The 288358-nt window shown below is 45.3% G+C and overlaps 1 protein-coding gene across 3 annotated transcripts; it reads right to left on the reverse strand.

The window, feature by feature from the left end:
• Positions 1 to 1747: 1747 nt before the first annotated feature.
• On the reverse strand, positions 1748 to 238474 carry MCHR2 (melanin concentrating hormone receptor 2). 3 transcript variants are annotated; one of them, XM_033939994.1, is made up of 6 exons: positions 238088 to 238474; positions 136132 to 136338; positions 66881 to 67090; positions 37101 to 37295; positions 17419 to 17538; positions 1748 to 2513 (listed from the first exon to the last, which is right to left on the reverse strand). In XM_033939994.1, exons 2-6 carry the CDS (start codon positions 136317 to 136319, stop codon positions 2189 to 2191), a joined length of 1038 nt encoding a protein of 345 aa, XP_033795885.1. In that variant the 5' UTR covers positions 136320 to 136338; positions 238088 to 238474; the 3' UTR covers positions 1748 to 2188. The 3 variants fall into 3 exon arrangements, with proteins under 3 accessions (XP_033795885.1, XP_033795887.1, XP_033795886.1); XM_033939996.1 differs by lacking the exon at positions 17419 to 17538; XM_033939995.1 differs by lacking the exon at positions 238088 to 238474 and having other exon boundaries at positions 136132 to 136365.
• Positions 238475 to 288358: the final 49884 nt, after the last annotated feature.

Genomic DNA, 288358 nt, shown 5'->3' on the forward strand with positions numbered 1-288358 from the left:
AGATGGCCTTCATTTTTCCATGTTTCTATGTAGGGACCCGCATCTAACTTTAGGCGTGGCCATTTTCATCAATTGAAATGTGGTTCAAATTCTCACACCTAAATTAGGCGTAAATCTCCCTTATTCTATAACTATGAACGGAATTCTATGGAATGCTCCCAGTCTGCTTATGACCTTCCCAATTCTGCGCCCCCTTTTTTAACTTGTACGTAAAATTTAAGGGCAGATCCTATACTTAAATTTGCATGCGTAAATTTTAATTAAAACCAAGTAGCACCAATAATTACTCATCAAGATCCCAATTATTGGTGCTGGATAATTAGTCAATTAAATTACACATGCAAACTGGTTTATGTGCCCAAATTTGTGCATGCAATTTTTGTGTAGAATTCAGGGAATTACGCTCATCAGTTCAAGAAACCTAAGAAACTTCTAAATTCTTAAAACTAAAATTGTAGGTGGCATATCAAATCTAAATAAACATCTGAAGGTTGTGACTACTATCACGTAATTTTATAACAAATCAGAGGAAATATTTTTTTTTACTCAAAGAATAGTTAAGCTCTGGATCTCGTTGCCAGAGGATGTGGTCACAGCAATTAGCATAGCTGGGCTTTAAAAAAGGTTTGGACAAGTTCCTGGAGGAAAAGTCCAAAGTCTGCTATTGAGACAGACATGGGGGAAGCCACTGCTTGCCCTGGATCGGTAGCATGGAATGTTGCTAATCTTTGAGATTCTGGAATCTTGCTACGCTTTGAGATTCTGCATGGAATCTTGATATTCTCTGGGGTTCCGGAATGCTGCTATTCTTTGAGATTCTGTATGGAATGTTGCTACTATTTGAGATTCTGGAATCTTGCTACGCTTTGAGATTCTGCATGGAATCTTGATATTCCTTGGGGTTCCGGAATGTTGCTACTAATTGGGTATTTGCCAGGCACTGTGACCTGGATTGGCCACTGGGCTAGATGGACCATTGGTCTGACCTAGTATAGCTGTTCGTATGTTAATTTTCTACAATAGCAGATTTGAACATCATAATAGCTTTTATTTCAGCTATATTTGCTAAGATAAAGTAAAAAAAATGTTTCTCAACTTGAACTTTCCTTCATATTTTTTCATACCCTCAAATCATAACACGCCCTATCTTTTGATCAGGGGTTCTCAACCCACATCTAGCCAATCAGATTTTCAGGATACCTACAATGAATATGCATGAGCTAAGATTTGCATAAAACGGAGGTTGTGCATGCAAATCATATCTCAGGGAAATTCATTGCGGATTTCCTGGCTAGCAGGTGTATCCCGAGGGCTGGACTGGGAAAACCTGCTACAAACCACTTCACTTAACATTACATTACTTTACATGGGTGTCTTCTATCCCGCCAATACCTCTCAGTTCTAGGCAGTTTACAACACGAATTGGCCTGGGCATTAGATTACAAGGTAAATATATATAGTATGCATCGGGGGAGGGTCGATCAGGTTTAGTGAGATCACTTGACAAATTTCTTGAATGGTATAGTTTTAAGTTCTTTCCTGAATGTTTTGTCATTGGGCGTCGTGGTCAGCAGATTGGAGAGGCGGCGGTCCAGTCTCGCTGCTCTGGTGGCTAATAGTCCATCTTTTTTTTTTTTTTTTGCTTTGTATGCCTTTGATAGGAATACCAGAAACCTTACAAACTGTCAACAGTTACATCCTAATGCTGAAATTTCCTTCAGATTGAAAAACACTGCATTTTGCTATATTTACACAACATGGTTATCAAACAATTTGTTTAATAATTACTATATGTAAAATGAGATCTTAATTGACAGTCTGCAATAAATAATTTTGTCCATTTTTGTTCCTTCAATGTTGATTGGAGACATACAATATGAGGCCATGTATTTTATAGTTCAGTAACTGCTTATATCATATGGAGGGCAGGATTCCAGGCTCAAAATGGCTTCCATGTCCTGATCTGTGATAAATCTACCTTTATTGTCGGCATACGACACAGATCTTAGCTCTTTTGCAGTAAACAAGTGAACAAGTACACATTGGTCTTTTATTTCTAATATCTCGCACAGCGTCAAACTGCACAGCGCAATTAACATTTTTACGACAGAGCGTACATATTAACTATAAAAAAGCAAAGGTCTGTTCATCTTTCCAGTGACCACTTGCGCGGATTGCACACACTGGTCTAAAAGCTCGATTTCAATGTGTTTTCAATGTTGTTGATTTCACGCTCGGACATCTTCCTCTTAACTTTTGCGCACTCCGACAGGCGTTTCCGGAAGTTCCCGCTCAGCAGTACATAGAGGAACGGATTGACACTGCTGCTGGCATAGCTCAGGCAGATGGAGCAGTAATAGCACACGTAGAAAGTCAGTGTTGGCTGAGAAATCTGCAGGTTCACGAGCTGGAAGACGTGGTAAGGGGCCGAGCTCACGATGAAAACTCCGACTAGCACCAGCACCATTTTGGTCAGCCTCAGGACCCTTTGCCTCGGAATGCTAGTATTATAACTGGAAGACATGAAAAACACTCTGTCAAGTGGAGGTAATTTAAGAAAAAATGCTGTGTTTGCAAACTTTAAACCCTGAAGATCCCTCTTAATTTCGGAAGATGTCGTGCAAATGACCTTCCAAACAGCTTACAGAACGCTTACCAATTCAGTTACATAACATCTACTTTCCTCAAGAAGGGCCAAGTCACTACACCCAAGGACACCAGGGAAGGACAGCAAGCAGGCAGAGAGGGATAGAGAGAGGACACCAGCAGCAGGCAGAGAGAGAGAGAGAGGACACCAGCAGCAAGGAGAGAGAGAGAGAGAGAGAGAGGACACCAGCAGCAGGCAGAGAGAGAGAGAGGACACCAGCAGCAGGCAGAGAGAGAGAGAGAGGACACCAGCAGCAGGCAGAGAAAGAGAGAGAGGACACCAGCAGCAGGCAGAGAGAGAGAGAGGACACCAGCAGCAGGCAGAGAGAGAGAGAGAGAGAGAGAGAAGACACCAGCAGCAGGCAGAGAGAGAGAGAGAGAGAGGACACCAGCAGCAGGCAGAGAGAGAGAGAGAGGACACCAGCAGCAGGCAGAGAGAGAGGACACCAGCAGCAGAGAGAGAGAGAGAGGACACCAGCAGCAGGCAGAGAGAGAGAGAGAGAGAGGACACCAGCAGCAGGCAGAGAGAGAGAGGACACCAGCAGCAGGCAGAGAGAGAGAGAGAGAGAGAGAGAGAGAGAGAGAGAACGAGAATGGAAGCAGAGGGAAACCAGAAGATGAGCATTCCAGTGTTCTGCACAGACTGTCATATGTATGACTACCTCCCCTCGGGGAGACAGTCATAGGTATGCAGTCGGTGCCAGGAGCTGGAAAGCTTGAAGAAGGAAGTAAAGCGACTAGAGGACAAGATACAGGAGCTAGAAGGACTTCACACTACAGAGGACCCAATCAGGATAGCTATAGACTTCATGAATGAGAGACACATTGAGGAGGAGGTCAGGGAACTCGAGAAATTCATTGAGGAAGCCTACAGGAGAAGAAAACGAACTTCAGATGAACGATGAAGTTACACCAACATGGAAGGGAGAACAAGAAGCAGATGACCTCATAGAAGACACCCACAGAGGAACATCGCACGAGGGGGAGAAAATGGCTAGTCGATGCCCAGGAGAGGAAGCAGTGAAGCATACCGAGGACATTGACCTGAGACCGAAGCGAAACCTAAAGACGGGGAAGTCAGCGATCCTAGTGGGAGACTCGAACCTGAGGCATGTGGACAGCCACATAGCAGGAGGGAGAGAGGATCGACTGGTGACCTGCCTCCCAGGAGCGAGAACTAAGGACATTGTGGACAAAATTGGAAAGATCCTGGAAGGAGCAGAGACGGAAGAGACCATAGTAATGATCCACATCGGGATGAACGATGTCAGCAGGAGAGACTACAGAAGAAGTATGCTGATAGAACAGTTCAAGATTCTGGGAAGGAAGCTGAAGATGAGGACCCAGAAGATAGAAACATAGAAACATAAAAAATGACGGCAGAAAAGGGCCATAGCCCATCAAGTCTGCCCACTCTAATGACCCACCCCCCTGATTTTACTCCCCTAGAGATCCCACTGAATATCCCATTTTCTTTTAAAGTCTGACACGCTGTTGGCCTCAATCACCTGCAGTGGGAGTTCTCAGAGATCCTACCAGTACCGAGGGCAGATGTGAAAAGGCAGGAGGAACTACAATCAATAAATGCGTGGATGAGGAGATGGTGTGAGGAAGAAGGATTCCACTTCGAGAGGAACTGGACAACGTTCTGGGTCAAGAGCAAGCTCTACAGGAGAGATGGACTCCATCTGAGCACAGCAGGAACAAGACTTCTAGCAAACAATTGAAGATGTGTGCAGGCAGATAGAAAAACTAAAAACTGACAAATCCCCGGGTCTGGACGGAATCCATCCAAGGGTTCTGAAGGAATTAAAGGAGGAGATAGCGGAACTGCTGCAGCAAATTTGCAATCTATCCCTGAAAACAGGCATAATCCTGGAGGACTGGAAGATAGCCAACGTCATGCCCATCTTTAAAAAGGGCTCAAGAGATGACCCGGGAAATACAGACCGGTGAGTCTGACCTCGGTTCCGGGAAAAATGGCGGAAGCACTGATAAAAAAAAAATTCGATGAACATTTTGAAAGAAACAAACTTCTGATAACCAGCCAACATGGTTTTTGCAAGGGGAGATCGTGCCTAACGAACTTATTGCACTTCTTCGAAGGAATTAACAAATGGATGGACAAAGGAGACCCCATAGACATCATATATCTAGATTTCCAAAAAGCCTTTGACAAGGTGCCCCATGAACGCCTACTCCGGAAACTGAAGAACCATGGGGTGGAAGGAGACGTATATGGATGGATCAGAAACTGGTTGGCGGGTAGGAAACAGAGGGTAGGAGTGAAGGGCCACTACTCAGACTGAAGGAGGGTCACGAGTGGGGTCCCGCAGAGTTTGGTGCTCAGGCCGCTTCTATTTAATATATTCATAAATGATCTAGAAACAGGGATGAAGTGTGAGATAATAAAATTTGCGGACGACACCAAACTATTTAGTGGAGCTCGGACTAAAGAGGACTGCGAAGAATTGCAAAGGGACTTGAACAAACTAGGGGAATGGGCGACGAGATGGCAGATGAAGTTCAATGTTGAGAAATGTAAAGTATTAAATGTGGGAAACAGAAACCAGAGGTACAACTATACAATGGGAGGGATGTTACTAAATGAGCCATTTTTTGATGAGTGTGAGTCTAAACTGAATGCACTGTCAGAAAGTCCCCCGAAGAAGCCAATAGGAGGGCGAAACGGGTCCCGTCGGGCTCTTATTTGTGAACAGATAAGTGCATTATATATATACATTTTTGTCAACCACTTACCGATTGAAAATGTTTGGTGCTATAGACACTATCATAAAAAGTTTTTTCGGGTGGTTGCGAGGGTTTTATGACCTATGATGGTAACTTTGTCCTGCTGAAGAAACCATTGCTTGAATTTACTATTCGGTACATGGAGCAGGTTGCTGAGGTCTTTCCCTCTTGATTGAGTACAAGTCAATTGTATGTGGAACCTGTATTTATTATTTATTACTGTGATTTTGAAGAGGTTCTTTTCCATTATTTTTGGAGTAGTAATTAAATGAGAGTACCCAAGAAAGGGACTTGGGGGTAATGGTGGACATGACAATGAAGCCGACGGCACAGTGTGCAGCGGCCGCTAAAAAGGCAAATAGAATGCTAGGCATAATCAAGATGGGTATTACAACCAGAACGAAAGAAGTTATCCTGCCATTGTATTGGGCGATGGTGCGTCCGCATCTGGAGTACTGTGTCCAATATTGGTCGCCGTACGTTAAGAAAGACATGGCGTTACTCGAGAGGGTTCAGAGGAGAGTGACGTGTCTGATAAAGGGGATGGAAAACCTTTCATACGTTGAGAGATTGGAGAAACTAGGTCTCTTTTCCCTGGAGAAGAAGAGACTTATAGGGGATATGATAGAGACTTATAAGATCATGAAGGGAATAGAGAGAGTAGAGAGGGACAGATTCTTCAAACTTTTGAATAATAAAAGAACAAGAGAGCATTCAGAAAAGTTTAAAGGGGACAGATTCAAAACGAATGCTAGGAAGTTTTTCTTTACCCAACGTGTGGTGGACACCTGGAATGCGCTTCCAGAGGGCGTAATAGGACAGAGTACGGCACTGGGGTTCAAGAAAGGATTGGACAATTTCCTGCTGGAAAAGGGGATAGAGGGGTATAGATAGAGGATTACTGCACAGGTGCTGGACCTGTTGGGCCGCCGCATGAGCGGACTGCTAGGCACGATGGACCTCAGGTCTGACCCAGCAGAGGCATTGCTTATGTTCTTAAATTAAAACTTTAACTCATTATAATTTTTCCCCGCATACCCAGTAGATACCATCAGCCACAAACAGCAAAATATGAAATGGGAGGAGGGGAGGTGTAAACTCATTAAAATGAAAAGTCCCCAAACTCCCTACTATATTCAGAAAATAACAAAGGCAAGAAGACAGCATGGGGAAGTGTGAACTTATTCATAAAATACACCAGTCTTCTATACTGTTTTTAGGAAAAAATAAATACAGTTCTCATTTCTCAGAATAGTTGCCCCTTTTAATTGATATTTTTTTTGGGTGCAATATATTATTGTAAACCGTTTAATTATTCACTGTATATCAAGTGACAAATAAACTTAGAAACTTATTATCTGTATAATTTGGAGACTTTTGTGTGTGTGTTCTTTGTACTCATGGCTAGAACTGGGCGGGCATGGGGGGGGGGCAGCTCTAGAAGTCCAGATTTTCCAAACAGAAAATCTGGGAACCCTACACACATATCCATAAGCAGACAGGATAGAAAGAATTCCATGGGCCATGCCCTACCTGCTTGTCCCGCTTGTTATCCATACACCATTGCTGTTGCAACAAAAATTGATTGCATGATTTGTGCTTTTATGCAGATTGAGATGAGGATAAATCCAGCAGTCCCTGTTCATCAGTAACAGGCGATAAAGAAGTGCTGAGAATTTAAATTATTTGACCTATTTTTCTGCAGTATTATTTTCATTTCCTTTTGTTCCTCTGTTTTCTCCACAATTGCAGGCTCCATTTTACACTTTTCTGGTACCCACAACCATAAGCAATGGAATGCTGCTTTGTTTGGGGGGAGGGGGAGGCAGAAGCTCCGCCCTAGCGCACAACCTTTAAACAGCTCCCGAGTCCCCCACCCACCTCTTCCCGGCGCTCTAGTTTTTTGAGCCTGTGATAGGCTGTTAATGAATGAGGTTTTTTCTACAATTACCAGATTTAACTGTAGTATAATCCGGCCCCCATGACACGCCCCAGGTCCGCCTAGTTCCCCCCATCCCCATGACGCCACAACCCTCATGACGCCACAACCCTACTCCCAATGCCACCCTAGCCCCGCCCCCGCTGCCTGGCCTTCTGCCCGATGTGTTTTTGAGGAAGCTTTTTAAAACCCAGACAAAGTGCCGGGCTTTGATAAGCCGTCTGAACCCCCAGATATGTTCTCAAAAAGAGGACATGTCCAGGGAAATCAGGACATCGGGTAACCCTAGTTTTTTTCATAAGTAACTCATTCAGTCAGTGGTTGTTGTGGCCACCGGGCCCTGGACTAGGCGAATAGCTCCCCCAGTGGACCACAGGTAAATTGCGCTGGCGTGCTGCTCAAACTGGAAACAGTCCCCAACAGGCCAAAAATAAAATAAATCAGTCAAGAGGAAACCAGGGAATTAATCAAATTATATCCAGGGTTCCATATTCCACAAAACAAAAATCAGAATGGCAAACAAGAAACAAAAAGGAAAAATTTAAAGCCAAAAATCCTGGTCAGCAAATCAGGATATACCCAGTGTTTGAGTGGTATAAAGGTGAGCGCAGAAATCCAATCCAATCCTTACATTTACATACCCAGTCCCTGTTCTATAGCAAGGGCAGCACAGCTTCCTGAAGCTAAGCCTCGCCTGGCCCTAGGCCTTACTCTGAAGAAAGGGTTAAGTTCAGGCACAGAGTCTGACTGGTCACAGACTTTTCTGAGGCTTTTTCCTCCATTACCCATCTAAGTAGCTGTTTTGTTTAAATATATAAGACATGGTTTGGCTTCAACACAATTCTGGAGTGTTTGAGTGGTATAAAGGTGAGCGCAGAAATCCAATCCAGTCCTTACATTTATATACCGAATCATCCCCAGATACTGGGGCTCGAATCGGTTTACATTATTGTTATAAACCAATGAGCAACAGGACAGAAAAGGAGTCCAAGTTTATTGGCACTCATAATACTAATTTAGATTCATTATATGATCATCTAGGGACTGCTGAAAGAGAAGAGTTTTCAGGAGTTTCCTAAATAGATGAAGGGAGGTAAGAGATCTGATTTCATAAGAAAGTGTATTCCAGATAGTCGCAAAAATGTATGTAAAAGAACGGGAAATATAACACCTATGACAGAAGGAAATGAGAGTTTCAGTGTTTGAGATCATCTTGTAGGTCATAGGGAATTAAATGAAATACCAACCAATGGTGTAAAAATACCGTGTTTAATTTTTAAAATTAGTAACACATTTGAACTGGCAGCCAGTGAAGTGCCCTCAACAAAGGTGAGACGTGTTCAAACTTTCTTTTTCCAAAAAATCAGTTTGGCTGCCGTATTTTGGACCAGTTGCAATCTTTTCAGACTACCTTTACTCAAACCAGTGTACAAAGAATCGCAGTAGTCTAACTGAGCCAATATTATAGCCTGCATTAATGTAGCAAAGTGATGTTGATAGAAAAAGTGCCAAACCCTTCTCAACATATGAAGACTAAAATAACATTTTTTAAACTAAGTTGTTAACCTGAGATTGTGAAGAAAGTGAAGTCGAGCACAAAGCCCAGAATCTTAGAAGAAAACTCTGTCATCAAATGTTGTCCAGATTGTAAAGGCATTGAAGAAAGAAGGAAATCGGGTTTGTGACCAAGCCACAGCAATTTGGTCTTTGCGGTATTAAGTTTCATCTGAACAGAGGTAGCCCAGTCTTGGAATCAAGAAATACAAGAATTCACGTGCTACTGTTTTTAGCGCTGGTCGCAGCGGTAACAGCTCCGACGCTATGAGCGTCTGAACTGTTATCACCATGGCCGGCACTAAAAACACTACTACGGTTTTGTAAAAGGGGGGAAGGAGGATAGTCTCCTCCTGGCTTTGTGTAAGTCATTTGACTCTTAATTCCTCTACAACCAATGCATATTGACTGACTGGCCGTCCTTATTCACCCACAATTTCCAACTCACTTCACGATGCACCAAGGTAATCGGCTTCCTCCTTCTGTTATCTTGGTATTTTCCTGGACCAGCAGCTCTGCTTCAACCAATACATTTCTGATGTTTCTAAGGGAGGAATTTGTCCAGTAGCATTATGGGCTTAATGCGCATTAACAGGTATTAAAGGACTTAGCACGCCCTAAGAACCCATAGGTACAGAATGGGCTTTTAGCATTTAGGGCTCATTTTACGAAGGCGCGTTAGGGCCTAACGCACAGAATAGTGCACGCTAAAATGCCCCGCATGCTATCTGCTACTGCCTCCTCTTGAGCAGGCGGTATTTTTTTAGCTAGCGCGTGCGTTAAAAACGCAAGCGCACCTTCGTAAAAGAATCCCCCTTAGTGTGCACTAAGTCCTTTAATATGCATTAAGGCCATAATGCTGCTTGATAAAGTCCCCACTTACATACATTAGAAATGTGTTGGTCGATAAATTCCTGGAGGAATTCCTCCCTGAATCTTGCTTTCTTCCTCGGTGTCACTTCCGTTCCATCTATTAATATTCCGATTTGTCTGCCTCCATGACAGTTCTCTATGGGCTCCTTTTGCTAAGGTGCGCTAGCGTTTTTAGCGCGTGCAGCAGATTAGCGTGCCCGCTAACCCCGCGCTATGCGGCTAGAACTAACGCCAGCGCAATGCTGGCGTTAGCATCTAGCGCAGGCGGCATTGTAACGCACGCTATTCCGCGCGTTGATGCCCTAAGTGGCTTAGTAAAAGGAGCCCTATACCACAGTCTTAAGTCTGTCGGACTACTGCAATGCCTTTTGCAGTGGCCTCAACTCCAACTTACTTAAATGTCTTAACTCCATACAGAATACAGCCATTAGTGCTCTTTCTAGACCTAAGAAATTTGATAGAGTGACCTCCCTCTTGATCCAGCATCACTGGCTCCCTGTCCAGTTTAGGGTCCAGTTCAAAATCCTTGTCCTGATCCATTAAATCCTCTTCAATTCTGCTTCTTTCCATTTATCATCTCGTCTTGCCTCACCCACTTACCCTGCTCTGCGTATATGAATGCCATTTGAGTATTCCATCTGTGGTTTCTTCTCAATTTGAATTTGTGCATTACTGCACTTTTTTCATTCTTGTTCCTTCCTTCAGTAATTGTATGCCTGCAGATCTATGTAGAGTGTGGCGAGGTGGTTAAAGCTGCAGACGCACCACTCTGAGGTTGTGGGTTCAAACCCACGCTGCTCCCTCCTTTTGTTTGTTCCGTATTCGCTTTTCTTTCCTATTTAACGTGTAGTTCCAACCCAGCCTCCTTTCTGTCTCATGTTTGTATGTCAATCTGTCAACCATTAGTACACAACTTATTTGCTGTTTCGTTTAAATTCTACTAATTGTCCCGTTATTGGCGTTATTTTTATTTTGGTCATGTTTTTGGTGGTGGGCCGTGACACGCCAAGTCCTCTCTAGTGGGAGCTGTTTTTTGATGGATTCTTTGCCTTTTCTTATGTAGCTGTACTAATGCTCTGTTTTGGACTAATGCCTCCAGGTAGTTCTTGGTTGTGTTGTGGCTTTTTTGCTTGCCTTAATAAAAATATTTTAATTTGTATCTCGCTTAGAAATTGGATAAGCAGCTCAATCAAATCTTAATAAAAAATTGAAAACTAAATCCCCCCCATTGCCCCAGGGACATCAGATAGATTGTGACCCCACTGGGACAGACAGGGAAAAATGCTTGGGCACCTGAATAAATTCATGTAACCCATTTTGAGTTCCCCTGGGTGAACAGCATAGAAAATTGAATAAATAAATAGTGTGAAAAGTTTCAGCCTCCTATAACCAGAGCTGCTATTGTGACATCATAATGCCTCATTCCACCAATGCCTAAGAGCCAACCTCATCAGTGATGTCACAATGGCTTGATTGTGCTATACTTGGCTCACTTTTACTACATTTTAATTTCTAGAGTGGCACAGTGGTTAAAGCTACAGCCTCAGCACCCTGAGGTTAGGGGTTCAAACCCACACTGCTCCTTGTGACCCTGGGCAAGTCACTCATTCCCCCCTTTGCCCCAGGTATATTAGATAGATTGTCAGCCCACCAGGACAGACAGGGAAAAATGCTTTAGGACCTGAACAAATTCATGTAAACTGTTCTGAGCCTGGGAAAACAGTACAGAAAAGTGAATTATTAAATAAACAGCCATCCTACTTGAAAGGCTCCAAAATCCTCTCTCTTTCAGTTGGCCTTCAAATCGTCATGTCTGAGCTAATGACTTTCTACCGCTTGTGGTCGTGGTTCAGAAGATCGGCTGGTGTCTCTGCATTATTTTTTTCTGCTTTACCTTTTTCTGTAACGTTTGCAGTTCCTTCCCTTTTCCTAACTTAGAATTGTGAACCACTTTGAGCATTCCCTCATAAGGCTGGTATGTCAAGCGCTTTGTCATAATCAAACCTTTAAAACATCCAAAAGCCAGCCTAAGTCGGCACCTGGACTTCCTAATAGCAGGGTCATCCGAGTGCTGATAACCAAAAACAATTTCCTGGACGTGCTGCAGCACTTCTAAGCATTGAGAGAGCAAAGGGGCGTGTTGGGAGGTGTGTTTTGGGCGGGAATTGGGCGGGCTTCAACCTGGACGTACCCCAGCCATAATCAAACCTTTCCTTGAGGGAATTTAGATACCAGCAGTTAGACCTGTGTGAGTTGGGTCTGAATTCCACAAAGGTGCCCAAATTGACAAGAAGACCACGGGAGGATTTAAAGCATGACATTACATTAGGGACTTCTATTCCGCCTATACCTTGCAGTTCAAGGCGGATTAAAAAGAGCTAACTGGACATTTCCAGTGAAGTTACAACAGTTTTGGGTTTTTTTGTTGTTGTTGGTTTTTTTGGTTACAAGGGAGGAGAGGTAATTCCGGAAGAACTTGCAAATTGGATATTAAACTGACTGTGTGATATAACAAATAGATTACAGTTAGAGTACAAATAAGATACCGCGTCGAGCTCTACGAACGTGGAGATGATGCGGTATACAAACCTAAGGATTAGATTAGATTACGTTACATTTCAGGGATCTGAATACTTGGTTGATGTTTTGGGGAGGAAGAGATTATTTAAGTGGAGGTTTTGGGGGAGAATTTATCTAGGAGGAGGGGGAAGGGTTGGGTTAAGATATCTGGATAAATTTTTTGAAAAGTAGGGTTTTGATTTCTTTTCAAAAAGTTTTGAAGTCGCCCGTTGCCGTCAACAGGTTGGAGATGGAGTGGTTAAGTTTTGCTGCTTGCGTCGCCAGAAGGTTATCAAACATATTTTTGCGCTGAGTGCCCTTGAGTGGAGGGAAGGCAAAAGGGTTTGGAGTTCTTCTTTGTCTTGAGGTGAGGATCTGGTTTAGGCGGTTGTTTAGATGAGGGGGGGGGGGGGGGCAGAGCCGTTTAATGCTTTGAATAATAGACAGTAGAATTTGAATTGAATTCGTGCTTGCATAGGTAGCCAGTGAGAGTCTAGGAAGGCAGTTGTAATATGATCATATTTTCTCAGGGAGTAGATCAGTCTGAGGGCAGTGTTTTGTATAGTCTGAAGTTGTTTTATCATGTTGGCAGGACAAGGTAGATAGAGGGAATTGCAATAGTCCAATAGACCTAAGACTAGGGATTGGACAATTAGCCTGAATTCTGCTGGGTCGAAGAATTTTCTTATTTTACGTAGATTTCTCATAATTAAAAAAGCTTTCTGGGATGTTTTATTGATTTGGGGCTGCATTGTGCAGCATCTGTCTATCGTTACTCCTAGGAGTTTGAGTTCGGGTTGTATTGGGTATTTGGTGTTTTTAATTTTCAGTTCTGTAATGGTGGGAGTTTTGGCCTTTTCGAACAGAAGTGATTTTGTTTTATCTGAGTTTAGTTTCAGTTTGTGGTCTACCATCCATTTTTCCACTGCATCTAGGGTTATTTCCAGTTTTGCTGTAGTGGTGGGCTCTGATGGGTCGAAGGGGAGGAGTATGGTGATGTCGTCTGCGTAGCTGAAGGATGTAACATTTAAGTTATCTAAAGTGGCTCCAAGGGAGGAAATAAAGAGGTTGAATAGCGTAGGTGATAGAGGTGATCCTTGTGGAACTCCGCATGGGTTGGACCATGGTTCTGATTTGATATTATTGGACCCTCCCTTATTACACCAGTTGGCACGACCTCCTCCCACCACCCAAAGAGTGACCAAAAAACCCCCATGTAGTCTTCCCATCAGCTGATCGCAGCGGAGGAATCCCCAACAGCTGAGCCGGTTTCAGGGATTCCTGGCAGCTCAGCTGATGGGGATTCTTCCTACCAGGATCAGCTGAGCCGTAGAGCCCTGACATCCCCCACATCCTCCAGACATCCTGTACCTCCGACATCCTCCTGACATCCCTGCCCCCTACACATCCCCACCAACATTCCTGGACTCCCCTCCCATAACCCTGGAACCCTCCCCCCACCTTCAGAAGAGCAAACGGTAGGAGGGAAGCTCATTCCTTCCTGCCTACAGGGCCGCATTCTGCAAATGACGGGGCTTCCCCCTCCCAATGTCTCCTGGGATACAGTGGGGGCCAAAGGGCCTGATTGGTTCAAAATAGCAATTTTGAGCCAACCTGGATAATGGTTATTTTTCAGATAGCCATGGGACATATTGTTCTAACGCCATTGCTGCAAAGTGTGGATTTAGACCCAGCCACTCCATCTCATTACAGGCTTATTGCAGATGATAGAGACCATTATTTCTAGACAACTTTCTGGTTATTTAGATAAATTCTCAATACTTTTGCCATTTCAACATGGCTTTAGATCTAATTGTAGTCCAGAAACTCTGTTACTATCTCTAATTTCCAAGATCCAAAGTTTACTATCGCACAATCGTTTTGCTATTCGGTTGCATTTTGATTTTTCTGTAGCTTTTCATGTGGTTCGTCATGAAACATTGATCCAACTACTTTCAGATATAGGTTTAGATCAAAAAGCATTGAGCTGGTATGCAGGATTTCTAATTTTGCGATCATACGAAGTGAATATTGAAGGTAAAACCTCCGCAACATGGAAGCCTGTTTGTGTCGTTCCACAGGGCTCTCCTTTGACCCCTCTTCTTTTTGACAATGAAGGAAAATTCCTATTGGACCCCTTCCTGAGGACCCTTGGGATATGACTACAGGGCTTTAAAAACAGGCCAAGCTTAATTTCTGTATAACTTCATCTTTACAAGAACTGTGGACTAGAAACCGTTGATGTTGCAATTTCCTCATACCTCTGCTGTTCGAGATAAGGAAGATATAGTACACAGGGCAGATGTTACAACATACAGCACAGATGATTATTACACCACACAGACCAGTGCTTGTAGATGAACAGAAAATTATAATACTGGTGCTTAGCTGGAAGACAGAGACAGGGCTGCAATTGTAAAGCAGTCAGCGGTGATTCCTGTATTCTCTGACCGAAGGTGAAACAATGGACAGCAGGCCAGGCATGAGGCCTATGCATTGTAAGCACAAAATGCAAAGCTTGGACAAGTGACAAGGTTGTCCTTCTGACAGTTGCCATCACAGATGGAGTAACATCCTTTTTGGAACATCAGATAACACAGAACTACGGTTGCCTTGGTTCATGAAATGTTGAGAACACAAGAATGGCCTGCACGTATGCAAAACCACAGCATCTGGAGGAGAGAGTGGGGGCCGTTCTCAGAATTGGGCGAAGGTCATGCATAGATAACCTCTGAAAAAGCCCCAAGCACAAGGATGTCAAAGGCAGATAATTTTAGGTGGTTTTTTTGGACATACGTAAGTGGAAAATTGCTTTAAGGATATACGCAGATGTTAATGGCTTTTACGTCAATTAGAGATATAGCCAATTATATGCATTTGTAACCACTGAATTAATTCCGCTAATGATGCTAACAAATCAGACTAGCAACTGATGCTAATAACCAATCAGAAACTTTCCAATAGATTGTAATGCAATGCTAATAATATATCAGTTCATGTAAGACACCTGCAGGGTGTGGAACTTTATCTCCTCTGTGACACTTCTGAATGCTGGTAATCTGTTCTTCTATGCTGCCTTTTACTTTATAATAAATCTGTACTTTATGCAACAGCATTCCTGGTGTGGACTGAGTCAGTTTATGGAAAGGGTCTAGCAGCCTGCCTTTTCCATCATCTATATCAATGGTTCTCAACCCTGTCCTGGAGGACCCCCAGGCCAGTCGGGTTTTCAGGCTAGCCCTAATGAATATGCATGAGAGAGATTTGCATATAATGGAAGTGACAGGCATGCAAATCTGCTCCATGCATATTCATTAGGGCTAGCCTGAAAACCTGACTGGCTTGGGGGTCCTCCAGGACAGGGTTGAGAACCACTGATTTATATGACCACCTTAAAGAAATATAAGTCAACTGCTATTGAGATAATATTCACATATGCTGATGACATCTTCATCTTATTAGAAGTAGACCCAATGCTGATCAACTTTGAATCAAATATTAACTCTTATATTTCCAGATTACAAGCCTGAGCTACATCTTTTCAAATGAAGCTCAACACAGGAAAAATGAAATTATTGTGGTTTGGCCTGAAAACTGATCTTTATTTAACCTTCTTCAATAACTTTGAGTTCTGGAGATCTTTTGAAGATAGATTTTTCATCAAGGATGTTGGGTATTTTGTTGGACTCTTCCCTTTCCTTTCAAAGTCAGGTGAATCATCTTTTTAAAAAAATGCTTTTTGTAGGCTTCAAATGTTACGGAGGGTGCGTCAGCTATTCTCTAAGCAACATTTTGCTGTGTTGGTTCAAGCCATTATTTTGGCTCAGTTAGATTATTGCAACTCTATTTACATTTGCTTGAGTAAAGGAAATATCAACCGGTTACAATGAATTCAGAATATGGCGGCCAAATTGATTTTTGGAAAAAGGAAATTTGATCATGTACTTTCATTACTGAGAAATCTTCCCTGGCTCCCTGTTTGTTCATCTTAGAATTTGATTTAAATGCGCGTGTATGATATTCAAAATTATCCATGGTCTATTTTGGCTTATAGTCCCTCTAACGTGGAATTCTCTTCGGTCTGTTGTTTAAAGGAATTCTGAGAAGTACAAACTTTCATTTCTTTCAGTGAAAGGGACAAAGCTTGTTGGTAATATCTCTAGCTCCTTTTCGTATAGGTTCACTACGATTTGGAATGAAATTCCTAGTTATATTAGAACTCTGTTCTCTCCAGATTTTTCATAAATCGATGAAAAACAATGCTATTTCAACAGTTTTGAGGAAATGGTACTAAGTTGTGTTAATTGTCTTTTGTTTAGTAATTCACATGTTAGTTAAACGGATTCCCTGTTTATTGAAGTCTTATGTAAACCGAGTCGAGCCCCTACTTCAGGAGATGGCACGGTATATAAATCTAAGGCTTAGATTAGATTAGGTTTTGTGAAGCACCCTCTGTGAGTGAGCCCTGGTCAATGAAACTTGGTCCTTGACTGAATTACAAAAAATTTGGAAGACATGGTATCTCCTGCAGGGGTCGAGGCTGCATTTACTTCTTAAAAATGGATACTTAACCTAGAAACTTTTGTAATAATGCCTGTGGCCCTCAGCATTAATGAATTCATGCAACTGCCTCCCTAACCTCCAAGCATTTACTGATGTTTGGGTTTAAACTATGGTCTCTCCATGTTGGTTGTCCCATCTTCTTGGAAACTTAGAAACATGACAGCAGATATAGGCCAAATGGCCCATCCAGTCTGCCCATCCGCAGCTTCCATTATCTCCTTTTCTCCTTCAGAGATTCCACGTGCCTATCTCATGCAGTTTTTTAAAAATTCAGACACAGTCTTTGTCTTCACCACTCCTGAGCCTATCACCTCTTAACTTCGTACTATGCCCTCTTAGTCCGGAGTTTTCCTTCATTTGAAAAATGCTCCCCTCCTGTACACTAATGCCACAGAGAGATTTAAACGTCTCATCATATCCCCTGTACTCTGCTCTTTAAGGTTGTTCACACCACCCAAAAGGATTAAGGTAAATGAACCCCAATATTTCTTGAAAGCATAACATTATCACATTTAATGTATAAAGTACTTTACCGTCCTGCTTTTTTGTTTTGCTGGTACATCTCCCAGGTATAACATAAAATTAGAATGTAGCACGTCATTATGAGCGGTAATGGGAAAAAGAACGTCGTAATGGTCAAATAAAGGGTATACCTGGAAAACAGAAATTATACAGAACAATGTTGTCATTATTAATTAAAATATATCAATCGTTTCTAAATATCACTGCCTCCAATCAAAATCTGCTCCTTTGAATGCAATTGTAAAGTGACTGATTTTTAAAATTTTTATATTAATGGCCATGCACTAATGTTGCCATTGGCGCATGGACATTAAAAAGATTTGCGTGTGAATCCTTACCAACATCTGTTTTCTAGGAGGTAAGGGCGCAAGCGCTAATCCGCGTACAACAAGGCAGCTGCGTCGATTGCCACAGAAATGCTCACTCTCTGGCCTTGATATGCTCTCTTCACGGGGCTACCAGATTTTCCCAAAGGAAAATCCAGGCCCATGGCCACGCCCCAGACCCCCCCCCCAGTTCCGCCCCCAGATGGCATCTGTGCATGTACGGATACGGCACAATGATGTCATGCGCGCACACGCACGCGTGTGATAAGGAGAATATGTTTGGGGGAAAACGGACGTCTGGTAACCCTATCCATTCACCATAAAAATAAGAATAATTTTTAAAAATATGGTATTTATTTTAAGAAATTTCTATTCCGCCTATCAACTAGGCAGATTCCAAAAGAACGTACAGAAAATGAGACCAACAAAAAATACAAATTCAACTAAAAACACACTAAGAGCTCCTTTTATCAAGCCGCGCTAGCGGGGTTAACGCGTGTGACTTTTCATCACGCATTAACCCCCGCGCTGGCCTGAAAAATACCTCCTGCTCAAGGGAGGCGTTAGCGGCTAGCGCGGCCGGTGGTTTAGTGCGTGGTATTACGTGCGTTAAATCGCTAGCGCGGCGTGATAAAAGGAGCCCTAAAATCCAAACTCGGTAAAAAAATTAATTCAGCAAATAAAAAGATCCTAGGAAAAGTACATTAAAGCAAAAATTCCCTATTCATAGAAGGCTTTTACAAATAAGTGGGTTTTCAATAGTTTTTTTGAATGACAGAAAGTTAGAACATAATCTTAAATGGTCCATTCAATACATTCCACAATTTTGGGCCAGCTAAAGAAATAGCACTCACAGGAAGTTGCATCAGAGTGACAGGATGCAGCAAAGGAAAAGTCTGGCCAGCCAGAGAGGCAGCCTTTAGTGCCACGAGGGATGTTCAATACTTTATCTACCTCGGGAGGAAATTTCAAAAAAATGTTTGTTTTATTTATCAATACTGTCCCATGCAATGACTTTAACCCCATTGAAAACAATTTCCTTAATGTCTTCATCACTTGAAAACCGCTGTCCACGGAGAGATTTCTTCAAAACTCGGAACGGGAAATAATCCGAGGGAGCCAGGTCTGGACTGTAGGGTGGATGGTTCAGCTGCTGAAACCCACATTCTCGAATGGCAGCCTTTAGTTAGATTGTGAGCCTTCGGGACAGTAAGGGAATTTTTTAAGTACCTTCTTACTTCTCATTTATAATCTTAATGTATATTTTCTTCAAACCGCTTAGAACCTAACGGATGTAGCGGTATATAAGAAATAAATTACATTACATTACATTTATTTTTGTGACATGTGCATTGGCCCATTGTCGTGAAGAGGCAGCACGCCTGCTGTGAATTTTCCTCATCTTTTCTCCTTGATTGACTCCCGCAAAGCGATCATTGTGTTGACATAATTCCCCAGTTATGGTTGTCTTGTGTGGCATGAACTTCAGAAGCAAAAGTCCTCCATCATCCCAGAAGACAGTTGCCATGACTTTGCCTGCAGATTTTTCTGTCTTGAACTCTTTTGGGGTGGGGGGATGACTTGTGCTTCCGTTGCATTGACTCCTATTTGGACTCGGGATCTCTGTGGTAAACCCAAATTTTATCTCCAGTCACGAAACAATGAAAAAAATTTCACTTGGTCTTCACGGAGCATATCCAAGTTCTCCTGACAGTACTGAAGCCTCGTGGCCTTCTGACATGGTGTCAGCATTCTTGGAACCCATCTTGGACACGCTTAACTTTTCATGAATTATTTTCCGCACTGTACCTGCTGAGATGCCCATTTCTTCAGCTCATTGGGAAACCTTAATTCATCTGTCTGACAAAATTAAATCCTCGACTTTCTTGCACATTTCTGTGGACGTTGCTTCCACAGGCTGTCCAGTGCGAGGTTCATCTTCAATGAACTCTCTACCCCATTTAAACTGTTGCTCCAAAACTGGATCTCCTTTGGCTTTTCCTTTCTTTTACGAGAAATTTTATTACTGAACGGTGCTCCAAATCTAACAGTTTCTTACTTGATTCGCTTGAGGATTCTCCTGATATCTTGTCTCTTGGAATTTAGACTCGCACTGAACTACAACTGTGCATGACTAACCTTGAGACACGTCACAACATGTACAGACTTGTTGCAACACGAATGCTACTTTCTGTCATACTCGGGTAGATAAATTATTGAACACCCCTTATATCTCTGACTGTAGCGGTGGAGGGGGGGGGGAGGTGTCGGATCTGGGTGTGTGGAAGGGAAGGCTCAGCTGCAAGTAGCCCCTACCGTTGGGTTGCCCTGGGCATTTTGCCGAGCTTGCTCAATGGTAGCCATGTCCCTGAATGTAAGGACCAAAATCTTAAATTTTAATTAGTAGATATAGGATAATAGGACTAGGATAATCTGTTTCTTAAAATTAAGTTCTTAATCAATTATAATCCCAAGATACCTAAAAGAAAGGACTATCTTAATTGAAGGAACCAGGTGAAGATGGTGACCTGCAATCAGATGGCTAGACATGTGGAAAACAACCATGGAAATGACATTGAAGGACCTTACTGGACTAGCGCAAAACCAATCTCTTTTTAGATCTATAATTTATCAAGTCACTAGGACTTGAACATGAGTCAAAAGCACCTAGCTAACTAAACTTAATTGTCTGACCATCTTAGGTGCCAAGGAAGGGGCAAAAGGTTTACCCATGATCCAAAGTAGTGACTGTTTTTAACGGATTAAGAATAAGATGATTCTCAACTAACTAGGAAGAACTTAATGACAAAGCAGTATGAAGTTTAGTGAGATCTGCACATAAGGAATCAATACAAAAACCAAATTAAAATATTGTCTGCATAGTAGAATGCATGAAGACTGTTCTCGTCTGATAATGGCAAGAAGACTATGAAAAGAGTTAAGAGTTAAATAATAGAGTGGATAGACCTGAGCCTTGCTCTGGAACCCTGGCAATTGAAGAGTAGGACTTAGACTCAGAATTGGTGAAAGAGATGGAAAATGTACAAGTCGATACAAAAGAGAAGCTTCCTGGCGACTCCCATCTGTCATAACCACAATGAATTATTACAAGGCACCTTTCAAAGTGCCTGTGCAAAATCTGTGAGTACTGTTCACCTATAGACTTTACGTTAGTTTTCAAAGAGACATATTTCCCTTTGAAAACTGACTCGGGGAAATGAATTGAATGAATCTTCACCTGCTACCTGCGTGGATGCTTTACAATGCTTTTGGAAATGATGTAAAAACATAGGCAGCTGAATCTTTGGGAAGGCTGTATCAAAACCAGATAGAAATGGAAGGCTCTAATTGTGATTTATAAACAGTTGTACAGAATATTGTCCCTTTTCATCTAATATAATAAAACGCTAAGCCGCGCATGCGCACTCCCACCTGTGTGTGTCCGTTTTCCGTGAGATGTAGGGCACCTCAGGTAGGAGTGCGCATGCGCGCGAATCTCTCTGGCCGGTCGGCGTCTTCACTCCTCTCCCCGGCACACCCGAACCCCCGTTCAGCCTCCCATCTGACCCTACCTTCGGCTCCCTTAGTCCCTTGCTGCCGCTCCTCTTCTCTTCCCGCCCCACGGTCCCGACAAACGTCCTTACTCCAGCAGGGGCCGCAGCACTCTAAGCACGCTGCTTCGCGGCCTGCTTCTGCCCTGATTTGCTCTGCCCGACACGGCAGAGCAAATCAGGCCAGTAGAAGGCCGCGAAGCAGCGTGTTTAGAGTGCTGCGGCACCTGCTGGAGTAAGGACGTTTGTAGGAACCGCGGGAAGGGGGCGGCAAGGGACTAAGGGAGCAGAGGGTTGAAATATATTTCTTTCAGCTAGCATTTGACGACAGGTAGTTCTATAGAAAATGAACTGCCACTTACTGGGACAAGCCACTGATTTTCTGGAAATGATGCTGAAAATCTTTACTGACTGTTCTGGCACTATCGAGAAGAATCAACATGAGAAAGGTCTCCACGAAGATACCAAAGGCAAACAAACAGTGGTGATCATCAAATGAAGAGGTGAAATGGTCAGCAGATTCATTCAAAAATCTTTAAATGGTGAGAACAGGACCCGATATGGGGGCGGCTTTGGGGGAGGGGTGTGCTGCGAGGCAAACAGCTTTGCTTGGGGGGAAGACAGAAGGGGGGGCCAAGGAGACACAGTCAGGGATGAACTGGAGAGGGAGAGGGGAAGGGGGCTGCTTTGGGGGAGGGGTGTGTTGGGAGGCAGACAGCTTTGCTTGGGGGAGGGGAGACAGAAGGGGGCCACAGAGAGACAGTCAGGGAGGAACTGGAGGGGGAGAGGGAAAGGGGGCTGCTTTCTAGCACCCGTTAATGTAACAGGCTTTAACACTAGTACTTTAATAAAAAGATTTAAATATAAAATCATGTGTTTGAGGCTTGTGCAAATGAGGACAGAGTTTGCGGGAGCGGGGCGGGGACAGAGTTCACGGGGATAGGGCAGGGACAGAGATGGAGCTCACGGGGACGGGACAGGGATGGGTCCAGTAGGTTTGGGGGGATTCTGTAGAACTCACCAAACAATATAACGGAGTTATGGTGAGATGTATACCTTGGAGAGGAAAATGGTGATGAAATTAAAGAACTAAGGCCGGTATTGGACAAATTTGCGTAGTTTGTGTCCCATATGTGGTGATTCGGTGTAGGATGGGCTGGAGAGGGCATCAATGGGAAGTCTACTAACTTGGAACATGAGGATATCACGGGCAAGACTTTACAGTAGATATCCTGCAAACAACAGGATGGTTGGATAGGCTGGAGTGAGCTCGGAAGCCAACTTCAGCGGTTGGAGCCTAGGACAATACCAACTGGACTTTAGTCTATGGCCCAGAAATATCAAGCGGAGATATGCCGTACAGTGAGAGACTCTTCTCCCTTGAAAAGAGGAGACTGCGAGGGGACATGATCGAAACATTCAAGATAATGAAGGGAACAGACTTAGTAGATACAGACAAGTTGTTCACCCTCTCCAATGTAGAGAGAACGAGAGGACACTCTCTAAAGTTGAAAGGGGATAGATTCCGTACGAACGTAAGGAAGTTCTTCTTCACCCAGAGAGTGGTGGAAAACTGGAATGCTCTTCCGGAGTCTGTCATAGGGGAAACTCCCTCAAGGGATTCAAGACAAAGTAGATACAGACAAGTTGTTCACCCTCTCCAATGTAGAGAGAACGAGAGGACACTCTCTAAAGTTGAAAGGGGATAGATTCCGTACGAACGTAAGGAAGTTCTTCTTCACCCAGAGAGTGGTGGAAAACTGGAATGCTCTTCCGGAGTCTGTCATAGGGGAAACTCCCTCAAGGGATTCAAGACAAAGTAGATACAGACAAGTTGTTCACCCTCTCCAATGTAGAGAGAACGAGAGGGCACTCTCTAAAGTTGAAAGGGGATAGATTCCGTACGAACGTAAGGAAGTTCTTCTTCACCCAGAGAGTGGTGGAAAACTGGAATGCTCTTCCGGAGTCTGTCATAGGGGAAACTCCCTCAAGGGATTCAAGACAAAGTAGATACAGACAAGTTGTTCACCCTCTCCAATGTAGAGAGAACGAGAGGACACTCTCTAAAGTTGAAAGGGGATAGATTCCGTACGAACATAAGGAAGTTTTTCTTCACCCAGAGAGTGGTGGAAAACTGGAATGCTCTTCCGGAGTCTGTCATAGGGGAAACTCCCTCAAGGGATTCAAGACAAAGTAGATACAGACAAGTTGTTCACCCTCTCCAATGTAGAGAGAACGAGAGGACACTCTCTAAAGTTGAAAGGGGATAGATTCCGTACGAACGTAAGGAAGTTTTTCTTCACCCAGAGAGTGGTGGAAAACTGGAATGCTCTTCCGGAGTCTGTCATAGGGGAAACTCCCTCAAGGGATTCAAGACAAAGTAGATACAGACAAGTTGTTCACCCTCTCCAATGTAGAGAGAACGAGAGGACACTCTCTAAAGTTGAAAGGGGATAGATTCCGTACGAACGTAAGGAAGTTCTTCTTCACCCAGAGAGTGGTGGAAAACTGGAATGCTCTTCCGGAGTCTGTCATAGGGGAAACTCCCTCAAGGGATTCAAGACAAAGTAGATACAGACAAGTTGTTCACCCTCTCCAATGTAGAGAGAACGAGAGGGCACTCTCTAAAGTTGAAAGGGGATAGATTCCGTACGAACGTAAGGAAGTTCTTCTTCACCCAGAGAGTGGTGGAAAACTGGAATGCTCTTCCGGAGTCTGTCATAGGGGAAACTCCCTCAAGGGATTCAAGACAAAGTAGATACAGACAAGTTGTTCACCCTCTCCAATGTAGAGAGAACGAGAGGACACTCTCTAAAGTTGAAAGGGGATAGATTCCGTACGAACGTAAGGAAGTTTTTCTTCACCCAGAGAGTGGTGGAAAACTGGAATGCTCTTCTGGAGTCTGTCATAGGGGAAACTCCCTCAAGGGATTCAAGACAAAGTAGATACAGACAAGTTGTTCACCCTCTCCAATGTAGAGAGAACGAGAGGACACTCTCTAAAGTTGAAAGGGGATAGATTCCGTACGAACGTAAGGAAGTTCTTCTTCACCCAGAGAGTGGTGGAAAACTGGAATGCTCTTCCGGAGTCTGTCATAGGGGAAACTCCCTCAAGGGATTCAAGACAAAGTAGATACAGACAAGTTGTTCACCCTCTCCAATGTAGAGAGAACGAGAGGGCACTCTCTAAAGTTGAAAGGGGATAGATTCCGTACGAACGTAAGGAAGTTCTTCTTCACCCAGAGAGTGGTGGAAAACTGGAATGCTCTTCCGGAGTCTGTCATAGGGGAAACTCCCTCAAGGGATTCAAGACAAAGTAGATACAGACAAGTTGTTCACCCTCTCCAATGTAGAGAGAACGAGAGGACACTCTCTAAAGTTGAAAGGGGATAGATTCCGTACGAACATAAGGAAGTTTTTCTTCACCCAGAGAGTGGTGGAAAACTGGAATGCTCTTCCGGAGTCTGTCATAGGGGAAACTCCCTCAAGGGATTCAAGACAAAGTAGATACAGACAAGTTGTTCACCCTCTCCAATGTAGAGAGAACGAGAGGACACTCTCTAAAGTTGAAAGGGGATAGATTCCGTACGAACGTAAGGAAGTTTTTCTTCACCCAGAGAGTGGTGGAAAACTGGAATGCTCTTCCGGAGTCTGTCATAGGGGAAACTCCCTCAAGGGATTCAAGACAAAGTAGATACAGACAAGTTGTTCACCCTCTCCAATGTAGAGAGAACGAGAGGACACTCTCTAAAGTTAAAAGGGGATAGATTCCGTACGAACATAAGGAAGTTTTTCTTCACCCAGAGAGTGGTGGAAAACTGGAATGCTCTTCCGGAGTCTGTCATAGGGGAAACTCCCTCAAGGGATTCAAGACAAAGTAGATACAGACAAGTTGTTCACCCTCTCCAATGTAGAGAGAACGAGAGGACACTCTCTAAAGTTAAAAGGGGATAGATTCCGTACGAACATAAGGAAGTTTTTCTTCACCCAGAGAGAGGTGGAAAACTGGAATGCTCTTCCGGAGTCTGTCATAGGGGAAACTCCCTCAAGGGATTCAAGACAAAGTAGATACAGACAAGTTGTTCACCCTCTCCAATGTAGAGAGAACGAGAGGACACTCTCTAAAGTTAAAAGGGGATAGATTCCGTACGAACATAAGGAAGTTTTTCTTCACCCAGAGAGTGGTGGAAAACTGGAATGCTCTTCCGGAGTCTGTCATAGGGGAAACTCCCTCAAGGGATTCAAGACAAAGTAGATACAGACAAGTTGTTCACCCTCTCCAATGTAGAGAGAACGAGAGGACACTCTCTAAAGTTGAAAGGGGATAGATTCCGTACGAACGTAAGGAAGTTTTTCTTCACCCAGAGAGTGGTGGAAAACTGGAATGCTCTTCCGGAGTCTGTCATAGGGGAAACTCCCTCAAGGGATTCAAGACAAAGTAGATACAGACAAGTTGTTCACCCTCTCCAATGTAGAGAGAACGAGAGGACACTCTCTAAAGTTGAAAGGGGATAGATTCCGTACGAACGTAAGGAAGTTCTTCTTCACCCAGAGAGTGGTGGAAAACTGGAATGCTCTTCCGGAGTCTGTCATAGGGGAAACTCCCTCAAGGGATTCAAGACAAAGTAGATACAGACAAGTTGTTCACCCTCTCCAATGTAGAGAGAACGAGAGGGCACTCTCTAAAGTTGAAAGGGGATAGATTCCGTACGAACGTAAGGAAGTTCTTCTTCACCCAGAGAGTGGTGGAAAACTGGAATGCTCTTCCGGAGTCTGTCATAGGGGAAACTCCCTCAAGGGATTCAAGACAAAGTAGATACAGACAAGTTGTTCACCCTCTCCAATGTAGAGAGAACGAGAGTACACTCTCTAAAGTTGAAAGGGGATAGATTCCGTACGAACATAAGGAAGTTTTTCTTCACCCAGAGAGTGGTGGAAAACTGGAATGCTCTTCCGGAGTCTGTCATAGGGGAAACTCCCTCAAGGGATTCAAGACAAAGTAGATACAGACAAGTTGTTCACCCTCTCCAATGTAGAGAGAACGAGAGGACACTCTCTAAAGTTGAAAGGGGATAGATTCCGTACGAACGTAAGGAAGTTTTTCTTCACCCAGAGAGTGGTGGAAAACTGGAATGCTCTTCCGGAGTCTGTCATAGGGGAAACTCCCTCAAGGGATTCAAGACAAAGTAGATACAGACAAGTTGTTCACCCTCTCCAATGTAGAGAGAACGAGAGGACACTCTCTAAAGTTGAAAGGGGATAGATTCCGTACGAACGTAAGGAAGTTCTTCTTCACCCAGAGAGTGGTGGAAAACTGGAATGCTCTTCCGGAGTCTGTCATAGGGGAAACTCCCTCAAGGGATTCAAGACAAAGTAGATACAGACAAGTTGTTCACCCTCTCCAATGTAGAGAGAACGAGAGGGCACTCTCTAAAGTTGAAAGGGGATAGATTCCGTACGAACGTAAGGAAGTTCTTCTTCACCCAGAGAGTGGTGGAAAACTGGAATGCTCTTCCGGAGTCTGTCATAGGGGAAACTCCCTCAAGGGATTCAAGACAAAGTAGATACAGACAAGTTGTTCACCCTCTCCAATGTAGAGAGAACGAGAGGACACTCTCTAAAGTTGAAAGGGGATAGATTCCGTACGAACGTAAGGAAGTTCTTCTTCACCCAGAGAGTGGTGGAAAACTGGAATGCTCTTCCGGAGTCTGTCATAGGGGAAACTCCCTCAAGGGATTCAAGACAAAGTAGATACAGACAAGTTGTTCACCCTCTCCAATGTAGAGAGAACGAGAGGGCACTCTCTAAAGTTGAAAGGGGATAGATTCCGTACGAACGTAAGGAAGTTCTTCTTCACCCAGAGAGTGGTGGAAAACTGGAATGCTCTTCCGGAGTCTGTCATAGGGGAAACTCCCTCAAGGGATTCAAGACAAAGTAGATACAGACAAGTTGTTCACCCTCTCCAATGTAGAGAGAACGAGAGGACACTCTCTAAAGTTGAAAGGGGATAGATTCCGTACGAACATAAGGAAGTTTTTCTTCACCCAGAGAGTGGTGGAAAACTGGAATGCTCTTCCGGAGTCTGTCATAGGGGAAACTCCCTCAAGGGATTCAAGACAAAGTAGATACAGACAAGTTGTTCACCCTCTCCAATGTAGAGAGAACGAGAGGACACTCTCTAAAGTTGAAAGGGGATAGATTCCGTACGAACGTAAGGAAGTTTTTCTTCACCCAGAGAGTGGTGGAAAACTGGAATGCTCTTCCGGAGTCTGTCATAGGGGAAACTCCCTCAAGGGATTCAAGACAAAGTAGATACAGACAAGTTGTTCACCCTCTCCAATGTAGAGAGAACGAGAGGACACTCTCTAAAGTTAAAAGGGGATAGATTCCGTACGAACATAAGGAAGTTTTTCTTCACCCAGAGAGTGGTGGAAAACTGGAATGCTCTTCCGGAGTCTGTCATAGGGGAAACTCCCTCAAGGGATTCAAGACAAAGTAGATACAGACAAGTTGTTCACCCTCTCCAATGTAGAGAGAACGAGAGGACACTCTCTAAAGTTAAAAGGGGATAGATTCCGTACGAACATAAGGAAGTTTTTCTTCACCCAGAGAGTGGTGGAAAACTGGAATGCTCTTCCGGAGTCTGTCATAGGGGAAACTCCCTCAAGGGATTCAAGACAAAGTAGATACAGACAAGTTGTTCACCCTCTCCAATGTAGAGAGAACGAGAGGACACTCTCTAAAGTTAAAAGGGGATAGATTCCGTACGAACATAAGGAAGTTTTTCTTCACCCAGAGAGTGGTGGAAAACTGGAATGCTCTTCCGGAGTCTGTCATAGGGGAAACTCCCTCAAGGGATTCAAGACAAAGTAGATACAGACAAGTTGTTCACCCTCTCCAATGTAGAGAGAACGAGAGGACACTCTCTAAAGTTGAAAGGGGATAGATTCCGTACGAACGTAAGGAAGTTTTTCTTCACCCAGAGAGTGGTGGAAAACTGGAATGCTCTTCCGGAGTCTGTCATAGGGGAAACTCCCTCAAGGGATTCAAGACAAAGTAGATACAGACAAGTTGTTCACCCTCTCCAATGTAGAGAGAACGAGAGGACACTCTCTAAAGTTGAAAGGGGATAGATTCCGTACGAACGTAAGGAAGTTCTTCTTCACCCAGAGAGTGGTGGAAAACTGGAATGCTCTTCCGGAGTCTGTCATAGGGGAAACTCCCTCAAGGGATTCAAGACAAAGTAGATACAGACAAGTTGTTCACCCTCTCCAATGTAGAGAGAACGAGAGGGCACTCTCTAAAGTTGAAAGGGGATAGATTCCGTACGAACGTAAGGAAGTTCTTCTTCACCCAGAGAGTGGTGGAAAACTGGAATGCTCTTCCGGAGTCTGTCATAGGGGAAACTCCCTCAAGGGATTCAAGACAAAGTAGATACAGACAAGTTGTTCACCCTCTCCAATGTAGAGAGAACGAGAGTACACTCTCTAAAGTTGAAAGGGGATAGATTCCGTACGAACATAAGGAAGTTTTTCTTCACCCAGAGAGTGGTGGAAAACTGGAATGCTCTTCCGGAGTCTGTCATAGGGGAAACTCCCTCAAGGGATTCAAGACAAAGTAGATACAGACAAGTTGTTCACCCTCTCCAATGTAGAGAGAACGAGAGGACACTCTCTAAAGTTGAAAGGGGATAGATTCCGTACGAACGTAAGGAAGTTTTTCTTCACCCAGAGAGTGGTGGAAAACTGGAATGCTCTTCCGGAGTCTGTCATAGGGGAAACTCCCTCAAGGGATTCAAGACAAAGTAGATACAGACAAGTTGTTCACCCTCTCCAATGTAGAGAGAACGAGAGGACACTCTCTAAAGTTGAAAGGGGATAGATTCCGTACGAACGTAAGGAAGTTCTTCTTCACCCAGAGAGTGGTGGAAAACTGGAATGCTCTTCCGGAGTCTGTCATAGGGGAAACTCCCTCAAGGGATTCAAGACAAAGTAGATACAGACAAGTTGTTCACCCTCTCCAATGTAGAGAGAACGAGAGGGCACTCTCTAAAGTTGAAAGGGGATAGATTCCGTACGAACGTAAGGAAGTTCTTCTTCACCCAGAGAGTGGTGGAAAACTGGAATGCTCTTCCGGAGTCTGTCATAGGGGAAACTCCCTCAAGGGATTCAAGACAAAGTAGATACAGACAAGTTGTTCACCCTCTCCAATGTAGAGAGAACGAGAGGACACTCTCTAAAGTTGAAAGGGGATAGATTCCGTACGAACATAAGGAAGTTTTTCTTCACCCAGAGAGTGGTGGAAAACTGGAATGCTCTTCCGGAGTCTGTCATAGGGGAAACTCCCTCAAGGGATTCAAGACAAAGTAGATACAGACAAGTTGTTCACCCTCTCCAATGTAGAGAGAACGAGAGGACACTCTCTAAAGTTGAAAGGGGATAGATTCCGTACGAACGTAAGGAAGTTTTTCTTCACCCAGAGAGTGGTGGAAAACTGGAATGCTCTTCCGGAGTCTGTCATAGGGGAAACTCCCTCAAGGGATTCAAGACAAAGTAGATACAGACAAGTTGTTCACCCTCTCCAATGTAGAGAGAACGAGAGGACACTCTCTAAAGTTGAAAGGGGATAGATTCCGTACGAACGTAAGGAAGTTTTTCTTCACCCAGAGAGTGGTGGAAAACTGGAATGCTCTTCCGGAGTCTGTCATAGGGGAAACTCCCTCAAGGGATTCAAGACAAAGTAGATACAGACAAGTTGTTCACCCTCTCCAATGTAGAGAGAACGAGAGGACACTCTCTAAAGTTAAAAGGGGATAGATTCCGTACGAACATAAGGAAGTTTTTCTTCACCCAGAGAGTGGTGGAAAACTGGAATGCTCTTCCGGAGTCTGTCATAGGGGAAACTCCCTCAAGGGATTCAAGACAAAGTAGATACAGACAAGTTGTTCACCCTCTCCAATGTAGAGAGAACGAGAGGACACTCTCTAAAGTTAAAAGGGGATAGATTCCGTACGAACATAAGGAAGTTTTTCTTCACCCAGAGAGTGGTGGAAAACTGGAATGCTCTTCCGGAGTCTGTCATAGGGGAAACTCCCTCAAGGGATTCAAGACAAAGTAGATACAGACAAGTTGTTCACCCTCTCCAATGTAGAGAGAACGAGAGGACACTCTCTAAAGTTAAAAGGGGATAGATTCCGTACGAACATAAGGAAGTTTTTCTTCACCCAGAGAGTGGTGGAAAACTGGAATGCTCTTCCGGAGTCTGTCATAGGGGAAACTCCCTCAAGGGATTCAAGACAAAGTAGATACAGACAAGTTGTTCACCCTCTCCAATGTAGAGAGAACGAGAGGACACTCTCTAAAGTTGAAAGGGGATAGATTCCGTACGAACATAAGGAAGTTTTTCTTCACCCAGAGAGTGGTGGAAAACTGGAATGCTCTTCCGGAGTCTGTCATAGGGGAAACTCCCTCAAGGGATTCAAGACAAAGTAGATACAGACAAGTTGTTCACCCTCTCCAATGTAGAGAGAACGAGAGGACACTCTCTAAAGTTAAAAGGGGATAGATTCCGTACGAACATAAGGAAGTTTTTCTTCACCCAGAGAGTGGTGGAAAACTGGAATGCTCTTCCGGAGTCTGTCATAGGGGAAACTCCCTCAAGGGATTCAAGACAAAGTAGATACAGACAAGTTGTTCACCCTCTCCAATGTAGAGAGAACGAGAGGACACTCTCTAAAGTTGAAAGGGGATAGATTCCGTACGAACATAAGGAAGTTTTTCTTCACCCAGAGAGTGGTGGAAAACTGGAATGCTCTTCCGGAGTCTGTCATAGGGGAAACTCCCTCAAGGGATTCAAGACAAAGTAGATACAGACAAGTTGTTCACCCTCTCCAATGTAGAGAGAACGAGAGGACACTCTCTAAAGTTAAAAGGGGATAGATTCCGTACGAACATAAGGAAGTTTTTCTTCACCCAGAGAGTGGTGGAAAACTGGAATGCTCTTCCGGAGTCTGTCATAGGGGAAACTCCCTCAAGGGATTCAAGACAAAGTAGATACAGACAAGTTGTTCACCCTCTCCAATGTAGAGAGAACGAGAGGACACTCTCTAAAGTTAAAAGGGGATAGATTCCGTACGAACATAAGGAAGTTTTTCTTCACCCAGAGAGTGGTGGAAAACTGGAATGCTCTTCCGGAGTCTGTCATAGGGGAAACTCCCTCAAGGGATTCAAGACAAAATAGATACAGACAAGTTGTTCACCCTCTCCAATGTAGAGAGAACGAGAGGACACTCTCTAAAGTTAAAAGGGGAGAGATTCCGTACAAACATAAGGAAGTTTTTCTTCACCCAGAGAGTTATAGAAAACTGGAACGCTTTTCCGGAGGCTGTTATAGGGGAAAACACACTCCAGGGATTCAAGACAAAGATAGACAAGTTCCTGCGGAACCAGAACGTACACTGGTCTTTGACCTAAGGGCCACTGCGGGAGCGGACTGCTGGGCACGATGGACCACTGGTCTGATCCAGCAGTGGCAATTCTTATCCTGAGTAGAGTAGAACGGGTACAAATGGATTGATTTTTCGCTCCGTCAAAAATTGCAAAGACTAGGGGACACTCGATGAAGTTACTAGGAAATACTCTTAAAACCAATAGGAGGAAAAAAATTTTCACTCAGAGAATAGTTAAGCTCTGGAACGTGTTGCCAGAGGATGTGGTAAGAGTAGATAGCGTAGCTGGTTTTAAGAAAGGTTTGAACAAGTTCCTGGAGGAAAAGTCTATACACTGCGGTTGAGACAGACATGGGGGAAGCCACTGCTTGCCCTGGATCGGTAACATGGAATGTTGCTACTCCTTGGGTTTTAGCCAGGTACTAGGGACCTGGATTGGCCACCGTGAGAACGGGCTACTGGGCTTGATTGACATTGGTCTGACCCAGTAAGGCTATTCTTATGTTCTTAATCATGTATTTCTAATGAGAATAACTAATGGGCAGACTGGATGGACCATTCAGGTCTTTATGTGCCGTCATTTACTATGTTATGTGAAGTTCACTGCAGTGTCCCCTAAGAAGCCCCACTGCTCTACCTGGATGTCTGTATTGTCAGTCTACTAAAAGTGTTAGACCCTCCTACATCCCAATGGCTTATTATTTTGTGTGCTTTTTGGTTGTACTTTTTTTTTTTTTTTCCCCCCAAAAAAATGGTTCCAAAAGACAAACACACTGAGGTCAAGGAAATGACCATTTTTGAAACAAGAAGACAGACTTTTTTTTCTGTTTCAAAAATGGTCACGTTTGCTACTGGATTTTTGTGCGTGCTCTGCAAAACGTCCAAACTCGGATTTGGACATCAAATCGAAAATGCCCCTCCACATATTTTATGAGCATGAATGGATGTTTTTCAAAGATGCTCTTGTTATTCCAAATTGAGCATTTCTAATGGGGGTCGTAGTCTATTTGCCACCTCTGACTACAGGTATCCGCTATAATAAAACCCTGCGTCTGTGATCCGTGCTACACATGCGCGGTGGAAGGAGCCGGCGGTGCTTTCCCCATTGCCCTCCCTCAGTGACTCCCCCCTCCCCCCCTCGAGGCCAGCAGCGTGTCGGATTTTAAGAACAGATGGGATGCTCATGTCGGATCTCTAGGAGGGAAAGGTCATCAGAGAGTGATTAAATAGGGGGGGTGGGTCAGCGGTGTGGGCAGACTCGATGGGCCTCGGCCTTTTTCTGCCGTCACTTTCTATGTTTCTATGTTTCTATTCCATCTAACACAGCGGTCTCAAACTCACAGCCCATGGGCCGCATTCGGCCCCCCAGGTACCATTCTGCGGCCCGTGTTACCTGATTATATTATTGATCACTTTAAAGTTACTGACAGAAACGTTTTTCTCAGCATTTTAGATTATTTACATTTCCTACTGTAAAAGGTTGCATATACAAAAATTTTTCACATTGAATTTTATCTTTTCAAGCTGGATCATGGGATAAACCCTTTTCTGTCCCGATACAAACGCCAACTCCTAACTTTCCTTTAGAAAACTGGTAAAGACCTACTCATTTGACAAATTCTTCTGAATGTGATTATACACTTCCCCCCCCTCCGCATTCGCGAATTTCGTATCTACAGATTCGGTTATTCGCGATTTTTGACCAAAAAATAAATTTTAATTTTTCAGGCTTTTTTTTAGCCCTGTAAGCCCCCTCCCCCCCCTTAAACCTTACCTGGTGGTCTAGCGGGTATTCAGGCAGGAGCGATCTTCCCACGCTCCTGCCCCGTGCAGATCGCTCACAGGAAATGGCTCGAGAGACTACGGGAGCTCAAGGCAGCCATTTCCTGTGAGCGATCTGCACGGGGCAGGAGCGTGGGAAGATCGCTCCTGCCTGAAAACCCGCTAGACCATCAGGTAAGGCTTAAGGGGGGGGGGGGGCTTACAGGGCTAAAAATAGCCGGGGGAAGCGAGGAATAAGGGCCGAACCGGCCTGAATATTATTCACGGTTTTTCCATATTTGCGGGCCAGCTGTGCCCCTAACTCCTGCGAATATGCAGGGGGAAGTGTAATACACTGTGGGGTCCTTTTCTTAAGGTGCGCTAACCGATTTAGCACATGCTACAGATTAGCGTGTGCTAAATGCTAAGGCGCATATAGAATATAATGGATGCCTTAGCATTTAGCGCGCGCTAAATCCGTTAGCGCGCCTTAATAAGAGGACCCCTGTGCTTGTACAGTCTCTTGATTGTTGCTAACCGTGTTGAACTGAGAGGTCACTGCGGTTTATAAGTGAATTTGTTATGTTATTTTGCTAATAACAATTTTTATTCAATATCTTACACATTTTTAAGATGCCCTCAATTGGGGACCACAATTATTTTATAATTTGCTATTGAGAACCATAGGATTTTTTTGGTAATCGACTTTTTTGTTAAGCTGGTTCTGTCCTGATGTTGAATGGAGTATAATGTACGAGTATGCTTGTTACTAGGGAATGACACGGGGACAAATCTGTCACCATCTTGGTAGGAACTCAATTTCCCCATCCCATTCCCACAAGTTTTGTCACTGTCCCTGCCCCATTCCTGTAAGCTCTGCCTTGACCGCACAAGCCTTGAACATTTACAATTTTAAAGTGTTTGAGGCTTGTGCAGATGAGGACGGAGCTTAGGCATTGGTGGAATGAGGCATTATGACATCACAATCTGAGCTCTAGAATGTTGCCACTTAGGATTTTAAAGGGTTTGAGGCTTGTGCAGATGAGGACGGAGCTTAGGCATTGGTGGAATGAGGCATTATGACATCACAATCTGAGCTCTAGAATGTTGCCAGTTAGGATTTTAAAGGGTTTGAGGCTTGTGCAGATGAGGATGGAGCTTGCAGGAATGGGGCAGGGAGAGGAAAAGAACTCACCAGGATGGGAAAATGAGTTTTCACCGAGACGGGAAAAAATTTGTCCCCTTGTCATTCTCTATTCACTACCTTCTTAGCACCACTCTAGTGCCACCCAGAGGCTATTAAGAACTAGTACACTTCTCCTCTGTATTCGCGATTTCAGCAATTGCGGTTTCGATTATTCACGGTTTATAGCTTGATGACTCCTTCCCCCCAAATGACGTCAGTTTGCATAGAGAAATCGCCGATTCCCAGCACTTTTTTTCACCGTGTTTTGCCTCTCCTTCAGAAAAAGGCCAGGTCTCCCACCATGTTATTCGCGGTTTCACCATATCCTCTATGGTTTTAAATAGAAAACAGCGAATAACATGAAAAAGTTATTTGCGGGTTTTTTTGTATTTGCGGTTCTGTTAATCCCCTATCACAGCGAATACGGAAGGAGAAGTGTGTCCTGGGTCAGACCAAAGATCCATCAAGCACAGTAACCTGTTTTCAACAGAGGACAATCCAGGTCACCTGGGTCCCTAAAACTGGTTGGATTCCATGATGCGGTGTGCTCTCTCTATAGCTCTGTGGGAGCTCGAGAACACATGGGTATTATACATCAGGAAGAAATGATTACCTTTGTTTTGAGTGCTGTATTTTTGTGCTGCTAAACTAGAGGCTGGGACTGTTTAAATGTGAAGAAGTTCTGAGCAAGTCGAAGGTGAAATGCTTCCTTCAGTCTGAATCTTTCAAATGTAATCAGATTCTTTTGAATAATATTGAATGACTTAACAAGGTGAGGACTTGTAATCTATCCAGAATGATTGAAAACCAAAGAGAAAAGCAACAAAAGCAGACCTGGATAAGTGGTCAAGCTTCACATTGGCAGGTGCAATATATCCTTAGCGATGCAGAACAGACAAACTGGTCAAGCTGGCTGGGCTGATCAGTCTTTATCTGCCACTCTCTACCGTGTCGCTGCGGTCATAATCAGTCACGACACAGGCTACAACTGAGGTATGAAGATTACATTTTATTTCACATCGTTTACTTACCAAAGAAAATCGTCGGGCATCTGTTAAATCAATAGCACAATTCTCCAGACCACCTTTGAATTTGATCAGGGGTTTCCTCCACAGCCCCTTTAACGAGGGGTCGTTGAAAAATTCTCAGCCCAAGGAAGAAGAGAATGATGTGGAAACATGAAACTTACAAGTTATTCCATACTTTTCTTAAGTGTCAAGAAAAGTGTGGAATAACTTGTAAGTTTCATGTAGAGAATGACACGGGGAAAAAAATTTGTCCCTGTCACCACCCCGTCCCCGCGACCACTGTCCCTGTCACCGCCTCGTTCCCGCGACCACTGTCCCCACAGCATCCATACAAGCCTCAGTTCCGGCTGCTGTTTAGTTGGCAGGGCTTTGTTTTTAAATTTCTATCAACACAACTAATATACTACTTTATCCTAAAGCAAAAAATAAAATAAATATAAATTTTTTTTTCCATCTTTGTTGTCTGGTTTCTGCTTTTCTCATCTTTTCATTCAATTCCTTTCATCCACTGTCTGTCTTCTCTCTGCGTCTTCCATTTGCTCTGTTACTGTGCCTCTCCCTTCACCACCCCCAATTGGTCTGACACCCATCTCCTTCCTTCCGCTCCCCCCATAGTCTGGCATCTCTGTCTTCTTCTCTTCCAGCGTCTTCTCCCCACTCTGTCTTCTACATTTCCCTTCAGCGTCTTCTCCCCACTCTCTGTTCCCCATTTCCCTTCAGCGTCTTCTCCCCACTATCTATTCCCCATTTCCTTTCAGTCTTTTTCTAATACTCCTAATGTTCCTCTATACCCCCTTCAGCGTCAGAGTATGTTTGGAATTGATTGAACTATCTTTTCTGTTCCACAACCTTCTGCATTGTAAGGTACAGCTTTCCCTCCCTTGCCCCAAGACAGTTACATATGGAAATGATTCCTTCACATTATGTAAGAAAAGATAACACAAACAACCTCATTGTTCTCAGAAGGCACCTGCTGTGATCTCTGACACTTTCCTCCACCACCCTTCCCTCTCGCTACCTCACCGCCCCATCGGCACCCCTCGCGCAGCTTTCTCCCTCCTTCCTACCTACCCAAATCTATCTATTTCCCTCCCTCCCCCTTACCTTCGCAGCACGTTTTAAGTAACTTGTTCAAAGCCGTCGGAGCCTGCGCACCGCTCCATGGGGCGGTGGATGGCCTTGTCCCCATACCCGCAGTGAGTCCTTCCCCCCCCCCCCACATCGTTTTGGCGGGTTACCTGCGGCTAGCCGCGGGTAACAGCCACCATGTCATTCTCTAGTTTCATTTTCTTCTTGGTTGGGTTGAGAACATTTTCAGTGGCCCCTCATATTGTGATGTCATAATGTTATGACTGAGATATGAAGATATCATTTTATTTCACATTGCTTACTTACCAAAGAACATCGCTAGGCGTCGTTAAATCAAAAGCACAACTGTCCAGACCATCTTTGAATTTGATGACTTTTGAGTAGACCCACACGGGAAATACGAGAATAAACGAAACTGCCCAAAGGCATAAATTGACTCGGATGGTCTTAGATTTCGTTCTTAAGCTTGTCAATCGAAATGGCTGGACAAGAGCCAGGTACCTATAAAACCGATTGAAAATCATTGAAAACAATGGAAGCTTCAGTTGCTATTTACACGTCTACAGCACCTTTGAGAAAACAAAGCAATATTTTTGAAAGGTGACGAATAGTGCAGGCGGTGCGTAAACCGATACCTGCTCTGTACTGGACTGCTAATCATCTCATTATCGGAGCACCATTAACCCTGATGATTCCGAACAGTCTGCAAGAGCAACTATGATTTATTCAGACTGCAAGTCAGCGTTTTATTGATTCAATAGAAATATTGCTCTATGAAAATATGATAGCCAACTATTGAACCTTCAGGGCTTGTTCACCAGATGGTACACGGAACCACTTAGTGCTATATATGTAGATTTTGGGCTCCTTTTACGAAGCCGTGTTAGAGGTTTAACGCGCATAATAGCGTGCGCTAATTTGCCGACTGCGCTAGTCGCTACCACCTCCTCTCGAGCAGGCGGTAGTTTTTCGGCTAGCGCGGGGGTTAGCACGCGCTAAAAAGGTACGTGCGATAAAACCGCCAACGCGGCTTCGTAAAAGGAGCCCTAAATTAGTCATGGAAAGGCACTTGAAACATCCTGTAGAACTGTACTTCTGTAAGTTGTCAGTTTTCAACAAAATTCAAAAGCTGCATTACTCAGTGATTGCTACAGGAGAACCCATCAGATCGTTAGTTGACCTAGCTTTCATTTAGAGCTGCGCTTTGGGCAAACCTCAACTATGTCGCAGCTTTACTGGCTTACAGCTAACCCTTTAGCTATAGCGCTGCGTCTTTGTTAATCAATGTCACTTTGCAAGTTGAACGCGTGAAACCAGCTTCTTTGAAAGGTGTTGAAATGAAAAGATCATTCGGGGTTATCTGCTAAAGCGAGTGACAGAATGAAACCCAGAAAGAAGTAAGTTAACACAAATCCTACAGGTTACCAACAGGGCTGCAGGTCAAAAGCGCGCCGGGACAAAGGCGCGAGCAGACAACTGAGCGCAGCGTGGAGGTGTGCGCCGACGAAAAAGACTGTTTTTAGGGGCTACGACGGGGGGTGCGGGGGGAAACCCCCCCACTTTACTTTATACAGATCGTGCCGTGTTGTGGGGGCGTTGTGGAGGGTTTGGGGGGTTGTAACCCCCCCCACATTTTACTGAAAACTTAACTTTTTCCCTGTTTTTAGGGAAAAAGTTACATTTCCACTAAAATGTGGGGAGTTACAACCCCCCACAATGCCGCCGCAATCTGTATTAAGTAAAGTGGGGGGCTCCCCAACAAAAACCCCCGTCGCAGCCCCTAAAAACAGTCTTTTTCTTTGGCGCGCGTCTCCGTCTTGCGCTTAGTTGTCGGCGTGCGCCTTTGTCTTCTGCGTTACTGTCTATGAACCGCAATAGGCTATTTTTATTTCTCTTAAGGATGGATTAGGTAAGAGAAGCTTTTTTTTTTTTTTAATCATCTTTATTGAACAAAAATGAACAACATATGGCAATACACAAGCGAATCGAACAAGTACTGAACATGAAAAGTCGTAAAGCAGGAAAGACAATTTTGTAATTTTTCCCCCATCCCCAGGTAAGAGAAGCTTTTAATTACCATGTGTAACCTCAGCCTCCATGGGGAATGTCATTTTCTAAAGAATTTCCATGATTAAACTGGAATTCATCCAAGGAAAAGCCCTTCTGTAAAAATTGTAGCCCCTTTGCCGCAATGTTCCCCATTGAAATTTGGGGCTGGTGGCAGTGCATAATAACGGGGTGGGGGGCGGTCCGCCCCAGGTGCCAGCACCCCTCCTCTCCACCCCTGCCTCTTCCCCCTCACCACACAAACGCCCCCTTCCCCCGCACCTCTAGTTGAAGTTGTTGGTCGCAACGCTCAACGACGTGCTCCTCATGACCCCGTTGGCTCTTCCACTGATGTCACTTCCAGGTGCCTTGCATAGGAAGTGACGTCAGAGGGAGAGCCAATGGAGTCACGAAGGTACACAGTTGACCGCCGCAAGCAACAAATTCAGTGCTACGGGGGAAGAAATGGGGGGGGGGCATGAGCAGCAGGGGAGAGCAAGAAAGGAGTAGGGGGTGCGGAGATGAGGGTGGGGGAGGGGAGCCACCGCCCTGGGCGCCTCTCATCCTCGATACACCACTGGCCGGTGGAGACCATGGGTAGGTCCGTGGCCATGTGATTTGCACTCGCTTCCTAATACAGTGCTCCCTCGAGATTCGCGGGGGTTCTGTTCCAGGAACCCCCGCGAATCTCAAATAAACCGCGAATACGCCTGAAGAGCGCAGCGGGAGAGGACAGCAGGAGAGCAGCCGGAGCACAGCGAGTGCAGGAAATCACTCGCAGTTCGCTCCGACCGCCTCTTCCTGCACGAAGTCGGGCCTTAGCTTTCACCACTGTGCCAACCACTCCCCACCCTTAAAGTCTATGTATATTCAGATGCAATTCATTACAAAAGAAAAGAAATCACAGGTGTTTAGACTCCTGAGAGTACGGTGATTAATCTGATAACAGACCAAACTGAGAATGTTTTCTGTTCACATCCTGGGCATGGATGTGTTAGTTTAGTGGAAATGAGTGTAAAAGGAGAGATCAAATGCATTAATCTCATGATAGCACTGCTAGGGATCAAGGTTGACTACCACTTGAAGTTGACTAGTGATAATGTGAAACCAGGAACTAGACAGAGCAGAAACGACTGGAGATTGCTGCTATCAACCCAGTAGACACCAGGAAAATCCCTGATAGGAGACAAGAATGAGACTGGAAGGATAGGAAGTTGAGTGCTAATGTTTGGGGGGGTCAAAGGTGCAATTAGGATCCGGTGTTTCCCTCGCAGCCCCTTTATGAGGGGGCCACTGAAAAGTTCTCAGCCCAACCAAGAAGAGAATGATGTGGAACCATTAAAGTTAGAAACATAGAAACATAGAAAAAGACGGCAGAAAAGGGCTATAGCCCACCAAGTCTGCCCATTCCAAATACCCGCCCTCTGGTTTCACTCCCCTAGGGATCCCATGTGAATATCCCATTTTCTCTTAAAGTCCAACACGCTGTTGGCCTCAATCACCTGCAGTGGGAGTTTGTTCCAATGATCCACTACTCTTTCAATGCAGAAGTATTTTCTGGAGTCGCTATGGAACTTCCCTCCCCTGATTTTCAGCGGATGCCCCCTGATGGTTGAGGGTCCCATGAGGTAGAAGATATCTTCTTCCAACTCGATACGGCCCATGATGTACTTAAACATTTCAATCATATCACCCCTCTCTCTCCGTTCCTCAAGTGAGTACAGCCTCAGTTTATTCAGTCTTTCTTCATACGTGAGATCCTTGAGCCCCAAGACCATCTTAGTGGCCATTCGCTGAACTGACTCGATTCTCAGCACGTCCTTCCGGTAGTGTGGCCTCCAGAATTGAACGCAATACTCCAAGTGAAGCCTCACCATGGACCTGTACAGCGGCATCATAACTTCAGGTCTCCTGCTGACAAAACCTCTATGGATACAACTCATCATTTGCCTTGCCTTGGAGGTAGCTTTCTCCACTTGATTTGCAACCTTCATGTCCTCACTAATGATCACCCCTAGATCACGTTCCGTCGTGGTCCTGGCCAAGGTCTCACCATTTAGTATGTAAGTTCTGTGCGGGTTTCTCTTACCCAGGTGCATTACCTTACACTTTTTTTATTTATTATTTATTTATAGAATTTTACAGTATTACCAAGCATATACATCTTGTACAGTAAAGTGAGATCAAACAACATACTGAACTAAATTTCCAAAATTAAGATATACCACAATCATAATTCCGTTGAAAATAAAAATAGATAAATAAAGTAATAATGATCTAGCTGATCACACACTAGTCCTCCATGTATTGGATCCAAGATTTAAAGAGTAGGACAAATATAAATCTAATTAATTAAAAGAAAATCCATGTCTTACTACAGTGCGGGGAGCTAACCTTCCATGGGCGCTGTTATTCCTTTTTCAAGACGTTTCGCTGAGAGAAAACTAATCAGTTGAGACGGTTCTGTAAAAATATACTTCAATGATAAATATCTAACCACACATTTACATGGATATCTCAGAAAGAAAATACCCCCTATTTGAGTCACTCCAGGTTTTAGAAGTAGAAATTCTTTCCTTCTTTTTTGAGTCTCTCTGGAGACATCGGGGAAAATCTGAATATGATGTCCCAGGAAGTCTTTGGACCTATTTTTAAAGAAAAGTTTTAATATCCAATCCTTGTCTGGAGCCAAAGCAACAGACAACAAGAGAGTGGCTGGAACAGCCAATTCTCTATCCGATTGTTCCAGTATTGCGGAAATGTCCAATGATCTCTCCCGGGGTTCCTCAATTTTTCCTTCTTTTTTGGATTGGGGCTTGGCAGGAAGGTAATACACTCTTGTAAGAGGAGGTAAGGAGCTTTCAGGAATTTCCAATATTTCCATAAAATACCTTTTCACCATTTCTCTAGGAGAAGTTGACAAGATCTTTGGAAAATTTATAAATCTCAAATTATTAATTCGACCATTATTCTCCTGAGCTTCCAACTTCCTCCTGAGTATTATATTATCTTTAACCAACAAATCTTGATTTTGTTTCAAAAACATTAGCTCCTTACTTATTTTGTGATTCTATTTTTAGTTGAGAAATATCCTGCTTTAAGACATTTATTTCTTCTTTTTGTTCTTTTAATTCTTTGTCCAAACTTTTTATTTGAGGATTTAAAGAATTCCCCAAATTCACTACCAAGTCCTATAATGCATCAAGTGTGACTTTAGGGGGTTTTGTAGGTGAAAAAAGTTGTAATGTTGTAGTATCTAAATGTTCTGAAATTAGCTTTACCTCAGTGGCGTCTTGTATTCCCCCAGCCTCTGTTGTCCCGGTCGCAAGTCCTTGCAGAGAGAGCATGTCACTCTGCGTTGTTGTATTCGGCAAGCCCTCCATGCTAGCCTCTGGGAACGAAGAAGAAGCTACCTCCTCGGGTGCATTCTGGTCCCGTGCAGAGCTAGCGGCTTGCGGCGTCGGTTGAAGGGGTGGCGTCCTGACGTCGGGGCTGAGAGTGACATCGAGCCCAGGGGATCCCACCACCGCGCTACTCTCCGGCGGCGTCCCCAGCGAGCTGGCACCCGACTCTTCTTGCTCCCGTTGTAGGTGTCGGAGAAAATCATCAATGGTAACCGCTGGAGTTAAGGGTCGCCGGGAGGCTCCTCCGACGTTCCTTCCCCGTCTTTTCGGCATAGTTAGAGGAAACTTTCGACGGCGTCCTCACTGCAGCAGACATGCAGCGACCATCTTGGATCCAGCTACAGGGAGCAGAATCCGACCAGGGTCTATATACAACAAGTTTTGAAGTTACCAGCAAGTTGACTCCCGGACTCCTTGTGGCTCCAAAGGGGCACTCAAGGGGCCTTGCGTGCCCCTTAGGGCACGCCCCTTCAGCCACGCCCTGCGGCCGCAACCGCGGCAGCTTTTTACGATGTTGGAGACGGACCCAATGACGTCAGGGGTCCGTCTCTATGGATGCCTGTCGGCATTGGCTGACAGGGAAAGAAGCCGCTGTTGCTGGAAGCTGAGACCACCAACGAGTCTCCTCACTGCTATCCTCCAGGTCCGGTAACTGCTCCCCTACCTTACACTTTTTAGCACTGAAGCCTAGTTGCCATGTTGCCGACCACTGTTCAAGCAGTAGTAGATCTTGCGTCATATTATCAGGCAAAATGCTTTTACCTACTATGTTGCAAAGTTTGGCGTCGTCGGCGAACATTGATACCTTTCCTCTAAGTCCTTGGGTCATATCTTTTATGAATAAGTTGAATAGAATCGGGCCCAAGACCGAGCCTTGCGGCACTCCACTGATCACGCCTGACGTTTTGGATGGGGTACCGTTTACCACCACCCTCTGAAGTCTACCACTCAGCCAATCCTCAACCCATGTAGTTAGTGTTCCCTAACCCTATTGATTTCAGTTTGTTCAATAACCATCGGTGTGGGACGCTATCAAAAGCTTTACTAAAGTCCAAATATACCACATCCAGTGACTCTCCGGCATCTAACTGTCTAGTAACTCAGTCAAAAAAACTAATCAGATTAGATTGGCAGGATCTGCCCTGGGTGAATCCGTGCTGGTGGGGATCATGTAGGTTTTCCTCATCTAGGATTATGTCGAGATGTCATTTGATCAGTGTTTCCATGAGCTTGCACACTATAGACGTGAGACTCACTGGTCTGTAGTTTGCTGCCTCTGTCCTGCATCCCTTTTTGTGGAGTGGGATAATGTTGGCGGTTTTCCAGTCCAAGGGGACTCTTCCTGTGCGTAGGGAGAGATTGAAAAGAACAGATAATGGTTCTGTCAGGACTTCACTCAATTCTCTTAGCACTCCTGGATGTAGGTTGTCTGGTCCCATGGCTTTATCTACTTTGAGTCTTGATAGTTCGTAGTAGATGCTACTGGGTGTAAACTCGAAATCTTGAAACGGGTCCTTCTGGCTGTCTCCCGTCTGAAGCTGTGGACCAGCTCCTGGTGCTTCACAGGTGAAGACTGAGCAGAAGTATTCGTTTAGTAATTCTGCCTTGGCAGAATCTGATTCTACAAGGCTACCGTCTGATTTCTTCAGGCATTCTATCCCGTCTTTATTTCTTTTCCTGTGACTAATATAGCTGAAGAAGGATTTATCTCCTTTTTTAATGTTCCGTGCTAGATCTTCTTCCATTTGGAGTTTGGCCTCTCTGACTGCTATTTTGACAGCTCTAGATCTGTCTAGATAGTCTTCTTTCGCCTCTCGTTTTCCTAGATGCTTGTAGACGATAAATGCTTCTTTTTTCTTTTTAATGAGGTCAAAAATTTTTGCACTGAACCATTGGGGTCTTTTGTTCTCCTGTGTTTACTTATTGTTCTTGTGTAGCGGTTTGTTGCTTCGTGTAGGGTGGACTTCAGAGTCGACCACATATCCTCCACATTGTTAGGTAGTGCTTGTTTATGTAATTCCTGACGGACAAAATCTCCCATACGGTCAAAGTCTGCGCCTCTAAAATTGAGAACCCTAGTTGCTATGTTTGACCTTGAGAAACCTTTCTTGAGGTTAAGCCATACCATATTATGGTCGCTGGAGGCCAGTGTATCTCCAACTGAGACATCCGAGACGCTATCTCCGTTGGTGAGTACCAGGTCCAGTATCGTCTGGTCCCTGGTGGGCTCCAACACCATTTGCTTGAGTCGTGCACCCTTTATGGAGTTCAAAATTCTTTTACTGCCACACGTAGTTGCAGAGAGTGTGTTCCAATCTGCATCGGGCATGTTGAAGTCCCCCAACAGCACTGTGTCTCCCCGTAGAGTGATGTTCTCTATGTCCTCAATCAGTTCTAAGTCTTTGTCTTCCTGTTGTTTTGGAGGTCTGTATATCACACCCAGGTATAGGCATTTTTCATTTCCTCCGGCCAGATTCACCCAGAGGGATTCCCCAGTGTATCTAACATCTGTAATCCTGGTAGTTTTGATGTTATCCTTAGTGTATAGTGCTACCCCTCCACCTAACTTGCCCTCTCTGTCGCGACGTAGTAGATTGTAGCCTGGTATAGCCATATCCCACCCATGCGAGTCCGTGAACCAGGTTTCTGATATTGCTACCACGTCTAGGTCAGCGTTTATTATTTCAGTCTCTAACTCTAAAATTTTATTGCCCAAGCTGTGTGCATTAACATACATAGCCTTCCATACCTGTGAAGAGATCCCCTTTTGTGTTAGAGTGACTCTTAAATTATCATTGATATTTCCCTTTAAATTATCGTGGATAACATGCGTACTTACCTTAGACCCAGAAGTGTGGGTGTTGCTCGTCTCCTCAGGGTGGTTTCATACTGCTCTGGGATATGAATATGTGCCCTCCCCCAACTTACCTAGTTTAAAGCCCTGCGGAGTAGGCGGGCCAGGCGATGTCCGAATACGTTCTTACCTCTCCTGGTTAGGTGGAGTCCGTCGGGTCCCTGTAGTCCCTGGAGTGTCTCACCATGGTCTAGGAATCCAAAGTTCATTTCTATGCACCACATGCGGAGCCATTCGTTAGTCCGTTGGATACACTCTTCTCTAGCACATCATTCTCTTCTTGGTTGGGCTGAGAACTCTTCAGCAGCCCCTCCTATTGTGATGTCATAATGCCTCATTCCACCAATGCCTAAGAGCCAGCCTCATCAGTGATGTCACAATGGCTTGGTTTCCCTATATTTGTGCCCATTCACTAGTGTAGAATAACTTGTAAATTTCATGGCTCCGCATCATTCTCTTCTTGTTGGGCCTCTCGTAAGAGATAGCAGGTCTCAACTTCAGCATTCCTATAGCCTACAGTAATTACTGCTGCCATACAATGTTTTATTTTAATGCAGCTTAGTAAATATCCTTAAATTGTTTTTTATGATGTATTCATCACCCAGGTCTCTATCAAAGGATATGATGGAGGATGTGGATTTCTATTTGTGTTTTTAGACAGCCAAAAATTTCATTGTTACACTGATATAGAATCAAGGGGGGGAGGGGAGAGTGTGGCATAGTAGTTAAAGGTACAGCCTCAGCACCCTGGGGTTGTGGGTTTAAACCCACACTGCTCCTTGTGATCCTGGGTAAGTCATCCAATCCCTCCATTGCCCCAGGTACATTAGATTGTGAGCCCACCAGGACAGACAGGGAAAAATCCATGAGTACCTGAATAAATTCATATAAACCATTCTGAGCTCCCTTGGGAGAACAATACAGAAAATTGAATAAATACATCATCATTAGAAACCACATCATCCATGAGGCAGTTAGTCTGAGTGTGTGCTATTAATACAAAGAAATGGGAAATGACAGTACACTTCTCCCTCTGTATTCGCTGTGATAGGGGATTAACAGACCCGCAAATAACTTTTTCATAGTAACATAGTAGATGACGGCAGATAAAGACCCGAATGGTCCATCCAGTCTACCCAACCTGATTCAATTTAAATTTTTTAATTTTTTTTTCTAATCAATTTCTGGGCAAGAATCCAAAGTTCTACCCGGTACTGTGCTTGGGTTAATGTGTTATTCGCGGTTTTCTATTAAAAACCATTGTGAATATGGTGAAACCGCAAATAACATGGTGGGAGACCTGGCCTGTTCCTGAAGGAGAGACAAAACACGGTGAAAAAAGTGCCGGGAATCGGCGATTTTTCTCTGTAAACGCTTGGAATCAGCGATTTCTCTATGCAAGCTGACGTAATTTGGGGGGGGGGGGGGAAGAGCTAGTAAGCTAAAAACCGCAAATAATCGAAACTGCGCTTGCTGAAACCGTGAATTCGGAGGGAGAAGTGTTCAATTCTGATCCTCCATTCAGTATTTTATCCTTGTCTGAAATAAGCTCTCAAAAAGTTTTGCCTTAGCCTTCCTTTCTTTTAATCCCCATTTCTTAAATTCTTTTTATTTTTGTCACCCCACTAAGGGGGGGGGGGGAAAGATGAAAGCTTTTAAATGTCGAACCTGTCACTCTGTCAGCCTATCTGCTGAAGATAGCTAAGCCTCCCTCCGGTGAACTGTTTGTTTTGTTTTTTCATTAATCTCTGGAAGCCCCGCGGGATCCTGGGCAAGTCTTTCAAGGTGCTAGCCTTAGACACCTTGGAGAATCTGTCTCTGCTTCAAAGCTAACACATTTCAGTCCTAAAAATAGGAAAGTCCAAAGGGAAAAATCACGTCATTTCTATGCAAGGCGGCGTTGTGCTGTGCATTTCAAAAACAGAGCAGGTTGCTCCTTAGTCTTCACTGCTTGGAACCATATAAATCTGGGATCGAGAATTCAAGCTGCGTTGCCAGCATGGATATGTCTGACGTTCCCTGAAACTTAATTTCCTTGGATTCGTACTTGAATTTTAAAGGCATGCATAATGCCGCTAAGGAACTTATTCACCGAAGCTTTTATGCTACTCATACTTATATCCGAAGCACTGCCAAGTATACACAGCACTGTACAGACACAGAGACAGACCCTAAACTTTACCAGACCAGATGAATATATGATATGAAAAGATTTATTAGATGTGGCCACGTTTTGCCAAAGGCTGCATAAGAAGGGTTTACCAGACAGATTTCCCTGGACCTGTCTTCCTTTTGAGGACATGTTCAGGAGTCCGGATGGCTTTTCAAAACCCGGCACTTTGTCTGAGTTTCCAATGCAACGCGGCGATATCACGCGTGCATGTGCGTGACATCATCGTATCCGTGCCTGTGCAGATGTCGTCCTGATGCATGAACAAGTCAGCTACTCAGCAATCAATTTTTCCACAGACCCTTCATTCAAATACTTTCATAGATATAATAATGGTCTCTCTGGATAACTAGGTTTCGCCCTAATCGCCACCTCTTTCCCTCAGCCCCTCCAGTATTTCCTTAACTCAATCCTTTTCCCCCATCATGTGCCCTCCTTTTATTTATCTCCTCCTTCCATCATCTGCCCTCTTCTCTCTCCCCACTTCCATCATCTGCCCCTTCTCTCTTCCCCCCCCTTCTTCTATCATCTGCCCTCTTCTCTCTCCTCGCTTCCATCATCTGCCCCTTCTCCCCACTTCCATCATCTGCCCCTTCTCTCTCTTTCCCCCTACTTCCATCAGCATCTGCCCCCTTTTGCTCCCTACAACCCAATTCAATGCAGTATCGTTCCCCCTTATGTCTCTTTCCCTGCAATTCCCCTGCCCCTTTCTCTCCCTCCACCACTTTAGTAGAGTAGTAGAAGAATGCAGTAGAAGTCTAAAGATGGAACGGAATGAGGGGGATTATCCTTGATAAAGCCCGATTAGGGCGAAACATAGTTTCTATGTCGGAGTGCCAAACCCCACCCGCGTAGATTGAGATGAGTATATCTTATCGCAGGCTGCGGCAGAAAAAGCTCCGACGCTCAGAGTTCCTATGAGCCTCAGCACTTTTACCGCAGCGACCCGAGATAAAAAGCCTTAACGCAGCTTGATAAAAGGGGGCCAAGATCTAGATCAAAACCCATATAAATATAGCAATTATAAAAACCCTTAAAATGATAAAAGAGGAACCATATGTTGAAAACATGCATTTAAAAGTATATAAGCCATGCATATAAAAAGCAATAATTTATTTATTTTAAAAATTTCTATACTGTTTAAAACTACACAGTTTACAGAACTTGCTTACATAGGACAAGTGGCAAGATGTGGGCATAGTGCTTTAATATGTGGTTTCTCTTTGTAATTTTAAAGTTTTCTTATGATTGTTTTATTTTAAATGTGTTTGCTGCAGTATTGCCTCTGATGCAACCTTTGGTGAAATGTGGCTATCTCCTGCCCTCCCTTTTTTTTTTTTACAAAACCGCAGAAGCAATTTTTAGCGCAGACCGGCGTGCTGAAAGCTCCCGACGCTCATAGGAATTCTATGAGTGTCGGGAGCAGCGCAAAGCACTCAACGTGCCGTCTCTGCTAAAAAAAACGCTTTCGCAGTTTTGTAAAAGGGGGTATATATCTGGAACTTTTTAAATAAATCAATTCCGATCGTACAGTCACCTGATCTGCTCTTTGACTTGCTCTGTTCTGCACTGCAAATCGTTTGCCTCTCTTTTGCTCCTTAGTCCCTAAAATTAGGCATCAGCCTCAAACAGATAAGTAGCACTGCTTCATATATATGAAAGACTTTAAATAGATAATATTCTATGGTCAGCCTGAAAATAAAGGTAATGGAGCACATGGCAGCTGACAGGATGCAGCTCATACGTCCCATTCTGCTTGTTGGCTCCTGCTGCATCCCCACTGCCTATCTGTCTGCACTGGAGAACAATGGGCTAGATTCACTAAGCTCACCCATCGTGTCCCGACCAGTTTGCGAGTCTTTTCCGACCCCCGACCCGATTCACTAACCTTCTGCCCGATCCGATCCACACATGCAAATGAGGGGAAATGGCATGCAAAGTAGGAAGGCAGCGATTCACTAAACACAAGATAGAACACCGATTGGGCTGACCGATCCAAAATGTAGCTCGCCTCCTTGCTGACTGTCCTGCTCTTTGTCGCCCTGAAATCCCAGTTAGAGAATGACACGGTGGATGTTATCTGCGGCTAGCAGCGAGTAGCCGTGGGTAACCCGTCAAAACGGTGGAGGGGGGATAGGTGCTCACCGCAGGTACAGGGACAAGGCCATCCACCGCCCCGTGGAGCGGTGAATGGCCTTGACCCCGCAGTTAAGGGAGGGAATGCGCATGGTCACCAATCGTGCGCGGCCCCCTCCCTCCTTCCTACCTACCCAAATCTATCTATCTCCGTCCCTCCCCCTTACCTTCGCGGCACGTTTTAAGGTTTGAGACTTGTTGAAAGCCACCGGAGCGTAAGTGTAGTCGCATGTGTATGTGGGCAGAAGCTTCTCTTCCGACGCAACTTCCGGTTGCACGAACTGCACGAACACTCCGGCGGCTTTCAACAAGCTACTCAAACCTTAAAACGCGCTGCGAAGGTAAGGGGGAGGGAGGGAGATGCATGGACCGAGTGAGGGGTGCTGATGGGCAGTGAGGTGGTGAGAGGGAAGGGTGGATGCTACGGGGACGGGGTGGTGAAGGGGACGGCGGGGACGGGGTGGTGAAGGGGACGGTGGTCTGGTGACGGGGACAGATTTTTTTCCCCGTGTCATTCTCTAATCCCAGTATCAAAAGATAAAACCATCAAAATAAAACATCTCCCTTGTGCAAAAAGCGCCCTGCTCTCTGCAAGCCCGTAGTTTTAACCCGCTGGTTTAAAGCGGGGCTGCACTATTATGACATGTTCTCTTCTGTTCCCCTGCAAAGCGTGTTCTGTTCTAATGATTCTCGTGGGGCCAGCGAGTGCAGCCACCCCTCCCCCCCTTTCGTTTTGACCTCAAGCTTGTGCGGAGAGCAGGCGCATGCGCGAATCACACCCACAGGCAAAGAGGATGGTCTGCGCATGCGTCTGGATCGCTCTGCGGCGATCCGTGGGGTCGGTAAGGGGGCGTGCGTCCCATCAATTCATTTGCGCGAGGACGCTGGAGTGAATCGGTCGCCCGCCAAGACTCAGCCACGGATCGCCCAGATCGGTGAGCTTTAGTGAATCAAGGCCAATGTTCCTTTCACGTGCGAGTCGCACAGAGTGGCTAATATGTAAACGTCCGCCTTGGTGAGCGGTTTCAACTTATCTGATGACTTGTAAACACAAGGCAATCGCCAGTAGCAGTGGAGGTGTGGCCCAGTGGTCAGTGCCGCTGCCTCAGCACCCTGCGGTTGTGGGTTCAATCCACAACACTCTATCGCCCCAGGTGCAAAATTAGTATCTGTCAAAAATAGGTAAATTGCTTTTATTTTAACCACAGAAAAGGTGGTATATCATGTCCCTTTCCCCCCTTGCTACTGCATCTTCCATTGCTGGATAAAGTCACCAGCTTACAATCAACACCCTCCCTTGAACCTGGGCTCAAGAGAGTATTAGGTTTTCTCTAGGGGTGGGCATTTGTTTGTAATGATATGAGATCTAGCAATCAATTTCTCTTGAATATTGCCTCCCTACGTCATCTCTTATATGACACCACCAGAAAAAAAAAGATTTTCTCAGTTACAGCTCCAGGGGAGAGTGTGGCATCGTAGTTAAAGCTACAGCCTCAGCACCCTGGGGTTGTGGGTTCAAATCCACACTGCTTCTTGTGACATTGGGTAAGTCGCCCAATGGCCCAGGTAGATTAGATAGATTGTGAGCCCACCGGGACAGACAGGGAAAAATGTTTGAGTAGCTGAATAAATTCATGTAAACCATCCTGCGCTCCCCTGGGAGAACAGTCTAGAAAAATAAATACGTTTTTGGAATTCCCTAACACTGTCGTTGCAGGAAGAGACGCTTATCGGCAAATGTAAAAAAAAATTTTATTCAAAGATGTCTAAGATTTGTAAATCTCCAACCAAAGAACAACACTGAAGGAACAGCAGATCCCTCCCATTGCAGATCCCTCCCATCTCCCTCCGTATTCACTGTAATAGGGGATTAACAGACCCGCGAATGCAGAAAAACCGCAAATAACTTTTTCATGTGTTATTCGCTGTTTTCTATTAAAAACCATCGTGAATAGGGTGAAACCGCGAACAACATGGCGGGAGACCTGGCCTGTTCCTGAAGGAGAGGCACAACACGGTGAAGAAAGTGCCGGGAATCGGCGATTTTTCTCTACGCAAGCTGATGTAATAGGGGGGAGGGGAGGAGCCAGCAAGCTAAAAGCCGCAAATAATCAAAACCACGACTGCCGAAACCACGAATACGGAGAGAGAAGTGTATAGACCTTTTTTATCTCACTGTCCTACTGCAAATTGTATTTCTCTCCTCCCCCCCCCCCATTTTCCACATGTGTCTATGTATTTTGTCATTGTTCATGTCTTAGTCATGTCACCCTGATGATTTCATGATCTCATATTCTTTTGTGCACCGCCTAGACAATCTTTTAAGCGGTATATCAACTTTTTAATAAACTTGAGAAAACTTGTCAGTGTAGGAGAGGGTCAAAGTACAAACCACATCAGAAAACAAAACAACAAAAAAAGCACAAAGGACCACCCAGATTCAGGAGTGGACAGGAAGTTTATTTTAGGACCCGACACGGGCGGTGTTTCGGCTTAAAGACGCCTGCCTCAGGGCTCCATTAAACCTGAAAGGCAATACAAGTCATAATAAATGATAGAAACCTTGAAAAATCCAAAATATCTTTGTTGAGGTGAATTAATGCTTTTCCCAAGTTTCAATGGCAGCAGATTATTCCAAAATCAAGCTTTTCTGCCCCTTAGCCAGGGGTGTCCAATGTCGGTCCTCGAGGGCCGCAATCCAGTCGGGTTTTCAGGATTTCCCCAATGAATATGCATGAGATCTATTTGCATGCACTGCTTTCAATGCATATTCATTGGGGAAATCCTGAAAACCTGACTGGATTGCGACCCTTGAGGACCGACATTGGACACCCCTGCCCTTAGCAGATCCTCACTTAGCACTTTTTCAGTATCCTAGGGGAGCTCAGAATAGTTTACATGAATTTATTCAGGTACTCAAGCATCTTTTCCTGTCTGACCCAGTGGGGGTCACAATCTATCTAACATCCCTGGGGCAAGGGGGGGGGGGTTAAGTGACTTGCCCAGGGTCACAAGTAGCAATGCAGGGTTTGAACCCACAACCACAGGGTGCTGAGACTGTAGCTTTAACCACTGCGCCACTCTAGAACCATTCATAGGACAATCAAGCCATTGTGACATCACTGATGAGGTTGGCTCTTAGGCATTGGTTGAATGAGGCATTATGACATCACAATACCAACTCAGGTTATCAGAGGCTGAAGCTTGTCACACTATTTAATTACCGGTATTCAATTTTCTACATTGTTCTCCCCAGAGAGCTCAGAACAGTTTACATGGATTTATTCAGGTACTCGAACATTTTTCCCTGTCTGTCCCAATGGGCTCATAATCTATCTAATGTTCCTGGGGCACTGGGGGGGGGGGGGGGGGTTAAGTGACTTGCTCAGAGTCACAAGGGGCAGCATGGGCCTGCACCCACAACCTCAAGGTGATGAAGCTGTAGCTTTAACCACTGCACCGCTCTAGAAGTCAAAATGTAGTGAAAGTGAGCCAAGCATAGGACAATCAAGCCATTGTGACATCACTGATGAGGTTGGCTCTTAGTCATTGGTGGCGTGAAGCATTATGATGTCACAATACCAGCTCCGGTTATCACAGGCTGAAACTTTTCACACTATTTATTTAGTCAGTTTTCTATACTGTTCTCCCAAGGGAGCTCAGAATGGTTTACATGAATTTATGGAGGTCTGGGGGAAGGGGAGCGCACGCAGCAGGAGGAGGTGGGGAAGGAGGTGAGGGGGTGCCTCCACCCCAAGCGACTCCCATCCTTGCTATGCCACTGCTTGCCAATACCAATATACTCTTCTTCAAACTTTGAATGAGGGTAACTAATAAAGCAAGAAAAACATTGAACAATATCTGGACTAAGACGGAACTCTGTGGAACGTAGGGAGAAAAGAGACACGATCGAGACGTTTAAGTATATTACCGGCCGTATCGAGATGGAAGAAGAGATTCTCTTTCTCAAAGGACCCTCAGCCACAAGAGGGCATCCGCTCAAACTCAGGGGCGGGAAATTTCATGGCGACACCAGGAAATATTTCTTCACCGAGAGAGTGGTTGATCCTTGGAACGAGCTCCCGGTGCAGGTGATCGAGGCAAACAGCGTGCAAGAATTTAAGAGCAAATGGGATGCCCATGTGGGATCCCTTAGAGGGTTAAGCCAAGGGAACCTGTCACCGGGAGTGGGATCCCTAGGATAGTAGTCTTGGGGGTGGGTCAGTAGAATGGGCAGACCTGATGGGCTATGGCCCTTATCTGCCGTCATCTTCTATGTTTCTATGTTACCCACAAGCCAAGAGATTCATCAAGGAAATTTTCTCACCCGATTTAAGAAGAAAGATAGGCATGAATAGGGTTATCAGATATCCAGACTTACCTGGACATGTCCTCTTTTTAGATCTACTCTCTACCATTCTAGCAATTCTATTGTTATTCCATTGTAACCCTGTTTATAAATCTTTTGTAAGCCGCCTTGAACCGCAAGGTAATGGCGGAATAGAAATCCCTAATGTAATGTAATGTATCCGGACCAGGTTTTCAAAAGCCAGAACTTTGACCGGGTTTTGAAAAGCGAGTTCAGGGCCACGTCTGGAGGGCATCTGCGCACGCAACGCGATGGACATCACATGCACGCGGCATCATTACGTCGTATTTGCATATAATAATAATAATTTTATTCTTATATATCACCAAAGCCACGATAGTTTGAGGCGGTTTACAGCAAGAGGCGCTGGACAATCAGCGAAATGGTCACAATACAAAGTCATCGAATACTAGCTTACAGAATGGAAGAAGTGAAAAACTATAAAATTCTTAGGTTGCAAATCGATTAAACAAATTTGTTTTTACTGATTTTCTAAAACTGAAGTAGGATGAGGAATGCATGATAATGTTACCCAGCCAGTCGTTCCATTTACCTGCCAGGAAGGCGAGAGTTCTGTCCAGGGAATCTTTTGTATTGTGCGGATGCCCTCCAAAAACGACCCCGATGAGACGAAGTTTGTGTGGGACCGGGCTGTGGGCGGAGCCGGGGCTGGGCTGTTGGAGGAAGGAGTGGCCTAGTGGTTAGAGCTATAGCCTCAGCACCCTGGGGTTGTGGGTTCAAACCCCGTTCTGCTCCTTGTGACCCTGGGCAAGTCACTCAATCCCCCATTGACCCAGGTTCGTTAGATAAATGGTGAGCCCACCGGGACAGACAGGGGAAATGCTTGAGTACCTGATTGTGAAACCGCTTAGATAACCTGACAAGGCGGCATATAAATACCGAAATAATTAAACAAAGTGGGGCTACAAATCGTCTTTTTTTATTTAAAGTAAAAATATGGTTACCATAGGAAGGAAACCTTAGGAATAAGAAGAGAGTGACCCACAGTATTGAAAGCAGAGTTCAAGTCCATTTTGTATGAAAAGGACATTCATCCTGCAGTCTAATGGAGCTGACATTTCCCTGAGCGTTGCAACCCGTGCTTTTTTTTCTGTGCTGTGGCTGCCTATAAAACCCGATTGCCCAGGGTGAAAAGTGTTGCTGGCATTCAGGAACTTAAACAATTGTTGCAGAACAACTTTCTCATTCAATTGAGCCAGAAAGGGCAGACTATGGTGGTCTTTGCGCGCTGTCATTTACTGCGTTATGTTACATAGAAATAGACAGCAGATAAGGGCCACGGCCCATCTAGTCTGCCCACCCCAAGGACCCTCCCCTACCTTTCTCTGTGAATAGATCCCACGTGTCTATCCCATTTGGCCTTAAAATCAGGCACGCTGCTGGCCTCAATAACCTGAAGTGGAAGACTATTCCAGCGATCAACCACCCTTTCAGTGAAAAAGAATTTCCTGGTGTCCCCGTGCAGTTTCCCGCCCCTGATTTTCCACAGATGCCCCCTTGTTGCCGCGGGACCCTTGAAAAAGAAGATATCTTCTTCCACCTCGATGCGGCCCGTGAGATACTTGAATGTCTCGATCATGTCACCCCTCTCTCTGCATTCCTCGAGTGAGTACAGCTGCAACTTATCCAGCCGTTCCTCGTACGGGAGATCCTTAAGTCCCGAGACCATCCGGGTGGCCATTCTCTGGACCGACTCCAGTCTCAGCACATCCTTACGGTAATGCGGCCTCCAGAATTGCACACAGTATTCCAGGTGGGGCCTCACCATGGATCTATACAATGGCATAATGACTTCAGGCTTACGGCTGACGAAAATTGATGTCAAGGTAAATTGATGTCAAGGAAGGATCTAAATTTGGTTGTTTTTGTTTTTTTTAGCAGGGGACTGGGAAATTCTTATTGAAACTGAACGCGACTCATTTTGTACTATCTGGGTTTTTTTTTATTTTTAGTATTTATATACCATTTAGAGAGCCTAAGGCAGGGGTAAGCAATTCTGGTCCTCGAGAGCCGGAGCCAGGTCAGGTTTTCAGGATATCCACAATAAATATGCATGAGATAGATTTGCATCTCAAGGAGGCAGTGCATGGAAATCCATCTCATACATATTCATTGTGGATATCCTGAAAACCTGACCTGGCTCCGGCTCTCGCGGACCGGAATTGCCTACCCCTGGCCTAAGGGATTCATAATTGAAAGTTAAACATGTCTAAAACCCCGCCCAAGTCGGCACTTGGATGACCTAAAACAGTATTTTTCAACCTTTTTACACCCATGGACCGGCAGAAATAAAATAATTATTTTGTGGACCGGCAAACTACTAGGACTAAAATTTTTAAACCCCATTTCCGCCCCATCTCCGTGAGCTCGGTCACCTCAGAAACTATAGAAAAATAGACAAATATAGTGCAAAATATAGACAGCAGATATAAATTTTCAAAACTGACACGTTTTGATCACTAAATTGAAAATAAAATCATTTTTCCTACCTTTGCTGTCTGGTGATTGATTTCATGAGTCTCTGGTTGCGTTTCCTTCTGTCTGTATATCCTTTCTTTCATTTCTTTCTTTCTGCACTCAGGCCCAAGAATTTTCCCTTTCTATTCCCTCCCTCTTTCCTTCCTATGTCCTTAGTGCCCCCGGTGCCTCCTTCCCATGTCCTTAGTGCCCCTTCCTGTCTTTAGTGCCCCCAGTGCCTCCTTCCCAAGTCCTTAGTGCCCCTTCCTATGTCTTTAGGGCCCCCAGTTCCTCCTTCCTATGTCCCTCTCAATGCCTTCCACACTTTGTCCCACCCCTACCCCTGAAGCCTGCCTGCCTACCTTTTTCCCTCCCTCCCTAGCCAAAGCCAGCCTGCTGCCTCCCTGCTGCTCAAAAAAAAAAGCCTCCCTCCTTCCTTTCCCCTGAAGCCGACAGGAAGTCTTCTTTCCGACGTCAATTCTGAAGTCGGAGAGGACGTTCTGAGCCAGCCAGGCAGCGATTGGCTGGCCCAGAACGTCCTCTCCGACGTCAGAATTGACGTCGGAAAAAAGACTTCCTGTCGGCTTTTTTTTTTTTTGCACCTGTCCCTTATTGTTGCCGGCCCTGTGTGTGGACCGGCAGAAATTTCCTGCAGACCGGCACCGGTCCGCGGACCGGCGGTTGAAGAACACTATATATTTATTCAATTTTCTATACCGTTCTCCCAGGGGAGCTTAGAACAGTTTACATGAAGTTATTCAGGTACTCATGCATTTTTCTCTGACTGTCCTTGCGGGATCACAATGGGGGGATTAAGTGACTTGCCCAGGGTAACAAGGAGGAGCATGGACCTGCACCCACAATCTCAAGGTGCTGAGGCTATAGCTTTAACCACTGCACCACTCTAGAAATCAAAATGTAGTGAAACCAAGTCAAGTATAGGACAATCAAGCCATTGTGACATCACTGATGAGGTTGGCTCTTAGGCACTGGTGGAATGAGGCATTATGATGTCATAATACCAGCTCTGGTCATCAGAGGCTGAAGCTTGTCACAATATTTATTTAAAAAATTTTCTATACCATTCTCTCAGGGGAGCTCAGAATGGTTTACATGAATTTATTCAGGTCCTCAAGCATTTTTCCCTGTCTGTCCCGGTGGGCTCACAATCTACCTAATGTACCTGGAGCAATGGGGGATTAAGTGACTTGCCCAATGTCACAAGGAGCAGTGTGGAATTTGAACCAACAACCTCAGGGTGTCGAGGCTGTAGCTCTAACCAATGCACTACACACTCCCACAATGAAATCAATGAAAAGGTGATTTTTTTTTTTTTTTTGCAGGTGTCAGATCCAAATGTTCTTCCAATAAAGGAGACTATCAGAGGAAGGAACACATAGGATCACACACATTCTCCATTTTATTGAGTGAGGGGGGAGGGACCCTCTTTTTGCCTGTACGAACACTAATCTTATATCTAACCCTGCTTATGCTAATTCCCTTCACTTTGCCTTTTATGTGATCCTGAAATACTTTTCCTCTGCTTTATTGTTCTGGAAAACTCTCCATTCAGGACTAAGCCATATAGGGTCAGATTCTATACATCAGGGATCTCAAAGTCCCTCTTTGAGGGCCGCAATCCAGTCGGGTTTTCAGGATTTCCCCAATGAATATGCATTGAAAGCAGTGCATGCACATAGATCTCATGCAGATTCATTGGGGAAATCCTAAAAATCCTAAAATCCCTCAAGGAGGGACTTTGAGATCCCTGCTATACATGGATTCTATGCGTATTATCTGAGAATAAAAGACATTGTAATGATTGTCCTTTCTCATTTCCATCGGTAAAGGATCTATTATCCATGAAAAACTTTTCACGTATCAAGCACCAAAACATTGGAAGAGTTATGGCAGGGGTAGGGAACTCCGGTCCTCGAGAGCCGTATTCCAGTCGGGTTTTCAGGATTTCCCCAATGAATATGCATTGAAAGCAGTGCATGCAAATAGATCTCCTGCATATTCATTGGGGAAAATCCTGAAAACCCGACTGGAATACGGCTCTCGAGGACCGGAGTTCCCTACCCCTGAGTTATGGTATATGTTTTTCTAACTCTTGTTTTCGAAAGAGTTTGAAAACCAACTTTAAAAGAAATTTGTATTATGTTGAATTGTTTTATTAAACATAGAAACATGAAGGCAGATAAAGGCCACAATGGCCCATCCATTCTGCCCTTCCTCAGCATCCACTATCTCCTCCTCTCGCTTCGAGATCCCATGTGCCTGTCCCATACTTTCTTGAATTCAGACACAGACTTTGTCTCCACCACCTCTACCAGGAGACTATTCCATGCATCTACCACCCTTTCTGTAAAAAAGCGTTTTCTTAAATTACTCCTTAACGTCATACTATTCCCTCTCATTCTGGAGCCTCCTTTCAACTGAGACTCGTCTCATGCGCATTTATGGCATATAAATATTTAAACATCTATCATATCTCTCCTCTCCTGCTTTTCCTCATTTTTTTTTTACTTTGAGCATTAGTATATACAGCTTTCCAGACATAGTCTCCTTTTCCCATTTGTGTAGAGCAGGGGTGTCCAAAACATCGATTGTAATCTACAGGTAGATCGCAAAGACTATGCGAGTCGATCGCAGAGCCTGGGATCTCTCTCTCTGCTCCCCGCTGAAGCCGGCGCAAGGAAGAGCCAGGCCCGTGCAGCGATTTCACGCCGCCAGCCCACAAGCCTTCCCCCAACGGCAATTGGCTGGCCCGGAACTTCCTCTCCGACATCAAAAATTATATCGGGGGAGGGGGGAAGGCTTGTGGATTGGCCATTGTGCAGTCGCTGCACGTGCCTGGTTTGGCCTTGTTGCTGCTGCAGCGGTGGCGGGGAAGCAGTGAGAAAACAGCGGCGGTGGCTTTGGAGGGGCTTAAGTTTATTTTTCATTATCTTTCTGTTGAGCAGGGGAGGGGAAGATTGGTTGCCTATTATTAAGTGGCTGGAGGGGGAGCAGGCAGGGAGAGAGAAAGAAAGAAAGAAATAATTGGGGGAGAGAATGGAGTATGTCGGGTGGCAGGGGGCAGGCAGGGAGAGAGGAAAAAAAAGTTGCACTCATGGAGGGACACAGAGAGATGTTGTTTGGGGAATGGAATGAGATCTGGAGGAGAGGAAACATGCAGGAGGAACAAAGAAAGAAGTATTGGATGCACAGTCAGAAGGAAGTGCAACCAGAGACTCATGAAATCACCAGTCAGCAAAAGTAGGAAAAATGATTTTATTTTTAATTTAGTGATCAAAATGTGTCCGTTTTAATGCCCTTAACTTACAGGTAAAAAATTTGGACAAAGAAATACAAATCCAGAAAGAAGAGATAAAAACTTTAAAGGAAGAGACTGTATCACTGAAATTAGATATTCAAGAAGAAAAGAAGAACTTAAAAACAATTAAGAGTAACCAAGATTTATTTGTTAAAGACAATACGATTATGCAGAGAAAATTGGAAGCTTTAGATAACAATATTCGGATTAATAATTTGCGATTAATTAATTTTCCTAAACTATTATCAATTTCTCCACGAGATATGATAAAGCGATACTTTCTGGAAATTCTTAAAATACCTGAAAATGCTTTACCACCTCTTACAAAGATTTACTATTTATCTATAAGAAATCAGGATCCTCAAAAGAAAGAAGATGAAGGAATACCACAGAAAGAACCCTTGGACGTTTCCACTTTGTTAGAGCAATCAGATAGAGAATTGGCTATTCCAGCCACTCTCTTATTGACTGTGGCTTTGGCCCCAGACAAGGATTGGATTCATAAACTTTTCTTTAAAAATAGGGCCAAGGACTTTTTGAGTTTTCATATCCAGATATTTCCTGATGTCTCGAGGGAGACTCAGAAGAGAAGAAGGGAATTCTTAATGTTAAAACCAGGAGTGACTCAAATAGGGGGTTTATTTTTTCTTAGGGATCCTTGTAAATGTGTCATAAGATACCGTTCCTTGAAATATGTATTTGTAGATCCAGCTCATTTGACTACTTTCCTTTCTGCGAAACGTCTTGAGTCTGTAGAACCATCTGTACCATTGTGATAATAATTAGCTCACCTCTCAGTAGTAGTTTAAGTGATTTTTCTTGTTAAAATGTTTTACTTTAATTTAATTTCTACTCTTATCGTTAATCTTGGATCCTAATTTGAGGACTAGTGTGTGATTAAGTTAGGATGTATATTTTCTTTATTATTTTGAATTGCTTTCAGGTTTGAGAGTAAATAATATTATTATGTTTTCTTGATCTCACTTTCTGTACAAGATGATATGCTTGATAATAAATGTGTAAATTTTATAAATAAATTAAAAAAAAAAAAAAAAAAAGTGTCCGTTTTGAGAATTTGTATCTGCTGTCTATATTTTGCACTATTGGGCCCCCTTTTACTAAACCGCGATAGTGGTTTTTAGCGCAAAGAGCCACACTGAATGCCCCGTGCAGCTCCCAAAGCTCATAGAGTTCCTATGAGCGTCGGGAGCAGCATGGGGCATTCAATGCAGCTCCCTGCGCTATAAACCTCTATCGCGGTTTAGTAAAAAGGGGGAGGGAGGTATATTTGTCTATTTTTGTATAGTTGTTACTGAGGTGACATTGCATATTTTAAAGTTATCTGCCTTGACCTCTTTGAAGAAAACCTGAATATAAATGATAATTATCATTTTCTCTGCGTAGTGTGCTTTGTGTTTTTTTTAAATTTTTACTGCTGGTAGATCATTTTGACTTGATCATTTTAAAAGTAGCTCGCAAGCCATAAAAGTGTGGGCAACCCTGGTGTAGAGGTATTTAGTGATTCACTTTCCTGAGGGCTTATACTCACCCACCCCAGTGATTTTAGCTTAAAGCCCTCTTCAGTAGGTTAGCCAGTTTGCTCTTGAAAACTCTTCTTAGGCCCGGTTTATGGAATACACATAGTAGCCGACCTTGCAACTAAACTTTAGGTGCAACCATTTACGCCAACTAAAACCTGGTGTAAATTCCGATCCGTGCATGCAAATGAGGGGAAACGGTATGCAAAATAGGCAGGCAGCGATTCACTAAACAAAAATGTGGAACACCGACTGGGTTGGCTGATCAACAAGAAGCGACTGCCGGGGACCAGTCACTCACATCCTTTCCAACCGTCCTGCCAGCCCTGAAATAAACCTGCTCTCTGCCTCCCCGGCTCTCCTGCTCTCTGCCGCTCTTCCCTGCAGAGCGAGCCCATGGTTTTAACCCGCTTTAAACCTGCAGGTTAAAATCACGGGCTCGTACTGCAGGGAAGGGCGGCAGAGAGCAGGAGAGTCGGGGCCAGTACAAAAAGTTTTTAAAAACAAAATGATAGCAAACACATGCGCAGACCATCTACAGGCAAAGTAGATGGTCTGCGCATGGGTCGGGTTTGCTACCTAGCGATCCGTGTCATCAGATGAGGGGCGTGCCTCTGATCGCCCCCATTTGCATGAAGATGGTTGGTGAATCGTTCAGCCTGCCTCCAATCGCCCACAGATCGGACACAGTCGGAAGGTTAGTAAATCTAGCCCAATGTCCCATAGGCCTCTGCTGACATTGGTTAGGCCAGGGATTTCAAAGTCCCTCCTTGAGGGCCGCAATCCAGTCGGGTTTTCTGGATTTCCCCAATGAATATGCATTGAAAGCAGTGCATGCACATAGATCTCATGCATATTCATTGGGGAAATCCTGAAAACCCAACTGGATTGCAGCCCTCAAGGAGGGACTTTGAGACCCCTGGGTTAGTCCAACCGAAAATGCTGACTGCTAGCAATGCTAGGCTGACAATAACTTCCTATGCGTGGCACCTGGAAGTGACGTCAACGGGAAAGACAATGCTGTCACGAGGAGCACGTTGACGTTCTTGCTCGCAGAAGTGAACTAGAGGTACAGGGAAGGGGGCATGCGCCTGGCGAGAGAAAGAGTGGGAAGAGGCAGGGGTCAGAGAGCAGGAGGGCTGCTGGTGCCTCCACCAACATGGCGCAGGGGCGTACTGACTCCCCCCCCCCTTTTAATATGCAACTGGATATATTTGTAAAAAAATTAAAAAATAAATTAAGCTGAGAACAATTAGGCTGTTGCCTCCGCTTGACTTTACTGCCTACATCGGCAACCCACATACAATTCGCACACAAGTAGAGCAATCTGAACCAGAGAAGCCTCAACGAACATTACAGCAAATCTTCTCCCCTTACACTTTGACGGCTTGTTATTTTTTAAATAAAGGAGGAAAACCCACAGCCTAGTTCTCAACGGACCAGGGTCCAAATGACTAAAATAATGAAGCATGACTATTAAAGAGACCCAGCGACTACTGGATCTTTCTAGAAGGCACCGCTGTGCCATAGAACTCTGACATAGTGACATGTGAGAATGTCTGCATGCTGTCCCTGGACAACACCTGTTACGGTAAATAACTGTGCTTTACGGAGAGGGCGGTTGATGCGTGAAATGCGTTCCCGAGGGAGGCAGTGGACAGGAAAACGGTGACAGAGTTCAAGCAAGCGTGGGATGAACACAGATGATCTTTAATCAGAAAATAAGGGGTATCCGTCGAAGGAACTAAGGCCAGTACTGGGCTGGCTTGCACGGTCTGTGGACATTCAGTTGCGGACGGACTGGGGGAGGGCTTCGATGGCTGGAGTGAGCTTTGACGTTGACTCCGGTAGATAGGTCCTAAGCACACCGGGTTTCTGGCCCAGAAATGTCTAAGAAAAAGGACCATTTAAATTAAGGGCTCCTTTTACTAAACTGCGTGGCTAGAACCAACGCCAGCTCAATGCTGGCATTAGCATCTAGCGCGTGCGGCAATTCTGCGCATGCTAATCGCACGCTAAAACCACTATCACAGCTTAGTAAAAGGAGCCCTAAATGATTAATTTAATGCAATGATTAATTTAATGGTTAATTTAATGTGTTCTGCTTCATTTTTTCAATCAAGTTCCTTATATTCAACTTGATGTATTTGATCTGTTCTATGTATTACTATTCTATGAAAATTTTGTGATATTTTTGCAAATTTTAAATTAATAAATATGTACAATATTTCTAACTTTGTAATTTGAGTCCATTGCTCTGATATTATAGTATTTTTCTGTGGTATATACTCTTTAGGGATTTCTTTTTCTTATCTTTGAGATTTACTTCTTTCCCTGCCATGCCGGTATTTTCTGCATTATATTGTAAATGTTTTCTGTCTTAATCTGTTTTTAAGTCCATTATTCTAATTTGTATTTTATCTGTATCCCATGTTGTGACCTGTATCCCATGTATCCCACCTTGTTGTGACCCGCCCAGAGCTTTTTCAGTATGGCAGTATATAAGAATAAAATTATTATTATTCTTTGAGATTCTGTATGTAATGTTGCTACTCTTTGGGATTCCAGAATCTTGTTACTCTCTGGGATTCCGGAATCTTGTTACTCTCTGGGATTCCGGAATCTTGTTACTCTCTGGGATTCTGGAATCTTGTTACTCTCTGGGATTCTGGAATCTTGTTACTCTCTGGGATTCTAGAATCTTGTTACTCTCTGGGATTCCGGAATCTTGTTACTCTTTGGGATTCCGGAATCTTGTTACTCTCTGGGATTCCGGAATCTTGTTACTCTCTGGGATTCCGGAATCTTGTTACTCTCTGGGATTCCGGAATCTTGTTACTCTCTGGGATTCCGGAATCTTGTTACTCTCTGGGATTCCGGAATCTTGTTACTCTCTGGGATTCCGGAATCTTGTTACTCTTTGGGATTCCGGAATCTTGTTACTCTCTGGGATTCCGGAATCTTGTTACTCTCTGGGATTCCTGAATCTTGTTACTCTCTGGGATTCTGGAATCTTGTTACTCTCTGGGATTCCGGAATCTTGTTACTCTCTGGGATTCTAGAATCTTGTTACTCTCTGGGATTCCGGAATCTTGTTACTCTCTGGGATTCTAGAATCTTGTTACTCTCTGGGATTCTAGAATCTTGTTACTCTTTGGGATTCTGGAATCTTGTTACTCTCTGGGATTCTAGAATCTTATTACTCTTTGGGATTCCGGAATCTTGTTACTCTCTGGGATTCCGGAATCTTGTTACTCTCTGGGATTCCGGAATCTTGTTACTCTCTGGGATTCCGGAATCTTGTTACTCTCTGGGATTCTGGAATCTTGTTACTCTTTGGGATTCCGGAATCTTGTTACTCTCTGGGATTCTAGAATCTTGTTACTCTCTGGGATTCTAGAATCTTGTTACTCTTTGGGATTCTGGAATCTTGCTATTCTTTGTGATTCTGAATGGAATGTTGCTACTCTTTGGGATTCTAGAATCTTGTTACTCTCTGGGATTCTGGAATCTTGATAGGCTGGTATCTTAATGCATTCTGCTTCCTTTTTTCAATCAAGTTCCTTAGATTCAACTTGATGTATTTTATCTGTTCTATGTATTACTTCTTTCCCTGCCAGGCCGGTATTTTCTGAATTATATTGTAAATGCTTTCTGGCTTTATCTGTTTTTAAGTCCATTATTCTAATTTGTATTTTATCTGTATCCCATGTATTAGCTCACTTTGTTGTGAACTGCCTAGAACTTTTTCGGTATGGCGGTATATAAGAATAAAATTATTATTATTAATTTATGGCGCATATATGGTTGGGCAGACTGGATGGACCACTCGGGTCTTTACCTGCCGTCATTTCATTTACTATGTTAAATAAAGGACGTTCTGAGTGTCCTTGCCTGTGCCGCGTTTGATCTGTGCATAAATGGAGGTATTTGAGCGTACGGGCCTTCAATCTAGTGCCTGTCGCTTTAAATAAACCAATTCACCTAGAGTCTCTGCAGGCTGTGAAGCCTTTTTGTATTGGAAAACTGAAAAGAATTATCCAAAGACTCTATTGTGCCTCAGCGTTCGAGATCCCACAGGGCCTTTCTTCAGATGTTAACAAATGCGTGAATTGCATGTCATGTGAAGGGTGATGTCCATGTTAGTTCAATTATGGTATTGAGACACAGAAGCAATCTATCAACAAGGTCCATATAGCCGAAAGCACTGCATAACTAACTTTACATTAAAACCCCTCAAAATTCATACTAAGCCACAGTAAACTAAGCTAAACTAAACCTTAGGTTTCTATACCGCATCATCTCTACATTCGTAAAGCTCGACACGGTTAACAAGAGTTAGGGTAGAAAGGAACTCCAGTGGAGGGAAGAGGCAAAATGAAGAGAAAAATTTAGAGGAGTAGAATAACCAGAGAGGGAGGAAGAGTTACATTCTTGAGAATAACCAGGTTTTCAAATGTTTACGGAAGAGTTAGAGGGAGCTCAGATTCCTAAGAGGGGAGGCAAGGTTGTTCCAGAGCTCAGTGATTCTGAAAGGGAGGGAAGAACCTAGTAGAGGTTTCTATCATGGTCCGTAGCACTAAATGCTCAGATGTTAATATAGGGTTACCAGATTATCCATCTGGTAAAAGAGGATGCATGACCCCCCCCCCCACACACACATTCTGTTCTGCCCCAGGACTGCCCCCCAGCCCCACACAAATCTCATCTCGCACTCCAGCCCCGGCCCCGATCTTACCAGCTTTCCAAAACCCAGACAAAGTGCTAGGTTTTGAAAAGCCGTCTGGACGCCCAAACATATCCTCTAAGAAAGGACATGGGGAAATCCAGACGTCTGGCAGACTTTTGTGCATCGGGGCCTTGGCCTCTTAACTTAGAGTCAGGGCTGGCGTTAGGGGGGAGCAAACAGGGCTCGGGAGGGCCCCCTGTGAACCGACGTGTCTTCCCCCTTCAATCTGCACCGGTCTGATGCTGTCCTTACCTTCCGTCGCTAACAAATCCATTCTTGCTGCAGGAGGTCTCCAGCCGCGGCAGCCAATCTGAACGGCTCCTTTCCCTGCTTTCCTTTGCCCTGACCCTCCCAGGCGGAAACCGGAAGTGGCGTCATTGGGGATGGATGGCGACAGAAGGAAAGCAGGGAGGGGGAGCTGTAAGCAGCGCTTCAGATTGGCTGCCGCGGCTGAAAGTCCTCCCGCAACAAAAAAGGACACCTGGCCCCGTCATATTCCCCCGGCCCCACCCCCGTTCTTCCCCAGCTCAACGCCCACATGAACTTCGCGTCTCCTTTTCCGAGCTCAGGGCTGCATCTGGAGGGCCTCTGCACACGTGTGTGGGTATCAACACAATGCCATCATGCGCACACATGTGCCATCAACACATTGACATCCACGCGTGCGCAGAGAAGCCCCCCCCCCAGAAGCAGCCCCGAGCTCGGGGCCTTCCAAAACCCAGACAGACTGCCAGGTTTTGGAAATCATAGAACATAGAAAATGACGGCAGAAAAGCATCTAGTCTGCCCACACTAATGGCTCACCCCCTAACTACCTCCATGAAGAGATCCCACATGCCAAACCGAAACATAGAACATGACGGAAGAAAAGGGCCACGGCCCATCTAGTCTGCCCACCCTAATGGCCCACCCCCTAACTACCTCCATGAAGAGATCCCACATACCAATCCCATCTTTTCTTAAAATCCAGACACCTAGACAGTCCTTTAAAAAAAAAAGAGGATGTGTCTGGGTTTTCCCTCTCTTGGAGTGCAATCGCATACCTGTCCAGGCTCATTGCGGTCATAATAGCGCTGCAGGCAAACTGGTTACATGTGTCCAGTGACGTGATAATAGTACAGAGAGGGCTTCCAAAAACCCATTCTCCACTTCTAGCCCACTGATGAATGAGAAATGGCATTCCGATGACATGAACTAAGTCCGCCACTGCCAGATTGCAGATATAAATATCTGGGATGGTTTTCCTTCTGGACCTGCAAAAAAACCCAAAAACAATTAGGATAAAATTACAATGTGCAACAGAGGTTTTGGGACATGAATTGTAGTGATTTGGGGTTGCTGAATTCAAAACTGACCTAAATTTTTCAGGATAACCCTCTGATTTTTGGCAAAAGAGCATTATATTGCAAAAATTAACATTTTCACTATATTTTCTTTACTGATTTTTAAACTTTGATAGTGCAATAGAAATGATAAATTATATAAACTGCATAAAAATACACTGTTAATTATACAATTATTACATTAAACAATCATTTTCTCCCCTTATTATCTTAATTATTAAAACAATAATACATATGATATGATTTCAATATTATAATAATAAAAACAACTAGGGAAATTCTTGTATATTTCTGTGATGAAATTGTAAATATCACTCTGTAAATCACAGCTCTAATTTTCTATATACTATATGAAATTGTTTGTAAAGTGCTCAGACCCGTAACCAACTTGTAATGTGATGACACAAGACTATGGTTCGTATGGGACCATCATCGCTCTTTACGGTCCCATCACCATTCTCAACTATGGGACAAATCTCCGCTTATTTTAAAGGGTCCTGGTCCTTTTCAACTTTTTCGTAAAAAATTAAAAACTATTTTATTTGCCAAACACTTCGGAATCCAGTCATGTTAATATTTTTTGATTGTTATTTTTTTCAGTATTTTTTTAGTTGCTGTTAACCGAGTCGAGCTCCTTTCTGGCTTGAGACCCATAAGAACATAAGAACATAAGAACTGCCATCTCCGGATCAGACCCATGGTCCATCGAGTCCGGCGATCCGCACACGCGGAGGCCCAGTCAGGTATACACCTGATGTAGTTTTACCACCCATATCCCTCTATGCCTCTCATAAGGAGATGTGCATCTAATTTGCCTTTGAATCCTAGCACAGTGGATTCCTTAATAACCTCCTGTGGAAGAGCATTCCGGTATATAAAGCTAAGTTTTAGTTTAGTTTAGATTCTTTTCACAGAACATTTTACAATTACTCAATTTAAAAGCAAGGATCATGAAGCATAATAAAATTTAGACAGGGAGGAGGGGGCGGAACAAATGATTTAAAAAGATGGGGATTAGTAAAGCGGGTTGTAAAATAGATTTACGCTATAGGAGACCCCATGATCCCTCTCCCTAAATTAAATATCCGATGTTCCTTTCCTGGTTAGTGTTAGTTTTTGAAGTTTAAGAAAACTCCCTGGTGCATGGGAAATTGAAAAGATGGTCATTTTGGTGTGAAGAGGAAGCGCCTTTTGTATATCAGTGTAGAGTGATGTCACTCGTTTGGAAAAAGTGAAGTGATAAAACACTACCCCTGTTTCCTTTTTTGCTGATATATATTCCATAGGGTACGTGTGAAGTGTGCCAGATGGTTTATGTATCTCCCAATTCATACAAGGGGGTGTTGAAAAGTTCTCAGCCCAATCAACTTCCTAAATTCTGAATGGTAGTTTGCCACTGCGGTGGAAGAGTATTATTTTATTTTGCAAAACGCTAGTTTGCATGATCATAATGCTATGTTTTGAACATAAGAACATAAGACTTGCCGCTGCTGGGTCAGACCAGTGGTCTATTGTTTCAGATGACGGCAGATAAAGACCTGAATGGTCCATCCAGTCTGCCCATTAGTTATACCCATTAAAAATACATGATTAAATTAATTTGTCTCTTCTTTGATATTTCTAGGTCATAGACTGTAAAGTCCGCCTGGTATTGTCCTAGGTTCCAACTGTTGAAGTTGCCATTTAATCAAGCCTTTGTGACATCACTGATGAAGTTGGCTCTTAGGCATTGGTGGAATGAGGCATTATGACATCACAATTTTGGTTCTGGAATGTTGCTACATTGTGGGTATTTGCCAGGTAACATAGTAACATAGTAAATGACGGCAGATAAAGACCTGAACGGTCCATCCAGTCTGCCCATTAGTTACACCCATTAAAAATACATGATTAAATTAACTTGTCTCCTCTTTGATATTTCTGGGTCATAGACTATAAAGTCCACCTGGTGTTGTCTTAGGTTCCAAATGCTGAAGTTGCCGTCCAAGCTCACTCCAGCCTATCCAACCATCCTGTTTGCAGGAAATCTACCATAAAGTCTGGCCAGTAACATCCTCATGTTCCAAATTAGTGGAGTTCCCATTGATGCCCTCCTCAGCCCAATCCTACACTAAATCATCACATATGGGACAGACCGTGCAAGTCTGTCCCGTACCGGCCTTAGATCATTGATTGAACCATGTCAATGAAAAGTGTGTAACTTTGAGCTATCAAGAAGTTGCTATTCCTGCAGAAGAAAACTCCAAAGGAAATCCATGAATGTATGATGCAAACATTGAGTGACAAGTGGCCATCTTATTCCATAGTGAAGAAGTGGTGTACAAACTTTCAGCATGGAGTTTCGAGACTGAAGATGCATCAAGGTCTGGAAGGACTCAGCTCCTGAAATTGTTGACCGTGTCCATGACCTGACGTTGGCAGATCAGCGAATATTGGCTAAAATAATTGCTGAGGCACTACAGATATCCAGGAAATGTGTAGGGTGTTTAATCCATGAGCAGCTGGGTATGCAGAAGGTATCAGCCAAGTGGGTGCCCAGATGTTTGAATGCTGACAAGAAACAACGTCAAATGAACACTTCCAAGTTGATTTTGCAGCATTTTCAGCGAGCCGATGCCAACTTTTTGGAATGACTAGCTATTGTTGATAAAACTATGATCCTGAGATAAAACAACAATGGTGGCACGCAGGTTCTGCAAGGCCAAGGAAATTCAAGACCCAAAAGTCAACAGATCTTGCTCCATCTGACTATTTTCTATTTCCAAACCTTAAAAAGAGTTTGGAAGGGCAGTATTTCAGTGACCAGACATCCGAGTATTTTTTTTGGAAGGGTTACAGAAACGTCAGACAAGAAAAATTCATTCCGGAAATGGAAAAAGGAACAAACTGGGGAAAACTGGAAGGAACACAGAAAACGCCAAGGAGAATGTCATCAAGTAGTTAGGAGAGCGAAAAGAGAATACGAAGAGAGGCTGGCCAGGGAGGCAAAAAACTTCAAATCGTTCTTCAGATATGTTAAAGGGAAGCAACCGGCGAGGGAGGAAGTAGGACCGTTGGATGATGGAGACAAAAAGGGAATGATAAAGGAACAAAAAGAGGTAGCCGACAGGTTAAACAAATTCTTCTCGTCAGTCTTCACAAGCGAGGACACATCCACTGTACCAGAACCCGACGTGATCTTCTATGGTGATCAAGAAGAAAAACTGTCAACAATAGAGGTGAGCCATGAGGATGTCCTCCAACAGATAGATAGATTGAAAAGCGACAAATCACCAGGCCCGGACGGAATCCACCCTAGGGTACTAAAAGAACTAAGAAATGAGATAGCGGGAATACTCCAACGAGTTTGCAACCTATCCTTGAAAACTGGGGAGATCCCGGAGGACTGGAAGATAGCAAATGTTACACCTATCTTTAAAAAGGGGTCAAGAGGAGACCCGGGAAACTACAGGGCGGTAAGTTTGACATCGGTTCCGGGCAAGATGGTAGAAGCACTGATAAAGGACAGCATCTGTGAGCACATCGAAAAACATGGGCTGATGAAAGCGAGCCAACATGGCTTCTGCAAAGGAAGATCGTGCCAAACAAATTTACTGCACTTCTTTGAGGGGGTGAACAGCTAGTTGGACAAAGGGGAACCCGTAGACATCATTTACCTCGACTTCCAAAAGGCCTTTGACAAGGTACCCCATGAGCGGCTACTTAGGAAGCTGTGGAACCACGGGGTGGAAGGGGACATACACAGATGGGTCAAACACTGGTTGGCAGGCAGAAGACAGAGGGTTGGAGTGAAGGGTCACTACTCGGGCTGGAGGAAGGTCACGAGCGGAGTTCCGCAGGGGTCTGTACTGGGACCGCTGCTGTTTAATGTATTTATTAATGACCTGGAAACAGGGACGAAATGTGAAGTTATAAAATTTGCGGATGACACTAAACTCTGTAGAAGGGTTAGAACTACGGAAGAGTGTGAGGACCTACAAAAGGACCTAAACAAACTGGAGGAGTGGGCGAATAAATGGCAGATGAAATTCAATGTAGGGAAATGCAAGGTCATGCATATAGGGAGAAAGAACCCGATGTTCAGCTACCAAATGGGGGGATTAGTATTAGAGGGAAGCAACTTTGAAAGAGATTTGGGTGTACTGGTGGACACAACAATGAAGTCAACGGCACAATGTACAGCAACCGCGAAGAAGGCAAACAGAATGTTGGGTATTATTAAGAAGGGTATTACGACCAGAACAAAATAAGTCATCCTGCCGTTGTATCGGGCAATGGTGCGCCCGCACCTGGAGTACTGTGTTCAGTATTGGTCACCGTACCTTAAGAAGGATAGGGCAACACTTGAGAGGGTCCAGAGGAGAGCGACACGAATGATTAAGGGCATGGAAAACCTCTCATACACTGAAAGATTGGAGAGACTGGGGCTCTTCTCCCTGGAAAAGCGGAGACTCAGAGGAGACATGATAGAGACCTACAAGATCATGAAGGGCATAGAGAAAGTAGAGAGGGACAGATTCTTCAAACTTTCAAAACATATAAGAACAAGAGGGCATTCAGAAAAATTGGAAGGGGACATATTCAAAACAAATGCTAGGAAGTTTTTCTTTACCCAGCGTGTGGTGGACACCTGGAATGCACTTCCAGAGGATGTAATAGGACAGAGTACGGTACTGGATTTCAAGAAAGGATTGGACAAATTCCTGCTGGAAAAAGGGATACAGGGGTATAGATAGGGAGCTACTGCGCAGGTCCTGGACCTGTTGGGCCGCCGCGTGAGTGGACTGCTGGGCATGATGGACCTCGGGTCTGACCCAGTGGAGGTATTGCTTATGTTCTTATATGTGGAATAACTTGTAAGTTTCAAGGCTTCATTTCATTCCCTTCTTAGTTGGACTTTTCATCATCCCCTCGTAGTAATGTAGAAAATGAATAGGGTAGTTATTTATGTGGCATCCTCTGTTACATGGATAAGTCCTTTTGAATACTGGGTTATAGACATATATGTTATTAAGAGGTTATGAATATGCCCACATTTTGCATTTCTTCCTTTTGCAGATGTTATCTCTGGGGATAGAGCTGTCTTTATCCATGTGCACAATTTTACACAGAGATAGTTAAGCAATTAAAAAAAAAAGCAAAAAAAAAACAAAACACATTCTGCACACAAACCTCTGTTTTATGCCTGGAAATGCCTTTGAAAGTTGCCTCCTGAAAAGTGTACACTGTTGCTCTTTGGAGTGGCTTCCTGTTCCCGCATGGGCGGGACCATCCAGAGAAAAGGCTTCCGGGGCAGGCTGACGGCAGCAGGATCACCTCACTTCTGCTGCCGGCAGGCCTGAAGATTCATTTTTCAGCCGAGCCCGGAGGTAGATAGGGGCCCAGGGTGCACAGGTTAGGTCTCTAGACACTTTCTCCCCAGACAGGGGAGAAAGCCATCCGGACACCTAGACAGTCCTCTAAAAAGAAGACGTCTGGGTAAATCCGGATGTCTAGTAACCCTTCTCCACCCATATGTACACTCCCTTGCAGCTGCCCAGCATTGCACTTATCCACACCCTTAGAAAATGACACTTCGAACACTTACATGCATGAGTGCTAATTGTCTTGGCATGAATGCCTAATTATAGAATTGTAGAATTATAGAATCTTAAGATCTTAATGGAAACACATCCGGCGGTATAAGAAATGTTAAATAAACTTGAAACATCCAGAAAAACAACAGGTTATAAGCTCGGTTCCCTCTAAGCCAGTGCCTCGCAAACTTCCGGAAGCCGCGGCACAGTAAACCCTGAGCTGCGGCCGGAGGGCATCCGGAAATGCGCGGACGTCGACACGATGCATGAAGGCCTTCCGGATGGGGCCCTGAGCTGCCAGTTGGAGGGTGCTGCAAGAGAAGAGGCTCGCCCTGTAGGCAGTCAACCGGCGCCTCTCCTCCTCGCTGGCATCTCGCGGCACACCCAGAATCTCGCCGCGGCACACAAGTTTGCTAAAGCTGAGTGGCAGTGCGGCACTGTTCTGTATTTTCGAAATCTCGGGACAGGCAGGTTCTCTGGCGTCCTACAGAACTTGGCGGTGCTGTCCTTCGGTATTGAAAATGCGATAATGAAACAGCACCCCCCATTGGCGGAACTGCAGGTGGAGGACCGCTCCTCGGCTTAGAGCAGTGTGCCGCAAACTTTTTAAAGCCATGGCGCGCTACACACGGGGCTACGGCTGGAGGGCAACTGGAAGTGCACGGGCATTAATGTGGTGATGACATGCATCACGTAGACATCTGCACATGCGAAGGGCTCCAGCCATTGCCCCGAAACTCCTATTGGCGCCGGTGGTAGGGTTCTGGACAAGGACAGGCGCTGATAGTAGGAGAGGCACCGGTGCCGGCTGACTGCCTAAAGGACGTGTCTCGCCGCGAGAGGCGCGTCTTGTAAGCAGTCAGCCGGCATCGGTGCCTCTCCTCCTCGGGCGGCTGCGGCACACCTGGAATCTGCTGTTGCACGCAGTTTGCGATACACTGGCTTAGAGGGAACAGTGGTTATAAGTGACAAGTTACCCCTAGAAACATCAAGTTTCAAAATAAACTAGCCAGGCAACTAAGGTTTTACCTGGTTGGATTCCCTGGAGTGAGAAGTATACCATTGCAAACCCAGGAAATGCAACCCCTCAGCTGAATATTTAAGCAGGAGAAGAGTTTTAAAAATGAGCTTCTATCCACCCTCATCTCCCCCCCACCCCGGTTTATGTATGGGGACAGACTTAAAGATCTCAATATGTATACTTTGGAGGAAAGGTGGGAGATATGATAGAGACATTTAAATACCTACGTAATGTAAAGGTGCACAAGACGAGTCTCTTTTGTTTGAAAGGAAGCTCTGGAAGGAGAGGGCATAGGATGAAGTTAAGAGGTGACAGGAGGAATCTGAGGAAATACTTTTTTACAGAAAGGCTGGTAGATGTGTGGAACAGTCTCCCAGAAGAGGTGGTGGATTCAAGAGGGCCTGGGATAGACACGTGGGATCTCTCGGAGAGATAAAGAGATAATGGTTACTGTGGATGGGCAGTTCTATGACCTCACAATGCAGGTACAAAGAGCCTTAGCCAATAGGAAAAGGAGATGCAAATGTTTAGGGCCTTAGCCAATAAGGAGATGAGGAGATAGTGGATGCTGCAGATGGGCCATTTGGCCTTTATCTGCCATCATGTTTCTATAACCTTAAAGTTCTATGACATCACAATGCAGGTGTAAAGAGCCTTAGCCTATAGGAAGAGGAAGAGATAATGGTTACTGCGGATGGGCAGATTGGATGGGCCATTTGGCCTTTATCTGCCATCAAGTTTCTATATTTTATTTAGAGTATATATAATATCTCATTTTGCCTTCTTCTATTTCAGGGCTTCCCAAACCCAATTTGTAAAGTCGCACTCAGAATCTTTCCAATGCCTATGTATAAAATGTATTTGCATATAGAGGAGACCCAGAATATGCATATTGTGGATATGCTGAAATTACATCTGGTATTGGGGGTCACAGGGGCAGGCATGGGAAGCCCTATTCCAATCCTACCACTTAGATCTGGGTCACTATGAAAGACCAGCTGATTGAGGGGCCCCTTTTAACAAGTTGTGGTGAGCACTAATGCATAGAGGCATCCCATGGTAAAATCCTGATGTGCATGTGTTATGTTGTTATGTTACATGTGATCTTATATCCCGCCAAATCCTCTAAAGCAGAGTTCAAGGCGAGTTACAACAGCATTGTTGCTACACAAAAATGATTGTGATGTCACAATGCCTTATTCCACCAATAACGGTCAATTTCATCGATGATGTCACAATACCTTGATTGTAAAGGGTAAAGAACATGATAGACTGCCTTTTCTATGTGGTTATAATCAAAGTGATTTACATATTTTAGACAGGTACTTATTTTGTATCTAGGGCAATGAAGTGTTAAGTAACTTGCCCAGAGTCACAAGCTGCGGCAGTGATAAAAGAAGCCCAAAGACTTCTGATACTTTGGATTTCAGATAGCATTAATCGCACTAAAAATACATTTGATTTTTTTGGCCGAGAGGGCACGTCTAGGAGTGGAAATTGGATGAGCCTCCAGCAGGTGCGTAGCCACGGGGTGGACCTGGCCCACCCAGTTTGGGCTCAGGCCCACCCACCCCAGAAGTGGAGGACTTTGATGCATTTGCATTCTGTGCCAGGGGGAAGACTTCCAGGTCAGCCGCTAGTAGAGTATAGGAACCGCTGCAGGCAACCTGAAAAGAAATGCTGTACGAAGCAATTGGGTTGGGGGATGGGAAGGGAAGGAAAGAGGCTGCATGGGCTGGGGAGGGGGGGGGGGGCAGTGGAGAGGGAAAGAGAGAGGCTGCCACACAGGCTGGGGGTGGGAAGGGAGGGAAAGAGAGAGGTATGGGTAGGATGAGGCAGAGAAAACTTCGTGCCCACCCACTTGGGCCTCGGGCCCAGCCTACACTGGCTGTCAGGCTATTCCACTGATCTCCATTGATCAATTAGCGCAGCCATATTGGTTCACACTAACTAATTAGCATGTGAGCTCTTACCGCCTACAAGAAGGTTGGCAACCTCAGTGCATGGCCATTAATGCCAAAAACAGGAAATTATTAATTTTCTGGCTGGGACAAAAAGTGGCCTTGGTGTGCGAGAAAGACCCTTGCACGGGCACAGTGGCTTAGTAAGGGGAAGGCGGTTCGCCCTAAGTGCTGTCTTGGTGGAGGTGCCAGCACCCGTCCTCCTCTCTGCCCCCCCCCCGCTCCTTCCTGACCCCCCCCTGCAACATTCCCCTTCCCTTCCCCCCCAACCGCTTTAATTTTCCTGGCGCTTTGCAGCATCGCAAACTTGCTGCCCGCGCTCTCTGACGTCACTTCCGGGTCCCGCGCCAAGGGGGGTGACGTCAGGGGGAGAGCCGACACCGACGCTGGCAGCAAGTTTGTGATGGTATGGGTGAAGGAAAGGGACGTGTGCCCACAGCGGTGGGGGTGGGGGATGGAAACGAGCGAGGGAGTGGAGAAGGAGGAGGGACGCCACCGCTCCAGATGCCTCTCACCCTCGCCACCTTTTTGCTGCAGCTTTGTAAAGTTGATACGCAACCCTTTCTGACATCTTGAACAGAAAATTGGTTCCGATAAATATGTCCGAGCTCTTACTCTCGCCCTGCTAAGCATCCCTCTCTTAGCATGAAACTGATCGCCTGATGCCATCGTTAAAGAGTCTTCTTTTTTCATTGAAACAGCTGAACCACAAGCAGAAAGGAAACATTAATGCTCAATGACCCGAGACACTAGAGGCTCTCAAACCATAAATAGGAAAGGGAGCGCTGGGGCTCGCTTAATGATCTGAAACTCAGGCTCATGCTTGTACGTTGTTTATCGAGTCAGACCAATTTATACGCAGCCTTGCATTAGGCCCCTCTTCAGTTCGCCTGCTCTGTTTTCTAACTTCTCTGATATTTTTAATCGTGCTGACTGCAAATGCCACCCCCGGAGCGTCAAGAACACGTGTACAGGGTTTTTTTTTTCTCTCTCTCTCTCAAAAACAAGCAGATCAATTTCGGCCAGGCTTCTTATTCCAAATAACTCCGTGTTCTTGCTAAGTTGGATCGGATCAAACATTTTGTTCGGTGTTCACAAAATAGACACTGGACACCTTAGGTTCAAAAGATCTCTAATCCTGACAAATAAACAAAACTGGGGTATAATAGCATACATTATTTGAGCAGAAATGATTACTAAACTAGGATAATAAGGGTTTGTATAAGTACTGCTTGCCCATATCTGTTATCGAACAAACTATGAACTTCATCATAAGAATAACCTTACTGGGTCAGACCAATGGTCCATCAAGCCCTGTAGCCTGTTCTCACGGTGGCCAATCCAGGTCCCTAGTACCTGGCCAAAATCCAAGGAGTAGCAACATTCCATACAGAATCCCAAAGAATAGCAAGATTCCGGAATCCCAGAGAGTAACAAGATTCCAGAATCCCAAAGAGCAGCAACATTCCATGCTACCGATCCAGGGCACGCAGTGGTTTTCCCATGTCTTTCTCAATAACAGACTATGGACTTTTCCTCCAGGAACACAGAAACATAGAACATGACGGCAGAAAAGGGCCACGGCCCATCTAGTCTGCCCACACTAATGGCCCACCCCCTAACTACCTCCATGAAGAGATCCTACATGCCAATCCCATCTTTTCTTAAAATCTGGCACGCTGCTGGCCTCAATTACCTGTTGTGGAAGATTATTCCAGCGGTCAACCACCCTTTCGGTGAAGAAATATTTTCTGGTGTCGCCATGAAATTTCCCACCCCTGATTTTCAACGGATGCCCTCTTGTTGCCGCGGGTCCTTTAAGGAAAAAGAGATCCTCTTCCAAACCTTTCTTAAAACCAGCTACGCTATCCGCTCTTACCACATCATCTGGCAACGCGTTTCAAAGCTTAACTATTCTCTGAGTGGAAAAAAATTTCCTCCTATTGGTTTTAAAAGTATTTCCCTGTAACTTCATTGAGTGTTCCCCCTAGTCTTTGTCATTTTTGACAGAGTGAAAGATCGATCCACATGTACCCATTCTACTCCACTCAGTATTTTGTAGACTTCAATCATAGCCATCCTGTCATGGATTACTCTGCATGATGAACTCTGACAAGGACATGTTGTTTGTGCAAAGACACTGGTTAAGCCTTTGTTCAATATATTTTTGCATTTATTTATTTATACCCCACCTTTCCAAGGTGGGTAACAATAAAGTACATACATTCAGGAAACACCTAAAAACTTACCTATTCTTGAAATACCTAGGTAACGAACTGGAACATCAACCCCCCTCGTAAAATCACCACATACCGGAACGTGCAAACTGCTAACCCCAACCCCTATTCGCTAAATATGAACACTCTATGAACTTACGGAATATTTCTACTTCTGTGTAAACAACTTGGCACTTCCTGGCCTTGCAACACACAAACTGACGTTAACATGATTAATGTTATCAGATGTACACTGCTATATTCTCTAATTCGTTGTATGAAATATACACTGCTATACTCTTTAATTAGCTGTTCGTAAAGTTTCACTTGATTGTATTTACAGTTTCTTCATTGTAAACCGCCTAGAAGTCGCAAGATTATTGGCGGTATATAAGAATAAAGTTATTATTATTATTATTATTATTACATTACAAGAAACAGAACATCAATAAGACATAATAATGATAATGTAAGGCCTCCTAAAATTACCTTCAAAAAACTATAGATCAAGTCCCATATTTCATCTTACAGAAGAGGCATTTCTTCAACATTTTTTTAAAAACTACTCAAACATGTTTGCTGTTGTAAATATCCCGGAAGCTTATTCCACTCCTGAGGACCCACACACGAAAACATGCCAGCTCTAGACACAGCTGGCCGCAGCTGTTTCACTGTCTGAACATGTAGGGCATCGTGAGTCACCGATCACAACATGCGATCATAAGGCCTGGGACTTTCCGTAAGATTTTTTGAGGGTCTATGTCCTTAGTAATACACCAGTCTAAACCAGTCTCATAGTCCATGACTACTCAAATGTTTTAAGTGGCGGTCCAGAAACTTCAGCTGTCAGAAACCCAGGATGCACCTCATGCCCCTTCCGTTCCTGGATCAAGCATCTCTCCATTCTGCCCTCCCTACCTTCCTCCTGTTCAACCACCGTTCAATATTCCTTCCATCCCTCCCTCCCTCCCAATGTACAGTTTTCAATAACAGCACCCCAATCTTGGAATGACCTCCCACTGTATATTAGAGAGGAAAAGCACTTAGATAAATTCAAAACCAAACTTAAGAGTTTCCTTTTTATAGATGCTTTTAATGAATAAATCACAAAGACTCGCTTCCTTTTTCTTTCTACTTTGCATATTATTATAAATTTTATCTGTTGCCCTTCCAATTGTTCTTTCCTTAAACGTTATTAAATTAATATTGATTGTAACCCATTAACAATTTTCCCTTTGCCTTGATATTATATGTATAAGTTAAACTATGTATAGAAATGTTTATATTCATTATTTTAATTTGTTTTGAATATTGTCTGTTTGTTCTGTTCCCCATATTTGATTATTTATGTAAATTGTATTGTGATAGGCGATTAATCAAATTGTATAATAAACTTGGAAACTTCACTTTCTCCTTCCCTTCTGATCCCAGGTCTAACATCTCTCCATCTGGCTTCCTTCTCCCCCTTCTTCCCATTGTCCAATATCTCTCCATCTCTACCCCTCCTCCTCCAGCTCCAATATCTCTTTCCTTCCTGCCCAGCCACAGTCAACATCTCTTTCCATCTCTCTTTCTCTCCCCTCTGGCCTCAGTACATTATCTCTATCATTTTTTAGGAAACATCTGAAAACGTATCTCTTTCAGAGATTCTTAACTTAGGACTGATCTAATTTATTGAAAATTTTTCTATTACCTTCATTATTGTTTTATATTATATTCTTTTAAACTTTGTTAACTGGCTCGATTCCTTGTTGGAATGATCCAGCATATAAAATGGAAATTAGATTAGATTAGATCAGGAGATATCAGCCTGGATTTGTGACTTCTCTCATCTAAAGGTAATCCAGACTTTCTGTATCTCTGGAGGAAGGAAACCACATATGTTGAAAATTCCCTTTGAAAATCCAAATCTCCATTGACAGTGCCTTTGGTGTTAAGTGATAGTGTTCGAGCTTGACATTTACAAATGCCTACATCAGCATGGAACGCATTGCCAGAGGTTGTGGTAAGAGCGGATAGTGTAGCTGGATTTAAGAAGGGTTTGGACAATTTCCTGGAGGAAAAGTCCATAGTCTGTTATTGAGAAAGACATGGGGGAAGCCACTGCTTGCCCTGGATCGGTAGCGTGGAATCTTGCTACTCCTTGGGTTTTGGCCAGGAACTACTGACCTGGATTGGCCACCGTGAGAATGGGCTACTGGGCTTGATGGCCCTTTGCTCTGACCCAGTAAGGCTAATCTTATGTTCTTACGTGAGCCAAGTATAGGACAATTAAGCCATTAGAACATCACTGTTGAGGTTGGCTCTGAGGCACTGTGGAATGAGGCATTATGACATCACAATCTCAGCTCTGGAATGTTGCTTTCATTGGGGTTCCGGAATCTTGCTATTCTTTGAGATGCTGGAATGTTGCTACTCCTTGGGTTTTGGCCAGGTACTAGTGACCTGGATTGGCCACCTTGAGAACGGGCTACTGGGCTTGATGGACCATTGGCCTGACCCAGTAAGGCTATTCTTATGTTCTTATGACTGTAGGTCTGACCTAATATGGCTGTTCTTATGTTCCTATGTGCGCCAAGTATAGGACAATTAAGCCATCATTGATGAGGTTGGCTCTGAGGCACTGTGGAATGAGGCATTATGACATCACAATCTGAGCTCTGGAATGTTGCTCTCATTGGGGTTCCAGAATCTTGCTAGTCTTTGAGATGCTGGAATGTTGTTACTCTTTGGGTTTTGGCCAGGTACTAGGGTCTTGGATTGACCACCGTGAGAACAGGCTTTTGGGCTTGATGGGCCATTGCTCTGACCCAGTAAGGCTAATCTTATGTTCTTACGTGAGCCAAGTATAGGACAATTAAGCCATTGTAACATCACTGCTGAGGTTGGCTCTGAGGCACTGTGGAATGTGGCATTATGACATCACAATCTCAGCTCTGGAATGTTGCTCTCATTGGGGTTCTGGAATCTTGCTATTCTTTGAGATGCTGGAATGATGCTACTCTTTGGGTTTTGGCCAGGTACTAGGGACCTGGATTGGCCACCGTGAGAATGGGCTACTGGGCTTGATGGACCATTGGTCTGACCCAGTAAGGCTAGTCTTATGTTCTTAACCATCTGAACTGCGACTATTAATATAACGCTTGTATCATTCTACTCTTCCTAATGTGGTAATCGACGATTCATAAACCTTTTTCTTGGTTTGGAACTGATTTAGCACGCTTTAAATGCTAAGGTGCCCAAAGAATATAATTCATGCCTTAGCATTTAGCATGCACTAATCTTTAGCAATTTTGGTCACCGTATCTCAAAAAAGATGTAGCAGAATTAGAAAAGGTACAGAGGTGAGATTCTGGGTCCAACTTATTCTCTTCCCAGCTTCTTGCTTTTAATATACCTAAAAAAAGTTCTTACTGTGTGTTTTTGCAATCTTCTTTTCAAGGTCTCTCTTTGCCTTCCTGATTAGCGCCATGCAATTGACTTGGCATTCCTTGTGCTGTTTACAATTATTTTCAGTCGGATCCTTCTTCCACTTTTAGCTCTAATAGCTTCCTTCACCTCTTCCTTCCTCCTTTATTAATACATGGAATATATTTAGTCTGGGCTTCCAGGATGGAATATTTAAATAACATCCGTGCCTGATCCATATTTTTGACCTTTGCAGCTGCACCTCTAACCCCCTCTTCTACAAAGCCATGCAGCAACAGCCTCGAAGCCCTTTAAATCTCTATGGGCTTCGGGGCCGTTACCACGCGGCTTTGTAGGAGGGGGGGTAAGTTTCTTTTTTTACCATTTTTCTCATGTTATCATAGTCTCCTTTTTTAAAAATTAATGCTATTGTATTGGGTTTCCTGTGCAAATGTATTCCAGGGATAATATTAAATTGACAAGGTAACCTGCTGATAGCTTAACATCTTCCAACAACTGTCATAAAATCAGAGGGAAGAGAGATCGCGTAATGATGTTGAAGGATTTAAAGATTTCATAATCAATCAAATTTACTCTTAGGATACTGTAGAATCAGCACCATAATGAACCCATCAGGCAAAGTCAGGCGAAAATGAACCCATCAAGCATCAAATGAGTCTAATAAGCTTCAATTGTAGTGGAAAAAAAAAAAATATCAAATGATCAGGCCTTTTCTTCTGCTTCAAAAACTTGACAGTTCCAGAAAGTTCCTTAGGGAGGTTAATAACTAATTTCCATTTAGAACTGAAAGTATGAATTTCTAGTAAGCTCCATCGCTTGCTTATATTCAAAGAATTTTAAGTGATATGAATCATAATCCTCCGTCAGCTGTGACTTCCTCCAAGTTCTCTCTGACCTTCTCGAGGAAGATTTGTTCTCTCTCAAAACAGACTATCAGGGATTCATTATCCGATTGCTGGATCTAGATTCTTTAATGGGAGCAACGCAATTCGGAACATCTTTCAAAGACTCATTTCAACGTTGCAAATGCATCGTCCAAATTAAATGTCAGCCAAGCTATAGTGAGGGCCATGGTATCAAGTTTAAATTTTCCTTTGGCGATGACTGCTTTATATTAAAATGGATTTGCCTCATCCAAGAGCTTTAAACTAAGAAAGTGGTCAGAATTCAATGCTGGCTTTATCAAATAGGAGAGGAATAATAGCCTAATGACTGGTCCAGTAGCCTGAAAGCCAGGACAACTGGGTTTAAGTAAATGTTTTTCTAAATCCTATTTTTTTTTTTTAACAATTGTAGTTTATCCCTCCCTTCCTTATGTATTACATTACATTACATTATGGATTTCTATTCCGCCATTACCTTGCGGTTCAAGGCGGCTTACAAAAGATTTATAAACGGGGTTACAATGGGGGAACCGATGATAAATTAGAGTGGTAAATAGATAATTTCGGGGTAAGGATAAATACAATTTACAGGAAGTGTGTAAATGGAGGTTACATTGGTAGCATAGTTGTTATTGCTGGTGTAGTGAGGGTAGATGTTTTGTCTATTTTGGCATTGTTAATGTATCATTAATGAATTATGGATATGATTGTATGTTCATCGTTTTAAATGGTTTTATTTGTCCCCTCAATTTATTATTGTTATACGCATTGAATATATTTGATACTGCGTTTATATCAAAATTTTAATAAACTTGAAACTCTGGGCAAGTCACCTAACTTGTCCCAAGTAGAAAATAGTTATCTATATATAATATGTTACCCTGACATGTCTAATAACTACAGGAGACATCCTATGGTGCATTTCATCGTGGATTTTTCTTGTTGTTGCTGATAAAATAGAAACTCTGGAACAAGGAGGGGATGGGATGAAGGTGAAAATGGATAGACTCAGGAGTAATCTAAGTACATGCTTCTTAACAGATACAAAGAAACATGACGGTAGATAAAGGCCGCAAGGCCCAGCCAGTCAGCCCCTCCACAGCATCCATTATCTCCTCCTCTCCCTATAGGCTAAGGCTTTTCACACCTGCATTGTGAGGTCATAGACCTTGGGCCTCTCTCCATGCATCACATGATGCACAGAGGGAAGGCCCACCATTTAGGATTGGCGGGCCCTGAAGAAAGAGGGACAGTGCTTCTCTCCTTCTTCTAACAGACAAAGGTATGGATGGGAGTTTCTGGGGGTTCGGGGGGAGCATCTGGTGGCAGGAAGAAGTGGGTAAGTGGGTATCTTTTCTGCCTAGGGTTACCAGACATCCGGATTTCTCCAGACATATGTCCTCCTTTTCGAGGACATGTCCGGGGCTCGGACGGCTTTTCAAAACCCGACATTTTGTCTGGGTTTTGAAAAGCTTCCTCGAAATTGCATCGGGCAGGAGGGCATCCGCGCACACTTCGATGCCCTCATGCCTGACGAGATCAGGCAGCAAGGGGGGGGGGGAGGACTGGAGCAGAATTAGGGCAGAACCGGAGCATAATGCGGCGGGAATGGATGGAACTGGGTAGGCCTGAGGGCGGGTCTAGGGGGGTCCAGATTTTACTAAAGTAAAATCTGGTATCCCTACTCCTGCCTTTTTGGAGAGGTGTAAGGGGAAGGGTAGGGGATGTTTCAGGGGGGGTCCTCTGTTGGAAGGAGGGAGTGGGTTACCCTCCTGCCAATTTTCTTTTGCATTGGGGGGGGAGACACCATGGTAGGAGGGAGTGGGCATCCATCCTGCAAATTTTCTTTCACGGGGGCTGGGGTCAGCATAGCAGGAGGAAGCAGGAATTCCTCCTGCTCTTTTGGCTGCTGTGGTGGTGGGGGGTTTAGTTTACGGTGCCGGTGCCAGTTTGCTGGAGAGGGCCGGCATTGGCCGGGAAAGGGGATGCTTTTTTTCTTTTCTAATGGGGCAAATATTGTGCATGTATAATAACACACACAGCATCTGTGCCCATTAAAATTTTTTTAAAAAACAGGTTTCCTGTCTCAAATAGCTGAGTGGCAAGAGGCTTTCCCCTGCTTCTCAGCTGTTTGGGCGTCCCCTGCCAGCTCTGTGCATATGTAAGAGTCGCTCTCACAGCCATCAATTGGACGGGGGAATTGAGGATTATGACGAACCTCCATGTGAACATTTAGCGCAAACAAGAGGTTGACCCTTGTTACGCACAGAAATGAAAATCTAACAGAAACAAAAACGCTGTGGAGAAGATGATGTTCAAGATGCAGGCTTTATTAAAAGTACAGTTCAATAATCCATATGAGGAATGCCTAGGACCCAAATCATTGAGGACTTAGACCCAACACGGTCTGTGTTTCGACAAAACTCTCTTCCTCAGGGGTCCCTAAGGGTCCTGATACAAAAATTTGTGGACTCTGGATGAAACACTGCGCAGAATAGCCTTACTGGGTCAGACCAATGGTCCATCAAGCCTAGTAGCCCGTTCTCACGGTGGCCAATCCAGATCACTAGTGCCTGGCCAAAACCCAAGGAATAGCAACATTCCATACTACCAATACAGGGCAAGCAGAGGCTCCCCCCTTGTCTTAATAGCAGACTATGGACTTTTCCTCCAGGAACTTGTCCAAACCTTTCTTACAACCAGCTATGCTATCCGCTCTTACCACATCCTCTGACAATGTGTTCCAGAGCTTAACTGCCTGGAGCTTAAGCTGTCTGCCTGGAGCCAAAATACGGGACATCACCACCAGCCTGGGTAAACTACTTACACCTCATGACCATTTTCCTATGCTTCTTATCCATATAGGTACGAATGACACTGCCAGGAACACCCCGGAGACCATCACCAGAGACTTCGGAGCCTTGGGTGAGAGGCTGAAGCAGACAAGTGTGCAGGTAGTCTTCTCATCAATCCTCCCCGTTAGAGGCAAGGGAAGAGCCAGAGATGAATGCATCCTGAGAACGAACGAATGGCTACAAGGATGGTGTCGAGATATGAACTTCAGATTCCTGGATCATAGAGAGGCGCTACAGGGACTACAGGGACCAGACGGACTCCATTTGACCAGCAGAGGTAAGAACATCTTCGGACACCGACTAGCCCGCCTGCTTCGCAGGGCTTTAAACTAGGTAAGTTGGGGGAGGGGACCTACTCATATACTGGTGTGGAAAGGAACTATCCTGATGGGACGAGTCGACACTCTGTTTCCGAAGTAAGGACCCAATTTGCAAACAGTTCTATAGGAGCCACACAGACTCAGTCAGGAATAGCCTCACAGGGACTCAGCAAACACAAACACAAGTGTGGAGGGCCATGTATGTTAATGCACACAGTTTAGGCAATAAAATTCTAGAACTGGAAACTGAAATAAGGGATGCCAACCTGGACGTGGTGGCAATATGCGAGACTTGGTTCATGGACACACATGGGTGGGATATGGCTATACCTGGGTACAATCTGCTTCGTCAGGACAGAGAGGGCAGGTTAGGTGGAGGGGTAGCACTATACATTAAAGAGGACATCAAAACCACCAGGATCACTGATGTCAAGTATACCGGGGAGTCCCTCTGGGTAAACCTGGCAAGAGGTGGCAAAAAATGCCTGTATCTTGGTGTGGTATACAGACCTCCAAGACAACCGGAAGACATGGATGCAGAATTAATTGAAGACATAGAGAATATAACTCTACGGGGCGACACTGTACTGCTAGGGGACTTCAACATGCCTGATGCAGACTGGAACACATTTTCGGCAACAACCAGCAGCAGCAGGAGGCTTTTGACCTCCATAAAAGGAGTACATCTCAGACAGATGGTAAAGGAGCCCACTAGGGACCAGGCGATCCTAGACCTGGTACTCACCAACGGGGAAAGCGTCTCAGAGGTCTCGGTAGGAGATACGCTAGCCTCCAGCGACCATAACATGGTATGGTTCAACCTTGGGAAAGGGTCCCCTAAATCAATTACAAAAACAAAGGTGCTCAAATTCCAGGGCACCGACTTCGCACGCATGGGAGATTTCGTTCATCAGACGCTGCAGGACCAAGCAGAGACCAGCAATGTGGAAACTATGTGGTCGTACCTGAAATCATCCATACACGAAGCAACTAATCGCTACATAAAATCAGTAGATAAACGACAAAGAAACAACAAACCCCAATGGTTCACTGAAGAGATCTCGCACCTCATTAAGGAGAAGAAAAAAGCATTTCTTTCCTACAAACGTACGCAGAGAAGAGAAACTAAAGTAGAATATAAGACCAGATCTGCAGCGGTTAAAACAGCAGTTAGGGAGGCCAAACTTCGAGTGGAAGAAACTCTGGCAAAAAACATTAAAAAAGGGGACAAATCCTTCTTTAGGTATATCAGCGATAGGAAAAGGAACACAGATGGTATAGTACGCCTTAGACAACCGGACGGAAACTACGCGATGGCGGATTCAGAAAAAGCAGAACTACTAAATGAATATTTCTGCTCAGTCTTCACCTGCGAAGCACCGGGACAGGGACCACAGTTGATGATAAAACAAGATGTGGATGACCCGTTTCAGAATTTTGTGTTCACACCTGGGGACGTCTACAACGAACTGGCAAGGCTAAAGGTAAACAAGGCCATGGGACCGGACAATTTACACCCAAGAGTGCTCAGAGAATTGAGAGATGTTCTGGCGGAACCGTTGGCAGTGCTCTTCAATCTCTCACTAAGTACGGGGAAAGTTCCGTTAGACTGGAAAACAGCCAACGTGGTTCCTCTACATAAAAAGGGTTGCAAGGCTGAGGCTGCGAACTATAGACCGGTAAGCCTCACCTCAATAGTGTGTAAACTCATGGAAACACTAATTAAGTATAAATTAGATACGATCCTGAACGAGGAAGATCTCCGGGATCCCAGCCAACATGGATTCACCAAGGGTAGGTCATGCCAGTCCAATCTAATCAGCTTCTTTGACTGGGTAACAAGAAGACTGGACTCAGGAGAGTCCTTGGACGTCGTGTACCTGGACTTCAGCAAAGCGTTTGACAGCGTCCCGCACCGCAGGCTGCTGAACAAGATGAAATCGATGGGATTAGGAGAGACTCTAACTGCATGGGTTAAAGATTGGCTTAGTGGCAGACTTCAGAGGGTGGTGGTTAACGGTACCCTCTCTAAAATGTCGGAGGTGACTAGCGGAGTGCCACAGGGTTCAGTCCTGGGCCCACTCCTCTTCAACATATTCATTGGGGATCTGACTCAAGGGCTTCAAGGCAAAGTAACCTTATTCGCTGATGACGCCAAACTATGCAATATAGTAAACGGCTATAATCTACAGGATGCTATGGAGCAAGACCTGCATACTTTAGAAAGTTGGTCCTTGAACTGGCAGCTGGGCTTCAACGCCAAGAAATGTAAGGTCATGCATCTCGGTAACGGAAATCCTTGCAGAACTTACACCCTGAATGGAGAAACTTTAACCATACGGCAGAACGAGACTTAGGAGTAATCATCAGTGCTGACATGAAAGCAGCCACTCAAGTGGAGAAGGCTTCATCTAAAGCACGGCAGATGATAGGTTGTATCAAGAGAAGCTTCGTCAACAGGAAACCTGAAGTCATGATGCCATTGTACAGAGCCATGGTGAGACCTCATCTGGAATACTGTGTGCAATTCTGGAGGCCACATTACCGTAAGGATGTGCTCAGAATTGAATCGGTTCAGCGGATGGCCACCAGGATGGTCTCGGGGCTAAAGGGTCTCCCGTACGAAGAAAGACTGAGCAAATTGCAGCTCTACACTCTCGAAGAGCGTAGGGAGAGGGGAGACATGATTGAGACATTTAAGTACATCACGGGACGGATCGAGGTGGAAGATGATATCTTTCTTCTCAAGGGACCCTCGACCACAAGAGGACATCCGCTCAAACTCAAGGGAGGGAAGTTTCGTGGAGACGCCAGGAAGTACTTCTTCACGGAGAGAGTGATTGAGCATTGGAACAAGCTTCCAGTGCAGTTGGTCGAGGCACGCAGCATCCTAGACTTCAAGAACAAATGGGATACCTATGTGGGATCCCTACGAGGTCATGCTAAGGGATAGGGTCACTAGGACTTGAATGAGCGGGTCAGTAGAGTGACAGTATAATTACAATTATACTTTAGGGGGTCAGTAGACTTAAGAGGGTGGGTAAATAGTGTGGGCAGACTTAATGGGCTATAGCCCTTATCTGCCATCATCTTTCTATGTTAACTATTCTCTGAGTGAAAAAAAATTTCCTCCTATTGGTTTTAAAAGTATTTCCCTGTAACTTCATCGAGTGTCCCCTAGTCTTTGTAATTTTTGACGGAGTGAAAAATCGATACACTTAACCCGTTCTACTCCACTCAGATTTTGTAGACTTCAATCCTATCTCCCCTCAGCCGTCTTTTTTCCAAGCTGAAGAGCCCTAACCGTTTTAGTCTTTCCTCATACGAGAGGAGTTCCATCCCCTTTATCATCTTGGTCGCTCTTCTTTGAACTTTTTCTAGCGCCACTATGTCTTTCTTGAGATAAGGAGACCAGAATTGAACGCAATACTCCAGATGAGGTCGCACCATGGAGCGATACAGGGGCATTATAACACTCTTAGTCTTGTTAACATATATTCCATTTTCAACCAGTGATATGAAGTAACATGATCCCACTTCTTAATTCCAAAAAGAGCACAGATTACTGAGTTTTGAGTGACTTGCAGGGCGTGTATTTATTTGTCAATGATTTCTTAAAGGTCATGCATATCTTGTTCTCCTAAGTCTCTACATATATGCATCAACAAACAACAGGGTTTTTAATAGTTTCTTAGAGTTAGAGCTGTCCGGACATAATGTTAAGTGTCCCACCAATGCATTCCAAAATGACACACCGGCAACCGAGAACATTCTGGATTTCGCGGCTGCGTAACGCACTCCTTTTTCCAGGTTCGCTATTAATGTCATGCTCCCCTTCTGACCTCAAAGCTCCGCTAGGTCTATAGACCTCCCAAAATGGCAGAACCCAGACTGGGGCCAACCGATACAAGACCTGGCGCATTAAAGATATCACCTTATAGTGAACCCGTTGTTTCATGGGTAGACAATGATATTTCCACATTGCAGTAGTCTAAACTAGACAGCACAACTGTTTGAAAAATTTGTTTAACGTCTTTCCCAGAAACGTAAGCCCATAGGTTGTTTAACATACGCAGCTTAAAATGTCTTTTAAAAAAAAAAAAAAAAAAATCACTGCTTTGACATGTGCACTGAAGGTTAACTGTGGGTCTAAGATACATTCTGGCCCTTTGTGTATTTTTCCATGGGCAAAAACATTCCCAGTGTCTCTGTCTCCTAAAAAAAAACCAGTTCATAGTCAAAAGCGCGTGACGACAAACGCGCCCCGACAACCCAGCGCAGACAACTGAGCGCAAGGCGGAAGCGTACCGAAGAAAAACAGTATTTTAAGGGGCTCCGACGGGGGGTGTTGGTGGGCAACCCCCCCCCCCCCACTTTACTTAACAGAGAGTGCTCCGGCGTTGTGGGGGGTTTGGGGGGTTGTAATCCCCCTAATTTACTGGAAACTTAACTTTTTCCCTCTTTTTTAGGGAAAAAGTGAAGTTTTCAGTATAATGAGGGGAGGGGGTTACAGCCCCCTAAACCCCCCCCCAACGCTGGCACGATTTCTGTTAAGTAAAGTAGGGGGGGTTCCCCCCACACCCCCTGTCGGAGGCCTTTAAAATACTGTTTTTCTTCGGCGCGCTTCTGCCTTGCGCTCAGTTGTCTGCGCTGGGTTGTTGGCGCGCGTTTGTCGTCGCAAGCTTTTGACCTGTCACCAAAAAAACGGTAATGCTTTTCTGTAAATTCTTTTTTTAAAAAAAAAAACAAAGGAATGAAAAATCCACTTTTATTTTTAATCTAAGCTGTTGTCAAAAACATTTGCACTACTTAGATTTAAATATTCAGCCGCTTTCTTTTATTCTCGGCTTGCGGCTTCATCCTGGTCTTTTGTAAAAAGACGCGCATGCAGGAAGATTATCTACAGGAGTCCTGAAGGTACTGTGATCACATTAGCATAATGTAACACCGACACAGGAGAACTGAGGGGCGGGCAATTTGTTCTTGTGTGAAAAAAAATAGAAGCATTAATGCCGGGTTTTTTTTCTCTCTCTCTCTCTCTCTGCCTGATGTACCTGAAATAGGAAATCCTAGAATTCTAACAACAAGATGGGCTTAGTTGATACTAACCCCTTCCTTCACAAAGCCGCGCTAATGTTTTTTGCGCCGGCCGCTGTGGTAACAGCTTGGACTATGAGCGTCGGAGCTGTTGCCATGGTGGCCGGCGCTTTAAACACTAGCGTGGCTTTGTTAAAGGAGGGGGTATATTTGGCAAACGATAGGGTCGGTTTTGTGGCCTGTTCAAGTTAACGCCAATGCCCAGGTACGTTAGATAGATTGTGAGCCCACCAAGACAGACAGGGAAACATGCTTGAGGACCTGAATAAATTCATATAAAATCGTTCTGAGCTCCCTTGGGAGAACGGTATAGAAAATTGAATAGATAAATATATAACTTAAGCTGGACATTCAGTGCCACTATGAGGCAATTCTACAGGGTGAGGCAAAAGAAGTAACCCCCTAGATCAGTGTTCTTCAACCTTTTTATACCCGTGGACCGGCAGAAATAGAAGAATTATTTTGTGGACCGGCAAACTACTAGGACTAAAATTTTAAAACCCCGTTTACGCCCCATCTCCGCGAGCTCGGTCCCCGCAAACCATCTGATCCCATCTGCACAAGCCGCAATTATGATTTTATATTGAACGTATTTTATTAAAGTATAAAAAGAAACAATATTCTGAACAATTGTGATTTTATAAATACAAATATACAGAGCACGGACCAACAAAACCCCTGTCTCCCCTCCCCTTCACATATATCCCCTCTACTATCAAGAAAACTGAACAAGCCAAGTTCATAGAAATATCATGCTAACAGAATACTGCAGTCCCCAGTTATGTCTCTAGCAGGATATATATTTCAAATCTGATATATTCTAATCACAAAATAGAAATAAAATTATTTGTTTCTACCTTTTGTTCTCTCTGGTTTCTGCTTTCATCTTCTTTTCACTCTCTTCCTTCCAGCGTCTGCCCTCTCTGTCTCTTCAATCCAGCATCTGCCCCTTCCATCTACTGTCTGACCTCTCCCCCTTCCATATGGTATTTGTCTTCTTTCTATGCCCCTCTCCCCTTTCCATCCAGCCTATGCCCCTCTCTCCTTTTTACACGATTTACTCCAGCTTCACTGCCCTCTTCATTTTTATCTCTCCTACACCAGATCTAGCATCTTTGTCCCTCTCAATTTCTCTGCTGACCCCCCTTCCCATCTCATTCCTGTCTCTCCCCTTCCCCTCCTCTAATCTCCCTGCAAGCTGTTCCTTCCTTTTTTCTTCTCCCTTCCCTCCTCCCCCTGTCCAGCAGTAACTCTCTTCCCTTTCCTTTCCCTCCTCCCCTCCCAGCAGCATCTCTCCTTCTCCCTCTCCAGGTCCAGTAGCAGCTGTCCCTTTTTTTTCACCATGCCCAGCAGCTTCCCAGACTCCTTTCCCTCCTCCCAGCAGCATCTCTCCTTCTCCCTCTCCAGGTCCAGTAGCAGCTGTCCCTTTTTTTTCACCATGCCCAGCAGCTTCCCAGACTCCTTTCCCTCCTCCCCTCCCAGCAGCATCTCTCCTTCTCCCTCTCCAGGTCCAGTAGCAGCTGTCCCTTTTTCCCCCTTACCCAGCAGCTTCCCAGACTCCTTTCCCTCCTCCCCTCCCAGCAGCATCTCTCCTTCTCCCTCTCCAGGTCCAGTAGCAGCTGTCCCTTTTTTTTTCACCATGCCCAGCAGCTTCCCAGACTCCTTTCCCTCCTCCCCTCCCAGCAGCATCTCTCCTTCTCGCTATCCAGGTCCAGTAGCAGCTGTCCCTTTTTCCCCTTGCCCAGCAGCTTCCAGACTCCTTTCCCTCCTCCCCTCCCAGCAGCATCTCTCCTTCTCCCTCTCCAGGTCCAGTAGCAGCTGTCCCTTTTTCCCCCTTACCCAGCAGCTTCCCAGACTCCTTTCACTCCCCCCTCCCAGCAGCATCTCACCTTCTCCCTCTCCAGGTCCAGTAACAACTGTCCCCTTTCTTATTTTCACCATGCCCAGCAGCTTTCTCCCCTCCCAGCAACTCTCCTTGCCAGCGCTGCGATTCAGTAAGGCAGCCTCAGGTCCTTTGTTGGGTCGCACCGCCTCTGAGGAAAGCGGAAGTTGCATCATCAGAGGTGGCCCGACTCAGCAAAAGCTCCAAGGCTTCCTTTTTGAATCGCTGCGTTTGTTAGGAGAGCTGCTGGGAGGGGATAAAGCACAGTGTGAGGCTCCCTATTATGTCTCTGGCCCTGCGCGAATGACAGCTCCTCGATATTGCCGGTCCTGCGCGGACCGGCAGGAATTTTCTGCGGACCGGCACCGGTCCACGGACCGGCGGTTGAAGAACTGTGCCCTAGAGCAGGGATCTCAAAGTCCCTCCTTGAGGGCCGCAATCCAATCGGGTTTTCAGGATTTCCCCAATGAATATGCATTGAAAGCAGAGCATGCACATAGATCTCATGCATATTCATTGGGGAAATCCTGAAAACCCGACTGGATTGCGGCCCTCAAGGAGGGACTTTGAGACCCCTGCCCTAGAGGTTTCATTTTATGGTTTGTTTGTTTTTTGTTTGTTTTTTGCTGTTTTCATAGCAATCTCTTGGAATTTCAATGTGAAATTTCAAAGCTTTATTTGTTCATACTATCTACCCGTGTTTTTCCGAAAATAAGACGGTGTCTTATATTCATATGGGGTCTTATTTTCCGGTAGGGCTTATTTTTTTTTTCACATACATGATCATCTCTCCCTTCCTCTCCTTCACCCCAATTCTTCCTCTTTGCTTTCCTCTACATGTGCAACATCTTTCCTCCCCTCTTGCCCATCCCCTTGTGCCTTTCTTCTGCGGCATTTTTCTATCCCTCCATCCCTCCCATCCCCCTGTGCAGCAGAACCATTTGCCCAGCTTCCATCTTTCCCTCCCTCCCATCCCCCGTGCAGCAGAACCTTTTAGCACCCGCTGCGCAGCCGAACCCCCGCTGACCCTCCATCCTTCCCCCTCAACTGATCCCCACCCACTGTGACCATAAATACCTTGCTGCAGAGGAGCGTCAGGCCAGCAGCACTCATATGCTGCTTCTCGGCCTTCTCGCTGGGGCCCCAGTGAGAAGGCCGCGAAGCAGCCTGCAAGTGCTGCTGGCCTGACGCTCCTCTGCAGCAAGGTATTTATGATTACGGTCGGCGGGAATCAGTTGGGAGGGAAGGATAGAGGGTCAGCGGGGGTTTGGCAATTCGGCTGTGCAGCGAGCGGGGCGGGGGGAATCGTGGCTGCCTAAGACTGGGGCTTATTTTCGGAGGTAGGGCTTATATTAAGACCTAACTCGAAAATCATGCTAGAGTTTATTTTCGGGGTAGGTCTTATTTTCAGGGAAACACAGTACCTTTATGTGCCAATTGGAATGAAATTACCTTTAAGCACAGCAAAGTTGTAGACTTTATAGTGTGATCACCTAGCCATGTTCATGAGTTTAAAATGTGTGCACTGTAAAACTATGAACATAAGATTTGCCATACTGGGACAAACCGAAGGTCCATCAAGGCCAGTACTTTTTTTCCAACAGTGGCCCATCCTAGTCACAAGCACCTAGCAAGATCCCAAGGAAAAAAACAAAATTTAATATTAATGGCTTATGGACTTCTCTTTTAGGAAATTAGCAAAGCCTTTTTTGTTTTGTTTTGTTTTTTTTTTTAAACCCTGCTAAGCTAACTGCTTTCACTACATTCTCTGGCAATGAATTTCAAAGTTTAATTACATATTTACCTCCTCTTGTACGAATGCATAGCGCAGGTTTTAGCGCCAGCAGCGGCGGTAACTCCTCCAACGCTCACAGAATTCCTATGAACGTCAGAACAGTTACCACCGCGGCCGGCGCTAAAACCCACGCTATGCATTCGTAAAAGAGGGGGTTAGTGAAGAAATATTTTCTCCAGTTTATTTTAAATCTACTACTTAGTAGCTTCATCGCATGCTCCCTAGGGCTCCTTTTATGAAGGCACGGTAGCGGTTTAACGCGCATAATACCGTGCGCTAAACCGCCGGCCATGCTAGCCGCTACCGCCTGCTTTTGAACAGGCGGTAGTTTTTAGGCCAGCGCAGGGGTTAGCGCGTGATGAAAAGTCGTGTGCGTTAAAACCCGCTAGCACGGCTTCGTAAAATGGGCCCCTAGTCCTAGTAATTTTGGAAAGAGTAAACAAGCGATTCACATCTACCTGTTCTGCTCCACTCAGTATTTTATAGACCTCTAGCACAATGGTTCCCAACCCTGTCCTGGAGGACCACCAGGCCAATCGGGTTTTCAGGCTAGCCCTAATGAATATGCATGGAGCAGATTTGCATGCCTGTCACTTCCATTATATGCCAATCTCTCTCATGCATATTCATTAGGGCTAGCCTGAAAACCCGATTGGCCTGGTGGTCCTTCAGGACAGGGTTGGGAACCACTGCTCTAGCATATCGCCCCTGAGTCGTTTCGTGTCCAGGCTGAAGATCCCTGCCATTATTTTTTTTTAAACAAAAAAACCCTGGGTACCAGCTTACTGTTAATGATATCTTTGGGGAGCAACATTGGAACCTGTTTAGCGACCACCGTTAAAGGCACGGTAAGTTATGAGAATCCGGCCCCCACTTCTTTCTAAATGCGGCAGGAGGATTTCCAGGATCCTAACCCAGTTATCTGGTGCAGGATCCCCTTCCACGACAGACTGCAGGAATTTCTCCAGGGCACTGAGACAGTCATTATATTTTTTTACTAACTGATTACCGTGATATTTATTTATTCAGATCTTCCGGTATTGACAGACTTGAATTCAGTGATTACGCCTGGTAAAACGGGAAGTATCCGATTGTTTATTTCGTGGACACCTTCATTTTTGGCAGCAAGAACGGCCCTCTGTATGGGGCTGAAGCTGGACTTAAACGACATCAGGAGTTTCAGTATTCATCTCAGCGAGGCCGAAAACTGTGGGTTAGATACTAATATCTGATATTTTCAATAATTTTTACATGTCACCCCCTTCCCACCCCCACAGTATTTTTTCACAGATAGAAAGTCATATGTGTACCAAGTTCAGTTGAAATCTCTCCATGCATTTATGGATTAGACAGTCATATCTGTCGTTTTCGATGTCAGCCCCCTTCCCTTCCCTCCCCTCCCCCCCCAAACACACACAGTATTTATGGCCAGATAGTAAGTCTTATGTATACCAAATTTGGTTGAAATCTGTCCATGTGTTTATGCATTAGACACAATCTTTCGTTTTCGATGTCACTCCCTTCCCTCCGCCACCCCAACCCCTTCCCCCCCCACCCAGTATTTGTCCCCAGATAGTAAGTTATATGTATGCCACGTTTGGTTGAAATCTCTCCATTTGTTTCAGAATAATGCTGGAACATACATACCCCCCCCCCCCCCCCGGTACATCCGATTTTATATACGTGTATATAGATAGAGTTACTGAATTTGCTGTATCGCCTGTACCAAATAGAACACCCAAGTGTTATATATTACATTACATTAGGGATGTCTATTCCGCCTGTGCCTTGCGGTTCTAGGCGGATTACAATATAGAAGATATCTGGGCATTTCCAGTAGAATTACATTACAGGAGAAGAGTAAATTACAGGTAACAGTAAAGAATTACAATACATTCAAGATCACAGAAGATGTTACATAGCAACTGAATCAAGTTACATTGGGTGGAGAATAAAGAATTACAATACATTCTAGATCACAGAAGATGTTACATGAACTGAATCAAGCTTCTTCGGGTGGAGAGTAGCATCATATACCTATAAGCGAAGGTGTATTTATAATGTTGATGATTGCATGATGTTGGTTACTTAATGTTGATGATATGGACTGTAGAAGTGTTTAGTTTGGGTTGGACAAAGAGTTACTATATGTGGGTATTCCCAAAGGAATTGATTGGGAACTCATTAGATGGCGGTTAGAGTGATGGGAGATATTTTTTGAACAGTAGTGTTTTTATTTCTTTTCGGAACTCTTTTATGTCTGTTGTTTTGATCAGTAGTTTTGAGATGTCTGAGTCAATTTTAGCTGCCTGTGTCCCTAGAAGGTTGTCGTAAAGTTTCTTACGTCGAGTACCATTGAGAGGTGGGTAGGTGAAAAGGTTCTGTGTTCTCCTTCTTCTGAGTGAGAGGTAGTAGTACATAAGTACATAAGTACATAAGTAGTCGCCTCCGCCGGGGCAGACCAGAGGTCCATCCAGCCCAGCGGTCCGCTCACGCGGCGGCCCATCAGGCATATTGCCTGGTCAGCGGTCCCTGACTAATTTTATTGCCTACCTCTACAGTTATCTCTAAACCTTCCACTGCTCTTATCTGTACCCCTCAATCCCTTTGTCTTCCAGGAACCTATCCAGGTCATCCTTGAAACCCTGTACTGTGCTATTTCTTATCACGGCCTCCGGAAGGGTGTTCCATGTGTCCACCACCCTCTGTGTGAAAAAGTACTTCCTTGCGTTTGTTTTAAACCTGTCCCCCTTCAATTTCATCGAGTGACCCCTTGTTCTTGTGGTTTCTTTCAAATTGAAAAATCTGTCTTTGTCAACCTTTTCGATGCCCCTCAGGATCTTGAAGGTCTCTATCATATCTCCTCTGAGTCTCCGCTTTTCCAGGGAGAACAGCCCCAGCTTCTTCAGTCTGTCAGTGTATGTAAGGTTTTCCATACCCTTAATCAGTTTAGTTGCTCTTCTCTGGACTCCCTCAAGCATTGCCATGTCCTTTTTGAGGTACGGTGACCAGTACTGTACACAGTATTCCAGATGCGGGCGCACCATAGCCTGGTACAGTGGCAGGATGACTTCCTTCGTTCTGGTCGAGATACCCTTCTTAATGATACCTAACATTTGGTTTGCTTTCCTCGAGGCTGTGGCGCATTGTGCCAACGCCTTCAATGTCGTGTCTACCATCACTCCCAAGTCTCTTTCCAGATTACTGACCCCTAGCATTGATCCCCCCATTTTGTAAGTGAACATCGGGTTCCTTCTCCCTATATGCATGACCTTGCATTTCCCTACATTGAAGCTCATTTGCCACTTTTTCGCCCATTCTTCCAATGTCGTAAGATCCCTTTGGAGATTCTCGCAGTCAACCGTGGTTTCAACCTTGCTGAATAGTTTGGTGTCATCTGCAAATTTGATGACCTCGCATTTTGTTCCCGCCTCCAGGTCGTCAATGAATATGTTAAACAGGAGCGGTCCCAGCACCGATCCTTGAGGAACCCCGCTCGTGACCCCTTGCCAGTCCGAGTAATGGCCCTTTACACCAACCCTCTGCTTCCTGTCTGCCAGCCAGTTTTTGATCCATCGGTGGACCTCCCCGTGCACCCCATGGTTCCATAGCTTCCTGAGCAACCGCTCATGTGGTACCTTATCGAAGGCTTTCTGGAAGTCTAGGTAAATTATGTCTATGGGTTCTCCTTTGTCCACCTGGTTGTTTACCCCCTCAAAGAAGTACAACAAGTTTGTGAGGCACGACCTACCCTTGCAGAACCCATGCTGGCTCGACCTTAGCTGTCCATTTTTTTCGATATGGTCACAGATGCTGTCCTTAATCAGTGCCTCCATCATCTTTCCCGGGACCGATGTGAGGCTTACCGGCCTATAGTTTCCCGGGTCGCCCCTCGAACCCTTCTTGAAGATGGGCGTGACATTAGCTATTTTCCAGTCCTCCGGGATCTCTCCAGTTTTTAGGGATATTTGCTGAAGTGTCTCTGCTATTTCATTCCTTAATTCCTTGAGCACCCTTGGGTGAATGCTATCCGGACCTGGCGACTTGTCGCTCTTTAGCTTGTCTATCTGCCTGAGGACATCCTCCTGGCTCACCTCTAATTTGACCAGCTTGTTATCTTGATCTCCATTTTCTATTTCCTCTGGTTCCGGAATGTTGGATGTGTCCTCCCTCGTGAAGACCGACGTAAAGAAGTCATTTAACTTGTCAGCTATTTCTTTTTCCTCCCTCACTACTCCCTTTCTATCCCCATCATCCAAGGGCCCCACTTCCTCCCTCGCTGGTTGCTTCCCCTTTACGTACCTGAAGAATGATTTGAAATTTTTTGCCTCTCCCGCTAGTCTCTCTTCATATTCCCTCTTTGCTCTCCTAACCACTCGGTGGCACTCCTTCTGGCTTTCCTTGTGTTCCTTTTGGTTGGCCTGCGTTTGATCCTGTTTCCATTTTTTGAACGATGCTTTCTTGTTACTGATCGCCTTTTTTACAGCTGCCGTTGTCCATGCTGGGTTCTTTATTCGATTTTTCTTGCACTCTTTTCTGAACCTGGGGACGTACAGGTTCTGTGCTTCGTGCACCGTACGCTTGAGCAGGGTCCAGGCGCTTTCTACGGACTCTACCTTCCTTGTGCTGCCGTTGAGTTTCTTCCCCACCATTTTCCTCATTGCATCATAATTCCCTTTTCTGAAGTTGAGCGCTGTTGTTGTGGTTCTTTTCACCCTGGATGATCCCAGTTCTAGTCTGCACTGGATCATGTTGTGATCGCTGTTTCCCAGTGGGTCTAATACCGCTACTTCCTTTGCAGGTCCCCCCAGTCCACTGAAGATTAGATCAAGAGTAGCTTCTCCTCGTGTAGGTTCCATGACCAGCTGTTCCAGGAAGCAGTCCCTCGTGGCTTCCAGGAATTTGGTCTCTCTCTCGCAACTTGAGTGCCCGATACTCCAGTCTATCCCAGGGTAGTTGAAGTCTCCCATCACCACCACACTTCCATTCTTGCATACCTGCCGCAGTTCCGTCTCCAGGTCCCGGTCGATTTCTTCCGATTGGCCAGGCGGACGATAGTATAGACCCAATTTGATGTCTGCTCCAGATCCTCCTGGTAGCTTAACCCATATTGATTCCAAGCCTTCCGACCTTACTGCTGTTTCCATTTTGGTTGAGGGTATGGAGTCTTTTATGTATAGCGCTATTCCTCCACCCTTCTTGTGTGTCCTGTCTCTCCTGTAAAGTTTGTACCCTGGTATGACCACATCCCATTTATTATCATCAGCCCACCACGTTTCTGTGATTCCAATTATGTCCAGGGCTTTTTGACTGGCTATAATTTCCAGCTCTCCCATTTTGGCCCTGAGGCTCCTCGCATTTGTGTAGAGGCAATATAGGTCCTGATTTGTCGCCCGCCCTGCTGTTTTCTTTCCATGGCTCGGCGCTCCCACCTGGCTTGCCTTTACTCGGTCATCCACCTCCCGTGGCGTGTCCGTTTTGCCCCCATCCAGTATCTCCTTTTTTGGATGGTCCTCTTGCTCCCATTGTTCTCTTTCAACCATGCCTGTTAGGCTCGTTTGTGCACTGGGCCCCTGCATTGCAGTTGTTTAGGTAGCTGGGTGCCGTGCCGTGGGTTACTTTGAATAGGAGACAGTAGAGTTTGAATTGTGTTCTTGCTTTTATTGGTAGCCAGTGAGATTCTAAATATGCATTGGTAATGTTGTCGTATTTGCTGAGTGAGTATATGAGTCTGAGGGCTGTGTTCTGGACGGTCTGTAGTTTTTTTATTGTGTTGATTGGGCAAGGTAGGTAAAGGCTGTTGCAGTAGTCTACGATACTTAGCACAAGGGATTGGACAATGATCCTGAATTGGTCTTTATTAAAGAATTTTCTTATTTTTCTTAGATTTCGCATTGTGAGGAATGCTTTTTGGATGATTTTATGGATTTGTGTTTGCATAGTGCAGCATCTGTCTAGAAACATAGAAACATAGAAATAGACGGCAGATAAGGGCCCACGGCCCATCTAGTCTGCCCACCTTAATGTCCCTCCCCTACCTTTGCCCTGTGAAGAGATCCCATGTGCTGATCCCATTTGGCCTTAAAATCAGGCACGCTGCTGGCCTCAATCACCTGTAGTGGAAGACTATTCCAGCGATCAACCACTCTTTCAGTGAAAAAGAATTTCCTGGTGTCACCTCGTAGTTTCCCGCCCCTGATTTTCAACGGATGCCCTCTTGTTGTCGTGGGACCCTTGAAAAAGAAGATATCTTAGTTGTATTCCCAGGATTTTGAGGGAGCTCTGTATTGGGTACTTGATTGAGTTTACTTCCAGTTCTGTTAGGGATGGTTTTTTGTCCTTCTCTAGTAGTAGGAATTTAGTTTTGTCCGAGTTCAGCTTCAACTTATGATTTGTCATCCATTTTTCTACTGTTTCCATTGTAGTTTTCAGGCGTCCTGTGGAGATGGGGTCATGGATGTCGAATGGAAGGAGGATGGTTATGTCGTCCGCATAGCTGAATGATGTTATGTTTAGGGCATCTAGGGTGCTGCCTAGGGAAGCAATGAATAGGTTGAAAAGTGTGGGAGAGAGGGGAGAGCCTTGTGGCACTCCGCAGGGGTTAGACCATGGTTCTGATAGAATGTCTTTTGACTTGACTCTATATGTTCTTGTTTTAAGGAAGCCTTGGAACCAGTTGTGAACTTTACCTGAGATTCCTATTGCGTCTAGTATCTGGAGAAGTATGGAGTGTTCCACTAGATCAAATGCAGCCGAGAGATCAAGTTGGATGATTAGTAATCTGTTTCCTAGGCTGAGGTGTCTTCGGGCTATATCTAGCAAAGATACCAGAAGAGTTTCTGTACTGTGGTTAGTTCTGAATCCGGTTTGGGATGGATGTAGGATGTTGTGGGCTTCTAGGTACATGGATAGCTGTTGTGCCACTAGACCTTCTATTATTTTGACGTATGTTGGGATAGAAGCGATTGGCCTGTAATTTGACGGGTTTTTTTATTAGACCTTTGGGGTCTTTCAGTATAGGGGTAATTATAATTTCACCAAGGTCCGGTGGGAACTGGCCTTCCCTGAGTGTGGTTTGCAACCACAGCGTGTAGCTAGCTTTGAAATTGGTGGAAGCTGTTGCTAGTAGGTATGGTGGGCAGTTGTTCAGATCACATGAGGACTTGCAGTATTTTTTGTAGAGCCTGTCCAGTTCAGACCACTGGGTTGTAGGGAAGTTGAGATGGCTTCATCTGTTGTGGGTTTCATTAGAATCTCGTCTATGTTGTTTTGTGAGTTATTGAATGTTGTTCTGATTGTGGTGATTTTATTTTTGAAGTGATCTGCTAGTTGAGAGGCTGTAGGTGTTAGGTTTCCCTGGGTGGCTAGGCATGGTTTGGTATCGGTGAGGTTTCTTACTAGGTTGAAAAGTTTTTTTTGTGTCCGGTTTGTCGGTGCCAATGAGATTGGAGTAATAGTCTTTTCGTTTTTCCTTCAGTTTGATTTTGTATTGCTTGATTTGGATTTTCCATTCTGTTTTGGTGTTATCCGATTTTATATACGTGTATATAGCTAGAGTTACTGAATTTGCTGTATCGCCTGTACCAAACAGAGCACCCAAGCGTTATACAAAGACTAAAACCAATACAATAATGAAAAGAAAGCCATTGTTAGAAAGGAAAGATCCCACTCATCACAGAACAGACAAAGAAGCTCTATTGTCCCTACAAAGCTCCCTCAGCAACTTTCTGTAGGAAATGCTCATAAAAAAAACAATGTGTGTTTAAAAGAGACTCAAACCTGACAAAAATTGCTCTGATCAGGCAGTGACTTCAAGAGAGAGGGGCCCGAAAAGTAGGAAGCCATTTTCCTCATAGATTCTATTTGACTCCATAGATCTGCGAGTTTGAGAAGGTGTTGCACCTTTTGTTTTTCTTTTATCTCGCTTTATTGAGGTTTAGGGACCACCCCCCTGCTGACTTGTGCTTGCCCAGCATTCAGGAAGCTTGGAAAAATAAGGAACCCCCCTCAATGTGGTTGCTTCCACACTGTACCTGTCATGATGCTGAGCCGTGTTCAGCTTACAGAAAAAAAGTAGCCTACGGTTTCTCTTCCTTCCCGTTATGGAACATAAGAACTGCCACTGTGGGGTAAGACCAGTAGTCCATCGTGCCCAGCAGTCCTCTCACGCGGCGGCCCCTAGGTCAAAGACCAGCGCCCTGAGACTAGCCCTACCAGCATACGTCCTTGTTCAGCAGGAACTTGTCTAACTTGGTCTTGAATCCCTGGAGGGTGTTTTCCCCTATAACAGCCTCCGGAAGAGCGTTCCAGTTTTCTACCACTCTCTGGGTGAAGAAGAACTTCCTTACGTTTGTACGGAATCTATCCCCTTTTAACTTTAGAGAGTGCCCTCTTGTTCTCTCTACCTTGGAGAGGGTGAACAACCTGTCCTTATCCACTAAGTCTATTCCCTTCAGTACCTTGAATAATTCCATCATGTCCCCTCTCAATCTCCTCTGTTCGAGGGAGAAGAGGCCCAGTTTCTCTAATCTTTCGCTCCTCCAACCCCTTAACCATCTTAGTTGCTCTTCTCTGGACCATTTCGAGTAGTACCGTGTCCTTCTTCATGTACCGCGACCAGTGCTTCTGTATGCCAGGGGTCTGTTGCTTGAGTGTGATAGACAAGGCGGAATGGCTTCAGTTGCAAACCTTCCGGCAGCCACAATTCTGGAGAAAGTTAAGTCCTCCCAGCTGCCCTCTTCAGGGTTTCACCATTCTAGAAAAAAAAAAAAAGTTTTCCCTCCAAAATCGTAGGCATATTACCCCCTGATATTCAGTGTTGGCGCCATGTCCAGGCACCAATACAGAATATTCAGGCATAATTCTGGGTGGACTGGCTGCCTGCTGCTTATGCGGCCCCGGCTGAATATAAGGCCAGGACCCAAATAAACTTTTTTTTTTAACTGAGTGCTACTCCCACCCCTCACCAACAATGCCCTCTCCCTTCCCCCTCCCTTCCCCTAGTCTGGGCAAAACCTCCCGCCCTGAAATGCCCCCCACACCCCCCTTGTCTAGGTAGGCAATCCAGGGCCTACCCGTATACCTGGTTAGGGTTATCAAACGTCCGGACTTCCCTGGATGTCCTTTTGAGGACATGTCCGGGGGTCCAGACGGCTTTTCAAAACCCGGCACTGACTCGTGGCTGCCGGTAGTGCTGGTTTAGTTAGCTCACCGTGATTAGGCGAAACTCGAGTCGAGGTGCCGGCTTATTATGAAGTAAATCACATTAATCGAGCACAGGGTTACAGATACCAGACCGCCTTATCGAAAATGCGTACAATAAGATAAGCGTTACTTTTATGATGCAGCCATGATGGTCCTGTGACAACCCGTGATGGTGAATTCTATGTTTCACATTACACAAGCGGTTGTGGGTCTGTGCACATCAAATTTATACATAAAAAAAAGTTATCTAATATAATAAAACGCTAGGCCGCGCATGCGCACTCCCATCTGCGTGCGCCGGTTTTCTGTGAGCTGTAGGGCACCGCAGATAGGAGTGCGCATGCGCGCGAAGCTCTCTCTCTCTCCCTCCCGAGGTGGATGTCGGCTGCGGCGGCTGCTGGCCGCCCGAAGCTCTCTCTCTCTCTTCCCCCCCCCCCCCCCCCCGAAGCGGATGTCGACCGCGGCGGCCCGAGTCGGATGTCGGCCGCGGTAGCCAAACCCGGAATGTATTTTTACATAAGTAGGGCATGGAGTTCAGGAGGAAGGTATGGGGGGGAGGAAAATACTGCACAGGGAAGTGGGGTGGGAGGGAAATGCTGCAACACACGGAAATGGAGGGGCAGAAAAGGGGTTGATGGACAGAGGAAGAGGTGCTGATGAACAGGGAGGGGGGCAGAAAAATGAAGACAGACCTACTGCTGGACAGGGGGAGCAGGAAGGAGGTGATGATGGACAGGGGGAGGTAAAACAAAGGGAGAAGGGCTTTTGCTGGATAAGGTGAGCAGTGATGGGGTGGTGGAGGACACAGGGGAGGTAAAAGGAAGGGAGAATGGACAGGGGGAGCAGGCGAGGGGTGGTAGTGGACAGCCAAGGAAAAAAAAACCAGACAGAAATACAGAAAGCGGCTAAGGAGAGAGAAAAAAAATAAAGACACACACACACACATATATTCTAGCACCCGTTAATGTAACGGGCTATAAGACTAGTATATTATAAATCAGCAACTAGTTGGTTGTTAATTTAAATTAGTTCTGTGATATATATTGGAGCAGTGTACAGCAATCGGAGTATTTATAAGATTTTCCCACATTTGTGCTGCCTTTTAGTAATTCGGATGTATATTTAATTTTCTTTCTTAAAATTAAGGGTCTCAAACTTGTGGCCCGCCAGGTACTATTGTGCGGCCCGCGGTTTGTACTAGTGCTGTCTGAACTAGTGCTGCCCACTCTTTTCAGCGTCCTCCGACTTCCCCCCTGGCCTCTCGCTCTTACCTTCAGATAATTACCACAGCCTGCAGAGAGGATTGCCGGTGCTGTAGCGATCCTTGCAGGCTGCCGCGATCCTGCCCCTGACGTCAGAGGAGGGAGCGGGACCATGGCAGAGGGAACATGCTGCGGAGGCTGATAGTAGCCTGCAAGGAACGCTACAGCACCAGCGATCCTCCCTGCAGGCTGCGGTAATTAGCTGAAACTAAGACCATGAGGCCAGGGGGAAGCTGGAAGATGCTGCAAAGAAGGGGGGAACATGAAGGCCTTCGGGGGGGGGGGGGGGGTTAAGATTTATAAACTAAAAAAGAGTTTTATCTCATGCAAAATTGTAATTTCTTTAATAAGACATTAACTATTTTTTTCTGCGGCCCTCCAAGTACCTACACATCCAAAATGTGGCCCTGCAAAGGGTTTGAGTTTGAGACCACTGGTCTACAATCTCTGCATCTGGCTTGGTCAACTGCAGTAGTGGAAATGGCCTCAGAAGCCCTAGCAGTATTTCCAAGGTTGACCCCCTTGTGGTAATCCAGTCGGACTTTCACTAGGGCTTCGGGGTGTTATTTCTACTGCCACGGTTGGATGGGCTGAGATGGGAGGAAGACTGCTCCAGTTTCTCAGCACTAACCCACAAGGCAATTCCCTGGGTAAACCCCGGGATGGGGGAGGGTGGGAGTGGGGTGCCATTGTATCTCTGGCATGGGCAGGGCAGGATTAATTTGTTGAGGGCCCCCTGCCCCGCCCCACCCCACCATGCGTCCAGGCGGAAACAGGAAGCTGCGTCAGAGGGAAGCTTTGGGCAAGCAGCACCGCTTGCACAATTACAGTTCCCGTTGCCTTTCTTACCCGCGTTGCTTGCTTGTCTTACTTTCCGTCGATGGGGGGGGGGGGCCGTGTTGCCGATCAGGGGGGCCCGCGTTGCCAATCGATATTGGAGGGGCCCATCGCCGTTTGGAAAAAACAATGTTGATGCCCTCCTTCATCGGGCCCCCCCTGACCATTTCGGGCCCTAGGCACGTGCCTACTTGGCCTTTTGGTTAATCCTGCCCTGGGCATGGGGGCCAAGGAAAGCAGAGTGCTGTAGCTGAGCCTGAGTGGGAACCTTCATGGGGGGGGGGGGGGACATACTAATTGGTGGGGTGGGTGACTACTTCTGCTACTCACGGGGTGTCTGGTTCTGGGGAGGCAAGCTAATTGAGAGGATCTGGGAGAGGGAAGAGGTTATGCTGATTTAGGTGGGGGTTGTCTGGAGGGGAGGAATCTGATATAGGTTAACAAAATTGCAGACAAACGCTACTACTATTTACTATTTCTATAGCGCTACCAAACACACGCAGCGCTGTACATTAAACACGCAAGAGACAGTCCCTGCTCAGAAGAGCTTACAATCGAATTATGACAGACGCATTGGACAAAACTGGTGTACACATGTATGTGCTGCTAGTAGGCTGATGTTTTGCAATCAATCCTGTACGTGTAGGTGGCGGCAAACACATCTTTAAGCTCAGCTGCAAGCCCCATCTATTTCTTACATGTGTGGGTTAGTAAAATAGTTCCTCTCTCTGTATAGTGCTACCACCTTAGCCTACACATGTACCTAGGGCTATCTGATTTTATGTATGGAAAATCCGGACCCATAGACCTGCCTCCTGGCATGCCCAGTTCCACCCATCAACGCCCCGTTATGTTCATACCACGCCCCAGCCTTACCCCCTTAGCCCTGTTCCCCCTCAGCCCGCTCATCTCTGTCGGGAGGGCATCCGCGCATGCGATGTGATGACATGATGCCCCTCCCGACGCAATCTGCTTTTCAAAACCCAGAGCAAGCGCCGGGGTTTGAAAAGCCGTTCGGACGCCCGGACGTGCCCTCTAAAACGAGGGCATGTCCGGGTAAACCCGGACGTCCGGTAACCCCAGCATGTACCCCTCGATTCCATGATTCCCCAGGAGTGAGCGAACGTCAGTTTTCGGCAGCCTCGGCCTTGTAAAATACGTCACGTTTGCCGCACGTTTTCGCTTCCATGTTGACGTTCACCCGCAAAGGAAATATCGGGGCTCGATGAAGGGGTCCTGTACCCCTTAATAGAAGAGACAAACTGCTTCTTACAAGATGCCACAGATTTTCTGAATAAGTTATATAGAAAATCAAATTGTCATCACCTGACACACTGTATAGCAACATCCCCCATACAGATGGCATCTCAGCATGCTACAAAGTCCTAAAAAAAAAACCATCTCTGGATCATGAATACATAGAAAAAAAGAATTATTCAAAAACGAATTGAATTCATCCTACTTCAGCTTCAATAATGACATCCATTTACAGATTATAGGAACCGTTACGGGAATCGGAATGGTGCCATGGAGTGCCAACCTTTCCATGTCAGAATTTGAGGAGACATTTCCCAAAGTGTCTCCGCAACAAACCTTCAGATATTATCAATACGTAGACGATTGCTTCATAATTTGAAACGAAAGAAGTGACTCTTAAGTATTTCCACAACTCCTTCAATGCAGTGGCATAGTAAGGGGGTTGTGGGGGGTGGGGCGGTCCACCCCAGGCACGGTCTTCCTAAGGACGTGACACCCCTCATCATCTCTGCCCCCCCCCTCCATCCCCGATCCTCTCCTTGCTGCGCGCGTGCACCCCTCGTCTTCCCTGTACCTTTTTCTCTTCCCTGGCGCAAGGTTACTGCCCGCGTCAGTATCGGCGCTCTCTCTGACTTCACTTCCGGGACCTGCGGGTCACTTCTGGGACCTACGGCTAGGAAATGACTTCAAAAGGCACGCTATCTGGCATGTCAAAGCAGCTCCTGATTGGTGTAGCCTGACTTCAGTGCCAGGAAGTGGCGGTCGGAAAATACCGAGAATGGTTTTCAGCACCCGCCGGTGCCCCAGCTGCCCCTCTCCTGCCTTCGATCAGCACCTAAACTGCATTCACAGGTTTTCAAAATCCGTGGGTGTTCCTAGAACGGAAGCCCCGTGAATTTCGGGGGAGTACTGGACCAAACTCTGGAGTAGAGAGTTGCATGGGGACAGAAATCCCACCCATCCCTGCCAGGATCCTCTCTGTCCCCACCCGTTCCCGCCAGGATCCTCTCCGTCCCCAAAATTCATCACCGTTCCCGTCCCCGCGGATAACCGCAGTAAACCATCTTCATGTCATTGTTTAAGGAGAGAGGGAAGAATCAGAGTATGAATGGCCACAACCACTGACCCGCAAGCTTTGCTCTGAAGAATGCTGGTGTAGAAGGACTGAGGTTGAAATAGACACTAGAAAATGACATGGGATTATTTCCCGCGGTTATCCGCGAGGATGGGAACGGTGATGAATTTTGTCACCGTGTCATTCTCTAGTTGTAAACTGAAAAAACACCATGAACACCTTCTCTCACATCAAGCAGTATTATGGGGTCCACTACCTACAAGGAATTCAGGAAGCGCCTAAAAACATACCTGTTCCTGAAATATCTAGACAACTGACCCATACATCTCTCTCTCCTCAATAATGGTTTTCTTGACCTATTACTCACTCTCTTTCACCTCTCTTAAGTTCAATCATTTTGTACGTTCTTTTAATCTTTTGTAAACCACATAGAACTTCACGGTATTGCGGTATATAAACTGTTGTTATTATTATTATTATTGTTATTATTAATCCAAGCCAGTTGTCCGGTTTCCCTGCTTTAGTCTTTTATCATTCTGTATAGATCAGCAGACCCATTTCCTTTCTACAAATGACATTTTCAAATGCCAAACGTATCATTTGCTGTGCACTCTGTCTTACAGAAACCGAGGTAGAAAATACGGGCCTACAGCTTCAGGCAAAGCGAGAAACATAATTCAAACAAACAGTCCATCACCCTGTAAAACAGTCGGTATCAGATGTGTAACCCAAAGAAGGCTCATATGTGAAATGGTGCTTCTTTAGTGAGCTCTATAGTTCTTTGGGTATCTTTCAGGGCAGCAGATAGCCAAAAAACCAAAGAGAAAAACCCTGCTTTTCAAGAAATCCATCAAGACAAAACTAACACCGCAGGAAGCATTTTTTTTTTTTAATATCTTTATTCATTTTTAAGCCATATATAAGTGCAACACATTATACAATCATATTACACTATAAAAGCACTTCAAATCAATCAAATTGTAATCCATGACAAATCAATATATCACCCTCCATATTCATATTCAAAAATTGCACTCAAATTAAAGAATAAAAAAATATATTCCAACCCCCCCCTCCCCCCCACCCACCCTGGACGTTTATGACCAAAGGGTAAAATCAACAATCACTCTTTGCAAAATTTTCTCAATGGCTCCCAAATCTTCAGAAATTTTTTGTAATGTCCCTGTTGTATAGCCATAATATGTTCCATTTTTAAAACGTGACAGAGAGACTCCACCAAAAGCTATAGTTCAATCGATCCCAGTTTTTCCAGTGTCAGGTCAAAAGCGCGCCGGGACAAAGGCGCGAGCAGACAATTGAGCACAGCGCGGAGGCGCACGCCTAAGAAAATTACTGTTTTTAGGGCTCCGACGCGTTGTGGGGGGTTTGGGGGGTTCTAACCCCCCACATTTTACTGAAAACTTAACTTTTTCCCTGTTTTTAGGGAAAAAGTTAAGTTTACAGTAAAATGTGGGGGGTTACAACCCCCCAAACCCCCCCCCAGCGCCAGCGCGATTTGTATTAAGTAAACTGGGGGTGCTCTCCAACAAAAACCCCCGTCGGAGCCCCTAAAAACAGTAATTTTCTTCAGCACGCGCCTCCATCTTGCGCTCAGTTGTCGGCGCGCACCTTTGTCTTCCGCGTTGTTGTCTATGAACCGTTTTTCCAATTCCTTAAAATAAGCTGTATGGCAACCCCTATCATAATAAAGAGAAGTTTTTTATTATGAGATGATATTTGGCTTTTAGCTCTCATCAAAGTGTCATATGTTAGTGCCACTGGATTTTCCATTACTTTGTTTACCTGATCCCAAATGATCTCCAAAATTGACGTATCAATGGACAATAATATAATAAATGATCCAATGTCCCAGGTTCAAGATGGCAGTGCCAGCATCTATTAGACATTTCAATCTTCCCCAGATCCCACAACCTTCTAACTAAATTATCTATCTTGTAATGACCCTGATACAATGTCCAGATCTCCCCCGAAGTAACCCGCTCTACTTTGTAACTCTCCTGGAAATGTCCAGATCACCTCTTGTGTAATCCGCCTTGAACCGCAAGGTAATGGCGGAATAAAAAATCACGAATGCAATCGTGTCACCGAAGACAGCAGTGGATTTAGGCTGCTGAGCGAAATACCCTGACGCAGTGGGACCAATAAACCCCACGAAACGCAGGCCGCGTCGGTTACTAAAAAGCGGCTTCGGCAATACACCAAACGTTAAAGATATGACCCTGAGAGAAACGTTTGGTGAATGCAAAAGGAAGGACTGAAAGACAAACAGAACATCTAAAAGATAAGTTCAACTTTTCCATATCATACCGAAAAGATTGAAAGTAATGAGCTATTTGGACTAAGAATATATTTAGAAGTGATAGAACTGCTGTTCCTCACTGTTTTTCCAATATGGTACGGAAGCTTGGATTGCATGAGGGTACATGGTTATATTTAAAAAGATATTTATTTAAGAATGCTAGAAAAAATTACACAAAAATTGATAAGGCTGGCTGTATTATTTGTTCCCCTGATGAGCCAAAACATTGGTGAAACAAGGTTGCTTGTTGGGAAGATTGGAGAAGACGTGACAGCGTTGGAGCTCAAGTCGTCTTTTGTCAGCTAAGTCCCTGAACGTGCCTCCGGGTGACTGCCCTTTTCTAAACCTGAGCTGTTCTGTGAGGGAGTTGTTTTTTTTTTGTTAGTGACAGTATCAAAAGCAGTTTTGATTTGTACTTTTTGGTTCTATTCTGCGACATTAGTCTGAGGCTTTTTCTCCCTTTTTTGGGGTGCATGCTGGGTTTGAAGAGGGGGGTACCTCGGTGCCACGATCACACAACATTTTGACTTATTATATGAGCATATTATATGTTGTGCGTCCTCGTATAATTTGTTAACACTTTAAGAAATTTACAAGAATATAAAAGATAAAGAAGGGTTTTTGCAAATGACTGAAACGAGAGCCAAGTGCAATTGCACTCTTGAGACCTAAACTCTGAGGCTTTTTTTCTCTTTTGAGAACAGTACCTAAGATCAACAATTTAAATAAGTTTCTAGAGTAAAGATTGCTTAGTGATAACACAAATAATTATAGTGGGTTTATTAACTATACTAGTCTTATAGCCCGTTACATTAACGGGTGCTAGAATATATATGTGTGTGTCTGTCTTTATTTTTTTTTTCTCTCTCCTTAGTCGCTTTCTGTATTTCTGTCTGTCTGTCTTTTTTTTTTTTTTTTTTTCCTTGGCTGTCCACTACCACCCCTGCTCACCTTATCCAGCAGAAGCCCTTCTCCCTTTGTTTTACCTCCCCCTATCCATCATCACCTCCTTCCTGCTCCCCCTGTCCAGCAGTAGGCCTGTCTTTATTTTTCTGCCCCCCCCCCTCCCTGTTCATCAGCACCTCTTCCCCTGTCCATCAACCCCTTTTCTGCCCTCCATTTCCGTGTGTTGCAGCATTTCCCTCCCACCCCACTTCCCTGTGCAGTATTTTCCTCCCCCCCCATACATTCCTCCTGAACTCCATGCCCTACTACTTATGTTAAAATGTTTTCCGGGTTTGGCTGCCGCAGCCTGCAGCCACCAACAGCCACCGCGGCCAGCAGCCGCCGCAGCCGACATCCGACTCGGGCCGCCGCGGTCGACATCCTCCTCGGGGGTGGGGGAGGAAGAGAGAGAGCGGAGAGGCGGCGACGGCAAAGTTACTGTAAGGGAGACGCCAAGAGCAATAATGGAGCCCTGGTGCGCAAGGTAACAACGGCGGCGGGGACGGCCAACTTACAGGAAGAGAGGGAACGCAGGCGGGGATCGTGAGAGTAGTCACCGCTGCGTCTTTCAACAGGGAGCAGGACAGACCGTAAGCCGCGCATGCACACTTCCTATGGGTCGCTACAGCTCACGGAAAACCGGCGCACACATAGGAAGTGCGCATGCGCGGCCTAGCGTTTTATTATATTAGATTATCCTGCCAATAAGGTAGGACAGAAAACAGTAGACAAAATTTAGCAATGAGAAAATACAGGCCCAGTATTTAAAATAATTTAAAGTCCAGGAGAGGCCCCTGGTCATTTAAATCACTTGTCCAGGGCTAACCAGAATATTCAGCAGCACCCAAGCTGAACATAACATAAGAATAGCCATACGGACTCAGACCAATGGTCCATATAGCCCGGTATCTTGGTTCCAACAGTGGCCAATCCACGTCACAAGGGCCTGGCAGAAACTCAAATAGTAGCAACATTCCAGAACCCAAGTTTCCAAGTTTATTAAAAATTTGATATACAAGGTGGTAAAATTAGGGTAATACAAATAATATACCTTAAAAACAAATTAACATAACAGGACAGAAAACAAGACACATGACTGGACAAACAGATACAGAAGAAAAATTGGGAGAACTACAATATTATTTTAAGAAAATAGAGGGTACCAGGGAAAAAAAAACAACCAAGAGGGCGGAATTGTAATACGTAGGGCCAATTTAGATGGACTAAAACAAGTTTAAAAATCCTTATAAGGACAGTTAAACTTGGAAAGCATCTTTAAAAAGGAACATCTCAAGAGAAGACTTAAATTTCTTGAGGGTTGTTATCCCTCTTTAACGTGATCGGTACTGAGTTTCAAAAGGTTGGAGCAACCACAGAAAATATGGTATTTCTTCTAGTATTTATATAGCTCAGGGACAGAATTGCTAATAAATTTTGATCAGAGGATCGAAGAAAACGTGATGAGGTAAATGGAATCCAAAGTCTATTGATAAATTCCGGCTGATCTGCTTTTCTAGTTTTAAAAGTCAGTAATAATGTTTTATACGTAACTCGATGATTGATAGGGAGCCAATGGGCTTTGATTAAGAGTAGAGTTACATGATCAAAGAAAATCAAGATTCCATGGAGAATCTCAAAGAGCAGCAACATTCCATACAGAATCTCAAAGAATAGCAAGATTCTGGAATCCCAGAGAGTAACAAGATTCTAGAATCCCAAAGAGTAACAAAACATTCCGGAACCCCAAAGAGTAGCAACATTCCATGCTACCGATCCAGGGCAAGCAATGGCTTCCCTCATGTCTTTCTCAATAACAGTCTGTGGACTTTTCCTTCAGGAACGTTTCCAAACCAGCTATTTCAGGGGTGTTTTGGGAGCAGAGTCAGTACTTGGCCAGCTAAGTGCTGATAATCAAGGTAACTGCATGAATAGGACCGCAAAAAAAGTCAGTCCTATTTTTGTGTGGTTCTCAATAGCAGGTTAAGTGCTGCATATCACACGTAGGGGCCCTTGTATGAAGCTGCTTCGTGAGGTAAGGGCCATCTTAGTCAGTGCTAATCCACACGCTCAAAAAGTATTCCATTTTCTTGGGAGGGGGCATGTCAGGGGACATTTCTGCTCTAATCAGTTAGCGGAATGGGACAATTCATCACGGCTGTTTCATCACGAGACATTTCAGCGTGGCTGCGATGAAATGACCACGACGCATCGTCCCCTTCCGGTGGGAGTGCTTCAGGGAGAGGTCCTGGACTGAATCTTCCCCTCATCAGCTGAGAGTGGTTTATTCCACCTTAGGACGAGAATTCCCTCGATGCTTGAGGCCAGAATCCTTTCAGAGCCAAGAGAGGGCTAAACATAGGCAAACTAGGGATGCAGGGGGTATGGGCATGAGCGGAATGGCTGAAAGCCCGCCCCAGGCTCTCCACCAGCCACTGCTGCAGAGACGGTGACCCCCCGCCCCCCACAAGCAGCTGAAGGATGCACTATCCAATTTAGCGCGTGCTAACGATTAGCACACACTAAGGGGGGAAATTCTGTAAATAGTATCTAAGAAGATAAACACTTATCTCTTGTCAATCACACGTAGGCGTCTACTACAGAACCGCACCTAACTTAAAACTTAGGTGCCTGTAATGCAGACCAGGGTTTTAAAGGCCCACATTATAGGCGTCTGAAAGAATGGCATCTAAGTCCTTCTCCACCCCTAAACATGCCTACCTTGGAATTTGGCACCATGCGGTAGATGCCTGTCTTTTATAAAATCGCGCCGAAGAAGACAGGCATAGGGTTCCCAGATTTTCCCGAATGAAAATCCGGACCCATGGCCATGCCCCCCCAGTTCTGCCCCATTCCTCCTGTGTCGCGCTCCGTTCTGCCCTCAGCTCCGCCCCCCTGACGGCAACTGAACATGCGTGGGCGTGACATTGGTGCTTTGCATCCGCGCATGCACGGATACCCCTTTCCGATACGATTTTGACGAAAAGCTTTTCAAAATCCAGACAAAGTGCCGGGTTCTGAAAAGCCGTCCGGACCCCCAGTCATGTCCTCCAAAAAGAAGACATGTCCGGGAAAATCTGGACGTCTAGTAACCCTAGACAGGCGCCTATTACCCAATTCATTTTAATTTTTTTTCAATTAGGTGCTTCTTAAAGAATTTCCCCTTAAATGCTAAGATGCCAATTATATTCCTAAAGGCAACTTAGCACTTAGCATGCAATAATAGCATGCAATATATCACTTATTGCCCCTTGATGAATTCCACTCTTAGGGCTAGATTCTCTATACTCACCTAAGCGATCCGATCTGAGTCTTCTGGGGTGACTGATTCACTATGCCTCCTCATGCAAATTAATGCGATCGGAGGCACACCCCACAGCGCCCCCTAGAGCCATCCCGACGCATGCGCAGACCATCTTCTTTGCCTGTTGATGGTCGGCACATGCGCTTGCTCCCTGACTTCGCTAGCACCAGTTATAGTAAATGGCGTGTTTTGAGGGTCCAGGCCCTACAACTGGCTTTGTCGTGCGTGAACACGGCTGTGAGGCTCATTCCAATAACAGGGGCAGTGCCAGCCATTGGATGGGCCGTGGCCAAGGTACAGGGAGCACGCACAGCCCAAGGTATTAGAGACACTGGCACACCAGGCAGGGAGATCGGAGCACGCGAGCCTGCCACACTCTGATGCAGCGGCAGGGGCTTCCTGCGCGTAAATGCTCCCAAAGCACTGCCGGAGCCTTCCATTCATTCACTGACTCTCGGGGAAACGACGTTGTTCTTCGACAGTGTCCATCCACCCCCGCCTTCCTTTTCTAGCCCTCTCCCCTCACCCTGCAGCCAGGAACAGAACACGCTTTTAACCCATGGGTTAAAACCGCGGGCTCACACTGCAGGGAAGGGCGGCAGAGAGCTGGAGAGTCGGCAGTGACCTGGGCGAACATGCACAGTATTGGAAGGAACCACGGGCTCGAAGGGCGGCAGAGAGCAGGACAGTCGGAAAGGACATGAGCGACTGGTCCTCGGCAGTCGCTTCTTTTTTGATCGGCCGGCCCATTCTTGTTCCTTCTTCTCTTTAGTGAATCGCTGCCTTCAAGTTTCAAGTTTAATAAGAATTTGATTGATCGCCTAATCAGAATTCGAAGCGACGTCCTTATCAATTACAAAATTTAGGGGACAACAAAATAAATGACAAAAACTAAGTCTTGCAAAACATGCATGCCCTTTCCCCTCATTTGCACGCGCAGATCGGGTGCGGATCGGATTGGGGGGGAAGGTTAGTGAATCGGGTCGAGGGTCCCAAACTGGTCGGGACACAATCGGTAAGCTTTGTGAATCTAGGCCGCGATCCTGTACAGTATGTCTGTGTATTGCACTCAATTGTCGTAGCGCTCAGTTGTGTGCACGCGATTGTCCACGCGCTTTTGTCTTGCGCCCATTTGACTTGCCACCATCTGTGGAACTGCCTCGCAGTGCAATTTCTCTTTCTTCAGTAACTCAAGGACGATAATACATAATTAAAAGTTTTTGGAAAAAACTGTTTTAATCATGCTGAGTAAAAGGGACACAATACGATTTTGCATTTCCTACGTTATTAGTCAGCAGCTCAGCAGCTTTGCTTTCATCTACTGTTTGTCAGATCTTAGAAGCACAATATCCATTTGGGTTGCCGGAGAGGCAAAATGTTAATGAATAATTAAATTAATTAGAACAATAATTCTGTGTGTCTTGACCTCATTTCTGCTTCAAAAGGAATGAATGTAAATGGTAGAATCAAACCTATTAATGAGTGTGGCTTTCCCGGGGAATTCACTATTCAGTGGAACGGAAGCACTTTTTCCCAGGAATTTGATTTTTTTTTTTTCTTTTTTTTATAAATTCTTTATTCATTTTCAAAATTACATTAAGTGTAAAATATATTCATTCACAGTAACAATAAATACATCACTTATAAACAATCATTGGTACATTATATAAATTTTTATCTCTTCCCCTTTCCCATCCCTCCCATCCATATATTCCATTATTATATAATATATGTAATAATAAAATACCCCCTCCCTACATCCTGAACTGATAAATAAAAGGGAAATAATTTTACTTAATCCTTACAATATTTTGTTAATGGTTTCCACACATCCTGAAATTTCTTGAAATATCCCCTTTGTAAAGCAATAAATCTTTCCATTTTATAGATATGGCATAAAGAATTCCACCAAAAGTTATAATTTAATCTCCTCCAATCCTTCCAATTATATGTAATTTGCTGAATGGCAGCTCCAGTCATTATTAGTAATAATTTATTGTTATTAGCAGAATTTGATTTTTAAAAAAAAATTTATCAGTGGTATGCAGTCAGGGCTTTCAAGGAATTCAGTGACTCTCCAGACCTGCGATAATGTACAACACTTTCACACGGATAGTGCAAAATACGGCAGCGACAAAACAGCCCACGCACAGGCCGGAAGTCCTAAACTCAAGGGAGCAAAAGGCCTCAGACACAAACCCTCCCACTCCACAATGGTGGTTTAAGGTGGTCAGGCAAAAACCTCATTTGGCATAAAATAAAACCCCTCCCCTGGAGTGTCTACAAGCTCTGCGCAGTGCAATGTTCAAAGTGGAAGAAAAAAATGTATAAATAACTTATCTTCACGATCGGTACACCGACGGTGACCAGCGTTTCACAATTCTGCTGCCTCGGGGTGTAACCAGCCCGATTGAAAACTTTAGCGTGGGACTCGCGAGTACGTCTCCGTGCACTGCGCTCGCGAGTCCCACGCTAAAGTTTTCAATCAGGCTGGTTACACCCTGAGGCAGCAGAATTGTGAAACGCTGGCCACCGTCGGTGTACCGATCGTGAAGATAAGTCATTTATACATTTTTTTTTTCCTTCCACTTGAAACATTGCACTGTGCAGAGCTTGTAGACACTCCAAGGGAGGTTTATTTTATTAAACTAACCACAATGGACTAAGCCCTCTATGTCCAAAAACAAACGTAAAAACAGGACTTGATTAACTAATTGTCATCAATATAGACTCTCAGACGCCTGCACTTCAGCTGTTGCAGGAATGTGGTAGCTTTCATTGAGCTTTGAGCTGTATTCGTAAAATTTTTAAGTGTTACATGCTTTGCGCCAAAAAATTAATCAGGCGCTCTATAAAGTGCTTAATATTAAAGAACAAACTAGGAGCATAATAACCAGCACTTATCTTTTAATTCTACGCTGGTGCGACTGTTGCTCCTTACAACTTATAACCCTACGAGCCCCGTTTCGCCAACTCAACGGCTTCTTCAGGGGTCTAAAAGTTAAATGTACAGCCTTGCTTAATTACGAAGCAAATAAGGTTTTTGCCCGACCACCTTAAACCACCATTGTGGGGGGGAGGGTTGAGGCTTTTTCCTCCCTTGAGTTTAGGACTTCGTGCCTGTGCGTGGGCTATTTTGTCGCTGCTGTATTTTGCACTGTCCATGTGAAAGTGTTGTACAATTACTAGTGGTAGATTTTCACTGATTTTGGTATTGTTCAGTCTCCAGACCTGCAATAGCATGGTCTATTGTCTTTTCTTTCCCTTTGCTTCTTCTTTATCCTACCTATAGTGTCATTCTCTCCTCTCTTTCTCGTAGGCCTCGCTGCTCTCCTCCTCATAAAAACATTCCTCGCCCAACACTCATCATTACCTACTTCAAAGACTGCCTTCATTCTTCTCCCATCACATTATTCACCTCTTTCTCTCATCTTCCGTCTTTTCCTCTCATCCTTCTCGTTCACCACCTTCCTTCCCTCTTCTTATCCCCTATCTCTCTCCTTCCGCCTCTTCATACGCTCACATCTTTTCATCTTCATTCTCCTCCATCTTCTTGTCTTCTCATATCTCCCTGCTCCTTTCCCTATACTCTCCTTTCCTTTTTCTTTCTCTGCCTCCCCCACTTCTCTCTTCTGTCTCTCCTTTACATGCTCCCAATCCCTCACCTCTTCCTTTAATACTATGACGACTCATCCATAGTCCCTGTCTCCTTCTGCTTTACGTGCCTCCAAAACACCCTGGGTCCTCCCTCCCTCCCCTTCTCCCATTGGCTGCCTAACTTGTCTCTCATTCAGCCCCCTCCCCCACACCCGCTTACTTATGAGGTTTCATGCAGATCTTAAGACATATTTGAATAAACATATGGAGATAAATATTTAGCTGGTAGCAGTGAGTGTTTTGAGAACTGTTGTTGGCACTTTTCCCGAATATTCAGGCTTTGGCATTGAATTCAATTTAGGCAGTGCCGGATAACACATAGACGGTTAAGTCGATAGTCAAAACTTACAGTCATGGGTTACTACATGAAGAAACCTGAAGGAAAAGTCCATAGACTGCTATTGAGAAAGACATGGGGGAAGCCATCGCTTGCCCTGGATTGGTAGCATGGAATGTTGCTACTCTTTGGGGTTCCGGAATCTTTTGTTACTCTTTGGGATTCCGGAATCTTGCTACTCTTTGAGATTCTCCATGGAATCTTGATATTCTTTGATCATGTAACTCTACACTTAATCACTTTTACACGGTCCCATTTACGCAGTTACTCAGACCGGTTAAGTGCTGAATATCGATGCTTAACCAGCCGAGTGCTGACTCCGCCCCAGAATGCCCCCGTAATAGCCGGTCCTCATTTAAGCACTAACAACTAATTTTTAGTGGCGATAACCACTTAAGTGACACTGAAAATTAGCATCTATTCCCATATTTAACTGGTCAGCGATCATTTCTGACCAGTTAAATTGTTTTGACTATCAATCAGAACTGACCACTAAGAATCCACAGTATCTCATTCTTTTCTGTCTTATTTAAATTTGGCATTCTTTTTCCTTTTTTAAAAATATAATTTAAAAGATTGTATATGTAAATCATCCTCTTATGCTTGTCAGGAATTGCGGTAAAATCCAGACCCCTTCCTACACCCGCCCCCAAGCCCGCCCAGTTCCACTCATCCCCGCCCAATTCTACCCTAGTCCCACCCCCAATCCTGCCCTTGCCCCAGCCTAGCTCCGCCCCCGCTGCCTGCTTTCATCGGGCAGGAGGGCATCTACACATGCGTGGATGTGATGTAATAATATCACCCATGCGCATGACATCATATCGTGGCATCTGTGCATGCGCGGATGCTCTCCTGCCCGACGCGATTTCAAGGAAGCTTTTCAAAACCCGGACAAAGTGTCAGGTTTTGAAAAGCCGTCCAGATCCCCCGGACATGTCCAGGGAAATCCGAACGTCTGGTAACCCTATTAAGGGGCTCATTTTCAAAAAAAGATAGACGTCCAAAAGATGACATACAGTGTTCCCCCGCGAATTCGTGGTTCGCGAATCGCAGACTTTCTCATTCGCGGTCTGCTCCGACCGTCTCTTCCTGTAGTAAAGTCGGGCTACACCAATCAGAATCTGCGTGTCAAAGCAGCTCCCGATTGGTGTAGCCCGACTTTACTAAACTAAACTAAACTAAGCCTTAAGTTTATATACCGCATCATCTCCACGGAAGTGGAGCTCGACACGGTTTACAAAGCTTAAAAATATAGGAAGAGAGAGGAGAAAGATTTACAAGAGCATATGAATAGAGGGGATGTAAACAGGAGAGAAGAGATGTTATATGTTAGAGAAAAGCCAGGTTTACTACAGGAAAAGGCAGTCAGAGCAGACCACGAGTGATTTTCGTCACCCACCGGCGCTCCAGCTGCCCTCTCCTGCCTCCATGCTTTTTGACAGGTGAAAAACCGCATTTGCAGTTTTTCAAAGCTCGCGGGGGTTCCTGTAACGGAACCCCCGCAATTTTCAGGGAAGTACCGTAAACTGGCACTTGGACATCTTACTAGACAAAACGTCCAAGAGGACATTTTCGAAACTGAGTTTCTAGATGTCTCTCTGGTCGTTTTGTCTCCAGAGTGTTCAAATCTTAAGGAGACATGTTAGAGGCACGTTTTGGGCGGGATTACGCGATACGATTGTCGCTGATGGACTTTTCAAAAGTGCGCTATGAGAACACGAGATTTTCTGCTATTTCCATCGTAGGAGTAACTCTGTGGAGCAAATTAACTGGTACCGCAAAGGGCTCTTCCTGATATTCAGAAGTTCAAGAAAATGCTTAAGACTACACTTTTTGTAGAAGCATTCTGATGAATGATGATTCTAGCTTATTATGGTTTTTGGATTGACCTATAACGGAACCCTGTGAATTAATTGTTCTTATTGAAAGATTTGAACGAGAGGGGACTCTCTAAAGTTGAAAGGGGATAGATTCCGTACAAACGTAAGGAGATTCTTCTTCACCCAGAGAGTGGTGGAAAACTGGAACGCTCTTCCGGAATCTGTCATAGGGGAAAACACCCTCCAGGGATTCAAGACAAAATTAGACAAGGTCCAGAGAGGAGCGACTTAGATGGTTAAGGGATTGGAGGAGCTGCCGTACAGTGAAAGATTAGAGAAACTGGGCCTCTTCTCCCTCGAGCAGAGGAGATTGAGAGGGAACATGACTGAAACATTCAAGATACTGAAGGGGATAGACTTAGTAGATAAGGACAGGTTGTTCACCCTCTCCAAGATAGGGAGAATGAGAGGGCACTCTCTAAAGCTGAAAGGGGATAGATTCCGTACAAACATAAGGAAGTTCTTCTTCACCCAGAGAGTGGTGGAAAACTGGAACGCTCTTCCGGAAGCTGATATAGGGGAAAACACCCTCCAGGGATTCAAGACAAAGTTAGATAAGTTCCTGCTAAACTGGAACGCATGCAGGTGAAGCTGGAATGACCTGGTCTTTGACGTGGGGGCCGTCTTGTGAGCGGACTGCTGGCCATGATGGACCACTGGTCTGACCCAGCAGCGGCAACTCTTATGTTCTTAATGTTTTTGTATAAATTTTGTTTTTCTGTATATTTTTATTTTCTGTATGTTGCTAAATATTCCTTAATGTGGGCTTGATGGAAATAATGTTTCTTTAACAATTTAAGAGAGGTATTTCTTATTTGTTTGTTTTGAAAATTCCATTCTTGACGCTGTAGAGAGAATATTTTGAAAATTATACAAATTTAAAAAAAATTTCTGTATGTTGCTATTTGTAAAGCCGCCTCGGAATAGGCAGTTGAGAAATCGTTTAAATGAATAAATTAGGGCGGGCTTAGCACTTGGATGTTTTACAGCGATAATCAAACATTTTATAAATTGTCCAGGTCACAATTTGGACGTTTTGGGCTAGACTTGTTTTTAAAACGAATAAGGGCCAAAAAGGTACCTAAACTGAGCAGATGACCACTGGAGGGATGAAAATATGGCCCCTGTACACTCCCCCAGGGGTCGCTGATCCCCCTCCCACCCCCAAATATCTGCAGGAAACCGTACATATCCGTCTCTATGACAGCTGTAAATACAACATTCTGCCCCCCCGAACAGTTAGTTTCAGATGACAGCACTGTCTGCAGTGATGTGGGGGGGGGGGGGGAGCGGCACCCAGGGCGGTTGTGCCCTTCTCCCGCCCTCTTCTCTACTCCCCCTGCCGCACGCATGCCCCTCCCCCTGTACCTTTTTATATTTGGCATGAGCAAGCACAAAGGAGCTACTTGCATCAGCTTCGGCGCAGACGCCACTTCCTAGGTGCGGGTCCCGGAAATGATGTCAGAAAGCGCCAAAAACCGACGTGAGCAACTACTTCGTGGCTGCTTGCGCCAAAGATATAAAGGTACCGGGGGGAGCAGGGAAGAGAGGGAAGGGGGCAGAGAGCAGAAGGTGTCCGAGTGCCCCAAGACCACACCTGGACCGCCCCCCCCCCCCTTTACTATGTCAATGACTGTGTCATCCTCTCCTCATCACCAGCCAAGCACTGTATCCCTTAATCGTAAATCACTTGAAAATCGCCGTCCGCAGAGAGATTTCTTCAAAACAATAACCCGAGGGAGCCAGGTCAGGACTGCAGGGTGGATAGTTCAGCTGCTGAAACCCACATTGTGAGTTTTCCTCGTCTTTTCTCCTCGATTGTCTCTCACAAAGTGATCAGTGTTATGGTTATGGTCGCCTTGTGTGTCATGAACTCCAGACGCAAAAGTCCTTCATCGTCCCAGAAGACGGTTGCCATGACGTTGCCTGCATGTTTTTCTCTCTTGAACTTTTTTTGGGGTGGGGGGGATGACTTGTTCTTCCACTGCATTGACTCCATTTTGGACTCAGGATCTCTGTGATGGACCCAAGTCTCATCTCCAGTCGCCAAACGATGGAAAAGATTCACTTGGTCTTCACGGAGCATCTCCAAGTTCACCTGACAGCACCGGAGCCTTGTGGCCTTTTGACATGGCGCCAGCATTCTTGGAACCCTTCACAGCATGCGCAGACTTGTTTCAACACACTGGCTCCTTTTTTTTCATCCTCAGCTAGTTAAATTATTGAATGCCCCTCCTATATCAAATCTAATTGCCTTTAAAATACTGCAGCTGCTCTCTGTGTTCCCTCGCATTGCATTGCCTTATTTGACTGCTTCTCCAGGCCCTCACAGGTATGTTTACCCAAAGCGGCATAGTAAGGGGGGAGGTGTGGGGGGGATTGTGGTCCGCCCAGGGTGCCCACTCCATCCTGCCCCACCACACCACGTCTGTATTATCTTCACTAGCATGGGGGGAGGGAGAGCGCAAGTGCGCAATGGGGGGGGACAGAAAGGAGTGGGGATGCTGAGAGGAGGGCATGGGGGGTGCAGAGGGGGCACCACCTCCCACCCACCCCCCGAGCGCCTCCTACCCTTACTACACCCCTGCTTACCCAAGATTAATTTCAGGTGCCAGGACTCCAGTTTTCTTTCCTCCCTCACCACGGCGACAAACGGCAGATGAATGCTCAGAGATGCTCAGACATAACCTGAGCACGAGGCGTTCTTTTCTTTCCCAGAAGGCACTTCTAAGATCGGCCAGTCATTTTTAGAGGAACGATCAGCGAAGTGGTTAATTTCAGACTCCATGCTAAATAGTGCTTGCAAACTCTTTGGAAGGAACACATTCCTCTCACTGCCTAATACTTCTGACAAATGATTGACCTCTCTGTTATACCGTCCACTTCATCCATTAGCCATTTCCTGTACAGTAACTGCATGGCATTAGTGTTATGTGTCTCAGGGAGTCAAATGCAGAAGGGCGCTATCTACCATGAAGTGACATGTTTTATCTACTCCTACTTCCCCCCTCCCCCTCCGATCAATCAATGGTAATTTAAGAACCTTGTGCCTAATTTATCTTTCACTTCTGGAACGATACTGCCGTTCTCCAACCCAACTAACCAGCTGCCCGTCCCGGCATATTCCATTCCCCTTTAACAAAACATCTGTCCTGCCTCAGGGCGCTCTGAACTGAGGAACACCGCCGTCTGGCCAGTCCAAAGCGATTTTACCAAGCTCCGGCCCTGTATTATGCAAAAGCAGCTCCGTTTAATTTTGTCTCTCTTGCTCTTTACAGTACAGTGAGGGAGTCCAGGGGCTGGATAAAAAAATCTGCAAAACACAATTGCACGCTACTGAGAAGGTCATGGGTTCACGTCAGTCCAATTCTGTTGAGACGCGAGTTATCACACATTTAAATCCTGTTGATTCCTTTCTGTAAATCCAATTACAGAGTGAACGTTAATGGGCGTGATTTTTTTTTTAATCAGTGTTAAAGGCAGTGATGTTAATGAGAGCTGGACAAGGTAAGATTGGCACATTCTGGAGGCAGAAATAATGATTCCTAGTCGCAGTGACTTATTATTTATTATTCAATTTTCTATACTGTTTTCCCCAGGGGAGGTCAGAATGGTTTTACATGAATTTATTCAGGTCTTCCTCCCTGCCCGGACGCGATTTGAGGAGGCTTTTCAACACCCGGACAAAGTACAAGGTTTTGAAAAGCCGTTCGGATCTCTGGACGTGTCCTCAAAAGGAAGACATATCTGGGGAGATCCAGACATCTGGTAACCATATATAAGAGAAGCTTAAACTTAGGTGCCTAAATAAATAGGCACCCAAAGTTAGGCATGTATAAGAACATAAGAAAAGCCTTACTGGGTCAGATCAATGGTCCATCAAGCTCAGTAGCTGGTTCTCACGGTGGCCAATCTAGGTTACTAGTATCTGGCCAAAACCCAAGGTGTAGCAATATTCCATGCTACCAATACAGGGCAAGCAGTGGCTTCCCCCTTGTCTTTCTCAATAACAGACTATGGACTTTTCCTCCAGGAACTTGTCCAAACCTTTCTTAAAACCAGCTACACTATCCGCTGAAGAGTTCTTTGTCCAATGAACAAAGCTGGAACAGCCTCCATCGAGGGCTATACACTTAGTCCAGTGATTTCCCACTTTTGTTCATCCTTTAGGAAAAATATGGAATGAAAAAATGTGGAAATCGCTGGACTAAGGGCCGGATTCTCGACAGGATGCCCATAGTTAGGCTCCCTCCTGGCCACGGCGACCCCCTACCCCCACCCCGCACTACATTACGGGCAGGATGGATCCCAGACCCTCCTGCCCTCGACGCAAACATATTTTCATCCCTCCAGTGGTCATCTGCTCAGTTTAGGTACCTTTTTGGCCCTTATTCATTTTAAAAACAAGTCTAGCCCAAAACGTCCAAATTGTTTTTTGACTTGTCACATCACTGCAGTCTTGTTGGATATATTTTTTTGTTTTTGTCTTTCGGAGTTTCTGTGGTGCACCTAGGCTGTTTTGAGGTTATTTATCCTTAGGTCCCTCCTGGGGGCGGAGCCTTGGGCACATGGTCAGGTTTTTGTCTGTCAGAATTCAAAAAAAAATGTGACCAGACACATGGTCGGGTTGGGCCCATGTGCCTCAGGCCCCGCCCCCAGGAGGGACCTAAGGCTCCCGGGCCTATTCTGATTGGCCCAGGCGCCTTAGGCCCCACCAGTAGGCAGAGCTTTGGGACGGATGGGCCAATCCGGCCTCATTCCATCGTTGGCTGCCTGCCGGACAGGCGAGTTTGGCTCCCGTCTGTCCGGCCAACTACACAAAGGTACAGGGAAGGGGGGTGGGGGTGTCGTGGGGGTCGGCCAGGGGGGTCGCGGGTCGGCTGGGGGGGCGGTCGGAGGTTCTTGGGGGGGCGGTCGTTGGGGGGGAGGGGGGGTTTGCGTCAAGGGAAGGAAGGCCTGGGATCCCTCCTGCCCGTAATGTAGTGCAGGGTGGGGGTAGGAAGTCGCCGTGGCCAGGAGGGTTTGGGCTCCCTCCTGGCCCGAACAACTAGCGAGGGGGGGGGGTCGCCAGAGCCAGGAGGGCTTGGGCTCCTTCCTGGCCCGATATTGTCGGGGAGTTGGGGAGTCAGGGGGGCAAGAGGGCTTGAGCTCCCTCTTGCCCCGATCGTGTCGGGGGTGCCGCGGTTGGTTGGGGCAAGAGGGCTTGAGCTCCCTCTTGCCCCAATCGTGTCGGGGAGTCGGCAAGAGGGCTTGACGTCAGAGAAAGGGCGGGACTGCCGGAAGAAGCAGCGCAGGCGCAGGGCTCACAGAAGGGCTGGGACCGCAAGAGGAAGCAACAGGACACCGGTAGGAGCTTCTACATGATGGGGGGGGTCGGGAGGCTGTGGGAGTGCGAGCGGTCCTTCAGGGTGGGGGTGCGGGTGGGAGTGCGTGCGAGCGGTCCTTCGGGGTGGGGGATGCGGGTGCGTGCAAGTGGTCCTTTGGGGTGGGAGTGCGAGCGATCCTGCGGGGGAGGGGGGGTGAATCGGACATCGGGGGTGGGGGGAACTATGTAAAAAAAAATTTGTAAAATGCGCTCACGCGTATAACGCGCAAGGTTATGCACGGTTTGTAAAAACCGTGTATAACGAGCGCGTTATATGCGTGAAAATACGGTAATACTAGAGAAGAGTTCTTCGAATACCTCACTATTAATACCATAAAAGGAACGTACAACCTGCTACTGGGAGACGTAAATGTTCACCTAGAGCAGGTGGAAAAACCAGACGTGATAGAAATTAACACCTTCTTAAAAACTCTCGGTTTCATAATACCTAAACAAAGAAAACACACGAAAAAGGCCACCAACTAGACATAGTTACCTTTTCGCAAAAAGAAATCCCTGACCCAAAAATCCAACATAGCATAGGGGCCTGGAAAAAATGCATCTGGTCCGATCACTACATATGTAATTTTGATTTATATTGGCAAAAAAAAATCACCCCAACAAAAATGCAAAAGAAAAACCCCAAAACCAACCACAATCACCAGAAGAGGAGCCACAGATGTCAAGTACACCAGGGAGTCCCTCTGGGTTAACCTGGCAAGAGGCAGAGAAAAATGCCTGTATCTAGGTGTGGTATACAGACCCCCAAGACAACTGGAAGACATGGACGCAGAATTAATTGAAGACATAGAGAATATCACTCTATAATTTCACTGTCTATCTGCATATTGTCCAGCTCTCTTCAATGTGAACCGCCTAGAAATCGCAAGATTATGGCGGTATAGAAGAATAAAGTTATTATTATTATTAGGCCCACACGCAGAATTCACATGTTCACCTTCCCATCCTTAAAGGTCTGCCGCTACAAAAGATTCCTGGACAGAACTCTTGCCTCCCAGGCAGGTAAATGGAACGACTGGCTGGGTAACATTATCATGCATTCCTCATCCTACTTCAATTTTAGAAAAGCAATAAAAACTTTGTTCAATCAATTGTAACCTAAACATCTTATAATGTATCACTACTCCCAACCTGTACATTATATACAATGACTTTGTATTGTACCACTTCACTGTCTTGTAACACTTCGCTGATTGTCCAGCAACTCTTATTGTAAACCGCCTCGAACTATCATGGCTTTGGCGGTATATAAAAAAAAAATGAATTATTATTATTATTAATAAGGTATAATATCTGGACTCCAACACTCTCCAACCATCATCATTGTTAAACTATCTACCAGACCATCCGAACCACTGCTTGACCTGGATCGGTGACATGGAATGCTGCTACTATTTAAATCTTTGCCAGGTACTTGTGACTTGGATTGGACTCTGAAGACGGGATACTGATCTATATGGACCATCGGTCTGATCCAGTAAGGCTATTCTTATGTTCCTCCTTCAGCCTTACAGTCTGTAATACACAAAGTAATGCATTCCTCACGTTTGTCGAACTAGACTCTCTCAGTACATGCCTCAAGATGATCCAATTATATGTGAAACTAACGTTCAACAATCCAACTATAAGTGAACTACAGTGTTCCCCCGTGAATTCGCGGTTCGCGAATCGTGGACTCGCTTATTCGCGGTCTGCTCCGACCGCCTCTTTCTGTAGTAAAGTCGGGCTACCCCAATCAGGAGCTGCGCATCAAAGCAGCTCCTGATTGGTGTAGCCCGACTTTACTACAGGAAGAGGCGGTCGGAGCAGACCGCGAGTGATTTATTTCACCTGCCGGTGCTCCATCTGCCCTCCCCTGCCTTTTGACAGGCAAAAAACCACATTTGCGGGTTTTCAAAATTCGCGAGAGGTCCTGGAACAGAACCCCCTCCCCCTGTGAATTTTGGGGGAGTACTGTAGAAGTGAAACTAACATCTCTCTGAAATTGCTAATGTAAGTTGGACTATCCGTAGGTTATAAATCCTTGTTCTGTACCTGCTAATTTAGGATGAACAACTGGGTTAGATGAATTCCACTATTGTCCTTATTGCCTTAATTGTCTGTATCGCGTTTGTTTAATTATTATGTATGTTACCAATGTCATAGTACAGGTGAGCGGTACTAGGGGCGGTGGCGCCCCTCCCCTGCCCTCGTCCTCACTCCCCCTGCCAGACACATGCCTTTCCCCGCACCTTTTTAAACTTCTCCAGCATGAGCTGCATGGCGCCCATGCCGGCGTTTTGTTCACCCTTTGACGTCAATTCCTAGGTGACACGGGCAGCAACCTCTTGCCGGGGAAAGGTAAGAGGCACATGTATGTGGCCAGGAGAGGAGCGAGCAGGTGGGCGGGCAGGGGGGGAGAGAGGAGGATGGGTGCCACAGCACCCTTAGTAAGACTGCGCCCGGGGCAGACCTCCCCCTGTGTCTCCTTACTATGCCACTGTATGTTACCTTGTAACCTGCAGTGATCTCTCTGTGGAGGATGGGATGTAATTCAAATTAAATAAATAAGTGTGTGTACTTTATAGTAGAGAACGACACGGGGGAAAAAATTTGTCCCTGTCTCCGTCCCGTCTCTGCAAGCTCGGGCCCCGTCCCGTCCCCACATACCATCTGATCCCATCCACACAAGCCTCGAATAGTTTTATACTGAACTTATTTTCTTAAAGTATAAAAAAGAAACAATATTCTGTACAATTGTCATTTTATAAATCAAAGAACTAGAGAAAGATGTTCAGCTGGCATATACTACTTTATTCTACAAGAAATTTTTCGATAGAACATTATCATTCCAAGCAGGCAAATGGAATAAATGTTTAACCAACTTTATCTCAAACCCTCTTTCTTACCAAACTTTTAGGAAGTCAATCAAAACTTATCTGTTCGACAAATTTCTCCGACTCCACTTGTGCCTTGATGGACTTCTAAAACACTTCCAGGAAAAATTTGATTAATCTTACCAGGCTAATGTAACTTTGAAAGTTTTTTGTAATATCGCTGTCTGTATACAGTCTCTTCCTCTGTAAATTGCTCTGAACTGTTTGTGGTATTGCAGTATCTATTGAGACGTAACAAAAATACAACATGGAGGGCTATGTACGTCAACGCACACAGTTTAGGAAACAAGATCCTGGAATTGGAAACAGAAATAAGGAATGCCAACCTGGATGTGGTGGCGATATCCGAGACCTGGCTCACGGACTCCCACGGGTGGGATATGGTCATACCGGGTTACAACTTGCTTCGCCGAGACACGGAGGGCAGAATGGGAGGAGGTGTAGCATTATATACTAAAGATGACATTAAGGTCACGAGAATCACAGATGTCCAGTATACTGGGGAATCCCTTTGGGTTAATTTGGCCAGAGGGAAAGACAAATGCTTGTATCTTGGCATAATTTACAGACCCCCAAGACAACAGGATGACCTGGATATGGAAATAATCGGAGATATAGAAAATATCACCTTGCGTGGGGACACAGTATTGCTAGGTGACTTCAACATGCCTGATGTGGATTGGGTTACACTTACCTCTGCTTCCGGCAGCAGCAGGAGGCTATTAAACACTATGAAGGGAGCAAGACTCAGGCAACTGGTGTTGGAACCAACAAGGGATCAGGCAATACTGGACCTGATACTTACCAATGGAGAAAGTGTCACAGAGGTCTCGGTGGGCGACACATTGGCCTCCAGTGACCACAACATGGTATGGTTCAATCTCAGGAAAGGTTTCACTAAATCTACCACACTGACCAAGGTCCTCAAATTCAAGGACACAAATTTCAAAGAAATGGGAGACTTCGTTCACCAGGCGCTACAAAGCCAAGCAGAAACTGATAATGTGGAAGAAATGTGGTCGACTTTGAAAGCCACCATACAAGAAGCAACAAACCGCTATGTTAAATCAGTAAGTAAACGGCGAAGGAACAATAAGCCACAGTGGTTTACTGCGGAGATCTCAGACCTCATCAAGGAGAAGAAAAAAGCATTCATCTCTTACAAAAAAATCAGGGAAGCAGGACTCTAGAGCAGACTACCTGACCAAATCAAAAGCCGTCAAAACAGCAGTCAGAGAGGCTAAATTCCACATGGAAGAGTCTCTGGCAAAGAACATCCAGAAGGGAGATAAATCCTTCTTCAGGTATATCAGTGACAGAAGAAAAAACTCAGGCGGGATTGTAAGTCTTAGGAATCCAGACGGAGACTATGTGGATAAGGATTCGGAAAAAGCCCAACTATTAAATGAATACTTCTGCTCAGTCTTCACCCGAGAAGCGCCGGGGCTTGGCCCTCAGCTACAGACAAGGGTTGGCTCAGTTGACCCTTTTAGTAACTTTGAGTTTACGCCCAGCAGTGTCTACGGTGAGCTGTCAAAGCTCAAGGTTAACAAAGCAATGGGGCCGGACAACCTGCACCCCAGGGTGCTTAGGGAACTGAGTGATGTCTTGGCGGAGCCACTGTCCGCGCTCTTCAACCTCTCCCTTAGTACAGACAGCATCCCGTTGGACTGGAGGACGGCTAACGTCATTCCACTCCACAAGAAAGGCTCAAAGATGGAGACAGAAAACTACAGACCAGTGAGTCTAACATCGATAGTGAGCAAACTAATGGAAACTCTAATCAAACACCAATTGGATAAAATCCTGGATGAAAAGAATCTACGGGATCCCCGACAACATGGATTTACTAAGGGGAGATCATGCCAATCCAACCTGATCAGCTTCTTTGATTGGGTGACGGAGAAGCTGGATATTGGGGAGTCCCTAGACATCGTGTACCTGGACTTTAGCAAAGCATTCGATAGCGTACCACACCGCAGGTTGCTGGGCAAGATGAGTTCTATAGGATTAGGTGACACATTGACGCAATGGGTTGGGAACTGGCTTGGAGGTAGGCTTCAAAGGGTGGTGGTGAATGGCACCCCCTCCGAAATGACGGAGGTGATCAGTGGAGTGCCACAGGGCTCAGTCTTGGGCCCAATCCTATTCAACATCTTTATAAGGGACTTGGCAGAAGGGCTTCGAGGTAAAATAACATTATTGGCCGATGACGCCAAACTAAGTAATGTAGTGGGCAAATGCACAACAGACGAAGATTCAATGCCCGACAACATGATGCACGACCTACTCCTGCTGGAGCGCTGGTCTAGGACATGGCAACTCAACTTCAATGCCAAAAAATGCAAAATTATGCACCTGGGCAGCCAAAATCCATGCAAGTCTTATACCCTAAATGGCGAGATCCTAGCAAAAACGGTAGCAGAACGAGACTTGGGGTTAATCGTCAGTGAGGACATGAAGTCTGCCAATCAGGTGATCGCACGAGTTCTCTCCCTTAACTGCAGAGACAAGGCCTTTCACCACTCCATGGGGCGATGGATGGCCTTGTCCCCGTACCCACAATGAGCACTTTCTTTTTCCCCACCGTTTTGGTGGGTTACCCACGGCTACCGGGGGCTAGCCACGGATAACAGCCACCGTGTCATTCTCTACTTTATAGGACTATCATCAATTCCACAAGCAGTAGAAATGAAAACAAGCCCACAGCTTTTTATTTTAAGCAAAACATGTTATCACATTTAATTTTCATAATGTGTACCTGAGAAAAAAAAAGAAATATAGAAACTGGATACCAACTGTGCGTGAATAAAATATAATAATTTCATTAAATCACAAATATAGAGCAAAAGGGTAAATATGTTTGAGCAATAAGCAAAGATTCACATAGGTAGAGAAATAAGCATCTGTATTTGTCCAAATAAATTGCCACTATTTCCAAATGGACCCAGAATGGCACAACATTGGTCATTTTAATCATAAGATCAATTGCGTTAGGCCCTAAAATGCATCCAGTGCTTGTCAGCAACGATCGATTACATTATGAAGGATTCCTACCATTTCAAATACCCTTCCACAAAAAGAGAAGTCAATACCTCTTAGACGACGAAGGGGAAATTCTGTAAAAACACCTACAACGATAGGCGCCTACCTCTTGTCAATCACGCTTAGGCGCCTATTACAAAATCGAGCCTAACTTTAAACTTGGGTGCCTGTAATGTAGGCCGTGTTTTTAAGGGCCTACAATATAGGCATGTAAATCCTTTAGAGCAGACATGTCAAACTCTGGCCTGCGGTATAATAAAGTTTGGCCCGTCAGGTAATTACAAATTTGCACTTAACCTGAGCCCGCCAGCAGACATCAGGTATAAGTGCCACACCAGCTGTAGGTCCACGCGGCTTCCCGGTCTCACATTAATGCAGCCTGCAGAGGATCACTGGTCAGCTGTAGCGATCCTAGCAGGCTGCCGTAGCCTATGCAGCATGTTCCTTCTGCCGTGGTCCCGTACGCTAATCTATGCACATAACTTTAGGCACCATGCGAGGGGCCGTTGAAAAGTTCTCAACCTAACCAAGAAGAGAATGAGGTGGATCCATGAAACTTATAAGTTATTCCACACCTTTCTTGACACACTTTGTTTCAATTATATGAAATGAAACGAAATGTGTGAAGAAAAATGGGGAAGTTCTGCTTCACGCAACGAGTGGTGGACACCTGGAATGCTCTCCCAGAGGAGGTTATTGTTGAATCCACCGTTCTAGGATTTAAAAGCAAACTAGATGCACATCTCCTTATGAGAGGCATAGAGGGATATGGGTGCCTAAAATTACGCCAGGTGTACACCTGGCTGGGCCTCCGCGTGTGCGGATCGCTGGACTTCATGGACCGAAGGTCTGATCCGGAGATGGCAGTTCTTATGTTCTTATAATGCCTCATTCCACAGTTCCTCAGAGCCAACCTCATCAGTGATGTTACAATGGAGTAGCAACATTCCAGAATCCCAAAGAGTAACAAAAGATTCTAGAACCCCCAAACAGTATCAAGATTCCAGGCAGAATCTCAAAGAATAGCAACATTCCAGAACCCCAAAGAGTAGCAACATTCCAGAGCTGAGATTGTGACACAGACAAGAGGATATGGACTGAAGCTGAGGGGGGACTAGTCCAGGACAAATATCAGGAAGTTCTGCTTCACACAACGAGTGGTGGACACCTGGAATGCTCTCCCAGAGGAGGTTATTGCGGAATCCACCGTTCTAGGATTTAAAAGCAAACTAGATGCACATCTCCTTACGAAAGGCATAGAGGGATATGGGTGACTAAAATTACGCCAGGTGTACACCTGGCTGGGCCTCCGCGTGTGCGGATCGCCGGATTTCATGGACCGAAGGTCTGATCCAGAGATGGCAGTTCTTATGTTCTTATAATGCCTCATTCCACAGTTCCTCAGAGCCAACCTCATCAGTGATGTTACAATGGAGTAGCAACATTCCAGAATCCCAAAGAGTAACAAAAGATTCTAGAACCCCCAAACAGTATCAAGATTCCAGGCAGAATCCCAAAGAGTAGCAACATTCCAGAGCTGAGATTGTGACACAGACAAGAGGATATGGACTGAAGCTGAGGGGGGACTAGTCCAGGACAAATATCAGGAAGTTCTGCTTCACGCAACGAGTGGTGGACACCTGGAATGCTCTCCCAGAGGAGGTTATTGCGGAATCCACCGTTCTAGATGCACATCTCCTTTCGAGAGGCTTAGAGAGATATGGGTGACTAAAATTACGCCAGGTGTACACCTGGCTGGGCCTCCGCGTGTGCGGATCGCTGTACTTCATAGACCGAAGGTCTGATCCGGAGATGGCGGTTCTTATGTTCTAACTGTTCAGCAACCTCTCATGCATAGAATTTGAGCCAAAATGTACTAAGTTATTCCAATAAAATTGGCATCATGTTATCTTTTTTTTTTTTTCTTTCTGTTCATTAACTCTAAAAGTGAACTAACGCAGCTAGAACACCATTTTATCCCCTTCCTTGCAGATGTGCCAGATTCTGCCAGGTTCATACTGCTTGGTATTTCTCCATGTGTATATTTGAAAAATGGCTGCCCCTGCTGAGCATGCTGGGAAATACAAGTGCACTTGCACACACTTACAGATATTCTACCAAAGATTCTGAGATTGACAGTTTTTGCAAAATATTGTCAGAATTGAGCACATCGCAACCAGGACGTCTAAATTCCAATGTGAACCATCTATGTAATATTGGCCATCAAATATGGGTTAATGCATGATATACTGTATTTATTTACACATAAATCCTTGTTTTCCAATGCAATCTTACCCCCCATCTTTTACGGACGCATAGCGTGTTTTAGCCCCAGCAGCGGCGCTAACCGCTCATGAGCGTCAGAGCGGTTACCGCCACTGCCAACGCTAAAACCCGGGCTATGCGTTCATAAAAGAGGGGGTTAATTTGCAATACTACCACAAAGGAACAGATTAGTAGTCAAAGATATATTTAGAACAAAAAAAAAAGCATAACAGATTTTGAAGCGGGGGTGCAATTTGACTTTATTATGTGGGGCGGAGGCAGGGCTTTGGAGGCGTCTTTCGTCACTGCTTTTTTGTGATAGATTTGTTTCCCGTCACAGCAGTTTCTCTCTCATTTACTATTTCAAAATGGCGGTGTATAAAATTAAAGTACACGAAGATATAAATCTCTTGTTCTATTAAATACAGAGCCTGGTACAGAATTGTTTTGCCCTTCCTTTGACTTATTACAGCACATAGCAGGGAAATAGAAGAATTGAAAATTATCCTGATATTTAGAGGCAGGATTGCTCAAGTGCAAGCCAAATGACCTCAAGCCTTCTCCCTGGACCTGATTCACACCTTTGCTGCCAAGAAGCATTTTTGCACATGTAGAAAGGATGTAGATGCCAAAGGGAACTAGTGTCCATTTTGTAGCATATAATTAGCCTTTACACAGGACACACGTGCAAGCAGCAAAGGTCTGAGTGCAGCACTTTAAATTAAATTCGTATTAGGGCGATATGCCACAGAATACCAGAATAGCACATTAAATTGTCAATTAACTCCCGTCACTTTTTGAGCATCTACAGTTGAAACACTCGCCTCCGTTAATATTGCAAGCGGAGAACTGCACGGATAGATCCAGCCTGCAAACACTTAAGGGAGGCATGTAAGGAAATGCTGAAAGCAACAGTCAAAAGCTCTGCCACAGATTTATATAAAATTATGATTGTTGACGTTTTTATGGATGTCGCCACGTCTGAGCAGGTAGAACCAACGTTCCAGCCATCATGCTGTGGCATTCTTCAGGGTGTGCTGGGAGGTCTGCAGTTTGCTTAGATATAGTGAGATCATGGACCTGATTGAGAACAGGGAGGCCAGTTGGTCATGAGTTTGAATTTTGGCGGGAAAGTTCGTTGGTCACAGATTTGACTTTTGGCGGGAAAGTTCGTTGATAACATAAATTTTAATTTTGGGGGGAGCGTCCTTCGGCACAATTTTAAATTCTGGCAGGGGAAGCCTGTGGTCACATCTTTTTAAAAATTCTGTCAGACAAAGGACTGAGGCTGAGGACAAATGCCTTCTCCCTCCATCTAAAAGTTTCCACCCCGTTTTGTCTGACAGAATTTTTTAAAAGACAATGAATGACGTGGCATGGGTAAGAGGGACCTGGGACGGTGGCACCCCTCCCCACCCCCCCACTCCCATCCACTCCTTTCCCACCCCCTCCTGCCACACAAACGCACACCTTCCCTGCCCCCGAACCTCTTTAACATTCTCAGGATGAACAGCAATCCCAACCTGCTGCTCGCACCAATCGGCTCTTCCTGTGATGTCACTTCCTAGGTCCAGGTCCAGGAAGTGGCATCAGAGGAAGAGCTGATGCTGGTGTGAGCAGCAGATTGAGGTTGCTGCTCATGCCAGATATGATAAAGAGGTATAGTGAAGAGAAGGGACACATATGGTAGGGGGGCAGGGAAGGAGTAGAGGGTAAAGAGGGTGGAGAGGAGGACAGGTGCCGGCACCCCCACCAAGGCGGCGCCTGGGGAGGACCGCCCCCTTTGCTATGCCACTGGACCACAGACTTTCCCGCCAGAATTTAAAATTGTTCCCACAGACGCTCCCGCCAAAATTCAAATCTGTGACCAATGAACTTTCCCGCCAAAATTCAAATTCACAACCAACTGACCTCCCTGTTCTCAATCAGGTCCAAACTGCAGACCTCTCAGCATACCCTGAAGAAAGCCACAGCATGATGGCTAAAACATTGGTTGTACCTACACAGATGCGTCGAGACCCGGAAAACAGCAACAATCATGATGCCAGCTGTGGAAACCTAAGAGAACCTACATAAAATTAATAAATCATTGATTGTTTTTGCAGGTATCATTACATAATTAGTTCTGATTTACTGGGAAAAATTGAGTTATAAAATGATCAGGCAACCTACGATATTTTCTACTGATTAGAACAGTGGAAATAATGCAATCTTTTCAATGTGGTTTATTTAAGCGATGGTTCGCGGTATCTTGCTTTAATGCTATACCTGATTATGATCAGCAGAACAAGGACATTGCCAACCAATCCTGTTGCGCAAATAATCCCAATTAAAGAGGGCAGGATGATGGTTTCTGCCGCATGGATGACTTGATAACGATAGCCGGCACTCCAGGAAGTGTTCAGTAGGTCGTTGGTGCTGTTCCAGCAGGACAGCTGAAATTCATTCATGATCATTGGGTTTTGGCCTTTGCAGCTGTCAAGGTAAGTGAGGGGATAAAGCATTAATCACAACAAACCACAATTTGTATCTTTCTAATTCATTTTGGCCCTGATTCTATTTTTTTTTTAAAAATCCACTTGGGGCCAGTTTCTGTAACCGGCGCCTATGTCAGTGGCTACCTTAAATTCCTGGCCTACATTTCAGCCGCCTATCTATGCCGCCATGGGATCTTAAAGTCAGGCTGCAGCAGCCATAAACTGATTGCAGCAGGGTAAGTTATCCCCAATCAGCTGAGCCGGCAGTGCTCCCCAAAGTCCTGCCAGCTCAGATGATCAGGGGGGAAATACCGCTGCCGCGATCAGCTGAGTGGCTGCTGCAGGGAACCCCCCTGACATCGTCAGGAGGGATGCCAACTCCCTCCTACCAGAACCCCCTAAGCACCCCTCCCAACTACAATAAGCAGGAGGGATGCTCACTCTCTCCCTCCCGCCTGCAAGCCCACCCCAACCGTCGATGCCCTCAACCTCCCCCCCCCCGACACCCCCCCCAATTCCCAAACCCCCACCAAACCCATGACCACCGCAACAGCCAATACTCCCGAAGCCCTCCCCCCATACCTTTTGTAGCAAAGCTGGCCTAAACCTCCGGCCAGCAGGCCCACCTCTTCGCAATGGCGGGCCATCCCCCTGGAATGCACCGGGGAAGTGCCTATGGTCCTGACTGGTCCAGGCACTTAAGGCTCCTCTCATAGGAGAGGCCTTAGGCACCCGGGCCAATCATGGCCCTAGACTGCTTTCCTGGTGCATCCTGGGATATAGTGGGAGGGGCAAAGGACTCCCATGAAAAACATCCTCCAAATTAAAAATGTCTAAAACAAGCTATTTATATATAGGAGGGGCCAGCATTTTTAATGGACTGGCTAGACAGACATGCTAGTAGAGCAGAGGGGCACCCTAGGGGTCACCGCTGGGAACTTCATATTAAGGGTGCCAGGTACACTTCTCACCATAACCCCTATACATTATATAGTGAGCCCTCCAATAGTCCCAAAAGCCCTTATGCCTGCAGGTGTTATCTATATGGCCCTGGGGGTTTTGGTGGACTTACACTTTCTACAACAACTACTATTTATCACTTATATAGCGCTAAAAGGCGCACAGTGCTGTACATTGCGACATTTAATAGACGGTACCTGCTGGGAAGAGCTTACAATCTAACTTGGACAGACAGACATGGCATATAGGGTTGCGGATTCAGAACCCAAGATGTTGGAACTCCTCTCATATGAGGAAAGACTAAAAGGGTTAGGACTCTTCAGCTTGGAAAAGAGACGGCTGAGGGGAGATAGGATTGAAGTCTACAAAATCCTGAGTGGAATAGAATGGGTACAAGTGGATCGATTTTTCACTCCGTCAGAAATTACAAAGACTAGGGGACACTCAATGGAGTTACAGGGAAATACTTTTAAAGCCAATAGGAGGAAATATTTTTTCACTCAGAGAATAGTTAAGCTCTGGAACGCATTGCCAACGGTTGTGGTAAGAGCAGATAGCATAGCTGGCTTTAAGAAAGGTTTGTACAAGTTCCTGGAGGAAAAGTCTATACACTGCTATTGAGGCAGACATGGGGGAAGCCACTGCTTGCCCTGTATTGGTAGCATGGAATGTTGCTACTCCTTGGGATTCCGGAATCTTGCTATTCTTTGAGATTCTGTATGGAATGTTGCTACTCCTTGGGTTTTGGCAAGGTACTAGGGACCTGGATTGGCCACCGTGAGAACAGGCTACCGGGCTACATGGACCAGTATGGCTATTCTTAAGTTCTTACATGAGCCAAGTATAGGACAATTAAGCCAATGTAACATCACTGCTGAGGTTGGCTATGAGGCACTGTGGAATGAGGCATTATGACATCACAATCTCAGCTCTGGAATGTTGCTACTGTTTGGGTTTTGGCCAGGGACTAGGGACCTGGATTGGCCACGGTGAGGATGGGCTACTGGGCTTGATCTGACCCAGTAAGGCTATTCTTATGTTCTTATGCTAACACCAGAAGTGGCATTAGGCAGCCCAAAGCACCTATGTAGGCGAGATTCATGACCAAGATAGGCGCCAGAAATGTAGGCCCGGAAAACCCTGGTCTACGTTTCCGGCATCTATCTTTCACGGAGGTGCGATTCCCTATAGGACACCGTTGTGTGTTTGAGATGCGATCGACCAATACGTTCTTGAGTTTGTTTTGTGTTGGTTTTATGACCGTTATTATTGCAATGATTGTATTGGATTACAAACTGATAAAAGAAACTCTTGTATTACCATGCCCATATGGTCTTTAAAGCGCAGAAGACAATGCTATCACATTTTGCATATTCCTAATTTGGTAGATCAGATGTTAATGTCGGTGACCCGACAAATGCGCGCAGGACATTGGCACGCTGACAATTCCGCCCTGACATATGCTCAGGACAAAAGCGCGCTTTCCTGTTTGCACTCTGAGGGGGGGGGGGGGAACCCACCACTATACTCACGTTCTTGTTGTTGAGGGAGGGTGTGGGGAAAAACACCCCCCCCTACTACACTTACAACTCGCTCTGCCGCCCTATGCCTTTCTGTTTCCGCTCTGAGGGGGGGAAACCTTTACAACGGGGTGTTCAATGACAACGCGCTCTGAATTAGAAGATTGCTGCAACCCCCCTGACACAATTGCGCCTCCATGATTCCGCCCCTTCATGCGCACACTTGTCTGTGCGTGCATTTGACTGAGCGGAATTGTCCTGCGTACTATTGACCGTGCACTTTAATGTCAAAAGAACATAAGCAATGCCTCCGCTGGGTCAGACCTGGGGTCCATCGCGCCCAGCGGTCCGCTCACACGGCGGCCCAACAGGTCCAGGACCTGTGCAGTAATCCTCTATCTATACCCCTCTATCCCCTTTTCCAGCAGGAAATTGTCCAATCCTTTCTTGAACTCCAGTACCATACTCTGCCCTATTACGCTCTCTGGAAGTGCATTCCAGGTGTCCACCACACGTTGGGTAAAGAAGAACTTCCTGGCATTTGTATTGAATCTGTCCCCTTTCAACTTTTCCAGATGCCCTCTTGTTCTTATATTTTTTTGAAAGTTTGAAGAATCTGTCCCTCTCTACTCTCTTTATGCCCTTCATGATCTTGTAAGTCTCTATCATATCCCCTCTAAGTCTCCTCTTCTCCAGGGAAAAGAGACCCAGTTTCTCCAATCTTTCTCTATCTCTCTCTCTTTCTCTCTCTCCCTTTCTCTCTCTCTCTTTCTTTCTTTCTATCTCTCTCTCTATTTCTCTCTCTCTCTCTTTCTTTCTTTCTATCTCTCTCTATATATATTTCTCTCTGTCTCCCTTTGACTCTCTCTTTCTTTCTATCTCTCTCTCTATTTCTTTCTGTCTCCCTTTGTCTCTCTCTTTCTTTCTTTCTATCTCTCTCTCTCTCTCTTTCTTTCTATTTCTCTCTCTCTTTGTCTCCCTTTGTCTATCTCTTTCTTTTTATCTCTCTCTCTCTATTTCTCTCTGTCTCCCTTTGTCTCTCTCTTTCTATCTCTCTCTCTCTCTCTCTATTTTTCTCTGTCTCCCTTTGTCTCTCTCTTTCTGTGCCTCCCCACTTTTTCTATGTCCTTCATGATCTTGTAAGTCTCTATCATATCCCCTCTAAGTCTCCTCTTCTCCAAGGAAAAGAGTCCCAGTTTCTCCAATCTTTCTCTATCTCTCTCTCTCTTTCTTTCTATCTCTCTCTCTATTTCTCTCTGTCTCCCTTTGTCTCTCTCTTTCTTTCTATCTATCTCTCTCTCTCTGTCTCCCTTTGTCTCTCTCTTTCTTTCTATTTCTCTCTCTCTCTCTCTTTGTCTCTCTCTTTCTTTCTATTTTTCTCTCTCTCTCTCTTTGTCTCCCTTTGTCTCTCTCTTTCTTTCTATCTCTCTCTCTCTCTATTTCTCTCAGTCTCCCTTTCTCTCTCTCTTTCTGTGCCTCCCCACTTTTTCTATGTCCTTCATGATCTTGTAAGTCTCTATCATATCCCCTCTAAGTCTCCTCTTCTCCAGGGAAAAGAGTCCCAGTTTCTCCAATCTCTCTCTATCTCTCTCTCTTTCTCTCTCTCTCTCTTTCTTTCTTTCTATCTCTCTCTATTTCTCTCTGTCTCCCTTTGTCTCTCTCTTTCTTTCTTTCTATCTCTCTCTCTCTATATTTCTCTCTGTCTCCCTTTGTCTCTCTCTTTCTTTCTATTTCTCTCACTCTCTCTCTCTTTGTCTCCCTTTGTCTCTCTCTTTCTTTCTATTTCTCTCTCTCTCTCTCTATTTCTCTCTGTCTCTCTCTTTCTGTGCCTCCCCACTTTTTCTATGTCCTTCATGATCTTGTAAGTCTCTATCATATCCCCTCTAAGTCTCCTCTTCTCCAGGGAAAAGAGACCCAATTTCTCCAATCTCTCAGCGTATGAAAGGTTTTCCATCCCCTTTATCAGACGCGTCGCTCTCCTCTGAACCCTCTCGAGTAATGCCATATCCTTCTTAAGGTACGGTGACCAATATTAGACGCAGTACTCCATCGCCCGATACAACGGCAGGATAACTTCTTTCGTTCTGGTTGTAATACCCTTCTTGATTATACCTAGCATTCTATTCAGTTAGTTTGTCTATTGAACCTTTAGAGATGTTACAAGTCCAAGGCTCTCACTATATTTTGTTTCCTTTTAATTGTTACCTTACTTAAAAATTCCATTTGAGGGTGATTTGCTGTCTTGGAAACATTCTATATTGCCACGGTTTCCATTATAGCCTAACTCAAATGGTTCTGCATTGATTTTCTGTTGTCTTATTCACAAGATATGATCACATTTTCTCATTCAGTGAACTTTTGTTTTAGGCGAAACTGCGGCCGGTTTTCTAGATACGGAACAAGATTATGGCTAAATTAAAAGGGAAGAAAAATTGCTTAGTAAGTTTAAAGGTCTCCTGAAAAGCTGGCTTTTTAAGGACGCCTTTGATCGAGTTATTTGAATTCTATATAATCAGGATACTCTTTAGCGGACGAAGGGCTCCTGCTACGAAGCCGCGTTAACGGCTTTATCGCTCGTGACTTTTTAGCGTGTGCTAACCCCGCGCTAGCTGAAAAACTACCGCCTGCTATTACGTGCGTTAAAACGCTAACGCGGCTTCATAAAAGTGCCATTAAGTGAAAATTGAGCGAGTAACCTTTTCCCACCCTATTGTTTCATTACCTATGCCCATTTTATTTGTTTACAAATTATATTTAATCCTTTTCCACCCCCACCCCCCCCCCCTCAAAAATTGTATTAACCGTTTGGTTTAATTAATGCGTTTTTCTTTTTACCCTGATTTTATTGTTATTTGTAAATCGCATTGGATTATGATTTTGCGATCAAATCAAATTTTTAAATAAACTTGAAACTTAGGGCTCCTTTTACGAAGGCACGGTAGCGGTTTAACGCGCGTAATAGCGTGCGTGCTAAACTGCCAGCCGCACCAGCCGCTACCGCCTCCTCTTGAGCAGGCGGTAGTTTTCCGGCTAGCGCAGGGGTCAGCGCGTGATGAAAAGTCACGCGTGATAAAGCCGCTACCGTAGCTTCGTAAAAGGAGCCCTTAAACTTGAGAGCTGTGGATCTGTAGTGTATTGTTCTGCTCTGGCAGAATCAGAACTGAAAATATATTTAGAGTTGATATAATTAAGGGCTCCTTTTATGAAGCCGCGTTAGCGGCTTTATCACTTGCGACTTTTCATCACACGCTAACCCCCGCGCTAGCTGAAAAACTACCACCTGCTCAAGAGGAGGCGGTAGCGGCTAGCGCAGCCGGCATTTTAGCGCGCGCTATTACACGTGTTAAACCGCTACCGCGGCTTTGTAAAAGGAGCCCTAAATCTTCGCCTTGATATCCACTCACAATGCCCCCCACCCCCACTACTCTATTCAAAGGAGTTTACTTGTATAATTCCTGTCCCATTTTCAGAAGAATAAAAAAAAGAAAAGACCTGTGGCATAGCGAGGGTGAGAGGCTCCCAGGATGGTGGCACCCCTCCCCTCCCCTCTTCTCTGCCCCCCACCTCCACATGCTCCTTCCCCACCCCCTCCTGCCGCATGTGCACCGCTTCCCTTCCCCTGTACCTCTGTAATGTTCCTGGCGCCAACGGCAACCCCTCAACCTGCAGTTGCATCAGAGTTGGCTCTTCCTCTGATGTCACTTCCTAGGCGAGGACCCAGGAAGTGATGTCAGAGGAAGAACTGACGCTAGCACGACAGCAGGTTACAGATTGCCAGGAACGTTACAGAGGTACAAGGGAAGGGAAGTGGCACACATGCGCGATAATGGGGGGGGGGGGCGGGGAAGGAATGGATAGCATAGCTGGTTTTAAGAAGGGTTTGGAAAATTTCCTGGAGGAAAAGTCCATAGACTGTTTTTGTGACAGACATGGGGGAAGCCAGTGCTTGCCCTGGATTGGTAGCATAGAATGTTGCTACTCCTTGGGTTTTGTCCAAGTACTAGTGACCTGGATTGGCCACTGTAAGAATGGGCTACTGGGCTTGATGGACAATTAGTTTGACCCAGTGAGCCTAGTATAGGACAATTAAGCCATTGTAACAACACTGATGAGATTGGCTCCGAGGCCCTGTGAAATGAGGCATTATGACATCACAATCTCAGCTCTGGAATGTTGCTCTGATTGGGGTTCCGGAATCTTGCTATTCTTTGAGTTGCTACTTTTTGGGTTTTGGCCAGGTACTGGGGACCTGGATTGGCCACCGGGAGAATGGGCTACTGGGTTTGATGGACCTTTGGTCTGACCCAGTAAGGATATTCAAATCAGTGTTGCAAACCTTATCTTCCTAATCATCTGGGAAGACCAGAGGCACCACACCATACCATACAGTTTCTTATATCCTGCAAAATTTCAGGAAAGATTCATTGCAGTTTACAATATGATTTCAAGATCTATCTTTACATTTATAATGAGATTCAAAGAGCATTAATAGGTACAAATCATGAGGAACACAGGGAGAAGAGCTATGTCTTTAACGTTTTCCTGAAATTATAATAATAGAGGAGCTGACACAAGTATAATGGTAGGCTGTTCCATACTTTGTGCACTTGGAATCCAAAAGCAGACTGAATAGGTTCTCATTAAACTTCTTCCAGAGATGGAAAGGTTAATTTAAGGCATTGTCTTGATGTCCGCTATTGGCAGCCAGTGTAAGGATCGTATTAGAAGGACTTGAATTCTCATATTTGCTTACTCCAAAAATTAATCTGTCTGCCGTATTCTGGAATAGTTGCAGCCTCCTGTGTTCTTTGACAATACCTTGATACAAGGAGTTGCAATAATCCAAATACGGTAGAGCTACTATTCTATAGCTAGCTTGGCTTAGGACAAGATCGTATTGTTCTTAAATTGTCTCAATCTGAAAAACAAATTTTCACCAGGGAGTCAATCTGGTTGCCAGAGGTTAGATAGGAATCCAAAGTAACGCCTTCAATCTGTGCAGAATTCCGCTGCATGTCTCGTATTCACGTTACCCCCCCTTCCTCAAATTGCTTCACTAGCTGCCCATCCATTTCCGAATATAGCTCAAACTCATCTTATTGACTCACAAATGTATTCACTACGCAGTATCTCTCCTCTCTTATATCTCCCTACACTCCACCCTGAGAACTCCGTTCATCAGGCAAGTCTCTCTTGGTGGTACCCTTCTCTGTGGCCAACTCTCTACTCCATCCCTTCTACCTTGCTGCGTCGTATGCCTGGAACAACCTGCCTGACTCGATACATAAGGCTCTATCTCCGGCGGTATTCAGGCTGAAAGCTCACTTTTTGAAGTTGCATTTAGGTTCTAACCCCACCAACTTGTAGAGCACCCATTTCTGCTGGTCGTTCCCTCCATAATCCCCCACCCTATCTGCCTCATCATTCTCCTTCTAGTTCCCTACCTGAGCATCATATAGAGATTCACCCTTTTGTCCTGTGTGTCTGTCATAATTAGATTGTAAGCTCTATCGGGCAGGAACTGTCTCTTGTGTTTAATGTATGGCACTGCGTTCACCTGGTAGCGCTATAGAAATGATAAATTGTTGTTATTCTTGGTAAAGGTGACCCACGTAATTCAGAAACCTGAGGTATCCCAATACCGCAGGTTGCTGAATCCCATCTTATAGGAATAGAAACATAGAAACATAGAAAAAGACGGCAGATAAGGGCCGCAGCCCATCTAGTCTGCCCACCCCAATAACCCTCCCCTATTTAACTCTGTGCAGAGATCCCACGTGACGATCCCATTTCTTCTTAAAATCAGGCACGCTGCTTGCCTCGATCACCTGAAGTGGAAGTCTATTCCAGCGATCAACCACTCTTTCAGTGAAAAAGTATTTCCTGGTGTCGCCGTGCAATTTTCCCCCCCCCCCCCCCCCCCCGATTTTCCATGGATGTCCTCTTGTCGCCGTCGGACCTTTGAAAAAGAAGATATCTTCTTCTACCTCGATACGGCCCGTGAGGTATTTGAACGTCTCGATCATGTCTCCCCTCTCTCTGCGTTCCTCGAGTGAGTATAGCCGTAATTTGTCCAGCTGTTCCTCGTACGGGAGATCCTTGAGTCCCGAGACCATCCTGGTGGCCATTTGCTGGACTGACTCAAGCCTCAGTACATCCTTGCGATAATGAGGCCTCCAGAATTGCACGCAATATTCCAGATGGGGCCTCACCATAGATCTATACAACGGCATAATGACTTCAGGCTTACGGCTGACGAAACTCCTACGTATACATCCTATAATCTGCCTAGCCTTAGATGAAGCCCGCTCCACTTGATCGGCAGTCTTCATGTCTTCACTGATGATCACCCCTAAGTCCCGTTCTGCAACCGTCCTTGCTAGGATCTCGCCATTTAGGGTGTAAGTCTCGCATGGATTTTGACTGCCAAGGTGCATGACTTTGCATTTCTTGGCATTGAAACTCAGTTGCCAGGTCTTTGACCATTGCTCCAATAGGAGTAGATCGTGTTTCATATTGTCCGTTGTGCTCTTGCTTGTTATATTACACAGTTTGGCGTCATCGGCGAATAACGTTATTTTACCGCGAAGTCCCTCAGCCAGGTCCCTTATAAAGATATTGAAAAGGATCGGGCCTAAGACTCTGTGGCACCCCGCTGATCACTGCCGTCGTTACGGAGGGGGTGCCGTTCACCACCACCCTCTGAAGCCTAAAACCAAGCCAGTCCCCAACCCATTTTGTCAAAGTGTCACCTAATCCCATAGAACTCATTTTGCACAACAACCTGCGGTGTGGGACACTATCAAATGCTTTGCTGAAATCCAAGTATACAATGTCCAAGGACTCTCCAATATCAAGCTTCCCCGTCACCCAGTCAAAGAAGCTGATCAAGTTGGATTGGCAGGATTTCCACTTGGTAAATCCATGTTGACGGGGATCCCGTAGATTCTCCTCATCCAGGATCCTATCTAATTGGTGTTTGATTAGGGTTTCCATTAGTTTGCTCACTATAGATGTGAGACTCACTGGTCTGTAGTTCTCAGCCTCCGTTCTGCAACCTTTTTTGTGGAGTGGAATGACGTTAGCCGTTTTCCAGTCCAACGGGACTCTACCTGTACTAAGGGAGAGATTAAAGAAAGCGGATAGTGGTTCCGCCAGGACGTCCCCTAACTCCCTGAGCACCCTGGGGTGTAGGTTGTCTGGCCCCATTGCTTTGTTAACTTTGAGTTTAGTCAGCTCACAGTAGACACTGCTTGTTGTAAACTTGAAATTACTAAACGGGTCCACTGAGCCATCCTTTTTCTGTAGCTGAGGGCCGGAACTCGGCGCCTCGCGGGTGAAGACCGAACAGAAGTATTGGTTTAACAATTCAGCTTTTTCAGAGTCTGCTTCTACAAAGTTCCCGTCTGGTTTCCTAAGGCGTACTATCCCGCTTGTGCTGCGGTTTCTGTCGCTAATATACCTGAAGAAGGATTTATCGCCCTTCTTGATGTTCTTTGCTAAAGTTTCCTCCATTCGGAATTTGGCCTCTCTAACTGCTGTTTTGACAGCTCTTGCCCTAGTCAAATAGACTTCTCTAGAGTCCTGAGATCCTGTATGTTTGTAGGAGATGAACGCTTTTTTCTTCTCTTTTATGAGGTCCGAGATCTCCGCTGAGAACCATTGTGGCTTATTGTTCCTGCGCCGTTTACTCACTGATTTTATATAGCGATTGGTCGCTTCCTGAATGATAGTTTTCAGAGTCGACCACAATTCCTCTATGTTATCTGTTCCTGCTCGGTTTTGTAGTGCTTGATGGATGAAATCCCCCATACCCTCAAAGTTGGCGTTCTTGAAGCTAAGGACCCTGGTCGATGTGTTAGTTTTGGCGAAACCCTTCCTGAGTTCGAACCATATCATGTTGTGGTCGCTGGAGGCCAACTTATCTCCCACTGAGACCTCAGTGACACTTTCGCCATTGGTAAGCAATAGGTCCAGTATTGCCTGTTCCCTTGTTGGCTCCAATACCAGTTGCCTCAGTTTAGCTCCCTTCATAGAGTTCAAAAGTCTCCTGCTGCTGCTTGATGCAGAGGAAAGTGTGTTCCAATCCACATCAGGCATATTGAAGTCTCCTAATAACACTGTATCCCCACGTAAGGTGATATTCTCTATGTCACCGATTAATTCTATATCTATGTCATCCTGTTGCCTTGGGGGTCTGTATACTATGCCAAGATACAGGCATTTGTCATTCCCCCTGGCCAAATTTACCCAAAGGGATTCCCCTGTGTACCTGATATCTGTGATTCTGGTGACTTTAATATCATCCTTAGTGTATATTGCTACACCTCCTCCCATTCTGCCCTCCCTGTCTTGGCGAAGAAGGTTGTATCCTGGTATCACCATGTCCCACCCGTGGGAGTCAGTGAGCCAGGTCTCAGTTATCGCCACCACATCCAGGTCAGCGTTTCTCATTTCAGTCTCAAGTTCCAGGATCTTGTTGCCCAGACTATGGGCGTTGACGTACATAGCCCTCTATGTAGTATGTTTGCTATGCCTCCCTGGGGCTGTTCCTGCTTGAGCTGCATGGACCTTTTCAGTACGACTTGGAATTTGTGTACCTTCCCTAGACCTGCTGCTTGTGAGCCACCTCGCGAGCAACATTATTACTGTGGCCCAGAAGCATTGGGCCACAGTGATGAATTCCCCCCCAACCCATCCCCTCCATGTACGGACCCTCCCCACCTCCCTAGTGGCTACCTTAAAATTCTTTGGTAGTCCAGAGAGGTCCTTCGGTGGGGTCAGCCAGGAGCAATGTCCAAACTCTTCTGGCCACTCCAGCACAGCAGTCAAAACAGTGCCCCTAGTGGCAGTCTCACATGACTACCACCAAAGGTTATATTTCCACACTATTTTTGAAACTGCAGCATTAGGGCTGTTTAAGTCACAGTAAGGGCACTTTACTGTGACCTTAAAGCCCTAACGCTGCTTGATGAATTCCCTCTAAGTGTTAGTAAAAGGGTCCCCTGCAATATTTTATATTTAGAAGTTATTTTGTTCAGCAGTGAATTTTAACCCCTCGTCTATTATTATGAAAATTAGGTTTAATAATTACATTCCAGTTATTTATTTTAATTCTTTATTTTTGTCAACTTTCATCCAGGGTGAGGGATTTCATTTAGGGGAAGATAGTGGGTAAGGGATGGAATTAAAGGGGGTGTAGATAAGATTGAATTAATTCATATGGAAATTAAATTTGAAAGAATGATTTAAATTTGTATGAAATATTATTGTAATTCTTATTGTATTGAATGTATTTTTGTATTATCCTATTGTACTGATTATTTGATTCTTTCAATAAAAATTGTTATACATAACCCCTCGTCTACTAAACCACACTAGCGGTTTTAGCGTGGGGAGCTGCACTGCTCCCGACGCTCATTGAGTTCCTATGAGCGTCGGGAGCAGCGCAGGCCATTCAGCGTGGCTCTCTGCGCTAAAAAAATGCTAGCGCAGTTTAATAGAAGATGGGGCTAGTGTTTAGTGGGTTGCACTTGAAGTGTGTCAGAAGAAAAGTCGAGAGCCACTGGTCTGGAGTAATAAATCTGTTGTATTAATTCAGTTCTTAACAGTCAGATAATTATGCAAGAACATGACTCAGCAAGAGTAATTTAACCAGGGAACGTACAAGTATGCTTTAGAGTCTGTAGCACCGTTTAAGTTTTATGAGATTGGGTGTACCCCAACTAATAACCCAGAAAATAAACAATAAAGCATCATTTTCTCATACTCTGTTTTGTAAACACGCAGGAGATATCATTATTTCAGAAGCTTTGCTGATATAAAAAACAGCTATAAAAGAAAATCAATTTAACAGCAACGTGAACTGCTTATAAAACTCAAGATGCTTGCATTTTATGAAAATTAAAATTGATGTGGGGGAAAAAAATAATGCAAAACGCTCCAACACTCTGCAGATTAACCAAATGCATAAATGTACAAAATGTTGGGCTTTTGGGGTCTGAGTGGGGGGATTAGCCACCAAAGACCCAGCTGTCAGTCACACAGGTACTTTAATCCCTTTCAACCTCCCCTCCTCCTCCCAGCATAAGCACATTGGGCTAGATTCACTAAGGGCACGGATCCGATCCGGTCCATGAGGGATACGATCCGTGTCCGGGGGGGGGGGGCTGATTCACGAATCGCCGTCATGCAAATGAGGCTGATCGGGATCACGCCCCCGACCGATTGCAGGGATCGCTGAACAGCGATCCAAACACATGCGCAGACCATCTGTAGATGGTGGGCGCATGCGTTGGCCTTCTGTGCCCGGCAGAGCTTTTTACTTTTTTGCAAGCCCGTGGTTTTAACCCGCTTCCCATATCACATACATAAAATCTTGTTTCCCTCTGATCATCACATATAAGATAAATATAAACAACATCATTAATCGTCCCTGTTATAAACATGGATAGAGAGCAAATTCAATCAATTCAGAAATACAAGCAAGCTTTAAAAATCCTACATTGCTGTCAAAAAAGTTCTAAAAGGCGATCATCAACTGAAATATACCTTAGCATAAGAAGAAGAATAATAGTTTATTTTTATATACCACCAAACCATCAGTTCTTGGTGGTTTACTCAATAGTAATTACAACAAGTAATTAAAATCCAAATCCAAATACCAATGTCTTATAAAAGAAAATAACACAATTCAATAAAAGATACTGACTAAGAAAATGCAACCCTAACTTATTCAAAGTAAAATATGCACAATACAAATTATTTATACTAAAATAGATAAGCAACATTATTCCATAAAAATCATAAAAAATCTGCTTATCATAATAATTTTGAAATCAATTAAATATTGTATTGTTTAAATAGATAAGTTTTAAAATCTTTCCGAAATTGATAATAAGTGAGTAATAAGAGCATTCAAACATGAATTCATTACGCCTGCTTGAAACGCCAGAGTCCTATCTAAGAATTTCTTAGAGCGGCACGTTTTCGCTGAAGGAAAATAAAACCAACCGGATCTACCTAGATTTTATTTACATGTAAAAAAAAATCTAAACTGAGCAACAAGAAGGCATTGGCAAATAATGGAGTTTTCAGCATTTTCTTAAAATTCATTCTCCCCACACAAAACCGCAGGATACCAGGCAAGGCATTCCTTAGTTCTACGCCAGCCACAGAGATCATTGATGCTCCGATCCTAGCCTGCGTGGTCGACATTCTACCCTCCAAACTTAATTTCATCCCGTTTACGTCTCTAAGCTCTCTTCTCGGTTTATAGATCTGGAAGAATTCTTGTAAGATCTTTGGGGAAACAGGATACAATGTCTGATGTATCATCGCGACAATCTTAAACCGCGCTCTTTGTAGCATAGGTAACTGGTGTAGTTTCTTCAACACAGGAGTTATATGGGGACTCGTAGGAGCCCCTGTGATTAATCTTGCAGCGGAGTTGATAAGCATTTCCAAAGCCCTCAACTTCCCTTTCACAACTCCTAGGTATAGTGAATTGCAATAATCCACCCTGCTCAGGAGAACAACAAAGGAAAATACAAAAGGGGTTGCCGAAACTTAAAACTTAAACTTAAAACTTAAACTTAAGTTTAAGGGCTCCTTTTACTAAAGTGCACGAGGGCTTTAACACGCCGAATAGCGCGGCTGGACCTTAATGCCAGCACTGAGCTGGCGTTAGTTCTAGAAGTGCAGCGTGCGGTAATTTCCTGCGTTCGCTAAAAATGCTAGCACACCTTTGTAAAAGGAGCCCTAAGGCAGGGGTAGGCAATTCCGGGCCTCGAGAGCCGTAGCCAGGTCAGGTTTTCAGAATATCCACAATAAATATGCATGAGATAGATTTGCATCTCAAGGAGGCAGTGCATGCAAATCCGTCTCGTACATATTCAGTGTGGATATCCTGAAAACCTGACCTGGCTCCGGCTCTCGAGGACTGAAATTGCCTACCCTTGTCCTAAGAGAAAGATGGAAGAAAAGAAGGGAAAAAAAAAATATTGGATTTAAGTTTTGAATGCTGCTTTAACTAAATGGGACTTCAGAAGACCTTAAAGCGGTCTAGGTTTTTCTCTCAAAAGAATGGGGAGTGTGTTTCACTGTTGAGGGACCACTACTGAGAAAATGTCCTGGAGTTTGCTACTGATTGTTCTCAGTGAGGGAATAGTTAACAGCCCATGGTCTGTAGATCTAAGGATGCGGGTGGTCTCGTAAGGAATGAGATATTTTTCTGCTACAGGCTTCACCCTCAGTAATCCCCGAAGGAAACTCCCTCTTGGTTTCTTCTTATCACCAGTTTCATAAAAGTGAGTGAATGTAGACCAGACATGGGCAACTCCGGTCCTCGAGGGCAGGAATCTAGTCGGGTTTTCAAGATTTCCCCAATGAGCATGCATGAGATCTATTTGCATGCACTGCTTTCAATGCATATTCATTGGGGAAATCCTGAAAACCCTATTGGATTCCGGCCCTCAAGGACCGGAGTTGCCCATGTCTGATGTAGACAGTAATTTACCCATTTAGCTAGGAAGGTCCTGGCACTGAATATTTCTAGCACTCACATAACCCCCCGGCTACTCCTCAATGCCTCCCCCTGTACCATCCCTGATCTGTTCCCTTTTTTATTGGACGATCTGTGGTAATATTCAGTGGCCTGTGGTGACATTCATCTGTCTGGTTAAGGGACGCTGAATATCACCACTTATTCGCTTTGAATATCGGCCAGTATCTACGAGGTGAGCAAAGGTCATTGACGCCATTTGTGAAAGCTTCAGGTTTGAAAATAATTCTACATGCAAAATGACACCAGCGCAAGGTTTTAAAATTATAACCAGGATTTATTGAATTATTGGTTCTATTTTTCCATTATTAGATCAAAAGAACAGCATAATTGCTTACGTTGCGCTCATGGGAGATCATCATCGTGGCCAAAGGCTGGCCTTCTCACAATGGTCTCGTTTTTCTATCTCATTACATTCTATTATATAACTTTTGGTTTAGTGACATCATCAAGTTTGACGACCAATAACATTTCTATGAGTGGTCTTAAAGTTTAGACAAAGAAACATTCCTCCATGTTTAAAAGTTATACAAAGTTTTCAGAAAATTACTTTTGATTTCTGAATTAACATTATAACATTCAAGAGAATCTATAATTATTAACATGGTGCTGAGAAATTCTCAGCCGTAAAGGAAAAAACTCTTCCTAAGCTGACAGATTCAAATTGCATGGCCTTACACAGAAACCTTACTCTGGAGGAAGGGGGGGGTAAATCCCCCTCTCCTCTTCCTGAAGCGTGGGCTTCCAATGCCCCCCTTCTTCCTATTCTTGAGACTGACTCTAATTACTTCCAGATGTTGTGCTCAGGATTTTTCCTTAGTGTTTCTTCTTATAAACCATTTATATCACCACATATCACATTCAGGGGCCCCAAACATTCATAATTTCATTCATATCTTGGCCATTCATACTTCATACATTTTATATCTCAGTTTGGAATATGGAGTCTAATATGCTCTTCCTAACTGGCCTAAGCACATCTGTTATCAATTAGAACCACGAGGCTAAAGGCTGGAAGCTGAACAAAGAACAGAAACTATTCACTGGCACAAGATGGTGGCCGAAGACAGGACAGTTATAGTACACACAAAGAACCTAAACTGGACTCCATGTAATCATGATTTCCACCATGATTTAGCTCAACAGCAAAGTACACAAGAAAACACCATTCTTTTCCTTATATTAATCTTTAGTGTGTTTTTTCTTCTGGCCTTAGCTACATTATATTTAAATGTTTTATTCACCTGTTTTTCGCACACTTCTATTTGGGCGTGGTCCTTAACTAACACAGATGTTTGTCTAACTAGAATTACCCAGAATCATACGAAAAACTGGCGCTACAAAAATACTGCACTATCATGCTTCTAACATCCATTCCAATATCGTCCCATAAACAGCGCTAGCCACGAGCCACGACAGAGGGTCCTTCAAAAGGTTTCTGAACTTTCATATTTTTGCGGGAAATAGTTGGGGGGGGGTGGGAGAAGTGGTAAGAGAGGGTGTGCCATAGAATGTCATGTGAATAGTCAGTCAGGCAAGCCGGCTCACCTTGCAGGTTGTGGGAGAGCACTTGAGCTGCGGTGAAGATGGCTGCTACATTTACAATTTGCGCCAAAGAGGAATAACGATCTGTCATACGATTTTTTTGTGGGCAGGAAGTGTACTGGGAGCAGAAATTCATCCCCTTGTATGTGCTCAATGTGGGGACAAAGTTCTCTCTCATAGAGTCATTTATGAGCGGATAGAAATGTTTGAAAATGGGCCATGTGAATGCTTGAGTCATTCTGGGTTTTCTTTTTACATTGTGTTTGTCTATTTTGTATGTGGTTCTGTTTCCCACCTAGATTTGTGGATAGGCGGGTTATAAATTACATCCAACAACAGCCATTCCATAGTAACATAGTAGATGACGGCAGATAAAGACCCGAATGGTCCATCCAGTCTGCCCAACTTAATTCAATTTAAATTTTTTATTTTTTTTCTTCTTTGCTATTTCTGGCCAAGAATCCAAAGCTCTACCCGGTACTGTGCTTGGGTTCCAACTGCTGAAATCTCTGTTAAAACTTATTCCAGCCCATCACACCCTCCCAGCCATTGAAGCCCTCCCCAGCCCATCCTCCCACAAACGGCCATACACATGCAAGTCTGCCCAGTACTGGCCTTAGTTCACTATTTAATATTATTTTCTGATTCTAGATCCTCTGTGTTCATCCCACGCTTCTTTGAACTCAGTCACCGTTTTACTCTCCACCACCATTACAACGCAGAATGAAGAAAGAGCCCTGGAAAATTGATGTTGACCATCTTCCGGGATTCTCAAAGGTAGGGTTACCAGATTTTCCATCTGGTAAAAGAGCACGCTTGGCCACGCCCTGTTCCACCCCAGCTCGGCCCCATTCCACCTCCCCTCCCCCCCCAAAGCCAGCCCCACACAAACCTCATCTCTTCGAAGCATGCGCAGATGCACTCCAGCCCTGACCCCGATCTCACCAGCTTTTCAAAATCCGGGCAAAGTGCCAGGTTTTGAAAAGCCGTCCACACACCTGGACGTCCGGTAACCCTACTCAAGGGCCTATTCTTGAAACCTACCAGGAAAGAGGAACAACTGTCCACAAGTGCAACCCTATTGTGACTTGCTTCAAAGAGAGCCAAGGCCCGCTTTCCGTTCTAAAAGAAGAGGAACACTGTCAAGGAACATTGTATTGTTGAACGGCAACGCACGATCTCCGCGCTGCAGCCGTCACATCGGAAACACTCAGGAAAGTGAAGTGGGAAGTCATGGGACATAAAACGTACGGCCCAGATTTAGCTCCATCTGATTTCCACCTTTTTTGGGGGGATCACTCAAAGAAGCTTTAAGTGGCAGAAGGTTTCCTGGGCCGACGGCGTGAAAGCGGCCGCGCATCAGCGAATACGCGCTCAACCACAAACATTCTTCTCTGACGGCATTAAGAAGTTAGTAGGATGCTGTGAAAAATACGTGCACTTCTCCCTCCGTATTCGCCGTGACAGGGGATTAACAGAACCGCAAATACAGAAAAACCGCAAATAACTTTTTCATAGGTTATTCGCTGTTTTCTGTTAAAAACCATTGTGTTAATTATTTGCCTAATAAAGAAAGGAGTCAATTGCAGAAAAAAATGACTGATCAAGCACCATTAAATGTATCAGAAATCTTGGAAACGTCAGATCGAGACGTTGCTATACCACCTACGATGATAATAACAGTAGCTCTCTCATTTGATAAAATGTGGTTATTGAGGCTTTTCTTCAAAAACAAACAGAAAGAGTTTCTTGGATGTAAAATTCCTTATCTTTGAAGAGAAACTGAAAAGCGTCGTAGAGAATTTTTTCTCTTGAGACCAGGGGTCACTTCACTGGGGGCAACATTTTGCTTAAGACATCCTTGCAAGTGTATTATTTGCCACCGCTCAGTTAAATACGTCTTTTTTTGAACCTCAATTAAGTGCTTTTTTGGCAATGTCCCGACTAGATGAAGGAAAATCAAGTGCTCAATAGTTTTTAAAAAAAATGTATTTATTTATCATTTTAATACATCCCATTTACAAAGATGGTAAAGGCAATACAAAATATAAACTCACTTAGTTAAAAAACTAAGGACCAAAAAATAAACAATGAAAGAAAAAAAAAAACAACCATCTAATACAGTCCACAATCTGAGGAGAAGAGACAAAATGCATAAAGCCCCTCGGGAAAGGGGACATATACCAAAGAACATAAAGAAAATTAGGAAACGGAGCAGTATTATGATATTATCCTATCCATAAATTAATACCGCGTAAGTAATCTGTTTCAATCGGGCTGTGTAGAGATTCCTTTACCCTCCAGGAAAAAAACCCAATAAATGCTCAATAGTTAACGAAGCCGCTCCTACCTCAGCTTATCTGTAGCTTATCTTGCTATATTGTTGTATTTTCCCCTTTATTTCTTCGCCTTTGTGTAATCTTGGAATCACAGGTCGAGGACTTGAGTGAGTTAGTTTAAAAAATGGTTTTCTTTTTTTTTCCTTATAATTGTATTAAGGTGTAATGTGTTTTACACTTTATGAAGTTGTATTCTTAAACATAGAAACATAGAAGATGACGGCAGAAAAGGGCTACAGCCCATCAAGTCTGCCCACTCTGCTTACCCACCCCCTGACTATGCCCTAATGACCCAATTTCCTTATCTTGACTCTCGTAGGGATCCCACATGGGTATCCCATTTATTCTTAAAGTCTGGCACGCTGTCTGCCTCGATCACCTGCACTGGAAGCTTGTTCCAATGATCAACCACTCTCTCTGTGAAGAAATACTTTCTGGTGTCGCCATGAAATTTTCCGCCCCTGAGTTTGAGTGGGTGCCCTCTTGTGGCCGAGGGTCCCTTGAGAAAGAAAACATCATCTTCCACTTCGACACGTCCCGTGAGGTACTTAAATGTTTCGATCATGTCTCCCCTCTCCCTATGTTCCTCGAGAGTGTAGAGCTGCAATTTGTTCAGTCTCTCTTCATACGAGAGACCCTTGAGCCCTTAGTATCTCACTTTCTGTACAAGTGTTTTACTTGGTATGTAACAATGAAAAGTTATAAATAAATAAAAAACCATCGTGAATATGGTGAAACCGCGAATAACATGGCGGGAGACCTGGCCTGTTCCTGAAAGAGAGGCAAAACACGGTGACGAAAGTGCCGGGAATTGGCGATTTTCTCTGTAAATGCTTGGAATCAGCGATTTTTCTATGCAAGCTGATGTAATTTTGGGGGGAGGAGCCAGCAAGCTAAAAAAACGTGAATAATCGAAACCATGAATGCTGAAACCGCGAATACGGAGGGAGAAGTGTATATCACAAAACAGGGTGATGATGCAGAAGAGTGATGTAGTTTGCTTTTGAGATATTTAATACATAGTGTTAAAAAATAAAAGTGTGGGTATTTTCGAAGATCCTTCGTATCTTGAACAGGATCCTGCCCAGTAAAGGGTTAGGGTTGTGTTGGAAGGATGAAGAAGAGGAGTGAGTGGAGTGGGGGGAGGGGGATTGTAGACCTAGGCTGGACATTTTCTCTCCTCCAACTCACTCACATGCTGTTTCCTCTTACTCTCTCCCTCTAAACCAGCCTGCCCCTCCCCCTCCCAGCCACTTTGGGCTCCAGAACTCCAGCACCGCCTTTAACCTTGCTGGCAGGGACAGCAAGCCCCACCAATCAAATTACTACACTGCCGCCACTCCCCACTGTTTTTTTTCCTGCTCTGAGCCTGCCAGGAGCTTCTTGCACATGCTGAAATCAAGTACAAAAAGTCCCAGCATGCTTGGAGCAGAAAGGGGCGGGTCCCGGAAGTGACACCAGAGATAGTGCCGATGTGGGCAGCAACCTCGCACCGGGGACATTATGGGGGAAGGCAAGGGGTACGCACACGCAGCAAGGAGAGAAAGAGGGGTGCTGCGCCCTTAGCAGACAACCACCGCCCGCCCCACCCTTATTATGCCACTTCCTGCAACCTCAATTTGTGTCCTCATTTGTTCTCTTTACAGGGACAGTGTACAATCAGCATTGATTAATCGAAAATGACAAAAAAAAACCAGACGAAAGCAACCAGCGCCGACTCTCAGCGACACAAAAAGATCGCTCGGTTCTCGTGTGTTTCTATTTTCTGTTTCACATAAACATATTCTTGTAGTAATCAGTGATATTGTTGAGTGCTAATAATATCTGGCAGCCGGCCACGAGCCGTTCATTGCTCCACGCACAGCAGAATGATCTGGGAAGATACAGCCATTTAGCGGACTCTGCATTTTTATATTCACAGCGAGCATATTACAAAGTATGTTAATGAATTACAGTATGATTCATAGAATGGCACTTGGGGGTCTGGATGCTTTTTCTCTCTTTTTTTTTTTTTTATTCCTTTCATCATCTTTATGGTAGAGTGCTGTTTAAATTTAGATTCAAAAAACTAAACCCAATGTGAAAAAAAAAGAAAAAGTAATTCTTTCACTCTGAGCAAAGGAAAAGAAAATTTGCTAAGGGACACACAACCACCTAAATCAGGGATGTCCAATGTCGGTCCTCGAGGGCCGCAATCCAGTCAGGTTTTCAGGATTTCCCCAATGAATATGCATTGAAAGCAGTGCATGCACATAGATCTCATGCATATTCATTGGGGAAATCCTGAAAACCCGACTGGATTGCGGCCCTCGAGGACCGACATTGGACACCCCTGACCTAAATAAATTAATTAAATTAAATAGTGTGGAAAATAATGATATTTAGAGGTCCTCAGTAGTCCCCACTCATACGCAGGAACTTCCTGCATAAAGAGTTGGCAATTTTTACAATTTACCCAAACGGGTAATAAAGCGTAAAAACATTCTAGGTTTTTTGTTTTTTTTTAAATAACCCACAGCAACATGCAAAAAACATCTTGACACTTTAAAATACTTTCCTATAATGTGTTCTGTGAAGAAAATAATCTAAATATATATATATATTTTTTTTTTCAAGAGTCCAGGCTCCTAATGCAACCTTATCTTAATAAATCATAAGAACTTAAGCATTGCCTCTGCCGGGTCAGACCAGGGGTCCATCGTGCCCAGCAGTCCCCTCCCGCGGCGGCCCCCCAGGTAGATGACCTGTAAGTGATCCTTTACCTAAACCTTTTATTCTCTAATCATTCAATATCCTGTATAGTAACCCCCTATCTATACCCTTCAATCCCCTTCAGGAAATCATCCAATCCCTTTTTGAAACCCAATATCGTACTCTGTCCTATAACCTCTTCTGGAAGTGCAGTCCAGGTGTCCACCACCCTCTGAGTGAAGAAGAACTTCCTAGCATTTGTTCTGAATCTGTCTCCTTTCAATTTTTCTGAATGCCCTCTTGTTTTTGTTGTTCCCGCTAGTCTGAAGAATCTGCCCCTCTCCACCTTCTCTATGCCTTTCATGATCTTATAAGTCTCTATCATGTCCCCTCTAAGTCTCCGCTTTTCCAGGGAAAAGAGCCCCAGCTTCTCTAGCCTTTCAGCATATGAAAGGTTTTCCATGCCTTTTATCATCCTTGTTGCTCTTTTCTGAACCCTCTCGAGTATCGCCATATCCTTCTTAAGGTACGGCGACCAGTATTGGACAATGTACTCCAGATGCAGACGCACCATCGCCCGATACAACGGCAGGATAACTTCCTTCGTTCTGGTCGCGATACCTTTTTTGATAATGCCCACCATTCTGTTCGCCTTCTTTGAGCCATGCTTTAATACAGGAGAAAGTACGTTATTTATCTTCAAAATGACGGCACTCTCCTGCGTGCAAAAAAATCCACTGCTCTACAGAGCTCCATTTCGGAGGGCAAAGCCTCCTTCTTTGGGAGCGATCACCCTGTGCAGGACACTATCAGGCAAACATGACGAGAAGAGCTCCAGATTGAAAATGGCAGCACGATCTTTTCCGAAGGCCTCTTTTACAAAGCTGTGCTAGCGGCCCCGAAGCCCATAGAGATTTCGGGCTCCTTTTATTAAGGTGCGCTAGCGGTTTTAGCTATAGCGTACGCTAACCAAAAAATTACCGCCTGCTAGTGCACGCTATTCCATGCGTTAAGGCCCTAACGCACCTTTCTAAAAGGAGCCCTTAAAGCAGTGGTCTCAAACATGCGGCCCGGGGGCCACATGCAGCCCGTCAGGTACTATTTTGAGGCCCTCGGTATGTTTATCATAATCACAAAAGTAAAATAAAACAGTTTCTTTTTCATATGTCTCTTTAGCTATAAATGACAATAATATTATTAAAACTTAGCCAAAAGGAAAGATTTATAAACTATAAAGAGTTTTACCTCATGCAAAATTGTCATTTCTTTAATAAGGCGTTAACTATTTATTTTTGAGGCCCTCCAAGTACCTACAAATCCAAAATCCTGCAAAGGGTTTGAGTTTGAGACCACTGCCTTAAAGGGCTTCGGGGCCGTTGCTGCGCGGCTTTGTAAAAGAGGCAGCTAGTTTAAGGCCGTAACAAAAACTATTTGGTGAAGTATTAAGAAACAGAGAAAGGATAAGGCTGACCAAGGCCTATCCAGTCTGCTCATCCATGCAATTTGCTATCTCGTCCTCCTAGAGATCCTACGGCTCAAGCTTTCTTGAATTCAGATACAGTTTTCAACTCCACTGAGAGGCCGTTCCGTGAATTTGCCACCTTTTCCGTGAAGAAGTATTTCTCAGGTAACTCCAGAGCCTGTCCCCTTTTACTTTCATAAGAACATAAGTGCTGCCATACTGGGACAGACCGAAGGTCCATCAAGCCCAGTATCCTGTTTCCGACAGTGATCAAGCCAGGTCACAAGTACCTGGTAATATCCCAAGGAGTAAAAGAGATTTTATGCCGCTTGTCCTAGGAATAAGCAGTTGATTTCCCCCACGCCATCTCAATACAGGCTTATGGACTTTTGTTTTAGGAAAGTATCCAAGCCTTTTTCAAACCCTGCTAAGCTAACTGCTTTCACCACATTCTCTAGCAACAAACTCCCGAGTTTAAATACACATTGAGTGAAGACATATTTTCTCCACTTTGTTTTAAATCTACTACTTAGTACCTTCATCCTATACCTTCTCATTCCAGAGCTTCCTTTCAATTGAAAAAGACTTACCTCTTGTGTATTTACGCCACATAAGTATTTAAAAATCTCTCATATGTGCCCTCTCCCACCTTTCTTGCAAAGAATACATATTGAGATATTTAAGCTTTATTTCGAAAACCACCGATCATTTTAGTAGCTGCCCTCTGGATCGACTTCAATTTATTTATATGTTAGTGAAGGCACAGCCTCCAGAACAGAGTTTTATGCAGGGACATCATTGCCTCCTTTTTCCTACTGGACATTCCTCTCCCTATGTATCCAGGAATTCTTCTCGTTTTCACCGGTGACTTTTCTACCTGTTTGGCCACCTTAAGGTCTTCACATAAGATCACACCCAAGTCCCCCTCCTCCTTTGTGCATAAATGTTCTTCATCTACCACCAGTCTGCCTAAACTATCAGGCTCACAATCAAAACATTGAAATGTCCAAAACCCACCTAAGTTGGCACTTGGACGTTCTAATAGCCGGAACATCCAAATGCCAATAATTGAAACCAACATGAATGGACATCCAGCAAGACTTCCAAGCTGCAGATCATCCAGAGCCCAAAGGGGCGTGTTGGGAGGTGCATTATGGGTGGCCTTAAACATGTATATCCTCCAGCAATAAATCAGTTTTCCCAGGAATTCCTAGGCACAACTTACACACCCAGAGTTAGACCTGTTTTACTTGCATCTAAGTGCCCCAAAGGTGACCAAACTGATAAGATGACCACTGGAGGGTTTAAGGCATGACTCCCCCTCCCTTACTTCCCCATTTACCCCAGGGACCACTGTTCATATATAGAGACCCAAATAATCAGGACTACTCAAATCAAGTCACTTCATAACCAATCAAGATGACCTTTATTCTATGCAATCACTGTGGCGCTTTAATTCCAAGACATACTATTTGGAGGCTTAAGGCTTGCCCCATCTGTCTTCAACTTGCCAGTATTAAGGAGGAGCTCTGCAAACTTAAACAGGAATTGAATACAATTAAAGCAGCTTTCATCACTCCACAAAATCAAACCAACTTACCACCTCTACGTCAAAGAATAAAACAGCCCAGGAATAAATGGGTCACAGTAGGCTCAGGAAGACTGCGACATGTAACACAGAAACATCCACCTTCACTAATATTACCTCTACAGAATTCCTTCACTCCACTAGTGCACTGCGATACTCAAGAAAACAGAAGGGAGGTGGGACTGGAACCAATGAAGGTAATTCAAGAGTACAAATAAAAAAGCCAAAAACAGAAAACTATTACTGTTGGGGGATTCCATCATCAGAGGCATTAACCTTGGAACACAAGGCAAGGAGACCAAAATAGTGAACAGAACATAAGAAAACAAGCAATGCCTCTGCTGGGTCAGACCTGGGGTCCATCGTGCCCCGCAGCCCGCTCACGCGACTGCCCAACAAGTCCAGGACCTGTGCAGTAATCCTCTATCTATACCCTTGTATCCCCTTTTCCAGCAGGAAATTGTCCAATCCTTTCTTAAACCCTAGTACCATACTCTGCCCTATTACATTCTCTGGAAGCGCATTCCAGGTGTCCACCATACGTTGGGTAAAGAAGAACTTCTTAGCATTCGTTTTGAATCTGTCCCCTTTCAACTTTTCCGAATGCCCTCTTGTTCTTTTATTTTTTGAAAGTTTGAAGAATCTGTCCCTCTCCACTTTCTCTATGCCCTTCATGATCTTGTAAGTCTCTATCATATCCCCTCTAAGTCTCCTCTTCTCCAGGGAAAAGAAACCCAGTTTCTCTAATCTCTCAGCGTATGAAAGGCTTTCCATCCCCTTAATCAGTCGTGTCGCTCTCCTCTGAACTCTCTCGAGTAACGCCATATCCTTCTTAAGGTACGGCGACCAGTATTGGACGCAGTACTCAAGATGCGAACGCACCATCGACCGATACAGCGGCAGGATAACTTCTTTCGTTCTGGTTGTAATACCCTTCTTGATTATACCTAGCATTCTATTCGCTCTCTTAGTGGCCGCTGCGCACTGTGCCGTCGGCTTAATTGTCATGTCCACCATTACCCCTAAGTCCCTTTCTTGGGTACTCTCATTCAATAGCATCCCTCCCATCGTATAATTGTACCTCGGGATTCTGCTTCCCACATGCAATACTTTACACTTCTCAACGTTGAACTTCATCTGCCATCTCGTCGCCCATTCCCCTAGTTTGTCCAAGTCCCTTTGCAATTCTTCGCAGTCTTCACAGAAGAAAATCCTGGAGAAGGACCGAGATTGTATGGCAAAGTTACACGAGAAAATGGAGTAGATTCTGCGCCATTCACGGAGGAGAGTATTTATGAGCAACTTGAAAAACTAAAGGTGGACAAAGCAATGTGACTAGACGGGATCCATCCCAGGATACAAAGGGAGCTCAGAGAGGTTCTGGCGAGTCCTATTAAAGACTTGTTCAACAAATCTCTGGAGACGGGAGTGGTTCCTGGGGATTGGAAGAGAGCGGATGTGGTCCCTATTCACAAAAGTGGTCACAGAGATGAAGCAGGAAACTACAGGCTGGTGAGCCTCACTTCAGTTGTTGGAAAAATAATGGAAGTGTTGCTGAAAGAAAGGATAGTGTACTTCCTTGAATCTAATGGGTTACAGGATCTGAGGCAACATGGCTTTACAAAAGGTAAATCGTGCCAAATAGCACAGTTACTTACCGTAACAGGTGTTATCCAGGGACAGCAGGCATATATTCTCACATGTGGGGTGACGTCATCTACGGAGCCCCAGCGCGGACAGCTTTTCAAGCAAACTTGATTGAAGTTTCAAGTTTGCTACACTGCACCACGCATGTGCATGCCTTCTTGCCCACTAGAGGGGGCATCCCACCTCGTGGTCCTCAGTTCCATAACTAGCAAAGAATCCATCCCCGGGGAGGTGGGCGGGTTGTGAGAATATGCGCCTGCTGTCCCTGGATAACACCTGTTACGGTAAGTAACTGTGCTTTATCCCAGGACAAGCAGGCATGATATTCTCACATGTGGGTGACCTCCAAGCCAACCAAAAAAGGGCAGGTGGGAGGATGGCAATTTAGGAAAACAGATTCCGTAACACCGACTGGCCAAACCGGCCGTTGCTTCTGGACAAAGTGTCCAGACAGTAGTGGGAGGTGAACGTATGAACCGAAGACCAAGTGGCAGCTTTACATATGTCCTCCACAGGAGTAGATCGGAGGAAAGCAACCAAAGCTGCCATCGCCCGGACCTTATGCCCCGTGACTCGACCCGGGAGCGTAAGACCAGCCTGAGCGTAGCAAAAAGAAATACAAGCAGCTAACCAGTTGGACAAGGTGCGCTTGGAAACAGGGTGTCCTAGACGATTAGGATCAAAGGACAAAAACAATTGAGGAACCTTCCAATGAGACCTGGTACGTTGGAGATAAAATGCCAACGCCCTCTTACAGTCAAGCGTGTGAAGCGCCATCTCGCCAGGATGGGAGTGGGGCTTAGGAAAGAACACAGGAAGGACAATGGACTGATTGAGGTGGAAATCAAACACAACTTTAGGTAAAAATTTAGGATGGGTGCGGAGAACCACCTTGTCATGATGGAACACAGTGAAAGGCGGATCCGCAACCAAAGCTTGCAACTCACTAATCCGTCGAGCCGATGTGAGAGCAATCAGAAATACCACCTTCCAAGTAAGGAATTTCAGGAGAGACTTGTCGATAGGCTCAAATGGAGGTTTCATCAGTTGAGCTAAGACCACATTCAAATCCCAAACGACAGGAGGGGGCTTCAGAGGGGGACAAACATTGATTAGACCCTTCATGAAACGCGTCACCAGAGGATGAAGCGAAAGAGAACGTCCATCCAAGTGCCGATGGAAAGCTGAAATGGCACTGAGATGCACCCGGACAGATGTCGTCTTCAGGCCGGAATTAGACAAATGTAACAAATAGTCCAGTACCGAAGACACCGGAACCGAATCCGGATCCAGATGACGCGAGGAACACCAGGAGGAAAACCTGGTCCACTTCTGGGAATAACAAAGCCTGGTCGAGACCTTGCGCGAGGCTTCCAAAACTTCCCGCACCGACCGTGAAACCTGGACCGAAGTCAAGGGGAAAGGAACCAAGCGGTCAGGTGCAACGACTGAAGATTGGGATGTAACAGCGAAACCCGACTCTGAGATAGCAGAGAGGGAAACACAGGCAGAAGCAGAGGCTCCCTGACACTGAGTTGAAGAAGCAGGGAGAACCAGTGTTGACGAGGCCACCGAGGCGCAATGAGAATCATAGTGGCTCTGGACGATTTGAGACGAACCAACGTCCTCAAGATCAGGAGAAAAGGAGGAAACGCATAAAGGAACCTCCCACCCCAGTCGAGAAGGAAGGCGTCCGCTTCCAGACAGTCCGTGGAGTACATCCGAGAACAATACAGGGGTAGTTTGCGAGTCTCCGGGGAGGCAAACAGGTCCACTTGCGGAGTCCCCCAGCGGTCGAAGACCTCGCGCAGGACTCTGGAGTTGAGTGACCACTCGTGCGGCTGGAGAAGCCGACTGAGTTTGTCTGCCAAGCAGTTCTGTTCCCCCTGTATATAGACCGCCCGTAGGAAGATGTTCTGGGAGATCGCCCATTCCCAAAGGCACAGAGCTTCCCGGCAAAGGGGCCAAGAGCCTGTCCCACCTTGCTTGTTCACATAATACATGGCTACCTGGTTGTCCGTTCGCACGAGGACTACCTGGTTGCAGAGCAGGTGGCAGAAAGCACGAGCCGCCAGAAAGATGGCGCGAAGCTCCAACACATTGATGTGACAGCGTCGGTCCTCCACCGACCACAGGCCTTGGGTCCGCAGACCATCGAGATGGGCCCCCACGCGTACTCTGAGGAGTCCGTGGTCAGAACCTTGCGAGGCGGAGGGACGAGAAAGAGCAAACCCCCAGAAAGATTCGAAGAGTCGGTCCACCAACGGAGCGAGCGTCTCAAAGAAGGAGTCACCGTTATGCGAGACGAGACCGGATCGCACTCCTGGCGCCACTGAGAGGCCAGAGTCCACTGAGGAATTCTCATGTGCAGCCTGGCCAACGGCGTGACGTGGACCGTCGAGGCCATGTGGCCCAGAAGCATCATCATGCGCTGGGCCGACACCCGCGGCAGCTGGAGGATCAGCCGACCCAACCGAACCAAAGCCTCCAACCGCGGAGGAGAAAAGAATGAACGGAGGTGAACAGTGTCCAGCACTGCGCCTATAAACTGAAGTGTTTGGGACGGGCACAATTGGGACTTGGGAAAGTTCACTTCGAACCCCAGGCGTTGAAGGAAGGCGATAGTCTGTAGGGTCGCTGAGATAACACCTTCCCTGGTCGGGGCCTTGATCAGCCAATCGTCCAGGTAAGGAAAGACCTGGAACCCCCGAGACCGTAGTGCTGCGGCGACTACCACCATACACTTCGTGAAGACTCGAGGGGACGAGGCCAGGCCGAAGGGGAGGACTCTGTACTGCAGGTGCAGCTCGCCCACCTGGAACCGTAAGAATTTGCGGAAAGCGGGATGCACCGGAACATGGGTGTACGCTTCCTTGAGATCCAGGGAGCACATCCAGTCCCCTGCCTCCAAGAGAGGATATAATACCGGAAGTGACAACATCCGGAACTTCTCCCGGACCAGGAACTTGTTGAGCTTCCTGAGGTCTAGAATGGGGCGCAAGTCCCCGGTCTTCTTTGGGACCAAAAAGTAACGGGAGTAAAACCCCCGCCCCCGCTGGTCGGAGGGAACAGGTTCCACCGCCCGAAGACTCAACAAGGCCCTGGCCTCGGCCATGAGGACGGGGAGCTGGGTCCGGTTGTATGGGCAAGCCCCCGGTGAATGTTCCGTCGGCGCACAGCAAAAGTTGAGAGAGTAGCCCTCGGAGACGGTCCGGAGCACCCAAGCGTCGGCTGTTATCTCGGTCCAGGCCGCGTAAAAGGACTGGAGTCGACCCCCTATGGGAAGGGGGTCCGGTGCGATGGCGGAGGGGGGCCGGCCCCATCCGCCTATCCCGTCAAAAGGATGGCGCAGGCTTGGCAGGACCCTGCGGCGGAGTCTTGGTTTGTCCCCCTCTGCCCTGTCTAGGGGGGCGCCGAGGCGGTGGCCTTGAAAAAGCCGGGGTCGACTTTTGAGGGTACCTCCTCGGGGGGGGGGGGCGGAAAGATTTCTGCGGCGTGACTCGAGGTTTCGGACGGACCAAGGAAGCTAACAAGCGCTCCTGTTCCGAGAGCCGTTTGGTCGCCGCCTCCAGGGATTCATCGAATAATTCGGACCCCACGCAAGGCAAGTCCGCAAGGCGTTCCTGCAGGTTTGGGTCCATATCGAGGGTGCGTAGCCACGCCAACCGGCGCATAGCTACCGCAAAGGCCGACACCCTCAATACCAGCTCAAACGTATCGTACACCGCATGGAAAAGGTACAACCGCAATTGAGACAGGTTGGACACAAACCTGTCGAACCCTTCCTTGCGGGAGTCCGGCAAGGCCTCACGATATTGGGGCAAATCCTTTACCATACCACGTAGATAGGAGGAAAAGGTAAAGGCATAATTTAACGCCCTGGTTGCCATAAAGGAGTTGGCATAGAGGCGACGACCAAACTTGTCCAGGGTCCGACCCTCCCTGCCGGGCGGAACCGCCGCAGAAACCCGGGAGGGTTGCGTCTTTTTGAGCGCAGACTCGACCAGTAGAGACTGGTGGGAGAGTTGAGCCTTCTCAAACCCCTTGGGTGGTATCGTCCTGTACTTGGACTCCATCTTAGACGGCACCGCTGCGACTGTAAGAGGTGAAGTCAGGTTTCTAAGCAAGGTCTGATGAAAGACCTTGTTCAGGGGTAGCCGAGGGGATTCCCTAGGGGGAGCAGGAAGGTCCTGCTCCTCGAGGAAATCCTTGGTATATTGCGACCCAGCCATGAGGTCCAGGCCCAAGGCATGCGCCATGTCCTGCACAAAGCTAAAGAAGGAGGACTGCCTGGCCGGCGGGGAGGGAGTTCTCGACCTCTCCGCCGAACAAAAGGGGGAGGGCTCGTGTGAATAACAGGGCTCCCTACCGGACCCCGAGCCCCATGAGGCCAGATCTAATGGTCTCGAGGGGGTCGGGGAACGTCTTCGCCTCGAAGAACCCCTGGGAGACGTCCCAGGCGTCCGAGGGACAGAGGTACGCCCCCTTTTCCTCGGCGAGGAGTCGCGAGAACCCCCTCTCGCAGGGGAACGGAGAAGCCTCGGGTTATCGAGACGAAGCTCCGAAACCCGCAAGGCCTCGTCCCCGAGCGGCGAGGAGTGACCACGTCGCCGAGGAGAGCCTTGCGAACGCTTCGGCTTCCTCGGGCGACGCCTCGCCCGAGGCCGGCCCGAGGGCGAGGAACCCCGGGAGGACCTCGAGGAGGAGGAGGAGGAAATCCGTCTCACTCGGCGCACCTTGTCCCGGGGCCGAACGCTGCTCTCAGGCGGGGCCCCCGAGGTCGAGGTCAAGGGCAAGGTCGAGGCCGAGGTCGGTGGTGCCCCGGCCGCCGAGACCGAGGGAGTCGAGACCGAGGTCGCCGAGGTCGGAGCCCCCGAGGCCAAAGCAGTCGAGGTCGCAGCCCGCTGCAGTTGTTCGAGGGCACCAGACAGCTCCGAGGAAATCAATGCTCGGAGCAGGTCCTGGAACGCCGGGATCCCAACCATGGTAGGCAGGTCCGAGGCCGGGGGATGCTCCCTGGAGGGCGACCTCGGTCTCGAGTATTCCCTCAGGGCATTAGTGGCCGGAGTCCTGGGCGGGGCCGAGGACGACCCACCCGCCGCAGAGGAACTCGAGGATGGCTTCTTCGACGACCCTGGAGTCGGGGATGGAAAAGAGGACTTACCCGAGGCAGGTTTGGTCGGGGCCGTCGGCTTCGAAGTCGAGGTCGAAGCACGCGGTGACGCCGAAGGCGCCGAGGCCGAGGTCAAGGCCGGGGCCGAAGCCGAGGCCGACGTCGAGGCCTTTCCGGGCGCGGAGTCAACTTGAAAAAGCTCCGCCATTCTGGCGCGGCGTCGACGAAGCGCTCTAGCCTGAAGAGTGGCACACCGATCGCAGGAACTAGTCGGGTGCTCGGGTCCAAGGCAGAGCAAGCACCACCGGTGGGGGTCTGTGATGGATAGTAACCGCTCACACCGGGTGCATTTTTTAAAGCCCGTCGAGGGACGGGACATGAAAAGAAAGTGGCCGGGAATGAACGAAGTCCCGCGGCCGCGGCTCCCGGGAGCCCCCGGAGCCGAACGGAGGAATTGTTGTTGTTTTTTTTTTTTTTTGACGAAAACGACGAACTAAATCGAAAAAAACAATAAAGAAAGCACAGCGACCGAGCTAAACAACCCAGACGCGGTGTCAGAAGGCTGAAAAAACAGAGCACAATTTCCACAGGGCTTCTGGCTCCGCGGAAAAAACTGAACTGAGGACCACGAGGTGGGATGCGCCCTCTAGTGGGCAAGAAGGCATGCACATGCGTGGTGCAGTGTAGCAAACTTGAAACTTCAATCAAGTTTGCTTGAAAAGCTGTCCGCGCTGGGGCTCCGTAGATGACGTCACCCCACATGTGAGAATATCATGCCTGCTTGTCCTGGGATAAGAACCTGATTGAATTTTTTGATTGGGTAACCAGAGAGCTGGATCGAGGACATATGCTAGATGTAATTTACTTGGATTTCAGCAAAGCCTTTGATACAGTTCCTCATAGGAGGCTGTTGAACAAACTTGAAGGGCTGAAGTTAGGACCCAAAGTGGTGAACTGGGTCAGAAACTGGCTGTCGGACAGACGCCAGAGGGTGGTGGTTGATGGAAGTCGCTCGAAGGAAGGAAAGGTGAGTAGTGGAGTCCCTCAGGGATCAGTGCTGGGGCCAATCCTGTTCAATATGTTTGTGAGTGACATTGCTGAAGGGTTAGAAGGAAAAGTGTGCCTTTTTGCAGATGATACCAAGATTTGTAACAGAGTAGACACCGAAGAGGGAGTGGAAAATATGAAAAAGGATCTGCAAAAGTTAGAGGAATGGTCTAATGCCTGGCAACTAAAATTCAATGCAAAGAAATGCAGAGTAATGCATTTGGGGATTAATAATCGGAAGGAACCGTATATGCTGGGAGGAGAGAAGCTGATATGCACGGACGGGGAGAGGGACCTTGGGGTGATAGTGTCCGAAGATCTAAAGGCGAAAAAACAGTGTGACAAGGCAGTGGCTGCTGCCAGAAGGATTCTGGGCTGTATAAAGAGAGGCGTAGTCAGTAGAAGGAAGAAGGTGTTGATGCCCCTGTACAGGTCATTGGTAAGGCCCCACTTGGAGTATTGTGTTCAGTTTTGGAGACCGTATCTGATAAAGGACGTAAGAAGACTTGAGGCGGTCCAGAGGAGGGCGATGAAAATGATAGGCTTGCGCCAGAAGACGCATGAGGAGAGACTGGAAGCCCTGAATATGTATACCCTAGAGGAAAGGAGAGACAGGGGAGATATGATTCAGACATTCAAATACTTGAAGGGTATTAACGTAGAACAAAAACTTTTCCAGAGAAAGGAAAATGGTAAAACCAGAGGACATAATTTGAGGTTCAGGGGTGTTAGATTTAAAGGCAATGTTAGGAAATTCTACTTTACAGAGAGGGTGGTGGATGCCTGGAATGTGCTCTCGAGAGAGGTGGTAGAGAGGAAAACGGTGACTGTGTTCAATGAAGCATGGGATGAACACAGAGGATCTATCTGGGAACAATTCATTCAGTGGTGAGCATAACGCTCACTGCCGCCAGCTGAATAGTGACTCCATTAATAATAATGTTTCTTGCCCTAAGTTTTCTTCCGCTGACCCTTCCAATAACTTGGTCCTCTCTTACAGGAGCTCTACAATCACAGGACCCGCCTGAAGCTCCGCCACTTTAGGTGGCTAAGAAAACTAGCGTGCGTGCATGTAGGGTTGCCAGATTTTACGGCTGAACACTCCGGACACCCTAGACCCGCCCCCCAGGCCCGCCCATCTCCGTCCTGGTTCCGCCCTAGCTCCGCTCCCTGCTGCTTGCTTTTGTCGGGCAGGAGGCAATCCATGAATGCGCGGATGCCGCGTGACGTCATCGCGTGGCATTCGGGCATGCTCAGATTTGCCTCCCGCCCAACGCGAGTGAGAGGAGGCTTTTAAAAACCCGGACAAATCCAGGGAAATCTGGACGTCTGGTAACCCTACGTGCATGCGCTGGTCCAGTTGCCAGCCCTCAGCTATGAAAACAGGCACTGCGAGGTATCATTCAGTGAGAGATCTTCGTCATGCCTGTTTAAAGAAAGTTCCGAGTGCTTTTAAAATAAGATAGATTGGCTGCCTGGGCATTTATTGTAGATTAACTGTAGATTTTAATCTGTGTTGTGAAATATTTAGCTGCTGTAATTTCACATGTTTATGTTTTCTGGAAAGCATCCGAGTTTTAGATGGCTAGAATATAAATTTCGCAAATGAAAATTTGACAGGAAGCTCCCTGTAGAAGGAAAAACTAATTATATGAGCGTTTTAAGAGTATTTGAAGCGAAAAGCCTGAGGAAGTTGATTAGACCAACGGACGACCAAAGGGTAAAGAGGGCACTCAGGAAAGAATGTCAAAGCTGAAAAACTAAGAGGCCTTTTGACTAAAATCAGTAAAGTTTTGCACTTGTGTGCTAAGTGCAAAGGTTGTACTGTTACTGTGGGACGTGTTCTCAGCCTATCCCCTATAGCAGGGGTAGGCAATTCCGGTCCTCGAGAGCCGGAGCCAGGTCAGGTTTTCAGGATATCCACAATAAATATGCATGAGATAGATTTGCATCTCAAGGAGGCAGTGCATGCAAATACATCTCGTACACATTCGTTGTGGATATCCTGAAAACCTGACCTGGCTCCGGCTCTCAAGGACCGGAATTGCCTACCCCTGCCCTATAGCAAGGCCAGTGTTAGACATGCTAGGCCCAGGCCAGAAATTAAGGAGGAGGCCCCCAAATTCCTCTCCCCCTTGTCCCCGTCCCTGATTTCCTCACCCACCAAATGCCATCTCATCCATCTTCGCTCCCTTTTTGCTTCCTCCTTCCCCCACTTCCCTCCCTCCTCTCTGCTCCTGAATCTACCAAATGCCCTTCCTTACAGCATCCTTCCCTTGATTTTATAATCAGCTGCAGTGGCATAGTAAGGATAGAAGGCACCCCCCCTCATCCTCCTCTCCACACCCCCATTCTTCCCCGCCCCCTACTCTACACTTGTGCTCTCCCTCCCCCCCTGTTCCTCTGAATCTTCACCAGTGTGAGTGGCTTTCTCCAGCATGCTCATCGCACCAGCTTTGGATTTCCTTCTGATGTCACTTCCTGGCCCCTTGACCTGGAAGTGATTCAGAGGGGAACCAGGCTGGTGCGAGCAACAGGCAGAAGTTGCTCATGGTAGCGAAGATCTTCAAACGTATGTGGTGGGGGAGGAGGGATGGCACCAGCGTGGCAGGGTGGAGAGGTTCCAATGCCCCCACCAACACACCGCCCGAGGCAGTCCGCACTCTATACTTTCCCTTACTACGCCACTGATCAGCTGATCCATGGGACCACCATAAGCCAGTATGTCCTTCCCTTCATCCCACCCAGTTCTGAAGCCTCCCTCACCTGTAAAAATGCATGGAGGTGGCCAACGTAGCAGTGATTCTTTAATGCTGCCTGCAGCCTCCTCGGCATTTCTTCTCTGCCATGGTCCGCACAAATGAAAACAGGAAGTTGCATCAGAGGAGACAGACCATGATAAAGAAACATCGCAGAGGAGGCCGCAGGCAGCACTAGAGAATCACTGCTGCGCTGGCAACATCCTTGCGTTTTTACAGGTGAGGGTGATTCGGAACCAGGTGGGGAGAAGGGAAAGAAATTCCGGCCCACAAAACCTGGACAAAGTGCCGGGTTTTGAAAAGCCGGCTGGAACCCCGGACGTGTCCTCAAAAGGAGGTCGTATCCGGGGATATCCAGATCTGGTAACCCTAGGTAGGAGGCATCTGGAGCAATGGTGCTCCCCCGCCCTCCACTCCGCCCATACTCCTTTCCCGCCCACCCCGCTGCGCGCATATCTTCCCTCCCTATACCTCTGTCGCTTTTCGCCGGCACAAGCAGCATCTCCAACCTATTGTCCGTGCCAGCCTCAGCTCTCCCTCTGAGATCACTTCCTGTTCCCGCAACCCACAGTGACTTCACAGGGAAAGCTAAGGCCGGCACGAAAGGGGAGGAAAGGTGCTGGCACCTTCTTACTACACCGCTGGTCGCATGTATTATTAAGTCATGATTAAATGGTCTTTCTTTGACATTTCTAGGACATAGACTGTCGACATCCACCCATTACCTTCCTGGGAGTGTGTGGCACAATGGTTAGAGCTACAGCCTCTGCACCCTGAGGCTGTGGGTTCAAATCCCTCGCTGCTCCTTGTGACCTTGGGCAAGTCACTTAATCCCCTCATTGCCCCAGGTACACTAGATAGAATTTGAGCCCACTGGGACAGATAGGGAAATATGATAAAGTACCTGAACGTAAACCATTTAGGCTATAAGTGATAAATAAAATACTTAGGTTCCAACTACTGGAGTTTCCATTGGAGCCCACTTCAGCCAATTCAACCCATCTTGTCGTTTGCTGGACACAGACTGTAAAAGTCTGCCCTCATGTATCAAAAGGATCTTTCACTTATCTCAAGGCTTGGCTGTTGCTTCTAATGCAGTTGTTCAAAAGACAGGAGGCAGTCTGTGGTCTCTGTGTCCCAGAAATGTCAAAGAAAGACAATTTAATCATGAATTAATCAAAGCGTGTGACAGTTGGACCGACTGAATGGACTGTCCAGGTCTTTATCTGCTAGGTTAAATGATTATTAAATTTCTGTTATGATGTATATGTATATACTCTGTTACATATACATGATGTATATGTATGTACTCTGTTAGGAGTAAAGGTAATGTACTCCAAGGGCAAGATTCTCAGGTTTAGCCTGCACGCGTTTTAGCAACGGATTTATCAAAATGGATTATCTCTGTCTCTAGCTATGTTTCTAGCAGTCTCTTACAATGGCATGCAAATGTGCTCTTTAACATTGAAATGAGCCCTTTGGCAGATCTTTTGAAAGTTAAAGGGAAATATAATGAGATTTCTTCTAAAATGATAAGGAAAGATTTATTTTCTCAACAAGCATTGTATTATGCAAATTCAAATAAGGCGGGAAGATTACTGGCAAATTATTTAAAAGCAAAAAAAAACCGGAAAACGAATGTAGTGGCGATAAAAGATTTAAAAAAAGGGAGATTCTTGTACACAAATTGATTCTATTTTAAAACAATTTTTACAATTTTATAAAGATCTGTATTCTTCTGAACCTTATTTAGATAAAGAAAAAGATGGTTTGGAATTTTTAAATTTAATCAAGGGGCCGAAAGTTCCTGAGCATATAAAAGAAAGTTTAGAAAAGCCAATATCAATCAAGGAATTGCAAGCAGCATTGAAGTCCCTTAGAGTTGGATCCGCTCCAGGTGGAGATGGTTTTACAGTAGAGTTTTATAAATTACTCTATTACCATATTTATATCAGAATCAATTAACTAATGGTTGTATTTCAGGTACCATGGCGGAATCATTAACTATAGTCCTGCCAAAGCCAAATAAAGATCCCACTCTGGTTTCAAATTACAGGCCTATTTCTTTAATTAATGTTGATGGGAAACTTTTAGCTAAAACTTTAGCTATACATTTGGCTAAAGCTCTCCCTTTTATTATTGGAATGCATCAAACTGGATTCGTTGCTCAAAGACATTCTTCTAATAACACTATTATTATATGCCTTGCATATGTTGAATTTATCAAAAGTCTTAAATGATCCGGCTTTTTCTGTATCCCTTAATGCAGAGGCCTTTGATCGTGTTGAATGGACATAAGAATATAAGAACTGCCATCTCCGGATCAGACCTTCGGTCCATCAAGTCCGGCGATCCGCACACGCGGAGGCCCTGCCAGGTGTACACCTGGCATAATTTATAGTCCATTGTCTAAATAATCCCATATATCTAAAAAGAAGGTGTATGACACAGACTATTAAGTTATATTTAGGAAGAGACCTCAGTAACGGAGCCGACGCACACTCGTTTTTCATAGACCGAAAAGTTCAACGTGGTCACATGCTCCTTTGCTCCAATCATCGGTCTCCTTCCAAAGTGTGTTCTATCCTATATTCTAAATGTGCTATAAATATTTTAAAGAGAATATAACTGTTTAATCTAATTTATTTCTTTATATTTAATCTCTCTAATAAGGCACCATCCTATGTCCTCATGTTAAAAGTAATTATAGTTCTTCTGATGTACTATCTCAAGTGTCTACACTCATTCATTAAAGACCTAACTGACAGAGCTTATGCACTTCTAAATCGTTATTCAGATAAAAATATAGGTGCTTAACAATAACGTTTTTTAGAGAAAGTACTTAGCTTTCATTTTTTCATTTTTTAGCAGCGCTCGTATATCATTCGATACCAACGTGGCCAGCGTTTCGTAGACCTAAAGTTTTTGTCTACTGCTTCAGGGCCAGTTTTCATGTGTAACAAGCTATTTTTTAAAGTGTACTATCAGTCATCTCAATATATGGGATTATTTAGACAATAGATATTTGTGGTTTATCCCTATTAGGGGACTCTATTATAGTGTAATTTATAGTCCACCATATCTTTATATGCCTCTCTTAAGGAGATATGCATCTATTTTGCTCTTTGGACCTTCATGTATCAAGCGTTGGAATGGTTTGGCATTGGTTCAGGATTTATACAAATGGTTCAAACATTGTATAGCTCCCCTGTTGCTAAATTATATATTAATAATAATTTTTCAGATGGCTTTAGGTTGCAGAGGGGGGTTAGACAAGGTTGTCCCTTATCTCCTCTACTTTTTGATATTGTATTGGAACCCTTGTTATTAGCCATTCAGCAAGCGAAGGAGATTCAGGGTATTCCTCGTAGAGATCGAGAATATAAGGTCTCGGCTTACGCGGATGATATATTGCTCTATTTGAGAAATCCTGAGACAACCATTCCTTGCTTACTTGAAATGATTGAGAAATTTGGAAAATTTTCAGGTTACAAGATAATTGGAATAAATCAGAAATTCTTCCACTCAATGTCCATTGTACAAAAGGTTTGTTTGATTCATTTCCATTTCTATGGAAGGATGATGGAATAAAGTACAGTGGAACCTTGGTTTACGAGCATAATTCGTTCCAGAAGCATGCTCGTAAACCAAATTGCTCGTATATCAAAGCAAGTTTCCCCATAGGAAGTAAGGGAAACTGCTTTGATTGGTTCCACCTCCTCCCCCCCCTCCACGAGGCTACCGGCACTGCTCCATTCTCCCCCCCCCTTGAGGAATCCAACGCTGTTCCAAACCCCTCCCCGCGATCCAGCTTCCCCCCCCTGTGAACCAGCATCCCCCCCGCTCGCGTTGCCCCCCCTCCACCGCGATCCTATTTTCCCCCCTCCCGAGCAGTCAATGACACCCTTTACCCGACTTGGCACCAGTGCCGGTGCCTGAAGATCCTCCCTCTTCTGGCGCGGCTGGGCGGTGCGTCGGAGATCCTCCTTCTTCTGGGCTGGGCTGGGCTGGACTGGCTTTGAGCATTTGCGCATGCTCAAAGCCTTCTGGTCTCGCTCTCTCCGAGATTGAGAGCGAGACCAGAAGGCTTTGAGCATGCGCAAATGCTCAAAGCCAGTCCAGCCCAGCCCAGCCCAGAAGAAGGAGGATCTCCGACGCACCGCCCAGCCCAGGCCGCGCCAGAAGAGGGAGGATCTTCGGGCACCGGCACTGGTGCCAAGTCGGGTAAAGGGTGTCATTGACTGCTCGGGGGGGGGGGGGGAAGTAGGCTCACGGTGGAGGGGGGCAATGCGAGCGGGGGGGGGATGCCAGATCGCTGGGGGGATGCCGGATCGCGGGGGGAGGGCGCTCGTACAGCGAGGCAAGCTCGGTTTACGAGGCACCAAGTTTGCGAATGTTTTGCTCGTCTTGCAAAACAATCACAAACCGGTGCACTCGTAAACCGAGGTACCACTGTACTTAGGCATATGGATTAAAAATACAATGGAAGAAACAATAAAAATAAATGAAAAATCGTTATTACAGAAGGTCACAGAAATGTGTGAGCAATGGAATCCTTTACATCTTTCTTGGTGGAGGAAGAGTCCAAACTATTAAAATGATGATCTTGCCTGTGGTTTGTTATCAGATGGGTATGTTGCCAGTTTATTTTCAAGGGTCCTTTTATAAAAAATTAAATAGTATTCTCATAAAATTTATTTGGCTGGGTAAAACTCCTAGAGTTGCTTTGGTATCTTTACAAAGGCCGATTTCAGAGGGAGGGGTAAAATTTCCCAATTTTTATAGGTATCATCAAGCCTATATTTTGCGCCAGGGTATGTATTGGGTCCTCCCAGAGCTCATGGAAAAACTCCCAGATTGGTTGTGGCTAGAATGGCAACTCATGTCTCCATTACGCCTTTAGTAAACTACTACTGTAGGGCAAAAATGGATAAGAACCTCTTCAATGTAACATACAAATCAAAAAATACAGGTTCCACATGCAATTGACTTAATATTAAGCTAGAGGGAAAGACCTCAGAAGCCTGCACCATATAGAATAATCAATTCCAGCAATGGTTTCTCAGCAGGACAGGTTCTCTATCATTGGTCACAAAACCCTCTCATATAACTGATTGACAAAAAACTTTTTTAATGGTGTATTCAACACCTTCACGTTTTAATCGGTAATGGTTGAAAATGTAACTCAGATAAGTGCATTACATTTTCAACCATTACCGATTAAAACGTGAAGGTGTTGAATACACCATTAAAAAAGTTTTTTGTCAATCGGTTATATGAGAGGGTTTTGTGACCAATGATAGAGAACCTGTCCTGCTGAGAAACCATTGCTGGAATTGATTATTCTATATGGTGCAGGCTTCTGAGGTCTTTCCCTCTAGCTTAATATTAAGTCAATTGCATGTGGAATTGATTTGTATGTTCCATTACGCCTTTGCCATGTGCTCAGTATCAAAATGCCTAGTTACAGTAAAAATAACAGAATATTAGCTGATACATGGAAAACATTGCGATATGTAAGTAATTTAACAACTATTCCAATTCACAAATCTACAAATCGGTCTATATGGCTGAACTCCAAGATTCAAATTGACGGAAAAAGGCTCGCCTGGAAGCATTGGATGATAGCAGGAATACGGTTATTAGATGATGTTATCTCTAATGGTACAATGCTTGAATTTTCACAGTTGCAACATAAAAATGGCCTTAATAAATCAGAAAGTTTTAGATGGTTGCAACTGAAGCATGCCATTCAGGCTGGGTTCCCTGAATGGAAAAATCTTAATAATCAATTTAGTATGGAGTTCTTATGCTTTCAGGCGGACTTCTTGGGTCACCAGGCCGCCCAGTGGTATAAATTGCTGACTGGACTTATTAAAAAGAAACCAAACACTGGTCTGAGAGACATTTGGAGCATTGAGATTAAGCATCAAATTTCTGCATCTCAATGGCCACAAATTTGGACTTGGAGGATGAGATGTACAGTGTCGGCATCTATGAGACAAACATGGTTTTTTCTGTTACATAGAGCTTTATGGACCCCTGTTCGATTACAAAAATTGGATAGCTCTAAGTCTAATAAATGTTGGCACTGTCATCTCGAAGCAGGGACTTTGGATCATTTATTATTCCATTGTCCATTTATTATGACTTTTTGGAAATCAATTTGGGACCAAATTAATTGTTTATTAGACAATCCAGTGGCATTATCATATGATACTGTGCTGTTTGGTATGGCAATGAGAGCAAAAAGTCAGATTTCTTCAAATAATAACAAATTATTACTTATAATGACCAGGGTTGCCATTCAACAAATTACGTACAATTGGAAGAACTGGAGTAGATTAAATTATAATTTCTGGTGGAATTCCTTATGTCAGGTTTATAAAATGGAGAGATTTATAGCAATACAGAGAAATTTCAGGATGTGTGGGAGCCATTTACAAAGTATTGTACCGATTAGATGGCATTTTATTTATTTATTTATTTTCCCCTTAAATTTACAAGTTTGATTGTGAGGGGGGAGGGAAGGGTAAATTTATGTTACATATTGTATAAGGTATTGACTATATGATAAGAAAGGGTGGGAAGGGTGGGAGTTAAGAACATATCATTTGTACCATTGATGATTATTAAGTGATATAATTATTGTTAATTTGTTTGAATATATTGTTACACTTATTGTAAATTTGAAAATGAATAAAGAATTGGAAAAAAAAAAAAAAAAAAAAACCCGCCGAGGCATTTTCGAAGAGCGGCGTCGGCTTTTGGCGACAAAAAGCTGCGACTGGTGGCGTTACAGTACCAGCACTTGTGTTTTGACTGTGGCTAATGAAAAAAAAAAAAGTGTGTCTATATATTTCATGTGGAGGGTAGTAAAATCCCGCTTCTTTTGAGTTTTGGGGAGAGACAGGCATGTTTCATGCGCGCTTGCTAAAAGCCAACATTGCTAAAAGCCAACATTTCTTCTTGAGCGCTGTGGCTGTGGCTGTGGGTCTTGATTAAATTTTACATTAAAAACAAATTACAAGATTTACCTGAATTATAGCAGTTTTTTGGCGAGAAAGGCATGTTTTATGCACAATTGATAAAAGGTGACTTTGCTTCTCCCCTCCCCTCCCATTCATCCAATAGCTCTTGTATGCCTATGATCGACACATTGCTTACAGTTTATATTGCTTTGCGTTGCTTTCCAGGGACATGCGCACATTCACGCCTCATTCCTTGTATATTCTGCGCATATGCCGGTCACTAGCACCAGCGACTCGACGCATGCAAATTTAGCGAATCTTCCCTGCTGTCCACCGACATCATTTTGCATGCGCGATTCTGGGAGAATGTCTCGCTTTTCTTCATTCGCTATCAAAACAGCTGCGTCAGCAGACCGTCGCTTTTTAACACGGTTTTCTGAGAATCTTGCCCTGAGTAGTTTCACCCCAAAATTTTTTTTTACTTATTTCTTGAATAGTAAAAAGTAGATAAGCATATATCTTATGCCCTTTATTTATAGTTTGAGCAAGTGTTCATAATTTTGAAAAGGCAATTCAATTTAATCAGTCATCCCAATATTTATTTAGTGATTCCATGTGACCATGTCAACTCAGGATGAATAATATTTCTACAATGCACACAGAACATAGGAAAAATCCAGAAGTCTTTATAAGGGTTCTGCTATATTAATAGCATTTTTATACACCGACTCTCCAATATTTTATCTTCGAATAGAATTAATTTTTACCTCCTCTATACTAGGATTCATTTCCCTTTTAATAACACAATTCCATTAGAGATTTCATTTAGATCTTCTCATCTTAAAAACCAGCAGCCTGAACTTTTTTCTTCAATATTACACTTTTGTGACACCCGCTGTGACTACAGAGACAGCCAAGTTTACCTTCTTCGGTACCTAGTGTTGCGTGTAATTTTCAGAGCGGGAATGAATGGTGCATGTGCTCAGCTCAAAATACTCATTCAAAATTGTCGTTTGTGCCGACAGTGGAGTGAATCTTTAGAGACTCCAAGTAACACCGGGGACCTCTTCTATTGAACTGCTATAGCAGTCTGTAGTGCGGTGAGCTGCGCTGAATGGCCCGCGCTGCTCCTGACACTCATAGGAGTTTCTATGAGCGTCGGGAGCAGCGCTGGCCATTCAGCGCGGCTCTCTGCACTAAAAACTGCTAGCACAGTTTGATAGAAGAGGCCATGAATTATTATTTTTTTTTAACTGTTTTATTGGTCTGCTTCTTTTGGGTTTTCTTTGACTCATTGTTATGTATTACGCTGCTTTGTTGTACCCGATTCCTTAGTAAAAATTATTTTTTTTAACCCCCCAGTGAACCTTAGGGGAAGAAAAAGCCTCAAAAACCGTCTATAACAGCAGGGCACGACAACAGTGGAAAAAGCTGTCCACATTGCTATCATCTAAAATACTACCGAATACAGGCCTCAAAACAGCATCCTACCCCCAAACGAGAGCTTAATAGAACAAGTGGGTAACAAGATGGTCAAATAGTCATTTTTCGTTTAAAAAAAAAATCTTTATTTATTCATTTAAATATAGTAAATGTTCACAAATACTCCACTTTGTTAGCTGAAGGTCAAATCAAACGGAAGAAAAAGCCTCAGGTCTAATCTGGAAGAGCTTAAAGCTCAAACCACCTCCACCCACATCATTGGCTCCAAAAACAGTTTGAGCTGTTGCTTCCTCGAGGAACAGCTCAAACTGTGAAAGGCAAATGAAAGTCCGGGAGCCCTGAAGAAACGGCTGATACCTGTAAAACGTTGGCATAGAAATCGAATAACACAGTAATAAACACTGTTGTTTAAAATCTCAGTTCCTATAAAGAACCTTAGTGGCACAGGGTCATTCTAAACGGAAGTTTTTGGGAGCCAATGATGTGGCCGGAGGTGGTTTGAGCTTTAAGCTCTACCAGATTAGACCTGAGGCATTTTTTTTCCGTTAGATTTGACTTTCAGCTAACAAAGTGGAGTATTTGTGAACATTTATAATATTTATTTCCCGCTTTCACCTATTGGATATTTATTAGTTTTATTTACAGTATATATATATATGGAAAAAGAGACTTATCACATTACAAATTTTTGAAGAAAGAAACAAAACCTTAGATCAAATGATCCCCAACTTAAATATACACAATTTCATTAAACAAGCCCACATAATTATGGGAACTGATTATTCAAAAAAAAAAATAATAATAATAAAGAAGACATTCACATCAGTAGTGTTACATCTTCCAAATTTAATACTGGGACCCTGTTTCACACTAGAGGCACTGGACAATATTACTTCCTTTGCCTCAAGAAAAAAATTGTAACTGAGAGGGCTCAGAGAAAATATAGGAGTGTTGATCCAAGAGGGTCAAACATTTACAAGGGTATCTGAGTTGAAATTTGGCCCCATAGACACTACAAACTGTTTCAATTCTAGGAACCTTTTCATCCTGGTCTGAGTTGATTTTGAAACGTCTGGGAACATGGAGATCTTACTGTCCAAAAAAGTCACCTCTTTAAGCCTAAAAAAAAGGCCTAAGTGACTCTTCTATCAAACTGTGCTAGCAGTTTGTAGTGCGGTGAGCCACGCTGAATGGCCCGCGCTGCTCCCGACGCTCATAGGAACTCTATGAGTGTCGGGAGCAACGCGGCTCTCTGTGATAGAAGAGGCCCTTTGTCTGGTTGAAAGACAAATGTTACTAGAAGTGTCAAACAAGAGATGACCTCATCTTCTGAGGTTTTCAGGGTTTTTGTTATATCTACAGGACTTGATAAATCAGGTGAAACCGCTGAATGAGAGGCCTTCTGTTTAGATACTAGCAGGAAATACATTTTATGTAAAGGAGGAAGTCTAAGTCACAAAAACCCACCTAAAGTTACCAGATAAGCACTGCAAACACATAAAACAGATCCCCCCACACACTACCCCAATGATCACCGACCCCCCCCCATAAAAATATTAATCACACCTTTAAAATTCAGCCTCCAGACCATCATCACCTGGCTACCTAGCATAGGAAAACCTAGTCGTCCAGCACAGAGGTGGCTTAAGCCGTCTTGAGGGTGGGTTAAGGACTCATGGAGAGGAGGACCAATGCCCATAAGCCCCTGTAATCACTGCATTGATACTTAAACATGTGCATTCCCCTATACACCCCAAAACCCTTTTGTACTGGCATATAAGTGGCTCCTGCAGCTATATGGGCTATTGGGGTGGTAGATATGTGGGTTTAGGGGATTCTGGAGATGGTTTGGGGGGCTCACCATGACCTATAAGGGAGCTGTAGTGAGGAGAAGACATGGGACCCTTTTTGTGAAGTTCACAGTAGTGCCCTGTAAGGTACCCCAGAATTTAGGTGCCATGTCTGGGTGTTCAGTCCATCACTTTGCAGACCCCTCCCACGTCCAACAGGGCTTGTTCTAGGTGTTTTTGACTTGGACGAAAATGTGGTATAAAGATGGACACTTTAGCGACTTAGACAATCAGATTGGCAGGACGTATAGTTAGATGATTTTCGAAAGAAAAAAATTTTGGATGTATTTTTCAAAAATGTGTCCTAGGCTGTTTTTGCTTTGGATGACTTGTGACAGACGAAAACGGACTTAGACGTCCCTTTCGATTATGCCCCTCTGAGAGTCTACAAAAATTTAACAAAGGAGAAACGCAAAAAATTCTATGCCCCAAAAATCAGAAATATATCAATTAATAATAGCAGTCTTTTTAAATTAATAATAATAATTTTATTTCTTATATACTGCTATAACATAAGTTCAAAGCGGTTTACAACAAGTTACATACAATGAGAGTAAGAGATGTTTGCAACAAGAAGTAAGAGATGTTTACAACAAGAAGTAAGGGATGTTTTCAACGAGATACATACAATGAGTGTATAAGATGTAAAGGGAACAGAAAAAGTACTTTCTGGGATACAAATTGCAAATGGAAGAGAACCAAGATGGTTTGAATCAAAAGGAAGTATCTAGTCAGAGATTGGGGTGCAGGGGAAAACAATTTGGGTGGAATACCTTTACAAATGGGAAGAAGGATGAGTTAATCTAAAATCAAGAGAATTGGGGATTGGGATGAGGATAGCTGAGGGGGACTGGGCAAGAATTAGGAATCAGAATTTGTTAAAGAGATGACCTTTACGATATTGCGATATTTACTGTCCCGCAGAAGACTCTATTCTGACTGCAAATAATTTGGCAGGTTTTTTTAATTCGAAAGTACAAAAATTAAGACACTCCTTAGCTGATCCTTCTCATCATCATTGGTGTTTCCCTATTATTCAGGATTTAGATGCTCCTAGAGCAGATTGAGTTGGAATAAATTTCCTGCTATAGACTGGCAAATATTTAATAAGTATTATAATAAGTACATCAAATCATACTGCAGACTTGATAGTTGTCCCCCAAACGTCATGAAAGTGGCCCCGGTTAATTTTAAAGCCAAGCTGCTAATTTGGATTAACTTTCTATTATCCACTGGGAAGTTCCCAGAGGAACAGAGTCAAATAGTGATAAGACCAATAAAAAAAAAAAGGCCAAAGAATCATCAAATATTATATCAAACTTCAGACCCATTGCTAATATTCCTCTGGCCACTAAGCTACTGGAGGGGCTGGTAAATGCTGAATTGATTACCTATTTGGACAAATTTAGCATCCTGCATAATAACCAATCGGGCTTCAGGTCAGGCTTTAATACCGAAACAGTTATAGCTTCCTTGTTAAACCACTTACATTCCCTATTTAGTCAAGGCACAAGTGCTCTAATTCTACAGTTGGATCTTAGCTGTGCCTTTGACTTGGTGGACCATATTATTCTATTGGACTTCCTGGAATGCATAGAAATTTCAGGAAAAGTTCTGAACTGGTTCCAAGGATTTCTGACCAAAAGATCGTACCAGGTGTTTAAGGATGGTAATCTGTCCTACAGTTGGAAAAACTTTTGCGGGGTCCCACAGGGCTCCCCCTTTGTCCCCAACGCTGTTTAACATCTATCTTGTTTCGTTGGGACATCTGTTGCAAAGTTTAAAGCTTAATTTTTATATCTATGCAGACGACATCACTGTGGTCATCCTGCTAACTTGCCTGTCATCTGAATTCACAAATTTTTTTAACAAGTATTTTAAACCAGATTGAGCTCTGGATGACCGCTTTTCAAACTGAAACTAAACACCGAAAAAACCAAATTTTTCTTAGCAACGCCCAACGATAAGATCAAAGAAACTACGATTCATGTGAGTGGGAGGGAATATAACATAGAACAATACAAAAAAATACTAGGTATAACTCTGAACACCTTACCTTGGAAAAACATACTGATGTTAGTGTTTAAAAATGTATTTTGGTACTCTGGAAGCTCCGCACCATTAAAAAGTTCTTTAACGAAGCCTCTTTTCATCTGCAGGTGCAGTCTTCTATTTTGAGTATTCTGGATTACTGTAATATTGCGTATCTAGGGGGGTTTACAAGAAAATACTCAAGAAACTGAGACTGATTCACAACACAGCTGTTCAACTCATTTTGGGATTAAAAAAATGGGAGCACATTACTCCTTTTTATCAAAAACTTTATTGGTTGCTGGTAGAGTCCAGAGTTCTGTTACAAAGCAGTTTTTGGTATGTTACCAGACTATCTTGCTCTCCATTTTCTCTCGAGTCACTCTAACAAGAGTATACGTAGGATTAAGTTTCAAGTTTATTAACTTTTAATATACCGACCATCAACTGGTATCTAGTCGGTTTACAATAAAATGTTAAAAATAGAGATAAGATTATATTTATAAAAAGAGTTAATAAAAGTGTACATTAAAGACATGAACTAGACGAACTTGAGAGTGATGGTAAGAGGGGAAGGGAGGGTTAAAGTTACATAATTAGGAAAGAAAGATAAAGAGAGAAAAAATAAAAAGAAATGAGATTGAAGGAAATGGAGGGAGAGGATAAAACATTTAGGATGGGATCGCTTCATAGAAACGGTTGGTTAATTAAGAATGAAATGTTTTAAGAGTAAATGAAAGCATCTCGAAAAAAAGAAAGTCTTTAAGTTTATCTTGAATCTATCAAGTTGTTTTTCATGGCGGAGTTGATGCGACAAGAGCATTCCATAACCTATTTAACTATCCCTCTATTCAATCCTGTCACTATAAGAAGTATATTGAGAGAACAAAGGCAAAAATCACACAAGATGCTTTCACGACAGCTTCCGACAATGAACTGAACGATGCATGGTGGCCCGAGCGCTGGGGAAACACAGAGTGTTCATATTCCAAAGCAGCGTTCGGATTCCGGGGCAAAATTTGCTTGAATTTTTCGTTCGGATTCCAAGGTATCACTGTCACTTTCACTTTACAATTATACATAGGATTCCCATTGAACACTTCACTCAGCATGAAAGGTGAGCATATCATAATGTATTAGGAGATCAGTTCGTAGGACCATGGGAGTCTGTATTGCATGTCGGCGCTGGTTGTGGCTGGATCCGCTGCTTGGGGATGTTTAGTCTTATGGTGATGCTGTTGCCTTCATGGGTAGGTGTGCAAACATTGCAACAGTTCTTTTTAATCCAGATATATCAATACCACCGTTATATAAAAAAATATTTGATTTCATGATTGCCTTAGCTATCCACCATATTGTTTCCAATTGGAAAGACAATTCTAGGCTTAATTTTTACGAATGGTGGAATCACCTTTGTGCCATCAGAAAGTATGAGGAAATCATAACATTCAAACAAAATAACATAGCCAGATTCACAAAAAATTTGGGCCCCTCTTGATGAATATGTAAGGACTCATGTAAATCCTAATTAACTTTACTTTGTATATTAACCATACTATATTTTGCATATTATTATGTATATTTTGGTATCTGCTTCTTATTGTTTTGTTTTATTCTTATACTTTTGTATTTGTAAAATTTCAATTAAATTTCAATTAAAAAAACCCAAACAAACGGATTGGTGAAAGGTTTTTTGCAGCAGTGTTGCTCAGTGTGAGGGATGTTTAGGTGTTATCCATGAATAATTAGAAAGATAGAGGGAGGAGGGGTGAGCATGAATGATTATGCAATAAAGGTAGAGGATGTGGATTTGAAATGATATCTAGATCAGTGGTTCCCAACCCTGTCCTGGTGGACCACCAGGCCAATTGGGTTTTCAGGATTGCCCTAATGAATATGCATGGAGCAGATTTGCATGCCTGTCACTTCTATTATATGCAAATCTCTCTCATGCATATTTATTAGGGCTAGCCTGAAAACCCGATTGGCCTGGTGGTCCTCCAGGACAGGGTTGGGAACCACTGATCTAGATCATAAGAGGTCCTACGAACTGATCTCCTAGTACAGGGGTAGGCAATTCCGGTCCTCAAGAGCCAGAGCCAGGTCAGGTTTTCAGGATATCCACAATAGATTTGCATGAGATAGATTTGCATCTCAAGGAGACAGTGCATGGAAATCCATCTCATACATATTCATGGTGGATATCCGGAAAAGCTGACCTGGCTCCAGCTCTCGAGGACCGGAATTGCCTACCCCTGTCCTAGTACATTATGATATGCTTTACATCAGTGGTTCCCAAACCTGTCCTGGGGGACCCCCAGCCAGTCAGGTTTTCAAGATATCCCTAATGAATATGCATGAGAGAGATTTGCATATAATGGAAGTGACAGGTATGCAAATCTCTCTCATGCATATTCATTAGGGATATCTTGAAAACCTGACTGGCTGGGGGTCCCCCAGGACAGGTTTGGGAACCACTGCTTTGCATAAAGGTCAATAGCTCTTTTTTATTGCACCTTTCAAATTGGACTACAGTTTTTCCACTTCTCTTACGTCTTCCCAGCCAGTCAGCTCATCCTTCAGTCACTCCCCCATGCTACTAAAGTCCGTACATTTGAAATTCATGACTTTCAATTTTGTATGGCCATCCTCCACTTTGGCTGCTATATCAAACCAAACCCTACTCTCTGACCCCTCCTCCCCCGCGCTCCTTCCGCGCCCCACATGCCACACTCAAACCTTCCCTTCCGTCCCCGTACCTCTTTAAATCTCTGCCAGTGCAAGCAGCTTCTCCAGCCTGGTGCTCGGGGCAGCATTGGCTTTCCCTCTGACATCACTTCCTGGCCCTGCGACCTGGAAGTAATTTCAGAGGGCGCCAGGCTCATGCAAACAACAGGCCAGAGTAGCTGCTCACACTGGTGATGATTTAAAGAGGTACAGGGGCGGGGAAGAGAGGGTGTGAGTGTGGTGTGGGCAGTGGGAGGGCAGAGACGTGCCGGCACCCCCAATAAGAAGGTACCAGGGACGGTCCGCTCCCCACCCCCTCCACCTTACTATGCCACTGGTATCTCTTGCAAAGCCCAGGTACTGGTCTGGACCTAAACAACAGGCAGTCGTGACTTTCCCGTGGCACCGATGATTATATGCGAAGGCACAACAGTATGTCTTGGCATACTGGTTGGAAAACACTGAGCTAGATAAATAACTGCAAGTTGCCCATGGCTCTGGGGTAATTTATAATCATTAAATCGTGTGGAAATCCTTGCTTTTGACCTTGATGTCGCAGCAGGTAAGAATCATAAATGTTTCATTGTCTTGCAAAATGAAAATCAATACACAGCCGTGTAAAATCTAGTTGCACTATAGAAGTGACAAATAATAGCTTCCCTGCCACACTTGTCACAACATAAGAACCATGAGATCGTTTATACACAGCAACAGCAGAATTTGTGAGGTCTTTCATTCTAACTCCTCTTATCATCGTTGCAATGGATGTCATCCATTATCAGAGAAAAACACTTTAACATGGGCAAGCTAGAGGTTCAGCTTCTGAAATTCACATTTTGCACGAGGCTGTCGTTCGTTGTGCTTGTCTCTAGAGCGGTGGTTCTCGACTTTTCCCTATTGTAACACACCAGGCGGACAATGTTCAAATGCGTGACCGCAATGGCGTCTATGTCCCTTCACTTAGGACAGGGGTGTGAAAATCCCTCCTCGAGGGCCGCAATCCAGTCGGGTTTTCAGGATTTCCCCAATGAATATGCATGAGATCTATTTGCATGCACTGCTTTCATTGTATGCTAATAGATCTCATGCATATTCATTGGGGAAATCCTGAAAACCCAACTGGATTGCGGCCCTCGAGGAGGGACTTTGATACCCCTGACTTCAGAGGAAAAGGTGGAAACAGGGACTAGAAACCCAGAACTAGCTTCAGCCTCCCCAGGAAATGGTAGAGCAAACGTTCCTGGTGAACCGCTGAATCAATCCCTGGGAGTAAGTGCAGTGAAGAGAAACCACCTGAACGTAAGACAGGCCCCTAGCTTCTCCAATCAGAGCAGGAGACCAGTGTTTCTGTCCAATCCAGTGACAGGGCGGGGCCTGAAGGAGGAGTCTTCTTAGGGCTACCTTGCGTCTGGGAAAACTGAACATATCCTCTTTCTAGAGGGTTGTCCGGGTGTCCAGCCAGGGCAGGATTAATTCGAGGGCCCCTAGGCACACAAGTACACTGGGCCCCCTGCCACGCCCCACCCCACCATGCACCCAGGCAGAAACAGAAAGCTGCGTCAGAGGGAAGCTTTGGGCAAGCAGCACCGCTTGCACAATTACACTTCCCGTTGCCTTTCTTACCCGCGTTGCTTGTCTTACTTTCCGTCGATGGGGGAGGGGCCGCGTTGCCGATCGATGCTAGAGGGGCCCATCGCCGTTTGAAAAAAACAATGTTGATGCCCTCCTTCATCGGGCCCCCCTGACCATTTCGGGCCCTAGGCACGTGCCTACTTGGCCTATTGGTTAATCCCGCCCTGTGTCCAGCGCTGCAATTCATAACATAACTTTAATTTTCTATACCGCCTCAATCAAAAGAATTCTAGGTGGTTTCCACAGAAGAGAAAAACTTGACAATCAGCGAAATACAAAATAGTAATGGCAAGAATACAACCTATTAGTTAAAAGACATTAAAAAATTTTAAGTTAATACAGTAAGATTATTATGTTAAGAATAAAAACTCAAAGAGATAAATTTATCAAATAATAGTGTCTTAATTTCTTTTCTGACAGCGCCATAGGACAGCATGGCTCCGCTAATATAATTACCCAACCAGGACTGTTACATTACATTACATTAGTGATTTCTATTCCGCCATTACCTTGCGGTTCAAGGCGGATTACATTCAAACTAAAAACGAGAATTACATTCAAAATTTGAAATAGAATAAGCGATGATATAAAATTTGTAAGGTAATTAAAAAAAAAAAGTTACGAACTGGAAGTAGAAGTCTTTAGGAGATAAGAATGGGGTGAATTATGTGGTTTTAGATAACATTAGGTAAATAGAAGAATATTAGAGAGTACTAAGGGTATAGAGAGTGTTGGATGTTGGGCTGGGACTGTTGTTTGCTCATTTGAAATGCAAGCAACCTGTCTAGATAAGACCTGAGTTTACAACCTAAAATCTTCGGGTGTGCAAATAAGTTACAATTCCTAGTTACCCTCATAGGTGAGCCTGCAGCCTCAGCCAGCCCTGGAAGCCTTCCCTCTTCAGTGTCCCACCTATGCAGGAACAGGAAGTCGCTGCAGGCACATGTGGTTGTTAAGGAAAGCAAGGGCTTGCCGTCTGCCAAATTTTTGGTTGACACACAAGTATAGGGTTCATAGACAGTGGAGCGCAAGACGTCAGTGCGCTGACAATCCAGCACCGACAATTCGGCGCAAGACAGAAGCGCGCGGGGGAAAAAGTAATTTTTAAAGAGCTCCGACGGGGGGTTTGGGGTGGCAACCCCCCCACTTTATTGGTTAGTGTTCGCACTGCTGTTGGAGGGGGGTTCGGGGGGTTGGAAACCTCCATTATAGTGAAAACTGAACTTTTCTGATTTTTTTCGGGAAAAATTCCATTTTCTCTATAATGTGGGGGGTTTCACCCCCCCCCCTCCCCCCGCAACGGCAGCGCGAACACTAACCAATAAAGTGGGGGGTTGCCACCCTAAACCCCCCCGTCGGAGCTCTTTAAAAATTATTTTTTCACCCACACGCTTCTGTCTTCTGCCGAATTGTCGGCGCGCTGGCGTCTGGCGCGCGATTATCTCGTCATCCAAGTATAGGGCTACCAGATTTTCCCGAAGGAAAATCCGAACCCATGGCCAGAGTGCCAGGTTTTGAAAAGTCATACGGACCCCCAGACATGTCCTCGAAAAGGAGGACATGTCCGGGAAATCCAGACGTCTGGTAATCCTACACAAGTACTGTATGTCCTGACACACGGGTTGGGAACCACTGCTGTGGTGTCTAGCTCTTCCTCCCAACACATGTTCACATTGTATCATTCTAAATTTGCCTTAGCAGTTTCACCAATGAGAGACTTTTATTTCCAATGCAGCTAGCAAAGAAGAGAAGAAAGTTATACTTACTATCCTGCACGGACTATTGCAGCTCACTATTAGGAGTCTGTCTGCAAAGACTCTGGTAAACTACCTAGACAAATTCAACACTCTCAGCGAACATCAATCAGGTTTCAGGAAAGGATATAGCACAGAAATAGTCATAGCCTCCATACTAAACCACCCCTACGATCTCTTCAGCAAAGGCAAAAGTGCACTGATCCTGCAATTAGACCTCAGCAGTGCCTTTGACCTAGTAGACCTCGAAATCATGCTACTGTGCCTGGATGCAATGGGAATCTCAGGAAAGGTAAAGAAATGAAACAAAGAAATAGACGGCAGATAAGGGCCACGGCCCATCCAGTCTGCCCACCCTAATGACCCTCCCCTGCCTTTACTCTGTGAATAGATCCCATGTGCCGATCCCATTTGGCCTTAAAATCAGGCACGCTGCTGGCCTAAATCACCTGAAGTGGAAGACTATTCCAGCGATCAACCACCCTTTCAGTGAAAAAGAATTTCCTGGTGTCCCCGCGCAGTTTCCCACCTCTGATTTTCCACGGATGCCTTCTTGTTGCCGTGGTACCCTTGAAAAAGAAGATATCCTCCTCCGCTTCGATGCAGCCCGTGAGATACTTGAACGTCTCGATCATGTCTCCCCTCTCTCTGCGCTCCTCAAGCGAGTATAGCCGTAATTTATCTAACTGTTCTTCGTACGGGAGATCCTTCAGTCCTGAGATGATCCGGGTGGCCATTCTCTGGACCGATTCCAGCCTCAGTACATCCTTACGGTAATGCAGCCTCCAGAATTGCACACAGTATTCCAGGTGGGGCCTCACCATGGATCTATACAAAGGCATAATGACCTCAGGCTTACGGCTGACGAAACCCCTGCGTATGCAACCTATGATTTGTCTTGCCTTGGATGAAGCTTGCTCCACTTGATTGGCAGCCTTCATGTCCTCACTGACGATCACCCCTAAGTCTCATTCTGCTACCGTTCTTGTTAGGATCTCGCCATTAAGGGTATAAGTCCTGCATGGATTTTGGCTACCCAGGTGCATAACTTTGCATTTTTTGGCATTGAAGCTGAGCTGCCATGTCTTAGACCAGTTCTCCAGTAAGAGTAGATCGTGCATCATATTGTCGGGCATTGAATTTTTATCCATTGTGCTTTTGCCCACTACGTTGCTTAGTTTGGCGTCATCGGCGAATAATGTTATTTTACCTCGAAGCCCTTCTGCCAAGTCCCTTATAAAGATATTGAATAGTATCGGGCCCAAGACCGAGCCCTGGGGCACTCCACTGATCACCTCCGTCATTTCAGAGGGGGTGCCGTTCACCATTACCCTTTGAGCCCTACCTTCAAGCCAGTTCCCAACCCACTTTGTCAATGTGTCGCCCAATCCTATAGAACTCATCTTGCTTAGCAACCTAACAAACAGATCCTACCAAGTAGCCAGCAATGGAAATCACTTCAACCCATGGAAAAACCCGTCAGGAGTACCCCAAGGCTCCCCTCTATCACCTACATTATTCAACATTTACATAGTATCCTTAGGTCACCGACTACAAAAATTAAACTTAAAACACTACATATACGCAGATGATATATCCATCCTAATCCCCTTAAATGACATCTCAACTGAAATTATAGACAACCTTTCACACATAATGAGAGAAATCGAAAAATAGACCACCAACTTCAAACTGAAACTAAACACAGAGAAAATAAAAGTCTTCTTGGCAAGCCTCAACGACAAAATAACGAGAACATCATTAAAAATAAACAACCACGAATATCCGATTTCCAAAACCATAAAAATTCTGGGTATCACACTAGACACGCACTTGACCATGGCTGACCACACAAACTTAACAGTGAAGAAATGCTTTTATACACTATGGAAGCTAAGGATTATTAAAAAATACTTTGACACAACATCCTTCAGGTTACTGGTGCAATCGCTGATCCTATCCACCCTGGACTACTGCAACATCATCTACCTGGGTATCCCACCAAAAAAAAAAAAAAACCAACAATAAAGAAACTGAGATTAGTACAAAACACTGCAGTTCACTTAATCTTCGGACTGAGAAAACAAGACCACATTAGCCCATACTACAAAAACCTGCACTGGCTACCAGTGGAAGCGCAAATACTGTTCAAATTTGCATGCATCTGCTTCAAACAAATCTGGAGCCTAGCACCTTCCTACCTGCAAACACACTTCACTCTACACAACCCCACATGAACAACCAGAAAGCACAGTTACTTACCATAACAGGTGTTATCCAGGGACAGCAGGCAGATATTCTTAACGCATGGGTGACGTCACCGACGGAGCCCTGGTACGGACCTTTTTAACTAGAAAGTTCTAGTTGGCCGCACCGCGCATGCGCGAGTGCCTTCCCGCCCGACGGAGGAGTGCGTGGTCCCCAGTTAAGATAAGCCAGCTAAGAAGCCAACCCGGGGAGGAGGGTGGGACGTAAGAATATCTGCCTGCTGTCCCTGGATAACACCTGTTACGGTAAGTAACTGTGCTTTATCCCAGGACAAGCAGGCAGCATATTCTTAAGGCATGGGTGACCTCCAAGCTAACAGAGAGGGAGGAGGGATGGTTGGCCATCAGGAAAATAAATTTTGTAACACAGATTGGCCGAAGTGTCCATCCCGTCTGGAGAAGGCATCCAGACAGTAGTGAGTAGTGAACGTGTGAACTGAGGACCAAGTGGCAGCCTTGCAGATTTCCTCGATGGGCGTGGAACGGAGGAAAGCCACAGAAGCAGCCATAGCTCTGACCCTGTGGGCCGTGACAGCACCTTCCAGTGAGAGACCGGCCCGAGTATGACAGAACGCAATGCAGGCAGCAAGCCAGTTGGAAAGCGTCCGTTTAGAGACAGGACGACCTAGACGGTTAGGATCGAAGGTCAGAAAGAGCTGAGGAGATGAACGGTGAGCCCTGGTACGGTCAAGGTAGTATGCAAGGGCACGTTTACAATCCAGCGTGTGCAACGCCTGTTCCCCAGGATGAGAATGGGGTTTAGGGAAAAAGACAGGCAACACAATGGACTGGTTGAGGTGAAAAGCCGAGACCACCTTGGGGAGGAATTTAGGGTGGGTACGCAGAACCTTTCGCCTTCCCCCCACTCAAAGGCACACATCGCAAGAAAATGTTTGACAACCTTCTGGCAACACAAGCAGCAAAAATCAACCATTCCATCTCCAATCTTATGACAATATCAGACAACCTCAAAACATTCAGAAAAGAAATCAAAAAATTCATCCAAATATCTTAACCCCTCCTCTTTTACCTCCAGAAGATTCACCTACCTTCAGATAACCTTCCCCCAAATTACCCACCTTAACACCTTCCAATTAAACAAATACCATAAATAGATTGTAACCTACCCTCTCTAACTGCATTCCATATGTATTTTTCATACAGTTCTTCACTGTCAGTTTAATTTCCATCCTATAAATTCACATAGAATTTTTCTTTTTTCAACCATCTTTATTTTCTCTTCTTTATTAATTTCCAGGTACTTTAGTTAGATTGTGAGCCTTCGGGACAGTAAGGGAATTTTTAAGTACCTTCTTACTTCTCATTTATAATCTTAATGTATATTTTCTTCAAACCGCTTAGAACCTAACGGATGTAGCGGTATATAAGAAATAAATTACATTACATTACATTACACCTTGTCATGGTGAAAAACGGTGAACGGCGGATCGGCGACCAGTGCATGCAGCTCACTAACCCTCCTGGCAGAGGTGATGGCAATGAGGAAAAGCACCTTCCATGTTAGAAGTTTGAGCGAAGTTGTGGCAAGAGGCTCAAAAGGAGGTTTCATGAGGGCTGATAAAACCACATTCAGGTCCCAGACGACAGGAGGAGGCTTCAGAGGTGGTTTGACATTGAAGAGGCCTCTCATGAACCGGGAAACCAGAGGATGAGCCGTGAGAGGTTTTCAGAGGATAGGCTCATGAAATGCAGTGATGGCACTGAGGTGGACTCTGATTGAGGTAGACTTGAGGCCAGCATCGGACAGAGAGAGCAAATAGTCCAGTACAGTTTCCACCGCCAATGAGGTGGGATCGTGATGATGCAGGAGACACCAAGAGGAAAACTGGGTCCACTTCTGATGGTAACATTGGAGAGTGGCCGGTTTCCTGGAGGCATCCAAAATGCGACGGACAGGCTGAGACAGATTCTCTGGAGAGGTCAGCCCGAGAGAAACCAAGCTGTCAGGTGGAGCGAAGACAGATTGGGATGTAGTAGAGACTGATGCTGCTGTGTAAGTAGAGTAGGAAACACAGGAAGAGGAATGGGCTCCCTGGAGCTGAGCTGAAGCAGAAGGGAGAACCAGTGTTGGCGAGGCCACCGAGAAGCGATAAGAATCATGGTGGCTCTGTCCCTGCGGAGTTTGGATAATGTCCGCAACATCAGAGGTAGTGGAGGAAAGGCATAGAGGAACCGATCCGTCCAGTCGAGCAGGAATGCATCCGGGGCCAGACAGTGAGAAGAGAAGAGTCTGGAACAGAACTGGGGCAGCTGATGGTTGTGAGGAGCTGCAAAGAGGTCCACCTGTGGAGTGCCCCAGCGAGCAACGATGGAGCGGAGTGTTGGAGGGTCCAGAGTCCACTCATGAGGTTGAAGGATGCAGCTGAGATTGTCGGCCAGGGAGTTCTGTTCGCTCTGGATGTAGACAGCCTTGAGGAAGAGACTGTGGTCTGTGGCCCAGGTCCAGATGCGGAGAGCCTCCTGACAGAGGAGGCGAGATCCGGTGCCGCCTTGCTTGTTTATGTAGTACATGGCGACTTGATTGTCTGTGCACAGGAGAAGAACCTGAGGGCAGAGAAGGTGCTGGAAGGCCTTGAGAGCATAGAACATGGCTCTGAGTTCCAGGAAATTGATGTGATGTTGACGCTCCTGAGGGGTCCAGAGTCCCTGGGTGCGTAGATCTCCCAGATGAGCTCCCCACGCATAGGGGGAGGCATCTGTGGTTATGATCATGGAGTGAGGAATAGATGAAAGAGGAGACCCCTGGAAAGATTGGAGGAGTTCAACCACCATTGAAGAGATTGCTGAAGAGACGATGTCACAGAGATGGGATGAGAAAGAGGATCCGTGGTTTGTGACCATTGGTTGGCTAGAGTCCACTGAGGTGTCCTGAGGTGGAGTCGCGCCAGAGGAAGTACATGGACCGTCGAGGCCATGTGACCCAAGAGGACCATCATCTGTCGAGCTGGGATGGTTTGATGAAGGAGCACCTGACGACAGAGGTGGAGCAGGGTCCGGTGGCGGTCGAAGGGGAGAAACGCCCTCATCAGAGTGGTGTCGAGAACTGCTCCGATGAACTGAAGTCGCTGTGTGGGAAGCAGATGCGACTTGGGGTAGTTGATCTCGAACCCCAAGAGATGGAGGAAAGAGATGGTGTGATGAGTGGCTTGCAGCACAAGTGGAGACGTAGTTGCTTTCACCAACCAATCGTCCAAGTAGGGGAACACCTGGAGGTTGTGAGACCTGAGGAAGGCCGCTACCACAATAAGGCACTTGGTGAACACCCTGGGCGATGATGCGAGGCCAAAAGGTAGTACCTTGTACTGATAGTGGCGGTGCTGAATCTGAAAGCGGAGTTAGCGACGTGAATTCAGATGGATTGGAATGTGAGTGTAGGCCTCTTTGAGGTCCAGGTAACATAGCCAGTCGTGTTGAGAGAGAAGAGGGTAAAGCGTGGCCAGGGAGAGCATTCTGAACTTCTCTTTGACCAGACACTTGTTGAGGTCCCTGAGATCGAGGATGGGGCGGAGGTCTCCTGTCTTCTTGGGAACCAGGAAGTAGCGGGAGTAGAATCCCTGACCCCTTTGGTCCGGAGGCACCTCTTCGATGGCATTGAGAAGAAGGAGGGATTGGACCTCCCTCAGGAGGAGGGGGGTTTGGGAGGAGTGAGAAGCAGACTCTACGGGAGGATTGTCTGGTGGAAGAGTCTGGAAGTTGAGAGAGTAGCCGTGGCGAATGATGTTGAGGACCCATTGGTCTGATGTGATGACCTCCCAACGGCTGAGGAAAAGGTGGAGGCGACCTCCGATAGGCCGAGGAAGAGGCAATGATGTTGGGAGACTGGCTATGCCCTGGAGAAAAGAGTCAAAAGGGCTGAGATGGTTTTGACGGAGGTAGAGGCTTGGCAGGTTGGTGAGACTGAGAGCGAGCCTGAGTTTGATGTTGCTGTCGAGGTCGGCGTGGCTGCTGTTGAGGCGGGTTGAGAGGTCTGGCCGAGAACCTGCGCTGGTAGGAAGGCTGCTGTCTGTAAGTGCGAGCAGGTGGAGTCTTCTTTTTAGGTTTAATCAGAGTGTTCCACCTGGTCTCATGTGCTGAGAGTTTTTGGGTTGTTGAGTCCAGGGACTCACCGAAGAGTTCATCACCCAGACAAGGTGCGTTAGCCAGGCGGTCCTGGTGGTTAATGTCTAGGTCAGAGACTCTCAGCCATGCCAAACGGCGCATGGCAGATGCGCGAGAGGTCAGCTCAAATGAGTCGTAGATGGAGCGAACCATGAATTTCCTGAGTTGAAGGAGGCTGGAAATATGTTGCTGGAAAAGAGGGACCTTACGTTCAGGAAGATATTTCTGTAAGGAGGAGAGCTGTTGCACCAGATGCTTCATGTAGAAGGAGAAGTGGAAGGTGTAGTTGTTGGCTCTGTTGGCTAACATGGCATTTTGGAAAAGGCGCTTACCAAATTTATCCATGGTTTTTCCCTCTCTGCCAGGAGGGGTGGAGGCATATACACTGGAACCCTGAGATTTTTTCAAAGTAGATTCCACCAGGAGGGACTCGTGGGGCAATTGAGGTTTGTCAAACCCAGGGATTGGAATAACCCGGTACAAGCTATCCAATTTACGAGGGGCTCCAGGAACCGTGAGGGGAGCTTCCCAGTTTTTATAGAAAGTTTCCCGTAAGATGTCGTGGACGGGCAACTTCAGAAATTCTTTGGGAGGTTGCTCAAAGTCTAGGGCATCGAGGAAAGCCTGAGACTTTTTAGAGTCGGACTCTAAGGGAATGGAAAGAGCTGTGACATCTCCCTAAGGAATTTGGAGAAAGAGGATTGCTCTGGTTTGGAGACGGTGTCGGTCATGGAGGGTTCTTCATCGGTTGATGAAGCGTCCTCCTCGGTACCGTGAGGGGAGTCTTCCCACAAATCTGGGTCCCTAACGTCGGGATGTGTACGTTTGGACATCAGTGTGGAGGGCTCGGCATGGCGGGTCTTTGAAAGAGATTTGCCCGAGCGCACCGAGGCGGTACCGGGTGAGGAAGACCGATGTCGTTCCTGGGACCGGACAGGGTCGGCAGCATCACGGGTATGTACGGTAGGTGTTTCTGCCAAGAGCACCGGCATGGAAGTATTAATCGGTACCGAGGGGGTCGACACCGATGGGACAGTGTGAGGCTCGGACCGGTCCTGTAACGGAAGGTGCAGTGCCAGCAACGCCGGCAAAAGTTGTTGGAGCTGTTGTTGCAGCTGCTCCTGTAACTGTGTTTGGAGTATGGCCACGATGCGGTCGTCCAGGGGAGGCACCGGTACCGCTTTTTTCTTCTTCGGTACCATAGGTGCCGCTCTACGCTCCGGCAATGAGGAGGCCGATGATGAGGCACTCACCGAGATCGGAGCGGAGCGTTTGCGGGGCCGGTGCGGTGCCGGGAGGGCCGGTGTCGCAACCGTGGCAGGAGGGCGCTCAAGGGAAGTGGGAGGCTTCTTAGCCGGCTTACCTGGGCCCAACGACCCCGAGGAAGGGTCCGGTGGTGTCGATGTCGTCGGTGCCGACTTTTGTGGTGCCGTCGACGTCGCAGCCGGTTCCATGGCAGATCCGGTACCAAACAAAATATTTTGCTGGATCTGCCGATTTTTCAAAGTACGCTTTTTAAGCGTAGCACAGCGGGTGCAGGTGTCAGCCCGATGCTCTGGACCCAAGCACTGGAGGCACCAATTGTGTGGGTCGGTGAGGGAGATCGGGCGTGCACACCGCTGGCACTTCTTAAAACCCGGTTGAGGGGGCATGAAGGGAAACACGGCCTCCGCAAAATTGAATCCGGAGGCCTGTATGGTGGCAACAGGCCCCGCCAGGGCCGGCCTGAAAAAATAAGGAAAACTCGACGAGTTTTTTTTTTTGTTTTTTTTTAAACAAAGATAAAGGGAATCCGAAAAGAAAAATAGGAAAAAAGTGAGAAAATACGCGAGCGGGAAGGCAAAAATTAGTTTTTCAACGGCCGTTGAAAACACATGCGTCTTCTTTGCTCCGCGGAAACGAAGAAACTGGGGACCACGCACTCCTCCGTCGGGCGGGAAGGCACTCGCGCATGCGCGGTGCGGCCAACTAGAACTTTCTAGTTAAAAAGGTCCGTACCGGGGCTCCGTCGGTGACGTCACCCATGCGTTAAGAATATGCTGCCTGCTTGTCCTGGGATAAACAAAAACATCTTCGCCTATCCTAAAATTACTGGCTGCAAATACAAATCCTTCCTTGACAGAACCTTCATGTTCCAAGCTAATAGACAACAATCCTGGCTTGGAAACTACATAAATAAAACCAGACATACTTACAACGCATTCTGAAAATCTATCAAAATCACTCTGTTTGACAAATTCATCATCTAAACAGACCAATTCATGCTGTCTACACTTTTTCCCCCTACAAACCCTAAGCAATCCTCAAGCAATTCCTACCCCTCTCACTTCCCCCCCCTTCACCTCTCCTTACTACCCTTTTCTTCTGTAACGTTCCCCTCATACATTTGTAATTCGCTGAATGTCCAGCCTTCTTTAGATGTGAACCATGGCTGTATAGAAAAATAAAGTTATTATTATTATTAAAATGATTGCAACGTATGCAAAATGCAGCAGTTCGACTACTGAAGAACCTAACCATTCGCGACCCCTGTCACTCCAGCTCTGGCCGCCGTACACTGGCTGACCATCTGGAAACACTGTTATCTCTAAAGCGTTGACACTAGCTTTCAGATTATTTGATAAAATGGTCCCATCCTACATCTTTAACCGACCTCTACGATTGCAAGGCAAGAGAAGACTATCTACCCAACCAGCACAAACCCTTCTAGAAAAACACCTATTCACACTTCCCACCAACTATTAGGTCACTGGCAGGTTTATTAAACTTCAGGAAAGTGGTAAAAACCCGCCGTTTTACTTAATTATCGTCCATACAGACAATCGCAAACCTAAATCTACTTCTGTAAGAGTTGTGCACACATCGTTGAAAGTGCCTTACCATTCGAATTGTAGCTGCAATTAAGTCCCATGCATATTTTTGTTTATAGGCTATATATGGACATGTCTCTAATTCATGTGCCTTAATAATTGTCTTACTACTGGTCTTAGGGCTAGATTCACTAAGGACATCGATTGTGTACCGACCACTTTGCGGGCCGATTGTTCACTGACCCGATTCACTAACCTTGATGCCGAGCAACTTCCAATCCGCGCATGCAGATGAGGGGAACGGCATGCAAATGTAGGCAGGCAGCGATTCACTAAACAAATCTGGAACACCGACTGGGCTCGCTCACATGCTTTCCGACTGCATCTCCTGCTCTCTGCTTGGATTTTCCTGCTCTCCTGCCCCAACTCTCCTCTCGTCACCCTGCTCTCTGCCCTGACTCGCCACCCTGCTGTCTGCCCCGAATCTCCTCTTGCCGCCCTGCTGTCTGCCCCAAATCTCTCTTGCCGCCTCGACTCGCTGTCTTGCTCTCGCCCTGAATTTCCTCCTCTTGCTGTCCCGCTCTTGCCCCAACTCTCCTGCCCTTCCCCACAGTGCGAGCCCATGGTTTTAACCCACGGGTTTAAAGCATGTTAAAACCACGGGCTCGCAAAGTATTAAAAAGTTGTTTTTTTAAAAAAAAAAGTTTCGAGCTCTGCCGAGGAAGGAGGGCCAGCACATGCGCAGGCCATCTACAGGCAGCGAAAATAGTCTGAGCATGCGTCGGGATGACTGGAGAGTGTGAACCTGCCGGTGCCGGGTTTTCCAGACGGCCACCGACCGGGGTTCGGTAACGACCGACTTAGACGTGTCTTCAAAGGAAATTGAAGATCCTGCTGGTTCTTATCAATATAAAACAAAATAAATGTCAGGTCCAATAAAGGTTTGCAAAAGTATTTTAGTACAACTTTATTGCTGTGATGGCGAACAGCTATAGTGCAGGCTCTGCACTCAAATATAAACAAAAATCTGGGCTTACAAAAATTCCAGCCCACACCTTTCTTGCAGGTAAGCTTAACAATGACTCAATGGTAGCCTTGCCCTGTTAGATTCACAGTCCACAAAAGGGCAAGCTAAAGCCACCAAAATTATATAGTCTTTATACTAGAGCTTCACAATGGGTTTTTAAACACAGTTAGCTTGTACTGCCTAGGCCTGGGTTTTAGCCGGCCTTTCCCAGCCAACTTAACAGATAAGTGGTGGGGGAGGGGAGTAGCTGAATCCACTAATTTATAGCTTGCCAAAAAACTGGCCCCACAATCCCGCCCCGAGGATCTTGTGTGGATTCTTCCCCTCTACTACCCCTTTCTTCCGGGCAGCCACAAAGTCCCATTCAAACAGAGAGACAAAACCAAAAGTCCAAATGTTCAAACAAGGAAAAAAAAACCTCTTTCCTCACTGTCATAGGTAATAAGGCACACCTGCAGCTGTGAACCTAGCACTGCTCACACTGCCTGCCCTTGCCTTGCGCTCCTAGACAGCCTTAAAAGAAAACCAAATTTAACAGCCACCAAAAACCCCAAAGAAATCAAACTTAGCTTTGATCCATAGAGCTATCTTCAGGTTCCAGGGAAGTATCCATGAATTCAATGGTATCCTGGCTGGCTGGTCTCAGGAACAGAGGTAACATCTGCCATCTCCACATCCAGATTCTGGGGGAGATCAGGAGCCCCAGTCCCTTGAGCCTCCTTCCTGGGCTGACCCAGGGTAGACTGACTTGTTTCTCCTGAGCTGAGCCTCTAAAGCCCTGAGCTGGACACGCCCTAACCTGCAAGGGGGGAGGAACAATCTGTAGCTTCTGCTGGGCTTTCTGATTAGCCCTAATTGGATCCAGCAGTTGTGCCTTGGCTGTGTTGTGAGCCTGCCTCTTAGGCTGTTCTTTTTTCAAAGGCACCTCCTGCTGCAGCGGGCTATTCCCACTCTCATCTTCCCCTCCCCAGGGTCCTGTAAACTGATGGTTTAATGGGAACTCAGGTTTTAACTGCTTGTCTGAGCTCAGCCTGTCACTCTGGTTAGCCCTTTTTAAGGTAAGTTTAGGGATAGGCGCAGCCTTCCCTAGCACAAGCCGGGCTTCAGGGCTAGGGTTGTGACAAGAGCGATCCGTGCAGTTGGGGGGGCGTTTCGTGAATCATCCCCCTGGCTACAGATCCGATCCGATCTGTGGCCTTAGTGAATCTAGCCCTTAGTTTCCAAAGCAGATATTCGATCTTTCATGATGTGGATAGAAACTGTCTCACTACTATGTATGCAGACTATAAAAAACTTGTAGGAAGACCTTAGGAAATTGGAAGGTCCACCTTGGGGGTCAGCGCTCATGAAAAAGATCTGGGTGTCATCGTGGACAGTACGCTGAAACCTTCCACCCCATGTGCAGCGGTGACCAAGAAAGCAAACAAGATGCTAGGAATTATTTAAAAAGGGGTGGTTAACAAGACTAAGAATGTTATAATGCCCCTGTTTCACTCCATGATGTGACCTCATCTGGAGTACTGCGTTCAATTCTGGTCTCCTTATCTCAAAAATGATATTGCGGCACTAGAAAAGGTTCAAAGAAGAGCGACCAAGATGATAAAGGGGATGGAACTCCTCTCGTATGAGGAAAGACTAAAACAGTTAGGGCTCTTCAGCTTGGAAAAGAGTGGAGTAGAACGGGTACAAGTGGATCGATTTTTAGCTCTAAGTGGATCGATTTTTCGCTCTGTCAAAAATTACAAAGACTAGGGGACACTCGATGAAGTTACAGGGAAATACTTTTAAAGCCAATAGGAAGAAATATTTGTTCACTCAAAGAATAGTTAAGCTCTGGAACGCGTTGCCAGGGGATTTGGTAAGAGCAGTTAATGTAGCTAGTTTTAAAAAAGGTTTGGACAAGTTCCTGGAGGAAAAGTCCATAATCTGTTGTTGAGACAGACATGGGGGAAGCTACTGCTTGCCCTGGATCGGTGGCATGGAATGCTGCTTCTATTTGGGTTTTTGCCAGGTACTTGTGACTTGGATTGGCCTCCATGAAGACGGGATACTGGGCTAGATGGACCATTGGTCTGACCCAGTAAGGATATTCTTATGTTCTTACTTTAGGTCAGGGGTTCCCAGCCCAGTCTTGGGATACATGAAGCCAGCCTGATTTTCAGGATATCCACAATGAATATGCATGAGATAGATTTACATACCATGGGGGCACTGCATGAAAGTTTATCTTATGCATATTTGCTTGTATATCCTGAACGCCTGAGCAGTTGGGTGTGCCCCATGGACTGGGAGGAACCCTGCTGTAAGTCAAACATGAGTAGCAACTTGTCCCTGAGGCAATTATAGTTTATTTATTTATTCAATTTTCTATACCATTCTACCAGGGGAGCTCCGGATGGTTTACATCAGGGGTGCCCAATAGGTCGATCGCGATCGACCGGTAGATCGCCAAGGCAAAGTGAGTCGATCGCTTTGCCTTGGCGATCTACCAGGCTGACCAGCCTTCCTCTCCCTGACGTCAATTCTGCCGTCGGAGAGGAAGTTCAGGCCAGCCAATCGTTGCCTGGCTGGTCCGGAACTTCCTCTCCGACAGCAGAATTGACGTCGGGGAGAGGAATGCTGGTCGGCCCGATGCAGGGAAACAGGGAGAGCTTGGGGCGGTGGCGGCTTTGGGGCCTGTTATCCGATGGCGGCGGCAGCTTGGGGGAGGGCAGGGAGAAAGAAAGAAAGGGGGCAGGCAGGGAGACAGAAGGAAAGAAGGGAAACAGAAAAAAAGGGGGCATAAAGAGAGAAAAAAAGAAAGGGAGGCAGGGAGAGAGGAAGAAAAAGTTGGGGGAGGGAATGAGGTCTGGAGGAGAGGAAGCATACAGGCTGAAAGAAGGGAAGAAAGATTGGATGCATAGTTAGAAGAAGAAAGTGCAACCAGAGACTCATGAAATCACCAGACAACAAAGGTAGGAAAAATAATTTTATTTTCAATTTAGTGATCAAAATGTGTCTGAATTTATATCTACTGTCTATACTTTGCACTATGGTCCCCTTTTACTAAACCGCAATAGCGGTTTTTAGCGTAGGGAACCTACGAGCGTCGAGAGCAGCGCTAGGCATTCAGCGCAGCTCTCTGCGCTAAAAACTGCTATCGTGGTTTAGTAAAAAGGGAGAGGGGGGGTGTTTGTCTATTTTTGTATAGTTGTTACTGAGGTGATAGTGCATAGAGTCATCTGCTTTGACCTCTTTGAAAATCCCCGGAATAGGAATGATAATTAACATTTTCTTAGTGTACAGTGTGCTTTGTGTTTTTTTTTTATTTTATTGTTGATAGATCATTTTGACTTGGTCATTTTAAAAGTAGCTCGCAAGCCCAAAAAGTGTGGGCACCCCTGGTTTACATGAATTTATTCAGGTAGTCAAGCATTTTTCCCTGTCTGTCCTTGTGGGCTCACAATCTATCTAATACACCTGGGGCAATGGGGGGATTAAGTGACTTGCCCAGGGTCACAAGGAGCAGCATGGGTTTGAACCCACAACCCCAGGGTGCTGAGGCTGTAGCTTTAACCACTGCGCCACTCTAGAAATCAAAATGTAGTAAAAGTGAGCCAAGTACAGGACAATGAAGCCATTGTGACATCACTGAGGAGGTTGGCTCTTAGGCATTGGTGGAATGAGGCATTATGATGTCACAATGCCAGCTCTGCTTATCAGAGGCTGAAGCTTGTCACACTATTTATTTATTCAATTTTCTATACCATTTTCTCAAGGGAGCTCAGAACAGTTTACATGAATTTATTCAGATACTCAAGCATTTTTCCCTCTCTGTCCTGGTGGGCTCACAATCTACCTAATGTACCTGGGGCAATGGGGGGATTAAGTGACTTGCCCAGGGTCACAAGGAGCAGGGTGGGTTTGAACCCACAACCTCAGGGCGCTGAGGCTGTAGCTTTAACCACTGTGCCGCACCATCCCCAAGACTACCTAAATTTATTAGTAAATGCATTTCTATTAACTTTTTCAAAAGTCATAGCAGATCTTTTAATTGTTTTCTCTTGCACCTTCTGCAAATTAAAAACACTAAAGCATTGAAAACTGTGTTTTGGAACTTTTTCTACATTAAAATTTAGGTGTGTTCGCTTCTAAGAACCAAGCCGGCTGGCTCATTGCCCCTGTGTTCAAAACCAGAAATAATGCATCAATCACTCAGTTCAAAAAGAATAAACAAAGCCCTTGTGACACGCAATATAACCGTCATGACATAGCATTTTCTTATGAATGAGGAAAAGCTAACTAAAAACTGTCAACAGGATTTCCAGCAGTTGACAGACAAATTACAATCGAGAAATAATCTCTCCCTTTAGAATGGTGTTCGTTCCATCTCGGATCTAAACTGAGAGCTCTGCAGTCAGAGAAATAATTCATGGCAGAGGGGCAAATAATTAACCTGTTCCGTCTTTGATGCATCTCTCTTGAGAAAAATAGGATCAAACTACACTTCCCCCTCCGTATTTGCGAGGTTTAGGGGCAGAGCCGGCCCGCGAATATGGAAAAACCGCAAATAACGTTTGGGCCGGTTCTGCCCTTATCCACCGCTTCCCCCCGGATATTTTTAGCCCTGTGAGCCCCCCCTTAAGCCTTACCTGGTGGTCTAGCGGGTCTTTGGGGCAGAAGCGATCTTCCCACGCTCCTGCCTTATGCAGATCGCTCACAGGAAATGGCTGCCTTGAGCTCCCGTAGTCTCTTGAGCCATTTCCTGTGAACGATCTGCACGGGGCAGGAGCGTGGGAAGATCACTCCTGCCCCAAAAACCCGCTAGACCACCAGGTAAGGCTTAAGGGGGGGGCTTACAGGGCTTAAAATAGCCTGAAAAATGAAAATAACTTTTTACGTTTAAAACCGCGAATCAGCGAATCCGTAGATATGGAATTCGCGAATACGGAGGGGGGACGTGTACACCAGAGAGTGTGCCTTCTAAAGGCAGAGGTAGAAATGGAAATCCACCATCAGATATTGACGCAGTAAGGATATAACACCATGAATCAATGAAAGGTTTATGAGTGAGTAAAAAGGTTTAAAGCAGGAAGAACAGGTGGAACCAATGAAGGTCGTTCTGGTTGCCCATTGACATCACGCACACTGACAGGGCAGATGCCATGATTAGAGAAGACTGACCGATAACGGCGACTCAATTGGCTGCAAATTTGGATATCGGCTAAGGATCTGCATTTGCCATCATGCGCGATGATTTGGGATACAGGAAAGTCTGCGCAAGACCACACAGCTTACTGATCTGCCCAAGCAACAGCGCGTGGAGGTTGCGACCCAGTTCCTGAGACGGTATGAAGAAGATTCGAGTGTTCTGGAGAGAATTGTCACCGGCGACAAGTCGTGGGCGCATCACTGCGACCCGGAGAGCAAAAAAACAAAGCATGACAAAGTAAAGGAAGTGGTGCTCACCTGGCGAAAAGCTCCTTCTCTGCAGGAATGCAAAAGCTAGTTGAACGATACATCTTGCATGGGGACTAAGCGGAAAAGTGATATAAGAACATAAGAATTGCCGCTGCTGGGTCAGACCGGTGGTCCATCGTGCCCAGCAGTCCGCTCCCGCGGCGGCCCTTAGATCAAAGACCAGTGCCCTAACTGAGACCAGCCCTACCTGCGTACGTTCTTGTTCAGCAGGAACTTGTCTAACTTTGTCTTGAATCCCTGGAGGGTGTTTTCCCCTATAACAGCCTCCGGAAGAGCGTTCCAGCTTTCAACCACTCTCTGGGTGAAGAAGACCTTCCTTACGTTTGTACGGAATCTATCCCCTTTCAATTTTAGAGAATGCCCTCTCGTTCTCCCTACCTTGGAGAGGGTGAACAACCTGTCCTTATCTACTAAGTCTATTCCTTTCAGTACCTTGAATGTTTCGATCATGTCCCCTCTCAATATCCTCTGTTCGAGGGAGAAGAGGCCCAGTTTCTCTAATCTTTCACTATATGGCAACTCCTCCAGCCCCTTAACCATCTTAGTCGCTCTTCTCTGGACCCTTTCGAGTAGTACCATGTCCTTCTCCATGTACGGCGACCCAGTGCTCACAGTCACTTCTATTAAAGCCACTAAATGTATTGTGCCTTTACTTTTTGATTTACCCTTATATTTGAGAGCAGCCAAATGAATCAACAGAGGCCTGTTGTTTTGTGTCTACTGAATTGTGAAGGAGATGGGGAGTTCACTAATTTATGAGGATAAGAACTGCCTGGTCTCAATTTTTTTTTGTAAGGCATCAGCCAGTCCTATTTTGAAACCTGGAAGGCTACGCTCCTGGGAAGTCTTAGCAAAGAGCAACAACAGCCAAAGATGAGAGCACATGAACACATAAATAAGTATACCACCACCAAGAGTCCTTGAGACAAACCACGGCAATGAAAGTCATAAGTAATCGTAACTTGTCGTCTGTGGATACTACATTAATTGAATGCCAATCACAATATCGTCAAGAATGGAATGAATCAACTTGAGAGTTCATGTAAAAAATGGAGAGCCTCACGGCAGACTGACACCAAAGCGAGTCTTATGAACTGTAGACAGCTTCCAGAAACTACTAAATCCTATAAAGCCAAATTTTAATGTGTGCCTGAAATCAACTATCCTCAGATGAATAGGCTTTGATTCAAATCTGTTTCAAGAGTCAAAGGGCGCGTGGAAAATCAAAGCTGCAGGGCTTTGATCAAGTGCAGCCTGAGATGAAACTCAAGGAACGAGGTAGAGAAGAAAGGGTGTCAGGTCAAAAGCGCGCCGGGACAAAGGCGCGCCCAGACAATTGAGCGCAGCGTGGAGGCACGCGCCGCAGAAAATTACTGTTTTTACGGCTCCAACGGGGGGAGCAGGGGGGGAACCCCCCCCACTTTACTTAATAGAGATCGCGCCGCGTTGTGGGGGCGTTGTGGGGGGTGTGGGGGGTTGTAACCCCCACATTTTACTGAAAACTTCACTTTTTCCCTGTTTTTAGGGAAAAAGTTAAGTTTACAGTAAAATGTGGAGGGTTACAACCCCCCAAGCCCCCCCACAACGCTGGCGCGATCTCTATTAAGTAAACTGGGGGGGCTCCCCAACAAAAACCCCCGTCAGAGCCCCTAAAAACGGTAATTTTCTTCGGCGCGCGCCTTTGTCTTTAGCGGGGTTGTCTATGAACCGAAGAAAGAACCGTCTTTAACAAACCGCATAGATGACACTGACTCTCGGCATATTGAAAAAATATACACTTCTCCCTCCAAATCCGCGAGGGTTAGGGCCCGAGCCGGCCCGCGAACATGGAAAATCGCAGATAACTTTTAGGGCCGACTCTGACCCACGCCTGCCTCTTTCCTGCATCCCGGACCTCCCCCTCTAGTTTTTAAAGGCTGAATCACTGCATCCCGGACCTCCCCAGACCTCACCTGGTGGTCTAGCGGTGACGCAGGGCAGGGGAGCGATCTTCCTACGCTCCTGCCCCGGGCAGATCTCTCAATAAAAATGGCTGTCGTGAGTTCCTGTTGTAGTCTCGTGAAACCACGGGAACTCACGGCAGCCATTTTTTATGACAGCTCTGCACAGGCAGGAGCGTAGGAATGCGCTTCCGGCGGATGTGATAGGACAGAGTACATTAAGGGGATTCAAAGAGGGATTGGACAAATTCCTGAAGGATACGGGGATTGTGGGATATAGATAGAGGTAGAGATAGGATTATGAAAGGGTGTAGATAGAAGAATAATGGGGATTGAAAGGTTTTAGACAAAGGATCACTTACAGGTCATGGACCTGATGGTCCACCGCGGGAGTGGACTGCTGGGCGCGATGGACCCTGGTCTGACCCAGCGGAGGCAACTTCTTATGTTCTTATGATCACTCCCCTGCCATTAGACCACCAGGTAAGGTCTGGGTAGGTCCGGGACGCAGTGATTCAGCCTTTAAAAACTAGGGGGAGGAACGGGGCAAAAAAAATTGCGAATGACTTAATTTGCGAGTACTAAACCCGCAGATTCGGAGGGAGAAGTGTAATAGTGCTTCAGCTTTTATGGCTCTGTTATGAGCATCTTCAATTACATCTCTGTCCATTTCTTCTGCCTCTGAAGGTCTGTACACGCTAAAGTAAACAGATCTTCCATTTCATGTCCAGATTATTTCACAGTCATCTCCATACCTTATAAACCTTGAAATTCGGTTCCTTTACTAGTTACCAGATTATGCTTAAAGAAAAAAAAAAAGAGAGAGGAAGCGTGGCTCCGCCCCATTCCGGCCCGGCCCCACCCTGTTCCACCCCTGGCCCCTCCCCATTCCGCCAACAGCCCTGCCTCAGTCCGCCCTCCCCCTCTAACTCCAGCCCCACACAAACCTCGTCTCTGAAGCCGCATCTGCTCGTGCGCGGATGTGATGCGGTAACTTCACACACATCAGCGCATGCACGGATGCCCTCCAGACACAGCCCCGATATCAACGCTTTTCAGAATCCGGACAAATTGACGGGTTTTGGAAAGCCAACCAGATGCCTGGATAGCTCTCTAAAAAGAAGACATGTCCAGGTAAATTTGGACATTTGATAACCCTATTCTTTCCTATAGTATAATCTTTAATATATAGTGACAATCCTCCTCCCTTTCTTCATATCCTGTCCTTTCTAAATAGACTGTATCCCAGTATAATTTTTGAACATGTCTCATGACCAATACCATATCCAAGTTAGTCTCTACACCAACTGCTAACATAGAAGCATGATGGCAGATAAAGGCCAAATGGCCCATCCAGGCTGCCCAACCGTAGTAACCATTATCTCTTCCTCTCTCTAAGAGATCCCAGGTGCCTATCCCATGCTTTCTTGAATTCAGACACAGTCTTTGTCTCCACCACCTATTCCGGGAAACTGTTACACACATCAACCAGCCTTTCTGTAAAATAGTATTTCCTTGGACTACTCTTGATCCTATCACCTCTTAACTTCATCCTATGCTCTCTCATTCCAGAGCTTCCTTTCAAATGAAAGAGATTCGACTCATGCACATTTATGCCACGTAAGTATTTAAACGTCTCTATCGTATCTCCCCTCTACCGCTTTTCCTCCAAAGTATACAGATTGAGATCTTTAAAACTGTCCCAATACTCCTTATCACGAAGACCACACACCATTTTAGTAGCCTTCCTCTGGACCGACTCCATCCTTTTTATATCTTTTTGAAGGTGCGGCCTCCAGAATTGTACACAATATTCTAAATGAAGTCTCACCGGAGTCATAAGAACATAAGCAATGCCTCTGCTGGGTCAGACCTGAGGTCCATCATGCCCAGCAGTCCGCTCACGCGGCGGCCCAACAGGTCCAGGACCTGTGCAGTAATCATCTATTTATACCCCTCTATCCCCTTTTCCAGCAGGAAATTGTCCAATCCTTTCTTAAACCCCTGTACTGTACTCTGCCCTATTACTCCCTCTGGAAGCGCATTCCAGGTGTCCACCACTCGTTGGGTAAAGAAGAACTTCCTAGCATTCGTTTTAAATCTGTCCCCTTTCAACTTTTCCAAGTGTCCTCTTGTTCTTTTATTTTTCGAAAGTTTGAAGAATCTGTCCTTCTCTACTCTCTCTATGCCCTTCATGATCTTATAAGTCTCTATCATATCCCCTCTAAGTCTCCTCTTCTCCAGGGAAAAGAGACCCAGTTTCTCCAATCTCTCAGCGTATGAAAGGTTTTCCATCCCTTTTATCAAGCGTGTCGCTCTCCTCTGAACCCTCTCGAGTAACGCCATATCCTTCCTAAGGTACGGAGACCAATATTGGACGCAGTATTCCAGATGCGGGCGCACCATCGCCCGATACAATGGCAGGATAACTTCTTTTGTCCTTGTTGTAATACCCTTCTTGATTATGCCTAGCATTCTATTTGCTTTCTTAGCGGCTGTTGCGCACTGTGCCGTCGGCTTCATTGTCATGTCCACCATTACCCCCAAGTCCCTTTCTTGGTTGCTCTCATTCAATAATATCCCTCCCATCGTATAGTTGTACCTCGGGTTTCTGTTTCCAACATGCAATACTTTACATTTCTCAACGTTGAACTTCATCTGCCATCTCACCGCCCATTCCCCCAATTTGTTCAAGTCCCTTTGCAATTCTTCGCATTCCTCTTTAGTCCCAGCTCCACTAAATAGTTTTGTATCGTCCGCAAATTTTATTATCTCACACTTCGTGCCTGTTTCTAGATCATTTATGAATATATTAAATAGCAGCGGCCCGAGCACTGAGCCCTGCGGAACACCACTCGTGACCCCCATCCAGTCCGAGTAGTGGCCCTTCACCCCTACCCTCTGTTTCCTACCCGCCAACCAGTTTCTGATCCATCTATGTACGTCTCCGTCCACTCCATGGTTCTTCAGTTTCCGGAGTAGACGTTCGTGAGGCACCTTGTCAAAGGCTTTTTGGAAATCAAGGTATATGATGTCTATGGGGTCTCCTCTGTCCATCCGTTTGTTAATTCCTTCGAAGAAGTGCAATAAGTTCGTTAGGCACGATCTCCCCCTGCAGAAACCATGTTGGGTTGTTTTCAAAAGTTCGTTTCTTTCCAGATGTTCATCGATGTGTTCTTTAATCAGTGCTTCTGTCAGTTTCCCCGGAACCGAGGTCAAACTCACTGGTCTGTAGTTTCCCGGGTCACCTCTTGATCCCTTTTTAAAGATGGGCGTGACATTGGCTATCTTCCAATCCTCCGGGATCATGCCCGTTTTCAAGGATAGGTTGCAAATTTGCTGCAGTAGTTCCGCTATCTCCTCCTTTAATTCCTTCAGAACCCTGGGATGGATTCCGTCCGGACCCGGGGATTTGTCAGTTTTAAGTTTTTCTATCTGCCTGTGTACATCATCAAGGCTCACTTCCATGGATGTTAATTTTTCTGCTTGATTTCCATTGAAGATTTGTTCAGGTTCCGGTATGTTGGTTGTGTCTTCGTTTGTAAATACAGACGAGAAGAACATGTTGAGTCTTTCTGCGACTTCTTTCTCCTCCTTCACCGCTCCCTTCCTGTCTCCTTCGTCCAGCGGTCCTACCTCCTCCCTAGCTGGCTGTTTCCCTTTAACATATCTGAAGAACGGTTTGAAATTTCGTGCCTCCCTGGCTAGCCTCTCTTCATACTCTCTTTTGGCTTTTCGAACCACACGGTGACATTCTTTTTGATACTTCCTGTGCTCCTTCTGGTTCCCTTCAGTTTTGTCCTTTTTCCATTCCCTGAATGAATTTTTCTTATTGCCTATCGCTTCCTTCACTATTTTAGTCATCCATACTGGGTCTTTTGTTCGACCCTTTTGTACCCCTTCTGAATCTGGGGATGTGCAGATTTTGTGCCTCGCTCACTGTGTCTTTGAAAAAAGACCAGGCATGTTCTACTGTTTGCCATTTTTTGGAAGTGTTCCTAAGTTTCTTCCTTACCATTTCCCTCATTGCTTCATAGTTTCCTTTCCTGAAGTTGAAAGATGTTGCTATGGTTCTCTTTCTGTTCGGTATGCCTACTTCAACCTTGAACTTGATCATATTATGATCACTGTTTCCCAACGGTCCCACTACTTCCACTTCCTTTGCAGGTCCCCTTATACAGAGACATCAATACCTCCTTTTTCCTACTGACCATACCTCTCCCTCTGCAACCTAGCAAATTTCTAGCTTTCACCATCACCTTTTCAACCTGTTTGGCCACCTTAAGATCATCACATACAATCACACCCAAGTTCCGCTCTTCCGTCGTGCACATAAGTTCTTCACCCCCAAAACTGTACCATTCCCTCAATCCTTCCCTCTCTTTTCGAGATCCTCTGTACTTGTTTCATACTTTCTTGAATTCAAGTAAAGTCCTCATCTCAACCACCTCTGCTAGAAGGCCAATCAATACATCTACCACCCTTTCTGCAAAAAATATTTTCTCGGATTACTCCGTCTATCTCCTTTTACCTTCATTCCAGAGCTTCATTTCAATTGACAGAGGCCTGCCTCTTGTGCATTTATGCCATAAAACTATCTAACTCCCCCTTTTGCTAAGACACGTTAGAGGTTTCTACCGCAGCCCAGGGTGCTAAATGCTCCAATGCTGCTCCGACGTTCATAGAATTCCCAAAACATTGGAGCAACGTTGGAGCATTTAGCGCTCAACCATGGCTTAGTAAAAAAAAAAAAAAAAAAGGGTCTAAAGAGCAGATAACATAGCTGGTTTGGACAAGTTCCTGGAGGAAAAGTCCATCGTCTGTTATTGAGAACGACATGGGGGAAGCCACTGTTTGCCCTGGATCGGTAGCATGGAATGTTGCTACTTTTTGGGATTCTAGAATCTTGTTACTCTCTGGGATTTCGGAATTTTGCTATTCTTTGAGATTCTGAATGGAATGTTGCTACCCCTTGAGTTTTGGCCAGGAACTAGGGAACTGGATTGGCCACCGTGAGAACGGGCTACTGGGCTTGATGGACCATTGGTCTGACCCGGTAAGGCGATTCTTATGTCCTTATCATATCTTCCCTCTCCTGATTTTTTTCCAAGATAAACATATTGAGATCTTTGTCGGTCTCCATATGCTTTTATGACAGAGACCCTTTAGGGGCTGAGTCTATACATGGTGCCCGAATCGGCTAACGCCTAGAAAAATGGCGCCGGCCACCTGTCAATCACACTTAGGCGCTGTTTACAGAATCACGGCTAGTGGTGCCAATGTAAAAACTTAGATGCCTGAAACGCAGGAGAGTGGTGTAGCGAGGGTGGGAGGCGCCCGGGGCGGTGGTGCCCCCCCCCGCGCCTTCATCTCTTCCAAACCCCCTTTGCCCTCCTCTCCGCCCTGCCCCCGCTGCTTTTGTGCCCCCAGCCCACACTCGCGCCCTCCCTTCCCACCAATGTACCTCTAAATCTTCTGCAGCGCAAGCAGTTTCTCTGCCTGCTGCTCGCGCTGGCTTTCCCTCTGACGTCACTTCCTGGCCCCGTGACCTGGAAATGATTTCAAAGGGAGCCGGGCCAGGTTAGAGTAGTTGCTCGTGCTGGCAAAGATTTTAAAGAGGAAGGGGGGAGGGCGGGGAAGGGAGGGCATGAATGTGGCATGGGGGGCGGAGAGGTGCCAGCACCAGAGGTGGTCCGCCCCCGCCCACCCACCCCCCCTTACTATACTACTGTCTACATTTCAGGCACCTAAGTTTTGGGAGAATCACGCATAACGGTGCCTAGGTCACACTTCGCCAACAGAAATACCCACTTAGGCGTTAGGCGCCTTTTATAGAATCAGCCCCGTTAGTGTCTTGTCTCTGGACTAGAGAGTTGCACGGGGACAGAAATCCCCACCCATCCCCGCCAGGATCCTCTCCATCCCCACCCGTCCCCGTCAGGATCCTCTTCGTTCCCACCCGTCCCCGCCAGGATCCTCTCCATCCTCACCCAGCTCCACCAAGATCCTCTCCATCCCCACCCGTGTCCGTCAGGTTCCTCTCCGTCCCCACCCATCCCCGCAAGGAATTACCTCCATCCCCACCCGTTCCTATAAAAAGCAGCAATTACTTCTGACAGGATCATCAATTCTTTTGCTGTTTTCCTTGTGGAATCTCTTTGGTGGAACCCTTTTTTTGTTTTCTGTTCAGGTAATTAACTTATAAACCCCCTCTTATACTAAGGCTGACGTGTCCATTATATCATATGGACGAACCCTGCTTCAAAAGCCTTCCATCCCTGTGGGAGTCCCGTTAGCTAGAGGGGGGTCCCCGTGGGAGTACTGTGGGCCAGAGGGGGGTCCCCGTGGGCGTCCCGTGGATTAGGGTGGGATTCCCGCAGAACCCCCGCGAGACCTGCGGGATTCCCGCGATCCCCGTTCCCATGCAGACCTCTACTCTGGACTGCTATCTGGTTTTGAAGGAACAATCTCCAGGTAAAGGGACAGACCTTGAAACCCCCAAACAGGAAAGGAAGTTTCACTCAGAGGAGCATGGGGATCCTTCAAAGAGGAAAGAAGATTATTCCCAAATTAACCCACTGAGCTAAAACAGAAATATTCTCAGCTGTGACACAGAAATATCAAAAGTGCAGGCAGAATTATTTGGCCATTTTCCTGGCTTTAGAAAAGGTTTATTTGGCTGAATAATGCCAGAGTGTCCATGCAATAACTGAAAGGAAATGAAACATTCAGAGGCTTTGAAGGAACTGGACAGAAAGACCCATTCGTACTGTAGGAAGAATAAATTTCGTACCAAACACCAAGCTGTAACCAATATCTCTGGGTAATCTGAAACAGTCCAGTTCAAGGTCTTCAAATTCTCTTTATTTAATAGTCATCATAGCAAAATAATGCATGTTGTGACATGTCTCAAGGTTACTCGTGCCCAGTTGCATCTCAGTGCGAGTCTAACATTCCAAGCGACAGGATGTCAGGAGAGTCCTCCTGTGACTCAAGTATGAAACTGCTAGATTTGGAGCACTGTTCAGTGATAAAATTTCTCACAAAATGTATTTACTTAAGTATTTATATACCACATATAACCTAAGTGGTTTACATTCAGGTACTCAAGCATTTTTCCCTGTCTGTCCTGGTGGGCTCACACACTTATCTAATGTATGTGGAGCAAAGGGGGATTGAGTGACTTGCCCAGGGTCACAAAGAGCAGTGTAGCATTTGATCCCACAGTCATGGAGTGCTGAGGCTGTAGCTCTAACCACGGTACCAGACACTCCCCTCTAACCAAAAGAAGGGAAAAAGCCAAAGGAGTTCCATGAACTGCAGTTTACGGCGAGTCTACCCCCATCATCCTACAAAGTAAAATTTTGAAGCAAGCAGTTGAAGTGGAGTAGAGAGTCCACTAAAGATGACCCTCACCCTGGACAGCCTGTGGAAGCTACTTCCACAGAAATGTGCAAGAAAGTCGAAGATTTCATTTTATTGGACCAATTAAGATCTCCTGAATAGCAACCCCTCGGCTTTAGAAGTTTGTTGGATCTGAGTGGAGAAAGAGCGGGAGAGAGGAGTCAAAAATGACCCCGAGGTTGCGGGCTAACAAAACAGGGAGGAGGAGAGTGTTGCTCACAGAATGGGGGAGGGGGAGGAGGGTTTAGGTGGAAAGATAAGGAGCTCGGTCTTAGCCATATTCAGTTGTAGATGGTGGTGAGACATCCAAGTGGCAATTTTGGACAGGCAGGCTGAAACTCGGGCCTGGGTTTCTGTGGAGATATCTGGTGTGGAGAGGTAAATCTGGGAGTCATCAGAAGAGAAATGACACCGAAAACCATGGAAGGAGATCACTGCACTGAGGGAGATCACTGCACTGAGGGACCTCTCCTTATCTTATAGAGATAAGGAGAGGTCCCAAGGCTAGGACTGCCAGATTGCCACTTTAGAAAAAAGAGGACACGTTGTTCCGCTCCCAGCTCTGCCCCATTCCACCCCCAGCCCTGTCCCCACATGAACTTCCCTGAGCTCGGGATCACATCTGGAGGCCTTCTGTGCATGTGAGGACGTTGACATCAATATCTGGCCAGGGACAGGTCACTGGAGCATGAGATCAAAGGAAGTCCAGGGAACGGCTGAAAGTGTGCACTGAATAACTGTTGTTGTCCACAATGGCGTAGTGAGGGTACGCGGCACCCCTGCCGCGCACGTTCGACCCTTTCCTGTACCTTGTTTTTTTAACTTCGGCGGAAGCAGCCGCCAACTTGCTGCCCGCATTGACTTTGGCGCTCTCTCTGACATCACCTCCCAGGCGCGGGTTCCAAAGTGAGATCAGAGAGAGCACCGAAGGCCGATGCGGGCAGCAAGATGGCGACTGCTTGCGCCAAAGTTAAAAAGGTACGGGGGAAGGGAAGGGGCATGCGATCGGGGGAGGAGTAGGAATGGGATAAAGAGGAGGCGGGGTGCCACTGCCCCGAGCAAGACTCGCCCTGGGCGGATCGCCCCCCCCCCCAAAGCGCCCTGCTTATTACGCCACTAGTTCTCCAGGTCTCACTGCATCTGGGTAGGTAGAACAGATGTTTCAGCCATGCTGCTGTGGCTTTCTTCAAGGCACGCAAAAGCCACAGCGTGACGGATGAAACATCAGTTCCACCTAACCAGAAGCGACAAGACCTGGACAACTGCAGCAATCATGATAGAAGCCTACGAGAACAATACGGACTAAATTTAAGAACATAAGAATAGTCTTACTGGGTCAGATTAAAGGTCCATCAAGCCCAGTAGCCAGTTCTCACAGTGGCCAATCCAGGTCACTAGTACCTGGCCAGAACCCAAAGAGTAGCAACATTCCAGCATCTCTAAGAATAGCAATATTCCAGAACCCCAATGAGAGCAACATTCCAGAGCTGAGATTGTGATGTCATAATGCCTCAGAGCCAACCTCATCAGTGATGTTACAATGGCTTCATTGTCCTATACTTGGCTCACGTAAGAACATAAGAATCGCCTTACTGGGTCAGACCAATGGTCCATCAAGCCCAGTAGCTTGTTCTCACGGTGGCCAATCCAGGTCACTAGTACCTGGCCAAAACCCAAAGAGTAGCAACATTCCATTCAGAATCCCAAAGAATAACAAAAGATTCCGGAACCCCAAAGAGTAGCACCATTCCATGCTATAGATCCAGGGCAAGCAGTGGCTTTCCCCCATGTCTTTCTCAATAACAGACGATGGACTTTTCCTCCAGGAAATTGTCCAAACCTTTCCTAAAACCAGCTACACTAACCGCTCTTACCACAACCTCTGGCAACGCGTTCCAGAGCTTAACTATTCTCTGAGTGAAAAAAAATTTCCTCCAATTGGTTTTATAAGTATTTCCCCACAGTTTCATCGAGTGGCCCCCTAGTCTTTGTCATTTTTGACAGAGTGAAAATCGATCCACTTGTACCCGTTCTACACCACTCAGGATTTTGTAGACTTCATTCATATCACCCCTCAGCCATCTCTTTTCCAAGCTTCGGATAAAGCTGACTGGGGAATCTCTGGTTGTTTTCAATCTGCTGCGATAATGAGCTGAACAGCTGCTACCCCAAAATATAGCCTTTTATCCCACAGGCCTTCTGGTCCCATTACGTGTTTGTTAAGCAACGCCAGTCCTGCTGCTCTGAAGATCTTTGATTCCAACACAAAAGAGAGTACTTCAGATACCAATTCCCTAAAGAGCTGCAGACTTAGGCACTCCTACCACAAATTAAAATATATGTACCGTATTTGCCGGCGTATAAGACGACTGGGCGTATAAGACGACTCCCCAACTTTTACAGTTAAAATATAGAGTTTGTTATATACTCGCCGTATAAGACTACCCCTTCTTCCGCACACCTTCTCTACCGCCCCGGGTGCAGCACAGCCGGCCAGGTCCCCTTACTTTTGTGGCACTTCCCCGACCGACCGACAACAGCCCCGGTCCGACAAACCTCCCTGCCCTTAACCGCGAATCTAAATTACCTTCTTACAGCTGCTGTAAGAAGGTAATTTAGATTCGTGGCTACAGGGCAGGGAGGATTGTCGGACCCGGGCTGTTATCGGTCAGTCGGGGAAGTGCCACAAAAGTAAGGGAACCTGGCCGGCTGTGCTGCAACCGGGGCGGGGCGGCCGCCCCTCTCCCTTGGTAGCCACTCGAACCGCGAGGCTACTCTCCTTCTCCTTATCTGCCCTGCCTGCAGCACAGAGCCGAACGGAAGTCTTCCCGACGTCAGCGCTGACGTCGGAGGGAGGGAGGGCTTTGTTTAAGCTTTGTTTAAGCCCTCCCTCCCCTCCGACGTCAGCGCTGACGTCGGGAAGACTTGCGTTCGGCTCTGTGCTGCAAGCAGAGAAGGTAGGGAGAAGAAGAGCCGCGTACATCCAGAAGACTGAGTACATCCAGCCCCGCGACCCTAGGGGGCGTCCCCACGGGATCCCCGCGACCCTAGGGGCGTCCCCGTGCAGCTCTCTAATGTAAAGTAAGGGCATGTAAACAGTACCCGGCGTATAAGACGACCCCCGACTTTGGGGAGGATTTTAAGGTACTGAAAAGTCGTCTTATACGCCGGCAAATACGGTATATTTTTTTTTTTTTTTTATTCCATTTTCTATACCATTCTCCCAGGGGAGCTCAGAACGGTTTACATTCATTTATTCAGATACTCAAGCATTTTCCCTCTCTGTCCCGGTGGGCTCACAATCTACCCACGTGCCCTCCAGCATTTTCCCCTCCTCTTCTGTTAAAAATCTGTTAAAATTTAAAGAAAAAAACAAAAAACCTGTAAAATTGATCATGCCATTAAACTTGGCAATGGAATTACATTTGAATGAATGGTGTAAAAAAATAAAACTGAAAGGGCAGTCTTATGTCCCAGAAATGGCACAGAAAGATCAGAATCAAGAACAGTCGAACCTTGGTTTGCGAGCATAATTCCTTCCGGAAGCACTCGTATATCAAAGCAAATTTTCCCACAGGAAACCATGGAAACTCAGATGATTCATTCCATAACCCAAAAACTTTAATACAAAATAATGTATGCTGTGAGCGCTTGAGCGATGGGTCAATTGGGCGTGACGCTTCTATTACGTTCAGCCGGGCTTGGCGTACGATGCGCGTATGTAGTGCACGCTTGAACTGCAGGTAAATTGAGCGTGATGCTTTTATTTCGTTCAGCTGCGCTCGGCGTAAGATGTGCGCGCTTGAACTGTGGGTGCTGATGACGTGGACGTACGTATATGTGCTCGTACTGCAAGACAACGCTCGTTTATCGAGTTCAAATTTGATCACATGTTTTGCTCATCTTGCAAAACACTCGAAAGCCACGCTACTCGCTATCCAAGGTTTGAATGTACGTTGGTTTGATCAGGTGCAATGAGAGAGAAGCAGGGAAAGGAAACAGTAGCCCAGGCATGAGAGAGAAAAAATGCTGACGGAAGGAGATATGGACTGTGAAAGGGAGAACAGAGTTGAAGCGAATGTAAGCTGGGGAAGGGGGCATGGGCTGTGACACAAATAGAAACATGTGAAGGATAGGCTGGAGAAAAATAAACAGAGATGAGGGCTGGGAGAGGAACTAGGTGGGATTCAAAGAAGGGGTAGGGGCTGGTAGGAGAGATTAGCTGAGAAAAGGGTTCTGAGTAGAGAGGATCAGGCTGGAAGGAAGAAGCACTAAGGCAGGGTTGTGTCAAACTCAGGCCTGCAGGACAAATCTGGCCCACAGTGTAATTAGATTTGGCCCATGAGAAAATACCCATTTCTGTTCCTTCATTGTCCACCATCTCTCTCCCAGCTTCCTGGTCTCACCTTCAAAGCAGCCTGCAGAGGATTACCGGTCGTCTGTAGCGATCCTAGCAGGCTGCCGTCGGCCTCCGCAGTACATTCCCTCTGCTGCAGTCCCGTATGTCAGAAGAGGGGCGGGACTGCTACAGAGGGAACGTGCTGCTGAGGCTGACGGCAGACTACTAGGATCACTACAGCCGACCAGCGATCCTCTGCAGGCTGCTTTGAAGGTGAGACGGAAGCCGGAGGACGCTAGAAAGAAGTTGGAAAACATGCAGGCCTTCGGGTGGTGGGGGGGGAGTACACAGAGGTAGGGAAGGAGGGAGGGAAGGGGGGGTCCAAAGAGACATGCATATGCCAGACTGAGGGTGGGCGGGAGAGGAAGAAATAATGGGTCTAAAAACAGAGGAGCGGGAGAGAAATGGTGGACAATGGGATGGAGGGAGGGAAGGAACAGAAAGGGAGATAAGTTGGACACATGGGATGGTGTGGAGGGGGAATAGAGATACTGGATAGGAGGGTAGGTGGAAAGAGAAAGGGAGAGATGGTGAACCTTGAGGTGGTGGGGAAGGAGGGAGAGATGCTGGATGAAGGATAGTTGAGAAAAGGAGAGATGATGGATCTGGGAATGGTGGGGTCCATCGCTTCAGCTGAGGGGATGGAGACGAAAAAAGGAAAGATGCCAGACTTCTGGGGGAGGGAAGGGAAATGGAAGGGGAAGGCAGAGATGGAAGATGGATGGTTAACACAGAGAAAGAAGAAAACAACAAATGGGCAGGAGACCCTGGCAAGCGAGTTATCAGAAGACATAACAGAGCCTGGGACCAACATGACTTGAATGACCAGATAACAAAAGGTAGAAAAAATAATTTTATTTTCTATTTTGTGATTACAATATGTCAGATTTGAAATGTGTACCCTATCAGAGCTGGTGTTAGACAGCAAGCGTGAACTAGGACCTAAAATAGAGGAAAATTATTTTTTATTTATTTTGTTTACACCAAAGAGCCAGCATAGGGTTGGAGAGGTTGTAACCCTATACTTCTACTAAGACTAAGTATCTCAATTAAAAAATTTGGCCCGTGACAGCTTGTGTTTTAGATTTTGGCCCCTTATGTGATGGAGTTTGGCCCCCTTGCACTAAGGGGTGAAGAGAGGGATAGCAGTACCAAGAGGGGTGAGACTAGGAAGAAAAAAAACATAAGAACAAGCAACAAAAAGATGATTTTTAGATTTTTGTGCTCCCTGTTCAAATCTATCAGTAGCTCCCCACAACTGAGCAAGCCCAAGAATTACTGGGTAGGAGATGCAATATTACCAATTGGGCTGGGTACATTTTGGGTAGCTGCTGGCATCTGCCCTCAACTTTGTGGTCACTGGAGTCAATAAGGTATTTTTCAATAAAAGGATGGGAAAAAGGGGAGGAGGTTGTAAAAGCATAGAATACCATGAATTGAAATTTTCCCTTTGAAAATTTACTTTCTCTAGGCAACTCTGATATTGAAAGCGCTATGAAAGCACTGTTCCCATTCCTTACAAAACGTTATATTTCCCATGATGCACCGGGGAGGGGAAGGTCCGCCATTTTGGACTTGTAGGCCTCGGAGCAGGTGGGACTGCATCCCTCCTGCTCCCAACTTGTGAAAAGTTACCATGTGGGTTCAGGGGGTAGGGGTGGGGGGTTCAGGGGAGCATTTGGTGGCAGGAGAGATTGGGCATACCCCCTGCCTTTGTTTTTGTGGAAGGGGGAAGAGGGGAGGAGATGGCTCGGGGATGGGCTGCCTGGTGCCGGGGGGGACACGACATCCCTACTACCATTTTTTCTCGCACAGTTGGCGCCTATGGTGGAAGATAACTGATTATTGCCTGCTGAATATTTACGGTTAGCCTAAAAAATGCTATTTAACCTGCCAGCGGCTGCTTCTGACCAGTTAAATAGTGCAGAATAGAACCTAATTATCAAAGTCTTTTCCTGTAGACACAGGTTCAGATAAAAACCCTTACAAGACTTTTTTTTTCTCAGTCAACCGAATCTCGATTTCATCAATTACGACATAAGTAAAGCGTAGAGGCCAAAGGGGATGAATTTTCCACTCCAGGCCAGACCATTGTGCTTATATAACTCTTAGATCTGACGGGATTTCAGCTGCAAAACCAGTAAATTGATTACAGCGTTCTTTGAAACCTACTAGAGCCAATTCCTCATTTTTGCTTAACAAGCTCATGCCTATTCTCATCTTGCCAAGGTTATTAGGCCTTCTATCTCACAGGTGCTAAAGATTCACTTCACCCACTCCCTAGTTCCATCCATTATAAAATCAACTTGCCATGGAAATGCATGCATATATTCAAAGCAGTTACAAGAGCTCTGCTTTCAAAACGAAAAGAACTTCCCTCAGTTAGAGAAAAGATGTCAAAAAGAGGACCCCCCGCTGCTTCTTAAAAGCTTTTTTTTTTAAATTGCATTTGTCAACTGAAAACAACAACAACAAAAAAGGTGACATGCCTTTCAAGATCTTCATTGCTGCTGTCCCTTGACAAAAAATGGTCTTTCTTGAAACGCACAGCTGTACTCCTACTAGTACTATTTATCATTTCTATAGCGCTGAAAGCAGGGGCATAGCCAGGCACCCAATTTTGGGTGGGCCTGGAACCCATGGGTGGGCATGTTGGGTGGGCAGACAAATCCTTCTCTCCTTCTCCCACCCAGGGGAGGCGAGACAATGTTAACTATCCCCCCCCTCACTTCTGCGGAAACAGGAAGTTGCATCAGAAGCAAGGCTGTGGGGTCGACACGAGCAGCGTGGATCAGTCTTGCCGCTCGCATGCTGGCGAAGGTCAGTCCTTTAAAGTTATGAAGGAGGAGAACACTTAGGAGTTTTTAGTTGGGGGGGGCTTGGGGATCTCAACCAACTACCTCATACACCTGCTGCTACTGGGTGGGTCTGAGCCCAAAGTGGGTGGGCAAGGCCCGCCCACTTCCATCCATCCAGCCCCATTATGCCCCAGTCCTGCCCTAGCCCCCCCCCTCCCCCGCTGCCCGACAGCGATTAGATAGAAGCTTTTCAAAACCCGGACAAAGTGGGGAAATCTGGACTGAAAGGCGTACGCATGCAATGTAATAGACAGTCCTTGCTTTATTCCTCAAACAGATAGAAAATAGAATTGGACTTAGGAGTATCTCTGAAATAAGTATTTTAAACCCAGTCCTCAGGACACACCAGACCAATCAGGTTTTCAGGACGGCCACAATGAATATGCATGAAATAGATCTGTAGTAAGGGGAAGCGTGGAGCGTCTTCGTGAGGGGCACAGTGCCTCTACTCCTCACCTCCCCCCCCCTCCATACCTGTTTAAATGTTCACCGGTGGGAGCAGTATCTTCCACTGGCTGATCGCGCCAGCCTCGGCTCCTTCTAATGTCATTTCCTGGTCGTGGGACCAGGACGTGACGTCAGAAGGGATCCGAGGCTGGCACGAGCAGTAGGTGGAAGACGCTGTTCAGGGTGGCAAACGTTTGTATCAAAACTATGTATGTCCCCGTGTAAACCGGGTAGATTTAAGCGGCCAACAAATTTTTTAAAATAAATAATACATCAAGTTTCAAGTTTATTAAAATATTTTTTAGACCGCTTATTCTGGTTTCAAAGCGGTTAACAATATAAAATTACATAAAAACAAATAATAAATTGTATAAAAACGTATAAGAACAGGGATAATAAATATAAAAGACAAAGACGTACAGACTACACAACAATGGGATGGTAGGGAAGAACTACAATTAATATAGAAAAGGTAAGACATAAAAGAATAAAACAATCGGTTAGGTAAAAAGTCATAGAAATTTAAATTTAAATTTAGCCCTTAAAAGGGCAGGTAAGGAATTCCACAGAGTGGGGGCAGCAACAGCAAAGTTATTGGAGCGCAACGTATTGATAGATTTTAGCGAAGGTATAACTAAAAGATTTTGGGAAACTGAGCGGAGAGATTTTGGCGTACTATACGGGATTAGAAGACTGTTAATGAAATCAGAGGTACGTGGGGGGGGGTGGTTGCACAGCATGGCTATGCCATGTTTCACCGCTCAGGGCGCCAACCTCCCTCGCTACGCCATTGTATGTAGCGGAGGTAGTGCTTGCACATTCATCTCTTTCATATTCATTGTATATATCCTGAAAACTCGACTAGCTGGGTATGTCCCAAGTAGCAGATTGCGAGCCTCTGCTCACAAAAAAAACCCAAAAAAAACAGTGGATTAAACAGAACTTGTGAAGCAGCCATCCCCAAACCACATACCTAGGTTCAAATTCAGACAAACCCAAAATTCTCTGAATGGCCTCGGCTTCTTGAACTTGAGGCGGTCCAGAGGAGGGCGACGAAAATGATAGGAGGCTTGCGCCAGAAGACGTATGAGGAGAGGCTGGAAGCCCTGAATATGTATACCCTAGAGGAAAGGAGAGACAGGGGAGATATGATTCAGACGTTCAGATACTTGAAGGGTATTAACGTAGAACAAAATCTTTTCCAGAGAAAGGAAAATGGTAAAACCAGAGGACATAATTTGAGGTTGAGGGGTGGTAGATTCAGGGGCAATGTTAGGAAATTCTACTTTACGGAGAGGGTGGTGGATGCCTGGAATGTGCTCCCGAGAGAGGTGGTGGAGAGTAAAACTGTGACTGAGTTCAAAGAAGCGTGGGATGAACACAGAGGATCTAGAATCTGAAAATAATATTAAATATTGAACTAGGCCAGTTACTGGGCAGACTTGTACGGTCTGTGTCTGTGCATGGCCGTTTGGAGGAGGATGGGCAGGGGAGGGCTTCAATGGCTGGGAGGGTGTAGATGGGCTGGAGTAAGTCTTAACAGAGATTTCGGCAGTTGGAACCCAAGCACAGTACCGGGTAAAGCTTTGGATTCTCGCCCAGAAATAGCTAAGAAGAAAAAAAAAAAAAATTTAAATTGAATCAGGTTGGGCAGACTGGATGGACCATTCGGGTCTTTATCTGCCGTCATCTACTATGTTACTATGTAATCTCTCAGTCTCAGCTGTATGTCTATTTAATTGCAGTATTTACAGAGGTGCCCCTACGGCTGGAACTCGTGCAACGTCAAGGAAGAAAAGGAATCCGTCGGCCCTCGCATTTTGTTCATGAAATGCTGCCTTTCAGGTAGAGCTCCTTCGCCCCGAATGAAGCTGTTTAGCTACCGATTTCTTTGCTCTATTCAGAGGCCAATCGAATATTACCTACTGCCTTACTGTTTTCCGCTTTTTTTTCTGGTTTTCAGTGTTTCTACAGAATCTGCAACTGCACCCCTCTCCTCTCAACATAAGAACATAAGAGTTGCCGCTGCTGGGTCAAACCAGTGGTCCATATGCCCAGCAGTCCGCTCACGTGGCGGCCCCCAGGTCAAAAACTAGTGTTCTAAATGAGACCAGCCTCACCTGCGTACGTTCCAGTTTAGCAGGAACTTGTCCAACTTTATCTTGAAACCCTGAAGGGTGTTTTCCCCTATAACAGACTCCGGAAGAGCGTTCCAGTTTTCTACCACTCTCTGGGTGAAGAAGAACTTCCTTACGTTTGTACGGAATCTATCCCCTTTTAACTTTAGAGAGTGTCCTCTCGTTCTCTCTACCTTGGAGAGAGTGAACAACCTGTCCTTATCTACTAAGTCTATTCCCTTCAGTACCTTCAATGTTTCGATCAAGTCCCCTCTTTTCAAGGGAGAAGAGGCCCAATTTCTCTAATCTCTCACTATACGGCAACTCCTCCAGCCCCTTAACCATTTTAGTCGCCCTTCTCTGGACCCTTTTGAGTAGTACCGTGTCCTTCTTCATGTGCAGTGGCCAGTGCTGTACGCAGTACTCCAGATGAGGGCGCAACATGGCCCGGTACAGTGGCATGATAACCCTCTCCGATCTGTTCATGATCCCCTTCTTAATCATTCCTATAAGAACCACCTCTCACTCCATCCATCCCTCAGGGCCGGTTCAACCATGAGGCATGACTAGGCAGTTGCCTAGGGCAGCAGCCTCCATGGGGTGTGGGAAAAAGCAGCAGCAATCAAGGCAAAACAATAGATCCTGATAGCCAAATTCAAAAGAATCGCCAGCACATTCCTTTACTCGCAGGGAAAGCAGGACACAAAGGCCCGGATTCTGTACACGGCGCCATTTTGGGCTAGAACCTCACCTGGTTAAGCCAGCCCTGCATATATAGAATTGGGCCCTAGATGCCTAAAGTTAGGCCAGCCTTTTTTCTGACCTAACTTTAGGCACTTGTTTAAGACTAAATACGGTATATCCACCAACCGATTAAGTGCTGGTTCTGTTCAAGCTCTGGCCCCAGACTGCACCTAACCTAGCTGGTTAGGGAATGGCCTAATAGATGAGACAGATAGTCATCTGCACGACCCAGTTGAGTCCTACTGAATATCCATGGCCAGCCAGTTCGGTGGGGTTTTACCAGGCAGGAGCCTCTCTTGCCTGGTTAAACCCTTTTGAATATCGCCCTCTACATCTGTGTTAAGTCGAAATATTTCACGAGAAGAAACTCTACCCTTTTCATACTGTACATTAACCAAAAACACTTCCAGCATATCTGTCAGACACTCTGCTCTGCTCTGACAAAGTTTGCTTTGAGGTCTCAATCCTTGCAAATTCTCACTCAATCCACAGCTCTTGGAACACGTACCTCTGACCTTCCACATGGCAGATAATCGATGAAGTCAGAGGTGGCCTCTCTGAAGAGGCATGAACATTTGTTTTTAAAATGAAGTGGGGAGTGTGTGGCGCAGTGGTTAAAGCTACAGCCTCAGCACCCTGGGGCTGTGGGTTCAAACCCACGCTGTTCCTTGTGACCCTGGGCAAGTCACTTAATCTCCCCCATTGCCCTAAGTACATTAGGTAGATTGTGAGCCCACAATGCTTGAATACCTGAATAAATCCGTGTAAACCGTTCTGAGCTCCCCTGAGAGAATGGTATAGAAAATTGAATAAATAAATAGTGTGAAAGGTTTCAGCCTCTGATAAGCAGAGCTGGTATTGTGACATCATAACGCCTCATTCCACCAATGCCTAAGAGCCAACCTCATCAGTGATGTCACAATGGCTCGATTGCCCTATACTTGGCTCACTTTTACTACGTTTTGATTTCTAGAGTGGTGCAGTGGTTAAAGCTACAGCCTCAGTACCTGGGATTGTGGGTTCAAACCCACGCTGCACCTTGTGACCCTGGGCAAGTCACTTAATCCCCCCATTGCCCCTGGTACATTAGACAGATTGTGAGTCCACTCGGACTGACAGGGAAAATGCTGGAGTACTTGAATAAACAAATAGCATGAAAAGCTTCAGCCTCTGATAACCAGAGCTGCTATTGTGACATCATAATGCCTCATTCCACCAATAAGAGCCAACCTCATCAGTGATGTCACAATGGCTGGATTGTTCTTTATTTGGCTCACTTTTACTACATTTTGATTTCTAGAGTGGTGCAGTGGTTAAAGCTACAGCCTCAGCACCTGGGATTGTGGGTTCAAACCCACGCTGCACCTTGTGACCCTGGGCAAGTCACTTAATCCCCCCCATTGCCCCGGGGACATTAGATCGATTGTGAGCCCACCGGGACAGAGAGGGAAAAATACTTGAGTACCGGAATAAATTCAGGCAAACCGTTCTGAGCTCCCTTTGGAGAACGGTATAGAAAATTGAATTAAATAAATAAATAATAAAGTGCCTCTCTCTTCCGAACCTCAGATTCAGCGTGCAGAGTGAGAGCACGTGTCCTGTGAAACTGTTGCACCACATACAGTAGCGTAGTAAGAGGGGTGGGGGGAGCACGGTCTTCCTCATGGCGCTGAAGTCCCTCCTTCTCTCCGCCCCCCACTACCCGCTCCTCCCCCCCTGACGCCTGTGTGCCCCTTCCCTTCACCCCATACCTCTTCAACCTGCTGCTCACGTCGGCTTTGGCGCTTTCTCCGACGTCATTTTCCAGCAGAGGTGGTTGAGACGAGGACTCTACTTGAATTCAAGAAAGAATGAAACTAATGCATGAAAATGAATGCATCTCAATGGCCACGAATTTGGCCTTGGAGGATGAGATGTACGGTGTCGGCATCTATGAGGCAAACTTGGTTTTTTTCTGTTGCAAAGAGCGTTGTGGACCCCCTGTTCGGTTACAAAAATTGGATAGTTCTTTGTCTAATAGATGTTGGCACTGCCATCTAGAAGCAGGAACTTTATTTAGATCATTTACTGTTTCATTGCCCATTTATTATGAATTTTTGGAAATCAATTTGGAACCAAATTAATAATTTATTTGATAACCCAGTGGCATTATCCTATGATACGGTGATATTTGGTATGGAAATGAGAGCAAAAAGTCAGATTTCTGCTAACAATACGTTATTACTTATAATGACTGGGATTGCCATTCAGCAAATTACATATAATTGGAAGGATTGGAGGAGATTAAATTATAACTTTTGGTGGAATTCTTTATGCCCTATCTATAAAATGGAAAGATTTATTGCATTACAACGTGGATATTTTAAGAAATTTCAGGATGTGTGGAAACCATTAACAAAGTATTGTAAGGATTAATTGAAATTGTTTCCCTTATATTTATCAATTTAAGGTGTAGGGAGGGGGGAATATTATTATTATATGTTTTATATGATAATGGAATATATGGGTGGGAGGGATGGAAAAGGGGAAGGGATAAAAATCTATTTAATGTATCAATGATTGTTTGTAAGTGATGAATTTATTGTTAATGTGAATGAATATTTTTAACACTTAATGTAATCTTGAAAATGAATAAAGAATATTTAAAAAAAAAGAAAAAATGAAACAAGCACAGAGAATCTTGAAAAGAGAGGGAAGGATTGAGGGAACGGTACCGTTTAGGGGGAGGAAGAACTTATGTGCACGCCAGAAGAGCGGGACTTGTACGGGATTGTGTGTGATAATCTTAAGGTGGCCAAACCGTTTGAAAAGGTGACGGTGAAAGTTAGAAGGATACTAGGTTGCACAGGGAGAGGTATGGCCAGTAGGAAAAAGGAGGTATTGATACCCCTATACAAGACTTTAGTGAGACCTCATTTAGAATATTGGGTACAATTCTGGAGGCCGCACCTTCAAAAAGATATAAAAAGGATGGAGTCGGTCAAGAAGAAGGCTACTGAAATGGTTGGTGATCTTTCTCATAAGACTTAAAGACCTCAATATATGTACTTTGGAGGAAAGGGAGAGGGGAGATGTGATAGAGATGTAAATGCGCATGAACCAAGGGTCATTTGAAAGAAAGCTGTGGAATGAGAGGGTATAGGATGAAATTAAGGGGTGATAGACTCAGGGTTAATCTAAGAAATACTTTTTTACAGAAGGGGTGGTAGATACACAGAATAGTCTCTCAGTAGAGGTGGTGGAGACAAAGACTGTGTCCGAATTCAAGAAAGCATGGGACAGGCACTTGAGATCTCCTAGGGCAAGGGTAGGCAATTCCGGTCCTCGAGAGCCGGAGCCAGGTCAGGTCTTCAGGATATCCACAATGAATATGTATGAGATGGACTTGCATGCACTGCCTCCTTGAGATGCAAATCTATTTCATGCATATTTGTTGTGGATATCCTGAAAACCTGACCTGGCTCCGGCTCTCGAGGACCGGAATTGCATACCCCTGTCCTAGGGAAAGGAAGAGATAGTGGATGCTGCAGATGGGCAGACTGGATGGGCCATTTGCCATCATGTTTCTATGTTTCTATAAGGTCTGTTCTCTCTTAGGCAGTAACACTTTGGTCTCTACCAAATGGATAATTTATCTAATACCTTTTGGTTTTGTTTGGGTTGTTGTTTTTTTTTCATGATAAATGCTTGACAAGAACTTATTGCCTTGAATTTAACCAACAATCTTCGTCTCCTGGTCTGCCATTCTTTTCAGAGGCTCTGATATAGAGTTTGGGATTGACGCTTTTTCCTTGGAGGTATTTTACTTTTGAATATTGTGCTAGATAGAATCATTATAAAAGCAATCATCGAGAGCGTAAGACTGCCATCTACTGGATATTTTCTGTATCCCTGAGGCAGGCTTCAATGCCGAAACACAAACTGTGTCGGGTCTGCAACAAGAGATTGAACTCAATATTGATAGACTGTTTTGTTGACTTTTTAATAAATATTTATTCACTTCTTTTCTCTCTGGTTGATGTGTCCAGGTCCATTCCCACTCCATCATTGTCGGTTAGTCCCTCATGGAGTTTGTTTCCTTGCTTTTTTGCTCTGTATTTTGCCTAAATTTAACCACCTATCTATTTATCTCAACTTAGGGCTCCTTTTACAAAGGTGCATTAGGGCCTTAAGGCACGGAATAGCGCAAGCTAAAATGCCCCCCGTGCTAGCCGCTACCGCAGGCGGTAGTTTTTCGGGTTGCGCACGCTAAAAACGCCAGCGCAGCTTTGTAAAAGGAGCCCTAACTCTTGTCCCCGTTTATATTTTGGCGGCTGGCCCCTCAGTTACACGATTAGCCATAATGTAGAAAAGCATTAACATTCTCTATATCAGTGATTCCCAACCCTGTCCTGGAGGAACACCAGGCCAATCGGGTTTTCAGGCTAGCCCTAATGAATATGCATGAGAGAGATTTGCATATGATGGAAGTGATAGGCATGCAAATTTGCTTCATGCATATTCATTAGGGCTAGCCTGAAAACCCAATTGGCCTGGTGTTCCTCCAGGACAGGATTGGGAACCACTCCTCTATGTTATCTGAAGATGCCTTCAACAGGGGTCCTAGCAAATGAAGATAAAAATAACTGAAAGTGGACATGAACAAATTTGGAAATATTCAAATATTTAAAGATGATATTCATGAAGACAAACACAATACAGTGTGGGTCAGGAGAAATAGTGCGATACTTTCAGGGGTTTCCTTGCTATTTAAGAGCTCTGTACAACAATCATAAGAAAAACATGATAAATGTTAGTGTAATATGAATAATATCATACTAGCATGGAAGAACTTTCAAATAATGGAGATATAATATGATGGCAGTGTAATACCAATCGAAGACCACAAAAGAAAATCCAACACAATCTACAGTGAGGATGAGACAGCCCAAGCAAAAACGAAACTGCAGACAAGCGGATGCTAGGGTCCACCTTGGGGGTTAGTGCCCAAGAAAAGGATCTGGGTGTCATCGTAGACAATACGATAAAACCTTCCACCCAATGTGCGGCGGCAGCCAAAAAAGCAAATTATTAAAAAGGGATGGTTAACAAGACTAAGAATGTCATAATGTCCTTGTATCGCTCCATGGTGCGACCTCATCTGGAGTATTGCGTTCAATTCTGGTCTCCTTATCTCAAGAAAGATATAGAGGTGCTAGAAAAGGTTCAAAGAAGAGCGACCAAGATGGTAAAGGGGATGGAACTCCTCTCGTATGAGGAAAGACTAAAACAGTTAGGGTTCTTCAGCTGAAGGGAGATATGATTGAAGTCTACAAAATCCTGAGTGGGCTTAATGGACTATTGGTCTGACCCAGTAAGGCTATTCTTATGTTCTTATGATGTGCATATAGGCATTTGAGTGGCTGTAACTGGGCAGAGGAGAATTAGGGGTTGGGTTATACCTGTGTACTTCATATATCGCAATTACAGGCCCTGATTTTATAACAGATGTCTAAAGTTAGGTGCATACAGTTGTGTAGTAAGTGGAGTGGGGGAGGGGTGCCATGCAGCTGGGGAATTTTAGGAAAGTTCAGGATATTTGGGAACCATTAACAAAATATTGTAATGAATGAATATCATTTTTTCCCCTTAAATATGCACATCCAAGGTGGGGGGAGAAGGGGGTGTGTGTGTGTGGGGGGGGGGTATTTTGCTTTTCTTATAAGTGCAAATAATGTGGAAAGGGGAGGGTTATTATATGTCTTCTTATGTTTGATGAAAGTCATTGTACATGGGGGAGGGAGGGTTATGGGATCTGAATTAAATTTTAATAGGATATTAAGTGATATATTTAGATATAAATTGATGTTCTATGATATTGCACTTATTGTAAGTTTTAAAAATGAATAAAGAATATTAAAAAAAAATAATAATTAAAAAAAGGAGTGGGGGAGTGCGGTCTTTTCTAATGGCGCAGCACACCTTCTCCTCTCCACCCTCCCCCGCTCCTCTTCTTGCCGCGTGCGTGCCGCTTGCCTTTCCCCGTACCTTTTTTACTTCCCCAGCGTGAGGACCCGTGCCCAGGAAGTGACATCAAAGGGTGAGCCGACCCTAACGTGGGCACGCTGCTCACGCTGGAAAAGTTAGAAAGGTACGGAGAAAGGGAAGGGGGTCTAGGGGGGGCCTCGATCTGGGTGCATAACCAATCTAGGTGCCTAACAACTATTCAATTAGACTTAATCGGCACCTTTAATTGAAAATCACCGTTAAATAGTGATGAAAAACAATTAACTAGATTGTAGGCGCCTACCAGAAAGTAGGCGAGGTTAGGCGTAGATCGTGCGCAGATCTTGGGCATGTTATGCATCTAGGCGTCTAAATCGGATTTACTGTAGACAACCCTGGCATAAATAGGGGTGTCTAAAGTTTTGACGCCTACTGGCAGCTAAGGCCAATATAGGCGCCGTTAGCCATGATTCCAGAAATGGCACCTAGCTCAGGATTGACAACCGCTAAGTGCTGCGTCGCTCGGTGCCTATGTTATAGGTGTGTCCTCCTTGGGCGCCGGCACCCCTTCTCCTCTCTGTATCCCCTGCTCCTACCCACTCCTCCCCTGCTACGCCTGCGCCTTCACTTCCCCCCCCCATACCTCTTTCTCTTCGCCGGCCCGAGCGGCAACTCTACCTACTGCTTATGCCAGCGGTCGGCTCTCCGTCTGACATCGCTTCTGGGTCCCGCACTTAGGAAGTGACACCAGAAGGAGAACCGAGGCAGGCAGCAAGTTGGCGACACCGCTCGTGACAAGGAAGTTAAAAGAGGTGCAGAGTAGGGAAGGGGTGCGCGTGGCGGGGGTGGGGTAGGGAAGGAGCGGGGGCATAGAAGAGGGTGAGGGAGGGGCCCCTCTCATCTTCGCCACTGCCTGGGACATCCCCGTCTGACTGATTAAAAGCTGGATGCCAGGAAACTGGTTATAGCAGCAAAAGAGGAAAAACGTCAGGATAGAATTGATTATAAAGGCGTCAGTCCCAAGTGATTACTCAACGAAACGTGACGAGAGGGAAGACCCCGAAGTACCCAGAAATGAAGTCCGAGACCAGGAAAATGTGGCAGAAAAATCTACTATAATAAACCCTAAGCGCGCATGCACACTCTTACCAGCGTGTTCCGTGATCCCTGATCTGTAGGTCCGTGGCCGGCAAGAGTGCGCATGCGCACTAGAAGACACCAGGATTCCTCCTCCCAAGCACCAGCCACGCTGACTGGCTTCGGCCCCACGGGCCTCTCATGGAGCCCACCTTCCTGCCCAGCATGGATGGTGGCAGCGGCAGCAGTGCCGGGAGCGAGCCAGTACCAGGGCGACTTGAGGCGGCTGTCGGATTGAGGCGCGCGTGTTGGCTGTCGGCACGTGCAGGCCGCGGCATCTTGAGGCGGCTGTCGGTGCGTGCGGGCAGTTGAGCTGTGGCGAAGTCGGATGCTGGACAGGGGGAGCATGAAAGAGGTGCTGCTGGACAGGGGGGAGATAAAAGGAAGGGAGAAGGGCTACTGAAGGACGGGGGGGGGGGAGCAGGCAAGGGGTGGTGGTGGACAGCCGAGGAAAGAGAGAGACAGAAAGACAGACAGCGGGAGGGAGAGAGACAGAAAAAAAAGACAGACAGACTTATATTCTAGCACCCGTTAATGTTAGGGGGAATAAGACTAGTACAATAAATATTTCCCTTTAGGTGCCGGGCTTGATCGAAAAAAAACCCTTTCAGGTGTACCTGGATAAGTTGTCTCTACTGCTACATCTTATGAACTCCAGAAAGATGCTCTTTTTTGGCATAACAGCAGTCCATTTGAGAGACTGAGATCAAACTCCAGATGCCCTGGCTCAGGAGTGAGATTCATTCCTAACCCATTTGGAGAAATTGCCTCCTTGGAAATGCTCACATTTACGACACTTATGGAGCCCGTACAAATTTGTGTACGGGGGGCGGGAGTGTTCCCGCTAAGCTGCGCTGGGGTGCGCTGGCGCACAAAATATTACCTCGCAGCGCACAAGTTTCTCGTCACAGCGCACACAGTGTAGAGCACAGTTCTTCAACCGCCGGTCCGCAAACAAAATCTTGCCGGTCCGCGAAGGATTCGGTCCCCGCCGCAACGAAAGGCCGGCGTCAGCTGACTTGCAACTTCCTGTTGTAGTCGCTGTGCCGGGACTCCTGCCTTCGCCGGGACTCCTGCCTTCCACCGCGTTTGCCTCCTGCCTTGTCTCCGCACCTCCAGACCAGCAGCGGCAGCTGTGTATGCTTTTAACTTCGGCACAGAGCTGCCCCTAATCAATAGTTTAGCGCGGTTTCATAAGGCAGCCTCGGGGCCTTTGCTAGGCCGGCCCACATCGCATCATCGAAGTGGGCCGGCTATCAAAGGCCCCGAGGCTGCCTCATGAAACCGCGCTAAACTATTGATTAGGGGCAGCTCTGTGCCGAAGTTAAAAGCATACAGAGCTGCCGCTGCTGGTCTGAACTCTTGGGCCGCTGAAGGAGGGCAAAAAGCAGCTGTCCTGGAGGTTTCCCTTCCTCTCGCCTTTACAGGTTCCTTTTTTCCACCTTTTTTTTTTCCTTCAAACGGCAATGGGCCCCAGCATCGACATCAATCAAGTAAGTTCCACTGTCAATCAAGCGGTTCTGCTCGGCCAAAGCTTCCCCTGTGACATGAGCCACCCTCAGGGGAAAGAAAGTGACCCACAAAGGTGAGGGGAAGGGGGGCAGATGATGGAAGTTGGGGGGGGGGGAGAGAGAGAGAGAGAGAGAAGGGGCAGATGATGGAATGGAGGAGATGAGAGAGAGAGAGAAGGGGACAGATGATGGAAGTGAGAAGAAGGGAGAGAGAGCAGAAGGCAGATGGATGTCAGTTGAGAAGGGAGAGCAGATGCTGAATGGAAGTGGGGAAAGAACACATACTGGATGGAAGGAGGAGATAAATAAAGGGGGAAGAAAATAGTAAGATAATGGAGGGGTGAGGGAAAGGGGTGACAAGCTGTGTGTAGACACAGTGAAAAGAGGGAAACGGGACTAAATAGTAAGAAAGAATTTAATTTAGATGGAGGCAGAAAATAGAGAAGGAAGACCAGAGAAGAAAAGGGAAGAGAGAGCAGAGAATGATCAGATCTGAGTGGAGGAAATGAGAAGAGAGATATGCTAAAAACCACAGGGGGGAGGGAAGGATAGAGATGCAGTTATTTTGAAGCTACACTGTTAAGTTAATATGCTGTTGGTAGAGTTGCAGTGGCATCCTAAACATATTTCTGGCAAGCCAACTGTATATGGTGACATTATTAGAAGATGACTGTGTGAAACTTTAGGGAACTTGGATGCCAATCAGTTTTTGGAAGCCAAAGGAAAACATACATTTTTTGTATGCTATACTGTATGTTTGGCTCGTTTCTACTTCAGTTTTGTTCTTGCCTTTTCGTTTTGTCTTCCTTCCACCATCTCTTATCTGCCTTCCTTATCATCCTTTTCAATGTGATTTGGCAGCTCCTGTCAATCATAGGCTGGCTGTGCAAGATTGCTAATTCTAGATGCCTGGGTGACCTAATGCCTGTGCATGTGATTTTCTGTTTTTGTGTTTAAAACATTTTGCTGAAAGCACAACAGTGCAAAAGAGTAAAACAGATTTTATGCTGTTTATTCTAGGAATAAGCAGTGGGCTTTCCTAAGTCCATCTTAATAATGTCATGCAGATTTTTTAAGAAAATTATCCAAATCTTTTTTTAATTACATGTTGAATGAAAAATATTTTCCCAGGTTTGTTTTAAATCTACTACTTAAAAGCTTTATTGCATGCCCCTTTACTCCTAGTATATATTTATTTTTATTTTTTATTTTTTAGTATATATATATTTATCTTTTGGCATGGCCCATCAGTTATAGCATTTGCTACATGATGGGCCATGCCAAAAGATAAATGTAGCATTTGCTACATGAATTGATTTTTTGTCACGTATGGTTAAGGGGCTGGAGGAGTTGCCGTACAGCGAAAGATTAGAGAAACTGGGCCTCTTCTCCCTTGAGCAGAGGAGATTGAGAGGGGACATGATAGAAACATTCAAGGTACTGAAGGGAATAGACTTAGTAGCTAAGGCAGGGAGAACGAGAGGGCACTCTCTAAAGTTGAAAGGGGATAGATTCCATACAAACGTAAGGAAGTTCTGTGGTAGAAAGCAACATATTTATTTGGCTCATAACTTGCTGGCGCCCGATATTTTTAGCTCACAGTGAAAAAAGTTTGCTCACAACACCCGCCCGCTTAGAGGGAACACTGCCGGTCTGGGCGATTTTTTTCATAAAGGCACAGGAATGCTTATGCTGTTTTTATAACATAGACCCCTCTTTGCTAACCTAATCTAATAAGATTTTTATATCCCCAAAACGGTTTACAATAATCAAGTCTCAATGACAGCCCCAAATCAAAACGACAACCGTGATGATGCGGATGTTAAAATCAAATTAAACAGCTCTGAAAGGAGTCAGTTACTTTCAAGACTCTTGTGAAATAGTTGGTAGGAAGAATTTGACCTCACCGCTAAAGGAAGTGGAAACTCTTGGGTAATTTAATTTTATCATTACATATTATGTCCTATGTTATGTTACTAATAAAAGTAGAACGGATGGGAGAATTTTGATTAATATATGTGTTACCTGTACAGTTAATAGTGCAATGTATGTAGTAATTGTTGCTCTTTTTTTGTGTATTGCACTGTTTTAGTTTGAAAATCAATAAAGATTAAAAAAAAAAAAAAAAAAGAAACAGCTTGATAAACAAAAGCAGCCTCAAATATGTCCTTATATTTTATTCCTATACAAGATGGGCACATCAGAGTGAAAAAAATATGTGATCTTAGCATTCCTTCTCCAGAAGAGGTTTGGACCAATTCAATCCCATCCTCTGGGGCTTCACCCTGAAATATCTTCAATAATAAACAAACTAATTGGCGCCAACCAGTGGTGTCACGTGTTCAAATCGTGAACTCTTTGAAAGCTAATGGCGTTGATGTATTTTTGTAAAAAGTTGCGGTTTTTTTGTTGACAGCTTAGATCCCATTCCGGACTAAAACTATAAATTAGCCTAATCCAAGTGCGAAATGAAAAACGCGGGTGCTTTTCCGAATCAAACCAGAAGCGCCGACAGCAACGCGCGCCATCCATCGCCCCCGCTCCCTAATCGCCCCCTACTGGTCGTCTCTGTGCACAGCGCAAGAATTTGAACTAGGACGAGGCAGGCCGGTGTCAAGATCCAGCTTTTACCGCTTCAACTGTTTGATCTCAGGAGGTCTTTTAACAATAAAAAAAAAAAAAGTGGAAATTTAACTCTTGTGAATAAAAGAGAGCAGGGGAGCTGAGAGAAATCAGAACAAACAAAATTCCACAAACAAGAAATAAATAGTTTCTACTCCCCCCCTCCCCCATTAACTACAAAAGCTGTCAATTCAAGAACTAGATCTGCCCTACCTGCATGACTTAAAACTTAGCTAGGGGGGAAAAAGGATAACAAAAAGGGGAGTGAGGGGAGTCTTTAACAAAGACATAAACCGAGACAGACAAGGGAGCTGTGACTGGATTTTGCAAACAAGAATCCAAAGCTAAGACCCGAGAGGCAGAGCAGAGCACAGCACGCAGCGGGAGCTCCCCCGCAGCAGCCACCTCAGCCTCCCTGCACGGGAGGGGGGGGGGGAAGGGGCAGAATCTGTTTTTTAGAGCCAGGAAACAGCAATCTGCTCATGAAAAGGAGAATAAATGCCAGGAGAGGAGCAAACAAGCGCATGGGGCCACAGCTGGTTGCAATCCTGTTCAGAGATAAGGTAGAATTCACCATCTCCTTGGCCGTCCTGTGACAAGACGTCTAAGTAAAGCTGGCATTAGTGCCCTCCGACTGGATTTTGGCCATTTATAAAGGTCGCTTTAGAGCAGGGGGGGGGGGGATCAGAACCTCTCCCACTGAAACCAGTCCGCGTCATGGCCCCCAATCACTGGGTCTGGCCGGAGCCCCTTTGACAGCTGCACCCCGAAACCCATGCCACTCGTGCGATCCGAGAGGAAAGGGAGACCAGTTCGGCCCTGGTAGTGCTGCATTTGACCCTGGCATTCACCTGGCTCCATGAAGCAAAGCCCTTCTGCCACCCTGGCAGGGGGCACAAGAACCCGAGCCAGAGAAAAGCTTAATGTCACCGGGGGGGGGGGGAGAAGGGAGTGACTCCCAGGGGTGGCAGCTGGCGTCCCAGCACCACCTGCTAATCGCTCGCAGCTCAGATGCCAGGGGGAGAATAATCTCCACAAGCCGCAGGACCTGGTTTGTGAATCTTGCCCCCCCCCCCCAACCCTTCAGTTATTTCTAGCCTTTTCCCTTAAAAACAAGAGCCCCCACAAATTGCACGGTTGGCATGCAAGCCCAAAGTTCCCTACAAGGACAAACGTTGCACGGGCAGGTTGGCATTGCCACCCCAACCTTAAACAGTGCCCCATAGCCATGCTGCCCCCCTCTTGGGTTGTATACTTACTTTCCAGAGACATATAGGACCAGGAAACTTGCACCGCTCTTTGGAGCCCAGCAGTCTTTACCAGAGGGAAGAAATCGTTGCCCAAACGCATTGGGGGGGGGGGGGGGACAGGGTTTAAAAAAAACAACAACAACCCCAGAAATCCGATCGGACCCGCTCGCCAAAGAAAAGTGAACTTGTCTCGGGAGAACGCCGCCCGATTAGACGCCTAGTCCAGCGGTTGCCCGCAGATCAGAGGCGGGGGGCGGGGTCACACAGCTGGCCCGTCCTCTGCGCCACAGCTGGATGCCGGGGACTGGCCGAGTGAGCGGCCGCTGCCGGTGGTTTTAGGGCTGCCGGGAGGCGTTTCCTGACTTCGGCGGAGACACAGGCAGGGGAGAGAGAGGGGTGGGGGAGGGGGAGATAGGAAACGATGAATGAACGAGAGAATGATGGGCAGTTGGATGATACAGAGCAAAGGAGGAGGAGGGGGGGTGACAGAAAGATTGGAAGGGTAACCAGGACCAGAGCGAAAGATTTGAATTATGAAGAGAGAGGGAGAGAAAAAAAAAAAAGGACAGAATAGGGATGGAAAGCAACGTGCTCTCAGGTTGGCTCCTTTCCCAGTGGAGAGGGTAGTGGATGGGAAGGGGGTAAAACACGGACCGACGGACTTCCCGGATCTAAAACCGCACGTCCTTAAAAATCTGAAGTCCGTGTCCCTGCCACATGTAGTTTCTGTCTCTTACAGACCTCGATGACATTGTAGCGCTGACGGATCCGTCTCAGCATAGGGAGGGAAAAAAGTATTAGGATCCGTCAGCGCTACAATGTCATGGAGCAGGGGTCCCCAAAGTCCCTCCTTGAGGGCCGCAATCCAGTCGAGTTTTCAGGATTTCCCCAATGAATATGCATTGAAAGCAGTGCATGCGCATAGATCTCATGCATAGTCATTGGGGAAATCCTGAAAACCCGACTGGATTCCAGCCCTCGCGGACCGGAGTTTCCCATGTCTGGTATAGACACAGAGTAGGACAGGGATCTCAAAGCCCCTCCTTGAGGGCCGCAATCCAGTTGGGTTTTCAGGATTTCCCCAATGAATATGAATTGAAAGCAGTGCATGCGCATAGATCTCATGCATAGTCATTGGGGAAATCCTGAAAACCCAACTGGATTCGAGCCCTCGAGGACCGGAGTTTCCCATGCCTGGTATAGACACAGAGTAGGACAGGGATCTCAAAGCCCCTCCTTGAGAGCTGCAATCCAGTTGGGTTTTAAGGATTTCCCCAATGAATTGAAAGCAGTGCATGCAAATAGATCTCATGCATTGAAAGCAGTGCATGCAAATAGATCTCATGCATATTCATTGGGGAAATCCTGAAAACCCGACTAGATTCGGCCCTCAAGGAGGGACTTTGGGGATCCCTGTCATAGAGGTCTGTCAGAGCCAGAGACTACCGTTGTGGGGATGGGAGAGCTTGGCCGTCCAGGAAAGACGTCTCCGGGCTTTGGTGCAGGTTGGAATTGGGGTTTGACACGTTGCAGCGGTCAGAGCTGAGGCACAGTGTGTAAGCCAGGGGTCTCAAAGTCCCTCTTTGAGGGCCGCAATCCAGTCGGGTTTTCAGGATTTCCCCAATGAATATGCATGAGATCAATGTGCATGCACTGCTTTCAATGCATATTCATTGGGGAAATCCTGAAAACCCGACTGGATTGCGGCCCTCAAGGAGGGACTTTGAGATCCCTGGTGTAAGCGGAGCCTGTAAAAACAGTGCACGTAGCGAAAGGAGGAAGGGCGCAAATATAGCCAGTTTCTGTAAGTCTGTTATTAATTCGATCACATACAGATGGATTTTGTTCTCTTGTGCATTGTTAATGCTTTTGAAATAAAGGCTTTCGCTCTTAAGGAAACATCTCATTCATTCATTTCTTTGCAGTTAATTTTTTATTTTTTTAAGAAATCCTTGTTGGATTTTGCATGGAGAAAACATCACTTTCTGAACTGTAAATATTTTAATCACAATATTCCCCAGTCCTGTAGTTAATATACCACTTGTATGTATTTTTATTGAATTTATATTGCTAAAGCAGTCATTAGCGGTTATTTTTAAGATCTACTATAACCCTATATAACTTGCCCCTCTCTAGAAAAGGCTGCAGACCAGGGAGGGCAATGTGGCAAATTTATTTCCATTTTCATGGCTTTTTTTTTTTTTTAAATGAGCAGGAATGAATCAGCCCAAACAGTTCTGCGGCTTTTAATTGAAATATCCTCAGACATTGTAGCAGACACACCTATTTCTGGCGATCTGTCTTCCCATCCCTGAATAACTTACACTGACTACTTATTCTGGCAAGCCTCTGGTTCCTCGGGCGCGGGAAAGACATTTTAGCGTTGACGGATCCTAATACTTTTCCCTACCTATGCTGAGACGGATCCGTCAGAGCTAAATTATCATAGAGGTCTGTCAGAGCCAGAGACTAGAAGTGGCACGGACCTCAGATTTTTAAGGACGTGCAGTTTTAGATCCGCGAGGTCCGTCAGGTCCACGTTTTACCCCTTCCCGGTAGTGAATAAGTCTTGCTGGGGAGAGGAGGGGGCGTAATGGGCTGTGTGTGGGAATGATACAGTGGGTGTTTGTGGGTGCAGGTGTGTGTCTGGGGGATGAAGAATTAGGGAGATATGTCAGGTGTTTATGTGTGTGTCACTCATGTATATTGGGGGGTGTCATAAGAACATAAGAACAGCCTTACTGGGTCAGACCAATGGTCCATCAAGGCCAGTAGCCCCTTCTCACGGTGGCCAATCCAGGTCCCTAGTACCTGGCCAAAACCCAAGGAGTAGCAACATTCCATACAGAATCTCAAAGAATAGCAAGATTCTAGAATACCAGAGAGGAACAAGATTCTAGAATCCCAAGGAGTAGCAACATTCCATACAGAATCTCAAAGAATAGCAAGATTCTAGAATACCAGAGAGGAACAAGATTCTAGAATCCCAAGGAGTAGCAACATTCCATACAGAATCTCAAAGAAAAGCAAGATTCTAGAATACCAGAGAGGAACAAGATTCTAGAATCCCAAGGAGTAGCAACATTCCATGCTACTAATCCAGGGCAAGCAGTGGCTTCCCCCATGGCTTTCTCAATAACAGACTATGGACTTTTCATCCAGGAACTTGTCCAAACCTTTCTTAAAACCAGCTACGCCAGTGGTCTCAAACTCAAACCCTTAGTGGGGGCCACATTTTGGATTTGTAGGTACTTGGAGGGCCGCAGAAAAAAATAATTAATGTCTTATTAAAGAAATGACAACTTTGCATGAGGTAAAACTCTTTATAGTTTATAAATCTTTCCTTTAACTGTTAAAGGAAAGATTTATAAACTATAAAGAATTTTACCTTAAACAAAATTGTCATTAACTATTTTTTCTGCGGCCCTCACATTTAAAGTTTAATATCTTTCCTTTCTCAAAACTGACACATTTCAATCACTATATTGAAAATAAAATCATTTTCCCTACCTTTGTTAGCTGGTGACTTTATTTTTCTGTGCTTTTAACTATGTTTCCAGGGCCTTCTTGTCCTTTGACTGTTTTTCTCTCCATCTTCACTTTCTGCCTTGCATCCATCTTTAGCATTAACTTAATATTAAATTTTTCTGCTTTCTTTTCAAAATCTACGTTTCCGTGTCTTACCTTCCCTTCTATCTCTCTCTTCTTCCATCCCTATTTCCATGGTCTGACATCTCTTTCTTTTCTTTTCTTTCCTTTCTCTCCCTCCTTCCTTCCTTTCCCCTGGTCTGTCATCAGTCTCCTTCCCTCCCCCAACTTTTATTTCTTCCACCCTGCCCCCTTCTTTCTTTCTCTCTCTCTCCATGCCCCCTTTCTTTCTATATGTCTGTCTTTCTCTCTCTCTCTCTCTCCATGGCCCCTTTCTTTCTTTTTTCTTTCTCCATGCCCCTTTCTTTCTGTCTTCCTCTCTCCATGCCCCTTTCTGTCTGTGTCCCATCTCCCTTCTTTCTTTCTGTCTGCCTGTCCCCCCCCCTTTCTTTCTTTATTTCTCCCTGCCCTCCCCCAAGCCACCACCATTGGGGAACAGGCCGCCACCGCCGCAATCGAGGAACAGGCCAGCGCCGAGGTCTTAGCTCTCCCTGCTTATCTTCCCCAGTGTGGGGCCGACCAATTCTCGCCACCCGACGTCAATTCTAACGTCGGAGAGGAAGTCCCGGGCCAGCCAGGCAGCGATTGGCTGGCCTGGAACTTCCTCCCCGACTTTAGAATTGACGTAGGATGGCGAGAATTGGTCGGCTCCGAGCTGGGGAAGATAAGCAGGGAGAGCTAAGACCGCGGCGCTGGCCTGTTCCCCGATTGCGGTGGCTTGAGGGAGGGCAGTGAGAAGAGAAGGGAAGCAGATTGGGGACACCTGCTTTAGGCGAGTCGCGGTCTGTACACGATTGTCCTCTCCACAATCGGAAAACTTGTGAAGTGGAAAGGACAGACCGTAGGCCGCAAAATAGTACCTGGGGGGCCGCATGCGGCCCGCGGATTGCGTGTTTGAGACTGCTGAGCTACACTATCCACTCTTACCGCATCCTCTGGCAAAGCGTTCCTAACTATTTTCTGAGTGAAAAAAAATTTCCTCTTATTGGTTTTAAAAGTATTTCCCTGCAGCTTCATCAAGTCTCCCCTAGGGCTCATTTTACTAAGGTGCGCTAGCGTTTTTAGCGCACGTAGGATGTTACTGTGCGCTACGCGACTAGAACTAACGCCAGCTCAATGCTGGCGTTAAGGTCTAGCACGCGGGGCAATTCAGCACGCGCTATTCTGCGCGTTAACGCCCTAACGCAGTTTAGTAAAAGGAGCCCCTAGTCTTTGTAATTTTTGACGGAGTGAAAAATCGATCCACTTGTACCCGTTCTACTCCACTCAGGATTTTGTAGACTTCAATCCTATCTCCCCTCAGCCATCTCTTTTCCATACGAGAGGAGTTCCATCCCCTTTATCATCTTGGTCGCTCTTCTTTGAACTTTTTCTAGCGTCACTATATCTTTCTTGCGTGTGTTGGGAGAGTTTCCCCCTCTTCCAGCCTCTCCTTGCTACCATAATTCCCTCCTTTCCTCTCCCCCTTCAGCTTCATTTTCTCCATCGCTCTAACGCAACGTCTCGCAAACTTTCCGGTTGACGGCACGCTAAATCCAGTGCTCCAGCCAGAAGGCTATCGGAAGTGCGCAGACATCGACGCGATGACGTCACGTGCACGCGCGGAGGCCCATCTGGCCACAACCCGCTTTGTTGGAGGGATCCGGGAGGTGCGGGGAGAGGAGGAGAGACGCCGGCCAGGAGAACAGTTATCTGCGCCGGCTGCCTATAGGGCGTGCCTCCTTCTCGCCAGTGTGTTGCGGCACAGCTGAAATCTCAGAAGGCATACTGGAATGCCGCGGCACACAGTTTGCGATTCACTGCCCCTCCCCCTCTCTCCGGCGCCTCCCTCCTCAAATTTACTGTCACCTGCTGGCCATCAGTTCAGGGCCAACATCCTTCCTACTACTACTATTTATTATTTCTATAGCGCTGAAAGGCGTACAAAGCGCTGTAAATTTTAACATACAACAGACTGTCCCTGCTCAGAAGAGCTTACAATCTAATTTAGACAGGGCATTTCAGGGTTGGGGAGATTATAGCAGGTCTAGGTATCTGGCAGCAGTGAGGGGGAGTTAAGAGTTGAAAGCAGTTCCAAAAAAGTGGGCCTGTAGTTTGGATTTGAATGCTGCCAGGGACGGAGATTCAGGCAGCCTGTTCCAGGCATATGGCGCTACAAGAAAGAAGGGACGGAGTCTGGAATTGGCAGTGGAAGAGAAGGGTACAGACAGGGCCGGATTTTCCTATAGGCTAACTAGGCTTCAGCCTAGGGCCTCAAGATCAAGAGGGGCCTACATTCAAATTGTTAGCAAAATTAAAATTACACTATTCTAAAAACAGTGAACACTAAAACACTGAACCGAAAATAAGGAGAAATTCTACGCTTCGGGATTGGAACTGGCTCCAGCCGCAACGGGGCGCCGACTCGGCTTCTCCCTTTCTTTTTCTCGCCCTGGGAGGAGGATCGGGGAGGGAAAGACATTAGTCCGGAAACAGCTGGGCAAAGCCCAGCCCCGCGGGGAGAGAGGCAAAACGTGGATCCGTCAGGATAGGGCGGCCCAGACTGGCATCGGGGGGGAAGGGGGGAGGAAGGTTCAGTGGAAGGGGGATGGGAGGCAGGCAGGCATCGGAGGGGCGGGGAGATGAGGAAGGATGCACTGGGGGCACTATGGACATAGGAAGGGGCAATGTTGTGTGTTATGTTTGATTAGTTATTGTTACAAGTACTATATATGGTGCTGAGAATAAATGTCCAAATAAGTGTTCTCAACTTTTTTTTATTTATTATCCGTGTCACATTTTTTTATAAAGGTTAGTACCAATAATAACATGTTTCATTTAACATATTGATATATATCACAGTAATGATGTATTTTATTATCTCTCATGTAATTTACAAACTTAGAAATGGGAGGTGAAAGGGCCTCATAAGTGGAATAGCCTAGGGCCTCTTTTCATCTAAATCCGGCCCTGGGTACAGACAAGAGGGGCTTGCCCGACAAGCGGAGATCACCGGGGGGGGGGGGGAGCATGGGGGGAGATGAGTGAGGAGAGATATCGGGGGGCTTCAGAGCGAACGCACTTGTAGGTCAGCCAGAGGAGTTTAAACTGTATTCGGAAATGGACGGGGAGCCGATGAAGCGATTTGAGGAGAGGGGTAATGTGAAAATAGTGGCTCTCACGGAATATGAGTCGCGCGGCAAAATTTTGAACGGATTGAAGAGGCGAGTGACAGGCGCGCTGGCCTAGATTCCTTGCTAGCCCTTGCTAGATTCCTTGCTCCTTCCCTGCTGTTCTAGTTTAGACTGTACAAAGAGAGCAAGGACAGACAAACTGACCCTTGACAAGAAGTATTCTTGCTTTTTTTTTGCAAAACATGCCTAAAAAGAAAGGATGTAAGGACATATCACTGCCTTGGGTGAATCTCTTCTTAAAGGCAGTTAACAAATCTCGATAAATAAATTAAAAAAGAGAATTAATTAAAAATATGGAGAGAAGGAATGAGAACTGGTCATTTCAATGCCCTTCCTGCCTTTTCTTCCTCATTTTCCTCAGAAGGTGGCCTGGGGCTGCAGTAATTCTGATCAACAGCACTAGTGCCCTTCCCGCTTCTGACACGTTCAGTTATCTCCTGCAAATTGGTTAAAGGTGCTGAAAGTAGGCCAGTTATCAGGCATGCAGACCGGCTCCTGCAAAATTCAGCATTCACTTCTTGAGGGCACAATGGCGTGAAGAGTAGCCCAAGATATGGGATCATTGATTACATGGCCCTTGTTGACTTGATGAGGCGTGTATCGTGAAGCTGCAGTGCTAATAAAACCTACCTCTCGATCACAAATTTAAGATGCCATAACACAGTAAAATCGCAATCAAATATCAGCTTTCCCTAGGAAGAGTAGCCCAAGAAGGTTGCTTTGACATACAAGATGACGTTAAGAACGAAGAACTCGATACACTATCTCTTTGACCTTGAGATAGTGTTGTAAATGCCGACAGTAGGGAGATATTCAGCTAGTTAGTCCACTTTTAAAGGTAATATATAGAAACTAGTCTTTAAGCCCGTTACATTAACGGGTGCTAGAATATATGTTTGTCTTTCTTTCTGTCTCTCTCCCTACCCCTGTCCTTTTCTTTCTGTCTCTCTCCTTCCCGCTGTCTTTCTTTCTGTCTGTCTCATTCCCTGGGCCCCTTTGTCTGTCTCTCTCCCTGCTCCTGTGTCTTTCTTCCTTTCTTTCTGTCTCCCTCCCTACTTCCCTGTGCAGCAGCCGCAGCATTCCCTCTCCCTCCATTTCCTTGTGCAGCAGCATTTTCCCTCCCCCCACTTCCCTGTGCAGAAGCCAAAGCAGAATTCCCTCCCCCTCCATTTCCTTGGGCAGCAGCATTTTTTTCCTCCCCCCACTTCCCTGTGCAAAAGCCGAAGCAGCATTCCCTCCCCCTCCATTTCCCTGTGCCGGGGCGGCTCCTCTAACGATCCTCACCTGCATCAGAAGTCTTCTCTGACGCAGGTGCGGCTTGTGAGAAGAGCCGCCGCAGCACCTGTAAACTGAAAAATAACTCCGGCAAGGGAGCCGGCCAACTGGCAGTTCAATGAGAGCCACAGCTTCAAAACAGAGCCCTCTGTTGGGCATTGGATTTACTCACCTTTGTAAAGCCTTGGGATTGTTGAAGCTTCGGTGTGGTCTGCTCCCTGCGTGCCTTGCTGTAATGTATTTTTTAGTTGAAAGACGCAGTGGTAGCTCCTCTCATGATCCCCACCAGCGTCGGAAGTCTGACGCAGGCGGGAATCGTGAGAGGAGCCACCGCCATGTCTTTCAACTTAAAAATACACTACAGCAAGGCGAGCAGGGAGCAGGCCAGACCGAACAACAGCACGGAAAACATAACCCTAAGCGCACATGCGCACTCCTACCTGCTGGAGACCTACAGCTCACGAAAAAAGGAAAACGCAGGTAACAGTGCGCATGCCCTTAGGGTTTTATTATAGTAGCTGAAACAAAACATCCTCTATAATAAAACCCTAAGCGCGCATGCGCACTTAGGACGGCGTGATCCCTGCCACCGTGGTGTCTGGGTCCGTGCCGAATTCCATTTTCGAACACGGAAGCAGGGAACACGTCGGCGACTCCCCCTTCCCGCCCTCACTTACCAACCGCTGCCGCACCTCTTCAAAGCAACCTGCTGAGGTTCGCCAACTACGGGAAACTATGGGAACTCACGGCAGCCATTTTGGATGAGTGAATTGCACAGGGCAGGAGTGTAGGAAGATCGCTCCTGCCCCGAAAGACCGCTAGACCACCAGGTAAGGTCTGGGATGCTGGGGGGGAGACGGGGGTGGGTCAGACGTCAGAGCCGGCCCAAAAGTTATTCACGAATTTTCAATATTTGCGGGCCGGCTCTGCCCCTAACCCCCGCGAATATTGAGGGAGGAGTGTATACATTACCAAAAGCTAAAACTCACTTTATGGCAGGGATCACAAAATCCCTCTTTGAGGGCCACAATCCAGTTGGGTTTTCAGGATTTCCCCAATGAATATTCATTAAAAGCAGTGCATGCACATAGATCTCATGAAAACCCGACTGGATTGTGGCCCTCAAGGAGGGACTTTGAGATCTCTGCTTTATGGGATCATTGATTACATGGCCCTTGTTGACTTGATGAGGCGTGTATCGTGAAGCTGCAGTGCTAATAAAACCTACCTCTCGATCACAAATTTAAAATGCCATAACACAGTAAAATCGCAATCAAATATCAGCTTTCCCTAGGAAGAGTAGCCCAAGAAGGTTGCTTTGACATACAAGATGACGTTAAGAACGAAGAACTCGATACACTATCTCTTTGACCTTGAGATAGTGTTGTAAATGCCGACAGTAGGGAGATATTCAGCTAGTAAAATGCGATATTCGTTATGGGGTTGAACTTGTTGCCCATGTCGCTGTTTGCTGTCTCTGACGTCACCTCTGGGTCCGGTGCCTAGGAAGTGGCATCAGAGGGAGAGCCGACACGATGTGGGCAACAAGTTTGGAATGCTGCTTATGCCGGGACAATTAAAGAGGTACGGGGGAAGGGAGGGAGGGTGCATGTGTGGCAGGGGGGTCAGGAAGGAGCAGGAGGTGGAGAAGAGGGCGGGGGAGGGGTAAAACAGGGTGGGGCTGCAGGCAGAATGGGGTGGGATCATGTGTCTAGGGTTTTGCGGAAGAAAATATAACCCCCTAGCCCCGCCCCATCCTAATCCCGCCTCCAAGCCCACCCTAGCCCCGCCCCCCGCTGCCTGCCTTGTTGGGCAGGGAGGAAGTCCGTACGTGCGCAGACACTATGTGATGATGTCACGCGCACGTGTACGTGCGCATGATGTCATCACATAGCGTCCGCTCACGTGTGGACTTCCTCCATGCCCGACACAGCTTTTCAAAACCTGGACAAAAAGTGCCGGGTTTTGAAAAGCTGTCCGAACCCCTGGACATGTCCTCTTAAGGAAAACATGTCCGGGAAAATCCAGACACCTGGTAACCTTAACCCTACATATGGCAATAAGATAATTGTCACTTGAGAAACTCTGTCCAAACTCCAGGGAATATATTAATAATTTTAGATACCTTCTGAAAGCATAGCAACATTCTCACGTTCAGACACTGAGCAGTCTAGGAAAGTCCCAAGTGTCAAGAACCAGTCTCTAGGGCCCGTAGCCGCTATAATAAGACCCTTAGCGCGCATACGCACTTCAAACTCCGAGCGTCCGTGCTCCGTGCCGCCGCATGCGCAGTAGGAGCCTGCGGCTGTTTCTCCATTATCCTCTGTCCTACGTCCTCATGCGCATACGGCAAATGTCCTCGATGAACGGCAAATGTCCAGGCCTGTAGGGGGTCAAGGCACTGCTGCCAGGTGCACAGACAGGGACTAGCGGGGTTTCCCCAGCACGAGGGTAGCCGCTGGGCGTGGAGGAACATGTTGTGACTGGGTTCGCTTACCGGGAAGCCAAGGAGCCAGAGGTAAAAGGGAGGAGAGCTGCGATCGGACATCTTGTCTGAGAGATATAGAAAGAAAGACAGACAGAAAGGGGGCCAAGGAGAGAGACAGACAGAAAGAAAGACAGGGGGGCATGGAGAGAGACAGAAAGAAAGAAAAACAGAAAGACAGCAGGCAGGGAGAGAGACAGAAAGAAAGACAGACAGACAGCTGGCTGGGAGAGAAAAAGAAAGAAAGACAGACAGACAGCTGCCTGGGAGAGAAACAGAAAGGGGGGGCCATGGAAAGAGACAGAAATAAAGAAAGACAGACAGGGGGCCAGGAAGAGACAGGGGGGGGCAGGGAGAGACAAAGAAAGAAATGCTTCAGTGCCCCATTGGGCTAAAAATCTACACATCTATTCTAGCACCCGTTAATGATACGGGCTTAAACACTAGTAATGTTATATTCTTTTAAAGGTAATAGAAATACGAGTAGAACAAAAAAAAAATAAAGAAAAGAGAGAAAATAAGATGATGCCTGGTTTATTGGTCTAATTTAATACATTTTTGACTTGAAGAATGTAATGCTTTAAAAAGCTAATCAAAGAATGTATTAAATTAATCCAATAAAAAGGTATCATCTTATCGAAATCCTTCCAGACAGGCTTGTTTTATTATCTGGATGTAACTAGACCAATGAGTTTTACATCTTTCATTTTCTCCTCATCACAGTCTTCTCAACCAATTTCTTTCTAATTACTTTCCTATCCTCTTGAGCTGCAAACACACTGGACCTGGTATTTAGCCAGTACCGGGTAGCATGCTGTCCACCCGACACTGGTGCTCAATCCGCATATTCAATACCAGGCCGATTCCGGCGACCGGCTTTGAATATCTGGGGGGAGGGGGGGTTTAGGCCAACTCTCAATGGGCTAAATGTGATATTTAGCGCCAGCTGGTTAAATTACTAGCGGGCAAAGATAGGGACTGCTATTTATGTGGTCCAGATTGCCCCCTAAACTTTGTCGGCCAGCGCTTAAATATTGGCGGCGACCCAACTCGCCACAAATCATGTGGCACAGCCCGACTAGTGTGACGTAGGCAGATAGCGGCTTCCAACTCCTAACTCCTGTCACTTTAGGTTCTACTTCCGCAGCCCTATATGTCATGTCTGTCTGTCCAAGTTAGATTGTAAGCTCTTCTGAGCACGGACTGTATTAAACGTCAAATGTACAATGACGCGTATGCCTTTCAATGCTATAGAAGCGATAAATAGTATTATTAGTAGATGCTAACCATGAATATTCAGCAGAAATAGCCAGTTATCTCCCACTGAATATTAGCCGCTAGCAGACCATTTCCGGCCGGTTCAATAGCACTAAATATTGAAGGGTCTATATAACATAACATAGCATATATTTTTATTTATACATCACATAAGCCTTTCAGTTCTATGCGGTTTACAAAGGAAGCAAAATTGACCAAAGTCAGTGAGTTACACAACATGGCTTGGTAAGGCGATTAGCAGTGGAAATACCAAGGCGGAGGTAGAAATGACTAATAGTTTCATCATTTATTTAAATTTTGATTAAACGCTTATCCAAAGGTACAAAGCGTTGTACATAATAATTTAAAATAGCTGGGGAACAACTGTTTTAGATAATAAACACGAACAAACATTGCAAACATACTAGTAACATGAAAACATTGGGGGGGGGGAAAAATAGGAGAGGTACAATTTAAAAAAATTTAAAAAAAAAAAGAATACAAATAAGGAAAGTACAATAGGGAGGGGAAATTATTTAATTCATGAGGAAAATAGGTGCGTACGTAAGTAAGATTAGTTAAAGACGTCTTTAAAAAGCAAGCATTTTAGGCTACTTTTAAATTTCTGCAAGTTTTGTTCGGCTCTGAGGAATAGGGGGGAGAGAATTCCAGATTAATGGGGCAGTGACGATTAGTCCCAATTATCTTTAAGGATGGAACGTTGAGGGAATGTTCTGGGGGGGTCATGCGGAATTAATACTCTATCTCGGAAGGCAGGAGTATTAGTCTCCAATTTTGTAGGTGATCCGCTGTAAGACAGGCAACCAATGAGCTTTTTGTAATACAGGGGTGACGTGAACAAATTTTCTGGAACCTGAAATAATTTTGATAGCAGTATTTTGTACGGGGTTCAAGACGTTTTATGTCTTTTAGACACAGCCCTTTATATAATAATAATAATAATAATAACTTTATTTTATTTTATTTTTTTTGCCCTTATGATAGACTATTTCTCTATCTCTAGGTTTTTGGGTGTTCAGTCTTCTAAACTTTAAAGACAGGCTTTTTACCTCTCTCTAGACTTTAAGCCTTTGGGAATAGTTTCTTCTCTCATGATGTCCTACCTTTCCGAGACTTGTGTTCAACTCCACAGATATGTATCTTTTTGTGCCAACTTTTTTTTTCATAATTCTAACTTTATTGACAGATTAATTCCCTCTCTCTAGAATTCAAGCCTTTAGATAAATCTATTCCGTCTCTTCATACTTCTCTTCTTTGCTACATACATTTTCCTTTTCTCCAGATTTCTACCCTGTGAAGACAGACTTTTTTCTTCTCTCCAGATTTCTAAACTTTGGCTTCAGATTATTTACTTCTCTCCAGATTTCTGTCTTTTGGTTTATACGGTTTTGCTCTCTCCAAGTTTTTTTTCCTTTTTCCAGATATGTTTCCTTTAATTACAGAATTTCCCTCTCTCTTTCTTGATTTCTAGCCTTTGAAAAAAGGCATTTCCCTTTTTTCAAACTTTTAGTCTTTAGGACAATCCTTTTTCCTCTCTCCAGACTTCCCCACTAAACGTTTTGCACTATCTTGATTTCATTCTAAATGGCTCGGAGGTTTGGGTGTGGCTATAAGGGGAGAATGAGGAGGCCACTACATCCTTTAAAAAAAAAAAAATAATAATAATAACTTTATTTTTGTATACCGCAAATACCACAAAATAGTTCAGAGCGGTTCACAATGCAAGTGACTATACATATACAGCGAAGATATAGAATCAGTTGTCAAGTATAATGGTCATCAGTTTCAATTGCAGGAGAGTACCAAGAGAGGAAGGAGAAGGTGAAGGAAAGGGAGTAAATAGGATTGAGGGGGAGGGAAGGGAAAGACCGGGGAAGGAAGAGAGGTGGTTAAAGTTTGGGGAGATTGGCCGGAAGGGAAGGGGTTAGAGAAATTTATCAAAGAGGTAAGATTTGAGAGATTTTCTGAAGGATTGATAGGATGAGCAGATGAGATGAGGGAGGTCAGGCAATCATTCCATCTGCCAGCTTGGAAAGAGAGAGTTCTGCTGAGGAATTTCCTGTAGATGCATCCCTTTGGAGATGAGTAGGCAAACAGATATAGTGAGTGATATAGTGAGTTGCAACAATCCATTTCAGATATGGAGCTGCCACATAATGTGGCAACACTGGTAAACCGTAAGGTTTCCAGACCTATTCTCTCTCTGTTTAAGAAACCGCGTTTTTTAGCGCAGGCTGGCGTGCTGAATGTTCTGCACGGCTCCCGACACTCACAGGAACTTTATGAGTGGCGGGAGCAGCGCGGAGCATTCAGCACGCCGGAATGAGGCATTATGACATCACAATCTCAGCTCTGGAATGTTGCTATTCTTTGAGGTTCCGGAATCTTGCTATTCTTTGAGATGCTGGAATGTTGCTACTCCTTGGGTTTTGCTCAGGTACTAGGGACCTGGATTGACCTCTGTGAGGACTGTCTACTGGGTAGATGGGCTTATGTTCTTAATTTACTAAGGTGTGCATGCAATTTTTCACAGTCCAAATGCATTTTAACAACTTTGAACAGTTTAGTGTCATCAGCAAATTTAATCACCTCACTCGTCATTCCAATTTCCAGAACATTTATTTTAAACAGCACCAGTTCCAGTACAGAATAGTCTGCCTGTTTTTTCAACTCCTAAATGGTATTCATGCCTTAAAGTTTTTGCACTATACATTAGCAGCTGACTGAAGAAAAATGGTTGTGGGAATTAGACCTCCTTTGTAAATCTCAACTGCCTACCTCTCCCCGCCTTGTACAAAACTGTGATAGTGTTTTTTTTAGTGCAGGCCGGCACGCTGATGGCAGATAAAGACCCGAATGGTCCATCCAGTCTGCCCAACCTGATTCAATTTAAATTTTTTTAAATTTTTTTCTTTTTAGCTATTTCTGGGCAAGAATCCAAAGCTCTACCCGGTACTGTGCTTGGATTCCAACTGCTGAAATCTCCGTCAAAACCTACTCCAGCCCATCTCCACCCTCCCAGCCATTGAAGCCCTCTCCAGCCCATCCTCCCCCAAACGGCCATACACAGACTCAGACCGTGCAAGTCTGCCCAGTACTGGCCTTAGTTCAATATTTAATATTATTTTCTGATTCTAAATCTTCTGTGTTCATCCCACGCTTCTTTGAACTCAGTCACAGTTTTACTCTCCACCACCTCTCTCGGGAGCGCATTCCAGGCATCCACCACCCTCTCCATAAAGTAGAATTTCCTAACATTGCCCCTGAATCTACCACCCCTCAACCTCAAATTATGTCCTCTGGTTTTACCATTTTCCTTTCTCTGGAAAAGATTTTGTTCTACGTTAATACCCTTCAAGTATTTGAACGTCTGAATCATATCTCCCCTGTCTCTCCTTTCCTCTAGGGTATACATATTCAGGGCTTCCAGTCTCTCCTCATACGTCTTCTGGCGCAAGCCTCCTATCATTTTCGTCGCCCTCCTCTGGACCGCCTCAAGTCTTCTTACGTCCTTCGCCAGATACGGTCTCCAAAACTGAACACAATACTCCAAGTGGGGCTTTACCAATGACCTGTACAGGGGCATCAACACTATGCTTGTGGCCTCTATTGTGGGCTGCCAAGCGAAAACAGGAAAGCGCATTGGGCTAGGCCATCCACAGCAAAGGAAAATTGCAAGAGAATCACTGCCACTCTGGCATCCTCCTTGCATTTTTACAGGTGACAGGAGCTTTAGAACCAGGTGGGGAGAAGGAAAGGACATCTTGGCCCATGAGAGCCCCTTGGAGCTGTGAGGCCAAGGGCCACCCCCCCCCTCCCCCGAACACCAGCCCTGGAAATGAGCCCAATTTGTGCGCCAGAAATTACACCCGGTTTCAACAAACTTAAGTCCTCATGTCCGGTGGTGAAGGGAGGGTGAGAGGCACCGGGAGTGGAGGCTCATCTCACAGCCCTCTTCTCTGCCCCTCCCACCCCATCCGCTCCTTCCCTGCCCCCTCATGCCGTGCACACACACCCCTTCCCTTTCCCCATACCTCTGTAATGTTCACGTCAGGCGAGCAGCAACTCCAACCTGCTGCTCAAGCCAGCGTCAGTTCTTCCTCTAGCGTCAGTTCCTAGGCACGGGTCCAGGAAGTGACATCAGAGGAACAGCCAATGCGGGTGTGAGCAGCAGGTCGGAGTTGCTACTTGCGCCATGAACGTTAAAGAGGTACGGGGAAAGGGAAGGGGGAGCACATGCGGTAATGAGGGGGGTAGGGAAGGAGCAGGAGGGCAGAGAGGAGGACAGGTGCTGGCACCCCCACCAAGATAGCACACAGGGCGGACTGCTCCTCTGCCCCCCCCCCCCCCTTTCTAAACTACTGCTCATGTCCAAAGATGGGTGTGGATAGAATAGTGTCAACCTGGTTGTTTTTATTTCCAGTTCTACTCTTTGAGTTTTGGCCAGATACTAGGGACCTGGATGAGAACGGGCTACTGAGCTTGATGGACCATTAGTCTGACCCAGTAAGGCTATTCTTATATTCTTACGAGAGGACAATTAAGCCATTGTAGCATCACTGATGAGGTTGGCTCTGAGGCATTATGACATCACAATCTCAGCTCTGGAATATTGTTCTCATTGGGGTTCCAGAATCTTGCTATTCTTTGAGATGCTGGAATGTTGCTACTGTTTGGGTTTTGGCCAGGGACTAGGGACCTGGATTGGCCACCGTGAGAACGGGCTACTGGGCTTGATGGACCATTGGTCTGACCCAGTAAGGCGATTCTCTTATGCTGATTCTTGAATGCCATTTACTGAATCTGACCCTATATATGCATCAGTATTTTCTAGTCACCGAGACAGCATGATACAGCTTTTGTCAGTGTGATTCGCCTCCATATTGCTGTCCAATCCGCTGAACATGAATTGCTACTTAGCAGAGCTTTCATCCAGAGCAGAGAAGCCCAGTTTCTACTAATGTAAAGTAGAAGGAGCTGAAGAAGGAAATCAGAGCAGGTTTTCCCACATCACACGTGCAGGGCACTAAGCAATGGCTATCTATATGCAGATTTTCAATTTCTTTATTGACAGAACTCTGATGAAAAGGAGTGTACATTAACTTCCCCTTTTATCAGGGGCCGATGGCAAGCCATTTATCGAAGTTAATTAACAAGAAGAGAAGAGAGAACACATTTATTAGACTCTTCACTCACATTTAAGATAGGATTTTCAAACAAAATGCAGGCTCCATATTAATTCTGGGCTTCACATGGTTGGTTGAGATTGTAGACCTTCGCAGCCCTGCTAAAAATACCTTTACGGATCATTTGCAAGCTCTCATATCTAGCAACATCAAATAAATATGAAATGCTAACACATGCATTAGCATTTGGCTTCCTGCATTCAGACTTAATTTTCTTCTTATGAGAGATCTGTGCAATAACAACAACAACAAAAAAAAATCAGCAAAACGTGGTACATCTTATGTACAAAGAAAATGAGTTATAACTGTGAGCAGTGACGTACCTAGGGCATGTGACACCCGGGCCCCAAAATTTTTTACACTCCCCATCATTTTTTTGGCACCTTCCTTTGGCCCATCATTTTTTGACACCCCCCACCAGCTCATCATTTTTTTGACACCTCCCCTAAGCCCATCATTTTTTGACCACCCCCCCCCCCCCGCTCCCCTCCCCCCAGCCCTTGGTACGCCACTGCTACGTTCCGAAAAAAGGCTAAGAAGCCGGCGAGAGCAGCGAAAGTGTCCTTTAAGGAACATCCTCCCGATCTGGCTCTATCCTGCCCCCTTCGTGACGCCACCGTACAGCGTTCTCAGCCATTGGTCGAGGAGGCAGTGCATGCAAATCCATCTCATACATATTCGTTGTGGATATTCTGAAAACCTGACCTGCCTGTGGCTCTTGAGGACCGGAATTGCCTACCCCTGGTCTATAACAACAGTATTAGTTGATTTGGCCATAATCTGTAGAGCAGGGATCTCAAAGTCCCTCCTCAAGGGCCGCAATCCAGTCAGGTTTTCAGGATTTCCCCAATGAATATGTATTGAAAGCAGTGCATGCACATAGATCTCATGCATATTCATTGGGGAAATCCTAAAAACCCGACTGGATTGTGGCCCTCAAGGAGGGACTTTGAGAACCCTGCTGTATGTAGAGAGATGTTGAGTGTTACTAATGTAAATCTTAATAAGTCCTTACTATGCTGAAGTATCAGTCAAGTAGTATAGATTTTGTTTACATTAATGTAAGTATGCATGAAGTGTGAAAGTCCAAGATATTCAACAGTCTGGACCAGGGATCTCAAAGTTCCTCCTTGAGGGCCGCAATCCAGTCGGGTTTTCAGGATTTCCCCAATGAATATGCGTTGAAAGCAGTGCATGCACATCGATCTCATGCATATTCATTGGGGAAATCCTGAAAACCCGACTGGATTGCGGCCCTCAAGGAGGGACTTTGAGACCCCTGCTGTAGAGGATTCCACAGGGCAGTTATCCTATAACATATGCACATTTCTGGAATGCTGCTGACCCACCCAGGCTCCTCCCACGGCCAAGACCTTTTTGGGGTTGTGAGCTACGGGATTTGGGCATGCAGTTTTATAGAACATCGTGTAGCAAGATGCGCACGCTAAGGGGGGGGGGTCCAAGGGTGGACTGGGAGGGTCGAGTATTTTCTGTTAGACACCCCCTCTCTTCCCCCCCTCCCCCCCCGCTACAATTGTAAACCATCCAGATATTTGTTTGATGATCGGTATATCAAACTGTAAATATTTTTTTTTTTTTAATCTTTATTCATTTCATATCTTAAAATCAAGTACAGTAAATGATGTTTAACAATTGAACATTTAAAAACACTTGAATTCTTACATTTGATCGTATCATCCTAAAATATTCTAACCCCCCTCATTTTATATATTTATACTAGCTGATTACCCGGCGTTGCCCGGATATTTATTTATCCCAAAATGTCCAACCCCCTACATGTCCCACCCCACTATGTCCCACATGTCCCATCCTCCACGTTACCCCCCCCCCCACATGTCCCATATGCCCCACCCCCATGTACCAACCCCCTACCCTCCACATGTCCCAAAGGAATGTCCCTCTCTATGGGTCTGAACTTAGACTTAAACGGCATCGGGAGTGTCAGTATTCATTTCTGTGAGCCCGAAAACTATGGGTTGGACATTAATATCTGTCGCTTTTGATAATTTTAACATATCACCCCCTTCCCACCCCCACAGTATTTTACCCCGTCCCACCTGCACAATATTTTTCCCCAGATAGTAAGTCATATGTGTACCAAGTTTGGTTGAAATCTCTCCATGCGTTTCAGAGTTATGCTGAGTATTCATCTGTGAGCCCGAAAACACTATGGGGTAGATACTAAAATCGGTCATTTTCAATCATTTTTACATATCCCCCCTTCCCACCCCCACAGTGTTTGTCCTCAGATAGTAAGTAATGTGTATGTCAAGTTTGGTTGAAATCTGTCCATGCATTGAAGAGTTATGCTGGAACATACATACATACACACACACACATATATTCAAATTATAATGTGAAATATTTGACAAAATGAATACAATACAACTAACGCAAAACTTGATTATAAACAACATTTTTAGTTTCACCTCCAGGAGCAAGAACATATAAATTCTTGGGTGAACCCACCCTTGAGCAAGCAACATAGAGTTGTGGGCCGCGAGACCCCCAGAACATATCACCCCAGGTAGTGAGGGATCAGCATACCACATTTCGTTCAAATTGGGCAAGCCGTTTTTGAATTACTGTGAGAATGGCAGCTTTTTACATTTTTTCCATTGACATGAATGGGTGAAATCCGATATTATTTTTGTAGCTCCGCCCACGTGTGCAGGTGGGCCGCGAGACCCCCAGAACATATCACTCCAGGTAGTGAGGGATCTGCATACCAAGTTTCGTTCAAATCGGTCAAGCCGTTTTTGAATTACTGTGAGAATGGCAGCTTTTTACATTTTTTCCATTGACATGAATGGGTGAAATCTGATGTTTTGTTTGTAGCTCCGCCCACGTGTGCAGGTGGGCCGCGAGACCCCCAGAACATATCACCCCAGGTAGTGAGGGATCTGCATACCAAGTTTCGTTCAAATCGGTCAAGCCGTTTTTGCGTGATCGCGGCACATACACACACACACACACACACATACATACATACATCCGATTTTATATATATAGATTTAATGATCTATTTATTTAATAATCAAATTTTCCCTCCCCCCACCCTCCCTCATATGTCATATTATAATCAGGGAAGAATATTTTTAATCTTTGCAATAATCTATCAATGGCCTCCACACATCCTGAAATTTGCTATAATTTCATTTTTGGACAGCTAATGTCCTTTTCATTTTATATATGTGACACCCAGAGTTCCACCAGAAACCGTAATTGAGTCTATTCCAGGTTTTCTAGTTGTACGTGATCTGTTGAATGGCAACCCCTGTTAAAATGAGCAATAATTTATTATTATTAGAGGAAATTTGTTTCTTTGCCCTCATTTCCATGCCAAATAATACTGTGTCGTATGATAATGCCACATGATTTTCTAAAAGGCAATTAATTTGGTTCCAAATTGATTTCCAAAATTCTAGTATATATGGACAATAGAATAACAAGTGATCTAAAGTCCCTGCTTCAAATAAATTAAACTTGAAAAGAAAATTTGCTGCTTTTGTCCCTGCCCGGCGATTATACCTTTGCTGGTGGGGTGGCTCAATCCCCACCAGCAGAAGACTTTCCCTGCCAGAGCCAAGATCGCACGGCCTGAGCATCAGAAGTCATCAAGCCACTCTGGCCTCTGATGCCAGCGCTTCTGCACATGCTCAGTTAAAATACGTGAAGTGAGCAAGCGTGGCAGTGCCGCATCAGCCGTCAGAGCGCCCTGCTGACTTCCTGCTGCTCAGACAGTGCGAACTGGGCTCTGGCAGGGTAAGTCGTCAGCTGGCGGAGCTTGAAAACCCCTCCCAGCCCTGTACTGGTTGCCACGGTGTTAGAGGGGGTCTGAGCCCAAAATGGTGGCCCAGGCCCCCCCCCCTTGCATATGCAAACCCAAATTGGTGCCAATAATCAATAATAATTGTCATCAATAATTGATCGTTACTACCCAATTATTGATGACAATCTCAGGATTGCGTCAAAATTTGAGAGCCCTCTATAGAATCCAGAGGATAATTTTCGGCTCCTCTCAGACTCTGCCCCCAGACCCCACTGACACTACCCAGACAGTGCTTCCGCAGTCAGAGGGGATATTAAGAACATAAGAACTAGAGGTCTGCATGGGAACGGGGATCGCGGGAATCCTGCGGGTCCCACGGAATCCCCTCCTAACCCATGGGACTCCCATGGGGACCCCCCCTCTAGCCAACGGGACTCCCACGGGGATGGAAGGCTTTGGAAACAGGGTTCGTCCATGTAATATAATGGACACGTCGGCCTTAGTAAAAGAGGGGGTTTATAAGTTAATTACCTGAACAGAAAACAAAAAAAAGGGTTCCACCAAAGAGATTCCACAAGGAAAACAGCAGCGCAAACACAAAAGAAACTGGAATTGATGATCCTGTCAGAAGTAATTGCTGCTTTTTATGGGGACGGGCGGGGATGGAGGTAATTCCTTGCGGGGACAGGTGGGGACGGAGAGGATATTGATGGGGACGGGTGGGGACAGAGCGGATCCTGGCGGGGACGGGTGGGGATGGGTGGGATTTCTGTCCCCGTGCAACTCTCTAATAAGAACATAAGTATCACCTCTGCTGAGTCAGACCATGGGTCCATCACGCCCAGCAGTCCGCTCCCGCGGCGGCCCCATGTCCTTAACTTGTAATTGATCTTCCACCTAAAAACATTTTATTCCCTAATCGTTTGTTATCATGTATAATAACCATCTAACTATACCCATTCAATCCCTTTTTCCTTCAGGAAATCATCTAGTCCCTTTTTGAAACCCAAAAGCGTACTTTGCCCTACCACCTCCTCTGGAAGCGCATTCCAGGCATCCACCACCCAAGTACGTGGCACGGAATATCTCCCCCTGACCTGCTCAGTGTGATGAAAGCGGCCATGTAAGTTGTTTTGAATATTGGGCCCTGAATTTTTGCATAAAAGTACAGCACCTTTTTTTTCTTTTTCACGGTTCGGCGAAACATCTGCCAGGTGCACTTGTTCAAATTTGTGTGCTGTTGAACTGCATTTTTAAATAAACATTTGTAATTACATTGTTCGTAGGAATTAATGAAATCATCAACATTTACAATTAACTCTGCGAACAGTTTGCAGGCAGGGGCTGAAACGATGAATTCCTGAGCTTGTTTCTGTCAAATATTTGGCAATATGCATGTAAATCTTGAAACAGAAAAAAAAAAAAGTAATCTGGATTCGGGAGGGAGGGAGGGTAGACTGAATTATTTAATGTACTGTCATTCCAGCATTTTCCCACTCGAGGCCCAGCTTCAGTATCGAACTAAATAAAATGAAGTTCTTTCCCGACATTAACATTTTAATCATAGTTTTCTGCATTTAACATTCTTCATAACTTGTTATGCAAGTCAGGTTTACACATTTGAATTTTTCCCAAGCTTGCCAGTTACTCCTCTGGAACTATTGAATGCATGAATGTAATTTAATTTAGCTGATCCGTTTTGGTTAGTCCCCAGAGGCAGTGGAACAGTTCTCTCCCCCTCTCTCTAATCCCTCCTCCCCCGTAGGACGGTGCTTCTCTCTATCTCTCTCTATGGCTCTCACCTGTTCCCCCATCTCCTCGCTGAAATTTAATCTTTGGGCTGGCCGGCAGCAGCAGAAGCAGCAGCAAGGTGAGCCTCCTGCCGTTGGTCTGCCCCAAAAGCCACTTCTCTGGAGCGTCCTTCTTAAGTAGGAACAGGAAGTCGCTCCAGAGAAAAGGCGTCCAGGGCAGGCCAACGACAGTAGGCTCATCTTGCTGTTGCCAGAGGAGGTAGGTGGGGGACAGGGGAGAATACCCCGGAGAAGACCCTTCTGCCTCCATACTGCCTTGTATGCTGCCACTACTCCTGGCCTGGACAGTGAAGAAAGCTGACCAGACACCTGGAAGGTCTTCTATAAAGAGGACATGTCCGGATAAATCCGGATGTCTGGTAACCCTACATTTTACAATTATAAATGCAGAAGACATCAATAGAGGAAACAAAGCAATTTTATACATATAATATGGTATTTTAGAACTTACATGTTGGAGGGGAGACGTGAAAGCACCTGTGGCTCCCACTGTGTTCTTGGTTCCCTCCCTATGCTTACTTCAGACCAGAAAAGTGACATCACTTCCACTTTCCTATAAAAAAAGCTTGAAGGGCCCAACGTGCTTGTGCCACAGGTGCATACTACGTGAGCCAAAGGAGCACGAGCAAGGAGACGATCATGCTCCTTATGTGCTCCTTGGGGATCCTCCGGGAACACCTCCATGGATGGTTCATTCTTTTCTTGGCACTTCATTCTCAGGTCCAAGTTGATGTCTCACTCCAATCTCCGTCAGCTTGTGACCATTCCATGCCTTCTCTATTCATTCCATTCCTCTGGGATCACTGCCCCTGCTCAGTTCCAAGCATTTGCAAAAATTCTCATTCCACATGCAAGACCCAAGAGGCAGGCAGAGCTCCAAGGTCTCAATGCGTGGTTCAGATGATGGCGCAGGGATGAGGTATTTAGATCAGTAAGGAACTGGGCAACATTCCGGGAAAGGGACAGCCTATTCCAAAAGGATGTATGCCACCTTAACCAGGATGGAACCAGACTGCTAACGCTAACATTTAAAAAGGAGAAAGAGAAGCTTTTAAAAGTATAATAGGGGAAAGCCGACAATCACCCAGGAGCACATGGTTTGGTGTGCAGTATTCTTGAAGGATACTATTGTAAAAGGACATATAGGGATTCCGAAGAGAGGTTTCCAGGAGCCAGGAGTGTTTAAGGGGAGAGAAGAGTATAGGATGCAAATTATCCCCATCAACTTTTAAGCAACCTTTTAGATCAAATACAAATGGTAGAAGCGTGAAAATTGTGATGGAAGAGTTCGATTATATATATAGCACTAAACGAAGAGGTAAATATTATAGGCATCTCAGAGACCTGGTAGAAGGAGGACAATCAGTGGGACACTGTATTATCAGAGTACAAATTATAAGATAATGACAGAGCGGATCAAATTGGAAGGGAGTTGTACTATATATTAAAGAGGGAATCGAGTCACATGGAATAAACATTCTACATGAAACAGATACGGTAGTAGTGTGGAATCTTTATGGATAGAAATTCCTTGCGTGAAGGGAAGGAGTACACTAATAGGGCTTTACTACCATGCACCACGACAAAACAAACAGATAGATGAAGAAATGTTTACAGAAATTCAATTTCAGGGCTGGCAAATTGGGTAACAGTATAATAATGGGTGATTTCAACTACCTCGGACAGAACAATACTTTCAAGGACAAGCGTGGTAATCAATCGCAAAAATATTAAATAACCCATTTTCTTCTGCTGAAAGAAGGAACTGGATTTGTAATAGTGGAGACCAAAAGACCTCAACTCTACTGAAAACACGGCAGTTATAAGCACAGCTTCCAATAAGCAACAGGCTTTCATTCATTCATCGGTCAGGAAGAAACTCTACTCTTTTATCATTTTTCCAATAAACAAAGCTTTTTGGTTCCTTCAGTCAGCAGGAAACGCCTCCGGACCTTACAGCTTCTTCAAACAGACTATCTTCACGACTCAAACACCCCAACCGTCAAATCAGTTGCACGCCCTCATGTTCATCCTATAACATAGATTAAACAGCATTAGTAAGGGTAAATTGTGAAATAAGAGCCCCCCACAACTGAGAGCCTATACCCCATCCCATCCATGGATTTTTGTAAGTTGTAAAAACACAATAAAGAATATTGAACTAAAAAAAAAAAAAAAGAAACCTCCACAGCATTGTCCATCTATACACAACTATTCAAATGAAAAAGTACTGTAAATGCAGTCACTTCTATAAATAGCCCTTGTTCAATTTCTTAAGCATAGTTGGGTCCTTTCTGGCAGTGAAGTAAACAACCGCATTCAGCAAAATCGATTTAGGTCCGATGACCTTAAACAGTCCTCACTTTGGATAGTAATAGAGTAGAATCTCGATTAGCCGGTACTCGATCAACTGGCACTCTCACCCAACCAGCAAAAAAAAAATTGCTGGGGAAAAAAAATCATTCCCGAAGTGGCAGTGGCCCTGAGACATGAACCCATCTAGCCCTAAAGCAGCGGCAGCAGTCCTGATCTGTAAACCAGCCCTCCCTCCAGCCCTGAAGCAACTGCAGCAGTCCTGTCACTAACCCCCCTCTCCCTCCCTCCAACCCTCCCTCCAGCCGTGAAACAGCACCAGCGGTCCTGAGTCGCGAACCCCCCTCCCAGCCATCCCTCCAGCCCTGAAGCAGCAGCAGTAATCTTGAGCCGCGAACCCCCATCCATCCATCCGCAAAACAGCATCAGGTGCAGTCCTAAGCCATGAACCCCATCCCTCCCTCACTTACCGAAGCAGCAGTGGCAGCCTGTCAGAAGAGGCAGCGCTAAAAACAAGCTGCTCTTGGCCAGCCCCGGCAGGGTCTTTCCTCTGATGTTTCACTTCCAACACAGCAAAGGAAAGTTCCTGCTGGGTCTGGCAGCAAGCCGCTGACCAGCTGCCGCTTCAGTAAGTGAGGAGGGTCCAAGAGGCCAGACCCTTCATGGAGGGAGGGCAGATGGAGGGAGGGGGAGGTGGACCAGAAGTGTGGGGGGGAGCAACAGGGTGCAGGGAAGGGGAGATGGATGGATGCTGGACTCATAAGTGGGGAGAGAAGGGGAGGAGAGAAAGTGGAAGAGAAGGGGGGAGAGAAAGTGACCCAGAAAGAAGGAAAGAACTGATGCTAGACCTACAAGTGGAGGTGCGGTGATGATAGAGTGAAGTGGGAAGGAAACAAAACTATTTATATAGTAACTCTCAAGTAACCAGAAACTACAGTTATCCGGCATCCACTAATCCCCATGGGATATCATACATATCATACATTGAGCTAGTATTTGATAATACACTTCCCCCTCCCTATTCGCGAAGATAGGGGAACAGCATGGCCGCGAATACAGAAAAATCACGAATAACTTTACGTATGTTTTCCGTAAAAAGCCCGAAAAAAGACACAAAACCGCGAATAACCATACCTGTTCCTGTGAAGAAAGTGCCGTGATTTTCTCTGTACAACGCTGAGAGGATCGATTCTCTCTGTGCATCGCTGGGAGGATCAATTTTCCTTGTGCATTGCTGGGAGCAGCGACTTCCTGTGATGTAAATTTGGGGGCTGAGCCTGCGCACGAAAAACCGCAAATAACCGAAATCGCAAACAACGAAACCACGAACACGGAGGGGGAAGTGTACTGACTTCAATCTATTCAATGGTCACATTTAGAAAAATGAAAATTTCAATGTAGCTAACAGAGAGAGTATAGAGAGAGTATAGAGAGAGATTATATATTCCACCAGCATCGTAAAATCTGCACTTAAAAAGTGCTTCCCATCAAATCGGTTCTTCACAGTTATAATTTTATATGCATTAAGGAGGAAATGTAGTATTGCAAACAGCAAACGACGCTTCCTGCAATACAGATTAGCATCTGGAAAAACTGCTCACAGGTAAAAATAGAACTCGCCAACTGAAGTCATTTCTTTAAGTGGATGGCACAAATTTAGCTCTTCTGCGAGGGGATAGATTCCGTACAAACATAAGGAAGTGATAGAAAACTGGAAGGCTCTTTCGGAGGCTGTTATAGGGGAAAACACCCTCCAGGGACTTAAGACAAAGTTAGACAATTTCCTGCTGAACTGTAATGTATGCAGGTAGGGAAACACCCTCCAGGGATTCAAGACAAAGTTGGACAAGTTCCTGCTGAACCGGAACGTACGCAGGCAAGGCTTGTCTCAGTTAGGGCACTGGTCTTTGACCTAAGGGCCGCCACATGAGCGGACTGCTGGACACGACGGACCACTGGTCTGACCCAGCAGCGGCAATTCTTATGTTCCCCCATCAGCCCCGTTTATCACGATCATAATAAGCTAGGTACGCTTTTTTTTTTCTGCCGGGAGAAGTGCCTATGCAGAGGCCGTGACATGAATGAGGCCCTTCTAACTCAGCATCGTGGGAACTGGCCTCTGGGAATGAAATAATTTCTGATAGTGTCCAAGGCTTTCCTGGTATAAAGAAGGATTGTTTTATATCAATTGTTCAGAAAGTAGTTTGGCACATAGAAATTTAAAGTGTGTGCAAACGCTTCTATGTCTGTATACCTGCAAATGAATGCATTTTGTGAAAAATAAATCATCTTTATTGCAAAAAAAAAAACAATATACAGAACAGCAGGCATGGAATGCATACAATAAAGGGACAAATCATTATTCATCAAGCATAATATTATCCAGTTTTCTATTTAAAGTTCTTGCTTGAATGCAATGTGTGCTTTAAAAACTGGAATAGGTCACCCATAAAAAAATTCCCAGAAATTGGGAAAGCATCACTTTAAATAAGCATACTATGGAGAAACTAGAACCCACATGCTTTGCTGAATCTAGGCATTTAATGAAACAATTATGTTAATATATTTTTGAAATGCACTGCAAATTTGAAATTATGATGATTTGTTGAGAAAATGCATGAATTCATAAAGCATGTTGTGACCTAAAAAACTACTTGTTGTTTTTATGAGGCGGTCCAGAGGAGGGCGATGAAAATGATAGGAGGCTTGCGCCAGAAGACGTATGAGGAGAGACTGGAAGCCCTGAATATGTATACCCTAGAGGAAAGGAGAGACAGGGGAGATATGATTCAGACGTTCAAATACTTAAAGGGTATTAACGTAGAACAAAATCTTTTCCAGAGAAAGGAAAATGGTAAAACCAGAGGACATAATTTGAGGTTGAGGGGTGGTAGATTCAGGGGCAATGTTAGGAAATTCTACTTTACGGAGAGGGTGGTGGATGCCTGGAATGCGCTCCCGAGAGAGGTGGTGGAGAGTAAAACTGTGACTGAGTTCAAAGAAGCGTGGGATGAACACAGAAGATTTAGAATCAGAAAATAATATTAAAGATTGAACTAGGCCAGTTACTGGGCAGACTTGTACGGTCTGTGTCTGTGCATGGCCGTTTGGAGGAGGATGGGCAGGGGAGGGCTTCAATGGCTGGGAGGGTGTAGATGGGCTGGAGTAAGTCTTAACAGAGATTTCGGCAGTTGGAACCCAAGCACAGTACTGGGTAAAGCTTTGGATTCTCGCCCAGAAATAGCTAAAAAGGAAAAAAAAAAAAAAAAAAAATTTAAATTGAATCAGGTTGGGCAGACTGGATGGACCATTCGGGTCTTTATCTGCCGTCATCTACTATGTTACTATGTTACTATGTAAATGTGGCCACGTATGCTCTTTAACTGAGTGTCAGCACTAACCAAGGCTTAATTCCTATGTCCTTCATAGATGGTATATTGTTGAAGTAGGGGATTAGCGAGGGTGAGAGGCTCCTCTTCCTGTTTTCCACTCCCTACCCCCACCCGCTCCCTCCTGTTATGTGCCCGCCCCCAAGCCCGCGGAGAGGGGGGTGCGGCTGGTACATCGCTCCAGGGCCTACGAAGCTCAAGGGGGCCCAATGAAGCCTATGAAACATCACGAAAACCGAAACGTGTCGTTGTCTTGAGAAGGAGACGTCCTTACATACTACGATAAAGAATGGCGCGAGAACTTTCGTGTACAAGATCGCGAAGCGTTGAGTGAGCACGAAGCATTAGAAGGCCGTTGACAATGATAAAATACTTTTGAGTGACATAATACGGTGCATTCAAGATTCAACGAACAAAAACTTGTGAAAGTGTTCATTCCTAGCTTCAAACTTATTGCTCGGATTACTCCTCCTTGCTTTCCCACCGAATCCCGGGAGGAAGAAGAAAAACGTGACACGAGCCACGCTGATTCATCGTGGACCGCAAAGAAGACTTTACAGGATAACGAAGGAAGAAATAGTTCCACAGGTAAAGTTCCCTGTAAATGCTGCAATTATAGCCTAAATGACCCACTGACATTGTGTGCCTTTTTATCTACGTTATCAAGAGATTCGAGGCTATAAACAGCTTCACGGTTAGCTGAAAGACAATAGCCATATTGTCCTAACTTTAGAACCACTAATAAAATTCTCGATAGCAATACGGAAAATGTCTATGTTCTATATTTCATTTCATTAAACATGTCATCTCAAAAATCGTTGTACCGGGGCCCGGATTTTCTCTCGGCGGCCCTGCCCGACACTCCTCTTGCCCCATATCTCTTTAACATTAAACCCCAAACTGCTGCTCTTCCTCTGATGTCACTTCCTAGGTGCAGGTCCAGGAAGTGACATCAGAGGAAGACCCGACACTGATGCCTAACTAGTTGAAAACGGTGTTTATAAAAATAAAAAAAGCATTTTAAAAGGCTGGTACCTGCATGGCGCCTAAGGAGGCGCTTTACGGTGATTAATGCCAATGTACGCGTGGCTAATGTCAGAAATGTCACTAAGCGTCACAAACCCTAGGTGTGAGTCACATTCAAGGTAGGCGCCAGAAATGTAGGCTTTGAAAACCCTGGCCTACATTTCTAGCGACTACCTTTTCAAAACCACGATTCCTTAAATGGTGCCATCACGTAATTGGCATGCGATCAGCAGCCATTTAGGGGAGAGAGTGGCGCAGTGGTTAAAGCTACAGCCTCAGCACCCTGAGGTTGTGGGTTCAAATCCACACTGCTCCTAGTGACCCTGGGTAAGTCACTTAATCCCCTCATTGCTCCAGGTACATTAGATAGATTGCGAGCCCACCAGGACAGGCAGGGAAAATGCTTGAGGACCTGAATAAATTCATGTCAACCGTTCTGAGCTCCCTTGGCAGAACAATATAGAAAATTAAATAAATGTAAGGCAGCCACTGACAACAGCACTATTTATAGAATCCAGGCCTAAATGTTTGCCTTGCTTCTACTGTATTAGTTTTTGGAAAGTTACTGAAACATCATTGGCTAAAGAAGTTCTATGTAGCTATAGAATGATAACTTCCTGTTTTATTTTTTAAATGCATTTGCAATAGTTGTTATCTGCCTTGAACCTACTATGATTGGGATTAGGTGGGCTAGAAGCATTATTTCTGTTTATTTAAAAATTGTCCAACCCGCCTAAATCTATTTGATTTTTCTACTCACCTTTTGGTCTATTTGGGACACCAGTATGAACATTTCAACACCTGCCTGTCCCTTTAAAAGAAAACAATGTAAGACCTCTTGAAGATCTGTCTGAGAATGTAGGCTGGGAAGAAGGAGAGGGGCTATGTATGTAGAAGCAGACTGTATATCTGTTTCAATTTATCTATGAGGGGCCACTGAAAAGTTCTTAGCCCAACCAAGAAGAAGAGCCATGGAACTTACAGGTTATTCCATACTTCTCTTGACACTTTTCATTTTAATGAGGCAAATGCATCTCATAAATGGGCAGAAGTATAGGAAAACCAAGTCATTGTGACATCACCGAAGAGGTTGGCTCTTAAGCAATGGTGGAATGAAGCATTATGACATCATAATAGGAGGGGCTGCTGAAAAGTTCTTAGCCCCACCAAGAAGAGAATGATGGGGAGCCATGAAATTTTTAAGTTATTCGAGACTAGTAAATGGAAACAAGTATAGGGAAACCAAGCCATTGTGACATCACCGACAAGATTGTCCCTTAGGCATTAGTGGAATGAGGCATTATGACATCACAATAGGAGGGGCTGCTGGAAAGTTCTCAGCCCAACCAAGAAGAGAATGATGTGGAGCCATGAAACTTACAAGTTATTCCATACTAGTGAATGGGCACAAATATAGGGAAACCAAGCCATTGTGACATCCAATGAGGTTGGGCTCTTAGGCATTGGTGGAATGAGGCATTATGACATCACAGTAGGAGGGACTGCTGAAAAGTTCTTAGCCCCACCAAGAAGAGAATGATGTGGAGCCATGAAATGTACTAGTTATTCCACACTTTTCTTGACACTTTTTGTTTCAATGAAGCAAAAGCATCTAGTAAAGGGACACAAATATAAGGAAACCAAGCCATTGTGACATCACCGATGAGGTTGGCTCTCAGGCATTGGTGGAATCAGGCATCATGATGTCACAATAGGAGGGGCTGCTGAAAATTTCTAAGTCCAACCAAGAAGAGAATGATGTAGCGTTATGAAATTTAAGTTATTCCACATTTTTCGTTCCAATGATATGAAATGAAAAGTGTGGAATAACATAAGTTTCATGACTCCATATCATTATCTTCTTGGTTGGGCTGAGAACTTTTCAGTGACCCCTCGTATAGTTGAAACCTCATAACATTTTTCTTTAGTTCTGCTGTAGAATAAACAGAATCTCAGATATAAAAGAAATCATGTAACCCTAAAAATATCACTCAGAGTGGACTGAATTCAAAGTCTGCATTCCAGAGATAAGGAATTGATTTAAAGTTTGGTAGCTTGTTATTTCATGATACAAAAATGGTCCTATTAGCTGTTACAGGAATCCTGCATTTAGGTCACGATTCAAGTAGTCACACTATTCACAATTTCCTGGTGAGTTCACTATCACTATAGCCACCCATCACGCAACAGAAGACAAGTCTATTCGTGCAGATCTTAATGTGAGAAATAATCAAAGCCTGTTTGATAGTCATTTGTTCCTCGGAAATCAGGGCATTTGTAATTGCCCCAATTGTCTGTATGTTCTTCAACAAAGCACATCTTGACCTATCAAGTGAAGAGGGGGAGGAAGGGCAGAGATCATTAGCAGAGTGCAGCCAGAAAAATTTTTAATTATGTTCTTTCCCATGTCACTTCCAGGAATGTTCAATTTTGCTTTTTTGTTTTGTTTTCATTTGCTAAACTGTCCATTGCAACTCCTGGGACATAACGATGAGCCAATGATGACCTACTTGTACTTGTAACTAGAGAATGACACGGGCACAAATTTGTCCCTGCAAGAACTCAATTTCCCCCATCCTCATGAGTTTTGTCGCTCTCCCTGTCCCATTCCTGTAAGCTCTGCCTTAACCGCACAAGCCTCGAACACTTTTGATTTTAAAGTGTTTGAGGCTTGTGCAGATGAGGACGGAGCTTAGGCATTGGTGGAATGAGGCATTATGACATCACAGTCTGAGCTCTAGAATGTTGCTACTTAGGATTCTAAAGTGTTTGAGGCTTGTGCAGATGAGGACAGAGCTTAGGCATTGGTGGAATGAGGTATTATGACATCACAATCTGAGCTCTAGAATGTTGCTACTTAGGATTCTAAAGTGTTTGAGGCTTGTGCAGATGAGGACAGAGCTTAGGCATTGGTGGAATGAGGCATTATGACATCACAATCTGAGCTCTAGAATGTTGCTACTTGTGATTTTAAAGAGTTTGAGGCTTGTGCAGATGAGGACGGAGCTTAGGCTTTGGTGGAATGAGGCATTATGACATCACAATCTGAGCTCTAGAATGTTGCTACTTATGATTCTAAAGTGTTTGAGGCTTGTGCAGATGAGGACAGAGCTTAGGCATGCGGCCCACTAGGTACTATTTTGAGGCCCTCGGTATGTTTATCATAATCACAAAAGTAAAATAAAACCGTGGTCTTCATCATATGTCTCTTTAGCTATAAATGACAATATTATTATTAAGACTTAGCCAAAAGGAAAGATTTATAAACTATAGAGTTTTACCTCATGCAAAATTGTCATTTCTTTACTAAGACATTAGCTATTTTTTTCTGAGGCCCTCCAAGTACCTACAAATCCAAAATGTGGCCCTGCAAAGGGTTGGAGTTGGAGACCACTGGCTAAACTGTAACCATGACATCCTGTTTGCCTTTGAGAAGCAGAGCTGACACTGTGATGTCTTAATGCCTCATTCCACCAAGAAGAGCCAGCCTCATCAGTGATGTCACAATGGCTTGATTGTCTGTTCTCCCCTCTGCCCTCCAACCACACCAGAAGATTAACTGTTCCCCTTAACTCAGTGGTCTCAAACTCGCGGCCCGCCTGGTACTATTTTGAGGCCCTCGGTATGTTTATCACAATCACAAAAGCAGAATAAAAGAGTTTCTTGATCATCTGTCTCTTTAGCTATAAATGACAATATTATTATTAAGACTTACTGAAAGAAAAGATTGATAAACTATAAAGAGTTTTACCTCATGCAAAATTGTAATTTCTTTACTAAGACATTAGCTATTTTTTTCTGAGGCCCTCCAAGTACCTACAAATCCAAAATGTGGCCTTACAAAGGGCTTGAGTTTGAGACCACTGGTCTAAGTGGTTTATATTCAGGTACACAATCTGACTAATGTGCCTGGATCAATAGAGACTTGCCTGGGGTCAGAAGGAGCAGCGCTGGGCTTGAACCTGCAACTTCAGGGTACTGAGGCTGTAGCCCTAACCTAGGGTTTCCAGACGTCCGGATCTCCCCGGACGTGTCCTCCTTTTCGGGGACATATCCGGCGGTGTCCGGACGGCTTTTCAAAACCCGGCACTTTGTCTGAGTTTTGGAAAGCTTCCTGTAAAAATCAGGGCGGAAGGGGGCATCCGCACACCGCTCGGACACTACTCAGCGATGTCATCGTGTCGAATCCACGCACGTGTGGATGCCGTCTGGAGGCGGGGCTGGGTGACGGAACGGGGCAGAACTGGGTGGGTCTGTGGGCGTGGCCATGGGTCCGGATTTTCCGTCGGGAAAATCTGGTAACCCTACCCTAGCCACTAGGCCACTCCTCCACATGCTAATGGCGACATTAGCGTGCGGTCTTTTTATTTATTTTTTTTTAAATTTATAATTTTGAATACATTACAATATCCAATACTTCAAAGGAAAAAAAGGAAAATCACATAAAACAATACATAATCAAATCATACATACATAATTCCTTTTAAGCCCACATTAATGGGGAGTATACCTTGCTATTTCTAATTATATAAAGTTCAAGAAAAATAAAGGACAATAATTCTTGGTTCATCTAAAGAACCTTGAATCATTCCTTAAATGGGAAATTTTTTATATTAATTCTCCTCATAATCTCAGCTAAGTGAAACAAAGTGAAACAAATCTCATTTATTTTTCTTATCGTGCGGCCTATAATACAAAAAGGACATTTTTACCGCCGCAGTAAAAATTGCATTAGCGTGGGGAGGAAAACCTACATAAGGACGCAGTACGCCCAGTTTCTGCTGCAGCTTAGTAAAAAGACCCCTTAAGGCTGTACAGGTCGTTGGTGAGATCCCACTTAGAGTATTGAGTTCAGTTTTGGAGACCGTATCTGGCGAAGGACACAAAAAGGCTTGAAGCGATCGCGAGGAGGGCGACGAAAATGATAGGAGGTTGGCGCCAAAAGACCTATGATGAGAGACTGGAAGCCCTGAATATGTGTACCTTAGAGCAATGGTCGGCAATCCGCAGCTCGCGAGCCACATGCGGCTCTCTAACCACTTGAGTGCGGCTCTGCCAGTAGCCAAAATTTTCCCGCGCAGAAGGGCCCCGACACAGCAGCTGTTTTCACAAGCTGCCGGCAGCTGCCCCGAAGTTCTCCCTCTGCTGCAACTTCCCGTTTCTGACAGGGCAGGTCGCCGCAGAGGGAAAGGTTCGGGGCAGCCGCCGGCAGATTGTGAGAATGGCTCCATCAGAGCCGGACTAAAGGATAGGGGCCAAAATGGTCGGGAGGCCCACCGGTGCGGTGCTTTAGGGCCATAACTGAACTCCGGGCCCTCTGGCAATCATTTTTATAGCGCACACAAATTTAGTTTTTCTTTAAAATGTGCACAGATGAAATTTTTTGCGCACACAGCCTATGAAAAATTAGAGGGAACATTGCTGCCCAAGTCCGGTTCTCGAGATCTACTGGCAGGCCAGGTTTTCTGGATAACCACAATGAACATGCAAGAGAGATATTTGCATACCAAGAAGGCAGTGCAGGCAAATCTCTGTCATGTATATTCATTGTGGATATCCAGAAAACCTGGCCTGCCAGTAGAGCTCAAGGACCGGACTTCAGTAGTTGGAACTTAAGAACAGTACCGGGCAGAGTTTTAGATTCTTGCCTATGAATAGATAAGAAGAAGAAAAAAAAAACTAACAACAAATTTTTAGATTGAATCAGCTTGGTCAGACTAGATGGACCATTTGGATCTTTATCTGCCGTCATCTGCTATGTTACTATGTATTCTCTAAAGCAGTGGTTCCCAACCCTGTCCTGGAGGACCACCAGGCCAGACGGGTTTTGGGGATAGCCCTAATGAATATGCATGGGGCAGATTTGCATGCCTGTCACCTCAATTATATGCAAATCTCTCTCATGCATATTCATTAGGGCTATCCCAAAAACCTGAGTGGCCTAGTGGTCCTCCAGGACAGGGTTGGGAACCACTGCTCTAAAGGACACTGATCTTGGCAGCTACCTATGAAGTGGTTGCTGATCGTGTGTCAATCGCATATCGACATCCTTTAGAGAATCGCGTCTTTTTTTTTTTTTTTTTTCTAACAGACGCCTTAAATGTAGGCCAGGATTTTACAGGCCTACATTTGAGGCGTCTGTCTCCACCTCAACGGAGACACACAGAGACGCTTACGGATGCCCAAGGCCACTTCCGTTGGAAACCATGGCCACGCCGGCCTTGGGCGTCCATAAGCATCCCTATGCGTCTCTGTAGACACAAGAAAGACGCCTACAAGATAGGCATCGTTTGCCAGGTGCGTCCCAATTGGCTGGTGAGATGGCAGAAGGCCGCCTACAATCTTGACGCCGTTTTTAGAATTAGCCCCTCTGTGTCCAGGCTCTATGCCTCTTAAGAACCCAAGAGCAGTAGCAATCTGCCTTGCGGACTCTGTGTTGACACTGGCCCTGAGATTTATTCCTGTTCCGACTCATTTTCAGAAGCTGTATTTTCTTGCTCTTGGTAAGCATGCATTCAGGAAGCTAAGTTCTGCATTATATTTGTCAGCCTTGATAAAAGCTATTGCTCTCATGACTGTGTCTGGCTGTTTCTACATCCACCCCCAGTCTACCACACACAGCTCCTTGTATTCTTAAGCAACTATATGTTGTTAACGTAATTTTTTTTAAAAAATATGTCTTTTGTCAGGTTACATTTCTATTGAATCATTTTTTCCCCCCCTTTATCAGTATAATTAGGACCACCTTTATATGAAACAAAATATGTGACAAAGTTTAATAATACTCTTTCAGTCGTGGAAAACAGGGCTCGCCACGCTGTGAAATGGCCTCATGATCTCTGTCGTGCTATTGATTGAATACAATAACAATTAGGGGAAGTAATGAGGTGTGTTGCTTCCATTGCTTTATTTAAAATCTACTCCATAGCAAACAATGAAACAGTTAGTTAAATATAGTCACCCTGCATTACCCCTAGTGCCTCACTCCAATTATTCTCCACATTTATGACCTGACTTCTAAAACCATGATTATAAACTACTAAAGAAAGAGAATAAAAAGAGAGGAAAAAAAACAACAGCCTCCTGAGATTAACAGAAAGGGAGAGATATCCCAGCATTCCTTTCTCAATTACTAGTAGAAAGAAACAGGAAAGCTAAACGAAACCTTAAAGGCTCCTTTTAGAAAGCCCGCTAGGGCCTTAACGCACGGAATAGCATGCGCTAAATTTCAGCACGCGCTAGCCGCTACCGCCTTCTTTTGAGCAGGCGGTAGATTTCCGGCTGGCGCGCACTAATCCGGGGCGTGCGTTAAAACCGCTAGCGTGGCTTTGTAAAAGGAGCCCTACGTTTATATACCGCATCCTCTCCATCGAGACAGAGCTCGGCCCATTAGGGTTACCAGAGGTTCTGGAACATAGAAACATAGAAAAAAGCGGCAGAAAAGGGCTATAGCCCACCAAGTCTGCCCATTCCAAGTATCCCCTCCCCTGAATTTACTCCCTTAAAGATCCCACGTGAGTATCCCATTTTCTCTTAAAATCCGTCACGCTGCTGGTCTTTATCACCTGGAGTGGGAGTCTGTTCCAATGATCCACTACTCTTTCGGTGAAGAAGTACTTCCTGGAGTCGCCATGAAACTTCCCTCCCCTGATTTTCAGCGGATGCCCTCTGGTGGTCGAGGGTCCCATGAGCCAGAAGATATCATCTTCTGACTCGATGCGTCCCGTGATGTACTTATATGTTTCAATCATATCTCCCCGTTCTCTTCTTTCCTCAAGTGAGTACAGCCGCAATTTTTTTAAATCTTTCTTCATACGTGAGATCCTTGAGCCCCAAGACCATCCTGGTGGCCGTTCGCTGAACCGACTCGATCCTCAGCACGTCCTTTCGGTAGTGTGGTCTCCAAAACTGAACACAGTACTCCAAGTGAGGCCTCACCATGGCTCTGTACAACGGCATCATAACTTCAAGTCTCCTGCTGACGAAACCTCTGCGGATACACCCCATCATTTGTCTTGCCCTGGAGGAAGCCTTCTCCACTTGATTGGCAACCTTCATGTCCTCACTAATGATCACCCCTAGGTCGCGTTCTGCCGTGGTCCTAACCAAGGTCTCACCATTTAGTACATAAGTTCTACGCGGGTTTCTCTTACCCAGGTGCATTATCTTGCATTTTTTAGTATTGAAGCCTAGCTGCCAAGTAGTTGACCATTGTTCCAGCAACAGCAGGTCATGTGTCATATTATCTTTTTAGATGACACGTCCAGGCATCCGGATGGCTTTTCAAAACCCAGGCACTTTGTCCAAGTTTTGAAAAGCTTCCAGCTCAGGACCACGTCGGGAGGGCAACAAGAGTGGAGAGCTTTGGATACAGTCTGACTTGGCTATAACAGTAGGCCAAAAGAAAAAAACGTATAATTTGCCAAAATATATATATCAAAACCAAAAAAACAATTGGCAATAAAGTTTCAGTCCTACTCAGAACAAACACTGGTGTCTAAATTAAGCCGCAATATCGGTGTTATATAAAGACTTCTGAACTGGGTAAACCAAACGCATCATTTTTCAATTTTCAAAATTTTTACCCCAGACAGACAACTCATAGGTGACTAGCAGCAGACTCTTTGGGCTCCTTTTATCAAGCCGTGCTAGCGGTCTAACACGCGTAATACCGCGTGCTAAACCGCCGGCCGCTCTAGCCGCTAACGCCTCCCCTTGAGCAGGCGGTAGTTTTTAGGCCCGCGCGGGAGGTTAAAGCGTGATGAAATGTCACGCTCGTTAACCCCCGCTAGCGTGGCTTGATAAAAGGAGCCCTTTGTCTAAATAAGTCCTGCCCCATACGTCATTAAGTCTTATTTGTTTTCAATTATTTTAAATGTTAATAATAAATCTCTCAAACATATTTTTTCAGTTTCCTCTTTTTTGGGCTTTTCTGTTGTTAATAATAAATCTGTGACAAGAAACTTTTTCTCAAAAAGACGCACAGTGTTATTTCAGTGAGACGGAAACAAATAAAGTTTGTCAAAATCTTTCTGGAAACCTTTATCCACATGTTTATTCACACCTTCAAATAAGTTAAGCAAATTGGTGAGGCAAGACCTCCCTCGGCTGAACCCATGCTGACTCTGTCTCATTAAATCATATTTGTATACATGTTCCACAATTTTATTTTTTAAAATTGTTTCCATGATTTTGCCCTGCACTGAGGTCAGGCTTAACGGTCTGTAATTTCCCAGATCTCCCATGGGACCCTTTTTAAAAATCAGCGTAACATTGACCATCCTCTAATTTTCAGGTACTACAGCAGGTCAGGAAATTCATGTTTGAGTTCTCTCAGTCACCAAAAAGGGAGCCGAAGGAGGCCTCAATGACGAGACAATCAAGGCACAACAAAGGAGTCGTGAGGAGGCGATGTCAATAACTCAACCACAGGTCAGCAATTTCTTGCTTGAGTTCTTTCAGTATCCTGGGATGTATACCATCCAGTCCTTTTCACACTACCCACAGGCGATACACTACAGCTCGAGTTCTCATACAAGGTCCTTGGTATCACTATCGATTCCTCTATCTCCCTCAATGACCACCTCAACTCCTTGGCAAAATCATGCTTTTTCAGCCTTCACATGCTGAGGAAAGCTAGATCCTACTTCAGCCAACAACACTTTGCCATCCTTGTCCAATCCATCATCCTCTCCAAACTAGATTACTGCAACGCCATCTACTTAAATCTATCAAAAAAAAGTATTCTAAGACTCCAGCTAATCCAGAATACTGCAGCCAAACTGATCTTCTCAAAACGCAAGTCTGACCATGCCTCCCCACTCCTTGCCAAACTTCATTGGCTCCCAATAATCTCCAGAATCCATTTCAAATGTTCCTGCCTGGCTTTCAAGATCATTCACGGAATCCTGCCTCCTCTTATCCCACTGTCTTTCAACTCCTCCAGTCCCGACTCCTCCAGAACTGCCCAAAGGCTTAAACTAGCCTTCCCCTCTCCACGCGGCATCCACTATTCAGGCAAACTGGGAAAATCCCTTCTCTTCAAAATCACAGGTCTTTGGAACGACCTCACCACCCCGCTGCGGAACCTGAGCTCCCTTCAGTTATTCCGCAAACAACTGAAAACCTGGCTTTTCAGCAACTTGTAGCTCTATCCTTCCCCCCTTTCTCTCCCCCCTTCTACACATAAGTTCATGTAATCCTTTTTCTTCTTCTCTACCCACTATTTTAAGTTCTTGTAAACCGTGTCGAGCTCCATTCTCATGGAGATGATGCGGTATATAAATTTAAGGTTTAGATTAGATTAGATTAGTCCTGGTGATTTATCACTCTTTAACTTGTCAATTTGGCATAGTATATCTTCCAGATTCACCAAGATTTCTTTCAATTTCTTTGCCTCATCACCCTTGAAAACATTTCCAGTTCAGGTAGATTTCTTACATCTTCTTCCATAAAGACTGAAGCAAAGAATTCATTCGGTCTTTCTGCTATGGCTTTATCCTCCTTGAGCATACCTTTCGCTCCTTGATCATTCAACGGTAACCATGGGTTCCCTCACTGGTTTTCTGCTTCTGATGTACCTAAAAAAAAAAAAATTTGTTACTATGAATTTTGAATTTTTGCCTTTTTGGCAAGTTGCTCTTCATATACTGCTTTGTCTGTGTGGTTACAATAAAAGCAGTTTACATATTGTAGACAGAAAAGGACATCATGCTTGGGAAGATTCGGTTTTTCGTGATTTTTTATTTTTTTTAAGAAATGCTGCATCCCGGACCTTACCTGGTGGTCTAATAGGAACTCACGGCAGCCATTTTGATGACGGCTCTGCACGGGGCAGGAGCGTAGGACGATCGATCCTGCCCCGCGTCGCCGCTAGACCACCAGGGAAGGTCCGGGATGTGGGGGTGGGTCAGATCCGGCCCTGAAAGTTATCCACAATATTTCAATATTCGCGGGCCGGCTCTGCCCCTAACCCCCGCGAATGTTGAGGGTCTGCTGTACATCAATAACAATAAAAATACATAGGTAGAACATATAATGCAACTTTTTCATTAAATTTTAGGATTTTAAATTGAATCTTAGCCACTGCTTTATTGATTGTTTATGTATTATCATTATGGAATTGTATATTATTTGCTGAACTGCTCAGTTTTATTCTTGTTGTGAACCGCGCAGAACTGCTGGTGGGGCAGTATATAAGAAAATAAATTATTATTATTATTATTATAATAGACAGACTTCAAACGTGACAAAAGAGTATGACAGGGCAAGTGGGAAGAGCTACGATTTTTAAAAGAAAAGAACAAGTAGTGGGAAAAACAACAGGGATTGGACAGCGCATGGACACTGGTATATGCCAATATTCCGGTTTTGTGTCAGTCTATAAAATGGTGCTTAAATGCAATGGCGAACCCATGAGCAAAGGGTAGACAGGATGAGCGTTTACATGATCGAGAGAGGGGAGACATGATCGAGACGTTCAAATATGTCACAGGCCGTATCGAGGTGGAAGAAGATCTCTTTTTCCTTAAAGGACCCACGGCAATAAGAGGGCAGCTACACTCACTCGAGGAACGCAGAGAGAGGGGTGACATGATCGAGGCGCTCAAATATCTCACGGGCCGTATCGAGGTGGAAGAGGACAGCTTCTTTCTCAAATGTCCCACATCAACAAGAGGGCATCCGTTGAAAATCAGGGGTGGGAAATTTCATGGCGACACCAGAAAATATTTCTTCACCGAAAGGGTGGTTGATCACTGGCATAATCTTCCACAACAGGTAATTGAGGCCAGCAGCGTGCCAGACTTTAAGAAAAGATGGGATCGGCATGTAGGATCTCTTCATGGAGGAAGTTATGGGGTGGGCCATTAGTGTGGGCAGACTAGATGGGCCGTGGCCCTTTTCTGCCGTCATGTTCTATGTTTCTATGTTTTTAATTAATTATAGAATGCTATATTTTATGCAGTCTCTTGAGTTACTCACCTAAATATATATGTTCGTGTATGATTTGTTATGCTGGCGGTGGCGTAGTAAGGGTGGCAGGCCACCCGGGCCCCATCTTGATGGGGTGCCGGCACCTCTTCTCCTCTCTGCCCCGCCCTCTACCTCTTTAACTCTGTGCTGGCACGAGCAGCTTCTCCAACCTGCTGCTCGCGCCGACCTCGGCTCTCCCTCATTCCTGGTCAAGGGACTGGGAAGTGATGTCAGAAAGAGAGCCAAACAGGAAGTTACATCAGAAATTGAGGGAATATTTGTGAGTGGGGAGGGGAGACGGGTTTTTGATCCTTGTTCTGTATTGTATGTGATTTATAAAATGACAAGTTGTATAGAATATTCTTTTAATACTTTAATAAAATGATTTTGAAAGTAAAATCATAACTATTGAGACGTGTGCCTATGGGATCAAACTGAGTTCCGCGGGGACAGGGACAGAGGATGGAGATAGAGCTCTTGGGGATAAGGAAGGGGACAGAGTAGGATTGCCAGATTTTCCAATCAGAAAATCCAGACCCCTAGACCTGCCCTGTAATGCCCTAATTCCGCCACCAGTCCCACCCTAGCCATCCCCCTCCCGCTGCCTGTTCTTGCCTTCCTCCCTGCCCGACACGATTTGAGGAGGCTTTTCAAAACCCAGTCAAAGTGCCGGGTTTTGAAAAGCCATCCAGATGCCCGGACAAGTCTGGGGAAATCCGGACATCTGGAAACCCTTGGACAGAGTTCATGGGGACAAACTTCGTCAGTTTCTTGAAAAATCCTTACTTATATACCCAGGCAGGAGTCTATGTACTCCCTTGGGAACACTGTATTGCCAATCTTCCTGACTAATAACGACACTCAAAACACCCCAAACCCCACAGTCTTAAAAATGGGAGAAAAGAGGCCTCAGTTATGCTACATAGGCCCCCCCAAAACTCCCAACTTGTGTCTGTAAAAGGCTTGTGTCATGTATTATCATTATTAGTTCACAACTGGAGTCTTACAAAAACAGCTCCCTGTAGATCAGGGGTCTCAAAGTCCCTCCTTGAGGGTCGCAATCCAGTCGGGTTTTCAGGATTTCCCCGATGAATATGCATGAGATCTATATGAATGCACTGCTTTCAATGCATATTCATTGGGGAAATCCTGAAAACCCGACTGGATTGCGACCCTCAAGGAGAGACTTTGAGATCCCTGCTGTAGATAAGTCTTCCTGCCACCTAATATGGCAGCCAGTATCGGAAAGAATGTCACATAGCTTTTGTTGATAGCCAGCCGTTCTCCGATCCCACTGCAACGGTTATCTCCCGCGGCGTTTCTTTCATCCGCTCCAATTCAAAATTCAAATGCGGGGATCCACCAGGGCAGGGGTGTCAAAGTCCCTCCTCGAGGGCCACAATCCAGTCGGGTTTTCAGGATTTCCCCGATGAATATGCATGAGATCTATTAGCATACAACGAAAGCAGCACATGCAAATAGATCGCGTGCATATTCATCGGGGAAATCCTGAAGACCCGACTGGATTGCGGCCCTCGAGGAGGGACTTTGACACCTGCGCACCAGGGTCTTCCCTGTTTCGCCTGCACAGCTTCATCAGGGATCTTCCACATCATCAGATAGAACGGGTTCAACAATCAAGCTGAAAAGCTCGAGGAGTCCGGACTTTGTCCCTATGTCATTCTTTAGAGCCTTAGTCCCTCAGTCCCTGGGTTGCTGATATCGAAGCAAAAGCTCTTGGATTTTATTTTTTTTTTTTCTTCTCCTCCATTAACTTTGGCTCTCTGACAGATTCTTAATAACTGGAAAGATAATTCCCAGGCGGTGCGAAACAGCTTGTGGGCTTCTGTGTGTACTATTTATACTTATGAAGCAGCCGTAACAGAAACAATAAATGGGCCAAGGACTTTTCACACCACCTGGGAAGAACGGAAGAGTTTTGTGTCTTAGAGATAAGCGACTCCATTTATGTTTCTGACACACTTCTAACCAAGCAACATCACTTCCTGTTACCAAGAACTGTATTTTGGTTCAAGGTAATGTAAGAGGTCGCATGGCTCTGAGCGATGTTATTGGGGTGTGATTGTGCGAGCAAGAGTTGGGGGGTGTGCCTGTGGACAGACAGCCGGACGCAGTCATAAAAGTAACACACAACTCTTTATTAACTCCAAACCCTGAGGCCTGTTACTTCACACAGAGTGGGAAGTTTTTGAGATGGAGTGGGGGCTGTCAGGGCCCGTGACTGCACGCCCCAAACACAGTCTGCAAAGTCTATCTCGGGTTTGCAAGGCCTGGCCCCCAGTTAGACCTCGGAATAGGGCTCACATGCATTCCATTGAAAGTCTGGCTTACCTCAGCCAAGCAGGATGCATTCCCCCCCCACCCCTCCATATTTGCAGGGGTTAGGGGCACAGCCTCCTCGTGAATAAGAAAAATTTGCAAAGAACTTTAGGGCCAACTCTGAACCACCCCCGCTTCTCGGGCCTGTCAACACCATGGCAGACATTTTTGTTGGTGGCTGTGCTCGGGGTAGGAGTGTAAGAAGATTGGTCCTGCCCCGCTTCACCACTAGACCACCAGGCTTTAAAAGTAAGGTGTGGAGAGGTCTGGGAGGTAGTTTAGAGACTTGCGAATATCTGAATCCGCAAATCCTAAACCTGCGAATATGGAAGGGGGGTGTATCTAGATGCACATTGTCAAGGCACTTCCCCCCTTGGGAGGGGCTATGGCAGGGGTAGGGAACTCCGGTCCTCGAGAGCCATATTCCAGTCGGGTTTTCAGGATTTCCCCAATGAATATACATGAGATCTATTTCCATGCACTGCTTTCAATGCATATTCATTGGGGAAATCCTGAAAACCCGACTGGAATACGGCTCTCGAGGACCGGAGTTCCCTACCCCTGGGCTATGGGAATTAAGGTGGCTCTGACACTGAAGGAGTATCCAATAGGGGGAGTGGTAGAGTCCTAGAGGCTCCAACACATGGGAAGGGTTCATTATTTTCTCTTAATATGCCTTCTTCGCCGATGATACAAAATTATGTCGGGCGGTTGGCTCTCAAAGGGACTGCGAGGAGCTTCAGAAGGATCTGAGACAGCTGGAATCATGGGCAACAAAGTGGCAGATGAATTTTAACATAAATAAATGCAAGGTGATGCATCTAGGAAAGAAGAATAAAGAACACGAGTATAGAATGTTTGGGGTAACATTAGCAAAATGTGAGCATGAAAGGGATTTGGGGGTACTGATTGACAGAACCCTGAAGCCATCGGCGCAATGTGCGGCGGCGGCGAAGAGAGCAAACAGGATGTTGGGCATGATTAAGAACGGGATCACAAGTAGATCGGAAGAAGTCATAATGCCACTTTATAGAGCAATGGTCAGACCACACTTAGAATACTGTGTCCAACACTGGTCTCCTTACCTCAAGAAGGACATAACTCTGTTGGAGAAGGTGCAAAGGCGAGCCACGAAACTAGTCAAAGGAATGAAAAATTTGAGCTACGAAGAACGCCTCAGGAAACTGGGACTGTTCACACTCGAGAAGAGAAGACTGAGAGGCGATTTGATAGAGACTTTTAAAATATTAAAAGGATTTGATAAAATAGACCAAGAAGCAGCATTGCTAACATTTTCACATGTGACACGGACAAGAGGTCACGGCCTGAAACTGGCTGGCAGCAGGTTCAGGATAAATGCCAGGAAGTTCTGTTTCTCACAACGAGTGGTGGGCGCTTGGAATTCTCTTCCTGAGGATGTTGTGGCGGAGACTACTCTACGGCAGTGGTTCCCAACCCTGTCCTGGAGGAACACCAGGCCAATCGGGTTTTCAGGCTAGCCCTAATGAATATGCATGAAGCAAATTTGCATGCCTATCACTTCCATCCTATGCAAATCTCTCTCATGCATATTCATTAGGGCAGTGGTTCCCAACCCTGTCCTGGAGGAACACCAGGCCAATCGGGTTTTCAGGCTAGCCCTAATGAATATGCATGAAGCAAATTTGAATGCCTATCACTTCCATCCTATGCAAATCTCTCTCATGCATATTCATTAGGGCAGTGGTTCCCAACCCTGTCCTGGAGGAACACCAGGCCAATCGGGTTTTCAGGCTAGCCCTAATGAATATGCATGAAGCAAATTTGCATGCCTATCACTTCCATCCTATGCAAATCTCTCTCATGCATATTCATTAGGGCAGTGGTTCCCAACCCTGTCCTGGAGGAACACCAGGCCAATCGGGTTTTCAGGCTAGCCCTAATGAATATGCATGAAGCAAATTTGCATGCCTATCACTTCCATCCTATGCAAATCTCTCTCATGCATATTCATTAGGGCTAGCCTGAAAACCCGATTGGCCTGGTGTTCCTCCAGGACAGGGTTGGGAATCACTGCTCTACAGGGTTTCAAGCGCAAGTTGGATCTACACCTTCTTGCAAATCATATTGAGGGATACGGTAATTTCAGGTTTTCATAATAGAGAACCTAAATGGGCCACCGCGTGAGCGGATCGCCGGACTTGATGGACCTCGGCCTGATCCGGTGAAGGCATTTCTTATGTTCTTATGGCAGTGAAATTGTCATCTGCAGTTTTAATGACCTCATTCATCATTCCAATTTTCAGATGTTAAATAGCACTGGTCCCAGTACACATCCCTTTGCAACTCCACTATTCACCCTCCTCCATTTATTTCTCATCATGCAACAGGTTTGATTAGAAACAACTTCCAAGCTCTCCTTGATAGCTTAGAGCCTTAGAACATAAGAATTGCCCTACTGGAACAGACCAAAGCTCCCTCAAACCCAGTCTCCTGTTTCCAACAGTGGCCAACCCAGGTCCCAAATGCCTAGCTAGATCCCAAGTAGTAAAACAGATTTTCTGCTGCTTACCCTAGGAATAGGCAGTGAATTTCTCAATAATGGCCTATGAATAGAGAATGACACGGTGACAAAATTCATCACCGTTCCCTTCCCCGCGGATAACCACGGGAAATAATCCCATGTCATTTTCTAGTGTCTGTTTCAACCTCAGTCCTTCTACACCAGCATTCTTCAAAGCAAAGCTTGCGGGTCAGTGGTTGTGGCCATTCATACTCTGATTCTTATGTGAGCCAAGGATAATGAAGACATTGTGACATCACTGATGTGATTGGCTCTTAGGTACTGGTGGAATGAGGCATTATGACATCACAATATCTGCTCTGGATACCAGAGACTGTCATTCTGTAGTGTCTGTTTCAACCTCAGTCCTTCTACACCAGCATTCTTCAAAGCAAAGCTTGCGGGTCAGTGGTTGTGGCCATTCATACTCTGATTCTTATGTGAGCCAAGGATAATGAAGCCATTGTGACATCACTGATGTGATTGGCTCTTAGGCACTGGTGGACTGAGGCATTATGACATCACAATATCTGCTCTGGATACCAGAGACTGTCATTCTGTAGTGTCTGTTTCAACCTCAGTCCTTCTACACCAGCATTCTTCAAAGCAAAGCTTGTGGGTCAGAAGTTGTGACCATTCATACTCTGATTCTTATGTGAGCCAAGGATAATGAAGCCATTGTGACATCACTGATGTGATTGGTTCTTAGGCACTGGTGGAATGAGGCATTATGACATCACAATATCTGCTCTGGATACCAGAGACTGTCATTCTGTAGTGTCTGTTTCAACCTCAGTCCTTCTACACCAGCATTCTTCAAAGCAAAGCTTGCGGGTCAGTGGTTGTGGCCATTCATACTCTGATTCTTATGTGAGCCAAGGATAATGAAGCCATTGTGACATCACTGATGTGATTGGCTCTTAGGCACTGGTGGACTGAGGCATTATGACATCACAATATCTGCTCTGGATACCAGAGACTGTCATTCTGTAGTGTCTGTTTCAACCTCAGTCCTTCTACACCAGCATTCTTCAAAGCAAAGCTTGTGGGTCAGAAGTTGTGACCATTCATTCTCCGATTCTTCCCTCTCTCCTTAAAGAATGACATGAAGATGGTTTCCCGAGGTTATCCACGGGGACGGGAACGGTGATGAATTTTGTCACCGTGTCATTCTCTACCTATGAACTTCCCTTTTTAGGAATTTATCTAAACCTTTTTCAAACCCCGCTAAGCTAACTGATTTCACTACATTCTCCGGCAGCAAATTCCAGAGTTTAATTACACGTTGTTTGAAGAAATATTTTCTCCGGTTTGTTTTAAACCTACTACTTAGTAGCTTCATCGCATGTCCCCTAGTCCTAGTATTTTTGGAAAGAGTGAACAAGCGATTCACATCTACCCTTTCCACTCCACTCAGTTTTTTTATAGACCTCTATCGTATCACCCCTGAGCCATCTCTTCTCCAAGCTGAAGAACCCTAGCCACTGTAGCCTCTCCTCATTGGGAAGCCAACCCATCCCTTATATTATTTTTGTCACCCTTCTCTACCTTTTCTAATTCCACTATATCTTTTATGAGATACGGCGACCAGAACTGCACACAGGATTTGAGGTGCAGTCATACCATAGAGCAATACATTTTTTTTTCTATTCCTTTCCGGATAATTCCTAACATTCTATTTGCTTTTGTGGTTGCTACCTCATATTGAGCCGAGGGGACACTTGATGAAGTTACACGGAATTTTTTTTTTTCCCTCAGAGAATAGTTAAGCTCTGGAACATGTTGCCAGAGGATGTGGTAAGAGCGGATAGCGTAGCTGGTTTTAAAATAGGTTTGGACAAGTTCCTGGAGGAAAAGTCCGTAGTCTGTTATTGAGAAAGCCACGGGGGAAGCCACTGCTTGCCCTGGATTGGTAGCATGGAATGTTGCTGCTCTTTGAGATTCTAGAATCCTGTTACTCTCTGGGATTCCGGAATTTTGCTATTCTTTGAGATTCTGTATGGAAGGTTGCTACTCCTTGGGTTTTGGCCAGGTACTAGGAACCTGGATTGGCCACCGTGAGAACGGGCTACTAGGCTTGATGGACCATTGGTCTGACCCAGGAAGGCTATTTTTATGTTCTTAATGATTCCGGTTAGGTTACATAAGTTATACAGTTTGATACTCAACTTTTGGAAGTCAATATGGGGACAGATTAATAACATATTGGAATCATCCATTCCATTGACATACGAGATAGTTATATGGGGAACTTTGCTGACTATTAAGCCTCCTATGGACCGCTATAAATGCTGGCTACTGCTATTCAATGTGTTTATAAATGACCTGGAAGTGGGGACAAAAGTGCAAAGTTATAAAGTTTGCAGATGACACTAAACTCTGTAGCAGGGTTAAAACTATAGGGGAATGTGAAGAACTGCAAAGAGACCTGACAACATTGGAGGAGTGGGCAAATAAATGGCAGATGAACTTCAATATAGAGAAATGCAAGGTCATGCATATAGGGAAAAAGAACCCGATGTTCAGCTACAAAATGGGGGGGGGGTTTGGATCTGGGGGAAAGTAACCTCGAAAAGGACTTGGGAGTGTTGGTGGATACAACAATGAAACCAACGGCGCAATGCGCGGCCGCCTCAAAGAAAGTGAACAGAATGTTGGGTACTATCAAGAAGGGTATTACAACAAGAACGAAGGAAGTCATCCTGCCATTGTATCGGGCAATGGTGCGCCCGCACCTGGAGTACTGTGTCCAGTATTTGTCACCGTACCTTAAGAAGGATATGGCAATACTTGAGAGGGTCCAGAGGAGAGCGACACGAATGATTAAGGGCATGGAAAACCTTTCATACACTGAAAGGTTGGAGAAACTGGGGCTCTTCTCCCTGGAGAAGAGGAGACTTAGAGGGGATATGATAGAGACTTACAAAGATCATGAAGGGCATAGAGAGAGTAGAGAGGGACAGATTCTTCAAACTTTCAAAACATAAAAGAACAAGAGGGCGTTCGGAAAAGTTGAAAGGGGACAGATTCAAAACAAATGCTAGGAAGTTTTTCTTTACCCAACGTGTGGTGGACACCTGGAATGCGCTTCCAGAGGGTGTAATAGGGCAGAGTACGGTACTGGGGTTAAAGAAAGGATTAGACAATTTCCTGCTGGAAAAAGGGATAGAGGGGTATGGATAAAGGATTACTGCAGAGGTCCTGGACCTGTTGGGCCGCCGCGTGAGCGGACTGCTGGGCACGATGGACCTCAGGTCTGACCCAGCAGAGGCATTGCTTATGTTCTTATGTTCATTATGACAGGGATAGCCATGCAAATGGTGACTCGCAATTGGAAAAATTGCGATCGCCTTAATTTTCCTTTTTAGTGGGCGAATTTATGTTTAACCTATAGGTATGAGAAAATGAATGCTGACATGTTAGGGCATTCTAAGATTTTTAACTTAGTTTGGGGTCCATTGACGTCTTTTGTAACATTGCTGTAGTTCTCTTTATCCTTCTTATAGATAATATAATTTAGACACATCCAGGAGGGGGAGGGAGGGGAGGGATATATCTTTAGGGTAATTCCTTGATGTAAATGTTGGTTGGGTGGGGGGTTTATATTATTGCATTGCTACTGATTGAATTTAAGTGCTTATTTGTTGTTATTACTGATGAATGTTGTATTGCACTTTTTGTTAGTTATGGAAAATCAATAAAGATTTATGAAAAAAAAAAAAAAAAAAGACACCTGGATCATTTTCCTGGGCACTGGGCAGTGACTCCTAATACAGAGCCTTGCACCACGTAGCTATAGTTCGGTTCCTCTTTCCCAAATGTTATTTAGGTGCAGAAAGAGCTTTCCTTATTACACTTTATCAAAGCCGCATCAGTATCACATGTCTTAGGATTACATTTTTATGACAAACAGTTTCAGAAGCATTTTCAAGCATCGTGCAAAAGGACAGACACTGGGTAAAACATAAATTAAGCACAAAAAATTTATGAATGGAGCTCAAATAAATACGAAGGTGAAAACAAATGTGCTCGTATATTGCGCTGACTT

Source organism: Geotrypetes seraphini, chromosome 3, assembly GCF_902459505.1.
Source record: "Geotrypetes seraphini chromosome 3, aGeoSer1.1, whole genome shotgun sequence".
Lineage (NCBI taxonomy): Eukaryota > Metazoa > Chordata > Amphibia > Gymnophiona > Dermophiidae > Geotrypetes > Geotrypetes seraphini.

Coding starts and splice junctions, on each gene's coding strand:
- MCHR2 (XM_033939994.1), bottom strand. CDS start 136,319: ATGATCATGAATGAATTTCAGCTGTCCTGCTGGAACAGCACCAACGAC. Junction 37,296..66,880: donor ACCGCAATGAGCCTGGACAG/GTATGCGATTGC, acceptor TCGGTTTTATAG/GTACCTGGCTCTTGTCCAGC. Junction 17,539..37,100: donor ACGCCTAGCGATGTTCTTTG/GTAAGTAAGCAA, acceptor TCTGTTTTCCAG/GTATACCCTTTATTTGACCA.